Genomic DNA, 282,261 nt, shown 5'->3' with positions numbered 1-282,261 from the left:
ACATGCTGGACAAATATAGTCCTGATCAACAGGAGGATTCCGCACGCAGTCGTGGTGGTACCATCTGCTGCAAACATCACAGCAGAGCTAAAGGGAAGGCAGAGCGTTTCCATTAAAGTACAGTTATCATAATAGGAAATTCAGGGAAAATTGTTGCCTACATATAATAGCAGTTGTCCTAAAACACCAGTATATAGAACAAATAGATGAGAAGAATAAGGGTGACAGGCCATTGATATAACTGCTCAACTTAATGGCTGTAAACATTTTGCAAACACCAATACCAGCTGGTTCACTCATATCCTCACTGACTATCTCCAGTGTCCAGTGTTTCATGAAATTACTTGTGCATGTTACAGCTGGAAACTCACTTGCACTGTGCAATAGTGAATTTCTTATCTGTTATCTAGCAAAACATCCAAAAAGCAGCCTGACTGATTGTTAAATCCATTTGCCTGTACGTTTTTGACTGAAAGACTGTTTCTCTCTAAAAGAGAGAAAAAATAAAAATAAATGTTTCATCAAGTCCAGGAGGAAAAAGCACAGTGGGATGCTTTTTAAATCCCCAAATCCACTCAGTATTGCTTATGGTTTAAAAAGGCAGCCACCAGCTTGATAAATATATCCATTATACAAAATAGAAGCAGAAATTTGCTAATAATAATGACAAACACTAGACACGTATGTCAAGTTAGTGTTCTGTTCCTAGAGCTAGAACCAGCAGCTACTATGACCCCTGAATACTCAATCCACACCCATGAAAAGAAAAGCAATACCTTTTGTTTTACTACATTATTATTCCATAAATTAATCTTATAAGTAAGCTTATCACTAATGTATTGCAATATTGTAGAAATTACCCATAGTTTGCCAGACTCCTTCAACCCACAAAAATGGCAGAGGTTGCTGAGATTGTCTGTGAAGATAGCGAACACTTCAATTTAGTAAATACATCAATAACATAAAAACAAATCTGGTGTAATGTTAAACATCCTGTAGATAATAGGTATGTGGTTTTATACTGTCCTTTTAATAAGGAACACATTTCAGAAAAAGAGTCACACTGATCATGTACCAGATTCTCGGACGAGGGTCATGGCAATATCCAGCCTCAGCTTCTCTATTGCCTTTTGGTCTGTGTCGATATTAATATCCTCCCCCTGCAAAATGCTCTCAGCAAACTGAAAAAGATTTTATTAAAATCAAACTTTCATGACAAGATCTAGTGTTTTAGTACACAAACACTTAATTACTCTAAAGTCAAGTAACATTTTCATCTCAATACAAAATGCCCAAGGAAACAACTATTCAATACTTACTTTCAAAGCCAAGACATCACATGATGTGCTGTCTTTCTGACATTTGTGAGGGAGAGTATTGCAGGTCCACCTTGGAACACTGCAGCCTTTGCTGAGCAGGAATGCCCTTGAACACCAAATTTAGGTCAGTTGATTTTATCATATGTTATTACATAAATAATCATTATTATTAGGGGGAAAATGTTACAGCAAAAAGTACCTTGTCGACTCCAAGCATTTCTTAATCTTAGTTGGAGACTCTCCCAAAGGATCTAAAAAAAGGGACTGCTTTTCATTTGGGTATATGACCTGCGGAAGAAACGCCAAGAATGCTGCTTTATTTTATACGTAAGTAACACTTTTCAACCCAAACAAGTTTTATTAAGTTATATATGTGCTAAACACATGTAACAGTGACTCAGTGAACAGTGATTTTTTAAGGCAGTCTCATCAGGAACATTTTGATGGTATCAAGCAATCCTTGAGCAAAAAGAGTTTTGGTAAAATGTATAATGCCCAGGTGAAGGGAGAGAAAGCAAAGGCTACAGAATGCACCATCCTCTACAGAATTTCAGAAGCACATATTCCTAATGCGATAAACACCTCATATCCATTTTCCAAAGTTTTTAAAAAAGTGTTTAACAGTTGAATGACATTTATCTGAAGACCCAAAACAGTATCTAAAACCTTTGATGGATCATGAGCAACTCACTGTTAACATCCAGTGTTGGTTCTCATTCATGATCCCTACAATTATGTTGAAATCCATTGGATTGATCTGAAAAAGGTATAAACAAAGTACTACCTGAGCAAATTTCATTTATGTAGGACATACAGGGCCAGAATTCATAGGGGGTGCAATTCCCGGCAGGCACCCTGCCGTGAATGGCACCCCCCTGTATCTCTGTCTCTGGTGATCATATCCCAAAATGCTTTGGACAGTACTCTCTGTATGAGAAACTGTACTACCTGAGCAAATTTCATTTATGTAGGACATACAGAGCCAGAATTCATAGGGGGTGCAATTCCCGGCAGGCACCCTGCCGTGAATGGCACCCCCCTGTATCTCTGTCTCTGGTGATCATATCCCAAAATGCTTTGGATAGCACTCTCTGTATGTGAAACTGTACTACCTGAGCAAATTTCATTTATGTAGGACATACAGGGCCAGAATTCATAGGGGGTGCAATTCCCGGCAGGCACCCTGCCCCCCCCCCCCCATTCATGAAATTCAGTAATTGTTATCTATTTCTTTAAATATGTCGGTTGCTACCAGCATTTCGTGATAGAATTAAAGGGAAGAATGGAGATGAATTTCCTGCCAGGTTAGCCGTCATAAAGACAAATATCTTTTTTGTTTAGGTATTTCAGATCACTGTACCAGAACATTGTCTTCATTGTGGAGAAAAATAAATTACTTTAGAAGTATAAGGAGTAATATTGTGTGATTTCCTTTGGTTATTAAAGCCAAGGACTTCCTTGTTCTCAAACTAGCAAACTAATGACGAGACAAATAAATAACATACGTTCTCGTTCGGGGCTCATCGTCTACATGTCACAGTTTATAACTTTTATTTGGTGTAAATGCAGCCTTCGTGAAGTGAAACAGTGATAAAGGTCTTCTAAATGTGCAAGCGAAATTGAATATTTCTGTTGCATAATTAGATTGACGGAACTACGTCTTTTCCCCCTTCGAATCGAAGAAAAGAGCGGTGCGCGCTCGCGACAGGGGGTGCATTTCACGGCAGGGGTGCAGAATTCGGCACAACACCTGTTAAGTTCTGACTCCAACAATACACATAGAAAGTCTATGTTGCATGTTATAATTCATCGCTGCAGAGAAAAAATTAGGAAAGCAGTTATTTATAGCTGGTCAGTACAGATAGATTTTATCGTGATCCGATTACGAGAGATTTTGTGTACTTTTCAAACTAGAAACCACGCGAAGAAACATTCGTATGCAAACTCGATCAACATCACACCAGCAATAACAATATATGTGTCATATTTGTCTGTTTTTTCCTCTACATATCTGGATCTGGTATTTGGTACAGAAGTAATGCGTAATGTTTTATGCGTGTAAACTAAGTTAGCTATGGTAGAAATTGTACAATCGTCAATATGACACGTACATACTTAAAATTGCTCAGTGCAATAAGACGACGTAGCCGTCGTCTTCTCACATTAGGTAAACTTTGTGCTTTTTAAAAATAACTGATATGTCATTAAAGAAAATACAATACGGCTTCTTGATGGATCCATTTCGTCAAATCACTACGTAATGCATTTCCTCTTTCCGGTAAAGAAGACTGTAAGAAGGCGCTGCGAGGGCAAGTCTGTCTCAAATCTTTCTTAAGAACATAAGAAATTTACAAACGAGAGGAGGCCATTCGGCCCATCAAGCTCGTTTGGGGAGAACTTAACTAATAGCTCAGAGTTGTTAAAATCTTATCTAGCTCTGATTTAAAGGAACCCAGGGTTTTAGCTTCCACTACACTAGCAGGAAGACTATTCCATACTCTAACTACACGCTGTGTAAAGAAGTGCTTCCTCAAATTTGTTTTAAAATGTTCTCCCGCTAATTTCCACTTATGGCCACGAGTTCTAGTATTTAGACTAATATTGAAATAGTCATTTGGCTGAACAGCATCCAGACCCGTTAGAATCTTATAGACCTGAATCATATCCCCCCTTAGTCTCCTTTGCTCAAGGCTAAACAGATTCAGTTCCGCTAACCTCTCCTCATAAGACATTCCTCTAAGACCAGGAATCATTCTCGTAGCTCTTCGTTGCACCTTTTCCAAGGCAGCAATGTCCTTCTTGAGGTATGGTGACCAAACCTGCACACAGTATTCTAGGTGGGGTCTTACCAAGGAATTATATAAGTGTAACATCACCTCCCTTGACTTAAACTCCACACATCTAGAGATATAACCCAACATTCTGTTCGCCTTTATTATTGCTTCCCCACACTGGCGAGAGGGGGACATGGAAGCATCAACATACATACCGAGATCTTTCTCGTAATCAGCTACCTTTATTTCAGTGGAACCCATAAAATATCTGTACTTTATATTTCTGCTCCCTGCATGGATTACCTTGCATTTATCTGTGTTAAATTTCATCTGCCATGTATCAGCCCATTCGTTAATTAAATCCAGATCCCGTTGAAGCCTCTCTGCTGCTAGATTAGTATCTGCTACCCCGCCCACCTTGGTGTCGTCTGCAAATTTAACCAGTTTACTGTATGTATTTGTGTCGATATCATTAATGTAAATTAGGAACAATAGAGGTCCTAAAATTGAACCCTGCGGTATCCCACTATGAACGGAGGCCCACTGTGACATTGTGCCTCTAATAACTACTCGCTGCTTCCTGTCAGTTAGCCAGTTTTTGATCCAAGTTGCCACAGTTCCTAAAATCCCTGCAGCTTTAAGCTTTAGCAAGAGACGTTTGTGGGGGACAACATCAAAGGCCTTCTGGAAATCTAAGTAAATCACATCATAGGCCTTTTTGTGATCAATTTCACTTGTAGCTTCCTCAAAGAACTCAAGTAGATTCGTTAAGCAGGATCTACCTCTCCTAAATCCATGTTGGCTATCCTTTATGATGTTATTTGCATCCAGGTAATCTACCATTTTCACTTGAATTATAGCTTCCATTATTTTTCCAGTAATGCTAGTTAAACTGATTGGCCTATAGTTTGCTGGATTACTTCTATCCCCTTTTTTGAATATGGGTGTTATATTAGCATGCTTCCAATCTGATGGTACCACACCCGCAGATAACGATTTCTGGAATATTAAAGTTAAAGGTTGGCTAATAATATCCCTCATCTCTTTTAAGACTATTGGTAAGATGCCATCAGGCCCCTGCGATTTATTTATTTTGAGTTTAGCTAGGCTTAGTATCACATCAACCTCAGTTATACATATATTGGTCATAGACGATGCTGTATTCGTATTAATTGGTGGTAAGTTACTTGTGTTCTCTATTGTGAACACCCTTGAAAAATAATCATTAAACTCATTTACCATATCAATTTCATTATAAATTATAAGTCCCTTACTATCCTGCAAATTAGTGATTTCAGCTTTTAGTGCTCTCTTGGAGTTAAAATATTGGAAGAAACCTTTACTGTCATGCTTAGCCTCCAATGCAATTTTTCTTTCTACATCCCTCTTGGATAGCCTAATGTCATTTTTTAACTCTGCCTGTAGACTTAGATACTCCTGCTTAATTTTGAAATCATTAGTTATTTTCCATTTTTGGAACAGAGCCCTTTTCCTCCTGACTTTATTCTTAATTTCCTTAGTAAACCACCTTGGTTGTCGTTTCCTAGATTTAGTTTTGCTGGAAACAGGTATGAAGTCCTCTTGCACTTGCAACAATGTGCTTTTGAAAAATTCCCATGCTTCTTCTACTGTTTTGCTATTTAACTCTGTCCAGTATACAGTTTCTAATTTCCGTCTCATACCATTAAAGTTAGCCTTCCTAACATTGTATACTATTAATTTCGACTTCGGACACTAAAATTAACCTCGAATTTTACCATGTTATGATCACTACCGTACAATGGGTCTAAAACCTCTAATTTTCCAATCCTATCCTGGTTATTACAGAAAACCAGATCAAGAAGGGCTTCTCCCCTGGTAGGAGTATTAACAAACTGAGTAAAAAAACAATCCTGTACTAATTCCACCATCTCAAGTTCATTTACAGAAGAGCCAGAGATTGTGTCCCACTGTATCCCAGGTAAATTAAAATCACCCATAACCACCACATCATTTTTATTACTCATAATCCTGATATCATCATATAATATTCTGCTTTCCTCTACAGCTACATTAGGTGCTCTATAACAAACCCCGACAATTAGGCCATTTGAATCTTTAGCATCAAGTTTTATCCATACAGCTTCTGAATTTTTATTTTTTTCAGTGAGATCCCTTGCCTGCAAGTATTCTTTTACGTATACTGCAACACCACCTCCCTTCTTGCCTATCCGGTCTCTACGGAACAACGTATAACCATCCATATTATATTCATCACCATCATTGTCACTCATCCATGTTTCAGTTATTCCTATAATGTCATAATTGTCTGAAGAAATTAAAGCCTCTAAGTCAGTAATTTTGTTTCTAATACTCCTAGCCCTTTACTCCCAGCCCAGTATATTAATAGAGAATATTTAAACTTTTAGTTGATCTAATTAACGTATAGTTAAAACAAATTTTCTTGTGACAATTTCCTTCAGTTTAAGTGTATAGGGCGTGTTGTGAGGGTGACGGCGGGAGTGTGACTCGAAATGAAGGCAGAGTGTCGAGGGTATAGTTTGGGATTGGGCCTCCGAGTCGGATTCCGGAGTTTTGAAGCCGGAAGTGGCGACATGCGCTCCCGTTTCTCGGAGACCCGAGAATTATCTCGGAGCAGCACAAAGGATCCCAAGTTCAGAATCCTAGATGGCTGCGCCCTTTATCAACAGAAAGGAAAGTTTTAGTTTTATACTGTTTAAGCACTACTTCTCATTTGTGGCTCATTAAATCGGTCGCACACGCTATACCGTCCAACTTATCTGTGGATGTATTGCTACAGAGTTTTATATGTAAAGCATCGCACGTAATGTGTTATCAACTGATATTGCTAACAATGGCAAGAATTGGACTTCATGATTAGTTGGATTATTTGTCGGATTTACGGTAGTTCGTGCTAATTGTAAGCGAACGAAGATAAAGACCATTTAAACTGAGGTACCTTAAATCCGACAAGTTGTCTGGCTAAGCAAAAAATCTTGCTTTTTGATATGGGTCCATGGTATTGCACGTCTGTGGCAGATGGAATGCATCTGACTCATGTTCAAGATGTTCAATAAACATGTTAAGTGCATATAATATATATTCCCTTTTTTCTTGAGTCTGTTTGCTCATTCAAAATTAAATGTGATTAATATAGATTAAAAATTAATTATATTTAATCGAAATTAATCCACAGCAACCCTGTGATTAATCTGATTTAAAAAATTTAATCGTTTGACAGCACTAGTTAAAATTAGATCGCCATTAAAGATTTTGTATAATATTCCTTCCTTGTAAGTAACGCGAGAGCTGCGGTCGTGAAGTTGCACAGACTCCCAGAATTCATAGCGATAACTGAATGGCGAAGAGTTATTCTTATCTCATGGTGTGGTTTTGATTACAAAACGGAATATTTAGCACACTTGGAAAATTTCGTGCATTGCTATTCTTCCTGAAGATCTAGGGATATATCGATACACTTATTGCGATGTTGTGTTTTGTCGTACAGGTATCGATTTTAATTAATAGCTTACCTGCACGTTTCTGCAGCGCTTTATTTTGTGCTGTTTAACCCCGGACAGCCAATTGACTCTTCCGCTGCAACAACGTAAAGCTGCTCGGAGCTCCTCAACGTCCCTCTGACTGTTTTACTGGATTCTTTTCATCCATCACAAGTATTTTATTAATCTTTGTTCTTCTTTACTTTTGGTGTATATTTGTTGTATTTCATATTATATTTCACTTGTGGTTTTATCCTTAACATGGCGTCGACAGGCTTGCTCCAAAGACATCTCATTGTATTTGCCAGTGACAGTAACGCTGTCTTATCTTGCGAGAGGAAGTAGCGTAAGTCTGCGCTGCTAACGTTAGCATTAGCAAACCTAGCTGCCTAGCAGTGTTGGTAGTAACGCGTTAGTATAATTCCACTACTTTTTCTGTAAGGAGTAATGTAACTAATTACCATTTCGCAATAAAAAAGCAAAATACTTAAATTTAAATGGACTCTTTACCTTTGTCTTGCATGAAAATATTAAATTTTAATGGCACGTAAAGACAGCACGTTCCCCTAATTTCCTGTTTATGATGTAATGCCATCGGACCTCACCGCGGCACAATGAATGGCTGATATTATAGGTACGGTGATTAGACAGTTGTATTCTCTTTCGCTGTCATAGCTGCAACACTAAAATAATATAACTACCCAAAGAGCATACATGCATTGGTACTATGTCTCCGCGATGCTTGAAAATTCATCGGTATCATCGCTACCGAACATTTGATTCCATTTTCCCCCGATGTCTGCGCCATGTATTTCAACAGCGACGCCATGTTAATGTGATCACTATGCAGCCTTTAGCCTGCTGTTATTTTCCTTTATTAGGTTATTATACAGGGCAGCTCAGGCCGGGGGAGCAGGCGCTGATGCAGCGCGGTGCCGCACCCACCACACGTCGGAACTGCTCGCGATCCCAGCCGGCGACCCACCAGGCAGACACACGCTCCAGTCCCACCCTTATTATAATTACTTTTATATGCGGTTATTGGTAACTAGTAACTTGCACAAGGCTGCTGACTAGTAACGTTACCCGTTGGCTGAATCCGAAATAGTTGTAGTGCTACGATGCTGGATTGTTACAGGGACTGTGATAAATGCAAATGCGGACCCCTTTGTTACGATTGCGTTTAAATCAAACGTTTTTACTCAAATTTCATGCATTTGGTGGTGTGCTCTTTATACTATGCCAAGTTTTCCTAAAAGCAGACTTTTTAAAAATGGCAAAATAGAGCAGCGCATTGAATTGTAATCCCTGTATCTTGAAATGTAGCGTGTTGCCAGACTCTCCGATACAGAGCTCTATGGTCCATACAGAGATTATGAACATGCAGTTTGCTAAATCACCAAGTTACCCTTTGTTAGGTGGTTACGTTTACATGCCTTAACGCAATTAAGATGTTTTCATGTAAACATTAATCAGGGAGCTCATTTATAAATATGACTGAAAAAGATGAGAAGCATTCATACACACACTTATAGGAAGATTTTGGGATTTATAAAGAAAAACGTTTTGTGAAAAAATATTCCTGGGGAACCCAGACCACCTTATTATAGGAAAAATGTGTCCTTTGGCTAAAATGATCATACAGACCCAGTGAACTGAAAAACAGGTGTTTTGTAAAAATAAACGAGATTGAAGGAGATGCAGTTTCGACAGAATCCTGTAGAGTATAGAATCCTGTGTATGCTAGATCGAAGGCTCCAGGAATGTAATTCAGCATTTATAATAAACAATAATAATTCAAATATCTGTGGGTACACGGCATTTGGCTCTGAAATTACACAGTTCTTTAAAATAAAATTGTTTAAATTTGCAAACTGAGTTGTATGCTGTGTTTGAATGTTCAGATATTATTAGATATTTCTACGGTGGCCGAGAGAGCTCAACGCGCTGCAACTTCAGAAAACACATGCAAACATTAAAAAAACCACAACAAATTAAGAAAACGTCTCCATCAGTTTGACAATTGTTGGAGCACGGCGTCTCCACCGGGTCCGTGGATGAGAAGAGATTCACAGCTGACACGGGGAGAAGTTGCAAATCACCGGTTTATTCTCTGACAGATTGCAATCCGGGAGCGTCCGTCTGACATACATTCCGCATGTACAGGAGGAGGCTCTGCCATATGCATCAGCTGTATCCCTTTTAAAGCCCTTTGGGCATCCCCCCCCTTTCTCGGTACCTTCCCTGTACGTGACAACCACATGTGTGATTCTAGCCGGCTCGTAATTGTCCTTCTGGAAGGCTAAAAGATAAGTAGGGGCCGCTGATATTCTCTGTCACCCCCCCTATCTGTTCCGATTAGGTAGCCTTGCCTTGCCGGCGCGCCAGTCAGTTCTCGTTTTGATTAGTTACAGCCTCCTGTGTTTGCTGCGCGTTCGTGAGCCGGTGGTTCCCCATCCAGTGTCCTCTGTTGGGGTCCCTCATGCGGGGGTGGGGCGGCTGTTGTCCTGGTGCTGAAATATATGGAATTGAAATACTGCCCACCTTTTTACAAAAGCAATTTTAATCTCTGATGCTAGGTCTACTAAGCCTGTGCAAATCTGCGTAAATTCCCTAGAACTACTAAGCCTGCGCAGATTTGTGCAGACCTTCAGCTCCATTGTCCTCCTGCTTTTCTTGTGCAAACACACTAATTACATGTGAACCCTGGCACATTTGCATTTATTTACTGCCAGCTGAAATCCATGGCATACTATAATCAAGGGGCTTTTGTTGGCATTTCAATGGTATGGACAGCTGAAAAGCCAGCCAATTAGCACATCCATTTAAATGTGAGGGCAATTGGCACTTTTGCCAGCTTTCCATTGACATGGCAATGATGGCAGTATGACAGACTGTATGCAATTAGGCTGGCTTTTCACAACATATAAATGCTGGAGGAGTGGGCAAAAGGTGTGACGCTCTCCATTATGACTGTGTATGTGAGGGAGTGGCATTTCTGTTTGCATAACTACAGCACAGTGCTGTGCATAAAAGCAGAGCGACCGAGGCGGGAGAATCATTTCTCCTTCGCATTTCTCAAGACGCACATCAGGATGGCCTCCGCATCACTGCCACGCAGGAAGAGCCTCTCAGCGCCTCAGGCTTTGGCCCTGCTGCAGGAAATGGACGCAGCAGACTCTGACGGAGGCCAGTTATCTTTTGCCCGGCAGCTCGCTGATGACTCATCTGAAGAATTGGAAAAGGAGACGGAACAAGAACCCGACATGCCTCCACGGAAGATGCGCCGTGGAACCAGGAAGCCCTGTCCGAGCCAGACGGCAAAAGATGGCACTGTGTGGGTAGAGGGGGACATTGGAAGTGGAACGCCCAGTGCATCAGCACATCGCTCGCGCTTCACTGCGCACACTGGACCCACAGAGTCTGCTAAGGTTTGTCATCGCCATAGTACATATGATATTTACAGTGGTATGAAAAAGTTTGGGCACTGCTGATAATTTTCATGCTTTTCCTTTATGAATCACTGGTTGTTTGGATCAGCAATTTCAGTTAAATATATCATATAGCAGACGAACACAGTTATATTTGAGAAGTGAAATGAAGTTTATAGGATTTACAGAAAGTATGCAATAATTATTTAAACAAAATTAGGCAGGTGCATAAATTTGGGCAGCCTTGTCGTTTCATTGATTTGTTAATTGAATATTTATATGTATTATTTATATAAACCCATTTAGAGTGAGGTTCATGTAAATTTACCATTCTCTATTTGTTTATCTTCTGACAGCGTAAAATTACAAGCGTGCTCCAAAGCTTCCTCTGCCTGTTCGACGTGGGAATGCTGCAGACCATCACAGAGTGTACGATCCATCACGCCCGCAGAACAGAGCCGGACTGGAAGCTGGCAATTAATGAACTGATGGCGTTAATTTCTATTCTGTTTGTGAGAGCAATCATGTGTCCCGTTGGTGACATTGAGGATTGCTGGTCGGAAAACTTTCTGGTGCCAGTAATCAAAGAGACAATGTCCCGAGATAGATTCCTTTCAATTATGCAGCACCTTCGATTTGATGACAAGGACACGCGGGCAGAACGGGTGAAAACAGACAGATTTGCTGCGATCTCTGACATCTGGACACGCTTCACTAAGAACTGTGCTGAGAGATTCACTCCAGGAGAACATATGACCATAGACGAACAGCTGCTCCCGACCAAGGTTCGTTGTCCATTCACACAGTATATCGCATCAAAGCCGGAGAAATTTGGGATCAAGTTTTGGATGGCGACGGATTTGGAAACGAAATACGTCTGCAACGTGTCCCCTTACTTGGGAAAGGACCACAGTCATCAGAAGGGGGACAAGCTGGCAGAGAAAGTGGTCATGAGTCTGATGGAGCCATTTCTGGACGACGGGAGAAATGTCATAACGGACAATTTCTTCACCTCACTGCCGCTGTCACATAGACTGCTTCAGCGCAACACGACTCTGCTGGACACGGTGAATAAAGTTCGGCGTGAACTTCCTCCATCGGTGCGCAAGTATTCAGTACAAGCAGCAACACACAGGTGGCCAGTAGCTGTATTTTACAACATGCTGGACCTGGCGGCGGTGAATGCCTACGTTCTGTACAAGGCATGCACAGGGTGGAAAGGCAAAAGAAGATTGTTTCTGAGTCTTCTAGCCAAGGAACTCCGTTGCCGATTCATGCAGCAAAAGGCAATGGAGACAGAGAGGAACGCTGCTGCAGTGTTTGCTGCTGCTGTGCCAGGACCTGTACGGACAATTCAGTGCCAAGTACAAGAGAGCTGCAACAGAAATCGCAGCAGGTTTACCTGCGTGAAGTGTCACAAATTCACCTGCGCCAAATGCAGGGACGATAGTCACTGGGTCTGCAAACGCTGCAAACACAGACTTTGAAACAGACAGAGATTAACCTGGAACTGAGGGACTGAAATTTATTTATTTATATTTTTTTTTAACATTTTTTTTATGTTTTTTGCTATTTTTACATGAACAGCCAGAGGAGAGAACATGCAAAGCTGGAGAGATCACACAAAGACAAAATTCACTTTTGGTTTTATAATTCAGTAACGGCCAATCAAAATGAAATTATATAATTTCATTCTGTATGTGTACGAGCGTGTTATCAACCATGGACCATGACTTCACTCAGCTTATGACATTTGTGTACAAACATACATTGGAGACTGATGTCTTAGCAAGTTTTCATTCTATTCATTTCATTCTATTAGCAACTTTTTATTCTATTTTAATTTTTTTTATAAATAAAACGGACTTGTGTTTCCATATATTTTGTGAATGTGTGTCTTTCATATTTGCAGGTCAGTCAGTGTGTGGGATATTTTGTATAGATATGGCAGGCTTTTGTGAAGGTTTCCATGTCACACACATAGGTTTGGGCTGCCTTGTATTTGAGCTATGAGTACGAGTAAATAAATGCAAACGTGCCAGGGTTCACAGGTAATTAGTGTGTTTGCACAAGAAAAGCAGGAGGACAATAGAGCTGAAGGCCTGAGCAAATCCGCACAGCCTTAGTAGTTCTAGAGAATTTACGCAGATTTGCGCAGGCTTAGTAGTTCTGGCATCAGAGGTTGAAACTGCTTTTTTAACCCTCTGGGGCCTAGGGGTAGAAAACACACTTTCACTGACTGGGACATGATCACACATTTCTTTAAATATCATAAACTTAAATTCATGGCAAACAAGTTATTTCTTATATATTTGTTTTGCCATTACCGTCATCTTTATTTTAATGTATATTGTAAATATGTCAGATTTTTGTTAAGTTTGAGAAAGTTAATTTGACATCAAATTATAGACATTGCAAAATGCAGTTTGGAACACTTGCAGAAACATTATAAAAGTACATAGTAAGCAATGCTGGCAGTTTGTTTTCATCCCAGATATCTGATCACCAAAGTCTTGGCTACATGAAGATGACTAAATGGTGTAGTTGCAACATTCAGTTGGATAAATAAATAAGAAAAACCGAACTCATGTCACTATTTCTGGCTCCTTTCATTGAATATGTAGCAACTTTCATGTGTATGAATGAGCCATTGTCACCTGGCCACGTCCCCCCCCCCCTTTTATGGCGCTGATGGGGATGTATCTGGATCGCGTTTCACCGTTGCGCTGTTAATCAAATTACCATGCGAATGCGATTTGAATATGCGCTAATGCAGCTATTTAGAATGTGAATAGCGATCTTCGGGTGAGAGCGGTACTACACGCCCCCGATGCAGGTAAAACAAAGTAAGGTGACACGGTTTACTTTTTTGCCGATTTAACCTAATTTTAAAAACTTTAATACTGCCGACAATAGACGTTTTGTATAGAAGACAGATTACGGATTTATCCAGCGTTTTTTTCATGATTCTACATTAAGATTTCAGCGAGATATAAACTGTAATAGACGCAAAAAGTATGCTGCATCGCCGACGAAGCACTGGACCCCAGAGGGTTAAAGAGATGGGCAGTATTTCAATTCCATAAATTCAGCACCAGGACAACCCGCGACCCCCCTGTCCCCGGGCAAAACACCCCCAGCCCCTCTCCCCCCACCCCTCATCACAATGCCCTCCAGCCCCTGGGACAGTCCCATCTCTGGACCACCCAGGCAGACCCCAGCCCCCCCCACCGGGCGACCATGACCAGGGAGGCACGGCCCCACTGCGCGCGGCAGCCACCCCCTCGGGAGCCAGCATGGCACCCCAGCCACCGAGCTTGGTCCCTGGACCTGCCCTCACCAGCGCGGCGGTGCAGACGAGCCCGACGACCCCCCCATCCCACATCCCCCCGCAATAGCCAGGACACCCGGCCCGAGGCCGGAGTGGCGAAGCCCCACTACCCCCAACAACACTATGATGAAATTAATAATTGGGCTCCAAGTGTATTCAAATTCTGTCACTCAATGTTTGGTAGAGGCAGACATTCTCGCCATAGAAATGTGATCTAGCAGAAGATTTTTAAATTGCATTATGGTTAATTTCTCTTTTGACTTCCGGTTCACGAGGATCGGACCTCATTGCAATATTTTACATATTCCTAATCATTACTTTTGCTGGTTCTTTGTGACAGCTTTTTGGTGCCGTTTACATGAACGCGTCCTGCATCAGCACCGAAAACTTAGAGAGAGAGAGAGAGAGAGAGAGAATAAGATTTTTTTACTTATTTTGAGGAATTATAGCCTAATGAAGAAACATCTGTTAAGAGCGCAGCCACGTTGGATTGCGAGAACGTTCACTAGGCTAAAACTAAGTTCGGCGCTTATTGGGGTTTGGAAAGAAACTGCATCTTGCAGTACATTTTAAACAAGGAAATTATTATTGGCGTTTATTGCGTTTTGGAAAAGACCTCTTCATTTATTGTTTGAAATAAAACAGTGTGCTTCAATAATTAAAGTTTGCAATGTTTTGTTTGTTTTCTCCGCTTAGAAAATGCAGTGAAAAAGGATGGCCGCATTGATCGTGCTATAGGAGTCTGCAAGAAGCTGGTGAGCCACTTCTCTCACAGCTGGAAGGCCAGCGATGCCCTGGCAAAAGTCCAGAAGGAACTCAATCTACCATCACATTGTCTCATATCAGAATGCCAAACAAGATGGGGTTCCAGACAGATGATGATCAGCAGGATATTAGAGCAGCAGCAGGCTTTAACTCAGGTCCTGTCTGCAGACAAGAAGCTGCGACATCTAATTCCAACCTGGCAAGATATAGATGTGCTGGAATCTGTAAGCAAGTCACTGGGCCCAATGCTGGATTTCACTGATGTACTTTCAGGGGATGAATACGTCAGTGTCTCCTTTGTAAAGCCAGTTCTTCAGCTCTTCAACACTTCACTACTGGAAATGCGAGAGGAAGACACAGACCTGACCAAGAACATAAAGAAGAAGATGCTGGACTACCTCAATGAGAAATACGAAGATGATGATACTCAGAAGCTGCTAGATATGGCATCTTTTTTGGACCCCCGGTTCAAGATGGACTTCATCAGTGCAGACAAGAAGACCCAAGTTAAGGCCAGAGTGGTATCACAGATGATGGAATGCCAGGAGAAATCAAGCTGCAGCACTGACGTGGAGCCCAACGTTACCAGTGCACCCCAGGCAAAGAAAGCAAAGAAGTCATTGGGAAGCTTCTTTAAACAGAGAGAAACTGAAGCAAAGGGTGTTTCCTCTCTGACCCTAAAGGATGCTTTGGAAGCAGAGTTAAACACTTACCTGCTAACACCTCCAATAGACAAAGAGGAGGATCCACTTGCATGGTGGAAAGTACACAAACTAAGCTTTCCTCATCTCGCCAGACTTGCCCGCAAATACCTGTGTATTCCTGCGACAAGCTCGCCGTCAGAGAGACTTTTCAGTACTAGTGGCAACATCGTCACTTGCCAACGAACCTGTCTCAAGCCTGCAAAGGTTGATAGACTTGTATTCTTAGCTAAAAACCTTGAGTAAGCAAAGCATACAGCATACATAAGCATGCATGATCATGATCATGCTAAAGAATACTCAGTTTAGAGGTTTTATTTCATTTTGTTTAGCCATGATTATGATGATGACCAACACGGTTTTACTTTGGCACTTTGGCTAAGAAAAGTTGACTTAAAAACAAAAGATTGTGAACCAAAATGCTTATAAGTTGTTTTATAAAAAATATATTTATTTTAAGTTATATTGTTGTAAACCAATCAGGGAGGTTGGTGTAAAGCTGCTGTTTTATTTAAAAATGTGTTCTGCTTTTGTGTTTACAGAAATGTTCTAATTTTGGAATAAAATATTAAGTGACCTTTTTGTCACTTGTAATGAAGCTTGCTTATTAGTGAAATTATTAATATGTAATTATTGGTAATTATTGACTTTAGCCTGGATTGATGGCTCTCAATATCGCAATATATATATCGTTTGGAAAAAAATATCGCAATGTAATTTTTTTCCAATATCGTGCAGCCCTAAATCTTATACTGTATCAGCTGTAGGCTGGCATTCTGAGTCATTCCGAATGTGTTTGAGCAGATTTGTGTCCAAAAGTTAGAGTCTGTGTTGAGCAGTAAATCTTTTTCCCATTTGAGGGTCGGGAGGGTGAATGTGATCTCAGACTCACAACCTCACATAAATTCTGGAGAGCAGTTTTTGGGATGGAAGTTTTAGAAAGTCTGTTATTGTCAGTGGCGGCTCTAAGTCTCTTACCCTGATGTTAAATCTAGCCTGAATTATGGATTTAAGTTGAAGACATTCTAAATATTTGTTTTTGTCTATGCCATAAAGTTTGACCATTCTGTCAAATGATATGAAATTACTATCTTGAATATGTTCCATGTGTCTTATTCCAGTTTCGTACCATATTTTAAAGTTTATTGTTTTTTTATTTCGTAAAATATCAGGATTGTTCCAGGTGGTTGTAAAGCTGCATGGGATCAGTACAGATCTTTTTAATTTAAGAAATTCCCACCAGACTGTCAATGATGAGCTAATATTGATGCTCTTAAAGCAGCAATGTTACTTAATGGTGGGGCTGATAAAGTGCAGATCCTGGATTTAGACGTCATTATATAATGTTTGTTCAATGTCCAGCCAGATATGGTCTACCGGATGTTGTTTAATCCATCTTAATATATATTGTTTTCTACTGGCAAGATAATAATTGTAGAAATTTGGAAGCTTGAGGCCACCTAGATTTTTGGCTTTTTGTAATGTTCTTTGACTTATTTATGGTGGCTTAGATTTCCATAAAAATTTAGAAATTATAGAGTCCAATTATTTAAACCAGGCAGAACCATTGAGAATATATAGTTCATTTTTGGTAAAATCATCATTGTAATTGTTGCTACTCTATCCATAAGTGAAATGGGTATATTACTCCACCTAGTGAGATAATCCTCTATTGTTTTAAGTATGGGAGTGTGATTTTACTGTATTAAATCAGACAGCTTGGTGGATATGTTAATGACCAGGTATTTAATGTTCCTATATTTTAGTGGAACCATTGGGTTGAACTGGAAGTCTTTAACTACAGAAAGTACAGTCTATTTATCCCAGTTGATAGAGTGGTCAGAGATGGATGAGAATTCATAGTCAAAAGTCCAGTTCTACAGATTGCCTGTAGTTTTTTTTGTAACTCCCTCTGTAAGGACTGAGATTGGATGGGACGTTCACTGTAAGAATGTGCAGTATGAACATAAGAACTATACAAACGAGAGGAGGCCATTCGGCCCATCGAGCTCGCTTGGGGAGAACTTAACTAATAGCTCAGAGTTGTTAAAACCTTATCTAGCTCTGATTTAAAGGAACCCAAGGATTCAGCTTGCACTACGTTATCAGGAAGACTATTCCATACTCTGACTACACGCTGTGTAAAAAAGTGCTTCCTTAAATCCAGTTTGAAAAGTTCTCCCGCTAATTTCCACCTATGGCCACGAGTTCTTGTACTTTACACACACTGTAACTTCCTCTGTAAGGACTGGGATTGGATGGGACATTCACTGTAAGAATGTGCAGTATGTACTTTGCACACACTGTAACTTCCTCTGTAAGGACTGGGATTGGATGGGACGTTCACTGTAAGAATATGCAGTATGTACTTTGCACACACTGTAGCTTCCTCTGAAAGGACTGAGATTGGATGGGACGTTCACTGTAAGAATATGCAGTATGTACTTTGCACACACTGTAGTTTCCTCTGTAAGGACTGAGATTGGATGGGATGTTCACTGTAATAATGTGCATTATGTACTTTGCACACTCTGTAGCTTTAAAAATCTTTCCATACTATTGTGTTTGGGGAGCCTTTGCTTCTGAATACACCAATAATATTTTCAAATATCCCATGTACTCTTCTTCTTGTTTGTGATGTAAAGACTTATTTGTTTCGTCATATAGCCTAGCAGGCTCGCTTTATGTTAATACCAGAAAACTAATATTTCATCTCTCATATGTTGCATGTATTTTACAATGGATTGAAAGCAAAGGGCTTGTAATTGTGTTTTATCTTTATTTTATATTTTTACAAAGTTTTAAAAGAAATTGAATGAAACTTCAAAGAGAATAATCCACACTTCATTGATCCCTGTGGGGAAATTGGGTTTATACCTTCCTCAACTTGCTCTTTTTTGTAGAGTAAGCTGTCTGCAAAGACAGCCACCTGTAATGACACCCAGGGAGCTGGGAGTTAAGGACCTTGCTCAAGGACCCACAGACAGGCTGAGGTTGAACCAGCAACCTTCTGATTATGGGCACACAGGCTTAGCCCACTGAACCACATACTGCTTGGGTGTTAGTTAGGTCTGGATGTAGTGGGCTGGCACAGGCTAGGCTGAAGGATGTTTGGCTGGACTGTGAAACTACAGGAGCAGATGCGGACAAGACAGGAACGACAGGAGTAGGGACCACAGGTACATGAGGGATCTGCAAAGGGCCCCTGGGCTCAGGCGAGGCTGCTGGTTGTGGGTCTAGGGGATCACTGAGAGAGTCGGTGCCCTCGACAACATGTCTGAGTCACGGCAACTTGACCAGACCATCACTGACAGAGGCCCACTCAGCGACCTCTCCGGGACTGGAAAAGACAATGAGGCCAGGGCTGGAACCTGTAGCCAGGCAACTGTGGATGCTGGATTGGTGCAGGTATTACCGGAGTTGGACCTCGAATGATGCTTTGTTGAGGTGTTTGCTATAGCTGTAAGGTATGCTTGTGGTGATGCTAGATCCAATGTTGTAAATTGTAACCAAAGTAAATCACTCAGCTGATACTTCATTTTAATTCTAGTATCACACGAAACCGGAAAACCAATACAGCCTCTCCCCAGGTTACGACGGGGTTAAGTTCCGACACACCTGTTATAAGGCGAAAATGCATTTTAATACAGTATACCTAACATAACAAACAACATGGCCTAGCCTATGCTAAGAACACTTACAGTACATTAGCCTGGGGCACATTTACACAACACAAAACCTATTTTATAACACACTGTTGAATATCTCATGTAATTTACTGAATAATGTACTGAAAGTGAAAAACATTCACCCATCGTAAAGTCGAAATATGGTAACACGAACAATCATAACCCAGGGAGCATCTGTACACCCAGATGACACATCAAACACAATTATTTTCAAGACTCATGATTACTCCCCTACACATTGTTATATCCGTAACTGTTTTGGATTATCAGGACAGAAATTACAACTTGGACTCCAACCCAACAATGTTTTACTGGAGAATGTTACATAGCAGCCTGACAGCACAATACAACGGTGCATGCCCATGACCCATAATTACCTTGGTGTTCCTCACTACGGAAGCCACACTAGCCCAAAATACACAACACACATCTGCAGTCATCTTCAGCCATAGGGGCTGTTGACCCCGACAAATTAATTCCTCACAAAGAGATAAAACTAGAGTGGGTCACGGTTTAGAAAATGAAGACTGCCTTGTAGCCAGGTCAGGGTGTGGAGGTACCATTCCCACATAGCATTTCTGCCTCCTTGGGGATGTGCTAAGCTCATACAGCTGTTCTTCAAGTAGCATATTGCTGGCCCTGGATAAGCTTGTGAGAGTAAGGTGCATGATCAATGTTTAATGGGAAATCCAACTTTTGCTCCCTCTTCATAATTACTGGTTTTGAATCAAAATTGTTTATGTTCAGCTTTTTGATTATATACAGTATGTAGTCAAAAATTGCATTTACAAATCTCTAGATCCAAATCATCAGAATAATGTCTTTCTAGATCCTATTCCATCATATGAATTTTCCTTTCCAGCCTTTGTATCTGATCATCATTTTCTTTTCTTCTTTTGGATGATTGTACAATGGATTTCCCTCTTATACATGCCTTTGATGCTTCCCAGACTGATAATATTTTATGTGACATCCCAATGTTAAGTTAAGCTCAGGTCCTCTGCCAACAAAGTTCCAAATGCCTTATCTTGTAATAAGATAGCGTTCATTCGCCACCTTCCTCTCTTCCCTGATTAAGTCAGTGTTAAGTTCCAGCAGGGTCTGATCAGATGAAATAACTGGGCCAATTTTACTATTTGTTAATCTATCAACAGTCAAGTTTCAGTTAAAAAATAAATATGTCCTAGAATAGGATCAACTATATCAAAGGTATGTTCTCGGTCACATGGATTCACCAAGCGCCAAAAACCCACTAATCCAATGTTCTCTATGAATTCATGAATTGCAGTTCTATCTCTAGGGCTTGATGACACTTAAAATGTACTTTTATCAAAACCTGTGTCTATTCCTTGCTTAAAATCCCCTCGCTACATTGCCCAATAATTTATTGGCTTTGTTAATAAAACATTGATCTTTCTTTTTTGGTGCACATACTGTATATTGCACAACATTACTGTAACACAGTTCATAAGGGCTTCATCACAAATAATCCTCCGAAGATTGTCTTTGAATTCCTTAAGCTTAACAAATGTAATTTTTGTTAACTATATTAAATACACTGTTTTGTTTATTTGCAAATGATGAATGAAAAGCTTGGCCTACTGTCACATCAATGGGGGCAGAGCCAGACTGGTGCAGCCTGTCAGGAGACAATTAACCTCCTTTTAAAAGGAGAACAAGCCCAAACTACCCTGCGAAGTATTGCGCTGATGATTCCAAGCCTTACTGAGCAACTCTCCTGTCTTCCGTCTACCCGATCGCCCGTACCCTGCCTGTCAACCCGATATTTGTTCCTTACCTCTTTACCTTCCTTCCACAGCCCAGATCCCGTACCTGACCTGCCTGTCCCGCCGAATCCGGCTTCTCCCGTCCGCCCTTACCTGTGTATTCCCGTCTTGTGTTTCATCGTCGGACTGATCTTCCCGGTGACGACTTCTTCTTCTAGACAACGACTACGAGTATCGCACGCCGCTTCCCCACTTACCAGCAAGCTCCCTCGGTGCAGGGGCTTTGCCCCATCCCTCGTTCGCTCTCGGAGCGTCTGGGCTGAAGATCCTTGGTGTCCTGTCATCACCACTAGCTGCTTTCCCTGTGTAACCTTCATTACCCGACCATTCCCCTGCATTCCTGGAATCTTGTCTCTTTCCCTGATCTACCGTGACACCTACTCAGTCACATTTAAATTTATCTTGTGGTAGAGCAACATCTACCTGTTGCTGGTTAAGTTACTGCAAAATCTTTTCTCTTTTGTTTGATATTCCATGTAATAAATTTAACATACCTATGCATATTCAAGTAATAAATCAAATTACATGCATCGTGTAAAGCTGAATATGTTTATGTGACTGAAAATCCTTAGAAACATGCAGAATAAACCATGCAGTTACATGACTGTAACATATTAACAGTATGAAACAGTACTTTACTATTCTACTGATGATCTTCATCCACACAGACGTTCTTCTATTGTATATTGTTACTACATTTTATTACAAAAAAGCACTACAAAACCACAGTCCTACCTTCTGTACTCACAATGAAATGTAAGAGATTAAGCTAAAATTAAGATGTATGAGGGAATATAAAGGTTTTTGAGATTTAACTAAATAGAGATGTGTATTGTGAACATATACTGTATAATCAACTTTGTAATATGTCGACATCAATAAATATATAAGGGGAAGTTGCTTCTTGGTGATTTGGTGACAAGATAAGGCTCCTTCTTGGTGAATCATGATCTCTGTATTTTCCTCTTTTCAGTCATATTTGCTATGAACAGATAGGGGGTTAAAGGTCACCTGAAGGACACGGATGAAGTAACACATTAACATTACTGTTAAAATCATGATGTCTCACCAAAATCAATTTCCCTCTTAAAACAGCTATTATTTTTATTCATAAATGGAATACAGTACGGATTTTATTGAAATATTGTTGTTTCAGACCTAAAACTGGCAGTATCATCAAATCAATCTCAGCATCAGCTTCAGAGACAAACTGCTTTACACTTACTGTTTTGTCAGTGTGATCATGAGTGCATGACACCTAGAGAACAGTGCAGGTCTAGTTATCTCACCTATTTGTGTTGGATCACTAAAGAGCTGTAGGTCACTTCATCTCCAGAGTCATTAAGCTGCCGTTCTTTTGACTGTAACGAGCAGAACAGAAGGACGCTGCTGTGATACATAATTTCCACAAATACTGTAAGTCATATGAAGGACAAATGAAATTGTACTTACATTCTTTGCCTTGCTTTGCTTTGCCTTGATGACAACAGTGCTGTATGTAACTTCATTATCATGGTGTGTATCCATCTTGGCAAAAATATTCAGTCACAGTTCAGAAAACAATACTGTTACAGCCATTGTCATTTACAGCCTTCTTCAGTAATGCTAATGAGTAAAACTGACCAGCAAACAAAAAGATGGTGAGTATAATATCAGATCAGAAGTGATGGCAGTAAAAATTAAATAAAATAAACTATATTTGAAAAAATAGTTGACTATTTTATAAACTATATTATTGTATATTATTGTAATTAAAATTGATTTACTTTATTGTAATTACGTTGGCTTTGGCAAAATGGCCATTTGGCAAAATGGCTTTGTTGACATCCATGTATCACAGTGAGATGTTAACTTACTCTGTTGCTTTTTATTGTTCTTCTCTCTGTAATAAAGTTAATAGAATCATTCCACACAAATTCATACCAATTTCTGTGTCTATTGCGGCTGATATTTCTGGTGGATAATGGGTTGGATTAAAATCCATAATGTGGATCTGCATCATCTCTATCTGATTAATAAGATAAAGTAATGCCCAAGATATGGCTGATGTAAAATCAATGAATAGACTCTTGGGTGGAGATATTTTTATCACTGTAGCCTAAAAAACATCATCATATGTTGAAGAACTGATTTCCATTCCTGGCTGTTGTGTTAATGTGTGTGTGGAGTTTGCATAGTTTACTGCTCCAGGCTTTCAATGACACTGTACTGGGTAAGAAGTATAAAATATGGATGGAAATACTTACTCCGCATTTGCCACAGCTTCCAGGTTCCCATCACAACAAGCAGAAGAACCAGTAGAAATCCGCATGATGGTAGGAGTATTTTCAGCAGAAACACACTGTACAAAAGCTCAGTGGTGGGTTATTAGCTTCACAGGCTAACAGAGTCTTCTATAAATATGTCAATATTTGGAGAACATTTAAAATGAAATGTCTTTAAAATTACTGTTATTTATTTGGAGTTGCCCTGGGTGAGAGGTGTTGGGCTGGTGTGAGTCAGCTCATAAGCCACCAGTTCGGTGCCATTACATTGGAGTTTACCCCAGTGTTCAAGAGGGTCTCCTCCCTTCAACTCTGGGTCGGGGGACAGGCTCTGACTGTGGTCTGTGTCTATGCTTTGAACAATAGTTCAGAATGTCCGGCCATCTTGGAGACTTTGGATGGGGAGCTGGAAGGCACCCCCTCTGGGGACTCTACTGTTTGACTGGGGGACTTTAACACTGACATAGGTAATGACAGTGAAAGCTGGAAGGGTGTAACTGGGAGGAACAGCCTGCCTGATGTTCATCACAACGGTGCTTCGTTATTGTAGTTTTGTGCCACAATTTATCCATAACAAATACCATGTTTGAGCATAAGGGTGTTTATAAATGCACCTGATACAATAATACTCTAGACAGCAGCTTGCCCTCCAATGGGCTCACCACCTGTAGGAGGGGCCATAGGGGTCGGGTGCAGTGTGAGTTGGGCGGTGGCCGAAGGCGGGGACCTTGGCGGTCCGATCCTCGGCTGCAGAAGCTAGCTCTAGGGACATGGAATGTCACCTCTCTGGTGGGGAAGGAGCCTGAGCTGGTGCGCGAGGCTGTGAGGTTCCGACTAGATATAGTCGGGCTCGCCTCAACGCACGGCTTGGGCTCTGGAACCAGTCTCCTCAAAGGGGGTTGGACCCTCTTCCACTCTGGAGTTGCTCACGGGGAGAGGCGCCGAGCTGGGGTGGGCATACTTATTGCTCCCTGGCTGGGCGCCTGTACATTGGGGTTTACCGCAGTAGACGAGAGGGTAGCCTCCCTTCGCCTTCGAGTGGTGGGACGGGTCCTGACTGTTGTTTGCGCTTATGCGGCAAATGGCAGTTCAGAATACCCACCCTTTTTGGAGTCCTTGGAAGGGGTGTTGGAGAGCGCTCCCCCCGGGGACTCTCTTGTTCTGCTGGGGGACTTCAATGCCCACGTGGACAATGACAGTGAGACCTGGAGTGGCGTGATTGGGAGGAACGGCCCCCCGATCTGAACCCGAGTGGTGTTCTGTTGTTGGACTTCTGTGCTCGTCACGGATTGTCCATAATGAACACCATGTTCAGGCATAAGGGTGTTCATATGTGCACTTGGCACGAGGACACCCTAGGCCGCAGTTCGATGATCGACTTTGTAGTCGTGTCATCGGACCTGCGGCTGCATGTCTTGGACACTCGGGTGAAGAGAGGGGCGGAGCTGTCAATTGATCACTACCTGGTGGTGGGTTGGCTCCGCTGGTGGGGGAGAAAGCCGGCCAGGCCTGGCAGGCCCAAGCGTATAGTGAGGGTCTGTTGGGAACGTCTGGCGGAATCCCCTGTCAGAGGGAGTTTCAACTCCTACCTCCGGCAGAACTTCTCCCATGTTCCGGAGGAGGCGGGGGACATCGAGTCCGAATGGGCCATGTTCCGCGCCTCCATTGTGGAGGCGGCTGACCGGAGCTGTGGCCGTAAGGTGGTCGGTGCTTGTCACGGCGGCAATCCCCAAACCCGCTGGTGGACACCGGTGGTGAGGGATGCCGTCAAGCTGAAGAAGGAGTCCTGTCAGGCCTTTTTGACCTGTGGGACTCCGGAAGCAGCTGATGAGTACCGGCAGGCTGAGCGGAACGTGGCTTCGGCGGTCGCTGAGGCAAAAACTCGGGTATGGGAGGAGTTTGGCGAGGCCATAGAGAATGACTTTTGGACGGCTTCGAGGAGATTCTGGTCCACCATCCGGCGTCTCAGGGCGGGAAAGCGTTGCAGCATCAACACTGTTTATGGTGGGGATGGTGCGCTGCTGACCTCAGCTCGGGACGTTGTAGGTCAGTGGAAGGAATACTTCGATCCCACCGACAAGCCTTCCAATGAGGAAGCAGAGTCTGGGGACTTGGGGGTGGACTTACCTATCTCTGGGGCAGAGGTTGCTGAGGTGGTTAAAAAGCTCCTTGGTGGTCAGGCCCCGGGGGTGGATGAGATCCACCCGGAGTTCCTCAAGGCTCTGGATGTTGCGGGGCTGTTATGCCTCTGGATTGGCAGACCGGGGTGGTGGTCCCCATCTTTAAGATGGGAGACCGGAAGGGTGTGTTCCAACTATAGAGGGATCACACTCCTCAGCCTCCCTGGTAAGGTCTATTTGGGGGTGCTGGAGAGGAGGGTCCATCGGATAGTCGAACCTCGGATTCAGGAGGAGCAGTGTGGTTTTCACCCTGGCCGTGGAACAGTGGACCAGCTCTATACTCTCGGCAGGGTCCTGGAGGGTGCGTGGGAGTTTGCCCAACCAGTCTACAGTACATGTGCTTTGTGGACTTAGAGAAGGCATTCGACCGCATCCCTCGGGGAGTCCTGTGGGGAGTGCTCCGGGAGTACGGAGTGCCGGACTGCCTTATTAGGGCTGTTCGGTCCCTGTACGACCGGTGTCAGAGCTTGGTCCACATTGCTGGCAGTAAATCGGACTCGTTCCCGGTGAGGATTGGACTCCGCCAGGGCTGCCCTTTATCACCGATTCTGTTCATAACCTTTATGGACAGAATTTCTAGGCGCAACCAGGGCGTTGAGTGTGTCCGGTTGGTGACCTCAGGATTAGGTCTCTGCTTTTCGCAGATGATGTGGTTCTGTTGGCGTCATCAGACCGTGACCTTCGGCTCTCACTGGAACAGTTCGCAGCCGAGTGTGAAGCGGCTGAAATGAAAATCAGCACCTCCAAATCCGAGACCATGGTCCTCAGCCAGAAATGGGTGGAGTGCTCTCTCCAGGTCGGGGAGGAGGTCGTTCCCCAAGTGGAGGAGTTCAAGTATCTTGGGGTCTTGTTCACGAGTGAGGGATGGATGGAGCGGGAGATCGACAGGCAGATCGGTGCGGCATCAGCAGTGATGCGGGCACTGCATCAGTCTGTCGTGGTGAAGAAGGAGCTGAGCCAAAAGGCAAAGTTCTCGATTTACCAGTCGATCTACGTTCCTACCCTCACCTATGGTCACGAGCTGTGGGTAGTGACCGAAAGAATGAGATCGCGAGTGCAAGCAGCCGAAATGAGTTTTCTCCGCAGGGTGGTTGGGCTCTCCCTTAGAGATAGGGTGAGGAGCTCGGTCATTCGGGAGAGACTCAGAGTAGAGCCGCTGCTCCTCCGCATTGAGAGGAGCCAGATGAGGTGGCTTGGGCATCTGCTTAGGATGCCTCCTGGACGCCTCCCTGGTGAGGTGTTCCGGGCATGTCCCACTGGGAGAAGGCCACGGGGAAGACCCAGGACACACTGGAGGGGCTATGTCTCTCGGCTGGCCTGGGAACGCCTCGGGATCCCCCCAGAGGAGCTGGAGGAAGTGGCCGAGGAGAGGGAAGTCTGGGTTTCCCTGCTGAGACTGCTGCCCCCGTGACCCGACCTCGGCTAAGTGGAAGTAAATGGATGGATGGATGGATGGACAGCAGCTTGATGATTGATTTTGGAATCGTATCATCAGATCTGTGGCTGTATGTCTTTGACACTTAGCAGAAGAGAGGAGCTAAGCTGTCAACTGATCACCATCTGGTGATGATTCGGATCAGATGGTGAGGGAAAACGCCAGACAGACCTGGTAGACCAAAATGCATAGTGAGGGTGTGCTGGGAGTCTCTGTCAGCAGCCCCATGTATGGGAGATTTTCAACCTTCATCCACGGAATAACTTCACTTATGTTCTGAGCGAGGCTGGAGATATTGAGTCCATGTAAACCATGTTCTGTTCCTCCACTGTTGAGGTGGTTGTGCAGAGCTGTGGCCATAAGGTTGAATGTCATTGTGGCAACTCCTGAACCTGGTGGTGGACACCAGTGGTGAAGGGAGGCATCAGATTGAAGGCCTTCTGAGGTACTGGCAGTCTAAGTGGGGTGCAGCATTGGCAGTTACGGAAGCAAAAATTAGAGTCTGGGAGGAGTTCGGTGAGGCCATGGAAAATGATTTTTGGTTGGCCTCGAAGAGACTTTAGCAAAGTGTAAGGTGATGTAGAAGGGGGAAGCAGGGCTTTGACGATGCTGATTACAGCAGGGAGAGAGTTCTGTTGACCTCAACTGGGGAAACAGTCAGGTGATGGAAGGAATGTTTTGAGGACCTTATGAACCCCATGACATGCCTTCTTTGGAAGAAGTAAAGTTGGAGGATTCACCCATCAATAGGGCTGAGGTCAGCGAGGTAGTCAAAAAAGTCTTCAGTGGCAAGGCTCTGCGGTGGGTGAAATTTGCCCTGAGTTCCTGAAGGCTCTGGATGTTTTTGTGCTGTCTTGACTGACATGTCTTTTCAACATTGTGTGGAGGTTGGGAACAGTGCCTCCGGATTGGCAGGCTGGGGTGCTGGTCCCAATCTTTAAGAAGGGGGACTTAGTTGTATGTTCCAAATTCCACACTCCTCAGTCTCCCTGGGAAGGATTATGCTTGGGTACTAGAAGGAAATATCCAACCATTGGTTGAACCTCAGATCCAGGAGGAACAATGCATCTTTCTAGGTCAGGGGTCTCAAACTCCAATCCTGGGGGGCCGGAGCCCTACACAGTTTTTGGTTCACCCTCATTTAACACACCTGATTCAACTCCTATGCTAATTACCATACAGCTCTCGAGCTGAATCGTATGTGGTGGAAGGGGGAAAGACCTACGCTACACAGGGCTCTGGCCCTCCAGGACTGGAGTTTGAGACCGCTGTTCTACGTGAAATCAAGGGGTGGAGGATGTCTAATTCTGTGACCCCAGGATTTTATCTTTGTGTTTTGCAATGATAAGGTCCTCTTGGCTTCATTGAGCTGTGACCTCCAGCATGCACTAGGGCAGTTAACAGCCAAATGTGAAGCAGCTGGGAAGGGGATCGGATCGCGGTTCTCATCCTGGTGGATTTCCTCCTTCCAGGTTGGGGATGAGTTACTGCCTGAAGTGGAGGAGTTTACGGGTCAATCTGTGTTTCTACCCTCAGCTATGGTCACGTGCTCTGGGTAGTGACTAAAAGAATGAAATCGTGAAAAGAAATGGTAGAAATGAGATTCCTTCACAGGGTGTCTGGGCACAGCCTTAGAGACGGGGTGAGTAGCTCTGACATTCAGGAGGGGATGAAAGTAGAGCCACTGCTCCTCCATATCAAAAGGAACCAGCTGAGGTGGGTCAGGCGTCCAGCTAGGATGCCCAGATGCCTTCCTGGGGAGGTGTCCAACTGTGAGGACTCCCCAGGGCAGACGTAGGACACACTGGAGAAATTACATCTCTCAGCTGGCTTGTAAGCGCCCTGGTATCAATGGAGAAGCTGGAGGAGGTTACTGGGGAGCGTGTGATCCAGGCATCCACCATTACCCAGACCCGGATAAGCGGAGCAAGATGCATGATTGGATCAATGGATGGATCAATGGATGGATGGATATATAACTTTATATGGACATAGTCTTGTTACTCGGATTACATTATTTATTTCATACATATCTTCCTTAAATATTGGCACAAGATTTGATTAGTTTTTCATTAATTTGATTAAATGTTAATTACTGACATACGATTTGATTAAGTATTTATCACTGCACCTGGTGAAATCTTCAGAGTTTGTCCCATTTCTGGTTCCAGTAGGAATCAAGTCAGTTGAAGATGGAACTGCTGAAGATTCTGTTGGTGATGTAGGATCACACATGCACATATCACAGGGCCTAAATTCCAGGTGGCCTGAGACAAGGCCGAGCCTGGTACGAGAGGCACCAAAGGGGGGTTACACACACAAACACACACACACAGATAACCAGGGAGGCTAGCACTCCAACTTTTATTGCCCAAAGATTAAGGGACCTACAGACAAGCAGAGTGGAATTCACGGACAGGGGTCCCTCGACTTGGCACCCAACCCCCTCCACATACACTCTGCCTTACATTTCACTCACCCAACAGACAAACACCCTAAAGGAAGTTTCATTTAAGTTTGGCTTTTGTATACCCTGTATATTGATTTACTCACGACTACTAGTCTCAATATACAGATACGTTATGTTTGTATGTGTCCTAACTTTTAGAGAGTCTTCTGTGTTAAAAACCCCCCCCTTTCTCTTCCAACATTCCTTTGTGGTCCTTATCTGATCTCGGTGGACCTCACCAAGTTTCTTTGTTTCTACCATGCTATGTTAAAAGAACTGAATTAAGGTGTATTCTATCCATTCTGGAGAAGATGAATTGGCATAAGCCACACCAAACAAATTATGTTCTTTCCAGATGTGCAACTTATATTGATATTACCACAAACTAACGGCCACGCCTATCTATGGATAAGATGTGCTGTTTGTAATATGAATATTTGATGTAATATCCGCACAAAGTGTAACATCTGTTGAGGTGCAACCCAAAACACCTGTATCCTATACTGATGTGAATCAGTCACATAGATACAATAATTAATTGTTTAATCAATTAATGCAGATGGTATGAGGTATGTACCTGTGAAGCTGGTATGGCATGTTTGGTATCAATCTGATTGTTAATCACCCCTGATTCCAAATCTGGTCAGTGATTACCATAAAAGTGGATGTATCAAAAGTTATAACAGCTTAATGAAAATCATCAGTAAAGGTAGAATCAGGCGGGCCATAAATCACGAAAGGACTGATACAGACCCCCTTCCGAAAGCCCGCCAAATGGATGGCCAGCCATTGGGCCAGGAGTCGAATTCCTGGTCATCCCTATTCATGAACTTTAGACCATAAAAATCTAGCACCTCAGAACAAAGGGGAGCAGAGAACAACCAGCAGCAGAGCAGAACAACCGCCAGCCGGCGCAGAGAAAACCATCCGCCCGAAGGAGAACATCAGCCCGGGAGAAGAGAAACCCACAAGAAGCCCTCCGGTGAAGGCCCAGCTGAACAGAGAACAGCACCCAAGACAAAGCTTCACCAGGAGAGAGAATCTAAAGGGACTCCACTCCACTGCTCCAAACGCCGCGCCTTCCTGAGTGCCCTCAGCTCAGCAGCTCTGCCATCAACTGCCAAGACCCCCCCCCCCCCACAAAGGGAGCAACGTCCCATTGAGCCTCTAGTGGTCAGGCATAGAACTACCACTCCATTTCAAAAGTGCGCCTCTAGTGGTCAGGCATTGAACTACCACTCCATTTCGAAATTGCGCCTCTAGTGGTCAGGCATTGGACTACCACTCCATTTCGAAATTGCGCCTCTAGTGGTCAGGCATTGAACTACCACTCCATTTCGAAATTGCGCCTCTAGTGGTCAGGCATAGAACTACCACTCCATTTCAAAAGTGCGCCTCTAGTGGTCAGGCATAGAACTACCACTCCATTTCGAAATTGCGTCTCTAGTGGTCAGCCATAGTAGTGTAACAACATCTGAGTTGGGTCTCTAGTGGTCAACACCGGTCATACCAACACACATAATTGGACACACAGGTTCTTGCCTGAAAGCAGGAATCAACTTCACAGACCAAATCGATTAGATCACAACACATTAACATCTAATTAGGTTATTGCTGCATAACTAATTGATGTTTACAATTGAACAATAAGACACAATTAATTTGGTTTGATTTCTGTTTTACCTTTTTGATTTATTTTAGGTTTTACTTCATTTTATGCTTTCATTCACTCTCTCTCCCCCAACAAGGAGACTTGCATAGAAGTTCAACCATTATTAATAACAGTAAACCAGTTACACATCAGGGAGGCATTGAGGTTTTGGACGTGATCGGTTGAGCTTTTCCTGTGCTGAGTGCTTACCATTTGCTCTCTGTTGGTTGAGCTTACCTGTAGCTCTGCTGTCACTGCTTACGATCGTACAGTTTGTCAGAACCGAAGGGAGTTCTCAGCAATTGGACGCCCAAAAGCGCGCCAGCTGGGCTGCACCCGCTGACTCATTAAGGGCAAGGTTGGCAGGTATCTCGGGAGGTCATTACAAGTTTGAGCAGGACCTCGTCTAGGGCGAAGTTCAGGAGAACAGCCCTAGCTTGGACTCTCAATCGGTTGGGTGACACCCGAGTGCCGTTGCGCCGTCTCTTGTTCGAGTCAGGGCCAAAAGTGCGCCCGATAAGCTGAGCCCCACCTGGGTTGTTTCAGTTGTGCGTACAGAACATCCCCTTCCAAGTTGACAGTGCTGGGGATCGGGGGAGTGGGAGCTGGACTTGGGCCTGCTTGGCTGGGATTGAGCTTGTGGGACGTGCCCTACTCAGGAGGGACACCTGACAGCGTTCAAACCTCTCTAACTGCATGACTAGCTTAACACCGCAACACCTCATATAGGGACACATAAAGCAGAACCTGCTAGTGGTCCCCCTTCTGGTCAAAGCGGAGTTGTACAACAGAGCCCAACCCAGGGATAATCTGATCTGCAACAGCAAGCTACGTTTGAATGCAGTCCCATTGGTTTGAAGCTGTTATTTCTCATTTCCTGTTCCCAACTTCTCCTGTGGTCTTCTGACACTGTCAGTAGCCACAGATCTGCAATTTCCAGGATAAGGCTTTATCCTTTCCCCCTCACTAGGGCATCTCTCAGGCCCTAGAGTAACTCACACTGTTCTAACCTGCAACAACTTCTCCCAGGGAACAATTTTGGTTTGTTTATTTTGTCGTGGGTAACTATTCCCGTGGTTCACTACACCCTTCCAGTTACCCATTGACAGGCCCCAGTTCTACTTTATTTTATTTTGTTGGTTTTATTTGTTCGCCCAGATTTAGGTGTTAGGCCTCCCACCTAGGCAACAGCCAGCCTGAGTATAACAGATATCTGCGGCCACCCTCCTGTTGACCGAGTCACAATGACCCACATGGAAAGCCCACTGGACCAGTGGAAAGATTTTGGTATCTGGTCTGAAGATGTGACTCCCAACTTTTCGCCCGGTCATGTCAATCTCACATGGTCCAAAGAAGCTGACCAAATTGAGGACGACATTGCCAAACTTATGGACATGCCACCCACTCAGAAATGCGGGAGTAAAGAGCTAACCAAAATACTCGGCTCCCTCGCACACAAACTACTAGCCAGGCTGAAGATGAATGAAGAGGGAACGTCCCGTCTCCAGCAAAGGGTGCAAGCACTCCAACAGCAGGAGAAAAACACCCAACGACTACTGGCAGAGGCACAGAGAGATGCCGCCCAGGCCCAGCATCACATTGGGAATCTGGAGCAAGAACTCCAAAAGAGAAGCTCTCCACCCCATGAGGAGGAGGAGACGGAAGAAGGCGAGATGCCTCACACAAGCAAAAAGCTTCAACATGCCCTGGAAGAGCTCAGAGCTGAAGCTGACCAGCAAGAACAGCAAGCCAGAGCCACCAGAGAAAACCTCAAAGCCAGACTGGACCAGGCCGACACCCTGCTGGACAGAGCCCACACGGAGCTCAAGTACAAGGATGGACGGATCCAGGCCCTGGAAAACCATCTGGACGAGGCACAGAGATGTCTGCACAAGATGAATCACCAACTGATCAGCTCCCAGGAACAGCTCACCGATGCCAGAACGAAACATTGGGCTAACACAGAAGAGATTGACCAGCTGAGACGGGGACTGAAGCAAGCATATGAGGTGAAGTCAGAATTTGGAACATCCTACGAATCAGCGATGGGACCGACGTCATCTCTAACAGTGCGGTCGCTCCCAAGGCACACGGGGATCTCTCATCGGGACAAGGTAACTCCCTGCCCATCACCAGACCTTGAGGAACCAAGAACCCAGAAGGTCTCTCTCAGAGAAGACACCACAGATGGAACAGGCCTACCAAAGCGAACGTTACACCAGCACCGTGCTACCACAAAGGAGCTTGATAAAGTAGCTCGGAATATCAACACGTTCACCCCGAATCCCAGAGGAGGCCACGACATTCATGCCTACCTCCAAGACATTGACTTCCACCTCCAAAGACTGGACAATGTGACCAATGAGGACAGAGTCTACCTCATCAGGATCACATCTAGCCTGGAGGTCCGCAGCTTCTTGGATCGACAACCTAGTCGAATCAAAGCCAACGCCATGCTGCTACACGAAGCACTGACTCGGGAGTTTGCTGATCCTGAGTCAGAACAAGGTATCGCCGTCGCCTTTGATGTTAAACAGAGCAGACAAGAAGCTCCCCAAGCCTACTACAATCGCCTTCGTCGGGCATATTTTGGGTCCAGAAATGAGCCAGACATGGAAGAAGATGCGAACTTCAAGGCTCTCTTCCTTCGGAACCTCCACCCAACCATTAACCACTACCTGGGGCTCATGGCTTGTCCCCGCACCATGACAAGTCAACAACTGCGAGACCTGGCGATCAAGGCGTACCACAAACAAAGAGCAGCAGCTGAGAAGGCAACCAAGGCTCCGGCAGTGCTGAACCTTAGCACTACAGATCCCAACCTAGCGTTGGAAGGTGGCCACCCTCCTCATCAACCACCAATCCATGACCGAGGTTGGAGAGCAGCAAGCCACAGTGAGCGTTACCCTGGTGCGCCCCCACAGCAGTCAAAGACCCAGCCAGACTGGTGGGAGACACGGCGCTATCCTAACAAGGGTAAGCTAAGACCAATGGAGCGATGGAACAAGCGGAGAGACCGACAGGGAAACCAGTTTCCTAAGCCAAGCTCTCCCCCAAGTTCCCGACGGAATCCACCACAGAACTGGCAAGACAGAAGAAGAGGTTACGATCCAGACTCGAGGCCTGGACGAACCAAGGAAGAAGAGGAGTCTAATCTACTACAGTTGCTGCGTGATTTCTTTACTCAGCATCCCCTCAAGGGTCAAGAGGACTTTCAGAAGAAAGATCCAAAATGACTAGGACGGAAGCACAAATCACGCAGGACCCCACAACCCTCACCTGAACCCACACCAGACAATGCCTACAAACTCCCTCAGAGGTCAGCCCCAAATGACACTCAACAGTCATCGGCCTTCCCTACCAGAAATATTGGAACAACTGAAGAAGTCCCACCTCAATTAGAAAGTGCTACTGACTCATGCCCAGTAAGAGCACCTGATGTTGCCATCACCAACACAGAGCTTGATCAAGGGGATGAGCCCCCGCCGGTGCCCGGCAGCACTGTCCTGGTTGTGTGCCTTGACTCAGAGCACCAATCTGACTGTGGCGACGCCTCACCATTTCCTGGCCAGGCCCCTGTGCCACAGCTTCTGGGTGACCTGATGGAAAGGGGGGTAGCCAAGAAATTCTACCTCTCAATCACCCTGGAAGATGTTCTCACCCTCGAGGCCCTCATCGACACTGCAGCAGACATCACCCTCATGTCAGCCAGTCTCTTCTACCAGGTGCAGCACCTAGCCGCCCAGAAGAACAAAACCCTCCAGCCGAGGAAATGCTCTTTGGACGTGCAGGCATATTCACCAGTGGGCACCAGGATGGATCACATGATCCCCCTCGATTTGTCCATCGGCCCCATGAATGTAATGCACCCTGTATACATTTCCCAACTTGAGTCCATTCCATTCCTCATTGGGAAAGATTTGCTGAACCGGTTCGAGCCATTGTTAGACTTCCAACGTCTGAAAATTTGGGCTCAAGTTAGAGAACCGCTGCCACTGTGGACACCTGACACAGCCACATGGAATGTCAAACCCTGGCTGTCTCCTCAGACCTCACTCCACACCATGGAGAGAACGCAGCTGGAGATCAGTGTCTTGACGCAAGAGACCCATGCCAGCATCATGACTCCTTCCTGTGCAGGCAGGACCCTACCCTGGGATCCTTCTGCCCCAAGATCGGGAAATGCATGTGGCTCCAAGGCATGGAAGTCACAGATGTGGTCATGACCATGGAGGTAGAAGAGTCACCAGTGACAAAAGAGACTGTATGTCACGTGGAGCTTGCTGACGACCAACACCTGACAATTCATGCCAGAACTGCCCAGCCTGACGCAGTACAGTCACCCAGCTGCCACAGCTATTCTCAGGAGGGACCAGCAGCACCCAACATTGTGGACACGCCCACACCAATGGAACTGTCGCGACACCACTACTTTGAGGAAAATGTCTGTCAAGACATGATCACCATTTATGTAGATGGGTGCATATTCAAACATCAGGGGACCCTGAAAGCTAGAACTAGCATTCTGTGGCTCAATGACGACCCTGTCCCACCACAACAGCTCAAGCTTGGTCCTCACACGTCACAGTACGCAGAGCTGGCAGCAATCTTAATCACCCTGGAGATGGCCTCCGAACGTGAAGTAAAGGACCTGCTGATCTGCAAAGACTTCAGCTATGCACGTCTCAGCTGCATGTGCCATCTCCCTCACTGGACACGAAATGGCTTCAAGACATCATGGAACAAGCCGTTCAAACACAAAGACCTCCTCCATACGTGCGATGCTCTGATTACCGCACGAAACACGCAGATTTACTGGAAGAAGGTTTGTGGTCATTCCAGACTCCCAGAACTGGACAAGACATACAATGACCACACGGATGCACTCGCTAAAGCAGGAGCACTGCATGGTGACTGTCCCCTCCCACCCACCCATGCTGTCCAGGTCGTCACCTGCAGCCACAGCCGAGCACCTACCTCGATGCCAGAGGCCTCACTTCTGGAACTTTCCCTTCAGGTCTGCAACTCTGACATCGTCTCCCTCCAGCCCACTGATGCTGTGCTCGGCAAGGTCTGTGATCACCTCCGCGACCTCTCTGCTAACTCGATCTCCACAACTGATCAGGCATCCCTTCCTGACCTCCATCACCTGATGATGGCTTTACTCTTTCTTCATCTCGTCGAGGGCGTACCTCTTGATGTCCCTGATGCCCACACTTCACCACAGCTCGTGGTCCCTCAGGCACAAAGGGGGGTCATGCTACTGTACGCCCACGACGCACCCTGTGCAGGACACCGCAATGCCAAAACAACCTACGAGGCACTTAGTCAAGTAGCCTACTGGCCTAACATGCGACAGGATGTAACAGAATATGTGAAAGGATGTCTGGTCTGCTGCCAATTTCAACCAGCAAACCCAAACCACAAGGCACCTCTGCAGCGACGGGGTATCAATTTCCCATGGTCAGATCTACAGATTGACTGGGTAGGACCCCTGACGAGATCAGCTCGCGGAAACAAATACTTCCTCACAGTCACCTGTCAGTTCACTAAGTGGGTAGAATGCCTCCCGGCACCCGACGACACAGCCCGGACAACGGCATATCTGCTCACGAACCATGTGTTTTCCAGGTTTGGCCTCCCACTGAAAGTCAACTCAGACCGAGGCACCCACTTCACAGCCGAAGTGATGCAGGACATCTGGAAACTGTTGGGGATCAAAACCCAGTTCCACATCAGCCACCATCCTATGGCATCCGGCCAAGTAGAACGGACCAACCGAACCGTCGTCGGTATGCTCAAGAAATATGTGGCATCCAATCAGAAAGATTGGGATGTGAAATTGCCTCTGGTGCTCATGGCAATCAGAGCCACACCCCACAAGTCCACGGGAGTGTCCCCCTTCAAACTGATGACAGGACGACAAATGACACTCCCTCTCCACCTGCTCTACCAACCTGGTGACAACAATCTCATCACAGCCTACACCACACAACAATATCTGGACAGCCTGCACCAGCATTTGAGAGCTTCCTTTGCATTCGCCCAACAAAACCTGCAAAGAACCGCAGAGGGCAGGAAAGCCTACTATGACCAGAAAACCTCACAAGATGAACTCCAAGTGGGAGACAAAATCTGGTACTACAGGATTGTGCAACCAAACTCAGCACAAAGACTTTCCAGGAAGCTTCTACCACGCTGGTCAGGACCACATGAGATCGTGGACAAACTGTCACCTGTGGCCTACCGAATCCGAACCAACAAAGGCACCCAAGAAACATGCCTCAAGTGGGTTCATCGGAATCAAATCAAGAAATACCAAGCCCAAAGAAAGCCTGAAACACCCACCAACCAGTCTTCTCAAGACGAAGCCAGCAGCTTGGAATAAACCACATTCCAACCAAAAGAAAGACAACTTTTCCAGCCGAAATCTCCTCCAAAACCTCAACAAGAAAGACCAAAGAGAAAGGGGAGGAAGGATGGTCACAGATAGGGTAGATTAAGGTGGTGGGCCTGACTACTGATATCTGGGTGACCTTTTCAGTTTTTGCCGTACTTATCTGTTTCTTTCTTTTGATAGCTTTTCATTTTATTTTGGTTGTTGTTTTTGGTAAGGACCTGGGGTGGCTCACGCGTGCCCGGGAAATTACTGAAGAGGATCCGGTTTTGCAATTTTCTTTGTCCCGTTTATTTCTTTGCAATTGTTCTCTGGCCGAGAATTGTTGCCCACTATTTCTTTCTCCTGTTTCCTTTTGCACCGGTGTGCAAAACATTCAGAGTCTCGACTCACCCCCTCAATCCTAATTTGGTCTTTATTTTCTACCCCCTATTACTAGGATGATGCTGCCCCCGCTATTAGCATTACTCTGCCTAGGAGGCTGAGGCTCCAGTCTGACACGGCGTTCCCTGGGCCTCCACCTGGCACCATCTTCCGGGGACAGCCCGGTCTCGTGACAACCAACTGTTGTACCCACACAGAAAGAGTATTCGTCTGACGATGTCAACCGAGCCCATTACCTGCACGAGAGACCCCAAACTAGTGGGACAGGTGTCAGATGGACTCAGGATGCCCTGCATCATGCTGCCGCTGACACTACCCACAGGTTGGAGCAGTAACCCAACGACCGTGACCCAAGCTGAGTCCAATCGATGGCCCAAGAGGCTCCTGAGCACCCTGCTGGGAGCTGCAGCAGCCGTTGGCACCCTGTTCGACATAGGATTCACCACTCCTCGCGGTCCCAGAAGTCAGGCGCCAGCCCCTGCGCCTCCTCCCTGTCCATCCTGTCACTGTGCCACCCAGAGTGCCAAACAATGGGATGTCAACAATGCCTCGTTGCATGGTGGTGATCCTGTTTCAACTTCCGTCGCCTGAATGATGGCAATGCCATCATCAGCCGAAAGGGGGGATATGTAGGATCACACATGCACATATCACAGGGCCTAAATTCCAGGTGGCCTGAGACAAGGCCGAGCCTGGTACGAGAGGCACCAAAGGGGGGTTACACACACAAACACACACACACAGATAACCAGGGAGGCTAGCACTCCAACTTTTATTGCCCAAAGATTAAGGGACCTACAGACAAGCAGAGTGGAATTCACGGACAGGGGTCCCTCGACTTGGCACCCAACCCCCTCCACATACACTCTGCCTTACATTTCACTCACCCAACAGACAAACACCCTAAAGGAAGTTTCATTTAAGTTTGGCTTTTGTATACCCTGTATATTGATTTACTCACGACTACTAGTCTCAATATACAGATACGTTATGTTTGTATGTGTCCTAACTTTTAGAGAGTCTTCTGTGTTAAAAACCCCCCCCTTTCTCTTCCAACATTCCTTTGTGGTCCTTATCTGATCTCGGTGGACCTCACCAAGTTTCTTTGTTTCTACCATGCTATGTTAAAAGAACTGAATTAAGGTGTATTCTATCCATTCTGGAGAAGATGAATTGGCATAAGCCACACCAAACAAATTATGTTCTTTCCAGATGTGCAACTTATATTGATATTACCACAAACTAACGGCCACGCCTATCTATGGATAAGATGTGCTGTTTGTAATATGAATATTTGATGTAATATCCGCACAAAGTGTAACATCTGTTGAGGTGCAACCCAAAACACCTGTATCCTATACTGATGTGAATCAGTCACATAGATACAATAATTAATTGTTTAATCAATTAATGCAGATGGTATGAGGTATGTACCTGTGAAGCTGGTATGGCATGTTTGGTATCAATCTGATTGTTAATCACCCCTGATTCCAAATCTGGTCAGTGATTACCATAAAAGTGGATGTATCAAAAGTTATAACAGCTTAATGAAAATCATCAGTAAAGGTAGAATCAGGCGGGCCATAAATCACGAAAGGACTGATACAGACCCCCTTCCGAAAGCCCGCCAAATGGATGGCCAGCCATTGGGCCAGGAGTCGAATTCCTGGTCATCCCTATTCATGAACTTTAGACCATAAAAATCTAGCACCTCAGAACAAAGGGGAGCAGAGAACAACCAGCAGCAGAGCAGAACAACCGCCAGCCGGCGCAGAGAAAACCATCCGCCCGAAGGAGAACATCAGCCCGGGAGAAGAGAAACCCACAAGAAGCCCTCCGGTGAAGGCCCAGCTGAACAGAGAACAGCACCCAAGACAAAGCTTCACCAGGAGAGAGAATCTAAAGGGACTCCACTCCACTGCTCCAAACGCCGCGCCTTCCTGAGTGCCCTCAGCTCAGCAGCTCTGCCATCAACTGCCAAGACCCCCCCCCCCACTCTTCAACCAAGTAAACCAACTTCCTTTCATTCTAACAACTTAAGCTGTTCTGTTTAACCTGCTATAAGACTTTAGGGTCGTGTTTCCACAAACTATGCTTGCTTTGCAGAACAGTATTTCCCATTTCAGGTTACTCATTTAAATCCGGTCATTGCATTTTCATAATTACATTGTTTGTTTTATTCCGTTATTTCGTGTTTGTTGTTTGTGTTAGGTGTAATGTCTGTCTTATGTCAGTTGTAGTGTTAGCTAGGAATAAATGCATGTCTTTTACACAACTTTAGCCTCCGTCATTGTGTGTCTCATAATAAGTTCCTGCCATTGTGCGATCTTGCTACACGCTCTGAACCTCAAACTCACCGGAAACATCGCGAGACTCTCTCTCATCGGCCGTGAGGGGAGCTTCGCTACCAATTGTTTACATTACCTGATGATGCAGCTCGCTGGACGAGCCTTCTAACCCAGGTTACTAAGCGATACTGGTAATTAGTGAATCCCATTTAAGTGTCACATTAACAGACTCACAGGGATACCCCAATTGAGTTTGGAGGAGCCGACCATTCGGCATAACAATCGATTAATAATCAGCATTAAATAATAATTAATTAAGCTTTAATTAATTCAAACATATTGGTGGAGAATATTAAAATTTATTTGAGCTATTAATTCCTACAGTGATGTTGTTGGCATGTTTGTAGCCAAGGTCATCAGAGCTGTTGGACCTCTAGTAGCTGTAACACAGTTCAGTTTATTCAATATGACATGATTACACAGTATCAGTGAAACAGCCCAGCTTTGTGCCCTATATGTGCACTGTCTGGCAAAGGCTTCAGACTCCCTCACAACCCTGATCAGTATAAGCAGTGGGAAGATGGATGCTCAATGTGTCAGTGCGCTGCAAATATAAGAACATTACCCTGCCATTCCCAAAGCAAGTCAATGTTGAGATAAATGCAGAAAATGCCCTATAAAGGAGTAGCTTTCTGGTGATATAGTGTGGAATTTCTATTCATCCATTTTTCCATACACATTTTGCTATGCAGGGTTGCAGGGCCTGGAGCCTATCGCAGAGGCTATGGGCACAAGGCGGAGAATAACCCAGGAATAACACAGGTTCACACCAACAATATGGTAACTCCAATTCACCGTAACAAGTTTCTGGACGGTGGGGGGTAACCGGACAACCCAAAGGAACCCTAGCATAGATTTAATATATGTAAATGTAATAAATGTAATTTACAAGTATTAAATTGATAGTCAATCAGTATAACATTGTTATCATTTGTATTTGAGAGTTATGTTTTGTTCAGTGTTTAGCTTACTCTGTGTTTGATGAGAAACAGTAATATGAACGGGGAAGTTTAAGTCTCCCACACTGCACCAGTACCAGTCTGTGTCCTCCTTCTCCAGTCTGGTCAGTGTCACAGTCATGATTCTTTCTACATTATTGACATGCAGTTAATTCTGTTTCTGTCGAAAGTCTCTGTTCTGCTCCATGTTTGTAAACAGGACTTCTCCATGTTTCTCCTGCACCATGTCTTCTTGGTGTACAGTACTTGTTTTTGTCACTGTAGAGACACTGGACAGTGACAGTACCGCCCTCCTCACCATTCACCATGATGTCCCTCACTGACAGGTCTGGAGGACCTTAACAGGGACAGAATGGATACATGTCATCTGCAGTGGTTAAAGTGTGTCTGTATGTCTTTGTTTGTATCTCCATATGGATTTATGAATACTTTTGGTAATTCAGGACTGTTTAACATGGAGAAATTATTTATATTGGGGTCGATTCTCCCATGCACTTAAGTGAAAAAAACGCAAAGCGTATTCTCCCATCTACTTAAGAGCACTTAGGCAATTTACACTCTTTGGGCGGATAAACACAAAAATATGGGCATATTAAGAAAAGTCCATGGTTCAAGAAAAAGGTTCTGGTTCCAGCAAGAAGTTCCAGAGGTGTGAAAGCACCTATTAATTCATCACGGAAGAAAATGGGGTTATGCCCTTGGTGATTTTGGCAACGAGCAAAACGTGGATCATGGATTATTTCATTTACATTTTAAACCTAACTGAAATCCGTAGAAACTATTTTATTTTAAAAATGAAAGCATGTTGTCATGGCACGAGAAATGAAGGACTTGAGAGCAGGCATCAGGAGAACAAAAATGGGCTTTATTACACCGAAACAGGAGCAAGGGAACAAACAGGACCACAAGGGGTCAAAACAGGAAGAGTAACTCTGGGTAGGGCAGAGGCAACAGGAGGACTGACCGGACTGGAGATGACAAGACAAACAGGTACTTAAGTACGAAAATTAACTAAAGGCTAAAAAGAGGCAGCTGAAAAAATTTTTTTATAGTGAAATACAGTCCCTGAATTTTGTGCAGAGCAACTGACAATGCCTGAACTTATTAGGCATATTAAAATTTAACGATCAACCATTTTCCCGAAATAGGCACTACTGCTGCAGTTTTAAGATCAAATAACACAAACATAGACAAAATGCTTTTAAATCATTAAATTTTGACCCATCCATCACTGTAACCATTTAATCCCAACAGGGGTCATGGGGGGGACCAGAGCTTATCCTGGGAACAAACAACCCAGGCAGAAACTAACCCAGCACAGCCAGCAACACACCACAGGGTGCAGACACACACACACAAGGCCATTTTAGACTAACCAATCAACCCACCCTGCACACTATTGAATTGTGGGTGAAAACCCACACAAACATGGGAAGAGCATGTGAACTCCACACAGAAAGGACCTATGCCCACTTCTGAGATCAAACCCAGGACCTTCTTGCTGTGAGGTAGCAGTGCTAACTACTGCACCACCATGCCACCCTCAAGTTTGAGCATTCAATCAAAATCAACGCTAGACAAATATCTGTGTTTGACATCAAACTAATTTTAAAAATTAGAGAAAATTACGGTAATGAGATTGTGAGAATGACTCATTGTAAAAATGAATGCATATATTTAATCTTTTTCTCCTCTTAATTCAGAACAATTCTGTAATAAACAAGCAAATATGCCTAAACATGCTATTATTAGTAACATGGACTGAAAGTTTAGAATGCATTGCTGATAAAAACAATAATGCAATGAACTGCATAGTTAAAACAAGCTTAAACTTAAGTTTATATGCTTAATCTGTGATGTATTATACTAAACAAATTCCTAGTCACTGTCACTTAAATCCCACCCCTCTACCCCATTAAGCATAGATTCATGCTTCTTGCCCTGCCGCGCCTTCTCTTTCAGGTTAAGTGCGGTGGGCATGTCCGCGCTGAGGAGGGGAGAATACGCTTAACTCGAAAGTGCGTAACTTTTTAGGTGCTTTTTTGACTTAAGTGCTTGATGGCAGAATCAACCCCCTTATGCAAATTCCACTTCTAAAACAATTTAAATGTCATATTAAGATCATGTTACCATTGATGACTGTTATCATAAATGATTCGCCAACTGGTCTGAATCCCCTAGCAGATTGTGCATCACACCAGTATATGCCAGAATCACGTCTCTGCAGGCTCCTCATGGTCACTGTGAAGACATCCTGATCAGGGTAATCAGTGACTGACGTACGGCCTCTTTGAGAAGAACAATATGCCATTGATTCGCTGCACCATAGTTTCTGATGATCAGCATACTTGTTATCATAGAAACATGGAATGGTCACATTCTCTTCTTCCTGAACTGTTATCTTTATACGTCTCTTCTCACTATTAGTGCCTGCAAAAACAAAAGAGAAATGATTAGATGTTTTTTAAAAGAGAAAAAATAACAGAGAGATCTCCTGCAGTTATTTTGAGTCTCTGAGAATGTGTGGTTTTCACACTATATATTCATAAAAAAAAAAAACTTTCCGTTACCTTATGGTGAAGATGCATATAAATATTTTGTTATAAAGGTATAAACCCTTTGTACTTTAATTATACTGAATAAAACAGTGGACCTCTGACAAACAGAATTTTTTTTGTTATCCAGTGAAAGAGAAGGAGTTGATATGAAAATCCGAATTTAGCTAAAATCTTGGCTGCATACTGCCTTCATTCAAGAGAGCTTGTTTTAATAATTCAACATCTATTTGTTTGTTCATTATATTTATAACAAAATACTATTTTAAACTAAATATAAATACAATTTAGATTAAGTTTACCACAAGCAATACATAAAGACAACATTAAGTGTATATAAGCATATAATACAATATACAGTACTGTGCAAAAGTCTTAGGCAGTCCAAAGAAATGTTTAAAGCTGTTTATCTGGGTAGCAAGTGTACTTTGGCTTAAAACAAAAAACACAATTTAACATTAGAACATATGCAAATTAAGAGTAACACAATAAAAACTAGTAATAATTTCTTCTGTTTTCTAAAAAGTTACTGATACCTAGTTGGATGGCTAGATGAACACCGCTTCAGTTCCCAAACTTCTCCTCAGGGGCACCTCAGCCGTTCCATGATTTTGTTAAATTTACCAACAGCTCAATTAAATAATTAAATAAATTGGTTTAAAATGTCAGTGACAGATTGACTAGCTGTATGAGGTGTGCTAGTGGCCAAGTCAAAAAATACATGGCTGCACTGGATGGTCGCTGCAAATACTGGGGTGATTTTAGCAGATGTTCTGAAATGGCTACGCTGACACACTTTGACAGGCATAATATCATAGTTTTACACCAACACAAGGATAATTTAAACATCATTATCTTTGCCTGCCTAAGACTTTTGCACAGTATTGTATATAATAATAGCATTTTGTAATTCATTTGACAGTAATGCCATGTTTTAACTTTAACTTTTTGAGAAATTACCCATTTAAATGTAACAATAAATTTAGGAGGCCAAGTGGTTTGAACCTAGTATATGTAGATTATCACTAGTAGAAGAATTTTTCCATTGCTGCGTCCTGTGCATTTCTATAAACATAAATGAAACAAATGACTGCATGACACTAAAACAAAGACAAAGGGATTGTTCCCTGGGTCAGAAAAATACTACCAATCCTTATAAGGATGCAGGCGCTCAGCAGGTTGGGGCTGTGAATATCATCTGAAAAACACAAAAGAAGTGGAGCCACTCCTGCTGTAAGCTGTAGCACCAGCCGAAAGGGCTACTTGGTTGTAGCTCTAGTGGAAAAGTGTCGGCAGGTAGCAAGTGTTAAAAAACAAAGGCTTTTTAAACTTACAGCAGGAGGACCTCAGCTTCTTGTTCTTTTTCCAAATGCTTATATAAATTGTGTGTGTGTGTGTGTGTGTGTGTGTGTGTATATATATATAGCTCTGGAAAAATTAGAGACCTCAGCAATTTTTTGTTTTACTAATTTATGAGTGTGAATCAGTGAATAACATTTTTTTCCAAACTGCAGCCTGGTTCGTTGTTTCTCATTAATGAAGGGCTTCTTCCTTTCTTTATGGGACTACAGTCCTGCTTCCAGGAGCCTGATATGAAATGTCCTAGCAGTGCACTTCACACCTGCACTTAATGTTTTCCATTCCTTTTGAAGGTCACTTGATGTCATCCTCTGATTCATGAGAAACTGTCAGATAATTTCCTGCCATCTCTGCCATCAGAAAGTCGCTCCACCCTGTACCTGGCTGGTTTCTGCTCATTTCCAATCTCTTCACCTTATTCTTGTGTCGCTGTTTTAGAAATTTTGAATCTGGAAGCAACCAGCTGCTCAGTGTAGCCTTCAGCTAGCAGAACCAGGATTGAACCAGGATTTAAAAATGCAGAATTGTTTAAAAATACATGTTTGTTGGTTTTCTGAAGGCAGTAGCGTTTTTTGTGATATTTAGGGATTTAGGGTTCCGTTACTTGTACATTTAAATACCATCACACAGACATATTTCCAATTAAATCAAGCACTGAAATTCAACAGATTTGACAAAAATTGTATTAGTGTATTTATACATATAAATATATATACAGAGATATTGACACACAATATTTAGAATGGAAATAGTATTTAACACAGTTATTTTTTTAAAAGCCACTAAAACATTTATCACACATAAAACTGGAAAATTATAAAAATGCAAAAATTAAAGTCCTATAAATTGCAATGTATATCTTTGCATGTATTCCATTGTGCTATATAGCTTTACTCTGTATTAAAATACTAAATATGCAAATATGAATAAATGCCTACATTAATACCTTTCTTAATGAAAATCATGTAAAATAATCCATTTGAAACTGTAGGAATTGTGCAATAGATAAATGCATAAATAGCAACCAGCAAGATAAATCATTAAAATTTATTTTATTTAAACATTTTAACTGTTATTGGATTTGCCTGTATTACGTATTATTGTTACTGAAGGATAAAAGTTATTCTGGTATGAAGGCAGAATACTTAGTGACTGAATCTTACCTGATAAAACAGCAATGACAGAAATGAAGAAGAATCCTAGAATCATCTTTGCACCACACACTGTTTCTTATCTGAAACAGGTCATAGCTTGTGACTTGATAGCTCAATAGCATGTGACTTCCTGTTGCACGACCACATCTCACACATACCCTACATACTCATACTGACAGTATTTACTGTCTTTAGAATGACAGTGGATGCTGTTATGCATTAATTTCAAACTATGAATTCCTGAGAGTGATTATATGCATACATGCAAAATATTTTAGCTAAGATACTGTAAAACTTTGACACGTATGCTCTGGTTTTTCTCTATACTTCTGTTCTCTTTCTCACAAGATTAGTAAAAAATAAAATAAAACTAATAATCAAAACAAAACCTACCACATGTCTGTTAGATTCAGTCCCCACTCAACTTCTTAAAGATTCCCCGGCAGTTCTGACAGAGCATATAACTAGTACAAAGAGCACATCCTACGGTTCTCGTACAAGATCATTTTACATTTGTGATGCCTGTGTGCTCAGGGGCTGCAACAGCACTACAATAATAAAATGCTTGTTCCTCATTGAGCTGAGCCAGGTTAAAGCTCGGTGATACAATTCCAGGAAATACTCTAAGTACTACATTCTTGGATGTAGTACTTAGAGTATTTCCTTTACAGTACTACATCAAAGAATGTAGTACTGTAAGCTGTCTAGAGCCATGTCATTGCCAGGCATTTCTTCACTATGGTGGAATATCTGGTCTCTCTCAGTAGGAGCTTGTGGCTGAGATATAGCACAGGTCTCTCCTCCCCTCTTTCACCTTATGCTAACACAGCTCCAATCCTGACACTGGATGCATCTACTTGGACCAGGGATGTTTTCTCATAATCTGGACTGATTGGGACTGAGTGTGTGCACAGGCTGATGAGGAAGATCTAGAACTAATTGCAAAAAAGGTTCTACTTTGATGGTGTGGAAATGCTTTGTATCTACTGGTTTGTATCAAATTAATTTGAAATCATAACTATAGTTCTCTAAAGCAGTTCCTAAATAATTTGGTTTAATATGATATTTAATTATTTTTTAAAAACACAAGGAAAGACACATACAGTCCCTAACTGGATTTCATCTTTGACCAGTGTGTGGTTCCTTACACTGAAAATGCCTGAATAATCAATAGCATCCTGATAAAACAAAAATGCAGAAGCTGAGAGAGGCAGCCTGTTGAAACTTATCATGCACAGCAGAGGAAGTCAGGGCTGCACATTTGTGGTCAGTGGAGAACCTTCGTAATTCAGCCAGAAAGAATTGTCTGCTAACAAGCTTTGCACACAACATACACATCCTGGTGTTCTGTAGTACTATATATACACACACACTTTCAGTTTTTCCATATGCTATGTCAATAATACACTCTGTTAAGCTCTGTTTATCAGGTCGCCCTGGACAGAAAGCCCATCTCTGCAGGCCAAATGTTCAGACACAAAGTCATACATTATGAGCAATATAAACATTCCAGTTTGCCAACCCTTATGTTTTATATGTTCTTGACTTATAATGTGCACGTTAAACCTGGACCATGGAGAAATGGAAGAAGGTGGACAGGTCTGGTGAGTCATGTTTTCTGTTACATTATATGGAGGCCGGATGCACGCCGCTTACCTGAGGAAGAGAGGGCACCAGGATGCATTATGGGAAGAAGTCAAATCAGTCAACCACAGAGTTCCAGAACAGCATGACCCTCCTACTGTAAGATGGAAAAACCTGTAAACCTGGACTTTTGACTATGAATTCCCATCCATCTCTGACCACTCTATTAACTGCAATAAATAGACTGTACTTTCTGTAGTTAAAGACTAGTTCAATCCAATGGTTCCACTAAAATCTGGGAAAATTAAATACCTGGGCATTAACATTTCCGCCAAGCTGTCTGATTTAATACGGTTAAATCACACTCCCATACTTAAAACAATAGAAGATGATCTCACTAGGTGGAGTACTATACCCATTTCACTTATGGGTAGAGTAGCAACAATTAAAATGATGATCTTAAATCATAAATCAACTATATATTCTCAATGGTTCTGACTTATCCTCCCCATGTCTGGTTTAAATTATTTCTAAATATTTATGGAAATCTAAGCCACCATGAATAAGTCAAAGAACATTATAAAAAGCCAAAAGTCGAGGTGGCCTCGAGCTTCCAAATTTCTACAATTATTATCTTGCCAGTAGAAAACAATATATACTAAATGGATCAAACAACATCCAGTAGACCATATCTGGCTGGACACTGAACAGACATTATCTAATGACGTCCAAATCCAGGATCTGCACTTTATCAGCCCCACCATTAAGTAACATTGCTGCTTTAAGAGCATCAATATTACCTCATCATTGACAGTCTGGTGGGAATTTCTTAAATTAAAAAGATCTGTACTGATCCCATGCAGATTTACACCCACCTGGAACAATCCTGATATTTTACTAAATAAACTTTAAAACATGGTACAATAATGGAATAAGACACATGGAACATATTCAAGATAGTAATTTCATATCATTTGACAAAATGGTCAAACGTTATGGCTTAGACAAAAACAAATATTTAGAATGTCTTCAACTTAAATCCATAATTCAGGCTAGATTTAACATCAGGGTAACAGACTTGGAGCCGCCACTAACAATAACAGACTTTCTAAAACTTCCAACCCAAAAACTGCTCTCCAGAATTTATGTGAGGTTGTCAGAGTCTGAGCTTACTTTCACCATCCCGACCCTCAAATGGGAAAAAATCTCCTCAAACACATTCGGAATGACTCAGAATGCCAGCCTACAGCTGATACAGTATACGATTCTTCATAGAACACACTACACAGGACAAAGGCTGTTCCAGATGGGTATCAGGGATACTGATAGATGCACAATCTGCACGAATAACTCTCCAGATAATTATTTGCACACTATATGATACTGAGCACCTGTTAACAAATTGTGGCTGAAGATTTGTGAAGAACTATCGATATACTTGGAGGATACCATCCCTGCCCCCCCTCACTTTGTCTGCGGGGTGATCTCACTAACATTCATATGGGCAGGGCCGGCCCTAGCCTTCAGGAGGCCCTATGCAGAATTTTATTTGGGGGCCCCTCTGTGCCACCAATATGACTAATTATTGTCAATCCTTTATTATTCGCACACTATAAATCTAACACACCCAATATAAATTTTATTTTTTTGTAGCTGTGTTGCTTTCATCATACCAGTGTTTTTACCCTTGCTATGATCTTTAATTGTAACAGTAGGAAACCCACAGGAGTAGTCAGGTGTTAATTTGCACTTTAACATTCAAAGTCTTGCAGTACCAGTTGGCATACTTAATATGGTGTACTTAAAGGTGGCAAAATAAACTAGTAGACAATGCTCTTACTGTAAACACTTTAACCACTTTAATTTATTTTTTTTGCAACATGTAAAAAGTGCAATACAATCAACACAAATAAAATAAATAATAAAATATAAGGCTAACGTTAACCACTTTAATTACTTTTGGTCAGAAAATTTTGCAACATGTAAAAAGTGCAATACAATCAACTACAAATAAAATAAATGATATAATAAATATAAAATATAATACTAATTAGTGCAAGTCCACTCAGTCTTTCTTGTGCCATGGAAGATCTCAAATAGTTTTTGATCAGTTTGAGTTTGGAAAAGCTCCGCTCTGCAGATGCAACAGTCACAGGGAGAGTGCAGGCTATCCAGAGAGCAACCCAAAGATTCGGGTACAACTCACAGATCTCATTTTGAGAGAGGTAAGTGAGAAGCTCAAATGCAGTCATCTTTTCTTGGGGGAGTTCTGGAACACTCTCCATCTCTGTAGCAAGGGCACCCCTGTCAACATCAGCCTCTTCTCCACAGGTGAGTTTGTCTCCAAGAAGCTTACACTGGTCCATCCGTGTCTGTGAATCAAGCTGGCTAAAGCCGAGGTCCTTAACTTCCCTTAGAGACTGAAAGCGCTCCTCCAAAGACTGAATGCAACAGTCTACCACAACATTAAAAAATGATACTTCCAGTCTTTTCATTGCATCACTTTGTGGCTGATCAGCTGCCTCATAGGCAAAGTGCCTTTTTGTGGACCGTAGCCTCTTCTCCTTCAGCACTGCCTCAGTGTTCATTTGTTCACAAATCTCTTTTGCTGAGACCTGTGCATCCACAAAACCAGTTGTCCTATAACTGTGTAAATTTTCCTTATTTTTATTAATGAGGCCCACTGCAACATCAAGCTGCATGTTGGTTGATTGAAGGTGCTTGCTTGTGGTGTTAATTCTGGAGAGAATGTGCATTCTTGGTTTCTTCATTTTACCCAGTGTCACGTTTGGTGTCACGAGGCTACAGCTCATAGAGGCTGCTGGGATTGCTGTACTGTGCGGGAGTGGTGTAGTCGCTGTGTGCACTTGTGTTGTGTTGTGCGCCTGTTGAAGCGGTGGATTTGATTTGAATTATCTGTAAAGTATATTTGAGTGTTTGTGTGCCAGCACGGTTACGTGGGTGGTTGTTGTTGTTGTTTCATTTTTAACTTTTATTTTTACGTGTGTACTTGTCTGTCCTTGTTAATTGACAGCGTGAGTGTTACCGACAGCTGCGGGCGCGAGCGGCGTTTCTGTCTGCGTCCTTCGCATCAAACACCCGCGGGTAATATTATCGAACATCGGTAACATTAACTCTAAAAGGACAGTTGCTCCTGAGCTTTGCTCGGTCGCCGGTCGGGGCCGGGAGGACATTTTCCACTTTTTTTCCCGCTCCGGCAGTAGCCTGCTTTGAGAGGGTTTTTGTGGTTTTTTGGCCTCCCTAGAGCAACTTCGCTTTAGTTTAGCTAAACGTGGTTCAGCAGGAAGTTAGTCTCGGGTAAGTAATTGTTAATTTGGTTATTTTAAAAGTTTAATTTAAAGGTTGTTATCGCTGACGCTGCCGGATAATTTATAATAAAGTACTGATTTAATGCAAGTGTTAATTTAGTGTTTTAGTGTACTCGACACTTTGTTTTAACTATACGTTAATTAGATCAACTAAAAGTTTAAATACTCTATATTAATATACTGGGCTGGGAGTAAAGGACGGGGACAAAGTGAGTTAGGTAATTATGGGGCCAGCTCAGTGTTGTATTTGCAAGATGTTTGCCCTTCTGGATGCTTGCGTCCAGTCGGACTTCGTCTGCGAGAGATGTAGGTTAGTTGACTCACTCATGGTCCAGGTTCGTGACCTAGAGGAGCGACTGGCTCTCATCCAACATAACAATGAGTTAAACGAGAGAGTTAATACGCCTTCTAGGGAGACTGTGTGTACGTCACAAGCGGGGAGGGGGGAGAATGATGAACAGGTAGGTCGAGAGAGCTGGGTGAACGTAGGTCGTAGACGTGGAAAAGGGCGTACACAATTCACGGAGGCGGCATCACCTGAAGTAACGGTGTCTAACCGCTTTCAGGTGCTTCCAGCTTTAGAGCCGGAAGACACTGGGGAGGCAGGTGGGCCCTTGGGCACCAAGGAGCCGCCTAACCCCAGGAGGAGGGAGGTTGTGGTAGTAGGGGATTCAATTATAAGAGGTGTAGATAGTTATGTGTGCACCCGTGATAGAGGGTCCCGTACGGTGTCTTGCCTGCCTGGTGCCCAGGTAGGGGACCTTCCAGATCGAGTGGACAGGCTTTTGGCCCCAGCCGGGGTGGATCCAGTGGTCGTGGTGCATGTTGGCACCAATGACATAGGAAAGGGCAGAAGGGCTGTTCTGCAGGATAAATTTATAGAAGTCGCGGATAAGCTTAGAAGCAGAACATCCACGGTGGTATTCTCTGGAATACTTCCCATGCCACGTGCAAGTCAGGCTAAGTTAGCTGAGATAAGGGGATTAAATGCGTGGCTACAATGGTGGTGTAGGAAAGAGGGGTTCAGGTTTATGGGGCACTGGAAGACCTTCTGGAACAGGTGGGACCTGTTCAAGCCGGACGGGTTGCATCTGAACCATAGGGGAACCAGTGTATTGAGGAGGCGTATGTGCAGAATAGTTGAGGAATGTTTAAACTAGGGACTGGGGGGGCAGGGAGGTCAGTTAAGAATATATGTGGGGAGAGACGGAAAGCCCAAATAAATATTAAACGTAGAAACTGTAAAAGGCCTACCATTAGTGGTCTGTATTTGAATGCTAGGAGTATTAGAAACAAAATTAATGACTTAGAGGCTTTAATTTCTTCAGACAATTACGACATTATAGGAATAACTGAAACATGGATGAGTGACAATGATGGTGATGAATATAATATGGATGGTTATACGTTGTTCCGTAGAGACCGGATAGGCAAGAAGGGAGGTGGTGTTGCAGTATACGTAAAAGAAAACTTGCAGGCAAGGGAACTCACTGATAAAAATAAAAATTCAGAAGCTGTATGGATAAAACTTGATGCTAAAGATTCAAATGGCCTAATTGTCGGGGTTTGTTATAGAGCACCTAATGTAGCTGTAGAGGAAAGCAGAATGTTATATGATGATATCAGGATTATGAGTAATAAAAATGATGTGGTGGTTATGGGTGATTTTAATTTACCGGGGATACAGTGGGACACAGCCTCTGGCTCTTCTGTAAATTAACTTGAGATGGTGGAATTAGTACAGGATTGTTTTTTTACTCAGTTTGTTAATACTCCTACCAGGGGAGAAGCCCTTCTTGATCTGGTTTTCTGTAATAACCAGGATAGGATTGGAAAATTAGAGGTTTTAGACCCATTGTACGGTAGTGATCATAACATGGTTAAATTTGAGGTTAATTTTAGTGTCCGAAGAGCAAAGTTGAAATTAAAAGTATACAATGTTAGGAAGGCTAACTTTAATGGTATGAGACGGAAATTAGAAACTGTAAACTGGACAGAGTTAAATAGCAAAACAGTAGAAGAAGCATGGGAATTTTTCAAAAGCACATTGTTGCAAGTGCAAGAGGACTTCATACCTGTTTCCAGCAAAACTAAATCTAGGAAACGACAACCAAGGTGGTTTACTAAGGAAATTAAGAATAAAGTCAGGAGGAAAAGGGCTCTGTTCCACAAGTGGAAAATAACTAATGATTTCAAAATTAAGCAGGAGTATCTAAGTCTACAGGCAGAGTTAAAAAAGTAACATTAGGCTATCCAAGAGGGATGTAGAAAGAAAAATTGCATTGGAGGCTAAGGATGACAGTAAAGGTTTCTTCCAATATTTTAACTCCAAGAGAGCTCTAAAAGCTGAAATCACTAATTTGCAGGATAGTTAGGGCCTTATAATTGATAACGAAATTGATATAGTACATGAGTTTAATGATTATTTTTCATGGGTGTTCACAGTAGAGAACACAAGTAACTTACCACCAATTAATACAAATACAGCATAGTCTATGACCAATATATGTATAACTGAGGTTGATGTGATACTAAGCCTAGCTAAACTCAAAATAAATAAATCGCAGGGCCCTGATGGCATCTTACCTATAGTCTTAGAAGAGATGAGGGATATTATTAGCCAACCTTTAACTTTAATATTCCAGAAATCGTTATCTGCGGGTGTGGTACCATCAGATTGGAAGCATGCTAATATAACACCCATATTCAAAAAAGGGGATAGAAGTAATCCAGCAAACTATAGGCCAATCAGTTTAACTAGCATTACTGGAAAAATAATGGAAGCTATAATTCAAGTGAAAATGGTAGATTACCTAGATGCAAATAACATTATAAAGGATAGCCAACATGGATTTAGGAGAGGTAGATCCTGCTTAACTAATCTACTTGAGTTCTTTGAGGAAGCTACAAGTGAAATTGATCACAAAAATGTGATTTACTTAGATTTCCAGAAGGCCTTCAATGTTGTCCCCCACAAACGGCTCTTGCTAAAGCTTAAAGTTGCAGGGATTTTAGGAACTGTGGGAGCTTGGATCGAAAACTGGCTAACTGACAGGAAGCAGCGAGTAGTTATTAGAGGCACAATGTCACAGTGGGCCTCCGTTCATAGTGGCGTACCGCAGGGTTCAATTTTAGGACCACTATTGTTCCTAATTTACATTAATGATATTGACACAAATACATACAGTAAACTGGTTAAATTTGCAGACGACACCAAGGTGGGCGGTGTAGCAGATACTGATCTAGCAGCAGAGAGGCTTCAATGGGATCTGGATTTAATTAGCGAATGGGCTGATACTTGACAGATGAAATTTAATACAGATAAATGTAAGGTAATCCATGCAGGGAGCAGAAATATAAAGTACAGGTATTTTATGGGACCTACTGAAATAAAGGTAGCTGATTATGAGAAAGACCTTGGTGTGTATGTTGATGCTTCCATGTCTCATTCTCGCCAGTGCGGGGAAGCAATAAAAAAGGCCAATAGGATGTTGGGGTATATCTCTAGGTGTGTGGAGTTTAAGTCAAGGGAGGTGATGTTACACTTATATAATTCCTTGGTAAGACCCCACCTAGAATACTGTGTGCAGGTTTGGTCACCATACCTCAAGAAGGACATTGCTGCCTTAGAAAAGGTGCAACGAAGAGCTACGAGAATGATTCCTGGTCTTAGAGGAATGTCTTATGAGGAAAGGTTAGCGGAACTGAATCTGTTTAGCCTTGAGCAAAGGAGACTAAGGGGGGATATGATTCAGGTCTATAGGATTCTAATGGGTCTGGATGCTGTTCAGCCAAATGACTATTTCAATATTAGTCTAAATACTAGAACTCGTGGCCATAAGTGGAAATTAGCGGGAGAACATTTTAAAACAAATTTGAAGAAGCACTTCTTTACACAGCGTGTAGTTAGAGTATGGAATAGTCTTCCTGCTAGTGTAGCGGAAGCTAAAACCATGGGTTCCTTTAATTCAGAGCTAGATAAGATTTTAACAACTCTGAGCTATTAGTTAAGTTCTCCCCAAACGAGCTTGATTGGCCGAATGGCCTCCTCTCGTTTGTAAATTTCTTATGTTCTTATACCAGATGACACAGCAAATCTGAAATCTAAATGAACCAATTTCTTCAGCAAGACTGTTGGCCTCAACTTTCACTGTGGAGTCTTTAGTCTGTTCTCTGACCTCCAACAAAGCTTCTCTCACCTTGCCTGCTTGGTAGCGTAAATGTTCAATACTGTTCACCCGGCTCTACCATCGCGTTTCACTCCAAGATTTCAGTGTGACATCCACATACTTCTGCAAGATGGCCCATCTTTGAGGAGACCCTGAGAAGAGTCTGTAAAGTTTTTCCACATTTCCAAAAAAAACAAGTGGCATCCTTGGATGCTTTAGCAGCATCTGAAACCATCAGATTTAATGTATGTGCTCCACAAGGCACATAAAAAGCACGTGGATTTTTTTCTAACAGCCTAGCCTGCACAATCGTAAGATTGTCCCCTACAGTCCTGGAAAGGGATGTTCAATTCTTCAAGCCTTTTAAGAATTAGTGTGGACAAGCCTAGACCAGTAGATCCAGGAGCTATTAGAAATCCCAAGAAGTGTTCCTTTATCTCTGGTGTTTTGCCAAGACTTACAATGCGCACAACAACAGACATCTGTTCTTGGTGACTAACATCTTGGGTGCAATCCAATATTATGGCATAATATTTTGAATCTTTGATTTCTGCCACCATTGTGTCCAGTATTTTGTCACTGACACAGCTTATCAGCTCATTTTGGATAGTTTTCCCTAAGTATGTGATATGCTGTGCTCCACTGTCAATTCGTCTCACGTGATCTCTCAAAACAGGATCAAATTTAGCTAACAGTTCCACTTCTTTCAGAAAGTTCCCATTGTTTTCCTGATGCAATGTATCAACAGATCCCCTGAATGCTAGATTTCTTTCTGCCAAGGACTGAATAATACTGATTAGGCGTGTGAGAACATCTCTCCAATGGTTCTTTTCTGCCTCCAAGAGGGCCATTTCAGCCTCATCAATAGTTTTCCCCTTTGAAAGACGGAGTGCAAAATCCTTCCATTTCACCATGTTGTTGCAGTGATCAAGGCTATTTTCATGCTGTTTCAGTAGTGCACCTATATTGACCCAATCCTGTTGTCCCTCTGTTGCCAGTTTTGTGGACTTCTTGGAGAACAATTTGCAGCAGAAGCAGTAGACTGCATCATTTGTTTTTGAATAAGTAAGCCAGCTCCGCTTGATTTTTTCTCCATTAATTAGCTGTCTGTATGTGTAGTGGTAGTGGAAGCTTCGACCATCAGGTTTTTTAGGGAATGTGAAGTTTTCCTTTATAGGCAATGGTCCTCTACTTACAAGATCAGTCCTTTCAGAGTCAGACAGGATAGATGACCACTCAGCTGGGTCAACTGGAGGAGCTGCTGATCCATGGTGTAGGCTGGAAGTAGCTGAGGGAGTAGATGTGACATTGATCCCAATGGCCACAGAACTAGAATGATCTATATGGAAATTAAATAAAAAATTATATTTAGAAATATTAATCACAGGATATTCTACAGTAAACTGAGCAAACACACAGTGCTACTAACTTACCTGCCACCTCCACTGAGGTTGAGACAGACGTAGAAGGAACTGTAGGATCAGTGGATAAAGGTGCTGGTGAGTGCTCCTCACCTGCAGAGGATGTACCTTATTAAAGATAAAAATAATAATTATTATTATAAAAATATAATAATATAAAATAAATGTAGCCATGTTAGATTTCATACTGAAAGGTGATGCTGTCTGCCAAAAACAAACAAATGAACAACAAAAAAGGTATAAACAAATTGATCTAGGATTGTTTTAAATATCATCATCAGCTGTAGCACTGGTACTTGAGGCAGATGGCATTGGTTGTGCCCCACCTCCAAAATATTTCAACAGTGCTCCTAAAAAGTTTCATAAGAGTATAGTTGAATGAACAGAATGTTATTTTAACAGAAAAGCTATTTCAACAACAATAACAACAAACAACAGTTATTTTAACATCAACCTATATGGCGCTGCAGCAAGCCATCTGTACACCTAAAACTTTAAGACATAATGATATAATAACACAAACGTAGGCCAGTCCAGTGTAAGTAATGTTAAACTGTTATCAGTACCAAAGTTATAAATCAGAAGCTTATTTTTTATTATGCATCGGTAATTTTTGTCCGTCTCATCCTTTGCATGAATTGACGAGCTGTTAGCTGCCGCTGGTGATCGCTTAAGCGGAAGAAGTAACATTAGCTTGCAATTTAGCCTCGTTTAGTTTATACTCATTTTTTTTTATCTTACCTTTATCTTGCTGTTTTTTCTCTTCCTCTGATTTCTTCCGTTTTCTTTTCTCTGCACCAGAAAGATATGTCCTTTTTTGTGACATTATTAATTGTTTTGCTGCAGTGATGCTGCTTCTTCAATGAATTTAAGTTAACTTGGCTGTCATACTCCAACTGTGCATGCATCCTGCAGCAGCCAGTTAAAATAATATTGCGTTGTTTTTTTAATTGAATAATGCATTTCATTACCAATATGATATCAACTGAAATATTAAACATATATAAATGAAAAAAAATAAAAATAAAAAACCGATGTAATTTCATGTACTCTTGGGGGCCCCCTGGTGGCCACGGGACCCTAAGCAGCCGCTTAGTTCGCTTATGCCTTGGGCCAGCTCTGCATATGGGCAAAAAAGAAACATTGCACATGCTCCTCACTGTCCTAACCATCGGCAAATAAACAATCCTCGTGAACTGGAAGTCAAAAGAGAAATTAACCATAATGCAATTTAAAAATCTACTGCTAGATCACATTTCTATGGAGAGAATGTCTGCCTGTACAAAAAATCGACTGACAGAATTTGAATACACTTGGAGCCCAATAATTAATTTCATCATAGTGTTGTTGGGGGTAGTGGGGCTTCGCCACTCCGGCCTCGATACACCTGGGAGGGGGCGTATGGGATCCGGCCAGCGGTGGAACCCCTGCCCGGACCTCCCCCCCCCTTTTTATGCACCACAGTTTTTAGTTTGCACACACTTCAGTTCACACACTCAATCACACACACCCACATGTACACACCTTACACACACACTGAGCGGGGGGGTGATGGGGGCCTGTGGGGGGGGCGGGTGTCTGGCTGGGCCTTCTTGGTTCTGGGTCCAGCTCGTGACGGGGCTGGGGGTTGTGGGCTGGGCCGGTGGCTCCCCGTCTGGTGTCCTCTGGTGGGGTCCCTCATGCAGGGGTGGTGGGGGGAGGGGCTGTTGTCCTGGTGCTGTAATATATGGAATTGAAATACTGCCCATCTCTTTACAAAAGCAATTTCAATCTCTGATGCTAGAACTACTAAGGTCGTTGTGATTAGTACAGATGTTGTATGTTGTCTTTCTCTTTTCAACAGACATGGAAGCAGATTATCTGTTTTGTTTTTTTCTTGGTTTTTTTTTTTTTTTTTTTCTTTTGTTTTTTTTTCTGTTTTCTTTCCATTCCTCTCTCTCCCTCTCTCTCTCTTCCCTCCTTCTCCTTTGTCCCCCCCCTCCCTCTCCTTCTTTTGAGGAAGTAAATAAAAATATAAAATAAAATAAAAAATAAATAAATAAATAATAATTTAAAAAAATAATAATAATAATAAATAAATAAATAGATACAGTCCCCCGCAGAGGGGGGGTGGAGGAGGGAATAAAAAAAAAAAAAAAAAAAAAAACATTCTTCCATTCTCCTGGAAAAAAAAAAAAAAAAAAAAACTACTAAGCCTGCGCAAATCTGCGCAAATTCCCTTGAACTACTAAGCCTGCGCAGATTTGTTCAGGTCTTCAGCTCCATTGTCCTCCTGCTTTTGTTGTGCAAACACACTAATTACCTGTGAACCCTGGCACATTTGCATTTATTTACTCAGACTCCTAGTTCAAATACAAGGCAGCCCAAACCTATGTGTGTGACATGGAAACCTTCAGAAAAGCCTATGATATCTATACAAGATATCCCACACACTGACTGACCTGCAAATAAGAAAGACTCACATTCACAAAATACATGCAAATTAGTGCTGTCAAACGATTAAAATTTTTAATCAGATTAATCACAGGGTTTCTGTGGATTAATTTAGATTAATCACTATCAAATATCATTAATTTTTAATCTATATTAACTGCATTTCATGTTGCATGACCAAACAGACTCAAGAAAAAGGGAATATACACTCACCTAAAGGATTATTAGGAACACCATACTAATACGGTGTTTGACCCCCTTTCGCCTTCAGAACTGCCTTAATTCTACGTGGCATTGATTCAACAAGGTGCTGAAAGCATTCTTTAGAAATGTTGGCCCATATTGATAGGATAGCATCTTGCAGTTGATGGAGATTTGTGGGATGCACATCCAGGGCACGAAGCTCCAGTTCCACCACATCCCAAAGATGCTCTATTGGGTTGAGATCTGGTGACTGTGGGGGCCATTTTAGTACAGTGAACTATGAACATGTTCAAGAAACCAATTTGAAATGATTCGAGCTTTGTGACATGGTGCATTATCCTGCTGGAAGTAGCCATCAGAGGATGGGTACATGGTGGTCATAAAGGGATGGACATGGTCAGAAACAATGCTCAGGTAGGCCGTGGCATTTAAACGATGCCCAATTGGCACTAAGGGGCCTAAAGTGTGCCAAGAAAACATCCCCCACACCATTACACCACTACCAGCCTGCACAGTGGTAACAAGGCATGATGGATCCATGTTCTCATTCTGTTTACGCCAAATTCTGACTCTACCATTTGAATGTCTCAACAGAAATCGAGACTCATCAGACCAGGCAACATTTTTCCAGTCTTCACCTGTCCAATTTTGGTGAGCTCGTGCAAATTGTAGCCTCTTTTTCCTATTTGTAGTGGAGATGAGTGGTACCCGGTGGGGTCTTCTGCTGTTGTAGCCCATCCGCCTCAAGGTTGTGCATGTTGTGGCTTCACAAATGCTTTGCTGCATACCTCGGTTGTAACGAGTGGTTTTTTCAGTCAAAGTTGCTCTTCTATCAGCTTGAATCAGTCGGCCCATTCTCCTCTGACCTCTAGCATCAACAAGGCATTTTCGCCCACAGGACTGCCGCATACTGGATGTTTTTCCCTTTGCACAACATTCTTTGTAAACCCTAGAAATGGTTGTGCGTGAAAATCCCAGTAACTGAGCAGATTGTGAAATACTCAGACCGGCCCGTCAGGCACCAACAACCATGCCACGCTCAAAATTGCTTAAATCACCTTTCTTTCCCATTCTGACATTCAGTTTGGAGTTCAGGAGATTGTCTTGACCAGGACCACACCCCTAAATGCATTGAAGCAACTGCCATGTGATTGGCTGATTAGATAATTGCATTAATGAGAAATTGAACAGGTGTTCCTAATAATCCTTTAGGTGAGTGTATATGCACTTAACATGTTTATAGAACATCCTGAACATGAGTCGGATGCAATCAATCTGCCACATTAGTGCAATACCATGGACCCATATCAAAAAGCAATCTTTTTTGCAACACGTCCACAGATAAGTTGGACAATATAGTGTGTGCGACCGATTTAATGAGTCACAAATGAGAAGTAGTGCTTAAACAGTATAGAACTACAACTTTCCCTTCTGTTGATAAAGGGCACAGTCATCTTGGATTCTGAACTCTGGATCCTCTGTGCTGCTCCGAGATATTTCTCGGATCTCCGAGAAACGGGAGTGCACATGTTGTCACTTCCGGCTTCAAAACTCAGAATTCGACTCGGAATACGAGTTCCCAGGGCAAATGGAACGCACCAAAACTGCCCAAAATGGGTTGACAGAGACATTTCGGGGATTTTGAGTCATTCTGCGCTGCAGATGGGTTAATTGCGTTAAAAATTTAAATCAGATTAATCATGATGATGGATTAATCCACGTTAACCCATTAATTTTGACAGCCCTAATGCAAACACAAGTCTGTTTTATTTACAAAAAAGAGAGTGAAAATAGACTAAAAAGTTGCTAATAAAATGAAATGAATAGAATGAAAACATGCTAAGACATCAGTCTCCAATGTATGTTTGTACACAAATGTAAAAAAAAAATTGTATCAGTCCCTCAGTTCCAGGTTCATCTCTTCATCATCTTTCTGCCTTTTCTCTCAGTGGTTACTTTCCCACACAGTCTGTCTGTCTGTTTAGGTCCGTCTTTGCAGTGTTTGCAGACCCAGCGACCATCGTCCCTGCATTTGGCGCAGGTGAATTTGTGAGACTTTACGCAGGTAAACCTGCTGCGATTTCTGTTGCAGCTCTCTTGTACCTGGCACTGAGTTGTCCGTACAGGTCCTGGCACAGCAGCAGCAAACGCTGCAGCAGCGTTCCTCTCTGTCTCCATTGCCTTTTGCTGCATGAATTGGCAACGGAGTTCCTTGGCTAGAAGACTCAGAAACAATCTTCTTTTGCCTTTCCACCCTGTGCATGCCTTGTACAGAACGTAGGCATTCACCGCCGCCAGGTCCAGCATGTTGTAAAATACAGCTACTGGCCACCTGTGTGTTGCTGCTCATACTGAATACATGCGCGCCGATGGAGGAAGTTCACGGCGAACTTTATTCACCGTGTCCAGTAGAGTCGTGTTGCACTGAAGCAGTCTGTGTGACTCTGTATTCTGTAGTTCTACCATCAGAGGTTGAAACAGCTTTTGTAAAGAGATGGGCAGTATTTCAATTCCATATATTTCAGCACCAGGACAACAGCCCCTCCCCCCACCACCCCTGCATGAGGGGCCCCACCAGAGGACACCAGACAGGGAGCCACCGGCCCAGCCCACAACCCCCAGCCCCGTCACGAGCTGGACCCAGAACCAAGAAGGCCCAGCCAGACACCCGCCCCCCCACAGGCCCCCATCACCCCCCCGCTCAGTGTGTGTGTAAGGTGTGTACATGTGGGTGTGTGTGATTGAGTGTGTGAACTGAAGTGTGTGCAAACTAAAAACTGTGGTGCATAAAAAGGGGGGGGGGGAGGTCTGGGCAGGGGCTCCACCGCTGGCCGGATCCCATACGCCCCCTCCCAGGTGTATCGAGGCCGGAGTGGCGAAGCCCCACTACCCCCAACAACACTATGATGAAATTAATTATTGGGCTCCAAGTGTATTCAAATTCTGTCAGTCGATTTTTTGTACAGGCAGACATTCTCTCCATAGAAATGTGATCTAGCAGTAGATTTTTAAATTGCATTATGGTTAATTTCTCTTTTGACTTCCAGTTCACGAGGATTGTTTATTTGCCGATGGTTAGGACAGTGAGGAGCATGTGCAATGTTTCTTTTTTGCCCATATGCAGAGCTGGCCCAAGGCATAAGCGAACTAAGCGGCTGCTTAGGGTCCCGTGGCCACCAGGGGGCCCCCAAGAGTACATGAAATTACATCGGTTTTTTATTTTTATTTTTTTCATTTATATATGTTTAATATTTCAGTTGATATCATATTGGTAATGAAATGCATTATTCAATTAAAAAAACGACGCAATATTATTTTAACTGGCTGCTGCAGGATGCATGCACAGTTGGAGTATGACAGCCAAGTTAACTTAAATTCATTGAAGAAGCAGCATCACTGCAGCAAAACAATTAATAATGTCACAAAAAAGGACATATCTTTCTGGTGCAGAGAAAAGAAAACGGAAGAAATCAGAGGAAGAGAAAAAACAGCAAGATAAAGGTAAGATAAAAAAAAATGAGTATAAACTAAACGAGGCTAAATTGCAAGCTAATGTTACTTCTTCCGCTTAAGCGATCACCAGCGGCAGCTAACAGCTCGTCAATTCATGCAAAGGATGAGACGGACAAAAATTACCGATGCATAATAAAAAATAAGCTTCTGATTTATAACTTTGGTACTGATAACAGTTTAACATTACTTACACTGGACTGGCCTACGTTTGTGTTATTATATCATTATGTCTTAAAGTTTTAGGTGTACAGATGGCTTGCTGCAGCGCCATATAGGTTGATGTTAAAATAACTGTTGTTTGTTGTTATTGTTGTTGAAATAGCTTTTCTGTTAAAATAACATTCTGTTCATTCAACTATACTCTTATGAAACTTTTTAGGAGCACTGTTGAAATATTTTGGAGGTGGGGCACAACCAATGCCATCTGCCTCAAGTACCAGTGCTACAGCTGATGATGATATTTAAAACAATCCTAGATCAATTTGTTTATACCTTTTTTGTTGTTCATTTGTTTGTTTTTGGCAGACAGCATCACCTTTCAGTATGAAATCTAACATGGCTACATTTATTTTATATTATTATATTTTTATAATAATAATTATTATTTTTATCTTTAATAAGGTACATCCTCTGCAGGTGAGGAGCACTCACCAGCACCTTTATCCACTGATCCTACAGTTCCTTCTACGTCTGTCTCAACCTCAGTGGAGGTGGCAGGTAAGTTAGTAGCACTGTGTGTTTGCTCAGTTTACTGTAGAATATCCTGTGATTAATATTTCTAAATATAATTTTTTATTTAATTTCCATATAGATCATTCTAGTTCTGTGGCCATTGGGATCAATGTCACATCTACTCCCTCAGCTACTTCCAGCCTACACCATGGATCAGCAGCTCCTCCAGTTGACCCAGCTGAGTGGTCATCTATCCTGTCTGACTCTGAAAGGACTGATCTTGTAAGTAGAGGACCATTGCCTATAAAGGAAAACTTCACATTCCCTAAAAAACCTGATGGTCGAAGCTTCCACTACCACTACACATACAGACAGCTAATTAATGGAGAAAAAATCAAGCGGAGCTGGCTTACTTATTCAAAAACAAATGATGCAGTCTACTGCTTCTGCTGCAAATTGTTCTCCAAGAAGTCCACAAAACTGGCAACAGAGGGACAACAGGATTGGGTCAATATAGGTGCACTACTGAAACAGCATGAAAATAGCCTTGATCACTGCAACAACATGGTGAAATGGAAGGATTTTGCACTCCGTCTTTCAAAGGGGAAAACTATTGATGAGGCTGAAATGGCCCTCTTGGAGGCAGAAAAGAACCATTGGAGAGATGTTCTCACACGCCTAATCAGTATTATTCAGTCCTTGGCAGAAAGAAATCTAGCATTCAGGGGATCTGTTGATACATTGCATCAGGAAAACAATGGGAACTTTCTGAAAGAAGTGGAACTGTTAGCTAAATTTGATCCTGTTTTGAGAGATCACGTGAGACGAATTGACAGTGGAGCACAGCATATCACATACTTAGGGAAAACTATCCAAAATGAGCTGATAAGCTGTGTCAGTGACAAAATACTGGACACAATGGTGGCAGAAATCAAAGATTCAAAATATTATGCCATAATATTGGATTGCACCCAAGATGTTAGTCACCAAGAACAGATGTCTGTTGTTGTGCGCATTGTAAGTCTTGGCAAAACACCAGAGATAAAGGAACACTTCTTGGGATTTCTAATAGCTCCTGGATCTACTGGTCTAGGCTTGTCCACACTAATTCTTAAAAGGCTTGAAGAATTGAACATCCCTTTCCAGGACTGTAGGGGACAATCTTACGATTGTGCAGGCTAGGCTGTTAGAAAAAAATCCACGTGCTTTTTATGTGCCTTGTGGAGCACATACATTAAATCTGATGGTTTCAGATGCTGCTAAAGCATCCAAGGATGCCACTTGTTTTTTTTGGAAATGTGGAAAAACTTTACAGACTCTTCTCAGGGTCTCCTCAAAGATGGGCCATCTTGCAGAAGTATGTGGATGTCACACTGAAATCTTGGAGTGAAACGCGATGGTAGAGCCGGGTGAACAGTATTGAACATTTACGCTACCAAGCAGGCAAGGTGAGAGAAGCTTTGTTGGAGGTCAGAGAACAGACTAAAGACTCCACAGTGAAAGTTGAGGCCAACAGTCTTGCTGAAGAAATTGGTTCATTTAGATTTCAGATTTGCTGTGTCATCTGGTATAAGAACATAAGAACATAAGAAATTTACAAACAAGAGGAGGCCATTCGGCCAATCAAGCTAGTTTGGGGAGAACTTAACTAATAGCTCAGAGTTGTTAAAATCTTATCTAGCTCTGAATTAAAGGAACCCATGGTTTTAGCTTCCACTACACTAGCAGGAAGACTATTCCATACTCTAACTACACGCTGTGTAAAGAAGTGCTTCTTCAAATTTGTTTTAAAATGTTCTCCCGCTAATTTCCACTTATGGCCACGAGTTCTAGTATTTAGACTAATATTGAAATAGTCATTTGGCTGAACAGCATCCAGACCCATTAGAATCCTATAGACCTGAATCATATCCCCCCTTAGTCTCCTTTGCTCAAGGCTAAACAGATTCAGTTCCGCTAACCTTTCCTCATAAGACATTCCTCTAAGACCAGGAATCATTCTCGTAGCTCTTCGTTGCACCTTTTCTAAGGCAGCAATGTCCTTCTTGAGGTATGGTGACCAAACCTGCACACAGTATTCTAGGTGGGGTCTTACCAAGGAATTATATAAGTGTAACATCACCTCCCTTGACTTAAACTCCACACACCTAGAGATATACCCCAACATCCTATTGGCCTTTTTTATTGCTTCCCCGCACTGGCGAGAATGAGACATGGAAGCATCAACATACACACCAAGGTCTTTCTCATAATCAGCTACCTTTATTTCAGTAGGTCCCATAAAATACCTGTACTTTATATTTCTGCTCCCTGCATGGATTACCTTACATTTATCTTTGTTAAATTTCATCTGTCAAGTATCAGCCCATTCGCTAATTAAATCCAGATCCCATTGAAGCCTCTCTGCTGCTAGATCAGTATCTGCTACACCGCCCACCTTGGTGTCGTCTGCAAATTTAACCAGTTTACTGTATGTATTTGTGTCAATATCATTAATGTAAATTAGGAACAATAGTGGTCCTAAAATTGAACCCTGCGGTACCCCACTATGAACGGAGGCCCACTGTGACATTGTGCCTCTAATAACTACTCGCTGCTTCCTGTCAGTTAGCCAGTTTTCGATCCAAGCTCCCACAGTTCCTAAAATCCCTGCAACTTTAAGCTTTAGCAAGAGCCAACCAGACGCTGCCATGTGCATAGCAGACGCTGACTGATTACAGTACAGGAGTCTATGACTCAAGGCGTGTGAGTACACTATGTCAGTGTTTTCTCGAAAAATGTTGTCCACACAATAGTCTTGGGCCCATACCTTACTTTCCTTAAGTAGTAGATCACTGAAATCTGGCTGAAGTTTCAGCAGATTCTCATTATCTCAATTGCCGCCATCACGATCCACTGAGTGAAGAAGCAGGGGAGTCTTGACTGACTGACATAATGAAGAGTGTACAATCGGCTAGAATCTAAAAATTTTATGCTGTCAGGCTACTAGTTGTAGTACTTGGACAATCCCTGAAGTAAGAGGTGCAATTCTTACCAGGGGGTGCTGTGGCTTAGTTGGTTATTTTACAATAAGTCACTAAAAGAGTAAAGAAAAGTTATGTGAAATGAAAAGAAAAACTGTACAAAAAAGCAATATGAAATGAATGAGTGTGTGAATGTGAAAAGAATGTGGAATGAAAATGAAATGTAAAGACAAGCAATGTTAAATGAACAGAAAATATGCAAATAAGCCTTTAAATAAATGCTCTTCATATATACCCTTTTGCGTTTTCATTTAGGCTATGAATGTTCACAGCATGTCAATATCAACAAAGGTAGGCCTATCATTGGCTTTATGCACAGCTGCACTACTTCCTGAACTTCAGCTAGCTCCTTTGTTTCCTGTCTGCCATTATTGGACAAACTGATCACCTGGATTAATCAGTTTGTCCAGTAATGGCAGACAGGAAACAAAGGAGCTGCCTGAAGTTCAGGAAGTAGTGCAGCTGTGCATAAAGCCAATTGTAGTTTATAAGTGGTTGACAAGTGGTGATTAGCTTTCTTGTCACCTGTCTTAAAATGTAAGGGATACTGGAGCTTGTTTGGGGTGGTGGGGTGGCTCGCGGCGGGCGCCGGAAAATTTCCCTTATCTTCAAATCCAAAACTTGACAGGTATGCTCTTCGGACACTAAAATTAACCTCGAATTTAACCATGTTATGATCACTACCGTACAATGGGTCTAAAACCTCTAATTTTCCAATCCTATCCTGGTTATTAGAGAAAACAAGATCAAGAAGGGCTTCTCCCCTGGTAGGAGTATTAACAAACTGAGTAAAAAAACAATCCTGTACTAATTCCACCATCTCAAGTTCATTTACAGAAGAGCCAGAGACTGTGTCCCACTGTATCCCCGGTAAATTAAAATCACCCATAACCACCACATCATTTTTATTACTCATAATCCTGATATCATCATATAACATTCTGCTTTCCTCTACAGCTACATTAGGTGCTCTATAACAAACCCCGACAATTAGGCCATTTGAATCTTTAGCATCAAGTTTGATCCATACAGCTTCTGAATTTTTATTTTTATCAGTGAGTTCCCTTGCCTGCAAGTTTTCTTTTACGTATACTGCAACACCACCTCCCTTCTTGCCTATCCGGTCTCTACGGAACAACGTATAACCATCCATATTATATTCATCACCATCATTGTCACTCATCCATGTTTCAGTTATTCCTATAATGTCGTAATTGTCTGAAGAAATTAAAGCCTCTAAGTCATTAATTTTGTTTCTAATACTCCTAGCATTCAAATACAGACCACTAATGGTAGGCCTTTTACAGTTTCAAGGGAATTTACGCAGATTTGCGCAGGCTTAGTAGTTCTAGCATCAGAGATTGAAATTGCTTTTGTAAAGAGATGGGCAGTATTTCAATTCCATATATTTCAGCACCAGGACAACAGCCCCCCCGCATGAGGGAACCCACCAGAGGACACCGGATGGGGAGCCACCGGCCCAGCCCACCAGAAAATGAAAAGCTCAGTAATTCTGGTGTTAATTGCCATGTGTTTGCGCGCAGACAAGATCACGGACAGCATTAGGGGAGCTGGACACTGTTGCAAATTCCACTGTAATGTTGGTCCAAACATCCAAACTAGAGAATCTTAAAACACTGTCTTGACAGTCGGATAAAACCAGCCACAGCCTAAGGATTAATGGAGCTCAGAATGGGCTGGGATATCCCTGATCTATCTGCCGGTTCTTGTTGGCCAATTCATCACTCAATCCCATCAGAATCACTCTTGGCACTGAAACAGCTGATAAGCCACAAATCATCACTGGGAAAATAATCATTGTGATCTGTAAATACTCCCTCTTTTCATATTTGGCCACACACAACGTCCTCAAACAAAGCTACTGTAAATACTTTACACCATAATGATGCTGTGTGTGACATATGTAGACAGGGGTCTTTTTATACCTATTATATATGGGGGCACACATGTTGCGGCCTGCATTGACTTGTCCTTACGCACAACTCTAACCTAAATATTTATAAGAATAGATAGTTTGGTATATATAACGTCATTCATTTAAAATGATCATTTAAAAACAAATGCTGACTGTTAGTTGTACATTGTGGTGTTTTCAGTTACAGCTGTCTGTATTTCCCATAGTCCTATGTGATTGTTCCTCAGAACTATTTGAACAATCTCTGCCTCTTGTACAACCAGGTCCAGTGCACAGCTCAGGTAAACCTGTGCAATCGTCTCATGCTGCCATCTTTGTGCTTTTCAGTCTCGGGCATTGCCAGTTATTTTTTCAACTGCACAGTGTATAGTACATTATAATACTTACAGAGGATTAAAGTTAACATTGACAACATGTCTTACAAGAGGGCTACAATAAAGAAAACAAAAGTTTCAAGGCAACATGAAGGTAATGCACAATCAGGGATGATCAATTTCTGAGGCATGTATTCAAAATAAGTATTTTAATAAGCATTTAACTTAAATTGTGCTTGTCTCAGAGGCTTGAGAGTACGCCAAGGGAAGACGAAGTGTCTCCAGGACGACTACAGGCAAACTGGCACTGCCCGGGCAGATGAAAGAAGAAGGGCACAGAGCCAGGTTGGGTACCACAGCGCTATCCAGCCCATGGTTGCCGATGGTCACATTCCACCAGAACCCCCCAACACTGACTCCCCGGGGAACTTCCAAGCAGCAGAGCAGATCTCAACAAGCGAGGATCAAAGGAAAGGAAAGATCCTGGCAGGAAGAGGAAGATCTTGTGGCCAAAGGCTAAAAATTTAGAAGTTTGGAGAACAAATGTGTTACAAATGAAATAGCACATTAAGCCTGGGTCATTTCACAATTTTCATTACAGAGATATTTGTGAAACTCATATTTGAAATAAAAGTATGTGCTACAGCTTAATCATTTTTTTTCATACGTTATTTTGTATTTTCAAAATGTCTTTATTGTAAACTGCACATCATGTTCCGCTGTGAGCACTATCCCCCGTACAGTAACTGTGTATAAGTAGCCTTTAACCTGGGCAGAAAATACATTGTTTGTAAGTCGGTCTTAATGAAAGAGTACCAATTTCAGAGGGCATTAAGTTGAAAAATACACAGTGAAATATCTAATAATAATATCTGAACATTCAAACACAGCATACTGTACAACTCAGTTTACAGAGACATAGTACCAATGCATTTGTGCTCTCTGGGTAGTTATAAATTATTTTAAACCAATTATTTTAGTGTTGCAGCTATGACAATGCCAGATAATACAACTGTCTAATTGTATTTATCACCATACCTATAATATCAGCCATTCATTGCGCCACGGTGAGGTCGGATGGCGTTACATCATAAACAGGAAATTAGGGGAACGTGCTGCCTTCGTCCATTAATATTTTCAGGCAAGACAAAGCCAAAGAGCCCATTTAAATTTAAGTACTTTGCTTTTTTAAAAAATGTGATATGGTAATTAGTTACATTACTCCTTACAGACAAAAGCAGTGGAATTATACTAACGCGTTACTAGCAACACTGCTAGGCAGCTAGGTTTGCTAATGCTAACGCTAGCAGCGCAGCCTTATGCTACATCCTCTCGCAAGATAAGACAGCATTACTGTCACTACCGAAAATGTTACACCATCCGTAAATGTAACTTCCGCTACTACGCATGCGCACGCTTGCGACTTATGGAAGGAGGCGTGCTATTTTTACGGCATCTTGTCACATCTCATCATCTGTTGATTTTTGATGAGAATGTCAACAGCGAGAGGAAAGAGATTTAACCGGATAATGATGGAGACCTTCAACTTTAAAAGATTTTATTTCACACAGGGCATTAATGTCTAATGTGCCTCAGAAGGAGCGACGTAAAATACGGCGTATGGCCATCAATTTTACAGTCAAAGGTGACATTACTTTAATGTTCTTCTCTATGTGCTAAATGAAATTACCATTATGTATTACACCCAGTTCGATGTGCTGTGAAGTTACTTAAGAGTGTAGGATCACACATGCACATATCACAGGGCCTAAATTCCAGGTGGCCTGAGACAAGGCCGAGCCTGGTACGAGAGGCACCAAAGGGGGGTTACACACACAAACACACACACACAGATAACCAGGGAGGCTAGCACTCCAACTTTTATTGCCCAAAGATTTAGGGACCTACAGACAAGCAGAGTGGAATTCACGGACAGGGGTCCCTCGACTTGGCACCCAACCTCCTCCACATACACTCTGCCTTACATTTCACTCACCCAACAGACAAACACCCTAAAGGAAGTTTCATTTAAGTTTGGCTTTTGTATACCCTGTATATTGATTTACTCACGACTACTAGTCTCAATATACAGATACGTTATGTTTGTATGTGTCCTAACTTTTAGAGAGTCTTCTGTGTTAAACCCCCCCCCCTTCTCTTCCAACATTCCTTTGTGGTCCTTATCTGATCTTGGTGGACCTCACCAAGTTTCTTTGTTTCTACCATGCTATGTTAAAAGAACTGAATTAAGGTGTATTTTATCCATTCTGGAGAAGATGAATTGGCATAAGCCACACCAAACAAATTATGTTCTTTCCAGATGTGCAACTTATATTGATATTACCACAAACTAACGGCCACGCCTATCTATGGATAAGATGTGCTGTTTGTAATATGAATATTTGATGTAATATCCGCACAAAGTGTAACATCTGTTGAGGTGCAACCCAAAACCCCTGTATCCTATACTGATGTGAATCAGTCACATAGATACAATAATTAATTGTTTAATCAATTAATGCAGATGGTATGAGGTATGTACCTGTGAAGCTGGTATGGCATGTTTGGTATCAATCTGATTGTTAATCACCCCTGATTCCAAATCTGGTCAGTGATTACCATAAAAGTGGATGTATCAAAAGTTATAACAGCTTAATGAAAATCATCAGTAAAGGTAGAATCAGGCGGGCCATAAATCACAAAAGGACTGATACAGACCCCCTTCCGAAAGCCCGCCAAATGGATGGCCAGCCATTGGGCCAGGAGTCGAATTCCTGGTCATCCCTATTCATGAACTTTAGACCATAAAAATCTAGCACCTCAGAACAAAGGGAAGCAGAGAACAACCAGCAGCAGAGCAGAACAACCGCCAGCCGGCGCAGAGAAAACCATCCGCCCGAAGGAGAACATCAGCCCGGGAGAAGAGAAACCCACAAGAAGCCCTCCGGTGAAGGCCCAGCTGAACAGAGAACAGCACCCAAGACAAAGCTTCACCAGGAGAGAGAATCTAAAGGGACTCCACTCCACTGCTCCAAACGCCGCGCCTTCCTGAGTGCCATCAGCTCAGCAGCTCTGCCATCAACTGCCAAGACCCCCCCCCCACTCTTCAACCAAGTAAACCAACTTCCTTTCATTCTAACAACTTAAGCTGTTCTGTTTAACCTGCTATAAGACTTTAGGGTCGTGTTTCCACAAACTATGCTTGCTTTGCAGAACAGTATTTCCCATTTCAGGTTACTCATTTAAATCCGGTCATTGCATTTTCATAATTACATTGTTTGTTTTATTCCGTTATTTCGTGTTTGTTGTTTGTGTTAGGTGTAATGTCTGTCTTATGTCAGTTGTAGTGTTAGCTAGGAATAAATGCATGTCTTTTACACAACTTTAGCCTCCGTCATTGTGTGTCTCATAATAAGTTCCTGCCATTGTGCGATCTTGCTACACGCTCTGAACCTCAAACTCACCGGAAACATCGCGAGACTCTCTCTCATCGGCCGTGAGGGGAGCTTCGCTACCAATTGTTTACATTACCTGATGATGCAGCTCGCTGGACGAGCCTTCTAACCCAGGTTACTAAGCGATACTGGTAATTAGTGAATCCCATTTAAGTGTCACATTAACAGACTCACAGGGATACCCCAATTGAGTTTGGAGGAGCCGACCATTCGGCATAACAATCGATTAATAATCAGCATTAAATAATAATTAATTAAGCTTTAATTAATTCAAACATATTGGTGGAGAATATTAAAATTTATTTGAGCTATTAATTCCTACAAGAGCAAAAGTGTCAGCTAGGCACTCGCACAACGTGTCTTTGCTCCTGCCAAGGAGGCATTACAATAGTACTGCTCGAGAAATTGGTTCAAATACTGAAGAGTTTGCTGACGCTGACTGATTACAGTACAGGAGCCTCTGACTCAAGGTGTGTTAGAACACTATGTCAGTGTTTTCTCGAAAAATGTTGTCCACACAAAAATCTTGGGCCCATACCTTACTTTCCTTAAGTAGTAGACCACTGAGATCTGGTTGAAGTTTCAGCAGATTCTCATTATCTCAATTGCCACCATTACGATCTACTAATTGAAGAAGCAGGGGAGTCTTGACTGACTCAAATAATGAAGAGTGTACAATTGGCTTGCTTCTAAACATTTTCTGCTGTCAGGCTACTAACTTTAGTAGTTTGATAATCCCTGAAATGTGAGTTGCAACTGTTAATAGTGGGTGCTGTGGCTTAGTGGTTTAAAGTCCCTGTCTTGTAAACAGGAGATCCTGGGTCCAAATCCCAGCAGCACCTTGTTAATGTTGATGAATCTTTTGCCAAGAACAACCGTCATGTGTGCTGGAGGCATGGTAAGTGTAGACCTTGTATGTTAAGAGCAAAAGTGTCAGCTAGGCACTCGCACAACATGTCTTTGCTCACGCCATGGAGGCATTACAATAGTGCTGCTCGAGAAAATAGTTCAATACTGAAGTGTTTGCTAGAAGCCACACAGCTACCTTCTTCATTGGGCAGTGAACATGACAGAGGTGAACAGCAGTGGCCTGGAGAAAGAAAGTTATGGAGAAGAAAGAATTTGAAGCGGTTGTGTAGAGGACGTGTTGACCAATTTCAACGGCTGGCAAGGATCATAGCCACGGTCTTGGAGTTGTAAAATACGTAACTGACAGACAAGGGCAGTGGTGGTCCTTCTTTTTCCTGTCTCTTGGCGCTGTGGCTTAGTTGGTTAAAGTGCCTGTCTAGTAAACAGGAGATCCTGGGTTCAAATCCCAGCAGTGCCTTGAGTTTCACTGTAGGGAATGAGATGCTGTGAGCTTCTTGCCTTTATTCCACTGAAGGCCATCATTGTGGGAAGAAACTGTCAGAAGCAAATCATTTGCTCCAGGTGAGGCTTGAGTTCAGAATCTCAGCATGGCCCAACCAGACGCTGCCATGTGCATAGCAGACGCTGACTGATTACAGTACAGGAGCCTCTGACTCAAGGTGTGTTAGAACACTATGTCAGTGTTTTCTCGAAAAATGTTGTCCACACAAAAATCTTGGGCCCATACCTTACTTTCCTTAAGTAGTAGACCACTGAGATCTGGTTGAAGTTTCAGCAGATTCTCATTATCTCAATTGCCACCATTACGATCTACTAATTGAAGAAGCAGGGGAGTCTTGACTGACTCAAATAATGAAGAGTGTACAATTGGCTTGGTTCTAAACATTTTCTGCTGTCAGGCTACTAACTTTAGTAGTTTGATAATCCCTGAAATGTGAGTTGCGACTTTTAATAGTGGGTGCTGTGGCTTAGTGGTTTAAAGCACCTGTCTCGTAAACAGCAGATCCTGGGTCCAAATCCCAGCAGCACCTTGTTAATGTTGATGAATCTTTTGCCAAGAACAACCGTCATGTCTGCTGGAGGCATGGTAAGTGTAGACCTTGTATGTTAAGAGCAAAAGTGTCAGCTAGGCACTCCCACAACATGTCTTTGCTCACGCCATGGAGGCATTACAATAGTGCTGCTCGAGAAAATAGTTCAATACTGAAGTGTTTGCTAGAAGCCACACAGCTACCTTCTTCATTGGGCAGTGAACATGACAGAGGTGAACAGCAGTGGCCTGGAGAAAGAAAGTTATGGAGAAGAAAGAATTTGAAGCGGTTGTGTAGAGGACGTGTTGACCAATTTCAACGGCTGGCAAAAATCATAGCCACGGTCTTGGAGTTGTAAAATACGTAACTGACAGACAAGGGCAGTGGTGGTCCTTCTTTTTCCTGTCTCTTGGCGCTGTGGCTTAGTTGGTTAAAGTGCCTGTCTAGTAAACAGGAGATCCTGGGTCCAAATCCCAGCAGCACCTTGTTAATGTTGATGAATCTTTTGCCAAGAACAACCGTCATGTCTGCTGGAGGCATGGTAAGTGTAGACCTTGTATGTTAAGAGCAAAAGTGTCAGCTAGGCACTCGCACAACATGTATTTGCTCACGCCATGGAGGCATTACAATAGTGCTGCTCGAGAAAATAGTTCAATACTGAAGTGTTTGCTAGAAGCCACACAGCTACCTTCTTCATTGGGCAGTGAACATGACAGAGGTGAACAGCAGTGGCCAGGAGAAAGAAAGTTATGGAGAAAAATGAATTTGAAGCGGTTGTGTAGAGGACGTGTTGACCAATTTCAACGGCTGGCAAGGATCATAGCCACGGTCTTGGAGTTGTAAAATACGTAACTGACAGACAAGGGTAGTGGTGGTCCTACTTTTTCCTATCTCTTGGCGCTGTGGCTTAGTTGGTTAAAGTGCCTGTCTAGTAAACAGGAGATCCTGGGTTCAAATCCCAGCAGTGCCTTGAATTTCACTGTAGGAAACGAAATGCTGTGAGCTTCTTGCCTTTTTTCCACTGAAGGCCGTCATTGTGGGAAGAAACTGTCAGAAGCAAATCATTTGCTCCAGGTGAGGCTTGAGTTCAGAATCTCAGCATGGCCCAACCAGACGCTGCCATGTGCATAGCACACGCTGACTGATTACAGTACAGGAGCCTCTGACTCAAGGTGTTTGAGTATACTATGTCAGTGTTTTCTCGAAAAATGTTGTCCACACAAAAATCTTGGGCCCATACCTTACTTTCCTTAAGTAGTAGACCACTGAGATCTGGTTGAAGTTTCAGCAGATTCTGATTATCTCAATTGCCACCATTACGATCTACTAATTGAAGAAGCAGGGGAGTCTTGACTGACTCAAATAATGAAGAGTGTACAATTGGCTTGCTTCTAAACATTTTCTGCTGTCAGGCTACTAACTTTAGTAGTTTGATAATCCCTGAAATGTGAGTTGCAACTGTTAATAGTGGGTGCTGTGGCTTAGTGGTTTAAAGTCCCTGTCTTGTAAACAGGAGATCCTGGGTCCAAATCCCAGCAGCACCTTGTTAATGTTGATGAATCTTTTGCCAAGAACAACCGTCATGTGTGCTGGAGGCATGGTAAGTGTAGACCTTGTATGTTAAGAGCAAAAGTGTCAGCTAGGCACTCGCACAACATGTCTTTGCTCACGCCATGGAGGCATTATAATAGTGCTGCTCGAGAAAATAGTTCAATACTGAAGTGTTTGCTAGAAGCCACACAGCTACCTTCTTCATTGGGCAGTGAACATGACAGAGGTGAACAGCAGTGGCCTGGAGAAAGAAAGTTATGGAGAAGAAAGAATTTGAAGCGGTTGTGTAGAGGACGTGTTGACCAATTTCAACGGCTGGCAAGGATCATAGCCACGGTCTTGGAGTTGTAAAATACGTAACTGACAGACAAGGGCAGTGGTGGTCCTTCTTTTTCCTGTCTCTTGGCGCTGTGGCTTAGTTGGTTAAAGTGCCTGTCTAGTAAACAGGAGATCCTGGGTTCAAATCCCAGCAGTGCCTTGAGTTTCACTGTAGGGAATGAGATGCTGTGAGCTTCTTGCCTTTATTCCACTGAAGGCCTTCATTGTGGGAAGAAACTGTCAGAAGCAAATCATTTGCTCCAGGTGAGGCTTGAGTACAGAATCTCAGCATGGCCCAACCAGACGCTGCCATGTGCATAGCAGACGCTGACTGATTACAGTACAGGAGCCTCTGACTCAAGGTGTGTTAGAACACTATGTCAGTGTTTTCTCGAAAAATGTTGTCCACACAAAAATCTTGGGCCCATACCTTACTTTCCTTAAGTAGTAGACCACTGAGATCTGGTTGAAGTTTCAGCAGATTCTCATTATCTCAATTGCCACCATTACGATCTACTAATTGAAGAAGCAGGGGAGTATTGACTGACTCAAATAATGAAGAGTGTACAATTGGCTTGGTTCTAAACATTTTCTGCTGTCAGGCTACTAACTTTAGTAGTTTGATAATCCCTGAAATGTGAGTTGCGACTTTTAATAGTGGGTGCTGTGGCTTAGTGGTTTAAAGCGCCTGTCTCGTAAACAGGAGATCCTGGGTCCAAATCCCAGCAGCACCTTGTTAATGTTGATGAATCTTTTGCCAAGAACAACCGTCATGTCTGCTGGAGGCATGGTAAGTGTAGACCTTGTATGTTAAGAGCAAAAGTGTCAGCTAGGCACTCGCACAACATGTATTTGCTCACGCCATGGAGGCATTACAATAGTGCTGCTCGAGAAAATAGTTCAATACTGAAGTGTTTGCTAGAAGCCACACAGCTACCTTCTTCATTGGGCAGTGAACATGACAGAGGTGAACAGCAGTGGCCAGGAGAAAGAAAGTTATGGAGAAAAATGAATTTGAAGCGGTTGTGTAGAGGACGTGTTGACCAATTTCAACGGCTGGCAAGGATCATAGCCACGGTCTTGGAGTTGTAAAATACGTAACTGACAGACAAGGGTAGTGGTGGTCCTACTTTTTCCTATCTCTTGGCGCTGTGGCTTAGTTGGTTAAAGTGCCTGTCTAGTAAACAGGAGATCCTGGGTTCAAATCCCAGCAGTGCCTTGAGTTTCACTGTAGGGAATGAGATGCTGTGAGGTTTCTGCATTTTTTCCACTGAAGGCAGTCATTGTGGGAAGAAACTAAAGGTGAGGCTTTAGTTCAGAATCTCCGCATGGCTCAACCAGTCACTGCCATGTGCATAGCAGACGCTGACTGATTACAGTACAGGAGTCTATGACTCAAGGCGTGTGAGTACACTATGTCAGTGTTTTCTCGAAAAATGTTGTCCACACAATAGTCTTGGGCCCATACCTTACTTTCCTTAAGTAGTAGATCACTGAAATCTGGCTGAAATTTCAGAAGATTCTCATTATCTCAATTGCCACCATCACGATCCACTGAGTGAAGAAGCAGGGGAGTCTTGACTGACTGACATAATGAAGAGTGTACAATCGGCTTGAATCTAAAAATTTTATGCTGTCAGGCTACTAGTTGTAGTACTTGGACAATCCCTGAAGTAAGAGGTGCAATTCTTACCAGGGGGTGCTGTGGCTTAGTTGGTTAAAGCACCTGTCTTGTAAATAGGAGATCCTGGGTCCGAATCCCAGCAGCACCTTGTTAATGCTGATGAATCTTTTGCCAAGAATAACCTTCATGTCTGCTGGAGGCATGGTAAGTGTAGACCTTGTATGTTAAGAGCAAAAGTGTCAGCTAGGCACTCGCACAACGTGTCTTTGCTCCTGCCATGGAGGCATTACAATAGTTCTGCTCGAGAATATAGTTCAATACTGAAGAGTTTGCTAGAAGCCACACAGCTACCTTCTTCGTTGGGCAGTGAACATGACAGAGGTGAACAGCAGTGGCCTGGAGAAGGATAGTTATGGAGAAGAAAGAATTTGAAGCATTTGTGTAGAGGAAGTGTTGACCAATTTCAACGGCTGGCAAGGATCATAGCCACGGTCTTGGAGTTGTAAAATACGTAACTGACAGACAAGGGTAGTGGTGGTCCTACTTTTTCCTGTCTCTTGGTGCTGTGGCTTAGTTGGTTATAGTGCCTGTCTAGTAAACAGGAGATCCTGGGTTCAAATCCCAGCAGTGCCTTGAGTTTCACTGTAGGGAATGAGATGCTGTGAGGTTTCTGCATTTTTTCCACTGAAGGCAGTCATTGTGGGAAGAAACTAAAGGTGAGGCTTTAGTTCAGAATCTCCGCATGGCTCAACCAGTCACTGCCATGTGCATAGCAGACGCTGACTGATTACAGTACAGGAGTCTATGACTCAAGGCGTGTGAGTACACTATGTCAGTGTTTTCTCGAAAAATGTTGTCCACACAATAGTCTTGGGCCCATACCTTACTTTCCTTAAGTAGTAGATCATTGAAATCTGGCTGAAATTTCAGAAGATTCTCATTATCTCAATTGCCACCATCACGATCCACTGAGTGAAGAAGCAGGGGAGTCTTGACTGACTGACATAATGAAGAGTGTACAATCGGCTTGAATCTAAAAATTTTATGCTGTCAGGCTACTAGTTGTAGGACTTGGACAATCCCTGAAGTAAGAGGTGCGTTTCTTACCAGGGGATGCTGTGGCTTAGTTGGTTAAAGCGCCTGTCTTGTAAACAGGAGATCCTGGGTCCAAATCCCAGCAGCATCTTGTTAATGCTGATGAATCTTTTGCCAAGAATAACCTTCATGTCTGCTGGAGGCATGGTAAGTGTAGACCTTGTATGTTAAGAGCAAAAGTGTCAGCTAGGCACTCGCACAACATGTCTTTGCTCACGCCATGGAGGCATTACAATAGTGCTGCTCGAGAAAATAGTTCAATACTGAAGTGTTTGCTAGAAGCCACACAGCTACCTTCTTCATTGGGCAGTGAACATGACAGAGGTGAACAGCAGTGGCCTGGAGAAAGAAAGTTATGGAGAAGAAAGAATTTGAAGCGGTTGTGTAGAGGACGTGTTGACCAATTTCAACGGCTGGCAAGGATCATAGCCACGGTCTTGGAGTTGTAAAATACGTAACTGACAGACAAGGGCAGTGGTGGTCCTTCTTTTTCCTGTCTCTTGGCGCTGTGGCTTAGTTGGTTAAAGTGCCTGTCTAGTAAACAGGAGATCCTGAGTTCAAATCTCAGCAGTGCCTTGAGTTTCACTGTAGGGAATGAGATGCTGTGAGCTTCTTGCCTTTATTCCACTGAAGGCCATCATTGTGGGAAGAAACTGTCAGAAGCAAATCATTTGCTCCAGGTGAGGCTTGAGTTCAGAATCTCAGCATGGCCCAACCAGACGCTGCCATGTGCATAGCAGACGCTGACTGATTACAGTACAGGAGCCTCTGACTCAAGGTGTGTTAGAACACTATGTCAGTGTTTTCTCGAAAAATGTTGTCCACACAAAAATCTTGGGCCCATACCTTACTTTCCTTAAGTAGTAGACCACTGAGATCTGGTTGAAGTTTCAGCAGATTCTCATTATCTCAATTGCCACCATTACGATCTACTAATTGAAGAAGCAGGGGAGTCTTGACTGACTCAAATAATGAAGAGTGTACAATTGGCTTGGTTCTAAACATTTTCTGCTGTCAGACTACTAACTTTAGTAGTTTGATAATCCCTGAAATGTGAGTTGCGACTTTTAATAGTGGGTGCTGTGGCTTAGTGGTTTAAAGCGCCTGTCTCGTAAACAGGCGATCCTGGGTCCAAATCCCAGCAGCACCTTGTTAATGTTGATGAATCTTTTGCCAAGAACAACCGTCATGTCTGCTGGAGGCATGGTAAGTGTAGACCTTGTATGTTAAGAGCAAAAGTGTCAGCTAGGCACTCCCACAACATGTCTTTGCTCACGCCATGGAGGCATTACAATAGTGCTGCTCGAGAAAATAGTTCAATACTGAAGTGTTTGCTAGAAGCCACACAGCTACCTTCTTCATTGGGCAGTGAACATGACAGAGGTGAACAGCAGTGGCCTGGAGAAAGAAAGTTATGGAGAAGAAAGAATTTGAAGCGGTTGTGTAGAGGACGTGTTGACCAATTTCAACGGCTGGCAAAAATCATAGCCACGGTCTTGGAGTTGTAAAATACGTAACTGACAGACAAGGGCAGTGGTGGTCCTTCTTTTTCCTGTCTCTTGGCGCTGTGGCTTAGTTGGTTAAAGTGCCTGTCTAGTAAACAGGAGATCCTGGGTCCAAATCCCAGCAGCACCTTGTTAATGTTGATGAATCTTTTGCCAAGAACAACCGTCATGTCTGCTGGAGGCATGGTAAGTGTAGACCTTGTATGTTAAGAGCAAAAGTGTCAGCTAGGCACTCGCACAACATGTATTTGCTCACGCCATGGAGGCATTACAATAGTGCTGCTCGAGAAAATAGTTCAATACTGAAGTGTTTGCTAGAAGCCACACAGCTACCTTCTTCATTGGGCAGTGAACATGACAGAGGTGAACAGCAGTGGCCAGGAGAAAGAAAGTTATGGAGAAAAATGAATTTGAAGCGGTTGTGTAGAGGACGTGTTGACCAATTTCAACGGCTGGCAAGGATCATAGCCACGGTCTTGGAGTTGTAAAATACGTAACTGACAGACAAGGGTAGTGGTGGTCCTACTTTTTCCTATCTCTTGGCGCTGTGGCTTAGTTGGTTAAAGTGCCTGTCTAGTAAACAGGAGATCCTGGGTTCAAATCCCAGCAGTGCCTTGAATTTCACTGTAGGAAATGAAATGCTGTGAGCTTCTTGCCTTTTTTCCACTGAAGGCCGTCATTGTGGGAAGAAACTGTCAGAAGCAAATCATTTGCTCCAGGTGAGGCTTGAGTTCAGAATCTCAGCATGGCCCAACCAGACGCTGCCATGTGCATTGCACACGCTGACTGATTACAGTACAGGAGCCTCTGACTCAAGGTGTTTGAGTACACTATGTCAGTGTTTTCTCGAAAAATGTTGTCCACACAAAAATCTTGGGCCCATACCTTACTTTCCTTAAGTAGTAGACCACTGAGATCTGGTTGAAGTTTCAGCAGATTCTGATTATCTCAATTGCCACCATTACGATCTACTAATTGAAGAAGCAGGGGAGTCTTGACTGACTCAAATAATGAAGAGTGTACAATTGGCTTGCTTCTAAACATTTTCTGCTGTCAGGCTACTAACTTTAGTAGTTTGATAATCCCTGAAATGTGAGTTGCAACTGTTAATAGTGGGTGCTGTGGCTTAGTGGTTTAAAGTCCCTGTCTTGTAAACAGGAGATCCTGGGTCCAAATCCCAGCAGCACCTTGTTAATGTTGATGAATCTTTTGCCAAGAACAACCGTCATGTGTGCTGGAGGCATGGTAAGTGTAGACCTTGTATGTTAAGAGCAAAAGTGTCAGCTAGGCACTCGCACAACATGTCTTTGCTCACGCCATGGAGGCATTACAATAGTGCTGCTCGAGAAAATAGTTCAATACTGAAGTGTTTGCTAGAAGCCACACAGCTACCTTCTTCATTGGGCAGTGAACATGACAGAGGTGAACAGCAGTGGCCTGGAGAAAGAAAGTTATGGAGAAGAAAGAATTTGAAGCGGTTGTGTAGAGGACGTGTTGACCAATTTCAACGGCTGGCAAGGATCATAGCCACGGTCTTGGAGTTGTAAAATACGTAACTGACAGACAAGGGCAGTGGTGGTCCTTCTTTTTCCTGTCTCTTGGCGCTGTGGCTTAGTTGGTTAAAGTGCCTGTCTAGTAAACAGGAGATCCTGGGTTCAAATCCCAGCAGTGCCTTGAGTTTCACTGTAGGGAATGAGATGCTGTGAGCTTCTTGCCATTATTCCACTGAAGGCCTTCATTGTGGGAAGAAACTGTCAGAAGCAAATCATTTGCTCCAGGTGAGGCTTGAGTACAGAATCTCAGCATGGCCCAACCAGACGCTGCCATGTGCATAGCAGACGCTGACTGATTACAGTACAGGAGCCTCTGACTCAAGGTGTGTTAGAACACTATGTCAGTGTTTTCTCGAAAAATGTTGTCCACACAAAAATCTTGGGCCCATACCTTACTTTCCTTAAGTAGTAGACCACTGAGATCTGGTTGAAGTTTCAGCAGATTCTCATTATCTCAATTGCCACCATTACGATCTACTAATTGAAGAAGCAGGGGAGTCTTGACTGACTCAAATAATGAAGAGTGTACAATTGGCTTGGTTCTAAACATTTTCTGCTGTCAGGCTACTAACTTTAGTAGTTTGATAATCCCTGAAATGTGAGTTGCGACTTTTAATAGTGGGTGCTGTGGCTTAGTGGTTTAAAGCGCCTGTCTCGTAAACAGGAGATCCTGGGTCCAAATCCCAGCAGCACCTTGTTAATGTTGATGAATCTTTTGCCAAGAACAACCGTCATGTCTGCTGGAGGCATGGTAAGTGTAGACCTTGTATGTTAAGAGCAAAAGTGTCAGCTAGGCACTCGCACAACATGTATTTGCTCACGCCATGGAGGCATTACAATAGTGCTGCTCGAGAAAATAGTTCAATACTGAAGTGTTTGCTAGAAGCCACACAGCTACCTTCTTCATTGGGCAGTGAACATGACAGAGGTGAACAGCAGTGGCCAGGAGAAAGAAAGTTATGGAGAAAAATGAATTTGAAGCGGTTGTGTAGAGGACGTGTTGACCAATTTCAACGGCTGGCAAGGATCATAGCCACGGTCTTGGAGTTGTAAAATACGTAACTGACAGACAAGGGTAGTGGTGGTCCTACTTTTTCCTATCTCTTGGCGCTGTGGCTTAGTTGGTTAAAGTGCCTGTCTAGTAAACAGGAGATCCTGGGTTCAAATCCCAGCAGTGCCTTGAGTTTCACTGTAGGGAATGAGATGCTGTGAGGTTTCTGCATTTTTTCCACTGAAGGCAGTCATTGTGGGAAGAAACTAAAGGTGAGGCTTTAGTTCAGAATCTCCGCATGGCTCAACCAGTCACTGCCATGTGCATAGCAGACGCTGACTGATTACAGTACAGGAGTCTATGACTCAAGGCGTGTGAGTACACTATGTCAGTGTTTTCTCGAAAAATGTTGTCCACACAATAGTCTTGGGCCCATACCTTACTTTCCTTAAGTAGTAGATCACTGAAATCTGGCTGAAATTTCAGCAGATTCTCATTATCTCAATTGCCACCATCACGATCCACTGAGTGAAGAAGCAGGGGAGTCTTGACTGACTGACATAATGAAGAGTGTACAATCGGCTTGAATCTAAAAATTTTATGCTGTCAGCCTACTAGTTGTAGTACTTGGACAATCCCTGAAGTAAGAGGTGCAATTCTTACCAGGGGGTGCTGTGGCTTAGTTGGTTAAAGCACCTGTCTTGTAAACAGGAGATCCTGGGTCCGAATCCCAGCAGCACCTTGTTAATGCTGATGAATCTTTTGCCAAGAATAACCTTCATGTCTGCTGGAGGCATGGTAAGTGTAGACCTTGTATGTTAAGAGCAAAAGTGTCAGCTAGGCACTCGCACAACATGTATTTGCTCACGCCATAGAGGCATTACAATAGTGCTGCTCGAGAAAATAGTTCAATACTGAAGTGCTTGCTAGAAGCCACACAGCTACCTTCTTCATTGGGCAGTGAACATGACAGAGGTGAACAGCAGTGGCCAGGAGAAAGAAAGTTATGGAGAAAAATGAATTTGAAGCGGTTGTGTAGAGGACGTGTTGACCAATTTCAACGGCTGGCAAGGATCATAGCCACGGTCTTGGAGTTGTAAAATACGTAACTGACAGACAAGGGTAGTGGTGGTCCTACATTTTCCTATCTCTTGGCGCTGTGGCTTAGTTGGTTAAAGTGCCTGTCTAGTAAACAGGAGATCCTGGGTTCAAATCCCAGCAGTGCCTTGAGTTTCACTGTAGGGAATGAGATGCTGTGAGGTTTCTGCATTTTTTCCACTGAAGGCAGTCATTGTGGGAAGAAACTAAAGGTGAGGCTTTAGTTCAGAATCTCCGCATGGCTCAACCAGTCACTGCCATGTGCATAGCAGACGCTGACTGATTACAGTACAGGAGTCTATGACTCAAGGCGTGTGAGTACACTATGTCAGTGTTTTCTCGAAAAATGTTGTCCACACAATAGTCTTGGGCCCATACCTTACTTTCCTTAAGTAGTAGATCACTGAAATCTGGCTGAAATTTCAGAAGATTCTCATTATCTCAATTGCCACCATCACGATCCACTGAGTGAAGAAGCAGGGGAGTCTTGACTGACTGACATAATGAAGAGTGTACAATCGGCTTGAATCTAAAAATTTTATGCTGTCAGGCTACTAGTTGTAGTACTTGGACAATCCCTGAAGTAAGAGGTGCAATTCTTACCAGGGGGTGCTGTGGCTTAGTTGGTTAAAGCACCTGTCTTGTAAATAGGAGATCCTGGGTCCGAATCCCAGCAGCACCTTGTTAATGCTGATGAATCTTTTGCCAAGAATAACCTTCATGTCTGCTGGAGGCATGGTAAGTGTAGACCTTGTATGTTAAGAGCAAAAGTGTCAGCTAGGCACTCGCACAACGTGTCTTTGCTCCTGCCATGGAGGCATTACAATAGTTCTGCTCGAGAATATAGTTCAATACTGAAGAGTTTGCTAGAAGCCACACAGCTACCTTCTTCATTGGGCAGTGAACATGACAGAGGTGAACAGCAGTGGCCAGGAGAAAGAAAGTTATGGAGAAAAATGAATCTGAAGCGGTTGTGTAGAGGACGTGTTGACCAATTTCAACGGCTGGCAAGGATCATAGCCACGGTCTTGGAGTTGTAAAATACGTAACTGACAGACAAGGGTAGTGGTGGTCCTACTTTTTCCTATCTCTTGGCGCTGTGGCTTAGTTGGTTAAAGTGCCTGTCTAGTAAACAGGAGATCCTGGGTTCAAATCCCAGCAGTGCCTTGAGTTTCACTGTAGGGAATGAGATGCTGTGAGGTTTCTGCATTTTTTCCACTGAAGGCAGTCATTGTGGGAAGAAACTAAAGGTGAGGCTTTAGTTCAGAATCTCCGCATGGCTCAACCAGTCACTGCCATGTGCATAGCAGACGCTGACTGATTACAGTACAGGAGTCTATGACTCAAGGCGTGTGAGTACACTATGTCAGTGTTTTCTCGAAAAATGTTGTCCACACAATAGTCTTGGGCCCATACCTTACTTTCCTTAAGTAGTAGATCACTGAAATCTGGCTGAAATTTCAGAAGATTCTCATTATCTCAATTGCCACCATCACGATCCACTGAGTGAAGAAGCAGGGGAGTCTTGACTGACTGACATAATGAAGAGTGTACAATCGGCTTGAATCTAAAAATTTTATGCTGTCAGGCTACTAGTTGTAGTACTTGGACAATCCCTGAAGTAAGAGGTGCAATTCTTACCAGGGGGTGCTGTGGCTTAGTTGGTTAAAGCACCTGTCTTGTAAATAGGAGATCCTGGGTCCGAATCCCAGCAGCACCTTGTTAATGCTGATGAATCTTTTGCCAAGAATAACCTTCATGTCTGCTGGAGGCATGGTAAGTGTAGACCTTGTATGTTAAGAGCAAAAGTGTCAGCTAGGCACTCGCACAACGTGTCTTTGCTCCTGCCATGGAGGCATTACAATAGTTCTGCTCGAGAATATAGTTCAATACTGAAGAGTTTGCTAGAAGCCACACAGCTACCTTCTTCGTTGGGCAGTGAACATGACAGAGGTGAACAGCAGTGGCCTGGAGAAGGATAGTTATGGAGAAGAAAGAATTTGAAGCATTTGTGTAGAGGAAGTGTTGACCAATTTCAACGGCTGGCAAGGATCATAGCCACGATCATGTAATTGTGAAATACGTAACTAACAGACAAGGGTAGTGGTGGTCCTACTTTTTCCTGTCTCTTGGTGCTGTGGCTTAGTTGGTTATAGTGCCTGTCTAGTAAACAGGAGATCCTGGGTTCAAATCCCAGCAGTGCCTTGAATTTCACTGTAGGAAATGAAATGCTGCGAGCTTCTTGCCTTTTTTCCACTGAAGGCCGTCATTGTGGGAAGAAACTGTCAGAAGCAAATCATTTGCTCCAGGTGAGGCTTGAGTTCAGAATCTCAGCATGGCCCAACCAGACGCTGGTTTGAATATTGAACATAATGAAGAGTGTGCAATCGGCTTGAATCTAAAAATTTTATGCTGTCAGGCTACTAGTTGTAGGACTTGGACAATCCCTGAAGTAAGAGGTGCGTTTCTTACCAGGGGATGCTGTGGCTTAGTTGGTTAAAGCGCCTGTCTTGTAAACAGGAGATCCTGGGTCCAAATCCCAGCAGCATCTTGTTAATGCTGATGAATCTTTTGCCAAGAATTACCTTCATGTCTGCTGGAGGCATGGTAAGTGTAGACCTTGTATGTTAAGAGCAAAAGTGTCAGCTAGGCACTCGCACAACATGTCTTTGCTCACGCCATGGAGGCATTACAATAGTGCTGCTCGAGAAAATAGTTCAATACTGAAGTGTTTGCTAGAAGCCACACAGCTACCTTCTTCATTGGGCAGTGAACATGACAGAGGTGAACAGCAGTGGCCTGGAGAAAGAAAGTTATGGAGAAGAAAGAATTTGAAGCGGTTGTGTAGAGGACGTGTTGACCAATTTCAACGGCTGGCAAGGATCATAGCCACGGTCTTGGAGTTGTAAAATACGTAACTGACAGACAAGGGCAGTGGTGGTCCTTCTTTTTCCTGTCTCTTGGCACTGTGGCTTAGTTGGTTAAAGTGCCTGTCTAGTAAACAGGAGATCCTGCACTGTAAAGCCTAATAAGTTCACAGAACTCAAAAATTATTTTGTAACAGATTACACAAAAATATTTTAGTGATGTTTTTAAATGTTTTAAGTTTACGTAAAATAAAACTTATACTTAGAGTTGCCTTAAATTATCTCAATGTTATCTTATAAATATTGATATTCCTCAACTTATAATTGGGGAGTAATTCACTAAAAATTTTCAATATTTTTCAACTCATATAATGTGGAAAATACACTTAAAATTTTCAACATTTTTCAACTCATAATGTGGAAAATACACTTAAAAGTTTCAATATTTTTCAACTCATATAATGTGGAAAATACACTAAAAATTTTCAATATTTTTTAACTCATAATGTGGAAAATACACTTAAAAGTTTCAATATTTTTCAACTCAAAATGTGGGAAATGCACTAAAAATAATTTCTAAAGTGAAATACTGATGTTGGCCCACTACACAATTATAATCAGCTAATAATGTTAGAAAACATGAAAGTGACACCACAGTGACAATTTAACTTTTTTTATTCAACACAATGTGCTTTTTAAAAGGCACAAATTAAAGAAGCTCAGTCAAAACAAAGTGCTTGTCAAAGTAAATCAAAAGGAAAAGGAAATGACTCCATAAAAACTAAATCTGTTTTAAAGTACATTGTGTTAATAGTTCCATATTCTGGTAATGTTCATTGCTAGAGAGTGTACAGTAGATTCAGTATTTTGGGTCTCCATCTCACATTATGATAAAAACTCACAAAGTATTCATGATAAAATTCAATAAGATTCTAAGTATAATCCATCCTCAACAGCAATGACAACTATTAGAATGTGGAGCCATTTAAACACTGTTTAAAAACGTTTTAGCACTCACTCTTCCTTGAAAAACACAAATAACATTCAAATAAAGTACTGGTTTCTACTGTGCTGTACTTCAACTGGCAACATCAAGGCAGTGCATCATGGTAGGCATTAGGCAACAGAACATTAAACATGTATAGTGCATGAATTGAACAGTCGTTTCCCACGTTATTCAGTACAAAAAACTTTAGCGTTATTCAGTACAAAAAACTTTTTCAATGTTGTGAAATGTATCTATTAATGTATTAAATCTGAGGTAGAACAGGCAAACATTGTCACATCTTAAATCTGAGGTAGAAGAGGCAAATAATTACATTTGTAAACAAAAAAAAACTTCCTCAATACTCAGTTCAACAAATAATCCATTCTGAATGATTCACTCACTGAACAAATAATTCTTCAGCGTCAGTAGACGCCCTTTCAGTGGTTTGTTGTCCTCAAGACACACCACAACTTTTTGGATAAATGTGAATGTAAGTTCAAGATTCTTTGGGTACTGTAGGTCTAGTGCATAGATGTACCCAAAGAGCAGGAGAAATGAGTCAGCCAGATTTGTGGGACCACTCACAAGCACTTCATCCTCCACGACAATACAGATGCTCTCAGGGCTGAAGAGGGATGCATCAGTAGTGTCACCCGTGATGACTGTCAGGAGAGCCAACGGAGTGTCAGTGAGGTCTGGACCATCTGCTGACTATAAAACACAAATGATACAATAATGAATTCAGCCCCTCAAGGATACAAATCATGCTAATGATATCTAGACATTACTGTCACTTAGCACTTAGACTGCAACTAAGCTACATGTTTTAACTATTTTCTGTACATATGCTTATATCTTATGTTAGTTTCACACCCATCGGTTAGCACTTTTTGAGTAGTGGAATGCTTTATACTTACCTTTTCATAATTTCTACCTGTCAGTTTGTAGAATAACAACTCAAGTGAACTTCATAAACAGGTCCTGGGGGGTATTCCAAAAGGAGGTTCAACAAACTCTGAGCCTAACCCTGAACTCTGAGTTGACTTACCCTGTGAAGTGAAACTGAGTTTTCAGTTCCAGAACAGCTGATCTGAGTTAGGTAAGTCGACTCGGAGTATGTTAACCCTGAGTTGAGCCTGTGCCTGACGACTAGTAAAAAGCCATCATAAATGGAGCTCCAATACTGTGATTCACCGTGGCAACAGGGGAGAAAACAGGAAGCAGACATTTTCTGGCTGCGGCCATAATAAAAATCGCTGACAGAGTTTTAGATGCCGCCGTCTTTTCAGTTTGAATGAAACATCATTTTCTTTTATATTAGCCTTTGAGGAGGTGGTTGAATGTTGTTTAGTGTTTTATTTCATTTAAATTTAGGCTATTTTATTTAATTTAAATTGGCTGAAAATGAAATAAAAACATTCTCACATTGGCTCCTCACTTTGGTTTTTATTTTACATATTAAACAAAGTAAATGTTTATTCAGTAGATATTTTAACTTGTAGTAGCTTTTACCACCAACACATGCTGTGTAACACACATCTGTGTCCTAACATCCTGCTGAGTAGATGAACATAAAGTGCTGCTCACCTCCACCACGTCCGACAGAGGGCTCTGAACTGAAAACTCAAGAGTTTCACTTCACAGGGTAAGTCAACTCAGAGTACAGGGTTAGGCTCAGAGTTTGTTGAACCTACTTTCTGGAATAGCCCTCTAGAATGGTTAACTCAGAGTTTCCCTTATCTCAGGATTCACTCTGAGTTTTCACCTAACCTGCTTTCTGGAATACCCCACTTGTTCTCCTAGAGTTCTTTGAGTGATGTCATATGTTTAAGTTGACTGGATAGCTAGGCAAAGGGATCGATAGTGAGGCCAGTACACTTACGTTACAGGTCCTGAAGAACTTGGAGGCATCTTCACGCAGGTACACAGGAAGTGCACGAAGGACGAGGGCCCGTCTCATATTTACATCACGTTGTTCCTAGATGGACAAAATATATCCATTACAATAGTAATTACACAAATGCAGAGCAAACACTTAAAAAAAATCTAAGTGTTAAATAGCTCCATATTCTGATGGTGGTCATTGCTACAGATGGTAGATACAGTATTCTGGGTCACCATTTCTTCAGTAAAACATTTTTCAAATGAATCAGTTTCTATTGTAAATACTTAAATAACTCACAAAGGAAAAAACTCAAAATTGTAAATCCAATTTTTACGAAAACAGTAGTTATTTGGACTTCTTCAAATTGAAGCTGTTCAAGTATCTTTTTAAGGTACCTCTTTCTGATAGAATACATCTTGTCAAGACGTTTATCTCTGATGAGAGACAATGTTCCTTGACAACCTCGGGGCACAGTCGAGGTAATTCACACTATGGCTTCTTACAGTTGTCTGCAAACAATCTATTAATAATCTGTTTCTGAATAATGCAAAGTTAAAAATTCACCTGAGGGTCATAAATCCTCATGAGCTTGGCTAGCTCCTCCGCTATCTTGCCAGTCTTGGTGGCCTTGTCTCTGAACAAGGTGATGAGTTTAGGCATGTGTCTGTCCAGCTCCTTGTAGAATTGACTGCGCAGGTTAACGTTGTTGATTCGGTGGAACTCTGCGAACACCTGTACATAGACAGAATTACACAGAAATGTACAAAGATGAATTAGGAACAGAAATGTGAATGTATTTTGAGAGGTTTTCAGTTGGCAGGTAGCAAAACCAAGGGCAATTCTATTATGGATGAATCAGAACCAAGGTCAAAATAGAAAGTTAATTGTCATTCTTTAATTTAAAACAGGCTGTATAATGTTATCTAAAGGAAATCTAATAATAAAACTGTATATTTTGTTTAGGGTGAATGGCAAAAATGTCACAGCGTGATGTGTTGTCAACTTTTACATTTGCCATTTGCTTTTTGGTGAATTTTTTGAAAATTTAGATTTTTAAACAGTCATTGAAATATTGGAAAAATCAATCACGTTCAAAGTGGGCATGCTTAAGAGTCATGTTGATTAATTGCTCTCAACAGGGAGAACAGTAAAATAATAAAATATTTTTTATTTTTTTACCTGTGACTCCATAAGTAGGGCTGGCCATCTGACCATGACATCTTTCACCTGTGGAGCTACAACAGCTCCAACGATTTCTTGGCGACGAAGAGCATAGGATATGTTCATGAGCTTGCCTATGACTAATTGGTTTCTCTCAGTCTTTTCGACTTCATGTATGATTTCTTCTCTCATTGTTTCCAGAGTGGCTGGGGTTTGATCCTTCGGTAGGTTGATGATGTAGTTGACCTCAGCTTTTCGAGCTTTCTTTATATTTTGATGGGGGTGATCATTGTCGGGGTTGTTTCGGCTCCGCCTCCCTGTGTTGATGGCTACTTCTGCAACCCCAGCTTTGGCCAGATTGTTACGGTAAGACGCAAACTTGTACCCTATGTGACGTTTCCATCCCAACTCCCCGTCTTCACCAGCTGTCATTCTGAGACATGGATGAGCTGTAATCAAAGCTTTAGCAGCCATTGCCAATTCCTTTTCATGTGGGTATGGTTTAAAATTGTAGATCGTTTCTGCCATTTTTTTAAGGATTTCACTCTTATGTGACCTCTTTAACTTCAGCAATTTTCCTGATTCTTCATAAACACGATTTCCTTCTTCTAGAATATGCTCCATTTCATAACCAAAACCAGGAACAACAAAGTGATCAGGCCAACTCTTCTGCGGCTGTAACGCATTAGGGAGTATGTCTGTGTCAGAAGATGCGGTAGATGAGGTGCGGTAGCCTTCAGGTCTGATGACTCTCAATGTGCCCTTCTCTGGTAACTCCTTGATGTCCACAAGAAGACAAAGATCACCATCAAAGTCCGGATCCTCATAGTGCAGGCTAAAGTCCTCATCCAATCTCGGCTTGAACCTCTCTTGCATTATTTCTTTCAGCTCCTTCACTGACTTTGGTCGCTCAAGTAGAGTAAGTTTCAGGGCGGTGTCTCGTGCAACATACACACGCAGCACATGTTTCTGGGCAGCAGCCATCTTTTGGTTCCTAAAAGACAGAAACACATTAATTTTCATGGAGAGTAAAGGTGACACACACAACATTTACATGACCACATACCAACTGGTCCACACAGCTCCAAGAGAATGTTAGTCATCTGTTTACCTCCTTCAACAAATCTTCATTTTAATAATATGAAACAATTGGGTGTCAAGAGCAATCTTCCATCTATGTTGTAAGCACAGAGAGGTGTTTTGTCATTTAGCTCTGATAGGGTGTGAACAGTCAGATTGTTTGGGAAAAGTTCGTAAGATCTCAGGTGTTCAATGTAGTGTGATGTGTGCTCTTGGCAAAGAAAGACAACTGTACTGTTAACCAGGAGAACCTGTTGAATTCTACAGTAATTAGGCAGTCCTCCCTCTTGTCCCACAGACAAAAACATTCCTACATCATAATCAGTTCCATCAATGCAGACCTTTGATGTGCTGTAAATAACATTGCTTGCTGTTATTTGTTCAATGTATGTCTTGGCGACATTTGGAAGCATTGATACCAGTACAGAAGAGACATTTGATGTCTGCTGGTGAGGTTTGAAGAATCCTGAGGCACTGAGATGGTATGCTACCATGTATTGATGCCTGTCTGCAAGTGTTTTTAACACATTTTTAAAGTTTTGTGTGTCGTGCACAACTCTCTTGAAAAAACGATGTTTACCCTCAAACCTCATTGTCCACAAGTGCACAAGGGGCCCAAAACGGCGTACAAGATCAGGATAGTGTTCAACGTAGTGATGCTTAGGACGGAGTTTGAAATCTGGAAAGGCTTCTTTCAGCATCTCTTTATGATCCTGTATCGTGGACTGTAAATACTGGATGGACTCCTCTGTGAATTCTGAGCACAGCGATAACTCTACTACCTCTTTTAAGTCCATTAGCACAGTCCATGCTTCATCCTCTTCAGGAACTGCATTCCCAATAATTAAAGGGAGCAGTCTAAGCAATGTGGCATTTTCATGGCCATTAACACCAATGCTTTTCTTTACAGCAAAAGTCTGTGGTATTTTATGAGGTTTTTCAAGCTTGGAAACGATAGAATTCTCTCGTTCAAATATTCAAGGGTGAAGTATTTGCGACGGATCATCTCTCCGATACACAGGGCGAGCTCTACAGGCACAATGCCCTCAAAAAGATCGTGGAGGGCATCAGGTGGAAAGCCAGTGACAGTATGAAAATGCTCTAGATGCTGGCTCAGGACACAATCTGCCTGAACACCATTCTGACTCTGACTTTCCCCATGCATTACAGCATGCACATCACTATTATGGCTGTCTTTTGTCCTAAAACTGAACTCGCCACTTGCAATGTCATGAGTCTGAAGTTGAGCTTGTGTTGCCATGCAGAATCTGCAAAAATATTCTGCTCTAAAAGACTTTGAAAAACCTGCCAAATCATGGGCTGCAAGATTGTCAGACACCACACACATGACTGTTCCTTGAACTACCTTACCAATAGACTCTATGAAGACCCCATCTTGTTCATGGGTACGGAGGTCTCTCAACAAAGGACCAAGTGCTTTTTCATAGCCAAATGTCTGCATATCAGCCACTTTACATAAAGCTGCAAGCTGAATCACATGAAGGGCTGATCGGTATTTACTGGGAAGATCAGCAAGCGTCCAATATACTGAACATATTTTGTGTATTTTGCGTGATGTGCCAAGTGGATTGGCTATTTCCAAATCATCAATGTACAAAATTAGTGTTACTTTTAACTCATCTGAAGACAAGAATGTGTTCTCTTTGAAGTACAAACCATCTTGGTGGCTTACATAATGACCGTTTTGTGCCACTTTTGTTTCTTTAATTTTGTCCAAAATATCTGTATGATTGAAGATTTTTTGTATCATCTCAAGAATGGGAACATGCACTGCTGTGTGTCCTGGCTGTAGCAGATACTGTACAGGCTTTACCACAGGGTAATTATTTTCGATGAAGGTTTTCCTTTTCTTGGTTGAAGATAACTGCTTCCCCTTAGCTGTGGCACTGACTATAACATTACTGTCCATAACAGTACTGACAACCTCATTTAGAAGTGTTTCACTGACAGTGATGTCATGACTCTGTAAGACCTCTCTAATGTCATGTTTGAGTATCGGTTGTGACAAGGAAAATATCTGAGTCAAATGTTCCACTATTTCCTGAGATGCCATGTCAGATACATGACGAATAGATTGCATCTTTAGGAATAATGATGCCAAGTTATGGTTCAACTGGGCTCTTTAAGTGTCTGTGTCACACTGACTGTTTACCTCATTAAGATCAAATGTGTCCGCAGACCCTGCACTGTGACTTTCAGCAGGTTCCCCAAGACTTTCTGCTGCAACTACAACTGGGGCACTATCATTGTCTGCCAATACAACACTTTCACCAAAGTCTGAATCACCACTATGTTTTCTACTTTTGTGTGCATTAAACGCTGAGTAGCTATTTGTTCTGTAATTACAGTTCTTGAATGGGCATGCTACCATCTCATGACTTCTCAAATGACCAAATAGAATTTCCTCAGAAAAGGGCTGCTTCAAGTTACACAAAGGACATGTAAAAAAAACACATGCTCTTTCAGTTGGATCTACTCTACATGTATCATTATGAGATCTTGACAGATGAGCTTTCATTGCTTCAAATGATGGAAAAGTACAAATACAACTGTCATAGAGACATGGCAGGGGGGACACTCTTGAATATTGGCTATGCAGTACAGTATAGTGCCAAAATAATTGTCCCCGGGTATTTGATGTTGCAGAACACAACTTGCACTTCCACTCCATTGGGCCAACTTCAGCTAATAGTGTTAATAACACTATTTCATATAATACATCCTACCTGACCTGTTAAAATTATTTCGAGATGATCTCACAACCACACACTTGAGCCTACGAAGAAATACAAACACAGGTCTGGTTAGCATCATGATAACACACTGACATTATGTTATTTAGCATTGTTCGTTTCATGCTAGCACACACATACACACAGCTCGACAATGTAAAATATAGACTGTGTAACGCGGACACTTATTGAAATAAGTATACTCACAGTACTCACATGCATTACCGGCGAAAAGCGATAACAACAACCAGCAGAAACTGGGAAGCAAGGAAAGTTATTCTTCTGGTCCCCGCCAGAAAGTTCAGACTCGTGGACCTAACCGTCAGTGTCCCGGGCAAACATGCATTATGGGAAATGTAGTTCATACAGGAAACCCGCTGATAACATTTCACCGTTGTATGATTGTAAGACGTATTTGTCACCAGTGTTGGGGAAAGTTAATTTTAAATGTAATATATTACAATAGAGTAACTCCCCCCAAAAAGTAACTAATTGCATTACTTAGTTACTTTTTATGGAAAGTAATGCGTTATATTAATTTTGAGTTACTTTTGCGTTACTTATTTCTTACCTGGCTAAAGCTTTATCTTGTTCAGGCCTTAGACGTGTTTTTTTTACTAAGAAATTCAGCATTCAACAACAGCCTTTATAACCCTCACCTTAATTTTCTTTTAAAAACACATACGGTAATTAAATATTTTTTTAAGCAAATTAATTAAAATAAAAAAGTAACTCGCGCTACTGTTTTAAAAAAAGTAACTCAAATATTAATGTGTAAATTTCTAAAGTAATACGTTATATTACTCGTTACTTAAGAAAAGTAATATTATTACGTAACGCACGTTACTTTTACGCGTTACCCCCAACACTGTTTGTCACATTCAACAACTTCTAAAGTTACAATTACTTGGATTTGTAAACTACTTACAAAAAAATTCACTGTGCACATTGGACAAATGTATTCCCAGTTCCAAATTTAAGACTATTTATCGAAATTCAATAATAAAATAAAAACCTTAGCGTTACTTACCAAATCAGGGCTGATGCTAAGACGGCGCTTAAGAAAACGAGGGCAATAACACTAATGGAAAAAAAAACTGAGGTGGTAGTGGTGGTGGTTTGAAGTGGGGGGATAAAAGTGCGCACTGCAAACAAACAAAAACAAATTAAACTGTGTTCCACATCCACATGGGCTGGCCAAGACTTCTCCGCATCAAGGTAAAATTAAGATGGCTGACTCAGCTTTCCTGAAGGAGAGATAAGACCCACCCACCAGAACGTCATGACGTCGATAACGTTATGACACTACTGTGTGGTTTCTAAACTTTTTGAGTGTTCCACACAAATTAGCTATAAAATATGGAGCCCTATTCAATTAAAGTGGCTCAAATCTCAACAGAGCTCAAAACTTTATAGTTTGGTCAACTGCATAATGACATTTAACTGTTATGACCCTATTAGTTATGAGCTAGTATGACTGTTTGGGATTACAGTGTGGGTTCAAATCCCAGCAGTGCCTTGAGTTTCACTGTAGGGAATGAGATGCTGTGAGGTTTCTGCATTTTTTCCACTGAAGGCAGTCATTGTGGAAAGAAGCTGTCAGAAGCAAATCATTTGCTCCAGGTGAGGCTTTAGTTCAGAATCTCCGCATGGCTCAACCAGTCACTGCCATGTGCATAGCAGACGCTGACTGATTACAGTACAGGAGTCTATGACTCAAGGCGTGTGAGTACACTATGTCAGTGTTTTCTCGAAAAATGTTGTCCACACAATTGTCTTGGGCCCATACCTTACTTTCCTTAAGTAGTAGATCACTGAAATCTGGCTGAAATTTCAGCAGATTCTCATTATCTCAATTGCCACCATCACGATCCACTGAGTGAAGAAGCAGGGGAGTCTTGACTGACTGACATAATGAAGAGTGTACAATCGGCTTGAATCTAAAAATGTTATGCTGTCAGGCTACTAGTTGTAGTACTTGGACAATCCCTGAAGTAAGAGGTGCAATTCTTACCAGGGGGTGCTGTGGCTTAGTTGGTTAAAGCACCTGTCTTGTAAACAGGAGATCCTGGGTCTGAATCCCAGCAGCACCTTATTAATGCTGATGAATCTTTTGCCAAGAATAACCTTCATGTCTGCTGGAGGCATGGTAAGTGTAGACCTTGTATGTTAAGAGCAAAAGTGTCAGCTAGGCACTCGCACAACGTGTCTTTGCTCCTGCCATGGAGGCATTACAATAGTTCTGCTCGAGAATATAGTTCAATACTGAAGAGTTTGCTAGAAGCCACACAGCTACCTTCTTCGTTGGGCAGTGAACATGACAGAGGTGAACAGCAGTGGCCTGGAGAAGGATAGTTATGGAGAAGAAAGAATTTGAAGCATTTGTGTAGAGGAAGTGTTGACCAATTTCAACGGTTGGCAAGGATCATAGCCACGATCATGTAATTGTGAAATACGTAACTAACAGACAAGGGTAGTGGTGGTCCTACTTTTTCCTGTCTCTTGGTGCTGTGGCTTAGTTGGTTATAGTGCCTGTCTAGTAAACAGGAGATCCTGGGTTCAAATCCCAGCAGTGCCTTGAATTTCACCGTAGGAAATGAAATGCTGCGAGCTTCTTGCCTTTTTTCCACTGAAGGCCGTCATTGTGGGAAGAAACTGTCAGAAGCAAATCATTTGCTCCAGGTGAGGCTTGAGTTCAGAATCTCAGCATGGCCCAACCTGACGCTGCCATGTGCATAGCACACGCTGACTGATTACAGTACAGGAGCCTCTGACTCAAGGTGTGTGAGTACACTATGTCAGTGTTTTCTCGAAAAACGTTGTCCACAGAAAAATCTTGGGCCCATACCTTACTTTCCTTAAGTAGTAGACCACTGAGATCTGGTTGAAGTTTCAGCAGATTCTCATTATGTCAATTGCCACCATTACGATCTACTAATTGAAGAAGCAGGGGAGTCTTGACTGACTCAAATAATGAAGAGTGTACAATTGGCTTGGTTCTAAACATTTTCTGCTGTCAGGCTACTAACTTTAGTAGTTTGATAATCCCTGAAATGTGAGTTGCAACGTTTAATAGTGGGTGCTGTGGCTTAGTGGTTTAAAGCGCCTGTCTCGTAAACAGGAGATCCTGGGTCCAAATCCCAGCAGCACCTTGTTAATGTTGATGAATCTTTTGCCAAGAACAACCGTCATGTCTGCTGGAGGCATGGTAAGTGTAGACCTTGTATGTTAAGAGCAAAAGTGTCAGCTAGGCACTCCCACAACATGTCTTTGCTCACGCCATGGAGGCATTACAATAGTGCTGCTCGAGAAAATAGTTCAATACTGAAGTGTTTGCTAGAAGCCACACAGCTACCTTCTTCATTGGGCAGTGAACATGACAGAGGTGAACAGCAGTCGCCTGGAGAAAGAAAGTTATGGAGAAGAAAGAATTTGAAGCGGTTGTGTAGAGGACGTGTTGACCAATTTCAACGGCTGGCAAGGATCATAGCCACGGTCTTGGAGTTGAAAAATACGTAACTGACAGACAAGGGCAGTGGTGGTCCTTCTTTTTCTTGTCTCTTGGCGCTGTGGCTTAGTTGGTTAAAGTGCCTGTCTAGTAAACAGGAGATCCAGGGTTCAAATCCCAGCAGTGCCTTGAGTTTCACTGTAGGGAATGAGATGCTGTGAGCTTCTTGCCTTTTTTCCACTGAAGGCCGTCATTGTAGGAAGAAACTGTCAGAAGCAAATCATTTGCTCCAGGTGAGGCTTGAGTTCAGAATCTCAGCATGGCCCAACCAGACGCTGCCATGTGCATAGCAGACGCTGACTGATTACAGTACAGGAGCCTCTGACTCAAGGTGTGTTAGAACACTATGTCAGTGTTTTCTCGAAAAATGTTGTCCACACAAAAATCTTGGGCCCATACCTTACTTTCCTTAAGTAGTAGACCACTGAGATCTGGTTGAAGTTTCAGCAGATTCTCATTATCTCAATTGCCACCATTACGATCTACTAATTGAAGAAGCAGGGGAGTCTTGACTGACTCAAATAATGAAGAGTGTACAATTGGCTTGCTTCTAAACATATTCTGCTGTCAGGCTACTAACTTTAGTAGTTTGATAATCCCTGAAATGTGAGTTGCAACTGTTAATAGTGGGTGCTGTGGCTTAGTGGTTTAAAGCGCCTGTCTTGTAAACAGGAGATCCTGGGTCCAAATCCCAGCAGCACCTTGTTAATGTTGATGAATCTTTTGCCAAGAACAACCGTCATGTCTGCTGGAGGCATGGTAAGTGTAGACCTTGTATGTTAAGAGCAAAAGTGTCAGCTAGGCACTCGCACAACATGTCTTTGCTCACGCCATGGAGGCATTACAATAGTGCTGCTCGAGAAAATAGTTCAATACTGAAGTGTTTGCTAGAAGCCACACAGCTACCTTCTTCATTGGGCAGTGAACATGACAGAGGTGAACAGCAGTGGCCTGGAGAAAGAAAGTTATGGAGAAGAAAGTATTTGAAGCGGTTGTGTAGAGGACGTGTTGACCAATTTCAACGGCTGGCAAGGATCATAGCCACGGTCTTGGAGTTGTAAAATACGTAACTGACAGACAAGGGCAGTGGTGGTCCTTCTTTTTCCTGTCTCTTGGCGCTGTGGCTTAGTTGGTTAAAGTGCCTGTCTAGTAAACAGGAGATCCTGGGTCCAAATCCCAGCAACACCTTGTTAATGTTGATGAATCTTTTGCCAAGAACAACCGTCATGTCTGCTGGAGGCATGGTAAGTGTAGACCTTGTATATTAAGAGCAAAAGTGTCAGCTAGGCACTCGCACAACATGTCTTTGCTCCTGCCATGGAGGCATTACAATAGTTCTGCTCGAGAAAATAGTTCAATACTGAAGAGTTTGCTAGAAGCCACACAGCTACCTTCTTCGTTGGGCAGTGAACATGACAGAGGTGAACAGCAGTGGCCTGGAGAAGGATAGTTATGGAGAAGAAAGAATTTGAAGCATTTGTGTAGAGGAAGTGTTGACCAATTTCAACGGTTGGCAAGGATCATAGCCACGATCATGTAATTGTGAAATACGTAACTAACAGACAAGGGTAGTGGTGGTCCTACTTTTTCCTGTCTCTTGGTGCTGTGGCTTAGTTGGTTAAAGTGCTTGTCTAGTAAACAGGAGATCCTGGGTTCAAATCCCAGCAGTGCCTTGAGTTTCACTGTAGGGAATGAGATGCTGTGAGGTTTCTGCATTTTTTCCACTGAAGGCAGTCATTGTGGGAAGAAGCTGTCAGAAGCAAATCATTTGCTCCAGGTGAGGCTTTAGTTCAGAATCTCCGCATGGCCCAACCAGATGCTGCCATGTGCATAGCAGACGCTGACTGATTACAGTACAGCAGTCTATGACTCAAGGCGTGTGAGTACACTATGTCAGTGTTTTCTCGAAAAATGTTGTCCACTCAATAGTCTTGGGCCCATACCTTACTTTCCTTAAGTAGTAGTTCTCTGAAATCTGGCTGAAGTTTCTGCAGATTCTCATTATCTCAATTGCCACCATCACGATCCACTGAGTGAAGCAGCAGGGGAGTCTTGAATGACTGACATAATGAAGAGTGGACAATCGGCTTGAATCTAAAAATGTTATGCTGTCAGGCTACTAGTTGTAGTACTTGGACAATCCCTGAAGTAAGAGGTGCAATTCTTACCAGGGGGTGCTGTGGCTTAGTGGTTTAAAGTGCCTGTCTTGTAAACAGGAGATCCTGGGTCCGAATCCCAGCAGCACCTTGTTAATGCTGATGAATCTTTTGCCAAGAACAACCGTCATGTCTGCTGGAGGCATGGTAAGTGTAGACCTTGTATGTTAAGAGCAAAAGTGTCAGCTAGGCACTCGCACAACGTGTCTTTGCTCCTGCCATGGAGGTATTACAATAGTTCTGCTCGAGAAAATAGTTCAATACTGATGACTTTGCTAGAAGCCACACAGCTACCTTCTTCGTTGGGCAGTGAACATGACAGAGGTGAACAGCAGTGGCCTGGAGAAGGATAGTTATGGAGAAGAATGAATTTGAAGCAGTTGTGTAGAGGAAGTGTTGAGCAATTTCAACGGTTGGCAAGGATCATAGCCACGATCATGTAATTGTGAAATACGTAACTGACAGACAAGGGTAGTGGTGGTCCTACTTTTTCCTGTCTCTTAGTGCTGTGGCTTAGTTGGTTATAGTGCCTGTCTAGTATACAGGAGATCCTGTGTTCAAATCCCAGCAGTGCCTTGAATTTCACTGTATGAAATGCTGTGAGCTTCTTGCCTTTTTTCCACTGAAGGCCGTCATTGTGGGAAGAAACTGTCAGAAGCAAATCATTTGCTCCAGGTGAGGCTTGAGTTCAGAATCTCAGCATGGCCCAACCAGACGCTGCCATGTGCATAGCACACGCTGACTGATTACAGTACAGGAGCCTCTGACTCAAGGTGTTTGAGTACACTATGTCAGTGTTTTCTCGAAAAATGTTGTCCACACAAAAATCTTGGGCCCATACCTTACTTTCCTTAACCCTTAAGAACCCAGACCTATTTCTACTTTCATGAAAATTACGGGGGTTGTAAGTTATATCAAATGAATCATATATAACACATTTCTGAAGTTTTTTTTGTAATAGCACCACCTACTGGCCCAGATCTGAAATGTCACATATGCGTCACATTGGGCAAACAAGGTACATTTGTTCCATATTTAGAAAGTAATTCTGTAAACACTTTCTTGCTTTTAAAAACAGAATTTCCTTTTTATTTTCAAATTCTTAACATGGATAATGATGGTAACACTTCTTGGTTTACTTCAACAAGCTTCTTGGGAAAAAAAATAAATAAATCAGCCCAATGTTGGAGGTACAATTGAACATGTCACTGAAAAAACATTAACATTAGAGAGGTGTAATGAACTAAAAACATGAGCATATAAAAACATTTTGCCAAAATAGAAAAGAATGTTACATAAAGTCAATAACTTGCTCAAATGGCTTTTTTCATTGCAGTTGTTAGAAGTTTACCTTTGGTAATGGTAACTTTTGAAGCAATTTCTTTCCTCTGTGAAACAAAGACGTACATCACATTTTTCACAGAGGGTGGTAGTTGCATTCACCTTGCAATTTTTGCACCGACCTCGCTTTTCACATTTTACCGGCCAATGTGCAACCTCATCAGTCCGGACATCCTCTGGAACTCCAACACGAACTCTCTTGGGTGGTGGAGGTGGTGATGAGATGTTCTGTGATGGGCGCCCCCTGTGTGATTTCCAAAGGATCAGGCTTGTGGCAACTTCTGCCTGGAAGGTTCTTTGTTTCAGTGGCTTTTGGACACCAAGTAGCTTGCAGTCACGACGATAAATCAACCATGCGTTGACAACACCGAGCATGATGGTTTGCCAGAACAGGTAGAGATACCACCTCTGTGACTTCATGTGGTACTTGTACCTTGCAATGCAGGCGTCAAGCAGGTCAATACCCCCCATGAATGTGTTGTACTCCTTCACAATGTGTGGCCTTTTGACCTCAACAAATGCCTTGTCCGATTTGCTCCAGCGACGGACTGTATCTTGAGGCTCAGTTGCACAATAGGATGAGATGAGGGTAACAGATTTGTTGTCATACCACTTCACAATAACCATGCTCTCCTCCTTATTCACCCTGGCATCAACAGATCCTCTGCCTCTCTGGGCAAGACTTTTTTCATCTTCAAGCTGACAACCTGCTAAGCGATTTCCACGAAGTGTTCCTACAAAGTAGATCTGTCGCTGAAGAAGTGTGAGCACAAGTGGGGCTGAGGAGAAGAAGTTATCAGCAAAAACTTTGTAGTTTTGCTCAGCTGGCAGAGTTTCACACAACTTCACCACAACATCTCCTCCAATCCCAAGTAAAGTCTTCTTCCCAGTACCACCTTGATAAACAACAAAATCATGGAGCATACCAGAGGATGAGCACCGGGCCCAGATTTTCAATCCCCAGGGGTGGGGCTTTCCCTTCACATACTGCCTTATTGGGCTGTGTGTCCCCTTGAAGGGTACCATTTGCTCATCAACAGAGTTGTACTCCTCTGGGACGATATCCAGGCATTGTTTGCGAAACATTTCAAGCCATGGACGGATCTTCCAGCAGTTGTCTTCTGCATCTCTGTGTAATAAATCTGTATTGTCAGTGAAATGTAGAGATCCCAGCAGGGTTTGAAATCGGTTGCGGGACATGTTATCTGCTACCATAGGACACCTGGCGTCATTTTCCCAGTATGCTCGATTTCCAGGCATTTGGCACAGACCCATCCTCAGATAGAGACCAATGAGTATTTCTAGTTCTTTAACAGTGGTATTTACATTTCTCAGATGGTTGGATTTTTGTACACTGTATAAATTTGTTTGTTCCATTAACAACAGCAGCATATTATCTGTGATGAAGTTTTTGAAGTACTCCAGTGGAGTGTGGATCTCATCTGGAGGTTTGGCACAGGGTCCCTTGAATGTGGTCTCAGGGGTTTCGAACGTTTTCTTTCTCCAGGAGAATTTTTGTCCTTTGATGGCTGCCTTGGGCTGCCCAGTGTCCATATGGCTTGAATGTGGCTCTGTCTCTAAATCACTTGAATCACAACTGTCTGAATCACTGGATTCACTTGATTCATCACTCTCCACGTCTTTGTGGGGGATGTAATTAGGGTCTTCAGAATCTTCATCTGAGCTACTTTCACATCCCTCATACTCACTGTCCTCTGCAGCGATAAACTCCAGCGCATCTTGAACACTATATTTTTTCTTTTTATCCATTCTACTAAAGAGTGAAAATGACAAAAAATGGGGGGTAACTGAAAAACGCCTCGACAAAGCTAAAGTAAAGTTCCATCACAAATTTAGGTAATTTAATAAATTAGTTATGCTTGAATTTAGTTAAATATGACTGAGAATTAACAACAAAGAATACATTTACTTAAAATAACTGAATGAGCTAAACTGACTAAGCAAATGATCAGTTTTTGTCTTTTTGTGACAAATACTGTATGTCACATCAGTTTTTTTAAGAAAATTTGGAGTTTAATGCCTGATGTGACATATTTGTCACAGCGATATTTAACAAACTGATTCTAGATCAAATTGTTTCAGAAATATTACCAAACTAGGTTACAAGTGACCTATGACATCTTATCTAAAGTTTAGAATTGCTGAATGAGTAAAAGCTTACCTTTGCAAAAAGAAAAGAAAGTTTTTAAAATTAGCACAGTGGTCTCATTAGCTAACCAGGTGGACCAAGACTTTGAAAATGGTGTCTTGAACACCCAGAATGCCTCACTTGTCACATGACTGAACTAGTTTGTGCAGTAGACGTCACTTAGGGACTTTATTAGTTAAAAGTCAAAGTTAAACCATTGTAAATAGTTTTTCTCTAAGTGTAAAGGGGCGGTGACACCATCTGGTTGAAGTTTCAGCAGATTCTCATTATCTCAATTGCCACCATTACGATCTACTAATTGAAGAAGCAGGGGAGTCTTGACTGACTCAAATAATGAAGAGTGTACAATTGGCTTGCTTCTAAACATTTTCTGCTGTCACGCTACCAACTTTAGTAGTTTGATAATGCCTGAAATGTGAAGTGTTTGCAAGAAGCCACACAGCTACCTTCTTCATTGGGCAGTGAACATGACAGAGGTGAACAGCAGTGGCCTGGAGAGAGAAAGTTATGGAGAAGAAAGAATTTGAAGCGGTTGTGTAGAGGAAGTGTTGACCAATTTCAACGGTTGGCAAGGATCATAGCCACGATCTTGGAGTTGTAAAATACGTAACTGACAGACAAGGGCAGTGGTGGTCCTACTTTTTCCTGTATCTTGGCGCTGTGGCTTAGTTGGTTAAAGTGCCTGTCTAGTAAACAGGAGATTCTGGGTTCAAATCCCAGCAGTGCCTTGAGTTTCACTGTAGGGAATGAGATGCTGTGAGGTTTCTGCATTTTTTCCACTGAAGGCAGTCATTGTGGGAAGAAGCTGTCAGAAGCAAATCATTTGCTCCAGGTGAGGCTTTAGTTCAGAATCTCAGCATGGCCCAACCAGACGCTGCCATGTGCATAGCAGACGCTGACTGATTACAGTACAGGAGTCTATGACTCAAGCCGTGTGAGTACACTATGTCAGTGTTTTCTCGAAAAATGTTGTCCACACAATAGTCTTGGGCCCATACCTTACTTTCCTTAAGTAGTAGATCACTGAAATCTGGCTGAAGTTTCAGTAGATTCTCATTATCTCAATTGCCACCATCACGATCCACTGAGTGAAGAAGCAGGGGAGTCTTGACTGACTGACATAATGAAGAGTGTACAATCGGCTTGAATCTAAAAATTTTATGCTGTCAGGCTACTAGTTGTAGTAGTTGGACAATCCCTGAAGTAAGAGGGGCGACTCTTATCAGGGGGTGCTGTGGCTTAGTTGGTTAAAGCGCCTGTCTTGTATACAGGAGATCCTGGGTCCGAATCCCAGCAGCACCTTGTTAATGCTGATGAATCTTTTGGTCTCTTGTTGGACCACATTAGTATGGAGCGAATGTCTGCTTCCTCCAAGAATCAATTGGCCAATTTCAACTTGTAAAGGCTTCAAGGCTTTTGATGTTGTTCCCCACAAGAGGCTCTCATTTAAACTCAAAGCGACAGGTATTTTAGGAACTGTAGCGACCTGGATTAACGGATAGGAAGCAGCGAGTAGTTATAAGAGGCTCAATGTCACAGTGGGCCTGCGTTCATAGTGGGGTACCGCAGGGTTCAATTTTAGGACCACTTTTGTTCCTAATTTACATAAATGATATAGACACCAATATATACAGTAAACTGGTGAAATTTGCAGATGACACCAAGGTGGGTGGTGTAGCAGATACTGAACTAGCAGCTCAGCAGCTACAGCGGGATCTTAATTTAATTAGTGACTGGGCTGACACCTGGCAGATGAAATTTAACATAGACAAATGTAAGGTACTCCATGTAGGGAGCAGAAATATAAAGTACAGGTATTTTATGGGACCTACTGAAATAAAGGTAGCTGATTATGAGAAAGACCTTGGTGTGTATGTTGATGCTTCCAGGTCTCATTCTCGCCAGTGCGGGGAAGCAATAAAAAAGGCCAATAGGATGTTGGGGTATATCTCCAGGTGTGTGGAGTTTAAGTCAAGGGAGGTAATGCTAAGATTATACAATTCCTTGGTGAGACCTCACCTAGAATATTGTGTACAGGTTTGGTCACCATATCTTAAAAAGGACATAGCAGCCTTAGAAAAGGTGCAGCGTAGGGCCACAAGAATGATTCCTGGTCTTAGAGGAATGTCATACGAGGAAAGGTTATTTGAGCTAAATCTGTTCAGCCTCAAGCAAAGGAGACTGAGGGGGGACATGATCCAGGTCTATAAGATTCTAACAGGTTTGGATGCTGTTCAACCGAATAGTTACTTCCGCATTAGTTCCAATAGCTTAAATCCGAAGCTCCACTTGGCAAAATAAAAGTGTTGGCACAATAAGGCACCCAGACTAACATCCTGGTTGCTAAACTGCCGACACGACAGAGGGAAAAAAAAAAAAATATATATATATAAACAGTCATATTAAGAAAAATGGCCACAGCATCTACAGTTTAAACTACTAATTATAAATATATTTCAACGATATTGTGCCGCAATATTTGCATGTACTATATCAGGACATTCACTGTAGGGAATGAAATGCTGTGAGCTTCTTGCCTTTTTTCCACTGAAGGCAGTCATTGTGGGAAGAAACTAAAGGTGAGGCTTTAGTTCAGAATCTCCGCATGGCTCAACCAGTCACTGCCATGTGCATAGCAGACGCTGACTGATTACAGTACAGGAGTCTATGACTCAAGGCGTGTGAGTACACTATGTCAGTGTTTTCTCGAAAAATGTTGTCCACACAATAGTCTTGGGCCCATACCTTACTTTCCTTAAGTAGTAGATCACTGAAATCTGGCTGAAATTTCAGAAGATTCTCATTATCTCAATTGCCACCATCACGATCCACTGAGTGAAGAAGCAGGGGAGTCTTGACTGACTGACATAATGAAGAGTGTACAATCGGCTTGAATCTAAAAATTTTATGCTGTCAGGCTACTAGTTGTAGTACTTGGACAATCCCTGAAGTAAGAGGTGCAATTCTTACCAGGGGGTGCTGTGGCTTAGTTGGTTAAAGCACCTGTCTTGTAAATAGGAGATCCTGGGTCCGAATCCCAGCAGCACCTTGTTAATGCTGATGAATCTTTTGCCAAGAATAACCTTCATGTCTGCTGGAGGCATGGTAAGTGTAGACCTTGTATGTTAAGAGCAAAAGTGTCAGCTAGGCACTCGCACAACGTGTCTTTGCTCCTGCCATGGAGGCATTACAATAGTTCTGCTCGAGAATATAGTTCAATACTGAAGAGTTTGCTAGAAGCCACACAGCTACCTTCTTCATTGGGCAGTGAACATGACAGAGGTGAACAGCAGTGGCCAGGAGAAAGAAAGTTATGGAGAAAAATGAATCTGAAGCGGTTGTGTAGAGGACGTGTTGACCAATTTCAACGGCTGGCAAGGATCATAGCCACGGTCTTGGAGTTGTAAAATACGTAACTGACAGACAAGGGTAGTGGTGGTCCTACTTTTTCCTATCTCTTGGCGCTGTGGCTTAGTTGGTTAAAGTGCCTGTCTAGTAAACAGGAGATCCTGGGTTCAAATCCCAGCAGTGCCTTGAGTTTCACTGTAGGGAATGAGATGCTGTGAGGTTTCTGCATTTTTTCCACTGAAGGCAGTCATTGTGGGAAGAAACTAAAGGTGAGGCTTTAGTTCAGAATCTCCGCATGGCTCAACCAGTCACTGCCATGTGCATAGCAGACGCTGACTGATTACAGTACAGGAGTCTATGACTCAAGGCGTGTGAGTACACTATGTCAGTGTTTTCTCGAAAAATGTTGTCCACACAATAGTCTTGGGCCCATACCTTACTTTCCTTAAGTAGTAGATCACTGAAATCTGGCTGAAATTTCAGAAGATTCTCATTATCTCAATTGCCACCATCACGATCCACTGAGTGAAGAAGCAGGGGAGTCTTGACTGACTGACATAATGAAGAGTGTACAATCGGCTTGAATCTAAAAATTTTATGCTGTCAGGCTACTAGTTGTAGTACTTGGACAATCCCTGAAGTAAGAGGTGCAATTCTTACCAGGGGGTGCTGTGGCTTAGTTGGTTAAAGCACCTGTCTTGTAAATAGGAGATCCTGGGTCCGAATCCCAGCAGCACCTTGTTAATGCTGATGAATCTTTTGCCAAGAATAACCTTCATGTCTGCTGGAGGCATGGTAAGTGTAGACCTTGTATGTTAAGAGCAAAAGTGTCAGCTAGGCACTCGCACAACGTGTCTTTGCTCCTGCCATGGAGGCATTACAATAGTTCTGCTCGAGAATATAGTTCAATACTGAAGAGTTTGCTAGAAGCCACACAGCTACCTTCTTCGTTGGGCAGTGAACATGACAGAGGTGAACAGCAGTGGCCTGGAGAAGGATAGTTATGGAGAAGAAAGAATTTGAAGCATTTGTGTAGAGGAAGTGTTGACCAATTTCAACGGCTGGCAAGGATCATAGCCACGATCATGTAATTGTGAAATACGTAACTAACAGACAAGGGTAGTGGTGGTCCTACTTTTTCCTGTCTCTTGGTGCTGTGGCTTAGTTGGTTATAGTGCCTGTCTAGTAAACAGGAGATCCTGGGTTCAAATCCCAGCAGTGCCTTGAATTTCACTGTAGGAAATGAAATGCTGCGAGCTTCTTGCCTTTTTTCCACTGAAGGCCGTCATTGTGGGAAGAAACTGTCAGAAGCAAATCATTTGCTCCAGGTGAGGCTTGAGTTCAGAATCTCAGCATGGCCCAACCAGACGCTGGTTTGAATATTGAACATAATGAAGAGTGTGCAATCGGCTTGAATCTAAAAATTTTATGCTGTCAGGCTACTAGTTGTAGGACTTGGACAATCCCTGAAGTAAGAGGTGCGTTTCTTACCAGGGGATGCTGTGGCTTAGTTGGTTAAAGCGCCTGTCTTGTAAACAGGAGATCCTGGGTCCAAATCCCAGCAGCATCTTGTTAATGCTGATGAATCTTTTGCCAAGAATTACCTTCATGTCTGCTGGAGGCATGGTAAGTGTAGACCTTGTATGTTAAGAGCAAAAGTGTCAGCTAGGCACTCGCACAACATGTCTTTGCTCACGCCATGGAGGCATTACAATAGTGCTGCTCGAGAAAATAGTTCAATACTGAAGTGTTTGCTAGAAGCCACACAGCTACCTTCTTCATTGGGCAGTGAACATGACAGAGGTGAACAGCAGTGGCCTGGAGAAAGAAAGTTATGGAGAAGAAAGAATTTGAAGCGGTTGTGTAGAGGACGTGTTGACCAATTTCAACGGCTGGCAAGGATCATAGCCACGGTCTTGGAGTTGTAAAATACGTAACTGACAGACAAGGGCAGTGGTGGTCCTTCTTTTTCCTGTCTCTTGGCACTGTGGCTTAGTTGGTTAAAGTGCCTGTCTAGTAAACAGGAGATCCTGCACTGTAAAGCCTAATAAGTTCACAGAACTCAAAAATTATTTTGTAACAGATTACACAAAAATATTTTAGTGATGTTTTTAAATGTTTTAAGTTTACGTAAAATAAAACTTATACTTAGAGTTGCCTTAAATTATCTCAATGTTATCTTATAAATATTGATATTCCTCAACTTATAATTGGGGAGTAATTCACTAAAAATTTTCAATATTTTTCAACTCATATAATGTGGAAAATACACTTAAAATTTTCAACATTTTTCAACTCATAATGTGGAAAATACACTTAAAAGTTTCAATATTTTTCAACTCATATAATGTGGAAAATACACTAAAAATTTTCAATATTTTTTAACTCATAATGTGGAAAATACACTTAAAAGTTTCAATATTTTTCAACTCAAAATGTGGGAAATGCACTAAAAATAATTTCTAAAGTGAAATACTGATGTTGGCCCACTACACAATTATAATCAGCTAATAATGTTAGAAAACATGAAAGTGACACCACAGTGACAATTTAACTTTTTTTATTCAACACAATGTGCTTTTTAAAAGGCACAAATTAAAGAAGCTCAGTCAAAACAAAGTGCTTGTCAAAGTAAATCAAAAGGAAAAGGAAATGACTCCATAAAAACTAAATCTGTTTTAAAGTACATTGTGTTAATAGTTCCATATTCTGGTAATGTTCATTGCTAGAGAGTGTACAGTAGATTCAGTATTTTGGGTCTCCATCTCACATTATGATAAAAACTCACAAAGTATTCATGATAAAATTCAATAAGATTCTAAGTATAATCCATCCTCAACAGCAATGACAACTATTAGAATGTGGAGCCATTTAAACACTGTTTAAAAACGTTTTAGCACTCACTCTTCCTTGAAAAACACAAATAACATTCAAATAAAGTACTGGTTTCTACTGTGCTGTACTTCAACTGGCAACATCAAGGCAGTGCATCATGGTAGGCATTAGGCAACAGAACATTAAACATGTATAGTGCATGAATTGAACAGTCGTTTCCCACGTTATTCAGTACAAAAAACTTTAGCGTTATTCAGTACAAAAAACTTTTTCAATGTTGTGAAATGTATCTATTAATGTATTAAATCTGAGGTAGAACAGGCAAACATTGTCACATCTTAAATCTGAGGTAGAAGAGGCAAATAATTACATTTGTAAACAAAAAAAAACTTCCTCAATACTCAGTTCAACAAATAATCCATTCTGAATGATTCACTCACTGAACAAATAATTCTTCAGCGTCAGTAGACGCCCTTTCAGTGGTTTGTTGTCCTCAAGACACACCACAACTTTTTGGATAAATGTGAATGTAAGTTCAAGATTCTTTGGGTACTGTAGGTCTAGTGCATAGATGTACCCAAAGAGCAGGAGAAATGAGTCAGCCAGATTTGTGGGACCACTCACAAGCACTTCATCCTCCACGACAATACAGATGCTCTCAGGGCTGAAGAGGGATGCATCAGTAGTGTCACCCGTGATGACTGTCAGGAGAGCCAACGGAGTGTCAGTGAGGTCTGGACCATCTGCTGACTATAAAACACAAATGATACAATAATGAATTCAGCCCCTCAAGGATACAAATCATGCTAATGATATCTAGACATTACTGTCACTTAGCACTTAGACTGCAACTAAGCTACATGTTTTAACTATTTTCTGTACATATGCTTATATCTTATGTTAGTTTCACACCCATCGGTTAGCACTTTTTGAGTAGTGGAATGCTTTATACTTACCTTTTCATAATTTCTACCTGTCAGTTTGTAGAATAACAACTCAAGTGAACTTCATAAACAGGTCCTGGGGGGTATTCCAAAAGGAGGTTCAACAAACTCTGAGCCTAACCCTGAACTCTGAGTTGACTTACCCTGTGAAGTGAAACTGAGTTTTCAGTTCCAGAACAGCTGATCTGAGTTAGGTAAGTCGACTCGGAGTATGTTAACCCTGAGTTGAGCCTGTGCCTGATGACTAGTAAAAAGCCATCATAAATGGAGCTCCAATACTGTGATTCACCGTGGCAACAGGGGAGAAAACAGGAAGCAGACATTTTCTGGCTGCGGCCATAATAAAAATCGCTGACAGAGTTTTAGATGCCGCCGTCTTTTCAGTTTGAATGAAACATCATTTTCTTTTATATTAGCCTTTGAGGAGGTGGTTGAATGTTGTTTAGTGTTTTATTTCATTTAAATTTAGGCTATTTTATTTAATTTAAATTGGCTGAAAATGAAATAAAAACATTCTCACATTGGCTCCTCACTTTGGTTTTTATTTTACATATTAAACAAAGTAAATGTTTATTCAGTAGATATTTTAACTTGTAGTAGCTTTTACCACCAACACATGCTGTGTAACACACATCTGTGTCCTAACATCCTGCTGAGTAGATGAACATAAAGTGCTGCTCACCTCCACCACGTCCGACAGAGGGCTCTGAACTGAAAACTCAAGAGTTTCACTTCACAGGGTAAGTCAACTCAGAGTACAGGGTTAGGCTCAGAGTTTGTTGAACCTACTTTCTGGAATAGCCCTCTAGAATGGTTAACTCAGAGTTTCCCTTATCTCAGGATTCACTCTGAGTTTTCACCTAACCTGCTTTCTGGAATACCCCACTTGTTCTCCTAGAGTTCTTTGAGTGATGTCATATGTTTAAGTTGACTGGATAGCTAGGCAAAGGGATCGATAGTGAGGCCAGTACACTTACGTTACAGGTCCTGAAGAACTTGGAGGCATCTTCACGCAGGTACACAGGAAGTGCACGAAGGACGAGGGCCCGTCTCATATTTACATCACGTTGTTCCTAGATGGACAAAATATATCCATTACAATAGTAATTACACAAATGCAGAGCAAACACTTAAAAAAAATCTAAGTGTTAAATAGCTCCATATTCTGATGGTGGTCATTGCTACAGATGGTAGATACAGTATTCTGGGTCACCATTTCTTCAGTAAAACATTTTTCAAATGAATCAGTTTCTATTGTAAATACTTAAATAACTCACAAAGGAAAAAACTCAAAATTGTAAATCCAATTTTTACGAAAACAGTAGTTATTTGGACTTCTTCAAATTGAAGCTGTTCAAGTATCTTTTTAACCCTCAATGGTTCCTTGGGGTGCGTTCTGCACCCCCTGCCCATTTCTATGGCTACTACCATGTTGTTATTAAAATTACAGCAGTTATCCTCTAGGACATTGTAAGTGCACCAGTTTTACATACGGTCATGCAGAAAATGATAGAAAAAGTGTTGACGTCAATTATCGCTGGCATACTTTCTTCGGGGGTGCAAAATGCACCCCAAAAAAAACTTAATTTATGACAGATGTCTGTGGAGATTCTCAGTTATCCAGGTCATGGTTATCCTAAAAAAGGGTTATGCAATAGCAACTGGACTTTGTTTTTCATAGAAGAAGTGTTGCACTCCATCCAGAGTGCTTTCTCAATTCTGACTGACTGGTTGGCATAGCAGGTTGATGAACCCTGTAGAATCCTCAAGTCGTTAGCACTAGATGGTCACCTGTGGGTTGTTGTTGTTCCCCCTGGCTTTCATGTGTTTCACTGATACCACCTGAGGCTGAGCGTGAACGACTGTGGAAGCGTCTGGGCAAAGTTGAAAGAACTGCATTGTAGGTAGGTGATAGACGTCTTAGGCCACCTCCTCTGTTCAACGACGGTCGTTCATTTGAAGCAGTTGTCCTCCCGGTCAACCTACAATGCAGTTCTTTCAACTTTGCCAAGACGCTTCCAAAGTCGTTCACGCTCGGCCTCAGGTGGTATCAGTGAAACACATGAAAGCCAGGAGGAACAACAACAACCCACAGGTGACCATCTAGTGCTAACAACTTGAGGATTCCACAGGGTTCATCAACCTGCTATGCCAGTCAGTCAGAATTGAGAAAGCACTCTGGATGGAGTGCAAAACGTCTTCTATGAAAAACAAAGTCCAGTTGCTATTACATAACCCTTTTTAGGGTTAATTTATGACATTGATATGATCGACAAATTCAGTTAATTAGTGATAATTGCTACTATAATTTTTTATGTTATTATATTCTAGAACATTTTCGGATATTAAAAAAAGTCAGCCATTTTGTTTTGTTTACATTTCAACTGTTAGAAAAGATATAACACCATGGCTAGGTATTCTACAGCTGAAGCTCTTCGACACATTCTGCAAGAGGATACAGTCGGAATGTGCATTATATGACCAGTCCCCTCTGCTGCCCCCCCCCCACTGCCGCAACCCCTTTAACTGCACTATCTCACTGCGTAAGCTGTGCAAGCATCATGCAGTTAACTAATAAATGTATCTTAACTTTAGTTAATTGAATTTGAGCTTGGTACCATTGAATTATATATGCCATTGGATAGGGGTGCAACTTGAACCCCAAGGACCTGGAACGTAACTTTCTGACAAGGACCCATTGAGGGTTAAGGTACCTCTTTCTGATAGAATACATCTTGTCAAGACGTTTATCTCTGATGAGAGACAATGTTCCTTGACAACCTCGGGGCACAGTCGAGGTAATTCACACTATGGCTTCTTACAGTTGTCTGCAAACAATCTATTAATAATCTGTTTCTGAATAATGCAAAGTTAAAAATTCACCTGAGGGTCATAAATCCTCATGAGCTTGGCTAGCTCCTCCGCTATCTTGCCAGTCTTGGTGGCCTTGTCTCTGAACAAGGTGATGAGTTTAGGCATGTGTCTGTCCAGCTCCTTGTAGAATTGACTGCGCAGGTTAACGTTGTTGATTCGGTGGAACTCTGCGAACACCTGTACATAGACAGAATTACACAGAAATGTACAAAGATGAATTAGGAACAGAAATGTGAATGTATTTTGAGAGGTTTTCAGTTGGCAGGTAGCAAAACCAAGGGCAATTCTATTATGGATGAATCAGAACCAAGGTCAAAATAGAAAGTTAATTGTCATTCTTTAATTTAAAACAGGCTGTATAATGTTATCTAAAGGAAATCTAATAATAAAACTGTATATTTTGTTTAGGGTGAATGGCAAAAATGTCACAGCGTGATGTGTTGTCAACTTTTACATTTGCCATTTGCTTTTTGGTGAATTTTTTGAAAATTTAGATTTTTAAACAGTCATTGAAATATTGGAAAAATCAATCACGTTCAAAGTGGGCATGCTTAAGAGTCATGTTGATTAATTGCTCTCAACAGGGAGAACAGTAAAATAATAAAATATTTTTTATTTTTTTACCTGTGACTCCATAAGTAGGGCTGGCCATCTGACCATGACATCTTTCACCTGTGGAGCTACAACAGCTCCAACGATTTCTTGGCGACGAAGAGCATAGGATATGTTCATGAGCTTGCCTATGACTAATTGGTTTCTCTCAGTCTTTTCGACTTCATGTATGATTTCTTCTCTCATTGTTTCCAGAGTGGCTGGGGTTTGATCCTTCGGTAGGTTGATGATGTAGTTGACCTCAGCTTTTCGAGCTTTCTTTATATTTTGATGGGGGTGATCATTGTCGGGGTTGTTTCGGCTCCGCCTCCCTGTGTTGATGGCTACTTCTGCAACCCCAGCTTTGGCCAGATTGTTACGGTAAGACGCAAACTTGTACCCTATGTGACGTTTCCATCCCAACTCCCCGTCTTCACCAGCTGTCATTCTGAGACATGGATGAGCTGTAATCAAAGCTTTAGCAGCCATTGCCAATTCCTTTTCATGTGGGTATGGTTTAAAATTGTAGATCGTTTCTGCCATTTTTTTAAGGATTTCACTCTTATGTGACCTCTTTAACTTCAGCAATTTTCCTGATTCTTCATAAACACGATTTCCTTCTTCTAGAATATGCTCCATTTCATAACCAAAACCAGGAACAACAAAGTGATCAGGCCAACTCTTCTGCGGCTGTAACGCATTAGGGAGTATGTCTGTGTCAGAAGATGCGGTAGATGAGGTGCGGTAGCCTTCAGGTCTGATGACTCTCAATGTGCCCTTCTCTGGTAACTCCTTGATGTCCACAAGAAGACAAAGATCACCATCAAAGTCCGGATCCTCATAGTGCAGGCTAAAGTCCTCATCCAATCTCGGCTTGAACCTCTCTTGCATTATTTCTTTCAGCTCCTTCACTGACTTTGGTCGCTCAAGTAGAGTAAGTTTCAGGGCGGTGTCTCGTGCAACATACACACGCAGCACATGTTTCTGGGCAGCAGCCATCTTTTGGTTCCTAAAAGACAGAAACACATTAATTTTCATGGAGAGTAAAGGTGACACACACAACATTTACATGACCACATACCAACTGGTCCACACAGCTCCAAGAGAATGTTAGTCATCTGTTTACCTCCTTCAACAAATCTTCATTTTAATAATATGAAACAATTGGGTGTCAAGAGCAATCTTCCATCTATGTTGTAAGCACAGAGAGGTGTTTTGTCATTTAGCTCTGATAGGGTGTGAACAGTCAGATTGTTTGGGAAAAGTTCGTAAGATCTCAGGTGTTCAATGTAGTGTGATGTGTGCTCTTGGCAAAGAAAGACAACTGTACTGTTAACCAGGAGAACCTGTTGAATTCTACAGTAATTAGGCAGTCCTCCCTCTTGTCCCACAGACAAAAACATTCCTACATCATAATCAGTTCCATCAATGCAGACCTTTGATGTGCTGTAAATAACATTGCTTGCTGTTATTTGTTCAATGTATGTCTTGGCGACATTTGGAAGCATTGATACCAGTACAGAAGAGACATTTGATGTCTGCTGGTGAGGTTTGAAGAATCCTGAGGCACTGAGATGGTATGCTACCATGTATTGATGCCTGTCTGCAAGTGTTTTTAACACATTTTTAAAGTTTTGTGTGTCGTGCACAACTCTCTTGAAAAAACGATGTTTACCCTCAAACCTCATTGTCCACAAGTGCACAAGGGGCCCAAAACGGCGTACAAGATCAGGATAGTGTTCAACGTAGTGATGCTTAGGACGGAGTTTGAAATCTGGAAAGGCTTCTTTCAGCATCTCTTTATGATCCTGTATCGTGGACTGTAAATACTGGATGGACTCCTCTGTGAATTCTGAGCACAGCGATAACTCTACTACCTCTTTTAAGTCCATTAGCACAGTCCATGCTTCATCCTCTTCAGGAACTGCATTCCCAATAATTAAAGGGAGCAGTCTAAGCAATGTGGCATTTTCATGGCCATTAACACCAATGCTTTTCTTTACAGCAAAAGTCTGTGGTATTTTATGAGGTTTTTCAAGCTTGGAAACGATAGAATTCTCTCGTTCAAATATTCAAGGGTGAAGTATTTGCGACGGATCATCTCTCCGATACACAGGGCGAGCTCTACAGGCACAATGCCCTCAAAAAGATCGTGGAGGGCATCAGGTGGAAAGCCAGTGACAGTATGAAAATGCTCTAGATGCTGGCTCAGGACACAATCTGCCTGAACACCATTCTGACTCTGACTTTCCCCATGCATTACAGCATGCACATCACTATTATGGCTGTCTTTTGTCCTAAAACTGAACTCGCCACTTGCAATGTCATGAGTCTGAAGTTGAGCTTGTGTTGCCATGCAGAATCTGCAAAAATATTCTGCTCTAAAAGACTTTGAAAAACCTGCCAAATCATGGGCTGCAAGATTGTCAGACACCACACACATGACTGTTCCTTGAACTACCTTACCAATAGACTCTATGAAGACCCCATCTTGTTCATGGGTACGGAGGTCTCTCAACAAAGGACCAAGTGCTTTTTCATAGCCAAATGTCTGCATATCAGCCACTTTACATAAAGCTGCAAGCTGAATCACATGAAGGGCTGATCGGTATTTACTGGGAAGATCAGCAAGCGTCCAATATACTGAACATATTTTGTGTATTTTGCGTGATGTGCCAAGTGGATTGGCTATTTCCAAATCATCAATGTACAAAATTAGTGTTACTTTTAACTCATCTGAAGACAAGAATGTGTTCTCTTTGAAGTACAAACCATCTTGGTGGCTTACATAATGACCGTTTTGTGCCACTTTTGTTTCTTTAATTTTGTCCAAAATATCTGTATGATTGAAGATTTTTTGTATCATCTCAAGAATGGGAACATGCACTGCTGTGTGTCCTGGCTGTAGCAGATACTGTACAGGCTTTACCACAGGGTAATTATTTTCGATGAAGGTTTTCCTTTTCTTGGTTGAAGATAACTGCTTCCCCTTAGCTGTGGCACTGACTATAACATTACTGTCCATAACAGTACTGACAACCTCATTTAGAAGTGTTTCACTGACAGTGATGTCATGACTCTGTAAGACCTCTCTAATGTCATGTTTGAGTATCGGTTGTGACAAGGAAAATATCTGAGTCAAATGTTCCACTATTTCCTGAGATGCCATGTCAGATACATGACGAATAGATTGCATCTTTAGGAATAATGATGCCAAGTTATGGTTCAACTGGGCTCTTTAAGTGTCTGTGTCACACTGACTGTTTACCTCATTAAGATCAAATGTGTCCGCAGACCCTGCACTGTGACTTTCAGCAGGTTCCCCAAGACTTTCTGCTGCAACTACAACTGGGGCACTATCATTGTCTGCCAATACAACACTTTCACCAAAGTCTGAATCACCACTATGTTTTCTACTTTTGTGTGCATTAAACGCTGAGTAGCTATTTGTTCTGTAATTACAGTTCTTGAATGGGCATGCTACCATCTCATGACTTCTCAAATGACCAAATAGAATTTCCTCAGAAAAGGGCTGCTTCAAGTTACACAAAGGACATGTAAAAAAAACACATGCTCTTTCAGTTGGATCTACTCTACATGTATCATTATGAGATCTTGACAGATGAGCTTTCATTGCTTCAAATGATGGAAAAGTACAAATACAACTGTCATAGAGACATGGCAGGGGGGACACTCTTGAATATTGGCTATGCAGTACAGTATAGTGCCAAAATAATTGTCCCTGGGTATTTGATGTTGCAGAACACAACTTGCACTTCCACTCCATTGGGCCAACTTCAGCTAATAGTGTTAATAACACTATTTCATATAATACATCCTACCTGACCTGTTAAAATTATTTCGAGATGATCTCACAACCACACACTTGAGCCTACGAAGAAATACAAACACAGGTCTGGTTAGCATCATGATAACACACTGACATTATGTTATTTAGCATTGTTCGTTTCATGCTAGCACACACATACACACAGCTCGACAATGTAAAATATAGACTGTGTAACGCGGACACTTATTGAAATAAGTATACTCACAGTACTCACATGCATTACCGGCGAAAAGCGATAACAACAACCAGCAGAAACTGGGAAGCAAGGAAAGTTATTCTTCTGGTCCCCGCCAGAAAGTTCAGACTCGTGGACCTAACCGTCAGTGTCCCGGGCAAACATGCATTATGGGAAATGTAGTTCATACAGGAAACCCGCTGATAACATTTCACCGTTGTATGATTGTAAGACGTATTTGTCACCAGTGTTGGGGAAAGTTAATTTTAAATGTAATATATTACAATAGAGTAACTCCCCCCAAAAAGTAACTAATTGCATTACTTAGTTACTTTTTATGGAAAGTAATGCGTTATATTAATTTTGAGTTACTTTTGCGTTACTTATTTCTTACCTGGCTAAAGCTTTATCTTGTTCAGGCCTTAGACGTGTTTTTTTTACTAAGAAATTCAGCATTCAACAACAGCCTTTATAACCCTCACCTTAATTTTCTTTTAAAAACACATACGGTAATTAAATATTTTTTTAAGCAAATTAATTAAAATAAAAAAGTAACTCGCGCTACTGTTTTAAAAAAAGTAACTCAAATATTAATGTGTAAATTTCTAAAGTAATACGTTATATTACTCGTTACTTAAGAAAAGTAATATTATTACGTAACGCACGTTACTTTTACGCGTTACCCCCAACACTGTTTGTCACATTCAACAACTTCTAAAGTTACAATTACTTGGATTTGTAAACTACTTACAAAAAAATTCACTGTGCACATTGGACAAATGTATTCCCAGTTCCAAATTTAAGACTATTTATCGAAATTCAATAATAAAATAAAAACCTTAGCGTTACTTACCAAATCAGGGCTGATGCTAAGACGGCGCTTAAGAAAACGAGGGCAATAACACTAATGGAAAAAAAAACTGAGGTGGTAGTGGTGGTGGTTTGAAGTGGGGGGATAAAAGTGCGCACTGCAAACAAACAAAAACAAATTAAACTGTGTTCCACATCCACATGGGCTGGCCAAGACTTCTCCGCATCAAGGTAAAATTAAGATGGCTGACTCAGCTTTCCTGAAGGAGAGATAAGACCCACCCACCAGAACGTCATGACGTCGATAACGTTATGACACTACTGTGTGGTTTCTAAACTTTTTGAGTGTTCCACACAAATTAGCTATAAAATATGGAGCCCTATTCAATTAAAGTGGCTCAAATCTCAACAGAGCTCAAAACTTTATAGTTTGGTCAACTGCATAATGACATTTAACTGTTATGACCCTATTAGTTATGAGCTAGTATGACTGTTTGGGATTACAGTGTGGGTTCAAATCCCAGCAGTGCCTTGAGTTTCACTGTAGGGAATGAGATGCTGTGAGGTTTCTGCATTTTTTCCACTGAAGGCAGTCATTGTGGAAAGAAGCTGTCAGAAGCAAATCATTTGCTCCAGGTGAGGCTTTAGTTCAGAATCTCCGCATGGCTCAACCAGTCACTGCCATGTGCATAGCAGACGCTGACTGATTACAGTACAGGAGTCTATGACTCAAGGCGTGTGAGTACACTATGTCAGTGTTTTCTCGAAAAATGTTGTCCACACAATTGTCTTGGGCCCATACCTTACTTTCCTTAAGTAGTAGATCACTGAAATCTGGCTGAAATTTCAGCAGATTCTCATTATCTCAATTGCCACCATCACGATCCACTGAGTGAAGAAGCAGGGGAGTCTTGACTGACTGACATAATGAAGAGTGTACAATCGGCTTGAATCTAAAAATGTTATGCTGTCAGGCTACTAGTTGTAGTACTTGGACAATCCCTGAAGTAAGAGGTGCAATTCTTACCAGGGGGTGCTGTGGCTTAGTTGGTTAAAGCACCTGTCTTGTAAACAGGAGATCCTGGGTCTGAATCCCAGCAGCACCTTATTAATGCTGATGAATCTTTTGCCAAGAATAACCTTCATGTCTGCTGGAGGCATGGTAAGTGTAGACCTTGTATGTTAAGAGCAAAAGTGTCAGCTAGGCACTCGCACAACGTGTCTTTGCTCCTGCCATGGAGGCATTACAATAGTTCTGCTCGAGAATATAGTTCAATACTGAAGAGTTTGCTAGAAGCCACACAGCTACCTTCTTCGTTGGGCAGTGAACATGACAGAGGTGAACAGCAGTGGCCTGGAGAAGGATAGTTATGGAGAAGAAAGAATTTGAAGCATTTGTGTAGAGGAAGTGTTGACCAATTTCAACGGTTGGCAAGGATCATAGCCACGATCATGTAATTGTGAAATACGTAACTAACAGACAAGGGTAGTGGTGGTCCTACTTTTTCCTGTCTCTTGGTGCTGTGGCTTAGTTGGTTATAGTGCCTGTCTAGTAAACAGGAGATCCTGGGTTCAAATCCCAGCAGTGCCTTGAATTTCACCGTAGGAAATGAAATGCTGCGAGCTTCTTGCCTTTTTTCCACTGAAGGCCGTCATTGTGGGAAGAAACTGTCAGAAGCAAATCATTTGCTCCAGGTGAGGCTTGAGTTCAGAATCTCAGCATGGCCCAACCTGACGCTGCCATGTGCATAGCACACGCTGACTGATTACAGTACAGGAGCCTCTGACTCAAGGTTTGTGAGTACACTATGTCAGTGTTTTCTCGAAAAACGTTGTCCACAGAAAAATCTTGGGCCCATACCTTACTTTCCTTAAGTAGTAGACCACTGAGATCTGGTTGAAGTTTCAGCAGATTCTCATTATGTCAATTGCCACCATTACGATCTACTAATTGAAGAAGCAGGGGAGTCTTGACTGACTCAAATAATGAAGAGTGTACAATTGGCTTGGTTCTAAACATTTTCTGCTGTCAGGCTACTAACTTTAGTAGTTTGATAATCCCTGAAATGTGAGTTGCAACGTTTAATAGTGGGTGCTGTGGCTTAGTGGTTTAAAGCGCCTGTCTCGTAAACAGGAGATCCTGGGTCCAAATCCCAGCAGCACCTTGTTAATGTTGATGAATCTTTTGCCAAGAACAACCGTCATGTCTGCTGGAGGCATGGTAAGTGTAGACCTTGTATGTTAAGAGCAAAAGTGTCAGCTAGGCACTCCCACAACATGTCTTTGCTCACGCCATGGAGGCATTACAATAGTGCTGCTCGAGAAAATAGTTCAATACTGAAGTGTTTGCTAGAAGCCACACAGCTACCTTCTTCATTGGGCAGTGAACATGACAGAGGTGAACAGCAGTCGCCTGGAGAAAGAAAGTTATGGAGAAGAAAGAATTTGAAGCGGTTGTGTAGAGGACGTGTTGACCAATTTCAACGGCTGGCAAGGATCATAGCCACGGTCTTGGAGTTGAAAAATACGTAACTGACAGACAAGGGCAGTGGTGGTCCTTCTTTTTCTTGTCTCTTGGCGCTGTGGCTTAGTTGGTTAAAGTGCCTGTCTAGTAAACAGGAGATCCAGGGTTCAAATCCCAGCAGTGCCTTGAGTTTCACTGTAGGGAATGAGATGCTGTGAGCTTCTTGCCTTTTTTCCACTGAAGGCCGTCATTGTAGGAAGAAACTGTCAGAAGCAAATCATTTGCTCCAGGTGAGGCTTGAGTTCAGAATCTCAGCATGGCCCAACCAGACGCTGCCATGTGCATAGCAGACGCTGACTGATTACAGTACAGGAGCCTCTGACTCAAGGTGTGTTAGAACACTATGTCAGTGTTTTCTCGAAAAATGTTGTCCACACAAAAATCTTGGGCCCATACCTTACTTTCCTTAAGTAGTAGACCACTGAGATCTGGTTGAAGTTTCAGCAGATTCTCATTATCTCAATTGCCACCATTACGATCTACTAATTGAAGAAGCAGGGGAGTCTTGACTGACTCAAATAATGAAGAGTGTACAATTGGCTTGCTTCTAAACATATTCTGCTGTCAGGCTACTAACTTTAGTAGTTTGATAATCCCTGAAATGTGAGTTGCAACTGTTAATAGTGGGTGCTGTGGCTTAGTGGTTTAAAGCGCCTGTCTTGTAAACAGGAGATCCTGGGTCCAAATCCCAGCAGCACCTTGTTAATGTTGATGAATCTTTTGCCAAGAACAACCGTCATGTCTGCTGGAGGCATGGTAAGTGTAGACCTTGTATGTTAAGAGCAAAAGTGTCAGCTAGGCACTCGCACAACATGTCTTTGCTCACGCCATGGAGGCATTACAATAGTGCTGCTCGAGAAAATAGTTCAATACTGAAGTGTTTGCTAGAAGCCACACAGCTACCTTCTTCATTGGGCAGTGAACATGACAGAGGTGAACAGCAGTGGCCTGGAGAAAGAAAGTTATGGAGAAGAAAGTATTTGAAGCGGTTGTGTAGAGGACGTGTTGACCAATTTCAACGGCTGGCAAGGATCATAGCCACGGTCTTGGAGTTGTAAAATACGTAACTGACAGACAAGGGCAGTGGTGGTCCTTCTTTTTCCTGTCTCTTGGCGCTGTGGCTTAGTTGGTTAAAGTGCCTGTCTAGTAAACAGGAGATCCTGGGTCCAAATCCCAGCAACACCTTGTTAATGTTGATGAATCTTTTGCCAAGAACAACCGTCATGTCTGCTGGAGGCATGGTAAGTGTAGACCTTGTATATTAAGAGCAAAAGTGTCAGCTAGGCACTCGCACAACATGTCTTTGCTCCTGCCATGGAGGCATTACAATAGTTCTGCTCGAGAAAATAGTTCAATACTGAAGAGTTTGCTAGAAGCCACACAGCTACCTTCTTCGTTGGGCAGTGAACATGACAGAGGTGAACAGCAGTGGCCTGGAGAAGGATAGTTATGGAGAAGAAAGAATTTGAAGCATTTGTGTAGAGGAAGTGTTGACCAATTTCAACGGTTGGCAAGGATCATAGCCACGATCATGTAATTGTGAAATACGTAACTAACAGACAAGGGTAGTGGTGGTCCTACTTTTTCCTGTCTCTTGGTGCTGTGGCTTAGTTGGTTAAAGTGCTTGTCTAGTAAACAGGAGATCCTGGGTTCAAATCCCAGCAGTGCCTTGAGTTTCACTGTAGGGAATGAGATGCTGTGAGGTTTCTGCATTTTTTCCACTGAAGGCAGTCATTGTGGGAAGAAGCTGTCAGAAGCAAATCATTTGCTCCAGGTGAGGCTTTAGTTCAGAATCTCCGCATGGCCCAACCAGATGCTGCCATGTGCATAGCAGACGCTGACTGATTACAGTACAGCAGTCTATGACTCAAGGCGTGTGAGTACACTATGTCAGTGTTTTCTCGAAAAATGTTGTCCACTCAATAGTCTTGGGCCCATACCTTACTTTCCTTAAGTAGTAGTTCTCTGAAATCTGGCTGAAGTTTCTGCAGATTCTCATTATCTCAATTGCCACCATCACGATCCACTGAGTGAAGCAGCAGGGGAGTCTTGAATGACTGACATAATGAAGAGTGGACAATCGGCTTGAATCTAAAAATGTTATGCTGTCAGGCTACTAGTTGTAGTACTTGGACAATCCCTGAAGTAAGAGGTGCAATTCTTACCAGGGGGTGCTGTGGCTTAGTGGTTTAAAGTGCCTGTCTTGTAAACAGGAGATCCTGGGTCCAAATCCCAGCAGCACCTTGTTAATGCTGATGAATCTTTTGCCAAGAACAACCGTCATGTCTGCTGGAGGCATGGTAAGTGTAGACCTTGTATGTTAAGAGCAAAAGTGTCAGCTAGGCACTCGCACAACGTGTCTTTGCTCCTGCCATGGAGGTATTACAATAGTTCTGCTCGAGAAAATAGTTCAATACTGATGACTTTGCTAGAAGCCACACAGCTACCTTCTTCGTTGGGCAGTGAACATGACAGAGGTGAACAGCAGTGGCCTGGAGAAGGATAGTTATGGAGAAGAATGAATTTGAAGCAGTTGTGTAGAGGAAGTGTTGAGCAATTTCAACGGTTGGCAAGGATCATAGCCACGATCATGTAATTGTGAAATACGTAACTGACAGACAAGGGTAGTGGTGGTCCTACTTTTTCCTGTCTCTTAGTGCTGTGGCTTAGTTGGTTATAGTGCCTGTCTAGTATACAGGAGATCCTGTGTTCAAATCCCAGCAGTGCCTTGAATTTCACTGTATGAAATGCTGTGAGCTTCTTGCCTTTTTTCCACTGAAGGCCGTCATTGTGGGAAGAAACTGTCAGAAGCAAATCATTTGCTCCAGGTGAGGCTTGAGTTCAGAATCTCAGCATGGCCCAACCAGACGCTGCCATGTGCATAGCACACGCTGACTGATTACAGTACAGGAGCCTCTGACTCAAGGTGTTTGAGTACACTATGTCAGTGTTTTCTCGAAAAATGTTGTCCACACAAAAATCTTGGGCCCATACCTTACTTTCCTTAACCCTTAAGAACCCAGACCTATTTCTACTTTCATGAAAATTACGGGGGTTGTAAGTTATATCAAATGAATCATATATAACACATTTCTGAAGTTTTTTTTGTAATAGCACCACCTACTGGCCCAGATCTGAAATGTCACATATGCGTCACATTGGGCAAACAAGGTACATTTGTTCCATATTTAGAAAGTAATTCTGTAAACACTTTCTTGCTTTTAAAAACAGAATTTCCTTTTTATTTTCAAATTCTTAACATGGATAATGATGGTAACACTTCTTGGTTTACTTCAACAAGCTTCTTGGGAAAAAAAATAAATAAATCAGCCCAATGTTGGAGGTACAATTGAACATGTCACTGAAAAAACATTAACATTAGAGAGGTGTAATGAACTAAAAACATGAGCATATAAAAACATTTTGCCAAAATAGAAAAGAATGTTACATAAAGTCAATAACTTGCTCAAATGGCTTTTTTCATTGCAGTTGTTAGAAGTTTACCTTTGGTAATGGTAACTTTTGAAGCAATTTCTTTCCTCTGTGAAACAAAGACGTACATCACATTTTTCACAGAGGGTGGTAGTTGCATTCACCTTGCAATTTTTGCACCGACCTCGCTTTTCACATTTTACCGGCCAATGTGCAACCTCATCAGTCCGGACATCCTCTGGAACTCCAACACGAACTCTCTTGGGTGGTGGAGGTGGTGATGAGATGTTCTGTGATGGGCGCCCCCTGTGTGATTTCCAAAGGATCAGGCTTGTGGCAACTTCTGCCTGGAAGGTTCTTTGTTTCAGTGGCTTTTGGACACCAAGTAGCTTGCAGTCACGACGATAAATCAACCATGCGTTGACAACACCGAGCATGATGGTTTGCCAGAACAGGTAGAGATACCACCTCTGTGACTTCATGTGGTACTTGTACCTTGCAATGCAGGCGTCAAGCAGGTCAATACCCCCCATGAATGTGTTGTACTCCTTCACAATGTGTGGCCTTTTGACCTCAACAAATGCCTTGTCCGATTTGCTCCAGCGACGGACTGTATCTTGAGGCTCAGTTGCACAATAGGATGAGATGAGGGTAACAGATTTGTTGTCATACCACTTCACAATAACCATGCTCTCCTCCTTATTCACCCTGGCATCAACAGATCCTCTGCCTCTCTGGGCAAGACTTTTTTCATCTTCAAGCTGACAACCTGCTAAGCGATTTCCACGAAGTGTTCCTACAAAGTAGATCTGTCGCTGAAGAAGTGTGAGCACAAGTGGGGCTGAGGAGAAGAAGTTATCAGCAAAAACTTTGTAGTTTTGCTCAGCTGGCAGAGTTTCACACAACTTCACCACAACATCTCCTCCAATCCCAAGTAAAGTCTTCTTCCCAGTACCACCTTGATAAACAACAAAATCATGGAGCATACCAGAGGATGAGCACCGGGCCCAGATTTTCAATCCCCAGGGGTGGGGCTTTCCCTTCACATACTGCCTTATTGGGCTGTGTGTCCCCTTGAAGGGTACCATTTGCTCATCAACAGAGTTGTACTCCTCTGGGACGATATCCAGGCATTGTTTGCGAAACATTTCAAGCCATGGACGGATCTTCCAGCAGTTGTCTTCTGCATCTCTGTGTAATAAATCTGTATTGTCAGTGAAATGTAGAGATCCCAGCAGGGTTTGAAATCGGTTGCGGGACATGTTATCTGCTACCATAGGACACCTGGCGTCATTTTCCCAGTATGCTCGATTTCCAGGCATTTGGCACAGACCCATCCTCAGATAGAGACCAATGAGTATTTCTAGTTCTTTAACAGTGGTATTTACATTTCTCAGATGGTTGGATTTTTGTACACTGTATAAATTTGTTTGTTCCATTAACAACAGCAGCATATTATCTGTGATGAAGTTTTTGAAGTACTCCAGTGGAGTGTGGATCTCATCTGGAGGTTTGGCACAGGGTCCCTTGAATGTGGTCTCAGGGGTTTCGAACGTTTTCTTTCTCCAGGAGAATTTTTGTCCTTTGATGGCTGCCTTGGGCTGCCCAGTGTCCATATGGCTTGAATGTGGCTCTGTCTCTAAATCACTTGAATCACAACTGTCTGAATCACTGGATTCACTTGATTCATCACTCTCCACGTCTTTGTGGGGGATGTAATTAGGGTCTTCAGAATCTTCATCTGAGCTACTTTCACATCCCTCATACTCACTGTCCTCTGCAGCGATAAACTCCAGCGCATCTTGAACACTATATTTTTTCTTTTTATCCATTCTACTAAAGAGTGAAAATGACAAAAAATGGGGGGTAACTGAAAAACGCCTCGACAAAGCTAAAGTAAAGTTCCATCACAAATTTAGGTAATTTAATAAATTAGTTATGCTTGAATTTAGTTAAATATGACTGAGAATTAACAACAAAGAATACATTTACTTAAAATAACTGAATGAGCTAAACTGACTAAGCAAATGATCAGTTTTTGTCTTTTTGTGACAAATACTGTATGTCACATCAGTTTTTTTAAGAAAATTTGGAGTTTAATGCCTGATGTGACATATTTGTCACAGCGATATTTAACAAACTGATTCTAGATCAAATTGTTTCAGAAATATTACCAAACTAGGTTACAAGTGACCTATGACATCTTATCTAAAGTTTAGAATTGCTGAATGAGTAAAAGCTTACCTTTGCAAAAAGAAAAGAAAGTTTTTAAAATTAGCACAGTGGTCTCATTAGCTAACCAGGTGGACCAAGACTTTGAAAATGGTGTCTTGAACACCCAGAATGCCTCACTTGTCACATGACTGAACTAGTTTGTGCAGTAGACGTCACTTAGGGACTTTATTAGTTAAAAGTCAAAGTTAAACCATTGTAAATAGTTTTTCTCTAAGTGTAAAGGGGCGGTGACACCATCTGGTTGAAGTTTCAGCAGATTCTCATTATCTCAATTGCCACCATTACGATCTACTAATTGAAGAAGCAGGGGAGTCTTGACTGACTCAAATAATGAAGAGTGTACAATTGGCTTGCTTCTAAACATTTTCTGCTGTCACGCTACCAACTTTAGTAGTTTGATAATGCCTGAAATGTGAAGTGTTTGCAAGAAGCCACACAGCTACCTTCTTCATTGGGCAGTGAACATGACAGAGGTGAACAGCAGTGGCCTGGAGAGAGAAAGTTATGGAGAAGAAAGAATTTGAAGCGGTTGTGTAGAGGAAGTGTTGACCAATTTCAACGGTTGGCAAGGATCATAGCCACGATCTTGGAGTTGTAAAATACGTAACTGACAGACAAGGGCAGTGGTGGTCCTACTTTTTCCTGTATCTTGGCGCTGTGGCTTAGTTGGTTAAAGTGCCTGTCTAGTAAACAGGAGATTCTGGGTTCAAATCCCAGCAGTGCCTTGAGTTTCACTGTAGGGAATGAGATGCTGTGAGGTTTCTGCATTTTTTCCACTGAAGGCAGTCATTGTGGGAAGAAGCTGTCAGAAGCAAATCATTTGCTCCAGGTGAGGCTTTAGTTCAGAATCTCAGCATGGCCCAACCAGACGCTGCCATGTGCATAGCAGACGCTGACTGATTACAGTACAGGAGTCTATGACTCAAGCCGTGTGAGTACACTATGTCAGTGTTTTCTCGAAAAATGTTGTCCACACAATAGTCTTGGGCCCATACCTTACTTTCCTTAAGTAGTAGATCACTGAAATCTGGCTGAAGTTTCAGTAGATTCTCATTATCTCAATTGCCACCATCACGATCCACTGAGTGAAGAAGCAGGGGAGTCTTGACTGACTGACATAATGAAGAGTGTACAATCGGCTTGAATCTAAAAATTTTATGCTGTCAGGCTACTAGTTGTAGTAGTTGGACAATCCCTGAAGTAAGAGGGGCGACTCTTATCAGGGGGTGCTGTGGCTTAGTTGGTTAAAGCGCCTGTCTTGTATACAGGAGATCCTGGGTCCGAATCCCAGCAGCACCTTGTTAATGCTGATGAATCTTTTGGTCTCTTGTTGGACCACATTAGTATGGAGCGAATGTCTGCTTCCTCCAAGAATCAATTGGCCAATTTCAACTTGTAAAGGCTTCAAGGCTTTTGATGTTGTTCCCCACAAGAGGCTCTCATTTAAACTCAAAGCGACAGGTATTTTAGGAACTGTAGCGACCTGGATTAACGGATAGGAAGCAGCGAGTAGTTATAAGAGGCTCAATGTCACAGTGGGCCTGCGTTCATAGTGGGGTACCGCAGGGTTCAATTTTAGGACCACTTTTGTTCCTAATTTACATAAATGATATAGACACCAATATATACAGTAAACTGGTGAAATTTGCAGATGACACCAAGGTGGGTGGTGTAGCAGATACTGAACTAGCAGCTCAGCAGCTACAGCGGGATCTTAATTTAATTAGTGACTGGGCTGACACCTGGCAGATGAAATTTAACATAGACAAATGTAAGGTACTCCATGTAGGGAGCAGAAATATAAAGTACAGGTATTTTATGGGACCTACTGAAATAAAGGTAGCTGATTATGAGAAAGACCTTGGTGTGTATGTTGATGCTTCCAGGTCTCATTCTCGCCAGTGCGGGGAAGCAATAAAAAAGGCCAATAGGATGTTGGGGTATATCTCCAGGTGTGTGGAGTTTAAGTCAAGGGAGGTAATGCTAAGATTATACAATTCCTTGGTGAGACCTCACCTAGAATATTGTGTACAGGTTTGGTCACCATATCTTAAAAAGGACATAGCAGCCTTAGAAAAGGTGCAGCGTAGGGCCACAAGAATGATTCCTGGTCTTAGAGGAATGTCATACGAGGAAAGGTTATTTGAGCTAAATCTGTTCAGCCTCAAGCAAAGGAGACTGAGGGGGGACATGATCCAGGTCTATAAGATTCTAACAGGTTTGGATGCTGTTCAACCGAATAGTTACTTCCGCATTAGTTCCAATAGCTTAAATCCGAAGCTCCACTTGGCAAAATAAAAGTGTTGGCACAATAAGGCACCCAGACTAACATCCTGGTTGCTAAACTGCCGACACGACAGAGGGAAAAAAAAAAATATATATATATATAAACAGTCATATTAAGAAAAATGGCCACAGCATCTACAGTTTAAACTACTAATTATAAATATATTTCAACGATATTGTGCCGCAATATTTGCATGTACTATATCAGGACATTCACTGTAGGGAATGAAATGCTGTGAGCTTCTTGCCTTTTTTCCACTGAAGGCAGTCATTGTGGGAAGAAGCTGTCAGAAGCAAATCATTTGCTCCAGGTGAGGCTTGAGTTCAGAATCTCCGCATGGCCCAACCAGACGCTGCCATGTGCATAGCACACGCTGACTGATTACAGTACAAGAGCCTCTGACTCAAGGTGTTTGAGTACACTATGTCAGTGTTTTCTCGAAAAATGTTGTCCACACAAAAATCTTGGGCCCATACCTTACTTTCCTTAAGTAGTAGACCACTGAGATCTGGTTGAAGTTTCAGCAGATTCTCATTATCTCAATTGCCACCATTACGATCTACTAATTGAAGAAGCAGGGGAGTCTTGACTGACTCAAATAATGAAGAGTGTACAATTGGCTTGGTTCTAAACATTTTCTGCTGTCACGCTACTAACTTTAGTAGTTTGATAATCCCTGAAATGTGAGTTTCAGCTTTTAATAGTGGGTGCTGTGGCTTAGTGGTTTGAAGCGCCTGTCTCGTAAACAGGAGATCCTGGGTCCAAATCCCAGCAGCACCTTGTTAATGTTGATGAATCTTTTGCCAAGAACAACTGTCATGTCTGCTGGAGGCATGGTAAGTGTAGACCTTGTACTGTATGTTAAGAGCAAAAGTGTCAGCTAGGAACTCGCACAACATGTCTTTGCTCACGCCATGGAGGCATTACAATAGTGCTGCTCGAGAAAATAGTTCAATACTGAAGTGTTTGCTAGAAGCCACACAGCTACCTTCTTCATTGGGCAGTGAACATGACAGAGGTGAACAGCAGTGGCCTGGAGAAAGAAAGTTATGGAGAAGAAAGAATTTGAAGTGGTTGTGTAGAGGACGTGTTGACCAATTTCAACGGCTGGCAAGGGTCATAGCCACGGTCTTGGAGTTGTAAAATACGTAACTGACCAAGGACAGTGGTGGTCCTACTTTTTCCTGTCTCTTGGCGCTGTGGCTTAGTTGGTTAAAGTGCCTGTCTAGTAAACAGAAGATCCTGGGTTCAAATCCCAGCAGTGCCTTGAGTTTCACTGTAGGGAATGAGATGCTGTGAGGTTTCTGCATTTTTACCACTGAAGGCAGTCATTGTGGGAAGAAGCTGTCAGAAGCAAATCATTTGCTCCAGGTGAGGCTTGAGTTCAGAATCTCCACATGGCCCAACCAGACGCTGCCATGTGCATAGCAGACGCTGACTGATTACAGTACAGGAGTCTATGACTCAAGGCGTGTGAGTACACTATGTCAGTGTTTTCTCGAAAAATGTTGTCCACACAATAGTCTTGGGCCCATACCTTACTTTCCTTAAGTAGTAGATCACTGAAATCTGGCTGAAGTTTCAGCAGATTCTCATTATCTCAATTGCCACCATCACGATCCACTGAGTGAAGAAGCAGGGGAGTCTTGACTGACTGACATAATGAAGAGTGTACAATCGGCTTGAATCTAAAAATTTTATGCTGTCAGGCTACTAGTTGTAGTACTTGGACAATCCCTGAAGTAAGAGGTGCAATTCTTACCAGGGGGTGCTGTGGCTTAGTTGGTTAAAGCGCCAGTCTTGTAAACAGGAGATCCTGCGTCCGAATCCCAACAGCACCTTGTTAATGCTGATGAATATTTTGCCAAGAATAACCTTCATGTCTGCTAGAGGCATGGTAGGTGTAGACCTTGTATGTTAAGAGCAAAAGTTTCAGCTAGGCACTCGCACAACATGTCTTTGCTCCTGCCATGGAAGCATTACAATAGTTCTGCTCGAGAAAATAGTTCAATACTGAAGACTTTGCTAGAAGCCACACAGCTACCTTCTTCGTTGGGCAGTGAACATGACAGAGGTGAACAGCAGTAGCCTGGAGAAGGATAGTTATGGAGAAGAAAGAATTTGAAGCAGTTGTGTAGAGGAAGTGTTGACCAATTTCAACGGTTGGCAAGGATCATAGCCACGATCATGTAATTGTGAAATACGTAACTGACAGACAAGGGTAGTGGTGGTCCTACTTTTTCCTGTCTCTTGGTGCTGTGGCTTAGTTGGCTATCGTGCCTGTCTAGTGAAGAGGAGATCCTGGGTTCAAATCCCAGCAGTGCCTTGAATTTCACTGTTGGAAATGAAATGCTGTGAGCTTCTTGCCTTTTTTCCACTGAAGGCCGTCATTGTGGGAAGAAACTGTCAGAAGCAAATCATTTGCTCCAGGTGAGGCTTGAGTTCAGAATCTCCGCATGGCCCAACCAGACGCTGCCATGTGCATAGCACACGCTGACTGATTACAGTACAGGAGCCTCTGACTCAAGGTGTATGAGTACACTATGTCAGTGTTTTCTCGAAAAATGTTGTCCACACAAAAATCTTGGGCCCATACCTTACTTTCCTTAAGTAGTAGACCACTGAGATCTGGTTGAAGTTTCAGCAGATTCTCATTATCTCAATTGCCACCATTACGATCTACTAATTGAAGAAGCAGGGGAGTCTTGACTGACTCAAATAATGAAGAGTGTACAATTGGCTTGCTTCTAAACATTTTCTGCTGTCACGCTACTAACTTTAGTAGTTTGATAATCCCGGAAATGTGAGTTTCAACTTTTAATAGTGGGTGCTGTGGCTTAGTGGTTTAAAGCGCCTGTCTTGTAAACAGGAGATCCTGGGTCCAAATCCCAGCAGCACCTTGTTAATGTTGATGAATCTTTTGCCAAGAACAACCGTCATGTCTGCTGGAGGCATGGTAAGTGTAGACCTTGTATGTTAAGAGCAAAAGTGTCAGCTAGGCACTCCCACAACATGTCTTTGCTCACGCCATGGAGGCATTACAATAGTGCTGCTCGAGAAAATAGTTCAATACTGAAGTGTTTGCTAGAAGCCACACAGCTACCTTCTTCATTGGGCAGTGAACATGACAGAGGTGAACAGCAGTGGCCTGGAGAGAGAAAGTTATGGAGAAGAAAGAATTTGAAGCGGTTGTGTAGAGGACGTGTTGACCAATTTCAACGGCTGGCAAGGATCATAGCCACGGCCTTGGAGTTGTAAAATACGTAACTGACAGACAAGGGTAGTGCTGGTCCTACTTTTTCCTGTCTCTTGGTGCTGTGGCTTAGTTGGTTATAGTGCCTGTCTAGTAAACAGGAGATCCTGGGTTCAAATCCCAGCAGTGCCTTGAATTTCACTGTAGGAAATGAAATGCTGTGAGCTTCTTGCCTTTTTTCCACTGAAGGCCGTGATTGTGGGAAGAATCTGTCAGAAGCAAATCATTTGCTCCAGGTGAGGCTTGAGTTCAGAATCTCAGCATGGCCCAACCAGACGCTGCCATGTGCATAGCACACGCTGACTGATTACAGTACAGGAGCCTCTGACTCAAGGTGTTTGAGTACACTATGTCAGTGTTTTCTCGAAAAATGTTGTCCACACAAAAATCTTGGGCCCATACCTACTTTCCTTAAGTAGTAGACCACTGAGATCTGGTTGAAGTTTCAGCAGATTCTCATTATCTCAATTGCCACCATTACGATCTACTAATTGAAGAAGCAGGGGAGTCTTGACTGACTCAAATAATGAAGAGTGTACAATTGGCTTGGTTCTAAACATTTTCTGCTGTCACGCTACTAACTTTAGTAGTTTGATGATCCCTGAAATGTGAGTTTTAGCTTTTAATAGTGGGTGCTGTGGCTTAGTGGTTTAAAGCGCCTGTCTTGTAAACAGGAGATCCTGGGTCCAAATCGCAGCAGCACCTTGTTAATGTTGATGAATCTTTTGCCAAGAACAACCGTCATGTCTGCTAGAGGCATGGTAGGTGTAGACCTTGTATGTTAAGAGCAAAAGTGTCAGCTAGGCACTCCCACAACATGTCTTTGCTCACGCCATGGAGGCATTACAATAGTGCTGCTCGAGAAAATAGTTCAATACTGAAGTGTTTGCTAGAAGCCACACAGCTACCTTCTTCATTGGGCAGTGAACATGACAGAGGTGAACAGCAGTGGCCTGGAGAAAGAAAGTTATGGAGAAGAAGGAATTTGAAGCGGTTGTGTAGAGGACGTGTTGACCAATTTCAACGGCTGGCAAGGATCATAGCCAGAGTCTTGGAGTTGTAAAATACGTAACTGACAGACAAGGGCAGTGGTGGTCCTACTTTTTCCTGTATCTTGGCGCTGTGGCTTAGTTGGTTAAAGTGCCTGCCTAGTAAACAGGAGATTCTGGGTTCAAATCCCAGCAGTGCCTTGAGTTTCACTGTAGGGAATGAGATGCTGTGAGGTTTCTGCATTTCTTCCACTGAAGGCCGTCATTGTGGGAAGAAGCTGTCAGAAGCAAATCATTTGCTCCAGGTGAGGCTTTAGATAAGAATCTCCGCATGGCCCAACCAGACGCTGCCATGTGCATATCAGACGCTGACTGATTACAGTACAGGAGTCTATGACTCAAGGCGTGTGAGTACACTATGTCAGTGTTTTCTCGAAAAATGTTGTCCACACAATAGTCTTGGGCCCATACCTTACTTTCCTTAAGTAGTAGATCACTGATATCTGGCTGAAGTTTCAGCAGATTCTCATTATCTCAATTGCCACCATCACGATCCACTGAGTGAAGAAGCAGGGGAGACTTGACTGACTGACATAATGAAGAGTGTACAATCGGCTTGAATCTAAAAATTTTATGCTGTCAGGCTACTAACTGTAGTAGTTTGATAATCCCTGAAATGTGAGTTGCAACTTTTAATAGTGGGTGCTGTGGCTTAGTGGTTTAAAGCGCCTGTCTCGTAAACAGGAGAGCCTGGGTCCAATTCCCAGCAGCACCTTGTTAATGTTGATGAATCTTTTGCCAAGATCAACCTTCATGTCTGCTGGAGGCATGGTAAGTGTAGACCTTGTATGTTAAACTAAGCCTGCTTTCTTCTCCTTAGTCATTTCTTTTCTTAATTGTATCAGTGTAATTACCACACACTCGTGTCATTTATGGCAGCTGTGTCTTGTGGTGCTAAATGAAGCAAATTATATTTGTTTCTGACAGACGACCGACTGTTTTATCTTGCGCCAAACCGCACAACATAAACATTGCAAATAATAGTTCTTAACTATTATTTTGGTGTGATTTTTTTTTTTTTTAGAAAATCCTGTACATTGCTATACTGATTTGGGAAGATCGGCTCTCAATTGCCCCATGACTAGTCAATGTACTTCATGATGACAGGTATGAGTGCTACAGGGTGGTTGTCATTCAGGCAGGAGACAGAAGACTAATTCAGCAAAGGTGTGATGGTGGTATTGTTTAAGCACGTGGGGACGACTGCCTGGCTCAAGGAAACGTTAAAGTTATCTGTGAAGACATCATCCGGCTGGGTGTTACGCTCCATGTCACATGACCAGGTAATGTTGTGTGGACCCGCTGCTGTTTGTAAGTTTACTCTCAGCAGAGATCTTCTCACATCAGCTGTGAACAAACACAGTGCCTGTTGAAGAGAGATAGATAGATAGATAGATAGATAGATGATAGATAGATAGATGATAGCATCAGCCTTGGAGGAAATCTCCCGTTTGCGTGTTTCACCCATTAAAACACACCTCACATATCTGTCCAAGTCTCTGGGGCTTTTTCAGCAGCATTTAATGTCTGATGCTCATATTTTTGTGGAATGAAAGAAGCAATAAAGCAGTTTAAGGCACATTTACTCAGCTTTGAAACCAGGGTTACCGACTCTTACGCATCTGGTGTGACGCTCACACTTCTTGACTGTCAGGCTCAGGAAATCTATAATATTCTATTATAAACTCATAATTAGCTACACCAAAAGCGTTGGGGTAGTTCACAAACCCTACAGACTATTTACAAGGTAATAAAACTGTTACATGCATGTAAATGTGTGTGCAGACTTGTCTCCAATTGGAAATGTCACACCAGCCAGCTGACCAAAGTTGGCAGCCCTGTGAACCTCTGAAATATATGTAAATAACCAGGAAAACCTTAGTTTTTCATTCAGGCCACACACTGGATTGTGTTAAATGTCCTAGACAAAAAGTAACGATTAGGCTAAATAAAGATGTGACTCAGAAATGTCTGAGTGATTAGGTATCCAAGGCCTATGAGATACTGGCACCATATCCAATGTCCCCCATTGTGGGGACCCAGATAAACAGCTTTTGGAAATGGATTCATGCATTTGATCTAACTCAGTACAGAAAATCACCTCCATATATCCATATGCATCCACAGGACATCGAGGGCTGTGCTGCATTTAATCGTAAGCTTGTTAAGGTATAGAGGCCTTCATAAATGTCTAGTTTTGCAAGAACAATGTGGTCAATCCTCTTTGAAAGCTGCCAGCTGGGAAAGCATGTTGGATTATTGGACAAGACATACAGTCATAATTGCTTAAACAAGTTGATTTATCAGTCTGTTTTATAATAATACACTGGTCCTTTCTGAATAACCCCTCACTCTATTGAATACAGTGATCTGATGCCCATTGCTAAAATATGGGCTGCAGCACTTGATACACACTCACAGGATGATAATTCATTGCATGGAGATTTCGGTTCACTTACATTTACTTCATATTGTGTGTGGTAAGTGCAATAACATGATAATCTACTCAAACATGTCTAGGTCTGTTTTAGACATCGAGCCAAGGCAAGAGAAAATGTTATTTACTGATCGGTAACACTTTTCCTGAGGGGGCACAAATAATGTAGCATTATGCTGTTACTTCTGTATTACTTAACCACAAAATAAGTCTTAGTGATCAGCTTGATTTTGTCCGTGAATATGGCCGCTGCACACGCTGCATCGAACTGCTGCTGTCATGGATTTTTAAAGGTCACCGGGCAGGAAACGGCAACATCACGTTCATCTCAAACGGGAAAGTACTAAACTTCAGCGGCGCGATGTCTGTTCCTGCAAAATATACGAATAATTTATGGCTTATAATATTTGATTTATTTTTATTATAAAAGAACGCAAATGACTGCTAATTACAAACTGGCACAAAAAGAAGCGTCTATTTAAAATGGAGTAATCATGGCATTTTACAAATATTGCGAATAGATCCGCTTTTTTATAATTTAATACTGAAGCTATTATATTTAGTAATCTATGTTTTGATCCACCTATAGTGGCATCCCTGAAAAGTACACATTGTTTCTGGATCGCTTGTTCTGTGAAATGACGTGTCCAGTGGATGTAAGAAATATGGCAGCAGCTTGAAAGACATTATAAATGACTACAGTCACCGTAGAGAATGTTAATCTGCAATAACAGGGGTAGAATTACTTTGTTCGGGGGGCACAGCAATGTTTGCCTTTTATCCCCTCAAATATAGGAGGGCACTAAGGCATTTTCCCGTAGGTTCGGAGGGCACCAAGGCAATCAAGAATTACTGGCCAGGGCACTGAGGCAAAAAGGTATATAGCCGGACGCATGAAATATTTAGCATTCTGACATTTTCAAGGGAAATAAATGCATTAGCACCCTGTGAAATAGTGTTAGACTAGCTATTGAAAAAAAGATGCTGTTGCCTTCATTCACCTACTCAGTAATGACGAAATGTTTTATGAAAAAAAACAGAACCAGCTATTGTCAGTGATAAAAACTTTTATTTAATGAACATTATTTTTACTGAGACATTGACACTAACATGACTAACAGAACTTCAAAATAATGCATGAGTGACCATATTCAAGCCAACTAACTAACACTCGCCAACTGTCCCGAGCCACTCAAACACTGTCCCGAGACACTCAAACACTGTCGCGAGCCACTCGCTAACTGTCTCGAGCCACTCAAACACTTCCGCGAGCCACTACGAACTGTCCCGTGACAGTAGCTGCAGGACAGTACAGTTTATGCTCTAACTCCTTCTCTGTTTTCACTTCAATTCAATGCACATCTGGTATCAATTATTTCAATCTTCTATGAATTATTACAGTCTATTATAAATTATTACAACGTCAAGTAATGACAGATAATTTCCATAACAATAGATGCGGTATGATTGGGATAGACATGCAAAATCAGCGAAATTACCTAAAAAATTTGGTTATTTTCAGGGTCTTAGAAGCAGCGGCCGTCATTTCAGCCTGCTTTCTTTTTTTCACCCGATCTTTGGTAGGCATTTTAATTGGAACTTTGTGGCCTTATAACAGGTCCTTAACATGTATTTGTCGATGTAAATCGATGATTGTTCACGTGCCAAAAATACCACCAATACAGCCTCACTTTCAAAAGAACTTCTAAACCTTCTCACCCTCCCTATTCTATGAACATGTTGCTATTAGTTTCGGAGGGAGGTACGCATCGGCTAGAATAGCCGCTCTGAATAATTTAACCATGGAGGCGTGGCTAACGTAAAATTATGGGATGCGCTTATCAACCCAGACATCATGGACATGGCGACAGAGAAGTAAAAAACGGAAGAACTTCTTGATTTCATAAGTTTATTGACTTTATTATGATCTAAACATACACAATAGGGCACAAAGGCAACTGAGGAAGAGGGCACTGCAAGTATCTGCTGGCAAGAACTTGTAAATATTCAGGGCAGCACGGCAAATTGCTAAGGCACGGCGGCTTTTGCCGTCGATAAATTCGATCCCTGCAATAGATAATGAATTGAGTGGCTTAATGGATGGCTGTGCATATTCTTACACGTCTATTATTAATAATTATGCATTGTTGGAGTCAGAACTCCGCCAGGTCCGTTGATGAGAAGAGATTCACTGCACAGTCGAGGAGTAGTTGCAAGTCACCAGCTTATTCTCTGACAGATTGCAATCCAGGAGCAACCATCTGACATACATTCAGCATGTACAGGAAGAAGCTCGAACCATAGGTGTCGGCTCTAGGTCTTTATAGGCCTTTTGGGGTGTGGCCCCCCTTTTCTGTACTTTTCCACCTACGTGACTACCACATACATTGACATTTACTCTAGTTAGCCATTAAGTACGTGTCCCCCCTCCCCTTTTATATTGTGCAAAAATTAGAAAAAGTATTAGTTCACCCTGTCCTCTGGCACAGGTCATCTCGACCTGTTCTCTCGCTATCAATTCCTGATTTCTGCCAACTTCATGAAGTCAGATCGCCCCATCCTGCAAGCCCAGTATCAGTTCCCATGTCCAGTGTCTGCATTATATTCAACACTGTGTTATTAGACATTAGTAAATTAGTATTGGCATTATTGTATAATTAACCCCTCAGCATGTAGATAAATTTAGTGGTTTTTGCCAGTCGGGGTTGGATTCAGTATCTATCTTATGGAATATTATTTAGCACTATGAAACGAAGAATATAATCATTATGGTATTATTAAAAAGCATGCCAAATACCCATGATGTAATCATTACAATGTAATCATTATAATGTAATCAACACAATGCAATCAATTGAGTATGTATTTGCACCTCGTGTTAGCCCAGGGCTGGGCTGGCCATCTGGCTTACCAGGCAATGCCCAGTGGGTCGACGCACATTATACGTATTTTAAACATGCACTTTAAGGAGTGTTCCAGAAGCACCCTGTAAAAATGCAAATTCACATTTTGCACTTAAGGAGAGAGTCCTCACTGCCTATGGGTGCCGTCTTAGGACAATACTAACGAATCTCGCACAGAAAACACATACACTCACGGCATGCGCAAAAAGAACAAATGCAAAGAATTCTTTTCTTGTGAAATTAAAGATGTACAACTACATCAGAATATATTTTAACCATCTTACACTCCCACACAAAAACAAAGACAATATGAGCAGCTATAAAGTATTTGTAAAAAAATATTTTTTAAAACAATTAAATGAATTGATAGTGTTTTTGGTGATGATTTTGATGTTTTATTTGTCTCATTTGGATGTTGTCTAAAATGACACACAGAAACTCACCTAAAGACAAACATGGAAATCCATCTACACACAATGCAAAAAGACACACTCATCACAACAATTGTGTGAATACAACCATAACATAGTATTAATGGTATTATTAAAAAAAAAAACATGCAAACACACTTACATTTCTGTATGCCTGGTCTGGTCCTGCACTCTCCACTGTGGTCCACACTATAGGAGATGCAGAATGACATAGTGCTGCTGTATCCATTTATTTATTGGTGCCACTTCTTCACATACATGCATAAGTATCTGTAGCGTGTCAGACTCACACTCTGTACTCACTTCAGCTTCTCCAGTTTACAGCTGGGATCCTCCAGTACAGCAGAGAGCAGCTTCACTCCTGAGTCTCCTGGGTGATTGTAGCTCAGATCCAGCTCTCTCAGGTGTGAGGCATTTGACCTCAGAGCTGAAGCCAGGGAAGAACAGCCTTCTTCTGTGACTCTACAGCCTGACAGCCTGCAGAGAGACAGACAAAGACTCCCCAATAAATAAGATCACCTCACCATTACAAGCATTGGGCCTCATTCACCAATATTCACCAACTAAGCCACAGTGCCAAGAGACAGGAAAAAGTAGGACCACCACTGCCCTTGTCTGTCAGTTACGTATTTTACAACTCCAAGACCGTGGCTATGATCCTTGCCAGCCGTTGAAATTGGTCAACACGTCCTCTACACAACCGCTTCAAATTCTTTCTTCTCCATAACTTTCTCTCTCCAGGCCACTGCTGTTCACCTCTGTCATGTTCACTGCCCAATGAAGAAGGTAGCTGCGTGGCTTCTAGCAAACACTTCAGTATTGAACTATTTTCTCGAGCAGCACTATTGTAATGCCTCCATGGCGTGAGCAAAGACATGTTGTGCGAGTGCCTAGCTGACACTTTTGCTCTTAACATACAAGGTCTACACTTACCATGCCTCCAGCAGACATGACGGTTGTTCTTGCCAAAAGATTCATCAACATTAACAAGGTGCTGCTGGGATTTGGACCCAGGATCTCCTGTTTACAAGGCAGGCGCTTTAAACCACTAAGCCACAGCACCCACTATTACAAGTTGAAACTCACATTTCCGGGATTATCAAACTACTAAAGTTAGTAGCGTGACAGCAGAAAATGTTTAGAAGCAAGCCAATTGTACACTCTTCATTATTTGAGTCAGTCAAGACTCCCTTGCTTCTTCAATTAGTAGATCGTAATGGTGGCAATTGACATAATGAGAATCTGCTGAAACTTCAACCAGATCTCAGTGGTCTACTACTTAAGGAAAGTAAGGTATGGGCCCAAGATTTTTGTGTGGACAACATTTTTCGAGAAAACACTGACATAGTGTACTCAAACACCTTGAGTCAGAGGCTCCTGTACTGTAATCAGTCAGCGTGTGCTATGCACATGGCAGCGTCTGGTTGGGCCATGCTGAGATTCTGAACTCAAGCCTCACCTGGAGCAAATGATTTGCTTCTGACAGTTTCTTCCCACAATGACGGCCTTCAGTGGAAAAAAGGCAAGAAGCTCACAGCATTTCATTTCCTACAGTGAAATTCAAGGCACTGCTGGGATTTGAACCCAGGATCTCCTGTTTACTAGACAGGCACTATAACCAACTAAGCCACAGCACCAAGAGACAGGAAAAAGTAGGACCACCACTGCCCTTGTCTGTCAGTTACGTATTTCACAATTACATGATCGTGGCTATGATCCTTGCCAACCGTTGAAATTGGTCAACACTTCCTCTACACAACCGCTTCAAATTCTTTCTTCTCCATAACTTTCTTTCTCCAGGCCACTGCTGTTCACCTCTGTCATGTTCACTGCCCAATGAAGAAGGTAGCTGTGTGGCTTCTAGCAAACACTTCAGTATTGAACTATTTTCTCGAGCAGCACTATTGTAATGCCTCCATGGCGTGAGCAAAGATATGTTGTGCGAGTGCCTAGCTGACACTTTTGCTCTTAAGTAACTTCACAGCACATCGAACTGGGTGTAATACATAATGTTAATTTCATTTAGCACATAGAGAAGAACATTAAAGTAATGTCACCTTTGACTGTAAAATTGATGGCCATACGCCATATTTTACGTCGCTCCTTCTGAGGCACATTAGACATTAATGCCCTGTGTGAAATAAAATCTTTTAAAGTTGAAGGTCTCCATCATTATCCGGTTAAATCTCTTTCCTCTCGCTGTTGACATTCTCATCAAAAATCAACAGATGATGAGATGTGACAAGATGCCGTAAAAATAGCACGCCTCCTTCCAGAAGTCGCAAGCGTGCGCATGCGTAGTAGCGGAAGTTACATTTACGGTTGGTGTAACATTTTCGGTAGTGACAGTAATGCTGTCTTATCTTGCGAGAGGATGTAGCATAAGGCTGCGCTGCTAGCGTTAGCATTAGCAAACCTAGCTGCCTAGCAGTGTTGCTAGTAACGCGCTAGTATAATTCCACTGCTTTTGTCTGTAAGGAGTAATGTAACTAATTACCATATCACATTTTTTAAAAAAGCAAAGTACTTAAATTTAAATGGGCTCTTTGGCTTTGTCTTGCATGAAAATATTAATGGACGAAGGCAGCACGTTCCCCTAATTTCCTGTTTATGATGTAACGCCATCCGACCTCACCGTGGCGCAATGAATGGCTGATATAATAGGTATGGTGATAAATACAATTAGACAGTTGTATTATCTGGCATTGTCATAGCTGCAACACTAAAATAATTGGTTTAAAATAATTTATAACTACCCAGAGAGCACAAATGCATTGGTACTATGTCTCCGCGATGCTTGAAAATCCACCGGCAAACATCTCTGTGTTGCAGAAACATTTGGTTCCATATTCCCCCGATGTCTGCGCCATGTATTTCAACAGCGACGCCATGTTAATGTGATCACTAGGCAGCCTTTAGCCCGCTGTTACTTTCTTTTATTAGGTTATTATACAGGACAGGTCAGGCCGGGGGAGCAGGCGCTGATGCAGCGCGGTGCTGCATCCACCACACGTTGGAACTGCTCGCGATCCCGGCCTGCGACCCCTCAGTCAGACACACGCTCCAGTCCCACCCTTATAATTACTTTCATATGAAGTAATTGGTAACTAGTACTTTTCAGTAATTTGCACAACGCTGCTGGCTAGTAACGTTACCCGTTGGCTGAATCCGAAATAGTTGTAGTCCTACGATGCTGGATTGTTATAGGTACTGTGATAAATGCAAATGCAGATCCCTCTATTCTGATTGAGTTAAAAATCAAATGCTTTTACTCAGATTTCATGCATTTGGCGGTGTGCTCTTTATACTATAACAAGTTTTCCTAAAAGCAGAATTTTTTTTAACGGCAAAATAGAGCAGCGTATTGAATTGTAATCCCTGTATCGTGAAACGTAGCGTGTAGCCAGACTCTCCGATACACAGCTCTATGGTCCATACAGAGGAGATGAGGAACATGCAGTTTGCTAAATCACCAAGTTACCTTTTGTTCGGTGGCTACGTTTAAATGCCTTAATGCAATTAAGATGTTTTCATGTAAACAGATTAATCGGGGAGCTCATTTATAAAGGCTCCATGTGACTGAAAAAGATGAGAAGAATTTATACACACATTTATAGGAAGATTTTGGGATTTATAAAGAAAAACGTTTTGTGAAAAAACGCACATTTTGTGAATGAGGTTGAAGGAGATGCTGTTTCGACAGGATCCTGTAGAGGGCACTGTGTATGCAAAATCGAAGGCTCCAGGAATGCAATCGGCATTTATAATAATAAACAATAATAATTCAAATATTTATGGGCACATGGCATTTGGCTCTGAAATTAAACAGTACTTTGAAATAAAAAAAATTAATTTGTAAACTGAGTTGTACAGTATGCTGTGTTTGAATGTTCATATATTATTATTAGATATTTCACTGTGTATTTTTCAACTTAATGCCCTCTGAAATTGGTACTCTTTCATTAAGACCGACTTACAAACAATGTATTTTATGCCTAGGTTAAAGGCTACTTATACACAGTTACTGTACGGGGGATAGTGCTCACAGCGGAACATGATGTGCAGTTTACAATAAAGACATTTTGAAAATACAAAATAACGTATGAAAAAAATGATTAAGCTGTAGCACATACTTTTATTTCAAATATGAGTTTCACAAATATCTCTGTAATGAAAATTGTGAAATGACCCAGGCTTAATGTGCTATTTCATTTGTAACACATTTGTTCTCCAAACTTCTAAATTTTTAGCCTTTGGCCACAAGATCTTCCTCTTCCTGCCAGGATCTTTCCTTTCCTTTGATCCTCGCTTGTTGAGATCTGCTCTGCTGCTTGGAAGTTCCCCGGGGAGTTAGTGTTGGGGGGTTCTGGTGGAATGTGACCATCGGCAACCATGGGCTGGATAGCGCTGTGGTACCCAACCTGGCTCTGTGCCCTTCTTCTTTCATCTGCCCGGGCAGTGCCAGTTTGCCTGTAGTCGTCCTGGAGACACTTCGTCTTCCCTTGGCGTACTCTCAAGCCTCTGAGACAAGCACAATTTAAGTTAAATGCTTATTAAAATACTTATTTTAAATACATGCCTCAGAAATTGATCATCCCTGATTGTGCATTACCTTCATGTTGCCTTGAAACTTTTGTTTTCTTTATTGTAGCCCTCTTGTAAGACATGTTGTCAATGTTAACTTTACTCCTCTGTAAGTATTATAATGTACTATACACTGTGCAGTTGAAAAAAATAACTGGCAATGCACCGAGACTGAAAATGCACAAAGATGGCAGCATGAGACGATTACACAGGTTTACCTGAGCTGTGCACTGGACCTGGTTGTACAAGAGGCAGAGATTGTTCAAATAGTTCTGAGGAACAATCACATAGGACTATGGGAAATACAGACAGCTGTAACTGAAAACACCACAATGTACAACTAACAGTCAGCATTTGTTTTTAAATGATCATTTTAAATGAATGACGTTATATATACCAAACTATCTATTCTTATAAATATTTAGGTTAGAGTTGTGCGTAAGGACAAGTCAATGCAGGCCGCAACATGTGTGCCCCCATATATAATAGGTATAAAAAGACCCCTGTCTACATATGTCACACACAGCATCATTATGGTGTAAAGTATTTAGCTTTGTTTGAGGACGTTGTGTGTGGCCAAATATGAAAAGAGGGAGTATTTACAGATCACAATGATTATTTTCCCAGTGATGATTTGTGGCTTATCAGCTGTTTCAGTGCCAAGAGTGATTCTGATGGGATTGAGTGATGAATTGGCCAACAAGAACCGGCAGATAGATCAGGGATATCCCAGCCCATTCTGAGCTCCATTAATCCTTAGGCTGTGGCTGGTTTTATCCGACTGTCAAGACAGTGTTTTAAGATTCTCTAGTTTGGATGTTTGGATCAACATTACAGTGGAATTTGCAACAGTGTCCAGCTCCCCTAATGCTGTCCGTGCTCTTGTCTGCACGCAAATACATGGCAATTAACACCAGAACTACTGAGCTTTTCATTTTCTGGTGGGCTGGGCCGGTGGCTCCCCATCCGGTGTCCTCTGGTGGGTTCCCTCATGCGGGGGGGCTGTTGTCCTGGTGCTGAAATATATGGAATTGAAATACTGCCCATCTCTTTACAAAAGCAATTTCAATCTCTGATGCTAGAACTACTAAGCCTGCACAAATCTGCGTAAATTCCCTTGAAACTGTAAAAGGCCTACCATTAGTGGTCTGTATTTGAATGCTAGGAGTATTAGAAACAAAATTAATGACTTAGAGGCTTTAATTTCTTCAGACAATTACGACATTATAGGAATAACTGAAACATGGATGAGTGACAATGATGGTGATGAATATAATATGGATGGTTATACGTTGTTCCGTAGAGACCGGATAGGCAAGAAGGGAGGTGGTGTTGCAGTATACGTAAAAGAAAACTTGCAGGCAAGGGAACTCACTGATAAAAATAAAAATTCAGAAGCTGTATGGATCAAACTTGATGCTAAAGATTCAAATGGCCTAATTGTCGGGGCTTGTTATAGAGCACCTAATGTAGCTGTAGAGGAAAGCAGAATGTTATATGATGATATCAGGATTATGAGTAATAAAAATGATGTGGTGGTTATGGGTGATTTTAATTTACCGGGGATACAGTGGGACACAGTCTCTGGCTCTTCTGTAAATGAACTTGAGATGGTGGAATTAGTACAGGATTGTTTTTTTACTCAGTTTGTTAATACTCCTACCAGGGGAGAAGCCCTTCTTGATCTTGTTTTCTCTAATAACCAGGATAGGATTGGAAAATTAGAGGTTTTAGACCCATTGTACGGTAGTGATCATAACATGGTTAAATTCGAGGTTAATTTTAGTGTCCGAAGAGCATACCTGTCAAGTTTTGGATTTGAAAATAAGGGAAATTTTCCGGCGCCCGCCGCGAGCCACCCCACCACCCCAACCAAGCTCCAGTATCCCTTACATTTTAAGACAGGTGACAAGAAAGCTAATCACCACTTGTCAACCACTTATAAACTACAATTGGCTTTATGCACAGCTGCACTACTTCCTGAACTTCAGGCAGCTCCTTTGTTTCCTGTCTGCCATTACTGGACAAACTGATTAATCCAGGTGATCAGTTTGTCCAATAATGGCAGACAGGAAACAAAGGAGCTGGCTGAAGTTCAGGAAGTAGTGCAGCTGTTCATAAAGCCAATGATAGGCCTACCTTTGTTGATATTGACATGCTGTGAACATTCATAGCCTAAATGAAAACGCAAAAGGGTATATATGAAGAGCATTTATTTAAAGGCTTATTTGCATATTTTCTGTTCATTTAACATTGCTTGTCTTTACATTTCATTTTCATTCCACATTCTTTTCACATTCACACACTCATTCATTTCATATTGCTTTTTTGTACAGTTTTTCTTTTCATTTCACATAACTTTTCTTTACTCTTCTAGTGACTTATTGTAAAATAACCAACTAAGCCACAGCACCCCCTGGTAAGAATTGCACCTCTTACTTCAGGGATTGTCCAAGTACTACAACTAGTAGCCTGACAGCATAAAATCTTTAGATTCTAGCCGATTGTACACTCTTCATTATGTCAGTCAGTCAAGACTCCCCTGCTTCTTCACTCAGTGGATCGTGATGGTGGCAATTGAGATAATGAGAATCTGCTGAAACTTCAGCCAGATTTCAGTGATCTACTACTTAAGGAAAGTAAGGTATGGGCCCAAGACTATTGTGTGGACAACATTTTTCGAGAAAACACTGACATAGTGTACTCACACGCCTTGAGTCATAGACTCCTGTACTGTAATCAGTCAGCGTCTGCTATGCACATGGCAGCGTCTGGTTGGCTCTTGCTAAAGCTTAAAGTTGCAGGGATTTTAGGAACTGTGGGAGCTTGGATCGAAAACTGGCTAACTGACAGGAAGCAGCGAGTAGTTATTAGAGGCACAATGTCACAGTGGGCCTCCGTTCATAGTGGGGTACCGCAGGGTTCAATTTTAGGACCACTATTGTTCCTAATTTACATTAATGATATTGACACAAATACATACAGTAAACTGGTTAAATTTGCAGACGACACCAAGGTGGGCGGTGTAACAGATACTGATCTAGCAGCAGAGAGGCTTCAATGGGATCTGGATTTAATTAGCGAATGGGCTGATACTTGACAGATGAAATTTAACAAAGATAAATGTAAGGTAATCCATGCAGGGAGCAGAAATATAAAGTACAGGTATTTTATGGGACCTACTGAAATAAAGGTAGCTGATTATGAGAAAGACCTTGGTGTGTATGTTGATGCTTCCATGTCTCATTCTCGCCAGTGCGGGGAAGCAATAAAAAAGGCCAATAGGATGTTGGGGTATATCTCTAGGTGTGTGGAGTTTAAGTCAAGGGAGGTGATGTTACACTTATATAATTCCTTGGTAAGACCCCACCTAGAATACTGTGTGCAGGTTTGGTCACCATACCTCAAGAAGGACATTGCTGCCTTAGAAAAGGTGCAACGAAGAGCTACGAGAATGATTCCTGGTCTTAGAGGAATGTCTTATGAGGAAAGGTTAGCGGAACTGAATCTGTTTAGCCTTGAGCAAAGGAGACTAAGCGGGGATATGATTCAGGTCTATAAGATTCTAATGGGTCTGGATGCTGTTCAGCCAAATGACTATTTCAATATTAGTCTAAATACTAGAACTCGTGGTCATAAGTGGAAATTAGCGGGAGAACATTTTAAAACAAATTTGAAGAAGCACTTCTTTACACAGCGTGTAGTTAGAGTATGGAAGTCTTCCTGCTAGTGTAGCGGAAGCTAAAACCATGGGTTCCTTTAATTCAGAGCTAGATAAGATTTTAACAACTCTGAGCTATTAGTTAACTTCTCCCCAAACGAGCTTGATGGGCCGAATGGCCTCCTCTCGTTTGTAAATTTCTTATGTTCTTATACCAGATGACACAGCAAATCTGAAATCTAAATGAACCAATTTCTTCAGCAAGACTGTTGGCCTCAACTTTCACTGTGGAGTCTTTAGTCTGTTCTCTGACCTCCAACAAAGCTTCTCTCACCTTGCCTGCTTGGTAGCGTAAATGTTCAATACTGTTCACCCGGCTCTACCATCGCGTTTCACTCCAAGATTTTAGTGTGACATCCACATACTTCTACAAGATGGCCCATCTTTGAGGAGACCCTGAGAAGAGTCTGTAAAGTTTTTCCACATTTCCAAAAAAAACAAGTGGCATCCTTGGATGCTTTAGCAGCATCTGAAACCATCAGATTTAATGTATGTGCTCCACAAGGCACATAAAAAGCACGTGGATTTTTTTCTAACAGCCTAGCCTGCACAATCGTAAGATTGTCCCCTACAGTCCTGGAAAGGGATGTTCAATTCTTCAAGCCTTTTAAGAATTAGTGTGGACAAGCCTAGACCAGTAGATCCAGGAGCTATTAGAAATCCCAAGAAGTGTTCCTTTATCTCTGGTGTTTTGCCAAGACTTACAATGCGCACAACAACAGACATCTGTTCTTGGTGACTAACATCTTGGGTGCAATCCAATATTATGGCATAATATTTTGAATCTTTGATTTCTGCCACCATTGTGTCCAGTATTTTGTCACTGACACAGCTTATCAGCTCATTTTGGATAGTTTTCCCTAAGTATGTGATATGCTGTGCTCCACTGTCAATTCGTCTCACGTGATCTCTCAAAACAGGATCAAATTTAGCTAACAGTTCCACTTCTTTCAGAAAGTTCCCATTGTTTTCCTGATGCAATGTATCAACAGATCCCCTGAATGCTAGATTTCTTTCTGCCAAGGACTGAATAATACTGATTAGGCGTGTGAGAACATCTCTCCAACGGTTCTTTTCTGCCTCCAAGAGGGCCATTTCAGTGCAAAATCCTTCCATTTCACCATGTTTTTGCAGTGATCAAGGCTATTTCATGCTGTTTCAGTAGTGCACCTATATTGACCCAATCCTGTTGTCCCTCTGTTGCCAGTTTTGTGGACTTCTTGGAGAACAATTTGCAGCAGAAGCAGTAGACTGCATCATTTGTTTTTGAATAAGTAAGCCAGCTCCGCTTGATTTTTTCTCCATTAATTAGCTGTCTGTATGTGTAGTGGTAGTGGAAGCTTCGACCATCAGGTTTTTTAGGGAATGTGAAGTTTTCCTTTATAGGCAATGGTCCTCTACTTACAAGATCAGTCCTTTCAGAGTCAGACAGGATAGATGACCACTCAGCTGGGTCAACTGGAGGAGCTGCTGATCCATGGTGTAGGCTGGAAGTAGCTGAGGGAGTAGATGTGACATTGATCCCAATGGCCACAGAACTAGAATGATCTATATGGAAATTAAATTAAAAATTATATTTAGAAATATTAATCACAGGATATTCTACAGTAAACTGAGCAAACACACAGTGCTACTAACTTACCTGCCACCTCCACTGAGGTTGAGACAGACGTAGAAGGAACTGTAGGGTCAGTGGATAAAGGTGCTGGTGAGTGCTCCTCACCTGCAGAGGATGTACCTTATTAAAGATAAAAATAATAATTATTATTATAAAAATATAGTAATATAAAATAAATGTAGCCATGTTAGATTTCATACTGAAAGGTGATGCTGTCTGCCAAAAACAAACAAATGAACAACAAAAAAGGTATAAACAAATTGATCTAGGATTGTTTTAAATATCATCATCAGCTGTAGCACTGGTACTTGAGGCAGATGGCATTGGTTGTGCCCCACCTCCAAAATATTTCAACAGTGCTCCTAAAAAGTTTCATAAGAGTATAGTTGAATGAACAGAATGTTATTTTAACAGAAAAGCTATTTCAACAACAATAACAACAAACAACAGTTATTTTAACATCAACCTATATGGCGCTGCAGCAAGCCATCTGTACACCTAAAACATTAAGACATAATGATATAATAACACAAACGTAGGCCAGTCCAGTGTAAGTAATGTTAAACTGTTATCAGTACCAAAGTTATAAAACAGAAGCTTATTTTTTATTATGCATCGGTAATTTTTGTCCGTCTCATCCTTTGCATGAATTGACGAGCTGTTAGCTGCCGCTGGTGATCGCTTAAGCGGAAGAAGTAACATTAGCTTGCAATTTAGCCTCGTTTAGTTTATACTCATTTTTTTTATCTTACCTTTATCTTGCTGTTTTTTCTCTTCCTCTGATTTCTTCCGTTTTCTTTTCTCTGCACCAGAAAGATATGTCCTTTTTTGTGACATTATTAGTTGTTTTGCTGCAGTGACGCTGCTTCTTCAATGAATTTAAGTTAACTTACCTCAGGCATCGTATGGCTGTCATACTCCAACTGTGCATGCATCCTGCAGCAGCTAGTTAAAATAATATTGCGTTGTTTTTTTAATTGAATAATGCATTTCATTACCAATATGATATCAGCTGAAATATTAAACATATATAAATGAAAAAAATAAAAATAAAAAACCGATGTAATTTCATGTACTCTTGGGGGCCCCCTGGTGGCCACGGGACCCTAAGCAGCCGCTTAGTTCGCTTATGCCTTGGGCCAGCTCTGCATATGGGCAAAAAAGAAACATCGCACATGCTCCTCACTGTCCTAACCATCGGCAAATAAACAATCCTCGTGAACTGGAAGTCAAAAGAGAAATTAACCATAATTTTCTATTGAGAGAATGTCTGCCTGTACAAAAAATCGACTGACAGAATTTGAATACACTTGGAGCCCAATAATTAATTTCATCATAGTGTTGTTGGGGGTAGTGGGGCTTCGCCACTCCGGCCTCGATACACCTGGGAGGGGGCGTATGGGATCCGGCCAGCGGTGGAGCCCCTGCCCGGACCTCCCCCCCCCTTTTTATGCACCACAGTTTTTAGTTTGCACACACTTCAGTTCACACACTCAATCACACACACCCACATGTACACACCTTACACACACACTGAGCGGGGGGGTGATGGGGGCCTGTGGGGGGGGCGGGTGTCTGGCTGGGCCTTCTTGGTTCTGGGTCCAGCTCGTGACGGGGCTGGGGGTTGTGGGCTGGGCCGGTGGCTCCCCGTCTGGTGTCCTCTGGTGGGGTCCCTCATGCAGGGGTGGTGGGGGGAGGGGCTGTTGTCCTGGTGCTGAAATATATGGAATTGAAATACTGCCCATCTCTTTACAAAAGCAGTTTCAACCTCTGATGGTAGAACTACAGACTACAGAGTCACACAGACTGCTTCAGTGCAACACGACTCTACTGGACACGGTGAATAAAGTTCGCCGTGAACTTCCTCCATCGGCGCGCATGTATTCAGTATGAGCAGCAACACGCAGGTGGCCAGTAGCTGTATTTTACAACATGCTGGACCTGGCGGCGGTGAATGCCTACGTTCTGTACAAGGCATGCACAGGGTGGAAAGGAAAAAGAAGATTGTTTCTGAGTCTTCTAGCCAAGGAACTCCGTTGCCGATTCATGCAGCAAAAGGCAATGGAGACAGAGAGGAACGCTGCTGCAGCGTTTGCTGCTGCTGTGCCAGGACCTGTACAGACAACTCAGTGCCAAGTACAAGAGAGCTGCAACAGAAATCGCAGCAGGTTTACCTGTGTAAAGTCTCACAAATTCACCTGCGCCAAATGCAGGGACGATGGTCACTGGGTCTGCAAACGCTGCAAACACGGACCTAAACAGACAGACAGACTGTGTGGGAAAGTAACCACTGAGAGAAAAGGCAGAAAGATGATGAAGAGATGAACCTGGAACTGAGGGACTGATACAATTTTTTTTTTACATTTGTGTACAAACATACATTGGAGACTGATGTCTTAGCATGTTTTCATTCTATTCATTTCATTTTATTAGCAACTTTTTATTCTATTTTCACTCTATTTTTTGTAAATAAAACAGACTTGTGTTTGCATTAGGGCTGTCAAAATTAACGGGTGAACGTGGATTAATCCATCATCATGATTAATCTGATTAAAATTTTTAATGCAATTAACCCATCTGCAGCGCAGAATGACTCAAAATCCCAGAAATGTCTCTGTCAACCCATTTTGGGCAGTTCTGGTGCGTTCCATTTGCCCTGGGAACTCGTATTCCGAGTCGAATTCCGAGTTTTGAAGCCGGAAGTGACAACGTGCACTCCCGTTTCTCGGAGATCCGAGAAATATCTCGGAGCAGCACAGAGGATCCCGAGTTCAGAATCCAAGATGGCTGTGCCCTTTATCAACAGAAGGGAAAGTTGTAGTTCTATACTGTTTAAGCACTACTTCTCATTTGTGACTCATTAAATCGGTCGCACACACTATATTGTCCAACTTATCTGTGGACGTGTTGCAAAAATGATTGCTTTTTGATATGGGTCCATGGTATTGCATTTCTGTGGCAGATTGATTGCATCCGACTCATGTTCAGGATGTTCTATAAACATGTTAAGTGCATATATATTCCCTTTTTCTTGAGTCTGTTTGGTCATGCAAAATGAAATGCAGTTAATATAGATTAAAAATGAATGATATTTGATAGTGATTAATCTAAATTAATCCACAGAAACCCTGTGATTAATCTGATTAAAAATTTTAATCGTTTGACAGCACTAATTTGCATGTATTTTGTGAATGTGAGTCTTTCTTATTTGCAGGTCAGTCAGTGTGTGGGATATATTGTATAGATATCACAGGCTTTTGTGAAGGTTTCCATGTCACACACATAGGTTTGGACTGCCTTGTATTTGAACTAGGAGTCTGAGTAAATAAATGCAAATGTGCCAGGATTCACAGGTAATTAGTGTGTTTGCTCAACAAAAGCAGGAGGACAATGGAGCTGAAGACCTGAACAAATCTGCGCAGGCTTAGTAGTTCAAGGGAATTTACGCAGATTTGCGCAGGCTTAGTAGTTCTAGCATCAGAGATTGAAATTGCTTTTGTAAAGAGATGGGCAGTATTTCAATTCCATATATTTCAGCACCAGGACAACAGCCCCCCCGCATGAGGGAACCCACCAGAGGACACCGGATGGGGAGCCACCGGCCCAGCCCACCAGAAAATGAAAAGCTCAGTAGTTCTGGTGTTAATTGCCATGTGTTTGCGTGCAGACAAGAGCACGGACAGCATTAGGGGAGCTGGACACTGTTGCAAATTCCACTGTAATGTTGGTCCAAACATCCAAACTAGAGAATCTTAAAACACTGTCTTGACAGTCGGATAAAACCAGCCACAGCCTAAGGATTAATGGAGCTCAGAATGGGCTGGGATATCCCTGATCTATCTGCCGGTTCTTGTTGGCCAATTCATCACTCAATCCCATCAGAATCACTCTTGGCACTGAAACAGCTGATAAGCCACAAATCATCACTGGGAAAATAATCATTGTGATCTGTAAATACTCCCTCTTTTCATATTTGGCCACACACAACGTCCTCAAACAAAGCTAAATACTTTACACCATAATGATGCTGTGTGTGACATATGTAGACAGGGGTCTTTTTATACCTATTATATATGGGGGCACACATGTTGCGGCCTGCATTGACTTGTCCTTACGCACAACTCTAACCTAAATATTTATAAGAATAGATAGTTTGGTATATATAACGTCATTCATTTAAAATGATCATTTAAAAACAAATGCTGACTGTTAGTTGTACATTGTGGTGTTTTCAGTTACAGCTGTCTGTATTTCCCATAGTCCTATGTGATTGTTCCTCAGAACTATTTGAACAATCTCTGCCTCTTGTACAACCAGGTCCAGTGCACAGCTCAGGTAAACCTGTGTAATCGTCTCATGCTGCCATCTTTGTGCATTTTCAGTCTTGGTGCATTGCCAGTTATTTTTTTCAACTGCACAGTGTATAGTACATTATAATACTTACAGAGGAGTAAAGTTAACATTGACAACATGTCTTACAAGAGGGCTACAATAAAGAAAACAAAAGTTTCAAGGCAACATGAAGGTAATGCACAATCAGGGATGATCAATTTCTGAGGCATGTATTTAAAATAAGTATTTTAATAAGCATTTAACTTAAATTGTGCTTGTCTCAGAGGCTTGAGAGTACGCCAAGGGAAGACGAAGTGTCTCCAGGACGACTACAGGCAAACTGGCACTGCCCGGGCAGATGAAAGAAGAAGGGCACAGAGCCAGGTTGGGTACCACAGCGCTATCCAGCCCATGGTTGTGTAGCGCACTTCGTTTCACGCCACAAAGAACTCCACGACACCACTGGCTTCGGTGGCCCACGTCTGCAGTTTATTAAAGACAGGACAGGGATTAACACCACGCAAACACACTCTCAATTCTTTGATCTGTCTCGCTCAAGTCCGAAGCTGTTCTGACTACACTAAATAATAAATACATCTGGTCTCACTCACTTTCTTTCTTACACATGTCAGGTATCACACACACAATTCAATCTGATAACCGTATCGTGAAAATAACGAACGTACTATACTGTAGTTTCACACTTTGAAAATACAGAAAACTGTTCTGACTTAACATTACAATAACATATGATCGTATAGTGGTAATTATTTTACTGGGATCTCATACCTGCAGTTTATTAAAGGGGGATTAACACCACGCAAACACACTCTCAATTCTTTGATCTGTGAAAGTCGAAAGAAGAGAGAATAGTGAACCGCTGTCCCCATTAACACGATAACTGCAACCAATTAACAACTCAAAAGATAATACGTCTACAAATCCACACAAACATAAAATGACAATATACTTTTTACAAATTTAACTGCACGATGTTTTTTAAGAACGTAATCCACCTTTTTAATTTTATCTAAGAAACAAAGGTCAGTAGAAAAGTAAAAAATGGCGCGGCGGCAACTTGAACCAAGCCATTAACAGCTCACAAACACAAAACTCACGATATAATGAAAAAATAATACTAAACGAATCCACTGTTCGACTCAATCCAGCATTAAAACAAATCATCCACGGATATCACTTAACATTTTGACTCAATCTTAAATATTTTAACACTATGTCACGGAGCACATTCACAATGTACCTGTCTCGCTCAAGTCCGAAGCTGTTCTGACTTGAGCGGGACGCGATTGGCCAACTCGACAACAGGAAGTGACATCACATGACACAAAACTTAATACATTAATTTAAAACAAAAATACATATCCTTCACATACTCTCATAAGGTTGCAAATAATATTACTTATAGAAAGAAATGAAAATAAAGAACGAAATAATTATAATCTATTCATTAAACAAATAGTTTGCTGGAATGGTCAAAATCAAAACACTACACTCTCCCCTCCTTACTTTCAGCAAACTTTAAGACCGTGGGTGAGACACTTTCCTTAACAAGGGGCCCCCTGACTCAAGTCATTCAAAGGAATAGCAAAGAGACATTGCTAGGTAGAAATATGCCCTTATACATATTACCATACAACCCCAAATTAAGTACTTCTCAACCCCTATTAAAGCTCACTCAGGTCCAACCTTGAATTATCTCCTGAAATTCAACTTTAAACATCAGTTGAACCCTCTATAAAATTTGCTAAAATTTTAAGCAACTCTGCCCAAGGATCTTTCTGTCCTGATTCAGTCATTATTATGCTCATACACTCAAGCAGGCGTCTCACAGGCCTCACCAGCCTTCCTGCCCTGGTTCTCACTGCTCCTTCACCTGGTATCAAGGCAGTGTCTACTGTAGGCTTTGTTCCTGGAGATTTCCCCTGTGAACGTACACAACTCGAGCCTTTACACTTAGAGCTTCCGACTGATCTACTCCTTGAACTGGCATCATTTAACACAGCAACTGACGCAGCCCGAACACTCTGGTTGCTCACAGATTCTCGGGACCTTTCCCCATTACTGGTGCACACTGGATCTGGTTCCCATCCATGTACACTACCGTCAGCGTCAGACTGTTCACTGTCAGAGGTCACTCCCCTTGCGTCACATCCATCACCAGAACCTTCAGTGTGCTCACACCCACTCCCGGAAGGAAGATTCTCCTCTCTAGGCTGACACACACCGTCTGATTTTCCCAACTCTGTGACGTGTCCTCTGATCCTCTCTTTCACAGTACCTTCCACAGTACTCCGTGATACTTTGCGGCCTCCACCTTGTAGAATCCATACAGCAGTTCTACTGTTCCTGGACTCTCTATCCGAACTGAACAAAGATCTTTCGCTTCTGTCCTTTGTTCCATACATTTCCTCTCCTGACACCTCAGATGGAACTGTAGTTCCACTGTCCGGCTCTTCCAAAGGAAGGAAATTAACTGGCAGGAGGAAATTACGATGAACCACTTTGCTGTTCTTCGTAGTGGGATTCTCAACCCTGTAAATGGGCAACGATGAATCTTTCCAAGTCACTACATGAACTGCTGAGTTCCACTTATCCGCCAACTTTCCCTTTCCTCTTTCCTTCTTATTTGCCAGGAGGACATGATCACCAACCTCCAGAGGAACACCTTTAGACCTTTTATTATACCCTTCTGTCTGTCTTTTCTGCGCGTCCCTAGTGTTACCCTTAGCAACCTGTACAGCTTCCCTGAGATCGTTCTGAAGGGACTTCACATACTCATCATAAGTCTGAACGTCCTCATCTCTCAGAGCACTCCCAAACATGACGTCTACAGGTAACCTAGGAATCCTTCCAAACATCAAGTAGAACGGCGCAAACCCTGTTGTTTCATGGGTAGTACAATTGTAGGAAAACGTGAGCGTCTGGATCATTTGTGGCCATCTTTCTTTCACTCGAGGAGGTAAAGAGCGGATCATGTTTCCCAGGGTGTGATTAAATCTTTCTGTCTGTCCATTGCCCATGGGATGGTACGGTGTAGTATGGGACTTATCAACACCAGACACCAGCAACAACTCAGCAATCAATTTGCTCTCAAAATTTGCACCTTTGTCAGAGTGTATTCTCTGTGGGAATCCATACACACAGAAAAAGTTGTTCCACAATTTCTGAGCCACGACTCTAGCTGTCTGGTTGGGACAGGGGAACGCATGGGCTAGCTTTGTGAAATGGTCTGTAACCACAAGGACATCAACACTCTCTCCATGCATCCCTTCTGCAGACCAGAAGTCTATACACACAAGTTCAAGAGGTGCACTCGTCCTGATAGACTCCAGTGGAGCTCTGGCCTCCGGTTCCTGAGTCTTCCCAACCACGCATCTTTTACAGTGCGAGACATACCTCTTGACATCTGTGTCCATCCCAGACCAAAAAAACCTCTGACGGACAAGGTGAAGTGTCCTACTCTGGCCTTGATGGCCTGCATCATCATGAGTTCCTCTCAGCACAACAGTTCTCAACGTCTGTGGAACCACAAGCTGGTACCTGACTTTACCAACCCTATCTTTGGACCTGCGATAGAACACTCCGTCCTATCCTTACCTGGGATCTGCACTCTGCCTCCTGCGTATCTCATCCATAGAGAAAACTGGAAGAGTACTGACGCCTCCGTGGACACAATGACTGTTCTGCGCCAGATGGACTCTATGAACTGGACTGCCAGCTTCCCAGGTAAGACAGGACTCGAAGACAGCTTTCACCCCTTCACTACTGACTGTCCTCAAATCTCCAGCTTGGGAATCTACACTGCTTCCGCTCATCTGATTGTGCACATTCACTGACAACCGAAACGTTTCCTGGATAGTCTCAGAAGTCACGTGTTCAGCTTTTGTCTTCAGAGCATCACAAACCTCTAACGTCCTGGTAAATGGCCGGCGACTCAACAAGTCAGCTGGAACATTCTGGGTACCAGGTATGTATTTCAGATCGAAATCAAACGGGGCAAGCTTAGACACCCATCGTTGTTCGCAGGCGTCTAACTTGGGCTTTGACAGTATATACGTCAGAGGATTGTTATCAGTTAGCACTGTGAACTTCGTCCCCTTCAGCCAGTGGCCAAACTTATCACAAACTGCCCACTTTAATGCATAGAATTCTAACCTATGGGCGGGGTAATGGGACTGGGCTTTCGACAGAGTTTTGCTCGCAAAAGCAACTGGTCTAGGTTTTGCCTCACCTTCTGGAATCTGACTCAAGACTGCACCAAATCCATCCATTGATGCATCTGTGGACAGCAGGAAAGGCCTTCTAAAGTCTGGATGGGCAAGGACAACAGCATGAGAAAAGGCTTGTTTTATCTTCTCCACAGCTGTGTCACACTCTGCAGTCCAGTCTTCAGGCCTTAGATGCCTACAATTGGGAACGTAGCGGGTTTTCTGTCCACTTTTCCTTCTAACTTTCTGTCCAGCTGTCAGTTTGAACAATGGTCTAGCCAAAGTCGAGAGGCCTTCAATGAAATGTGAACAGTAATTCGCCATCCCCAGAAAAGACTTAACTTTGGTTGGTGATGGAGTCTCTCCATCTGCCTCCATCAGGTCTGTAGATTTGATGTCATTAATCGCAGACACTTTAGTGGGATCAGTTGCTATGCCACTCTCTGTTACGATATGTCCCAGAAATCTGACCGTCTTCCTTAAGAAGTAACACTTCTTTTGCGCCAGTTTCAGATTATGATCTTTAAGCCGAGAAAACACCATTCCAAGGCGGTCGAGTGCTTCTCTCTCAGTTTTGCCAAAGACCAATAGGTCATCTAAATAGCAGAGAAGTGACAAGTAGTTCTGGTCTCCAAAAATCGATGTCATCATACGTGAGAACGTTGCTGGGCTGTTACACAAACCCTGAGCCATCCGGTTATATTCATAAAGCCCCACTGGAGTTGTGCATGCCGTATACTTGCGGTCATCCTCATGGATCGGAATGTTATAAAAGCCTGATGTTAAGTCCATGGTGCTAAAATAACAATTCCCTCCCAATGACGCAAGGGCATCGGCCTGATGGGGTAAAGGATATGCATCCTTCTCTGTCCTTTGGTTAAGCCACCTAAAGTCAGTACATATCCTTAGCTCTCCAGAGGGTTTCCAGACTAAAACTAAGGGTGAAGCCCATTCAGTGTTCGATTTTCGAATAATGCCACGCTCCTCCATTTCATCCAGCGTTTGTCTTAACTTCTGGTAATGGGTAGGCGGAACTCTTCTGTAGGGCAAACGGAAAGGCTTTTTGTCCTTGAGTCTTATCCGGTGGACAGTATTCTTAACTTCCCCACAATCTAATTTGCCACGAGAGAAGGAGCTCTCATACTGTCCTATGAGGTCAGCTAGTTCTCTCTTCCAGTACTCACTCACTTCACAAGATTCAATGTCAATTTCCGTCAGCCCTAATTCTCTCAGCTTCACTTTATAGTCAGTCCGCAAGTCACTTTTCTTATTAAGCCTACTGACCTGTACAACATTCCGCCGAGCTCCTACATGCTGGTAGTCTGTGCGCTCTTCCGTGAGATCCATCTCCTCTAATGCAAGACACGGGTGTACATGCGCTATTTTAGTGTTGCGTCTCAAAACAATGGGGCGGTCAATCATGTTGATCACTCTCATAGGAATCCATTTATCGCCCCTGAGAGGGCAAACACTGCGAGCCACCATGACATTTCTTGGTGCAGACCGGGAAGTGGAAGGTTCAAGCATTACTGTGCTTCCAACAGATAAGGGAACCTCCTCCTTTAACCTTCCCCAAACCAAATGTTCGTGTTGTGGCTCTAGCGTAACACATTGCCTCAATACTACTGTGCCAACTCTCTGTGGTATCTTTTCTCCATGCCAGCGGTCAACATTAGAAAGCAAATTCAGCAGAGGTTCCTGCCTATCCCCTTGAACTGGTTGAGATAGACTTTTCCAGTACCAATTGGTTTTCTTCATCTGACGAGTCACATGCCTGATGACATTTGACCCAACTATCATGTCGTCCTTCTGACCTGGAACAACTAGGAAATTGACCGTCATTTTGCATTCAAGCATATCCACACTTAACTCATATGTACACTTTGGTCTTGTTTCATTCCCTCCACAACCAGTAAGTACTTTCGTCGTGGGTTTACTTGAATCCGTGCGAATCAAGTTCCACTCTCTAAGTGTGTGCTCAGCTGATTCACTCAACGTACAGGTAACAGATCCACTATCCACGAGGGCTAATAGTTTCACTTTCCCTTCTACCATTACCGGAGCATAAAACAAATCATCTTCGTCATTAATTCTCTGATAGGTAGTTTTTGGAATACCACCAGGAGTTTTCTTCTGACCTGCAGTTACTTGACTTATACCATCTTGACTCAAGTGGTCACTAGTAGTTAAGTGAACAATCAGAGGGACTGGGGACTCTACTTGTGTAGCACCCACACTGCTCCCCTCACGGTGCAGGTTTTCTAGTTTAAATGGCGTTCAGTTCCAATGGCATTGGCTGTGCCTGGTTTCGGTTGTCTTTTGTCAGGGCACTCAAAACCTCTGTGCCCAGTCTTGAAACACTTAAAACATAGCCCTTCCTTAAAACAATGAGCCTTGGTTGTATGACCTAAGGCTTTACATATCTTACAGGGGGCTGCAGGGTCTACAGGCACTACCTTACCCTGTTCAGGTTTCTGTTCTTGCCCCTTTTGCTGAACAAGGAACTGCTCTAGTAGAGAAACTACTCGGCCAAGGACAGCTGAGTCCGAACCGCTTGCCTGATTAGTGGCAGTGGACTGCTGCTGTGCCATGCACCAGGCATTAGGAGAAGCGTTACCAGCCCTCTTCTCCCTATCTACTCGTACGGACTGCTTGTCTCTGTGGTGGCTGTCAATCAACGCTTGAATTTCACTTACGTTCCAAGTCTCCAGTGGTTTACTTCGAAGCGCTGTATATAAACTGGGTTCAGGGCAATGCCTTACAAACATCATTGTCACCTCATGACTTGGGTCTTCAACTCTTTTCCCTTGTCTTCTCAGGCATTCATCAGCCAGGTCAACAGCCTTGTTCAGTCTAATCCAATACTCTAAACTACTCTCTGACTGCTTTGGCAAGGTCTCATAGAAGTCTCTCATGGGTGTCGTGGAGGAAATAGCATCTCCAAAATGCTGCCTTAGAATCGAGAAGATGACATGTGGGTCTCTAGCCACATCTATCAGAGGATTGTTGCGAATACATATCCTCACTATGTCCTTGGCATGGCCCATTAGCTTGTCAAGGATCTCTTGGCCCTGCTGAGATGCACTGAACCCCTTCTTGTTCAAGTAGGTCTGCATCAGCTCTTGCCATTCACCGATGGTGCATCGATCTGTCTTATCACCCCTAAAGGTAGGCGGTTCCTTGAGGTCTTGATGCCTAACAATAAGGTTAACTCTTTCATTGTCGCCGCCTAGTGGTTCGGACGCATACGTCCAAATTTTCAATAACAAAAAAAAATGACGTTCAATAAAAGAAACAAATGTATCAAATCAACCAAAAACGGCTTGTTACACTACAAAAAACCTTTCAGATAATATCTGTAGAAAGTTGCGCAATTTTTGTGCCATGGTTTTTTTGTAACAAGTAAAAATAAAATGACCATGGTAGCCATCTTTAAACGGGTCGAGTGTCGGGAAGTAAAATATAAGTGTTAATAAAATGAAAACTAAGCACTTCAAACTATTTCTTTCACGGCCAATACTTCATAAACCGTCACAGTATTAAGACAAAACACGCATTTTTCCATAAATATGACTGTAATGCTCTCAAATAGCTTGCTCACTCATCGCGGAAAAATGTCAGTCGGCATTCTGTACATTCGTGCAATGTTTTTTATCTTCGGAGTTTTAGAAGAAAACCAATGAATAAAATGACAAAGTTACCCTCGTTTGAAAGCTTGATCTCTTATGTACATAAATCAATCACTGTAATCCTTCATTGTCAAGTATTTTTTCAGATATATGCTCTGCTTCCCTGCTAGCACATTATTTTTTACGCACTGAACCTTTGCCCATGGTTATGTTTCACCATAATAAACTTTTTACATGAACATCAAATTACAGTGTCATTTGCTTCATCCAATAGAGGTGTGTCTAAGGTTTGCAAAATGGTATGGGATGTGCTGATTGGGCATTGTTTTTCGCGCTGGGGACATGAATGCGCAACTTATTATCTGCAGGTGCAGTATTTGTGGGAGTGTCTCGATTACGCATTGCGCACGTAGTCTCCGTGAGTTTACCCAGTTATTTTCGGACAACAACTTTTTTGACTGAAGAAAAATGGCTCGGATGACTTTCACTGTTGAGAAAGCACAGAAGATGATTTTGAAGAGTGGTTCGGGGGAAGAAAGTGTCGCTTTTATCCATTGATTCGATGGAGGAGGACGCTTTTTTGCGCGGAGAGGATGCAACGCTCGACATAAGTACATTTATTTACAGTTTACTCTTTTATTCTATAGATTTTTATAATTCCGTGATTCAGTAAATTACAATTAACATTTGCTTTGGTAACACTTGTATTGTGGTACATTGGGAAAAGTTCCGCATCGCCTTTGTCAAGCTTTGAAGTGTGCAAAGTAATGCAGCGCTTTTGGCTTTCACTTGGGCAAAGTTACGCGGGGCTTTGTTTGGGCAAAGTTATGCGGGGCACTTGTCGGCCTTGTTTGAGCAAAGTTATGTACAGTACTTGTCGGCTTTGTTTGGGCAACATTATGTACGGTACTTGTCGGCTTTGTTTGGGCAAAGTTATGCGGGGCACTTGTCGGCTTTGTTTGGGCAAAGTTATGCGGGGCACTTGTCGGGCTTTGTTTGGGCAAAGTTATGCGGGGCACTTGTCGGGCTTTGTTTGGGCACAGTTATGCGGGGCACTTGTCGGGCTTTGTTTGGGCACAGTTATGCAGGGTTAGGGTTAGAAACAAAATGTTTCTTATGACCCATAAGTGGTAATGCATTTAGAAAGAAAGACGCTATCCCAAAACACTGCTAGTTACACTGCGGCCATTTTGGATAGGTTTTGGATAGGTTTGGCACAAGTCGTGTGAATAAAATATAGATTTTCCTACAAATGTGTGGTGATTTTGTGTGACAAAATGTTACTTATGACCCATAAGTGGTAATGCATTTAGAAAGAAAGACGCTACCCCAAAAAACACTGCTAGTTACACTGTGGCCAGTTTGGATAGGTTTTGGATAGGTTTTGGATAAGTTTGGCACAAGTCGTGTGAATAAAATATAGATTTTCCTACAAATGTGTGGTGATGATGTGTGACAAATTGTTACTTATGACCTATAAGTGGTAATGCATTTAGAAAGAAAGTTGCTACCCCAAAAAACACTGCTAGTTACACTATTGCCATTTTGGATAAGTTTCAGATTAGTTTAGGTTAGGTTTTGGATAGGAAAGGCTCCCAGTTGCACCATTTGCTCATTCCTCCGTAAAACCTGTTGGGCTGCATCAAATGATATGAAATTGGGCACACATGTAGAAAACAAGTTTGGGAACCAGATTTTTAAAATTGGACCTATTCCATCATGTAGTTTTTGAAATATTTACAAAAATCCAAGACACAAAGACAGGTTTTTGTATTTTTCCAGCTGTTTTTGTTATATTCGCATGTCCATAAATTATACACAGGTTATTCATTTCGTTATTGAACTTCCTACAATCAATTGTAAAGGGGTCCACATTGATTTTAGGTATCAGGCATGTGTCTGTGACTTTTATATCTGAAGTTATAAGGTAATTATTCCAAAGAGGGAAGAAATGCCCCCCCATGCAAGGGGCCCCTGGTGCCCTCCATAGAGTTAAAGTTGGGCAGCTCAGGACTCTGGGGTGAGGACTGTTGGGCACCCACGTAATCTCTCGGAGCACTTTGCCCTTCGGATCTAAGGTTTGCAGCAATCTGGTTGCCTATCTCACTGCCCATTTGCTTCATTAGATCTGCCATCGTCTGCCACTGATTAACTTGTTCACCCTCAGGGGTACTATACAACCTTCCCCTTTGAGGTACTGTTGCTTCACTATTCACACCCTGCACCATTGCGCTACCAGTTGGTGGGCGAACTGGTGAAGCTACCATGCTCTGTTCCAACATACTGTTTAATTGGGCCCCCCTCCCAATCCCAGTAGGAAACCTCTGCGAGCTCAAAACACCACTCCTAACACAAAAGGGTGTCACATTCGCAGAATCTGCACCTGACATATCTTCTTGTGTTTTATTGTGCGTAGAACCGTAACTGTCCATATTTAAGTCACCCTGCAGAGTTACCCCGAAGTTCAGTTGACTGGTGATATCGATGAAGATGACTTCCCCCGGAGATCGGCAGCGGCTGATCCCTTGAGATCCGGGTCACGGCACCAATTTTGTAGCGCACTTCGTTTCGCGCCACAAAGAACTCCACGACACCACTGGCTTCGGTGGACCACGTCTGCAGTTTATTAAAGACAGGACAGGGATTAACACCACGCAAACACACTCTCAATTCTTTGATCTGTCTCGCTCAAGTCCAAAGCTGTTCTGACTACACTAAATAATAAATACATCTGGTCTCACTCACTTTCTTTCTTACACATGTCAGGTATCACACACACAATTCAATCTGATAACCGTATCGTGAAAATAACGAACGTACTATACTGTAGTTTCACACTTTGAAAATACAGAAAACTGTTCTAACTTAACATTACAATAACATATGATCGTATAGTGGTAATTATTTTACTGGGATCTCATACCTGCAGTTTATTAAAGGGGGATTAACACCACGCAAACACACTCTCAATTCTTTGATCTGTGAAAGTCGAAAGAAGAGAGAATAGTGAACCGCTGTCCCCATTAACACGATAACTGCAACCAATTAACAACTCAAAAGATAATACGTCTACAAATCCACACAAACATAAAATGACAATATACTTTTTACAAATTTAACTGCACGATGTTTTTTAAGAACGTAATCCACCTTTTTAATTTTATCTAAGAAACAAAGGTCAGTAGAAAAGTAAAAAATGGCGTGGCGGCAACTTGAACCAAGCCATTAACAGCTCACAAACACAAAACTCACGATATAATGAAAAAATAATACTAAACGAATCCACTGTTCGACTCAATCCAGCATTAAAACAAATCATCCACGGATATCACTTAACATTTTGACTCAATCTTAAATATTTTAACACTATGTCACGGAGCACATTCACAATGTACCTGTCTCGCTCAAGTCCGAAGCTGTTCTGACTTGAGCGGGAGACGATTGGCCAACTCGACAACAGGAAGCGACATCACATGACACAAAACTTAATACATTAATTTAAAACAAAAATACATATCCTTCACATACTCTCATAAGGTTGCAAATAATATTACTTATAGAAAGAAATGAAAATAAAGAACGAAATAATTATAATCTATTAATTAAACAAATAGTTTGCTGGAATGGTCAAAATCAAAACACTACAGTTGCCGATGGTCACATTCCACCAGAACCCCCCAACACTAACTCCCCGGGGAACTTCCAAGCAGCAGAGCAGATCTCAACAAGCGAGGATCAAAGGAAAGGAAAGATCCTGGCAGGAAGAGGAAGATCTTGTGGCCAAAGGCTAAAAATTTAGAAGTTTGGAGAACAAATGTGTTACAAATGAAATAGCACATTAAGCCTGGGTCATTTCACAATTTTCATTACAGAGATATTTGTGAAACTCATATTTGAAATAAAAGTATGTGCTACAGCTTAATATTTTTTTTCATACGTTATTTTGTATTTTCAAAATGTCTTTATTGTAAACTGCACAGCATGCGCCGCTGTGAGCACTATCCCCCGTACAGGAACTGTGAATAAGAAGCCTTTAACCTGGGCAGAAAATACATTGTTTGTAAGTCGGTCATAATGAAAGAGTACCAATTTCAGAGGGCATTAAGTTGAAAAATACACAGTGAAATATCTAATAATAATATCTGAACATTCAAACACAGCATACTGTACAACTCAGTTTACAAATTTAAAATTTTTATTTCAAAGTACTGTTTAATTTCAGAGCCAAATGCCATGTGCCCATAAATATTTGAATTATTATTGTTTATTATTATAAATGCCGATTACATTCCTGGAGCCTTCGATTCTGCATACACAGTGCCCTCTACAGGATCCTGTCGAAACTGCATCTCCTTCAACCTCATTCACAAAATGTGCGTTTTTTCACAAAACGTTTTTCTTTATAAATCCCAAAATCTTCCTATAAATGTGTGTATGAATTCTTCTCATCTTTTTCAGTCACACAGAGCCTTTATAAATGAGCTCCCCGATTAATCTGTTTACATGAAAACATCTTAATTGCATTAAGGCATTTAAACGTAGCCACCGAACAAAAGGTAACTTGGTGATTTAGCAAACTGCATGTTCCTCATCTCCTCTGTATGGACCATAGAGCTGTGTATCGGAGAGTCTGGCTACACGCTACGTTTCACGATACAGGGATTACAATTCAATATGCTGCTCTGTTTTGCCGTTAAAAAAAAATCTGCTTTTAGGAAAACTTGTTATAGTATAAAGAGCACACCGCCAAATGCATGAAATCTGAGTAAAAGCATTTGATTTTTAACTCAATCAGAATAGAGGGATCTGCATTTGCATTTATCACAGTACCTGTAACAATCCAGCATCATAGGACTACAACTATTTCGGATTCAGCCAACGGGTAACGTTACTAGCCAGCAGCGTTGTGCAAATTACTGAAAAGTACTAGTTACCAATTACTTCATATGAAAGTAATTATAAGGGTGGGACTGGAGCGTGTGTCTGACTGAGGGGTCGCAGGCCAGGATCGCGAGCAGTTCCAACGTGTGGTGGATGCGGCACCGTGCTGCATCAGCGCCTGCTCCCCCGGCCTGACCTGTCCTGTATAATAACCTAATAAAAGAAAATAACAGCGGGCTAAAGGCTGCCTAGTGATCACATTAACATGGCGTCGCTGTTGAAATACATGGCGCAGACATCGGGGGAATATGGAACCAAATGTTTCTGCAACACAGAGATGTTTGCCGGTGGATTTTCAAGCATCGCGGAGACATAGTACCAATGCATTTGTGCTCTCTGGGTAGTTATAAATTATTTTAAACCAATTATTTTAGTGTTGCAGCTATGACAATGCCAGATAATACAACTGTCTAATTGTATTTATCACCATACCTATTATATCAGCCATTCATTGCGCCACGGTGAGGTCGGATGGCATTACATCATAAACAGGAAATTAGGGGAACGTGCTGCCTTCGTCCATTAATATTTTCATGCAAGACAAAGCCAAAGAGCCCATTTAAATTTAAGTACTTTGCTTTTTTAAAAAATGTGATATGGTAATTAGTTACATTACTCCTTACAGACAAAAGCAGTGGAATTATACTAACGCGTTACTAGCAACACTGCTAGGCAGCTAGGTTTGCTAATGCTAACGCTAGCAGTGCAGCCTTATGCTACATCCTCTCGCAAGATAAGACAGCGTTACTGTCACTACCGAAAATGTTACACCTACCGTAAATGTAACTTCCGCTACTACGCATGCGCACGGTTGCGACTTCTGGAAGGAGGCGTGCTATTTTTACGGCATCTTGTCACATCTCATTATCTGTTGATTTTTGATGAGAATGTCAACAGCGAGAGGAAAGACATTTAACCGGATAATGATGGAGACCTTCAACTTTAAAAGATTTTATTTCACACGGGGCATTAATGTCTAATGTGCCTCAGAAGGAGCGACGTAAAATACGGCGTATGGCCATCAATTTTACAGTCAAAGGTGACATTACTTTAATGTTCTTCTCTATGTGCTAAATGAAATTACCATTATGTATTACACCCAGTTCGATGTGCTGTGAAGACATTAATGTCTAATGTGCCTCAGAAGGAGCGACGTAAAATACGGCGTATGGCCATCAATTTTACAGTCAAAGGTGACATTACTTTAATGTTCTTCTCTATGTGCTAAATGAAATTACCATTATGTATTACACCCAGTTCGATGTGCTGTGAAGTTACTTAAGAGCAAAAGTGTCAGCTAGGCACTCGCACAACGTGTCTTTGCTCCTGCCAAGGAGGCATTACAATAGTACTGCTCGAGAAATTGGTTCAAATACTGAAGAGTTTGCTAGAAGCCACACAGCTACCTTCCTCGTTGGGCAGTGAACATGACAGAGGTGAACAGCAGTGGCCTGGAGAAAGAAAGTTATGGAGAAGAAAGAATTTGAAGCGGTTGTGTAGAGGACGTGTTGACCAATTTCAACGGCTGGCAAGGATCATAGACACGGTCTTGGAGTTGTAAAATACGTAACTGACAGACAAGGGTAGTGGTGGTCCTACTTTTTCCTGTCTCTTGGCGCTGTGGCTTAGTTGGTTAAAGTGCCTGTCTAATAAACAGGAGATCCTGGGTTCAAATCCCAGCAGTGCCTTGAGTTTCACTGTAGGGAATGAGATGCTGTGAGGTTTCTGCATTTTTTCCACTGAAGGCCGTCGTTGTGGGAAGAAATTGTCAGAAGCAAATCATTTGCTCCAGGTGAGGCTTGAGTTCAGAATCTCAGCATGGCCCAACCAGACGCTGCCTTGTGCATAGCACACGCTGACTGATTACAGTACAGGAGCCTCTGACTCAAGGTGTGTGAGTACACTATGTCAGTGTTTTCTCAAAAAATGTTGTCCACACAATAGTCTTGGGCCCATACCTTACTTTCCTTAAGTAGTAGATCACTGAAATCTGGCTGAAGTTTCAGCAGATTCTCATTATCTCAATTGCCACCATCACGATCCACTGAGTGAAGAAGCAGGGGAGTCTTGACTGACTGACATAATGAAGAGTGTACAATCGGCTAGAATCTAAAAATTATATGCTGTCAGGCTACTAGTTGTAGTACTTGGACAATCCCTGAAGTAAGAGGTGCAATTCTTACCAGGGGGTGCTGTGGCTTACTTGGTTAAAGCGCCTGTCTTGTAAACAGGAGATCCTGGGTCCAAATCCCAGCAGCACCTTGTTAATGCTGATGAATCTTTTGCCAAGAATAACCTTCATGTCTGCTGGAGGCATGGTAGGTGTTGACCTTGTATGTTAAGAGCAAAAGTGTCAGCTAGGCACTCGCACAACGTGTCTTTGCTCCTGCCATGGAGGCATTACAATAGTTCTGCTCGAGAAAATAGTTCAATACTGAAGACTTTGCTAGAAGCCACACAGCTACCTTCTTCGTTGGGCAGTGAACATGACAGAGGTGAACAGCAGTAGCCTGGAGAAGGATAGTTATGGAGAAGAAAGAATTTGAAGCGGTTGTGTAGAGGAAGTGTGGACCAATTTCAACGGTTGGCAAGGATCATAGCCACGATCATGTAATTGTGAAATACGTAACTGACAGACAAGGGTAGTGGTGGTCCTACTTTTTCCTGTCTCTTGGCGCTGTGGCTTAGTTGGTTATAGTGCCTGTCTAGTAACCAGGAGATCCTTGGTTCAAATCCCTGCAGTGCCTTGAATTTCACTGTAGGAAATTAAATGCTGTGAGGTTTCTGCATTTTTTCCACTGAAGGCAGTCATTGTGGGAAGAAGCTGTCAGAAGCAAATCATTTGCTCCAGGTGAGGCTTGAGTTCAGAATCTCAGCATGGCCCAACCAGACGCTGCCATGTGCATACAGTAGCACACGCTGACTGATTACAGTACAGGAGCCTCTGACTCAAGGTGTTTGAGTACACTATGTCAGTGTTTTCTCGAAAAATGTTGTCCACACAAAAATCTTGGGCCCATACCTTACTTTCCTTAAGTAGTAGACCACTGAGATCTGGTTGAAGTTTCAGCAGATTCTCATTATCTCAATTGCCACCATTACGATCTACTAATTGAAGAAGCAGGGGAGTCTTGACTGACTCAAATAATGAAGAGTGTACAACTGGCTTGCTTCTAAACATTTTCTGCTGTCAGGCTACTAACTTTAGTAGTTTGATAATCCCTGAAATGTGAGTTGCAACTGTTAATAGTGGGTGCTGTGGCTTAGTGGTTTAAAGTCCCTGTCTTGTAAACAGGAGATCCTGGGTCCAAATCCCAGCAGCACCTTGTTAATGTTGATGAATCTTTTGCCAAGAACAACCGTCATGTGTGCTGGAGGCATGGTAAGTGTAGACCTTGTATGTTAAGAGCAAAAGTGTCAGCTAGGCACTCGCACAACATGTCTTTGCTCACGCCATGGAGGCATTACAATAGTGCTGCTCGAGAAAATAGTTCAATACTGAAGTGTTTGCTAGAAGCCACACAGCTACCTTCTTCATTGGGCAGTGAACATGACAGAGGTGAACAGCAGTGGCCTGGAGAAAGAAAGTTATGGAGAAGAAAGAATTTGAAGCGGTTGTGTAGAGGACGTGTTGACCAATTTCAACGGCTGGCAAGGATCATAGCCACGGTCTTGGAGTTGTAAAATACGTAACTGACAGACAAGGGCAGTGGTGGTCCTTCTTTTTCCTGTCTCTTGGCGCTGTGGCTTAGTTGGTTAAAGTGCCTGTCTAGTAAACAGGAGATCCTGGGTTCAAATCCCAGCAGTGCCTTGAGTTTCACTGTAGGGAATGAGATGCTGTGAGCTTCTTGCCTTTATTCCACTGAAGGCCATCATTGTGGGAAGAAACTGTCAGAAGCAAATCATTTGCTCCAGGTGAGGCTTGAGTTCAGAATCTCAGCATGGCCCAACCAGACGCTGCCATGTGCATAGCAGACGCTGACTGATTACAGTACAGGAGCCTCTGACTCAAGGTGTGTTAGAACACTATGTCAGTGTTTTCTCGAAAAATGTTGTCCACACAAAAATCTTGGGCCCATACCTTACTTTCCTTAAGTAGTAGACCACTGAGATCTGGTTGAAGTTTCAGCAGATTCTCATTATCTCAATTGCCACCATTACGATCTACTAATTGAAGAAGCAGGGGAGTCTTGACTGACTCAAATAATGAAGAGTGTACAATTGGCTTGGTTCTAAACATTTTCTGCTGTCAGGCTACTAACTTTAGTAGTTTGATAATCCCTGAAATGTGAGTTGCGACTTTTAATAGTGGGTGCTGTGGCTTAGTGGTTTAAAGCGCCTGTCTTGTAAACAGGAGATCCTGGGTCCAAATCCCAGCAGCACCTTGTTAATGTTGATGAATCTTTTGCCAAGAACAACCGTCATGTCTGCTGGAGGCATGGTAAGTGTAGACCTTGTATGTTAAGAGCAAAAGTGTCAGCTAGGCACTCGCACAACATGTATTTGCTCACGCCATGGAGGCATTACAATAGTGCTGCTCGAGAAAATAGTTCAATACTGAAGTGTTTGCTAGAAGCCACACAGCTACCTTCTTCATTGGGCAGTGAACATGACAGAGGTGAACAGCAGTGGCCAGGAGAAAGAAAGTTATGGAGAAAAATGAATTTGAAGCGGTTGTGTAGAGGACGTGTTGACCAATTTCAACGGCTGGCAAGGATCATAGCCACGGTCTTGGAGTTGTAAAATACGTAACTGACAGACAAGGGTAGTGGTGGTCCTACTTTTTCCTATCTCTTGGCGCTGTGGCTTAGTTGGTTAAAGTGCCTGTCTAGTAAACAGGAGATCCTGGGTTCAAATCCCAGCAGTGCCTTGAGTTTCACTGTAGGGAATGAGATGCTGTGAGGTTTCTGCGTTTTTTCCACTGAAGGCAGTCATTGTGGGAAGAAACTAAAGGTGAGGCTTTAGTTCAGAATCTCCGCATGGCTCAACCAGTCACTGCCATGTGCATAGCAGACGCTGACTGATTACAGTACAGGAGTCTATGACTCAAGGCGTGTGAGTACACTATGTCAGTGTTTTCTCGAAAAATGTTGTCCACACAATAGTCTTGGGCCCATACCTTACTTTCCTTAAGTAGTAGATCACTGAAATCTGGCTGAAATTTCAGAAGATTCTCATTATCTCAATTGCCACCATCACGATCCACTGAGTGAAGAAGCAGGGGAGTCTTGACTGACTGACATAATGAAGAGTGTACAATCGGCTTGAATCTAAAAATTTTATGCTGTCAGGCTACTAGTTGTAGTACTTGGACAATCCCTGAAGTAAGAGGTGCAATTCTTACCAGGGGGTGCTGTGGCTTAGTTGGTTAAAGCACCTGTCTTGTAAACAGGAGATCCTGGGTCCGAATCCCAGCAGCACCTTGTTAATGCTGATGAATCTTTTGCCAAGAATAACCTTCATGTCTGCTGGAGGCATGGTAAGTGTAGACCTTGTATGTTAAGAGCAAAAGTGTCAGCTAGGCACTCGCACAACGTGTCTTTGCTCCTGCCATGGAGGCATTACAATAGTTCTGCTCGAGAATATAGTTCAATACTGAAGAGTTTGCTAGAAGCCACACAGCTACCTTCTTCGTTGGGCAGTGAACATGACAGAGGTGAACAGCAGTGGCCTGGAGAAGGATAGTTATGGAGAAGAAAGAATTTGAAGCATTTGTGTAGAGGAAGTGTTGACCAATTTCAACGGCTGGCAAGGATCATAGCCACGATCATGTAATTGTGAAATACGTAACTAACAGACAAGGGTAGTGGTGGTCGTACTTTTTCCTGTCTCTTGGTGCTGTGGCTTAGTTGGTTATAGTGCCTGTCTAGTAAACAGGAGATCCTGGGTTCAAATCCCAGCAGTGCCTTGAATTTCACTGTAGGAAATGAAATGCTGCGAGCTTCTTGCCTTTTTTCCACTGAAGGCCGTCATTGTGGGAAGAAACTGTCAGAAGCAAATCATTTGCTCCAGGTGAGGCTTGAGTTCAGAATCTCAGCATGGCCCAACCAGACGCTGGTTTGAATATTGAACATAATGAAGAGTGTGCAATCGGCTTGAATCTAAAAATTTTATGCTGTCAGGCTACTAGTTGTAGGACTTGGACAATCCCTGAAGTAAGAGGTGCATTTCTTACCAGGGGGTGCTGTGGCTTAGTTGGTTAAAGCGCCTGTCTCGTAAACAGGAGATCCTGGGTCCAAATCCCAGCAGCATCTTGTTAATGCTGATGAATCTTTTGCCAAGAATAACCTTCATGTCTGCTGGAGGCATGGTAAGTGTAGACCTTGTATGTTAAGAGCAAAAGTGTCAGCTAGGCACTCCCACAACATGTCTTTGCTCACGCCATGGAGGCATTACAATAGTGCTGCTCGAGAAAATAGTTCAATACTGAAGTGTTTGCTAGAAGCCACACAGCTACCTTCTTCATTGGGCAGTGAACATGACAGAGGTGAACAGCAGTGGCCTGGAGAAAGAAAGTTATGGAGAAGAAAGAATTTGAAGCGGTTGTGTAGAGGACGTGTTGACCAATTTCAACGGCTGGCAAGGATCATAGCCACGGTCTTGGAGTTGTAAAATACGTAACTGACAGACAAGGGCAGTGGTGGTCCTTCTTTTTCCTCTCTCTTGGCGCTGTGGCTTAGTTGGTTAAAGTGCCTGTCTAGTAAACAGGAGATCCTGGGTTCAAATCCCAGCAGTGCCTTGAGTTTCACTGTAGGGAATGAGATGCTGTGAGCTTCTTGCCTTTATTCCACTGAAGGCCATCATTGTGGGAAGAAACTGTCAGAAGCAAATCATTTGCTCCAGGTGAGGCTTGAGTTCAGAATCTCAGCATGGCCCAACCAGACGCTGCCATGTGCATAGCAGACGCTGACTGATTACAGTACAGGAGCCTCTGACTCAAGGTGTGTTAGAACACTATGTCAGTGTTTTCTCGAGAAATGTTGTCCACACAAAAATCTTGGGCCCATACCTTACTTTCCTTAAGTAGTAGACCACTGAGATCTGGTTGAAGTTTCAGCAGATTCTCATTATCTCAATTGCCACCATTACGATCTACTAATTGAAGAAGCAGGGGAGTCTTGACTGACTCAAATAATGAAGAGTGTACAATTGGCTTGGTTCTAAACATTTTCTGCTGTCAGGCTACTAACTTTAGTAGTTTGATAATCCCTGAAATGTGAGTTGCGACTTTTAATAGTGGGTGCTGTGGCTTAGTGGTTTAAAGCGCCTGTCTCGTAAACAGGAGATCCTGGGTCCAAATCCCAGCAGCACCTTGTTAATGTTGATGAATCTTTTGCCAAGAACAACCGTCATGTCTGCTGGAGGCATGGTAAGTGTAGACCTTGTATGTTAAGAGCAAAAGTGTCAGCTAGGCACTCGCACAACGTGTCTTTGCTCCTGCCATGGAGGCATTACAATAGTTCTGCTCGAGAATATAGTTCAATACTGAAGAGTTTGCTAGAAGCCACACAGCTACCTTCTTCGTTGGGCAGTGAACATGACAGAGGTGAACAGCAGTGGCCTGGAGAAGGATAGTTATGGAGAAGAAAGAATTTGAAGCATTTGTGTAGAGGAAGTGTTGACCAATTTCAACGGCTGGCAAGGATCATAGCCACGATCATGTAATTGTGAAATACATAACTAACAGACAAGGGTAGTGGTGGTCCTACTTTTTCCTGTCTCTTGGTGCTGTGGCTTAGTTGGTTATAGTGCCTGTCTAGTAAACAGGAGATCCTGGGTTCAAATCCCAGCAGTGCCTTGAATTTCACTGTAGGAAATGAAATGCTGTGAGCTTCTTGCCTTTTTTCCACTGAAGGCCGTCATTGTGGGAAGAAACTGTCAGAAGCAAATCATTTGCTCCAGGTGAGGCTTGAGTTCAGAATCTCAGCATGGCCCAACCAGACGCTGGTTTGAATATTGAACATAATGAAGAGTGTGCAATCGGCTTGAATCTAAAAATTTTATGCTGTCAGGCTACTAGTTGTAGGACTTGGACAATCCCTGAAGTAAGAGGTGCATTTCTTACCTGGGGGTGCTGTGGCTTAGTTGGTTAAAGCGCCTGTCTTGTAAACAGGAGATCCTGGGTCCGAATCCCAGCAGCATCTTGTTAATGCTGATAAATCTTTTGCCAAGAATAACCTTCATGTCTGCTGGAGGCATGGTAAGTGTAGACCTTGTATGTTAAGAGCAAAAGTGTCAGCTAGGCACTCGCACAACATGTATTTGCTCACGCCATGGAGGCATTACAATAGTGCTGCTCGAGAAAATAGTTCAATACTGAAGTGTTTGCTAGAAGCCACACAGCTACCTTCTTCATTGGGCAGTGAACATGACAGAGGTGAACAGCAGTGGCCAGGAGAAAGAAAGTTATGGAGAAAAATGAATTTGAAGCGGTTGTGTAGAGGACGTGTTGACCAATTTCAACGGCTGGCAAGGATCATAGCCACGGTCTTGGAGTTGTAAAATACGTAACTGACAGACAAGGGTAGTGGTGGTCCTACTTTTTCCTATCTCTTGGCACTGTGGCTTAGTTGGTTAAAGTGCCTGTCTAGTAAACAGGAGATCCTGCACTGTAAACCCTAATAAGTTCACAGAACTCAAAAATTATTTTGTAACAGATGTAGGATCACACATGCACATATCACAGGGCTTAAATTCCAGGTGGCCTGAGACAAGGCCGAGCCTGGTACGAGAGGCACCAAAGGGGGGTTACACACACAAACACACACACACAGATAACCAGGGAGGCTAGCACTCCAACTTTTATTGCCCAAAGATTTAGGGACCTACAGACAAGCAGAGTGGACTTCACGGACAGGGGTCCCTCGACTTGGCACCCAACCCCCTCCACATACACTCTGCCTTACATTTCACTCACCCAACAGACAAACACCCTAAAGGAAGTTTCATTTAAGTTTGGCTTTTGTATACCCTGTATATTGATTTACTCACGACTACTAGTCTCAATATACAGATACGTTATGTTTGTATGTGTCCTAACTTTTAGAGAGTCTTCTGTGTTAAAAACCCCCCCTTCTCTTCCAACATTCCTTTGTGGTCCTTATCTGATCTTGGTGGACCTCACCAAGTTTCTTTGTTTCTACCATGCTATGTTAAAAGAACTGAATTAAGGTGTATCTTATCCATTCTGGAGAAAATGAATTGGCACAAGCCACACAAAACAAAATATGTTGTTTCCAGATGTGCAACTTATATTGATATTACCACAAACTAACGGCCACGCCTATCTATGGATAAGATGTGCTGTTTGTAATAGGAATATTCGATGTAATATCCGCACAAAGTGTAACATCTGTTGAGGTGCAACCCAAAACACCTGTATCCTATACTGATGTGAATCAGTCACATAGATACAATAATTAATTGTTTAATCAATTAATGCAGATGGTATGAGGTATGTACCTGTGAAGCTGGTATGGCATGTTTGGTATCAAACTGATTGTTAATCACCCTTGATTCCAAATCTGGTCAGTGATTACCATAAAAGTGGATGTATCAAAAGTTATAACAGCTTAATGAAAATCATCAGTAAAGGTAGAATCTGGCGGGCCATAAATCCCAAAAGGACTGATACAGACCCCCTTCCGAAAGCCCGCCAAATGGATGGCCAGCCATTGGGCCAGGAGTCGAATTCCTGGTCATCCCTATTCATGAACTTTAGACCATAAAAATCTAGCACCTCAGAACAAAGGGGAGCAGAGAACAACCAGCAGCAGAGCAGAACAACCGCCAGCCGGCGCAGAGAAAACCATCCGCCCGAAGGAGAACATCAGCCCGGGAGAAGAGAAACCCACAAGAAGCCCTCCGGTGAAGGCCCAGCTGAACAGAGAACAGCACCCAAGACAAAGCTTCACCAGGAGAGAGAATCTAAAGGGACTCCACTCCACTGCTCCAAACGCCGCGCCTTCCTGAGTGCCATCAGCTCAGCAGCTCTGCCATCAACTGCCAAGACCCCCCCCCCCCCACTCTTCAACCAAGTAAACCAACTTCCTTTCATTCTAACAACTTAAGCTGTTCTGTTTAACCTGCTATAAGACTTTAGGGTCGTGTTTCCACAAACTATGCTTGCTTTGCAGAACAGTATTTCCCATTTCAGGTTACTCATTTAAATCCGGTCATTGCATTTTCATAATTACATTGTTTGTTTATTCCGTTATTTCGTGTTTGTTGTTTGTGTTAGGTGTAATGTCTGTCTTATGTCAGTTGTAGTGTTAGCTAGGAATAAATGCATGTCTTTTACACAACTTTAGCCTCCGTCATTGTGTGTCTCATAATAAGTTCCTGCCATTGTGCAATCTTGCTACACGCTCTGAACCTCAAACTCGCCTGAAACATCGCGAGACTCTCTCTCATTGGCCGTGAGGGGAGCTTCGCTACCAATCGTGTACATTACCTGGTGATGCAGTTCGCTGGACGAGCCTTCTAACCCAGGTTACTAAGCGATACTGGTAATTAGTGAATCCCATTTAAGTCTCACATTAACAGACTCACACGGATACCGCAATTGAGTTTGGAGGAGCCGACCATTCGGCATAACAATTGATTAATAATCAGCATTAAATAATAATTAATTAAACTTTAATTAATTCAAACATATTGGTGGAGAATATTAAAATTTATTTGAGCTATTAATTCCTACATTAATGGTGGAAGAACGCGGGCACAAGGTTCAAACTTTTTGTGAGCACACAATTTAAACTTTTTATGACCGAACGTGCAGTTGAATAAGCGCTACTGTGAACAGGTTGCAAAGTTGAGGATTAATTGCACTCACGGCAGTCCGAAGGCATTTAAGCGGGATATACGGGCTTATTATTTTTATTTCTATTATTAGTAGTTATTTTCTTTTGTTTTATTTTCGGTTATTTTATTTTAGGTTTCATTCGTTTTAAACTGCAGTAAATTTAAACCCTATATCTGACGAGATTCTCAGGTATAGCGCGTTGTTTCCAGGATCGATTCGGACGAGTTTCTCCGTATCTATAAATCCTGGCAGAGATCTCTCTCTTTCTATTAGCGAACAGGAATTCTTGTTAAGAGGATCTAACCTGAATTCTGTTGCGTTTGTACTCCCTGAGATAAGACCGATAGCTTAGCTACCTATCAGGATCTTTCTCGTATGTGTGTGCCTGCTTTAGACAAAGCAAGTTTAACACCGCTTTGCGCTGTGAGCCAAGTGTGTGTGTTATTTAGAATTTGGGAGTCTGCAGTGCTTGAGACCCGCCGTGGTTAAGCACCATTTGCGACGAGATATAGTGCACTCGCTATTTAGATCTGTCGCCGTAACGCGAGCGCTGTCTCGCTTCAGCAATTGTTTTAAGGGGTTTTAAACTGCGCAAGACACAGAAGTTAGCCGCAAACGGCGTGTGCATACATTGAAAGTGTATGTCACTCATCTAGCGTCGGCAACCGCCTAGCAACCGTCTTGGTTACGAGTGCAGTCAGCGAACGCCACTCTAACCACTTAAAGGTCAGAGCCCTGAAGGCCTGCCTGACGCCATTTGTTTTTTTCTCCTGGGTCACCAGTGACCCCACCCCTTAGGCTCACGTACCTGGGACCCCCCCCACAAAGGGAGCAACGTCCCATTGAGCCTCTAGTGGTCAGGCATTGAACTACCACTCCATTTCGAAATTGCGCCTCTAGTGGTCAGGCATTGAACTACCACTCCATTTCGAAATTGCGCCTCTAGTGGTCAGGCATTGAACTACCACTCCATTTCGAAATTGCGCCTCTAGTGGTCAGGCATTGGACTACCACTCCATTTCGAAATTGCGCCTCTAGTGGTCAGGCATTGAACTACCACTCCATTTCGAAATTGCGCCTCTAGTGGTCAGGCATTGGACTACCACTCCATTTCGAAATTGCGCCTCTAGTGGTCAGCCATAGTAGTGTAACAACATCTGAGTTGGGTCTCTAGTGGTCAACACCGGTAATACCAACACACATAATTGGACACACAGGTTCTTGCCTGAAAGCAGGAATCAACTTCACAGACCAAATCGATTAGATCACAACACATTAACATCTAATTAGGTTATTGCTGCATAACTAATTGATGTTTACAATTAAACAATAAGAAACAATTAATTTGGTTTGATTTCTGTTTTACCTTTTTGATTTATTTTAGGTTTTATTTCAATTTATGCTTTCATTCACTCTCTCTCCCCCAACAAGGAGACTTGCATAGAAGTTCAACCATTATTAATAACAGTAAACCAGTTACACATCAGGGAGGCATTGAGGTTTTGGACGTGATCAGTTGAGCTTTTCCTGTGCTGGGTGCTTACCATTCGCTCTCTGTTGGTTGAGCTTTGCCTGTGGCTCTGCTGTCACTGCTTACGATCGTACAGTTTGTCAGAACCGAAGGGAAGTTCTCAGCAATTGGACGCCCAAAAGCGCGCCAGCTGGGCTGCACCCGCTGACTCATTAAGGGCAAGGTTGGCAGGTATCTCAGGAGGTCATCACAAGTTTGAGCAGGACCTCGTCTAGGGCGAAGTTCAGGAGAACAGCCCTAGCTTGGACTCTCAATCGGTTGGGTGACACCCGAGTGCCGTTGCGCCGTCTCTTGTTCGAGTCAGGGCCAAAAGTGCGCCCGATAAGCTGAGCCCCACCTGGCTTGTCTCAGTTGTGCGTACAGAACACCCCCTTCCAAGTTGACATTGCTGGGGATCGGGGGAGTGGGAGCTGGACTTGGGCCTGCTTGGCTGGGATTGAGCTTGTGGGACGTGCCCTACTCAGGAGGGACACCTGACAGCGTTCAAGCCTCTCTAACTGCATGACTAGCTTAACACCGCAACACCTCATATAGGGACAAATAAAGCAGAACCTGCTAGTGGTCCCCCGTCTGGTCAAAGCGGAGTTGTACAACAGAGCCCAACCCAGGGGTAATCTGATCTGCAACAGCAAGCTACGTTTGAATGCAGTCCCATTGGTTTGAAGCTGTTATTTCTCATTTCCTGTTCCCAACTTCTCCTGTGGTCTTCTGACACTGTCAATAGCCACAGATCTGCAATTTCCAGGATAAGGCTTTATCCTTTCCCCCTCACTAGGGCATCTCTCAGGCCCTAGAGTAACTCACACTGTTCTAACCTGCAACAACTTCTCCCAGGGAACAATTTTTGTTTGTTTATTTTGTCGTGGGTAACTATTCCCGTGGTTCACTACACCCTTCCAGTTACCCATTGACAGGCCCCAGTTCTACTTTATTTTATTTTGTTGGTTTAATTTGTTCGCCCAGATTTAGGTGTTAGGCCTCCCACCTAGGCAACACCCAACCTGAGTAACAGATTTCTGCAGCCACCCTCCTGTTGACCGAGTCACAATGACCCACATCGAAAGCCCACTGGACCAGTGGAAAGACTTTGGTATCTGGCCTGAAGATGTGACTCCCAACTTGCCGCCTGGTCATGTCGATCTCACATGGTCCAAAGAAGCTGACCAAATTGAGGACGACATTGCCGAACTTATGGACATGCCACCCACTCAGAAATGCGGGAGTAAAGAGCTAACCAAAATTCTCGGCTCCCTCGCACACAAACTACTAGCCAGGCTGAAGATGAATGAAGAGGGAACGTCCCGTCTCCAGCAAAGGGTGCAAGCACTCCAACAGCAGGAGGAAAACACCCAACGACTACTGGCAGACACAGAGAGATGCCGCCCAGGCCCAACATCACATTGGGAACCTGGAGCAAGAACTCCAAAAGAGAAGCTCTCCACCCCATGAGGAGGAGGAGACAGAAGAAGGCGAAATGCCTCACACCAGCAAAAAGCTTCAACACGCCCTGGAAGAGCTCAGAGCTGAAGCTGACCAGCAAGAACAGCAAGCCAGAGCCACCAGAGAAAACCTCAAAGCCAGACTGGACCAGGCCGACACCCTGCTGGACAGAGCCCACGCGGAGCTCAAGAAAAAGGATGGTCGGATCCAGGCCCTGGAAAACCATCTGGACGAGGCACAGAGACGTCTGCACAAGATGAATCACCAACTGATCAGCTCCCAAGAACAGCTCACCGAGGCCAGAACGAAACATTGGGCTGACGCAGAAGAGATTGACCAGCTGAGACAGGAATTGAAGCAAGCATATGAGATGAAGTTGGAATTCGAGGCACCCTACGAATCAGCAATGGGACCGACGTCATCTCTAACAGTGCGGTCGCTCCCAAGGCACACGGGGATCTCTCATCGGGACGAGGTAACTCCCTGCCCCTCACCAGACCTTGAGGAACAAAGAACCCAGAAGGTCCCTCTCGGAGAAGACACCACGGATGGAACAGGCCTACCAAAGCGAACGTTACACCAGCACCGTGCTACCACAAAGGAGCTTGACAAAGTAGCTCGGAATATCAACACGTTCACCCCAAATCCCAGAGGAGGCCACGACATTCATTCCTACCTCCAAGACATTGACTTCCACCTCCAAAGACTGGACAATGTGACCAATGAGGACAGAGTCTACCTCATCAGGATCACATCTAGCCTGGAGGTCCGCAGCTTCTTGGATCGACAACCTAATCGAATCAAAGCCAACGCCACGCTGCTACACGAAGCACTGACTCGGGAGTTTGCTGATCCTGAGTCAGAACAAGGTATCGCCGTCGCCTTCGATGTTAAACAGAGCAGACAAGAAGCTCCCCAAGCCTACTACAATCGCCTTCGTCGGGCATATTTTGGGTCCAGAAATGAGCCAGACATGGAAGAAGATGCGAACTTCAAGGCTCTCTTCCTTCGGAACCTCCACCCAACCATTAACCACTACCTGGGGCTCATGGCTTGTCCCCGTACCATGACAAGTCAACAACTGCGAGACCTGGTGATCAAGGCGTACCACAAACAAAGAGCAGCAAGCCACGGTGAGCATTACTCTGGTGCGCCCCCACAGCAGTCAAAGACTCAGCCAGACTGGTGGGAGACACGGCGCTATCCTAACAAGGGTAAGCTAAGACCAATGGAGCCATGGAACAAGTGGAGAGACTGACAGGGAAACCAGTTTCCTAAGCTAAGCTCTCCCCCAAGTTCCCGACGGAATCCACCACGGAACTGGCAAGACAGAAGGAGAGGTTACGATCCAGACTCGAGGCCTGGACAAACCAAGGAAGAAGAGGAGTCTAATCTACTACAGTTGCTGCGTGATTTCTTTACTCAGCATCCCCTCAAGGGTCAAGAGGACTTTTGGAAGAAAGATCCAAAATGACTAGGACGGATGCACAAATCACGCAGGACCCCACAACCCTCACCTGAACCCACGCCAGACAATGCCTACAAACTCCCTCAGAGGTCAGCCCCAAATGACACTCAACAGTCATTGACCTTCCCTACCAGAGATATTGGAACAACTGAAGAAGTCCCACCTCAATTAGAAAGTGCTACTGACTCATGCCCAGTAAGAGCACCTGATGTTGCCGTCACCAACACAGAGCTTGATCAAGGGGATGAGCCCCCGCTGGTGCCCGGCAGCACTGTCCTGGTTGTGTGCCTTGACTCAGAGCACCAATCTGACTGTGGCGACACCTCACCATTTCCTGGCCAGGCCCCTGTGCCACAGCTTCTGGGTGACCTGATGGAAAGGGGGGTAGCCAAGAAATTCTACCTCTCCATCACCCTGGAAGATGTTCTCACCCTCGAGGCCCTCATCGACACTGCAGCAGACATCACCCTCATGTCAGCCAGTCTCTTCTACCAGGTGCAGCACCTAGCCGCCCAGAAGAACAAAACCCTCCAGCCGAGGAAATGCTCTTTGGACGTGCAGGCATATTCACCAGTGGGCACCAGGATGGATCACATGATCCCCTTCAATTTGTCCATCGGCCCCATGAATGTAATGCACCCTGTATACATTTCCCAACTTGAGTCCATTCCATTCCTCATTGGGAAAGATTTGCTGAACCGGTTCGAGCCATTGTTAGACTTCCAACGTCAGAAAATTTGGGCTCAAGTTAGAGAACCGCTGCCACTGTGGACACCTGACACAGCCACATGGGAATGTCAAAACCTGGCTGTCTCCTCAGACCTCACTCCACACCATGGAGAGAACGCAGCTGGAGATCAGTGTCTTGACGCAAGAGACCCATGCCAGCATCATGACTCCTTCCTGTGCAGGCAGGACCCTACCCTGGGATCCTTCTGCCCCAAGATCGGGAAATGCATGTGGCTCCAAGGCATGGAAGTCACAGATGTGGTAATGACCATGGAAGTAGAAGAGTCACCAGTGACAAAAGGAACTGTATGTCACATGGAGCTTGCTGACGACCAACACCTGACAATTCATGCCAGAACTGCCCAGCCTGACGCAGTACAGTCACCCAGCTGCCACAGCTATTCTCAGGAGGGACCAGCAGCACCCAACATTGTGGACACGCCCACACCAATGGAACTGTCGCGACACCACTACTTTGAGGAAAATGTCTGTCAAGACATGATCACCATTTATGTAGATGGGTGCGTATTCAAACATCAGGGGACCCTGAAAGCTGGAGCTGGCATTCTGTGGCTCAATGACGACCCTGTCCCACCACAACAGCTCAAGCTTGGTCCTCACACGTCACAGTACGCAGAGCTGGCAGCAATCTTAATCACCCTGGACATGGCCTCCGAACGTGAAGTAAAGGACCTGCTGATCTGCAAAGACTTCAGCTATGCACGTCTCAACTTCATGTGCCATCTCCCTCACTGGACACGAAATGGCTTCAAGACATCAGGGAACAAGCCGGTCAAACACAAAGACCTCCTGCATACGTGCGATGCTCTGATTACCGCACGAAACATGCAGATTTACTGGAAGAAGGTTTGTGGTCATTCCAGACTCCCAGAACTGGACAAGACATACAATGACCACACGGATGCACTCGCTAAAGCAGGAGCACTGCATGGTGACTGTCCCCTCCCACCCACCCATGCTGTCCAGGTCGTCACCTGCAGCCACAGCCGAGCACCTACCTCGATGCCAGAGGCCTCACTTCTGGAACTTTCCCTTCAGGTCTCCAACTCTGACATCGTCTCCCTCCAGCCCACTGATGCTGTGCTCGGCAAGGTCTGTGATCACCTTCGCGACCTCTCTGCTAACTCGATCTCCACAACTGATCAGGCATCCCTTCCTGACCTCCATCACCTGATGATGGCTTTACTCTTTCTTCATCTCGTCGAGGGCGTACCTCTTGATGTCCCTGATGCCCACACTTCACCACAGCTCGTGGTCCCTCAGGCACAAAGGGGGGTCATGCTACTGTACGCCCACGACGCACCCTGTGCAGGACACCGCAATGCCAAAACAACCTACAAGGCACCTCTGCAGCGACGGGGTATCAATTTCCCATGGTCAGATCTACAGATTGACTGGGTAGGACCCCTGACGAGATCAGCTCGCGGAAACAAATACTTCCTCACAGTCACCTGTCAGTTCACTAAGTGGGTAGAATGCCTCCCGGCACCCAACGACACAGCCCGGACAACGGCATATCTGCTCACGAACCATGTGTTCTCCAGGTTTGGCCTCCCACTGAAAGTCAACTCAGACCGAGGCACCCACTTCACAGCCGAAGTGATGCAGGACATTTGGAAACTGTTGGGGATCAAAGCCCAGTTCCACATCAGCCACCATCCTATGGCATCCGGCCAAGTAGAACGGACCAACCAAACCGTCGTCGGTATGCTCAAGAAATATGTGGCATCCAATCAGAAAGATTGGGATGTGAAATTGCCTCTGGTGCTCATGGCAATCAGAGCCACACCCCACAAGTCCACAGGAGTGTCCCCCTTCGAACTGATGATAGGACGACAAATGACACTCCCTCTCCACCTGCTCTACCAACCTGGTGACAACAATCTCATCACAGCCTACACCGCACAACAATATCTGGACAGCCTGCACCAGCATTTGAGAGCTTCCTTTGCATTCGCCCAACAAAACCTGCAAAGAACCGCAGAGGGCAGGAAAGCCTACTATGACCAGAAAACCTCACAAGATGAACTCCAAGTGGGAGACAAAATCTGGTACTATAGGTTTGTGCAACCAAACTCAGCACAAAGACTTTCCAGGAAGCTTCTACCACGCTGGTCAGGACCACATGAGATCGTGGACAAACTGTCACCTGTGGCTTACCGAATCCGAACCAACAAAGGCACCCACGAAACATGCCTCAAGTGGGTTCATCGGAATCAAATCAAGAAACACCAAGCCCAGAGAAAGCCTGAAACACCCACCAACCAGTCTTCTCAAGACGAAGCCAGCAGCTTGGAATAAACCACATTCCAACCAAAAGAAAGACATCTTTTCAGTCTGAAATCTCCCCAAACTCCCAAGGAGAAAGACCAAAGAGAAAGGGGAGGAAAGATGGTCACAGATAGGGTAGATTAAGGTGGTGGGCCTGACTACTGATATCTGGCTGACCTTTTCAGTTTTTGCCGTACTTATCTGTTTCTTTCTTTTGATAGCTTTTCATTTTATTTTGGTTGTTGTTTTTGGTAAGGACCTGGGGTGGCTCACGCGTGCCCGGGAAATTACTGAAGAGGATCCGGTTTTGCAATTTTCTTTGTCCTGTTTATTTCTTTGCAATTGTTCTCTGGCCAAGAATTGTTGCCCACTATTTCTTTCTCCTGTTCCTTTTGCACCGGTGTGCACAACATTCAGAGTCTCGACTCACCCCCTCAATCCTAATCTGGTCTTTATTTTCTACCCCCTATTACTAGGATGATGCTGCCCCCGCTACTAGCGTTACTCTGGCTAGGAGGCTGAGGCTCCAGTCTGACACGGCGTTCCCTGGGCCTCCGCCTAGCACCATCGTCCGGGGACAGCCCGGTCTCTTGATTACTAACTGTTGTACACACACAGAAAGAGTATTCGTCTGACGATGTCAACCGAGCCCATTACCTGCACGAAAGACCCCAAACTAGTGGGACAGGTGTCAGATGGACTCAGGATGCCCTGCATCATGCTGCCGCTGACACTACCCACAGGTTGGAGCAGTAACCCAACGACCGTGACCCAAGCTGAGTCCAATCGACGGCCCAAGAGGCTCCTGAGCACCCTGCTGGGAGCTGCAGCAGCTGTTGGCACCCTGTTCGACATAGGATTCACCACTCCTCGCGGTCCCAGAAGCCAGGCGCCAGCCCCTGCGCCTCCTCCCTGTCCATCCTGTCACTGTGCCACCCAGAGTGCCAAACAATGGGATGTCAACAATGCCTCGTTGCATGGTGGTGATCCTGTTTCAACTTCCGTCGCCTGAATGATGGCAATGCCATCATCAGCCGAAAGGGGGGATATGTAGGATCACACATGCACATATCACAGGGCTTAAATTCCAGGTGGCCTGAGACAAGGCCGAGCCTGGTACGAGAGGCACCAAAGGGGGGTTACACACACAAACACACACACACAGATAACCAGGGAGGCTAGCACTCCAACTTTTATTGCCCAAAGATTTAGGGACCTACAGACAAGCAGAGTGGACTTCACGGACAGGGGTCCCTCGACTTGGCACCCAACCCCCTCCACATACACTCTGCCTTACATTTCACTCACCCAACAGACAAACACCCTAAAGGAAGTTTCATTTAAGTTTGGCTTTTGTATACCCTGTATATTGATTTACTCACGACTACTAGTCTCAATATACAGATACGTTATGTTTGTATGTGTCCTAACTTTTAGAGAGTCTTCTGTGTTAAAAACCCCCCCTTCTCTTCCAACATTCCTTTGTGGTCCTTATCTGATCTTGGTGGACCTCACCAAGTTTCTTTGTTTCTACCATGCTATGTTAAAAGAACTGAATTAAGGTGTATCTTATCCATTCTGGAGAAAATGAATTGGCACAAGCCACACAAAACAAAATATGTTGTTTCCAGATGTGCAACTTATATTGATATTACCACAAACTAACGGCCACGCCTATCTATGGATAAGATGTGCTGTTTGTAATAGGAATATTCGATGTAATATCCGCACAAAGTGTAACATCTGTTGAGGTGCAACCCAAAACACCTGTATCCTATACTGATGTGAATCAGTCACATAGATACAATAATTAATTGTTTAATCAATTAATGCAGATGGTATGAGGTATGTACCTGTGAAGCTGGTATGGCATGTTTGGTATCAAACTGATTGTTAATCACCCTTGATTCCAAATCTGGTCAGTGATTACCATAAAAGTGGATGTATCAAAAGTTATAACAGCTTAATGAAAATCATCAGTAAAGGTAGAATCTGGCGGGCCATAAATCCCAAAAGGACTGATACAGACCCCCTTCCGAAAGCCCGCCAAATGGATGGCCAGCCATTGGGCCAGGAGTCGAATTCCTGGTCATCCCTATTCATGAACTTTAGACCATAAAAATCTAGCACAGGGGAGCAGAGAACAACCAGCAGCAGAGCAGAACAACCGCCAGCCGGCGCAGAGAAAACCATCCGCCCGAAGGAGAACATCAGCCCGGGAGAAGAGAAACCCACAAGAAGCCCTCCGGTGAAGGCCCAGCTGAACAGAGAACAGCACCCAAGACAAAGCTTCACCAGGAGAGAGAATCTAAAGGGACTCCACTCCACTGCTCCAAACGCCGCGCCTTCCTGAGTGCCATCAGCTCAGCAGCTCTGCCATCAACTGCCAAGACCCCCCCCCCCCCCACTCTTCAACCAAGTAAACCAACTTCCTTTCATTCTAACAACTTAAGCTGTTCTGTTTAACCTGCTATAAGACTTTAGGGTCGTGTTTCCACAAACTATGCTTGCTTTGCAGAACAGTATTTCCCATTTCAGGTTACTCATTTAAATCCGGTCATTGCATTTTCATAATTACATTGTTTGTTTATTCCGTTATTTCGTGTTTGTTGTTTGTGTTAGGTGTAATGTCTGTCTTATGTCAGTTGTAGTGTTAGCTAGGAATAAATGCATGTCTTTTACACAACTTTAGCCTCCGTCATTGTGTGTCTCATAATAAGTTCCTGCCATTGTGCGATCTTGCTACACGCTCTGAACCTCAAACTCGCCTGAAACATCGCGAGACTCTCTCTCATTGGCCGTGAGGGGAGCTTCGCTACCAATCGTGTACATTACCTGGTGATGCAGTTCGCTGGACGAGCCTTCTAACCCAGGTTACTAAGCGATACTGGTAATTAGTGAATCCCATTTAAGTCTCACATTAACAGACTCACACGGATACCGCAATTGAGTTTGGAGGAGCCGACCATTCGGCATAACAATTGACTAATAATCAGCATTAAATAATAATTAATTAAACTTTAATTAATTCAAACATATTGGTGGAGAATATTAAAATTTATTTGAGCTATTAATTCCTACACAGATTACACAAAAATATTTTAGTGATGTTTTTAAATGTTTTAAGTTTACGTAAAATAAAACTTATACTTAGAGTTGCCTTAAATTATCTCAATGTTATCTTATAAATATTGATATTCCTCAACTTATAATTGGGGAGTAATTCACTAAAAATTTTCAATATTTTTCAACTCATATAATGTGGAAAATACACTTAAAATTTTCAACATTTTTCAACTCATAATGTGGAAAATACACTTAAAAGTTTCAATATTTTTCAACTCATATAATGTGGAAAATACACTAAAAATTTTCAATATTTTTTAACTCATAATGTGGAAAATACACTTAAAAGTTTCAATATTATTCAACTCAAAATGTGGGAAATGCACTAAAAATAATTTCTAAAGTGAAATACTGATGTTGGCCCACTACACAATTATAATCAGCTAATAATGTTAGAAAACATGAAAGTGACACCACAGTGACAATTTAACTTTTTTTATTCAACACAATGTGCTTTTTAAAAGGCACAAATTAAAGAAGCTCAGTCAAAACAAAGTGCTTGTCAAAGTAAATCAAAAGGAAAAGGAAATGACTCCATAAAAACTAAATCTGTTTTAAAGTACATTGTGTTAATAGTTCCATATTCTGGTAATGTTCATTGCTAGAGAGTGTACAGTAGATTCAGTATTTTGGGTCTCCATCTCACATTATGATAAAAACTCACAAAGGATTCATGATAAAATTCAATAAGATTCTAAGTATAATCCATCCTCAACAGCAATGACAACTATTAGAATGTGGAGCCATTTAAACACTGTTTAAAAACGTTTTAGCACTCACTCTTCCTTGAAAAACACAAATAACATTCAAATAAAGTACTGGTTTCTACTGTGCTGTACTTCAACTGGCAACATCAAGGCAGTGCATCATGGTACTGTAGGCATTAGGCAACAGAACATTAAACATGTATAGTGCATGAATTGAACAGTCGTTTCCCACGTTATTCAGTACAAAAAACTTTAGCGTTATTCAGTACAAAAAACTTTTTCAATGTTGTGAAATGTATCTATTAATGTATTAAATCTGAGGTAGAACAGGCAAACATTGTCACATCTTAAATCTGAGGTAGAAGAGGCAAATAATTACATTTGTAAACAAAAAAAAACTTCCTCAATACTCAGTTCAACAAATAATCCATTCTGAATGATTCACTCACTGAACAAATAATTCTTCAGCGTCAGTAGACGCCCTTTCAGTGGTTTGTTGTCCTCAAGACACACCACAACTTTTTGGATAAATGTGAATGTAAGTTCAAGATTCTTTGGGTACTGTAGGTCTAGTGCATAGATGTACCCAAAGAGCAGGAGAAATGAGTCAGCCAGATTTGTGGGACCACTCACAAGCACTTCATCCTCCACGACAATACAGATGCTCTCAGGGCTGAAGAGGGATGCATCAGTAGTGTCACCCGTGATGACTGTCAGGAGAGCCAACGGAGTGTCAGTGAGGTCTGGACCATCTGCTGACTATAAAACACAAATGATACAATAATGAATTCAGCCCCTCAAGGATACAAATCATGCTAATGATATCTAGACATTACTGTCACTTAGCACTTAGACTGCAACTAAGCTACATGTTTTAACTATTTTCTGTACATATGCTTATATCTTATGTTAGTTTCACACCCATCGGTTAGCACTTTTTGAGTAGTGGAATGCTTTATACTTACCTTTTCATAATTTCTACCTGTCAGTTTGTAGAATAACAACTCAAGTGAACTTCATAAACAGGTCCTGGGGGGTATTCCAAAAGGAGGTTCAACAAACTCTGAGCCTAACCCTGAACTCTGAGTTGACTTACCCTGTGAAGTGAAACTGAGTTTTCAGTTCCAGAACAGCTGATCTGAGTTAGGTAAGTCGACTCGGAGTATGTTAACCCTGAGTTGAGCCTGTGCCTGATGACTAGTAAAAAGCCATCATAAATGGAGCTCCAATACTGTGATTCACCGTGGCAACAGGGGAGAAAACAGGAAGCAGACATTTTCTGGCTGCGGCCATAATAAAAATCGCTGACAGAGTTTTAGATGCCGCCGTCTTTTCAGTTTGAATGAAACATCATTTTCTTTTATATTAGCCTTTGAGGAGGTGGTTGAATGTTGTTTAGTGTTTTATTTCATTTAAATTTAGGCTATTTTATTTAATTTAAATTGGCTGAAAATGAAATAAAAACATTCTCACATTGGCTCCTCACTTTGGTTTTTATTTTACATATTAAACAAAGTAAATGTTTATTCAGTAGATATTTTAACTTGTAGTAGCTTTTACCACCAACACATGCTGTGTAACACACATCTGTGTCCTAACATCCTGCTGAGTAGATGAACATAAAGTGCTGCTCACCTCCACCACGTCCGACAGAGGGCTCTGAACTGAAAACTCAAGAGTTTCACTTCACAGGGTAAGTCAACTCAGAGTACAGGGTTAGGCTCAGAGTTTGTTGAACCTACTTTCTGGAATAGCCCTCTAGAATGGTTAACTCAGAGTTTCCCTTATCTCAGGATTCACTCTGAGTTTTCACCTAACCTGCTTTCTGGAATACCCCACTTGTTCTCCTAGAGTTCTTTGAGTGATGTCATATGTTTAAGTTGACTGGATAGCTAGGCAAAGGGATCGATAGTGAGGCCAGTACACTTACGTTACAGGTCCTGAAGAACTTGGAGGCATCTTCACGCAGGTACACAGGAAGTGCACGAAGGACGAGGGCCCGTCTCATATTCACATCACGTTGTTCCTAGATGGACAAAATATATCCATTACAATAGTAATTACACAAATGCAGAGCAAACACTTAAAAAAAATCTAAGTGTTAAATAGCTCCATATTCTGATGGTGGTCATTGCTACAGATGGTAGATACAGTATTCTGGGTCACCATTTCTTCAGTAAAACATTTTTCAAATGAATCAGTTTCTATTGTAAATACTTAAATAACTCACAAAGGAAAAAACTCAAAATTGTAAATCCAATTTTTACGAAAACAGTAGTTATTTGGACTTCTTCAAATTGAAGCTGTTCAAGTATCTTTTTAAGGTACCTCTTTCTGATAGAATACATCTTGTCAAGACGTTTATCTCTGATGAGAGACAATGTTCCTTGACAACCTCGGGGCACAGTCGAGGTAATTCACACTATGGCTTCTTACAGTTGTCTGCAAACAATCTATTAATAATCTGTTTCTGAATAATGCAAAGTTAAAAATTCACCTGAGGGTCATAAATCCTCATGAGCTTGGCTAGCTCCTCCGCTATCTTGCCAGTCTTGGTGGCCTTGTCTCTGAACAAGGTGATGAGTTTAGGCATGTGTCTGTCCAGCTCCTTGTAGAATTGACTGCGCAGGTTAACGTTGTTGATTCGGTGGAACTCTGCGAACACCTGTACATAGACAGAATTACACAGAAATGTACAAAGATGAATTAGGAACAGAAATGTGAATGTATTTTGAGAGGTTTTCAGTTGGCAGGTAGCAAAACCAAGGGCAATTCTATTATGGATGAATCAGAACCAAGGTCAAAATAGAAAGTTAATTGTCATTCTTTAATTTAAAACAGGCTGTATAATGTTATCTAAAGGAAATCTAATAATAAAACTGTATATTTTGTTTAGGGTGAATGGCAAAAATGTCACAGCGTGATGTGTTGTCAACTTTTACATTTGCCATTTGCTTTTTGGTGAATTTTTTGAAAATTTAGATTTTTAAACAGTCATTGAAATATTGGAAAAATCAATCACGTTCAAAGTGGGCATGCTTAAGAGTCATGTTGATTAATTGCTCTCAACAGGGAGAACAGTAAAATAATAAAATATTTTTTATTTTTTTACCTGTGACTCCATAAGTAGGGCTGGCCATCTGACCATGACATCTTTCACCTGTGGAGCTACAACAGCTCCAACGATTTCTTGGCGACGAAGAGCATAGGATATGTTCATGAGCTTGCCTATGACTAATTGGTTTCTCTCAGTCTTTTCGACTTCATGTATGATTTCTTCTCTCATTGTTTCCAGAGTGGCTGGGGTTTGATCCTTCGGTAGGTTGATGATGTAGTTGACCTCAGCTTTTCGAGCTTTCTTTATATTTTGATGGGGGTGATCATTGTCGGGGTTGTTTCGGCTCCGCCTCCCTGTGTTGATGGCTACTTCTGCAACCCCAGCTTTGGCCAGATTGTTACGGTAAGACGCAAACTTGTACCCTATGTGACGTTTCCATCCCAACTCCCCGTCTTCACCAGCTGTCATTCTGAGACATGGATGAGCTGTAATCAAAGCTTTAGCAGCCATTGCCAATTCCTTTTCATGTGGGTATGGTTTAAAATTGTAGATCGTTTCTGCCATTTTTTTAAGGATTTCACTCTTATGTGACCTCTTTAACTTCAGCAATTTTCCTGATTCTTCATAAACACGATTTCCTTCTTCTAGAATATGCTCCATTTCATAACCAAAACCAGGAACAACAAAGTGATCAGGCCAACTCTTCTGCGGCTGTAACGCATTAGGGAGTATGTCTGTGTCAGAAGATGCGGTAGATGAGGTGTCACCTTCAGGTCTGATGACTCTCAATGTGCCCTTCTCTGGTAACTCCTTGATGTCCACAAGAAGACAAAGATCACCATCAAAGTCCGGATCCTCATAGTGCAGGCTAAAGTCCTCATCCAATCTCGGCTTGAACCTCTCTTGCATTATTTCTTTCAGCTCCTTCACTGACTTTGGTCGCTCAAGTAGAGTAAGTTTCAGGGCGGTGTCTCGTGCAACATACACACGCAGCACATGTTTCTGGGCAGCAGCCATCTTTTGGTTCCTAAAAGACAGAAACACATTAATTTTCATGGAGAGTAAAGGTGACACACACAACATTTACATGACCACATACCAACTGGTCCACACAGCTCCAAGAGAATGTTAGTCATCTGTTTACCTCCTTCAACAAATCTTCATTTTAATAATATGAAACGTTTGGGTGTCAAGAGCAATCTTCCATCTATGTTGTAAGCACAGAGAGGTGTTTTGTCATTTAGCTCTGATAGGGTGTGAACAGTCAGATTGTTTGGGAAAAGTTCGTAAGATCTCAGGTGTTCAATGTAGTGTGATGTGTGCTCTTGGCAAAGAAAGACAACTGTACTGTGTAGGAATTGAACAGCTCAAATGGGGATGGTTTCCCACCAATGTTCAGGGGAATTGATTATGAATTAATTAATTATTAATTCATACACAATTAAATAGGGAATATTAGGTTTGAGTTGTTGTTCCGATATCACAGTCTTTATATTAGTCCCACTTGGTAAAGATCTGGATGATTTAAGTCCAGAATGTGAATGGAATTCATTCGTTGGTATCACTACTCAGTCTAAGATAGCTGCCCGTCCACCGGGTTAGCTTCTTTCTGTAACCTAGCGACTCAGCTCTTGGCCAAAGAGAGAGTCTCGCGATACTTGAGGACGCGAGTGGGACTTCAAAGCTCAGTAACGGGATTCAGACCAATAAAGTGACTTATTGTAAGCACAGAGAGGGAGATTTAAAATGTGAACAGCATGAGTTTATTCTAATACTACACTAAAACAGGACAAACATTAAACATAATACATACAAACACAATAACGAAATTACGGAAAATGGATTTACAGTAGGAAACAGTGATAAGCTTTGATTAAATACTGTTCTGCAACGGCAAGCCTAGGATCTAAACAGGCAACCCAGATTTCAGTATAGATCAGTACCAGTTCAATATGAAAGAATATGAAAGAGTTGACAGTGAGTTTACGTGATTGCAGCGGGGATCAGCTTTGTCTTTTGTTGAAACTCGCGGCGGAGAGGCTTCGTAGTTTCGATGGTAGATTTAATCTTCTCCGCGCGTAGTTTCTCCCGCAGTCTTGGATTGGAGGCTTTACGTTTTCTTCTCCTTTTTCGATGACGTTTTTCGATGACTTCTTTTCCTCCTCCTCCTGATTCTCTGGGTGTGAGGTTTTTATGCCCCATGGGTCCCATGAATATTCATGACCCAGGGTCCAACTCATACCCAATGAGAATTGGTACCTGGATCCGAGGGGCCGGTTGCAGGCTCCCCGAATGTCCCCATAGATTTATGGTGGTCTTTGGCCAACTTTTGTGCTGATTTTAATTAAGTAATTTAGCTTTGGATAGGTTCAATTATGTAATAATCCGTCCCCGGATTCATATTCGGACATAATTTAGGATGACATTGATACCAAACATGATATTCCACCTTTGATCCAAACCTTTGCTAATTTTCATTGATTAATTTATAATTCCTCTTATGAGGTGCATGCTTATTATTGCCATCAATGTACAGAATACATGGCTAGGTGGCATACCTCACAGCTGTGACAAGTTCAGGTATATTTTACTGAAGCTGTACCCCATTGCATACAGTGTGTCCTAATTAAGGATGGCTTGGGTAACTTTCTTTACTTCAGTAAAAGAACAGGGTTGATTATACATTGCCAAATTATAAAATGTAGCAAATCGGGCTATTAAAAAGGGGTTCAGTACACAAGTTTTCACATACATTGCATAGTCTCTTTCAGACAAAGGGAGGCAGGAAAAGAGCGCGAATCTCTGATTTACGACTGTAAGGCATAGATAAGCAACCGCATTTCTACCCCTTCCCCCCCCCCCTTTTGGTGAGGGGTGGGGGCCTTCCTTAGTTCTATTAACTAAATAACTATGTGCTCAAACATTTCTACCTACTTGGTTACACCACTTAAACTCATTTCCCCTATTCTCTGAGAGAGGTGTGAGCACGTGGTTGGATAACCCCAGTGTTTACCTATCTGTGCCTATTAATATATATATATATATATGTATATAATTGTCCAAGTGGCAAAGATACAATGGGACATTCATAAGAAAAATAAAAGACAATTGTGACTGACACATACACATCCACCAAGTTTACAGTAATGATGCCAAATAATAGTGAGGATAACACACAATCAAATACACAATAGATGGCATATGATTTTAGCTTTGTCCCACTCCAGAGAGATGCAGGATCTCCCCCCCTCTCCACTATCTGGGTCCTCCGTTTGAGGGCCATAAACATTGGAATGCGGGCTCCGGCTTCCTGGAGAGGGGCCCTGGGTCAAAGAGGTACGGAGGGAGATCTTGGCATGGCCGACTCACTCCCTCAGCGGCCATAAAATACTGGCTGTGGGGCCTGCGTGATCCTACATATCCCCCCCTTTCGGCTGATTATGGCACTGCCATCATTCAGGCGACAAAGAGCTAAAAGGGATCACCATCACAAGACACGACACAGAAACTTCCCATCCTTTTGACAGCCTGGGTAGTATGGTAGAAGGGAGTCGACCGTTGGCATCAGGCTTTGGAGGCAGGAGTGAGTGGGGACAACACCGGTTTATGGCGGTAGATGCTGTTTGGGTCTATAATGGGCAGGTTCACGAGGGATGCTACTTCCCGGAGAATGGGATCAACGTATAATGGTATAGCGCTTCCCAGGGAATAAGCTAAATGGGCTTGTATGGGCTGTACAGCTCCCAGTGTGGCCCCGGCCAGGATATCTTGCACTAGGCTCAAGGGCACCAGGTACGGTGGTATTCTACCCATGGCCAAGCTATCCAAAGAGGAACTTATCTCGCGAAGCATGTCCCCCATCAACAACGAAACGACTTGCGTGTGCGCATAGTCGTTCTGAAGAACGTGAAAAAGTTGGTTTACGGCCTTCACTGTCTGGTTGAGGATGACACTATGAGTGTTTACCACAACGATGGTGCCCTGCACGGTTTTACCGATAGCTTGGGACGCCTCCTTCTGGGCGCGAATCTGTTCTTGAAGTTTGGGAATTTCGTCCTGCAATTCGCTGACGTGACGCCGTACGGTGGCTAAATTTATGGCATTGACTGTAGTAAACCCAATATTAAAAAGGGTGCCTACCGCTGCGGCAGCCCCTAGCAGCGCCCCCAGGAACCTCTTTGGCCGGGGATTGGAACCGCTTAATTCGGCTTGGGTCACAGTCATCTTTTGTAACTGCTGCAACATATAGGTAGTGTCCGCAGCAGCGTGGTGAAGGGCGTCCTGAGTCCACTTGACACCCGCCCAACTAGCCTGGGGCTTTTCATTGGGGTAATGGGTTCGGTAGACCTCGTAGGGGTCGAGACGGACGAATACCCTCTGCGTGTGGGTACGGCAGTTGGTAATCAATAGGCCCGGTTGTTCCCTCAAAACGATGCCTGATGGAGGCCCAGGAACAACCGTCTCAGACTGGGTCCTTGCTCTTCCCATCCAGAGTAACGTCAGGAGCAGGGTCAGCATCCTCCTAGTGGCAGGGGGTAGACAATGAAAGGTCGTGTTATGAGGGGCACTGAGCTAGGTCAGAGCCTCGGGTGGTTGAGCTTCTGGAGTAGGGTTAAGGAGTAGTGAAAGAGGGTAGGATAGTGAGAGGATTGTGCACACCGGTGCAGAGGGGACAGAGAGTTTGAAAACCCTAACACTCAGCCAGGGAACGACTGAAATCAAATAGACGGGACAAATAAAAATGCATAACCGTATCCTCTTCAGTAATTTCCCGGGCACGCGTGAGCCACCCCAGGTCCTTACCAAAAACAACAACCAAATGAAATAAACAGTTAAAAAGAAAACTTAATGTCACTCAGATACCAGTAGTCAGGCTCACCACCTTAGTCTACTCATCTGAGTTTCCTTGTCCCTTTGAGCTTGGGGACATATTTAAGGTTGAAGGTTGGCTGTGGTTTATTTGGAAAGGCTGGCTTGATCCTGACCACGGTCCACTTGGGAATGATCAGTGGGTGTTCCCAGCCTTCCTTGGGTTCGGTGTTGCCTGATTTGGTTTCGGTGAACCCACTTGAGGCATGTTTCTGGAGTGCCCCGGCTCATTTTAATACGGTAAGCTACAGGGGACAGTTTGTCCACGATTTCATGCGGTCCTGACCAGCGTGGCAGGAGTTTCCTGGAGAGTCGTTGTGTGGAATTCCGACTGCTCGGCTGCACGAAGTTGTAGTACCAGACTTTGTCCCCCACTTGGAGTTCTTCCTGTGAGGTTTTCTGGTCATAGTAGGCTTTCCTGCCTTCTGCTGCCTTCTGCAACTCCTGCTGGGCGAATGCGAAGGAAGCTCTTAGGTGCTTGTGCAGACTGTCCAGATACTGCTGCGTGGTGTAGGCTGTGACAAGGCTGTGGTCACCTGTTTGGTAGAGGAGGTGGAGAGGGAGTGTCATTTGTCGTCCTGTCATTAGTTCGAAGGGTGACACTCCCGTGGACTTGTGGGGTGTGGCCCTGATGGCCATGAGTACCAGCGGTAGCTTTACATCCCAGTCCTTCTGATTTGATGCCACGTATTTCTTGAGCATACCGACTACGGTTCTGTTGGTCCGTTCTACTTGGCCGGATGCCATAGGGTGGTGGCTGATATGGAACTGTGCTTTGATGCCCAGAAGTTTCCAGATGTCCTTCATCACTTCGGCAGTGAAATGGGTGCCTCGGTCTGAGTTGACCTTCAGCGGGAGGCCAAATCTGGAGAACACATGGTTCATGAGCAGGTATGCCGTTGTCTGGGCTGTGTCATTGGGTGCGGGTAGGCATTCTACCCACTTGGTGAACTGGCAGGTGACAGTCAGGAAATACTTGTTTCCCCGGGTCGATCTCGTCAGGGGTCCTACCCAGTCGATCTGCAGATCTGACCACGGGAAGTTGATTCCTCGGCGCTGTAGAGGGGCCTTGTGGTTTGGGTTTGCTGGCTGAAATTGGCAGCAAACCAGACACCCTTTCACGTATTCTGTCACGTCCTGCCGCATGTTAGGCCAGTAAGCTACCTGATTGAGGGCTTGATAGGTTGCTTTGGCATTGCGGTGTCCCGCGCAGGGTGCGTCATGGGCGTAGAGTAGCATCACCCCCCTTTGGTCCCGAGGGACCACGAGCCTTGGCGAAGTGTGATCCTCGGGGACGTAGAGAAGTACGCCCTTGACCAGACGCAGAAAGGCGAGGAGTTGGATGAGGACGCGGAGATCTGCGGAGGCGTCGAGATCCGTGGCCGAAATCGGGTTGGTGGCGGGGTCGCGGAGGTGATCGGAGATCTTGCTGAGCACAGCATCAGCAGATTGGAGGGAGACAACGTCTGAGTCAGTAAGCTGAGGGCCGAGGTCCAGGAAGGAAGATGCTGGAGCCAAGGCCAGCTCACGAGCTTGGCGGCGAGTGATGGCATGCACAGCAGGGTTGGGTGGGGGGCTTGAAACTCCCACGGGTCTCCGTTCAACGCTCCAGCTTTGGCGAGCGCATCTGTTTGGTCATTGTAGGTCTTGTCCAGGCCTGGGAGTCTGGAGTGACCACGGACCTTTTTCCAATAAATGTGCATGTCGTGCGACGTTATCAGTGCGTCACACGTCTGCAGCAGTTCCTGGTGTTTGACTGGCTTGTTACCTGATGTCTTGAAGCCATTCTTCTGCCAGTGAGGGAGATGGCATAGGAAGCTGAGTCGTGCATAGTTGGAGTCCGTGCAGATCAGCAAATCCTTTATGCCCTGTTTGGCAGCCAATTCCAAGGCAATCAAAATCGCTGCTAGTTCCGCATACTGTGACGTGCGGGGGCCCAGCTTGAACTGCTGTGGTGGGAGTGGATCGTCTCGGAGCCATGTGAGACCTGCCCCGGCTTTCAGGTTTCCTTGATGGTTGAAAGCACACCCGTCCACATAAACGGTGGCCATGTCCTTACAGACGTTCTCATCAAAGTAGTGATGGTGAGATGGCTCCATCACCGTCTGTGGGTCAGGGACACTGATTGCTGATGGTTCATCCTGAGAACAGTTTTGGCAGCTAGCTAGTCCTGTCCCAAGGGGTAGCTTTTGGGTTTGGGCATACCGGATGTCGATGTCACGGCCCTGGAGTGTCATCAGCCAGGTGGCTATGCGTGAATTAGTGACCACCCCATCTCTGATGCGCTGGCTGTTGAGGAACGTGACAGGTTGATGGTTAGTTTCAATGATGGTCTTCTGTCCCCCAATGTAGTTGGAGAAATGCGTCATTGCCCAAACGGTGCAGAGTAGTGCCTTTTCACAATCGGAATACTTGCGTTCTGGTGCCAGAAGGGTTTTGCTGGCATAGGCAACTACACGCCTGTCTTGGTCATAGACTTGATACAACCCTGCGCTCAGACAGTCCTTCGAGAAGCCTGCTTCCAAGTGGAACTCCTTGTCCGGGTTTGGGTAAGCCAGGCAGGGTGCTGAGCACAAAAGCCGTTTCAGTTCTGTCATGGCCTCTTCTTGTTCTGTGGTCCACTGAAATGGGATATCCTTCTTCAGAAGGGTGGTCAGTGGTCTGGCAACGTCCGCGTAGTTTTCGATAAACTGTCTGGAGTAGTTGCACACCCCTAGGAAACTGCGCAATTCTGACAGGTTAGAGGGCGCCTTGATGTTCTGGATGGCCTGGGTGCGGCTGGACTGGGGCTCAACACCGTTTGGGCCCACCAACAGGCCAACATAATTGACCTTGGTTTTGCACCACTGGCCTTTGTGGAGGGCAATTTTAGCACCTGCTGTAGCCAGTTGTCCTAAAACATGGTCAAGTTCAAGCAGATGAGCGTCCATTGTGGTGCTTCGGACCAGAATGTCATCCACATAGACAAGGTTTCCTCGAGCTCTTGCGTCAGGCAGTGCCTTGTTCAGGAAAATGTTGAACTCAGCCGGCGAGTTGGCATAACCAAAGGGGCACCTGGTGAAGGTGTATTGTCTGTTGGCAAAGGTGAATGCCAGCTTATGTTGGTCTTCAGGGTGCACTGGGATGGTCCAGAATCCTGAGGCCACATCCATAGTGGAGAAGATTCTGGCACCCCCGACTCTGGGGAGGTCTTGTTCCAGCTGTGTCATGGGCCAACGGGACAGAGGCACTTGCTGGTTCAGTTTCCTGTAGTCGATGGTGGGGCGCCATTTCCCATTCGGTTTGAGAACTGGCCAGATGGGGGCTGAGTATGTGCTGTTGCATGGTCGGATGACCCCCTTTTCCAACATGGCATCGACGATGTCCTGCACAGGCTCGTATGAAGCGATGGGTATCTTGTACTGCTTCACGAATGTTGGCGGGGCCCCTGGTCGAGTGGGGATGCGGACCATGTGAATGTCCGTGAGTCCACAGTCCAGAGAATCTTTGGCGAAGAAGTCCTTATACTTATAGATGACTTGACGAAGCTTTTGGCGATCTTCATCACAGTCAATAGCGTCGGCGTCTTTGAGGATTTGCCGTACTTCCGCCTCAAATCCAGTGTAGGGTTCACTGATTTCCTCTGTGGACTTCGGCATCGACTGATTTGGGGGTTTGACCGCTTCTGAGTCTGTGGTTATGGCACAAATTGTGAGATGTTGCTCATCTGTGAGTTCAACTCTACATACCGCCTCCTTCGTCACCGGTACGGTGGAAGTAATGGCGATGGCGCCGGTTGGTGCTGTGAACAGCCGATCTCTGTCCAGCTGGGCTGTCAGCAAGTTAGTGGGGATCTGACCAATCACCGGAAGTGCTAGGTCAAAATCATGGAACTGTTGGCTGATGAGCCATCCTACCCTGGTTGCCCTGGGTACAGTGATGTCGGCTGCCGTGCAGTTATTGACGAGCACATACACTGTCCGACCTGTTACCTCCAGGAGCGGCATGGCCTCCAGGGTGAGTCCCAATTCCGTTGCTTGGGCGGACGGCTGGAAAAAGGCCATGGAGTGGTCTAGGGTTTGGCCTTTCTGCATGTTCAGGCGCATCGAGATGCCTTTCCTGTATGCGGGGAGTGTCACAGTCCGTTCGGTGACCATTGCGCATGCTTCCGGAATGGTCTGTCCTGAACAGAGGTTGTCAAGGTTCACCTCGGATTGGTGCATTTGTCCCCGTAGGGAGGTCCAAAGGACGTTGTTGATTGTGTCCACTTGGATGGCCATTCTGACCAGTAGATCCGCACCAATGTGGACCGAGTGTGGAAGACTTGGGATGACCGTGAAGTAATGCCTCAGAGATCGCTGGTTCCAGACGAGGTCCAGGGCACAGATGCCTGTGGCTGAGACAGTGGACTCCGGGTCCGTGCTCAGCGGGAACCTCGAGGCTTTACTGGCATGTGGCACGGGAACGTCTCTTTGCCTTAGTTCCTCGTACAGTTTCTGGCTAATAGCGGATTTTTCCACCCCCAAAGTCATCACCACGTCCATGACTTCCATGCCTTGGAGCCGAATGCCGTCCCTGACCTTGGGACGATAGGGTCCCGGCGTAGGATCCAGGCTGCATAGGAAGGAGTCATGTCGCTGGTATGGGTCTCCTGCGTTGAGACGCTGATCTGGAGGGGAGTCTTTTCCTTGGTGCGGAGTGAAGTCTGGGGAGACAGCCAGGGTTTGGCATTCTCCCATGACGGTGTTGGATGCCGGTAAGGGCAGTGGTTCTCGGACCTGAGCCCAGATTTTTGAGCGCTGCAGGTCCAGCAGTGGCTCAAACCGGTTCAGGAGGTCTTTTCCAATGAGGAGAGGGATGGATTCGAGTTGGGAAATGTATATGGGGTGCATCACGTTCATTGGGCCAATGGACAAGTTGAGTGGCATCACGTGTTCGATCCTGGTGCCTATTGGTGAATAAGCCTGCACGTCCAGGGAGCACTTCTTGGGCTGGAGGGTTTTGTTCTCCCAAGCCGCTAGGTGTTGCACCTGTAGGAAGAGGCTGGTAGACATGAGCGTGATGTCTGCTGCCGTGTCGATGAGGGCCTCCAAGGTGATCACATCCTCTAGGGTGAGGGATAGATACAGCTTCTTGGCAACCCCCCTTTCCACCAAGTCCCCCAGGAATCGCGGTGCAGGGGCCTGGACGGAGATTGGCGAGGTGTTGCCATCGTCGGGTTGGTGTTCCGAATCACGACACACCACAAGAACAACGCTGTCAGGCACAGGCGAGGGCTCATCTCCCTGGTCGGGTTCTGTGGTGGGGGCAGCAACATCAATTGTGACAACGAGGTGTGAGTCCGCAGGTTTTTCTATTGGAGCCAGGGCTTCTTCCCTGGTTATGATAGGAATGACCGGTGGGGTTCGAACGTTGCCTGGGGTTGAAGACCAGGGCAATTCACGGGTATGGTCAGGTGCGGGTTCAGCTGACGGCTGGCCCTCTCGTCCTAGTCACTTGGGATCTTTCTCTCGAAAATTCCTGGGACTCTTGGGAGGATTCTGTTCGAAGAAGTCGCGCAGCATTTGAAGCAGGGCGGACTCCTCCTCTTTCTTGGATGGTTCCGGCTTTGCATCCCGTTCCAAATCCCTTGTTCCATCGGACTGGTTCCGTGGTAGGGTTCTTCGCGGTCTCGGGGGAGAGCCGGAGTTAGGACGCCGGTCTTCCGTCTTGTTCCACGAATCCCGTGCTTGTGGCTTGCCCTTGTTAAGGTGACGTCGTTTCTCCCACTGACCTGGCTGGGTCTTTGCCTGCTGAGGGCGTGAGCTGGGGTATCGCTCTCTGGGGCCCGTGACCTTCCAACCATGGTTACGGGTTGGAGCAGGGGGTTGAGAGTGGCCACCTTCTAAGGGTAGGCTGGGGTCTTGCGTCACCAGGTTCAGCACTGTGGTAGCCTTGGGTGGTTTCTCTGTTGTTGCTGCTCGTTGCTTGTTATAGGCCTTGATTGCCAAGTCTCGCAGCCGCTGGCTGGTCATGGTGTGGGGGCACGCCATGAGCCCGATGTGATGATTCACGGTGGGATGGAGATTCCGGAGGAAGAGAATCTTGAAGTTTACATCTTCTTCCATGCCTGGCTCATTTTTGGACCCGAAGTAGGCTCGCCGTAAGCGGTTGTAGTAGACTTGGGACGTTTCCTGTCTACTCTGTCTGACGTCGAGTGCCGTAGTAAGACCTTGTTCTGACTCTGGATCAGAGAATTCTCGAGTCAGTGCTTCATGTAGCAGCTTGGGGTCCATCTTGACTTGATCTGGCTGTCGATCCAAGAAGCTGCGGACCTCTAGGCTGGAGGTGATCCTGATGAGGTAGAGTCTATCTTCATGGGTCACATTGTCCAGCCTTTGGAGGTGGAAGTCAACATCTTGTAAGTAGGCATGTATGTCGTGGCCGCCCGTAGGGTCAGGGGTGAACTTGTTCACGTTCCGGGCTACCTTATCCAGCTCTTTGGTGGTGAGTCTGTGGTAGTGAGGGACTGGTCTTGGTAGGCTCGTGCCGTCTGGGGAGTCTCCCTTGAAATGGGCTCTCCAGGCGCTTGGTTCCTTGAAGTTGCTGGATAGGTGGGGTGGAGATTCCCCCCTGTGAGTAGTTACGGGAGCCGGATACAACTGCCTTGGGGGCGGTAGTGTGGCAGGAGGGGACCCTGGTGCTCTTGCTGGGTTGTACGGCGTTTCATATTCTGCCTTCGTTGCGCGCGCCCATTCGAGTTCTTGGCTCAACTGGTCAAGTTCCGTAGCATCAGCCTGGTGCTTCCTCTTAGCGTCACTGAGCTGTTCTCGGAGGTCCGTCACCTGGTGCCTGAGCTCGCGGACTTGCCTTTGGGCTTCTCCCCGATGGTCCTCCAGGGATTGGATTCGGTTGTTCCTTTCCTGGAGCTCTTTGTGGGCTCTATCCAACAGGGTTTCAACCTGGTTGAGTTTGGCCGTGAGGTCCTCTCGGGTGGCTTTGGCTTTCTGTTCTCGTTGATCAGCCTGAACTCGGAGCTCTTCCAGGGCTTGTTGAAGCTCTTCATTGAGTTTATGTGTGTCATCTTCTATGGTCTCCTCCCCCTCTGGGGATGGGGTCCTCTTTTGCTGGAGTTCTTGCTCCAACTTCTCGATGCGATCTTGTGCTTGGATAGCATCTTGATGACTCTCAGCCAGTAGTCTTCGGGTGTCTCCATCCCGTTGCTCGAGGATTTGCACCTGTTCCTGGAGGCGGGAGGTTTCTTCTTCACCCATCATCAGCCTGGCTAGAAGCTTGTGTGCTAGGGAGCCGAGTACTTTGGTTAGCTCTTTGCTCCCGGGCTTCTGAGTAGGGGGCGTGGCCATGAGTTCAGCAATGTCCTCATCAATTTGGTCCATGCCTTTTCCCTGTATGAGCTCCGTGTGACCGGGCAGGAAATCGCCAGTCATGACGTCCAGCCAGGTGCCTAAGGCTTTCCATTGGTCCAGGGGGCTTTCTCTGTGGGCCATAGTGACTTGATTAACTGAAGGGTGACACTAGAGGTCTGTTGCTCTCAGACGGGTATGGGCTAGGCGGGTGGCCTGCTACCTGAAACTGAGGTGACAAATCAAAGAAAGGAAAAGAAAACAAATAGGACTAGGGCCCGTCAATGGGTAACAGGGCGGGTGTATTGAACCACGAAACTGGTTACCCAGACAAAATAAATAAAGAAAAGTTGTTCCCTGTGAGCGTCTGTGGTAGGAAGAAGAAACGACAGCTAAGTCTGGAAGGAGTCACACCACCGGCTGTGTGTGTGACTACTGATGGGCTGTCAAGAGAAAGAAGGGAAGTTGGGGGAACAAGGAGAATTTCCAGCAGCAATAGCAGTGGGACCGCGTTCAAAACCTGGCTTGCTGTTGCAGATCAGATTTAACCAGAAGAGGGAAAATTGGCAGGTTCTGTTCTGCTTGCCTTTATGCGGTGTGTCGCGGTGTTAAGCTATTTACTGGAGTGGAGGGGTTTGAATGCTGTCAGGTGTCTCTCCCGGACCACGCACGTCCCACAGCTCAATCTTAGCCAAGCAGGCCCGAGCCCGGCTCCCACTCCCCCGATCCCCAGCAATGTCAACTTGGAAAGGGCGTGTTCTGTACGCACAACTGAGACAACCCAGGTGGGGCTCAGCTTATTGGGCGCACTGCCTGGCCCTGACTCGAACAAGAGACGGCGCAACGGCACTCGGGTGTCACCCAACCGATTGAGAGTCCAAGCTAGGGCTGTTCTCCTGAACTTTGCCCTAGACGAGGTCCTGCTCAAACTTGTAATGACCTCCCGAGATACCTGCCAACCTTGCCCTTAATGAGTCAGTGGGTGCAGCCCAGCTGGCGCGCTTTTGGGCATCCAATTGCTGAGAACTTCCCTTTCAGTTCTGACAAACTGTAAGATCGCAAGCAGTGACAGCAGCAACTCGGACAAGCTCCACCAATTAGAGCGGATGGTAAACACCCAGTACCGGAAAAGCTTGACTGATCACACTCAGAACCCCAACCGCTGCCTGAGGTGGTAGGGCAAGTAACTGATTTATTATTATTGATTTTATGTATTTAATTCAAACCCTTGCATAAGTCCTTGTGTGGGGGAAGGGAGCAATTAAAATCATAAAATGTGAAAAGCCCAAATTAAAATGAAACAGGGAAAGTAAAAGTAAAATTAAATCAAATGAGATTCTAATTAATTTATCATAAACACAAGTTGATTGTGTAACAATTAACTAATTAGATGCCACCAAGTTACATAAAAGTAGTCCTATGGTTGACCTCTGCTCAGAGTACAATGCCTTTGGATCCAATTCAGTGTTTTCGGAGCTGACCACTAGAGGCGCAATTTAAATGGCGTAGCACTCCTATGGTTGACCCCTAGAGGCGCGATCCAAAATGGCGTTGTACTTCTATGGTTGACGCCTAGAGGCGCAATCCAAAATGGCGTGGTACTTCCAGGCCGGCCCACTAGAGGCTCTATGGGGTTTTACTCCCTCGGTGGGAGGCGTTTGTGACCCCTGCAGTGGCGTCGGGGCAGGCCTGCGGCCTTATCCGACCCAGATGTGATTACGGTGGCGTTCGTGGACGGCACTCGTAATCGAGGCGATCGCTAGACAATGCTGGTTTGCCAATGCTAGAAAATCGACCTTTAATGCAAGCACACTATGGTCTGCGCGGTGCGCGGCTTAAGACCTCTGAACCTTACTACGACAGCAAGGCGGCGCTTGCCTTTTGGCGACGGATCCAAGCAGCGAGTGTGCTGTCGCGTCACGTCGCGAATGGTGCTTATACCACGGCGGGTTTTCTGCACCAGACTCCCGTTAAATAACACACACACCCTCCGGCTATTTGCCCGTGGTGGCGTTAAGCTTGCTCTTTCCTAAAGCAGGCACAAACGTATGAGTAAGAGGATAGTTAGCTACGCTATCGGTCTTAACTCAGGGAGTCTAAGCACAATGGAATTCAGGTTAGATCCTCGTAACAAAAATTCCTATTGGCTAATTTAGAGATCTCTGGCAGGATGTTAGAGACGGAGAACCTCGTCCGAATCTATCCTGGAAACAACGCACTATACCTGAGAATCTCGTCAGATATAGGATAAGCGTTTACTGCAGTTAAGAAAACGAAACCTAAAATAAAATGCTTAAATAAAACGCAAAATTTAAACAATCTATTACTAGTGAGGCACAGTAGGGAACCCGCGTAGTTCCGTTCTGATGCCTTTGACTGCGGTTCGCTCAATCGTCAACCAGTGCAATCCGTTAACAGTAATGCCTATTCGACTGTTTGCTTGTAAAAGTTTAAATTTTGTGCTCACAATAAGTTTAAATCGGTGCCCGCATTCTCCACCAATTATGTAGGAATTGAACAGCTCAAATGGGGATGGTTTCCCACCAATGTTCAGGGGAATTGATTATGAATTAATTAATTATTAATTCATACACAATTAAATAGGGAATATTAGGTTTGAGTTGTTGTTCCGATATCACAGTCTTTATATTAGTCCCACTTGGTAAAGATCTGGATGATTTAAGTCCAGAATGTGAATGGAATTCATTCGTTGGTATCACTACTCAGTCTAAGATAGCTGCCCGTCCACCGGGTTAGCTTCTTTCTGTAACCTAGCGACTCAGCTCTTGGCCAAAGAGAGAGTCTCGCGATACTTGAGGACGCGAGTGGGACTTCAAAGCTCAGTAACGGGATTCAGACCAATAAAGTGACTTATTGTAAGCACAGAGAGGGAGATTTAAAATGTGAACAGCATGAGTTTATTCTAATACTACACTAAAACAGGACAAACATTAAACATAATACATACAAACACAATAACGAAATTACGGAAAATGGATTTACAGTAGGAAACAGTGATAAGCTTTGATTAAATACTGTTCTGCAACGGCAAGCCTAGGATCTAAACAGGCAACCCAGATTTCAGTATAGATCAGTACCAGTTCAATATGAAAGAATATGAAAGAGTTGACAGTGAGTTTACGTGATTGCAGCGGGGATCAGCTTTGTCTTTTGTTGAAACTCGCGGCGGAGAGGCTTCGTAGTTTCGATGGTAGATTTAATCTTCTCCGCGCGTAGTTTCTCCCGCAGTCTTGGATTGGAGGCTTTACGTTTTCTTCTCCTTTTTCGATGACGTTTTTCGATGACTTCTTTTCCTCCTCCTCCTGATTCTCTGGGTGTGAGGTTTTTATGCCCCATGGGTCCCATGAATATTCATGACCCAGGGTCCAACTCATACCCAATGAGAATTGGTACCTGGATCCGAGGGGCCGGTTGCAGGCTCCCCGAATGTCCCCATAGATTTATGGTGGTCTTTGGCCAACTTTTGTGCTGATTTTAATTAAGTAATTTAGCTTTGGATAGGTTCAATTATGTAATAATCCGTCCCCGGATTCATATTCGGACATAATTTAGGATGACATTGATACCAAACATGATATTCCACCTTTGATCCAAACCTTTGCTAATTTTCATTGATTAATTTATAATTCCTCTTATGAGGTGCATGCTTATTATTGCCATCAATGTACAGAATACATGGCTAGGTGGCATACCTCACAGCTGTGACAAGTTCAGGTATATTTTACTGAAGCTGTACCCCATTGCATACAGTGTGTCCTAATTAAGGATGGCTTGGGTAACTTTCTTTACTTCAGTAAAAGAACAGGGTTGATTATACATTGCCAAATTATAAAATGTAGCAAATCGGGCTATTAAAAAGGGGTTCAGTACACAAGTTTTCACATACATTGCATAGTCTCTTTCAGACAAAGGGAGGCAGGAAAAGAGCGCGAATCTCTGATTTACGACTGTAAGGCATAGATAAGCAACCGCATTTCTACCCCTTCCCCCCCCCCCTTTTGGTGAGGGGTGGGGGCCTTCCTTAGTTCTATTAACTAAATAACTATGTGCTCAAACATTTCTACCTACTTGGTTACACCACTTAAACTCATTTCCCCTATTCTCTGAGAGAGGTGTGAGCACGTGGTTGGATAACCCCAGTGTTTACCTATCTGTGCCTATTAATATATATATATATATATGTATATAATTGTCCAAGTGGCAAAGATACAATGGGACATTCATAAGAAAAATAAAAGACAATTGTGACTGACACATACACATCCACCAAGTTTACAGTAATGATGCCAAATAATAGTGAGGATAACACACAATCAAATACACAATAGATGGCATATGATTTTAGCTTTGTCCCACTCCAGAGAGATGCAGGATCTCCCCCCCTCTCCACTATCTGGGTCCTCCGTTTGAGGGCCATAAACATTGGAATGCGGGCTCCGGCTTCCTGGAGAGGGGCCCTGGGTCAAAGAGGTACGGAGGGAGATCTTGGCATGGCCGACTCACTCCCTCAGCGGCCATAAAATACTGGCTGTGGGGCCTGCGTGATCCTACAACTGTTAACCAGGAGAACCTGTTGAATTCTACAGTATTTAGGCAGTCCTCCCTCTTGTCCCACAGACAAAAACATTCCTACATCATAATCAGTTCCATCAATGCAGACCTTTGATGTGCTGTAAATAACATTGCTTGCTGTTATTTGTTCAATGTATGTCTTGGCGACATTTGGAAGCATTGATACCAGTACAGAAGAGACATTTGATGTCTGCTGGTGAGGTTTGAAGAATCCTGAGGCACTGAGATGGTATGCTACCATGTATTGATGCCTGTCTGCAAGTGTTTTTAACACATTTTTAAAGTTTTGTGTGTCGTGCACAACTCTCTTGAAAAAACGATGTTTACCCTCAAACCTCATTGTCCACAAGTGCACAAGGGGCCCAAAACGGCGTACAAGATCAGGATAGTGTTCAACGTAGTGATGCTTAGGACGGAGTTTGAAATCTGGAAAGGCTTCTTTCAGCATCTCTTTATGATCCTGTATCGTGGACTGTAAATACTGGATGGACTCCTCTGTGAATTCTGAGCACAGCGATAACTCTACTACCTCTTTTAAGTCCATTAGCACAGTCCATGCTTCATCCTCTTCAGGAACTGCATTCCCAATAATTAAAGGGAGCAGTCTAAGCAATGTGGCATTTTCATGGCCATTAACACCAATGCTTTTCTTTACAGCAAAAGTCTGTGGTATTTTATGAGGTTTTTCAAGCTTGTCTGTGTGCTGGTATGGAAACGATAGAATTCTCTCGTTCAAATATTCAAGGGTGAAGTATTTGCGACGGATCATCTCTCCGATACACAGGGCGAGCTCTACAGGCACAATGCCCTCAAAAAGATCGTGGAGGGCATCAGGTGGAAAGCCAGTGACAGTATGAAAATGCTCTAGATGCTGGCTCAGGACACAATCTGCCTGAACACCATTCTGACTCTGACTTTCCCCATGCATTACAGCATGCACATCACTATTATGGCTGTCTTTTGTCCTAAAACTGAACTCGCCACTTGCAATGTCATGAGTCTGAAGTTGAGCTTGTGTTGCCATGCAGAATCTGCAAAAATATTCTGCTCTAAAAGACTTTGAAAAACCTGCCAAATCATGGGCTGCAAGATTGTCAGACACCACACACATGACTGTTCCTTGAACTACCTTACCAATAGACTCTATGAAGACCCCATCTTGTTCATGGGTACGGAGGTCTCTCAACAAAGGACCAAGTGCTTTTTCATAGCCAAATGTCTGCATATCAGCCACTTTACATAAAGCTGCAAGCTGAATCACATGAAGGGCTGATCGGTATTTACTGGGAAGATCAGCAAGCGTCCAATATACTGAACATATTTTGTGTATTTTGCGTGATGTGCCAAGTGGATTGGCTATTTCCAAATCATCAATGTACAAAATTAGTGTTACTTTTAACTCATCTGAAGACAAGAATGTGTTCTCTTTGAAGTACAAACCATCTTGGTGGCTTACATAATGACCGTTTTGTGCCACTTTTGTTTCTTTAATTTTGTCCAAAATATCTGTATGATTGAAGATTTTTTGTATCATCTCAAGAATGGGAACATGCACTGCTGTGTGTCCTGGCTGTAGCAGATACTGTACAGGCTTTACCACAGGGTAATTATTTTCGATGAAGGTTTTCCTTTTCTTGGTTGAAGATAACTGCTTCCCCTTAGCTGTGGCACTGACTATAACATTACTGTCCATAACAGTACTGACAACCTCATTTAGAAGTGTTTCACTGACAGTGATGTCATGACTCTGTAAGACCTCTCTAATGTCATGTTTGAGTATCGGTTGTGACAAGGAAAATATCTGAGTCAAATGTTCCACTATTTCCTGAGATGCCATGTCAGATACATGACGAATAGATTGCATCTTTAGGAATAATGATGCCAAGTTATGGTTCAACTGGGCTCTTTAAGTGTCTGTGTCACACTGACTGTTTACCTCATTAAGATCAAATGTGTCCGCAGACCCTGCACTGTGACTTTCAGCAGGTTCCCCAAGACTTTCTGCTGCAACTACAACTGGGGCACTATCATTGTCTGCCAATACAACACTTTCACCAAAGTCTGAATCACCACTATGTTTTCTACTTTTGTGTGCATTAAACGCTGAGTAGCTATTTGTTCTGTAATTACAGTTCTTGAATGGGCATGCTACCATCTCATGACTTCGTAAATGACTTCTCAAATGACCAAATAGAATTTCCTCAGAAAAGGGCTGCTTCAAGTTACACAAAGGACATGTAAAAAAAACACATGCTCTTTCAGTTGGATCTACTCTACATGTATCATTATGAGATCTTGACAGATGAGCTTTCATTGCTTCAAATGATGGAAAAGTACAAATACAACTGTCATAGAGACATGGCAGGGGGGACACTCTTGAATATTGGCTATGCAGTACAGTATAGTGCCAAAATAATTGTCCCTGGGTATTTGATGTTGCAGAACACAACTTGCACTTCCACTCCATTGGGCCAACTTCAGCTAATAGTGTTAATAACACTATTTCATATAATACATCCTACCTGACCTGTTAAAATTATTTCGAGATGATCTCACAACCACACACTTGAGCCTACGAAGAAATACAAACACAGGTCTGGTTAGCATCATGATAACACACTGACATTATGTTATTTAGCATTGTTCGTTTCATGCTAGCACACACATACACACAGCTCGACAATGTAAAATATAGACTGTGTAACGCGGACACTTATTGAAATAAGTATACTCACAGTACTCACATGCATTACCGGCGAAAAGCGATAACAACAACCAGCAGAAACTGGGAAGCAAGGAAAGTTATTCTTCTGGTCCCCGCCAGAAAGTTCAGACTCGTGGACCTAACCGTCAGTGTCCCGGGCAAACATGCATTATGGGAAATGTAGTTCATACAGGAAACCCGCTGATAACATTTCACCGTTGTATGATTGTAAGACGTATTTGTCACCAGTGTTGGGGAAAGTTAATTTTAAATGTAATATATTACAATAGAGTAACTCCCCCCAAAAAGTAACTAATTGCATTACTTAGTTACTTTTTATGGAAAGTAATGCGTTATATTAATTTTGAGTTACTTTTGCGTTACTTATTTCTTACCTGGCTAAAGCTTTATCTTGTTCAGGCCTTAGACGTGTTTTTTTTTACTAAGAAATTCAGCATTCAACAACAGCCTTTATAACCCTCACCTTAATTTTCTTTTAAAAACACATACGGTAATTAAATATTTTTTTAAGCAAATTAATTAAAATAAAAAAGTAACTCGCGCTACTGTTTTAAAAAAAGTAACTCAAATATTAATGTGTAAATTTCTAAAGTAATACGTTATATTACTCGTTACTTAAGAAAAGTAATATTATTACGTAACGCACGTTACTTTTACGCGTTACCCCCAACACTGTTTGTCACATTCAACAACTTCTAAAGTTACAATTACTTGGATTTGTAAACTACTTACAAAAAAATTCACTGTGCACATTGGACAAATGTATTCCCAGTTCCAAATTTAAGACTATTTATCGAAATTCAATAATAAAATAAAAACCTTAGCGTTACTTACCAAATCAGGGCTGATGCTAAGACGGCGCTTAAGAAAACGAGGGCAATAACACTAATGGAAAAAAAAACTGAGGTGGTAGTGGTGGTGGTTTGAAGTGGGGGGATAAAAGTGCGCACTGCAAACAAACAAAAACAAATTAAACTGTGTTCCACATCCACATGGGCTGGCCAAGACTTCTCCGCATCAAGGTAAAATCAAGATGGCTGACTCAGCTTTCCTGAAGGAGAGATAAGACCCACCCACCAGAACGTCATGACGTCGATAACGTTATGACACTACTGTGTGGTTTCTAAACTTTTTGAGTGTTCCACACAAATTAGCTATAAAATATGGAGCCCTATTCAATTAAAGTTGGTCAACTGCATAATGACATTTAACTGTTATGACCCTATTAGTTATGAGCTAGTATGACTGTTTGGGATTACAGTGTGGGTTCAAATCCCAGCAGTGCCTTGAGTTTCACTGTAGGGAATGAGATGCTGTGAGGTTTCTGCATTTTTTCCACTGAAGGCAGTCATTGTGGGAAGAAGCTGTCAGAAGCAAATCATTTGCTCCAGGTGAGGCTTTAGTTCAGAATCTCCGCATGGCTCAACCAGTCACTGCCATGTGCATAGCAGACGCTGACTGATTACAGTACAGGAGTCTATGACTCAAGGCGTGTGAGTACACTATGTCAGTGTTTTCTCGAAAAATGTTGTCCACACAATAGTCTTGGGCCCATACCTTACTTTCCTTAAGTAGTAGATCACTGAAATCTGGCTGAAATTTCAGCAGATTCTCATTATCTCAATTGCCACCATCACGATCCACTGAGTGAAGAAGCAGGGGAGTCTTGACTGACTGACATAATGAAGAGTGTACAATCGGCTTGAATCTAAAAATTTTATGCTGTCAGGCTACTAGTTGTAGTACTTGGACAATCCCTGAAGTAAGAGGTGTAATTCTTACCAGGAGGTGCTGTGGCTTAGATGGTTAAAGCACCTGTCTTGTAAACAGGAGATCCTGGGTCCGAATCCCAGCAGCACCTTGTTAATGCTGATGAATCTTTTGCCAAGAATAACCTTCATGTCTGCTGGAGGCATGGTAAGTGTAGACCTTGTATGTTAAGAGCAAAAGTGTCAGCTAGGCACTCGCACAACGTGTCTTTGCTCCTGCCATGGAGGCATTACAATAGTTCTGCTCGAGAATATAGTTCAATACTGAAGAGTTTGCTAGAAGCCACACAGCTACCTTCTTCGTTGGGCAGTGAACATGACAGAGGTGAACAGCAGTGGCCTGGAGAAGGATAGTTATGGAGAAGAAAGAATTTGAAGCATTTGTGTAGAGGAAGTGTTGACCAATTTCAACGGTTGGCAAGGATCATAGCCACGATCATGTAATTGTGAAATACGTAACTAACAGACAAGGGTAGTGGTGGTCCTACTTTTTCCTGTCTCTTGGTGCTGTGGCTTAGTTGGTTATAGTGCCTGTCTAGTAGGGGTGGTACGGTTCACAAAACCCACGGTTCGGTTTGTATCACGGTTTTAGGGTCACGGTTTTCGGTTCTGTACGGTTCTTGTTATTTTTTCTTTTAATCTTTAACACTCCAGAAATGTACTTCAGCATATGATATATAGCTTAATTATCCACAATTTACGATACAGTATTAAAAAAGCTATATCATGTAATCATGCATAAACTGAATTTGACTTGACTTAAAGCACATTATTAAAATTATTAAACATTATTAATCCCAGAACAGTAATACAATAAAAGTCTTGCCTTAACATAAATGCTAAAAGAATAGATCGCTTTAATCGCTATTACAGTTGGGTATGGGCATGCGGTCTTATTTAGAAAACATGCAAAAAGAGACGCATATAATGTTTAATCATTCGTTTTGTATTTGTCCGGTCCACGGGGTTAATTTAATTGGGGATCCTTAAAATGATAAATCACCTATCTTGATTAAGCCTGATTCGGTTCGTTATATATATAAATATATATATATATATAACGTGAAAAAAATTGGTATTCATTATATTGAATGTTCTTGAGTAATCGATAAAATCCAGTTTCTGTGTATGTACAAGACATCAATCTGTAATAGTTCAAAATATGTCCAGTTGATATGTCTAGTATGATCATCTGGCAATAGCCTGTAGGTCTACTGCAATAAACAGAATTTTTAGGAACATGGCAAATGTTCACATTGCAGCATGGAAGCAGGCTCACTGTTACAACGCTGACCGGGGAAGCAGAGGCGAGGAGACCTAGGATCGGGGGAATGCGGGGTTTAATGAGCAAAAGGAACACAGACGAGCGGTAAAGCAGAATTGCAATATAATGACCGGACTGGAGAAAGAAACGGAAACGCGGACTAAATACAATGGAGTAATGACAAATTTGACAACAATCAGGAACAGCTGGTAAACACGGGGAATCCACACAGGGTTAACGAGGGGGCGTGGCACACGGAAAGAGCGGACGATCGAGGCATGACACTCACTGGAGTGCTTTGTCACAGATAACTTAATTTTCTTTAACAAAGTGCCTAACCGCACATTAAATAAAGTCACACAACAAAGGCGCACAACAGTGTTCAGATGTTGTGCTATCGGTTGGCTGAAATTTAAACGTTTTCTTCAGAGACGGTGGTAACGCCGAAAACACGAGCTAAACGCAGCAAACGAAAGGCTACCGGAAATTACTTAGCTGGCTGAACTTTTACCGGAACTACGTCACAACGCTCTGTGCATATAGCCTATTCTTTCGCGCGAAAGGGAAACACACTGACGTCACATACGGGGCACGAGGCTACATTGCGCATGTCATGAACCGCCGAACCGTGCGACGCATGCATGCTCCGAACCGAGACAAGCGAACCGAACGGTTCGGTTTTTTTTCATGAACCGTGCCATCCCTACTGTCTAGTAAACAGGAGATCCTGGGTTCAAATCCCAGCAGTGCCTTGAATTTCACTGTAGGAAATGAAATGCTGCGAGCTTCTTGCCTTTTTTCCACTGAAGGCCGTCATTGTGGGAAGAAACTGTCAGAAGCAAATCATTTGCTCCAGGTGAGGCTTTAATTCAGAATCTCCGCATGGCCCAACCAGACGCTACCACGTGCATAGCAGACACTGACTGATTACAGTACAGGAGTCTATGACTCAAGGCGTGTGAGTACACTATGTCAATGTTTTCTCGAAAAATGTTGTCCACACAATAGTCTTGGGCCCATACCTTACTTTCCTTAAGTAGTAGATCACTGAAATCTGGCTGAAATTTCAGCAGATTCTCATTATCTCAATTGCCACCATCACGATCCACTGAGTGAAGAAGCAGGGGAGTCTTGACTGACTGACATAATGAAGAGTGTACAATCGGCTTGAATCTAAAAATTGCATGCTGTCAGGCTACTAGTTGTAGTACTTGGACAATCCCTGAAGTAAGAGGTGCAATTCTTACCTTGAGGTGCTGTGGCTTAGTTGCTTAAAGCACCTGTCTTGTAAACAGGAGATCCTGAGTCTGAATCCCAGCAGCACCTTGTTAATGCTGATGAATCTTTTGCCAAGAATAACCTTCATGTCTGCTGGAGGCATGGTAAGTGTAGACCTTGTATGTTAAGAGCAAAAGTGTCAGCTAGGCACTCGCACAACGTGTCTTTGCTCCTGCCATGGAGGCATTACAATAGTTCTGCTCGAGAATATAGTTCAATACTGAAGAATTTGCTTGAAGCCACACAGCTACCTTCTTCGTTGGGCAGTGAACATGACAGAGGTGAACAGCAGTGGCCTGGAGAAGGATAGTTATGGAGAAGAAAGAATTTGAAGCATTTGTGTAGAGGAAGTGTTGACCAATTTCAACGGTTGGCAAGGATCATAGCCACGATCATGTAATTGTGAAATACGTAACTAACAGACAAGGGTAGTGGTGGTCCTACTTTTTCCTGTCTCTTGGTGCTGTGGCTTAGTTGGCTATAGTGCCTGTCTAGTAAACAAGAGATCCTGGGTTCAAATCCCAGCAGTGCCTTGAATTTCACTGTAGGAAATGAAATGCTGCGAGCTTCTTGCCTTTTTTCCACTGAAGGCCGTCATTGTGGGAAGAAACTGTCAGAAGCAAATCATTTGCTCCAGGTGAGGCTTGAGTTCAGAATCTCAGCATGGCCCAACCTGACGCTGCCATGTGCATAGCACACGCTGACTGATTACAGTACAGAAGCCTCTGACTCAAGGTGTGTGAGTACACTATGTCAGTGTTTTCTCGAAAAACGTTGTCCACAGAAAAATCTTGGGCCCATACCTTACTTTCCTTAAGTAGTAGACCACTGAGATCTGGTTGAAGTTTCAGCAGATTCTCATTATGTCAATTGCCACCATTACGATCTACTAATTGAAGAAGCAGGGGAGTCTTGACTGACTCAAATAATGAAGAGTGTACAATTGGCTTGCTTCTTAACATATTCTGCTGTCAGGCTACTAACTTTAGTAGTTTGATAATCCCTGAAATGTGAGTTGGAACTGTTAATAGTGGGTGCTGTGGCTTAGTGGTTTAAAGCGCCTGTCTTGTAAACAGGAGATCCTGGGTCCAAATCCCAGCAACACCTTGTTAATGTTGATGAATCTTTTGCCAAGAACAACCGTCATGTCTGCTGGAGGCATGGTAAGTGTAGACCTTGTATGTTAAGAGCAAAAGTGTCAGCTAGGCACTCGCGCAACATGTCTTTGCTCACGCCATGGAGGCATTACAATAGTGCTGCTCGAGAAAATAGTTCAATACTGAAGTGTTTGCTAGAAGCCACACAGCTACCTTCTTCGTTGGGCAGTGAACATGACAGAGGTGAACAGCAGTGGCCAGGAGAAGGATAGTTATGGAGAAGAAAGAATTTGAAGCATTTGTGTGGAGGAAGTGTTGACCAATTTCAACGGCTGGCAAGGATCATAGCCACGGTCTTGGAGTTGTAAAATACATAACTGACAGACAAGGGCAGTGGTGGTCCTACTTTTTCCTGTCTCTTGGCACTGTGGCTTAGTTGGTTAAAGTGCCTGTCTAGTAAACAGGAGATCCTGGGTTCAAATCCCAGCAGTGCCTTGAGTTTCACTGTAGGGAATGAGATGCTGTGAGGTTTCTGCATTTTTTCCACTGAAGGCAGTCATTGTGGGAAGAAGCTGTCAGAAGCAAATCATTTGCTCCAGGTGAGGCCTTAGTTCAGAATCTCCGCATGGCCCAACCAGACGCTCCCATGTGCATAGCAGACGCTGACTGATTACAGTACAGCAGTCTATGACTCAAGGCGTGTGAGTACACTATGTCAGTGTTTTCTCGAAAAATGTTGTCCACTCAATAGTCTTGGGCCCATACCTTACTTTCCTTAAGTAGTAGTTCTCTGAAATCTGGCTGAAGTTTCTGCAGATTCTCATTATCTCAATTGCCACCATCACGATCCACTGAGTGAAGCAGCAGGGGAGTCTTGAATGACTGACATAATGAAGAGTGGACAATCGGCTTGAATCTAAAAATTTTATGCTGTCAGGCTACTAGTTGTAGTACTTGGACAATCCCTGAAGTAAGAGGTGCAATTCTTACCAGGGGGTGCTGTGGCTTAGTGGTTTAAAGTGCCTGTCTTGTAAACAGGAGATCCTGGGTCCGAATCCCAGCAGCACCTTGTTAATGCTGATGAATCTTTTGCCAAGAACAACCGTCATGTCTGCTGGAGGCATGGTAAGTGTAGACCTTGTATGTTAAGAGCAAAAGTGTCAGCTAGGCACTCGCACAACGTGTCTTTGCTCCTGCCATGGAGGTATTACAATAGTTCTGCTCGAGAAAGTAGTTCAATACTGATGACTTTGCTAGAAGCCACACAGCTACCTTCTTCGTTGGGCAGTGAACATGACAGAGGTGAACAGCAGTGGCCTGGAGAAGGATAGTTATGGAGAAGAATGAATTTGAAGCAGTTGTGTAGAGGAAGTGTTGAGCAATTTCAACGGTTGGCAAGGATCATAGCCACGATCATGTAATTGTGAAATACGTAACTGACAGACAAGGGTAGTGGTGGTCCTACTTTTTCCTGTCTCTTAGTGCTGTGGCTTAGTTGGTTATAGTGCCTGTCTAGTATACAGGAGATCCTGTGTTCAAATCCCAGCAGTGCCTTGAATTTCACTGTATGAAATGCTGTGAGCTTCTTGCCTTTTTTCCACTGACGGCCGTCATTGTGGGAAGAAACTGTCAGAAGCAAATCATTTGCTCCAGGTGAGGCTTGAGTTCAGAATCTCAGCATGGCCCAACCAGACGCTGGTTTGAATATTGAACATAATGAAGAGTGTGCAATCGGCTTGAATCTAAAAATTTTATGCTGTCAGGCTACTAGTTGTAGGACTTGGACAATCCCTGAAGTAAGAGGTGCGTTTCTTACCAGGGGATGCTGTGGCTTAGTTGGTTAAAGCGCCTGTCTTGTAAACAGGAGATCCTGGGTCCAAATCCCAGCAGCATCTTGTTAATGCTGATGAATCTTTTGCCAAGAATTACCTTCATGTCTGCTGGAGGCATGGTAAGTGTAGACCTTGTATGTTAAGAGCAAAAGTGTCAGCTAGGCACTCGCACAACATGTCTTTGCTCACGCCATGGAGGCATTACAATAGTGCTGCTCGAGAAAATAGTTCAATACTGAAGTGTTTGCTAGAAGCCACACAGCTACCTTCTTCATTGGGCAGTGAACATGACAGAGGTGAACAGCAGTGGCCTGGAGAAAGAAAGTTATGGAGAAGAAAGAATTTGAAGCGGTTGTGTAGAGGACGTGTTGACCAATTTCAACGGCTGGCAAGGATCATAGCCACGGTCTTGGAGTTGTAAAATACGTAACTGACAGACAAGGGCAGTGGTGGTCCTTCTTTTTCCTGTCTCTTGGCACTGTGGCTTAGTTGGTTAAAGTGCCTGTCTAGTAAACAGGAGATCCTGCACTGTAAAGCCTAATAAGTTCACAGAACTCAAAAATTATTTTGTAACAGATTACACAAAAATATTTTAGTGATGTTTTTAAATGTTTTAAGTTTACGTAAAATAAAACTTATACTTAGAGTTGCCTTAAATTATCTCAATGTTATCTTATAAATATTGATATTCCTCAACTTATAATTGGGGAGTAATTCACTAAAAATTTTCAATATTTTTCAACTCATATAATGTGGAAAATACACTTAAAATTTTCAACATTTTTCAACTCATAATGTGGAAAATACACTTAAAAGTTTCAATATTTTTCAACTCATATAATGTGGAAAATACACTAAAAATTTTCAATATTTTTTAACTCATAATGTGGAAAATACACTTAAAAGTTTCAATATTTTTCAACTCAAAATGTGGGAAATGCACTAAAAATAATTTCTAAAGTGAAATACTGATGTTGGCCCACTACACAATTATAATCAGCTAATAATGTTAGAAAACATGAAAGTGACACCACAGTGACAATTTAACTTTTTTTATTCAACACAATGTGCTTTTTAAAAGGCACAAATTAAAGAAGCTCAGTCAAAACAAAGTGCTTGTCAAAGTAAATCAAAAGGAAAAGGAAATGACTCCATAAAAACTAAATCTGTTTTAAAGTACATTGTGTTAATAGTTCCATATTCTGGTAATGTTCATTGCTAGAGAGTGTACAGTAGATTCAGTATTTTGGGTCTCCATCTCACATTATGATAAAAACTCACAAAGTATTCATGATAAAATTCAATAAGATTCTAAGTATAATCCATCCTCAACAGCAATGACAACTATTAGAATGTGGAGCCATTTAAACACTGTTTAAAAACGTTTTAGCACTCACTCTTCCTTGAAAAACACAAATAACATTCAAATAAAGTACTGGTTTCTACTGTGCTGTACTTCAACTGGCAACATCAAGGCAGTGCATCATGGTAGGCATTAGGCAACAGAACATTAAACATGTATAGTGCATGAATTGAACAGTCGTTTCCCACGTTATTCAGTACAAAAAACTTTAGCGTTATTCAGTACAAAAAACTTTTTCAATGTTGTGAAATGTATCTATTAATGTATTAAATCTGAGGTAGAACAGGCAAACATTGTCACATCTTAAATCTGAGGTAGAAGAGGCAAATAATTACATTTGTAAACAAAAAAAAACTTCCTCAATACTCAGTTCAACAAATAATCCATTCTGAATGATTCACTCACTGAACAAATAATTCTTCAGCGTCAGTAGACGCCCTTTCAGTGGTTTGTTGTCCTCAAGACACACCACAACTTTTTGGATAAATGTGAATGTAAGTTCAAGATTCTTTGGGTACTGTAGGTCTAGTGCATAGATGTACCCAAAGAGCAGGAGAAATGAGTCAGCCAGATTTGTGGGACCACTCACAAGCACTTCATCCTCCACGACAATACAGATGCTCTCAGGGCTGAAGAGGGATGCATCAGTAGTGTCACCCGTGATGACTGTCAGGAGAGCCAACGGAGTGTCAGTGAGGTCTGGACCATCTGCTGACTATAAAACACAAATGATACAATAATGAATTCAGCCCCTCAAGGATACAAATCATGCTAATGATATCTAGACATTACTGTCACTTAGCACTTAGACTGCAACTAAGCTACATGTTTTAACTATTTTCTGTACATATGCTTATATCTTATGTTAGTTTCACACCCATCGGTTAGCACTTTTTGAGTAGTGGAATGCTTTATACTTACCTTTTCATAATTTCTACCTGTCAGTTTGTAGAATAACAACTCAAGTGAACTTCATAAACAGGTCCTGGGGGGTATTCCAAAAGGAGGTTCAACAAACTCTGAGCCTAACCCTGAACTCTGAGTTGACTTACCCTGTGAAGTGAAACTGAGTTTTCAGTTCCAGAACAGCTGATCTGAGTTAGGTAAGTCGACTCGGAGTATGTTAACCCTGAGTTGAGCCTGTGCCTGACGACTAGTAAAAAGCCATCATAAATGGAGCTCCAATACTGTGATTCACCGTGGCAACAGGGGAGAAAACAGGAAGCAGACATTTTCTGGCTGCGGCCATAATAAAAATCGCTGACAGAGTTTTAGATGCCGCCGTCTTTTCAGTTTGAATGAAACATCATTTTCTTTTATATTAGCCTTTGAGGAGGTGGTTGAATGTTGTTTAGTGTTTTATTTCATTTAAATTTAGGCTATTTTATTTAATTTAAATTGGCTGAAAATGAAATAAAAACATTCTCACATTGGCTCCTCACTTTGGTTTTTATTTTACATATTAAACAAAGTAAATGTTTATTCAGTAGATATTTTAACTTGTAGTAGCTTTTACCACCAACACATGCTGTGTAACACACATCTGTGTCCTAACATCCTGCTGAGTAGATGAACATAAAGTGCTGCTCACCTCCACCACGTCCGACAGAGGGCTCTGAACTGAAAACTCAAGAGTTTCACTTCACAGGGTAAGTCAACTCAGAGTACAGGGTTAGGCTCAGAGTTTGTTGAACCTACTTTCTGGAATAGCCCTCTAGAATGGTTAACTCAGAGTTTCCCTTATCTCAGGATTCACTCTGAGTTTTCACCTAACCTGCTTTCTGGAATACCCCACTTGTTCTCCTAGAGTTCTTTGAGTGATGTCATATGTTTAAGTTGACTGGATAGCTAGGCAAAGGGATCGATAGTGAGGCCAGTACACTTACGTTACAGGTCCTGAAGAACTTGGAGGCATCTTCACGCAGGTACACAGGAAGTGCACGAAGGACGAGGGCCCGTCTCATATTTACATCACGTTGTTCCTAGATGGACAAAATATATCCATTACAATAGTAATTACACAAATGCAGAGCAAACACTTAAAAAAAATCTAAGTGTTAAATAGCTCCATATTCTGATGGTGGTCATTGCTACAGATGGTAGATACAGTATTCTGGGTCACCATTTCTTCAGTAAAACATTTTTCAAATGAATCAGTTTCTATTGTAAATACTTAAATAACTCACAAAGGAAAAAACTCAAAATTGTAAATCCAATTTTTACGAAAACAGTAGTTATTTGGACTTCTTCAAATTGAAGCTGTTCAAGTATCTTTTTAAGGTACCTCTTTCTGATAGAATACATCTTGTCAAGACGTTTATCTCTGATGAGAGACAATGTTCCTTGACAACCTCGGGGCACAGTCGAGGTAATTCACACTATGGCTTCTTACAGTTGTCTGCAAACAATCTATTAATAATCTGTTTCTGAATAATGCAAAGTTAAAAATTCACCTGAGGGTCATAAATCCTCATGAGCTTGGCTAGCTCCTCCGCTATCTTGCCAGTCTTGGTGGCCTTGTCTCTGAACAAGGTGATGAGTTTAGGCATGTGTCTGTCCAGCTCCTTGTAGAATTGACTGCGCAGGTTAACGTTGTTGATTCGGTGGAACTCTGCGAACACCTGTACATAGACAGAATTACACAGAAATGTACAAAGATGAATTAGGAACAGAAATGTGAATGTATTTTGAGAGGTTTTCAGTTGGCAGGTAGCAAAACCAAGGGCAATTCTATTATGGATGAATCAGAACCAAGGTCAAAATAGAAAGTTAATTGTCATTCTTTAATTTAAAACAGGCTGTATAATGTTATCTAAAGGAAATCTAATAATAAAACTGTATATTTTGTTTAGGGTGAATGGCAAAAATGTCACAGCGTGATGTGTTGTCAACTTTTACATTTGCCATTTGCTTTTTGGTGAATTTTTTGAAAATTTAGATTTTTAAACAGTCATTGAAATATTGGAAAAATCAATCACGTTCAAAGTGGGCATGCTTAAGAGTCATGTTGATTAATTGCTCTCAACAGGGAGAACAGTAAAATAATAAAATATTTTTTATTTTTTTACCTGTGACTCCATAAGTAGGGCTGGCCATCTGACCATGACATCTTTCACCTGTGGAGCTACAACAGCTCCAACGATTTCTTGGCGACGAAGAGCATAGGATATGTTCATGAGCTTGCCTATGACTAATTGGTTTCTCTCAGTCTTTTCGACTTCATGTATGATTTCTTCTCTCATTGTTTCCAGAGTGGCTGGGGTTTGATCCTTCGGTAGGTTGATGATGTAGTTGACCTCAGCTTTTCGAGCTTTCTTTATATTTTGATGGGGGTGATCATTGTCGGGGTTGTTTCGGCTCCGCCTCCCTGTGTTGATGGCTACTTCTGCAACCCCAGCTTTGGCCAGATTGTTACGGTAAGACGCAAACTTGTACCCTATGTGACGTTTCCATCCCAACTCCCCGTCTTCACCAGCTGTCATTCTGAGACATGGATGAGCTGTAATCAAAGCTTTAGCAGCCATTGCCAATTCCTTTTCATGTGGGTATGGTTTAAAATTGTAGATCGTTTCTGCCATTTTTTTAAGGATTTCACTCTTATGTGACCTCTTTAACTTCAGCAATTTTCCTGATTCTTCATAAACACGATTTCCTTCTTCTAGAATATGCTCCATTTCATAACCAAAACCAGGAACAACAAAGTGATCAGGCCAACTCTTCTGCGGCTGTAACGCATTAGGGAGTATGTCTGTGTCAGAAGATGCGGTAGATGAGGTGCGGTAGCCTTCAGGTCTGATGACTCTCAATGTGCCCTTCTCTGGTAACTCCTTGATGTCCACAAGAAGACAAAGATCACCATCAAAGTCCGGATCCTCATAGTGCAGGCTAAAGTCCTCATCCAATCTCGGCTTGAACCTCTCTTGCATTATTTCTTTCAGCTCCTTCACTGACTTTGGTCGCTCAAGTAGAGTAAGTTTCAGGGCGGTGTCTCGTGCAACATACACACGCAGCACATGTTTCTGGGCAGCAGCCATCTTTTGGTTCCTAAAAGACAGAAACACATTAATTTTCATGGAGAGTAAAGGTGACACACACAACATTTACATGACCACATACCAACTGGTCCACACAGCTCCAAGAGAATGTTAGTCATCTGTTTACCTCCTTCAACAAATCTTCATTTTAATAATATGAAACAATTGGGTGTCAAGAGCAATCTTCCATCTATGTTGTAAGCACAGAGAGGTGTTTTGTCATTTAGCTCTGATAGGGTGTGAACAGTCAGATTGTTTGGGAAAAGTTCGTAAGATCTCAGGTGTTCAATGTAGTGTGATGTGTGCTCTTGGCAAAGAAAGACAACTGTACTGTTAACCAGGAGAACCTGTTGAATTCTACAGTAATTAGGCAGTCCTCCCTCTTGTCCCACAGACAAAAACATTCCTACATCATAATCAGTTCCATCAATGCAGACCTTTGATGTGCTGTAAATAACATTGCTTGCTGTTATTTGTTCAATGTATGTCTTGGCGACATTTGGAAGCATTGATACCAGTACAGAAGAGACATTTGATGTCTGCTGGTGAGGTTTGAAGAATCCTGAGGCACTGAGATGGTATGCTACCATGTATTGATGCCTGTCTGCAAGTGTTTTTAACACATTTTTAAAGTTTTGTGTGTCGTGCACAACTCTCTTGAAAAAACGATGTTTACCCTCAAACCTCATTGTCCACAAGTGCACAAGGGGCCCAAAACGGCGTACAAGATCAGGATAGTGTTCAACGTAGTGATGCTTAGGACGGAGTTTGAAATCTGGAAAGGCTTCTTTCAGCATCTCTTTATGATCCTGTATCGTGGACTGTAAATACTGGATGGACTCCTCTGTGAATTCTGAGCACAGCGATAACTCTACTACCTCTTTTAAGTCCATTAGCACAGTCCATGCTTCATCCTCTTCAGGAACTGCATTCCCAATAATTAAAGGGAGCAGTCTAAGCAATGTGGCATTTTCATGGCCATTAACACCAATGCTTTTCTTTACAGCAAAAGTCTGTGGTATTTTATGAGGTTTTTCAAGCTTGGAAACGATAGAATTCTCTCGTTCAAATATTCAAGGGTGAAGTATTTGCGACGGATCATCTCTCCGATACACAGGGCGAGCTCTACAGGCACAATGCCCTCAAAAAGATCGTGGAGGGCATCAGGTGGAAAGCCAGTGACAGTATGAAAATGCTCTAGATGCTGGCTCAGGACACAATCTGCCTGAACACCATTCTGACTCTGACTTTCCCCATGCATTACAGCATGCACATCACTATTATGGCTGTCTTTTGTCCTAAAACTGAACTCGCCACTTGCAATGTCATGAGTCTGAAGTTGAGCTTGTGTTGCCATGCAGAATCTGCAAAAATATTCTGCTCTAAAAGACTTTGAAAAACCTGCCAAATCATGGGCTGCAAGATTGTCAGACACCACACACATGACTGTTCCTTGAACTACCTTACCAATAGACTCTATGAAGACCCCATCTTGTTCATGGGTACGGAGGTCTCTCAACAAAGGACCAAGTGCTTTTTCATAGCCAAATGTCTGCATATCAGCCACTTTACATAAAGCTGCAAGCTGAATCACATGAAGGGCTGATCGGTATTTACTGGGAAGATCAGCAAGCGTCCAATATACTGAACATATTTTGTGTATTTTGCGTGATGTGCCAAGTGGATTGGCTATTTCCAAATCATCAATGTACAAAATTAGTGTTACTTTTAACTCATCTGAAGACAAGAATGTGTTCTCTTTGAAGTACAAACCATCTTGGTGGCTTACATAATGACCGTTTTGTGCCACTTTTGTTTCTTTAATTTTGTCCAAAATATCTGTATGATTGAAGATTTTTTGTATCATCTCAAGAATGGGAACATGCACTGCTGTGTGTCCTGGCTGTAGCAGATACTGTACAGGCTTTACCACAGGGTAATTATTTTCGATGAAGGTTTTCCTTTTCTTGGTTGAAGATAACTGCTTCCCCTTAGCTGTGGCACTGACTATAACATTACTGTCCATAACAGTACTGACAACCTCATTTAGAAGTGTTTCACTGACAGTGATGTCATGACTCTGTAAGACCTCTCTAATGTCATGTTTGAGTATCGGTTGTGACAAGGAAAATATCTGAGTCAAATGTTCCACTATTTCCTGAGATGCCATGTCAGATACATGACGAATAGATTGCATCTTTAGGAATAATGATGCCAAGTTATGGTTCAACTGGGCTCTTTAAGTGTCTGTGTCACACTGACTGTTTACCTCATTAAGATCAAATGTGTCCGCAGACCCTGCACTGTGACTTTCAGCAGGTTCCCCAAGACTTTCTGCTGCAACTACAACTGGGGCACTATCATTGTCTGCCAATACAACACTTTCACCAAAGTCTGAATCACCACTATGTTTTCTACTTTTGTGTGCATTAAACGCTGAGTAGCTATTTGTTCTGTAATTACAGTTCTTGAATGGGCATGCTACCATCTCATGACTTCGTAAATGACTTCTCAAATGACCAAATAGAATTTCCTCAGAAAAGGGCTGCTTCAAGTTACACAAAGGACATGTAAAAAAAACACATGCTCTTTCAGTTGGATCTACTCTACATGTATCATTATGAGATCTTGACAGATGAGCTTTCATTGCTTCAAATGATGGAAAAGTACAAATACAACTGTCATAGAGACATGGCAGGGGGGACACTCTTGAATATTGGCTATGCAGTACAGTATAGTGCCAAAATAATTGTCCCTGGGTATTTGATGTTGCAGAACACAACTTGCACTTCCACTCCATTGGGCCAACTTCAGCTAATAGTGTTAATAACACTATTTCATATAATACATCCTACCTGACCTGTTAAAATTATTTCGAGATGATCTCACAACCACACACTTGAGCCTACGAAGAAATACAAACACAGGTCTGGTTAGCATCATGATAACACACTGACATTATGTTATTTAGCATTGTTCGTTTCATGCTAGCACACACATACACACAGCTCGACAATGTAAAATATAGACTGTGTAACGCGGACACTTATTGAAATAAGTATACTCACAGTACTCACATGCATTACCGGCGAAAAGCGATAACAACAACCAGCAGAAACTGGGAAGCAAGGAAAGTTATTCTTCTGGTCCCCGCCAGAAAGTTCAGACTCGTGGACCTAACCGTCAGTGTCCCGGGCAAACATGCATTATGGGAAATGTAGTTCATACAGGAAACCCGCTGATAACATTTCACCGTTGTATGATTGTAAGACGTATTTGTCACCAGTGTTGGGGAAAGTTAATTTTAAATGTAATATATTACAATAGAGTAACTCCCCCCAAAAAGTAACTAATTGCATTACTTAGTTACTTTTTATGGAAAGTAATGCGTTATATTAATTTTGAGTTACTTTTGCGTTACTTATTTCTTACCTGGCTAAAGCTTTATCTTGTTCAGGCCTTAGACGTGTTTTTTTTTACTAAGAAATTCAGCATTCAACAACAGCCTTTATAACCCTCACCTTAATTTTCTTTTAAAAACACATACGGTAATTAAATATTTTTTTAAGCAAATTAATTAAAATAAAAAAGTAACTCGCGCTACTGTTTTAAAAAAAGTAACTCAAATATTAATGTGTAAATTTCTAAAGTAATACGTTATATTACTCGTTACTTAAGAAAAGTAATATTATTACGTAACGCACGTTACTTTTACGCGTTACCCCCAACACTGTTTGTCACATTCAACAACTTCTAAAGTTACAATTACTTGGATTTGTAAACTACTTACAAAAAAATTCACTGTGCACATTGGACAAATGTATTCCCAGTTCCAAATTTAAGACTATTTATCGAAATTCAATAATAAAATAAAAACCTTAGCGTTACTTACCAAATCAGGGCTGATGCTAAGACGGCGCTTAAGAAAACGAGGGCAATAACACTAATGGAAAAAAAAACTGAGGTGGTAGTGGTGGTGGTTTGAAGTGGGGGGATAAAAGTGCGCACTGCAAACAAACAAAAACAAATTAAACTGTGTTCCACATCCACATGGGCTGGCCAAGACTTCTCCGCATCAAGGTAAAATCAAGATGGCTGACTCAGCTTTCCTGAAGGAGAGATAAGACCCACCCACCAGAACGTCATGACGTCGATAACGTTATGACACTACTGTGTGGTTTCTAAACTTTTTGAGTGTTCCACACAAATTAGCTATAAAATATGGAGCCCTATTCAATTAAAGTTGGTCAACTGCATAATGACATTTAACTGTTATGACCCTATTAGTTATGAGCTAGTATGACTGTTTGGGATTACAGTGTGGGTTCAAATCCCAGCAGTGCCTTGAGTTTCACTGTAGGGAATGAGATGCTGTGAGGTTTCTGCATTTTTTCCACTGAAGGCAGTCATTGTGGGAAGAAGCTGTCAGAAGCAAATCATTTGCTCCAGGTGAGGCTTTAGTTCAGAATCTCCGCATGGCTCAACCAGTCACTGCCATGTGCATAGCAGACGCTGACTGATTACAGTACAGGAGTCTATGACTCAAGGCGTGTGAGTACACTATGTCAGTGTTTTCTCGAAAAATGTTGTCCACACAATAGTCTTGGGCCCATACCTTACTTTCCTTAAGTAGTAGATCACTGAAATCTGGCTGAAATTTCAGCAGATTCTCATTATCTCAATTGCCACCATCACGATCCACTGAGTGAAGAAGCAGGGGAGTCTTGACTGACTGACATAATGAAGAGTGTACAATCGGCTTGAATCTAAAAATTTTATGCTGTCAGGCTACTAGTTGTAGTACTTGGACAATCCCTGAAGTAAGAGGTGTAATTCTTACCAGGAGGTGCTGTGGCTTAGATGGTTAAAGCACCTGTCTTGTAAACAGGAGATCCTGGGTCCGAATCCCAGCAGCACCTTGTTAATGCTGATGAATCTTTTGCCAAGAATAACCTTCATGTCTGCTGGAGGCATGGTAAGTGTAGACCTTGTATGTTAAGAGCAAAAGTGTCAGCTAGGCACTCGCACAACGTGTCTTTGCTCCTGCCATGGAGGCATTACAATAGTTCTGCTCGAGAATATAGTTCAATACTGAAGAGTTTGCTAGAAGCCACACAGCTACCTTCTTCGTTGGGCAGTGAACATGACAGAGGTGAACAGCAGTGGCCTGGAGAAGGATAGTTATGGAGAAGAAAGAATTTGAAGCATTTGTGTAGAGGAAGTGTTGACCAATTTCAACGGTTGGCAAGGATCATAGCCACGATCATGTAATTGTGAAATACGTAACTAACAGACAAGGGTAGTGGTGGTCCTACTTTTTCCTGTCTCTTGGTGCTGTGGCTTAGTTGGTTATAGTGCCTGTCTAGTAGGGGTGGTACGGTTCACAAAACCCACGGTTCGGTTTGTATCACGGTTTTAGGGTCACGGTTTTCGGTTCTGTACGGTTCTTGTTATTTTTTCTTTTAATCTTTAACACTCCAGAAATGTACTTCAGCATATGATATATAGCTTAATTATCCACAATTTACGATACAGTATTAAAAAAGCTATATCATGTAATCATGCATAAACTGAATTTGACTTGACTTAAAGCACATTATTAAAATTATTAAACATTATTAATCCCAGAACAGTAATACAATAAAAGTCTTGCCTTAACATAAATGCTAAAAGAATAGATCGCTTTAATCGCTATTACAGTTGGGTATGGGCATGCGGTCTTATTTAGAAAACATGCAAAAAGAGACGCATATAATGTTTAATCATTCGTTTTGTATTTGTCCGGTCCACGGGGTTAATTTAATTGGGGATCCTTAAAATGATAAATCACCTATCTTGATTAAGCCTGATTCGGTTCGTTATATATATAAATATATATATATATATAACGTGAAAAAAATTGGTATTCATTATATTGAATGTTCTTGAGTAATCGATAAAATCCAGTTTCTGTGTATGTACAAGACATCAATCTGTAATAGTTCAAAATATGTCCAGTTGATATGTCTAGTATGATCATCTGGCAATAGCCTGTAGGTCTACTGCAATAAACAGAATTTTTAGGAACATGGCAAATGTTCACATTGCAGCATGGAAGCAGGCTCACTGTTACAACGCTGACCGGGGAAGCAGAGGCGAGGAGACCTAGGATCGGGGGAATGCGGGGTTTAATGAGCAAAAGGAACACAGACGAGCGGTAAAGCAGAATTGCAATATAATGACCGGACTGGAGAAAGAAACGGAAACGCGGACTAAATACAATGGAGTAATGACAAATTTGACAACAATCAGGAACAGCTGGTAAACACGGGGAATCCACACAGGGTTAACGAGGGGGCGTGGCACACGGAAAGAGCGGACGATCGAGGCATGACACTCACTGGAGTGCTTTGTCACAGATAACTTAATTTTCTTTAACAAAGTGCCTAACCGCACATTAAATAAAGTCACACAACAAAGGCGCACAACAGTGTTCAGATGTTGTGCTATCGGTTGGCTGAAATTTAAACGTTTTCTTCAGAGACGGTGGTAACGCCGAAAACACGAGCTAAACGCAGCAAACGAAAGGCTACCGGAAATTACTTAGCTGGCTGAACTTTTACCGGAACTACGTCACAACGCTCTGTGCATATAGCCTATTCTTTCGCGCGAAAGGGAAACACACTGACGTCACATACGGGGCACGAGGCTACATTGCGCATGTCATGAACCGCCGAACCGTGCGACGCATGCATGCTCCGAACCGAGACAAGCGAACCGAACGGTTCGGTTTTTTTTCATGAACCGTGCCATCCCTACTGTCTAGTAAACAGGAGATCCTGGGTTCAAATCCCAGCAGTGCCTTGAATTTCACTGTAGGAAATGAAATGCTGCGAGCTTCTTGCCTTTTTTCCACTGAAGGCCGTCATTGTGGGAAGAAACTGTCAGAAGCAAATCATTTGCTCCAGGTGAGGCTTTAATTCAGAATCTCCGCATGGCCCAACCAGACGCTACCACGTGCATAGCAGACACTGACTGATTACAGTACAGGAGTCTATGACTCAAGGCGTGTGAGTACACTATGTCAATGTTTTCTCGAAAAATGTTGTCCACACAATAGTCTTGGGCCCATACCTTACTTTCCTTAAGTAGTAGATCACTGAAATCTGGCTGAAATTTCAGCAGATTCTCATTATCTCAATTGCCACCATCACGATCCACTGAGTGAAGAAGCAGGGGAGTCTTGACTGACTGACATAATGAAGAGTGTACAATCGGCTTGAATCTAAAAATTGCATGCTGTCAGGCTACTAGTTGTAGTACTTGGACAATCCCTGAAGTAAGAGGTGCAATTCTTACCTTGAGGTGCTGTGGCTTAGTTGCTTAAAGCACCTGTCTTGTAAACAGGAGATCCTGAGTCTGAATCCCAGCAGCACCTTGTTAATGCTGATGAATCTTTTGCCAAGAATAACCTTCATGTCTGCTGGAGGCATGGTAAGTGTAGACCTTGTATGTTAAGAGCAAAAGTGTCAGCTAGGCACTCGCACAACGTGTCTTTGCTCCTGCCATGGAGGCATTACAATAGTTCTGCTCGAGAATATAGTTCAATACTGAAGAATTTGCTTGAAGCCACACAGCTACCTTCTTCGTTGGGCAGTGAACATGACAGAGGTGAACAGCAGTGGCCTGGAGAAGGATAGTTATGGAGAAGAAAGAATTTGAAGCATTTGTGTAGAGGAAGTGTTGACCAATTTCAACGGTTGGCAAGGATCATAGCCACGATCATGTAATTGTGAAATACGTAACTAACAGACAAGGGTAGTGGTGGTCCTACTTTTTCCTGTCTCTTGGTGCTGTGGCTTAGTTGGCTATAGTGCCTGTCTAGTAAACAAGAGATCCTGGGTTCAAATCCCAGCAGTGCCTTGAATTTCACTGTAGGAAATGAAATGCTGCGAGCTTCTTGCCTTTTTTCCACTGAAGGCCGTCATTGTGGGAAGAAACTGTCAGAAGCAAATCATTTGCTCCAGGTGAGGCTTGAGTTCAGAATCTCAGCATGGCCCAACCTGACGCTGCCATGTGCATAGCACACGCTGACTGATTACAGTACAGAAGCCTCTGACTCAAGGTGTGTGAGTACACTATGTCAGTGTTTTCTCGAAAAACGTTGTCCACAGAAAAATCTTGGGCCCATACCTTACTTTCCTTAAGTAGTAGACCACTGAGATCTGGTTGAAGTTTCAGCAGATTCTCATTATGTCAATTGCCACCATTACGATCTACTAATTGAAGAAGCAGGGGAGTCTTGACTGACTCAAATAATGAAGAGTGTACAATTGGCTTGCTTCTTAACATATTCTGCTGTCAGGCTACTAACTTTAGTAGTTTGATAATCCCTGAAATGTGAGTTGGAACTGTTAATAGTGGGTGCTGTGGCTTAGTGGTTTAAAGCGCCTGTCTTGTAAACAGGAGATCCTGGGTCCAAATCCCAGCAACACCTTGTTAATGTTGATGAATCTTTTGCCAAGAACAACCGTCATGTCTGCTGGAGGCATGGTAAGTGTAGACCTTGTATGTTAAGAGCAAAAGTGTCAGCTAGGCACTCGCGCAACATGTCTTTGCTCACGCCATGGAGGCATTACAATAGTGCTGCTCGAGAAAATAGTTCAATACTGAAGTGTTTGCTAGAAGCCACACAGCTACCTTCTTCGTTGGGCAGTGAACATGACAGAGGTGAACAGCAGTGGCCAGGAGAAGGATAGTTATGGAGAAGAAAGAATTTGAAGCATTTGTGTGGAGGAAGTGTTGACCAATTTCAACGGCTGGCAAGGATCATAGCCACGGTCTTGGAGTTGTAAAATACATAACTGACAGACAAGGGCAGTGGTGGTCCTACTTTTTCCTGTCTCTTGGCACTGTGGCTTAGTTGGTTAAAGTGCCTGTCTAGTAAACAGGAGATCCTGGGTTCAAATCCCAGCAGTGCCTTGAGTTTCACTGTAGGGAATGAGATGCTGTGAGGTTTCTGCATTTTTTCCACTGAAGGCAGTCATTGTGGGAAGAAGCTGTCAGAAGCAAATCATTTGCTCCAGGTGAGGCCTTAGTTCAGAATCTCCGCATGGCCCAACCAGACGCTCCCATGTGCATAGCAGACGCTGACTGATTACAGTACAGCAGTCTATGACTCAAGGCGTGTGAGTACACTATGTCAGTGTTTTCTCGAAAAATGTTGTCCACTCAATAGTCTTGGGCCCATACCTTACTTTCCTTAAGTAGTAGTTCTCTGAAATCTGGCTGAAGTTTCTGCAGATTCTCATTATCTCAATTGCCACCATCACGATCCACTGAGTGAAGCAGCAGGGGAGTCTTGAATGACTGACATAATGAAGAGTGGACAATCGGCTTGAATCTAAAAATTTTATGCTGTCAGGCTACTAGTTGTAGTACTTGGACAATCCCTGAAGTAAGAGGTGCAATTCTTACCAGGGGGTGCTGTGGCTTAGTGGTTTAAAGTGCCTGTCTTGTAAACAGGAGATCCTGGGTCCGAATCCCAGCAGCACCTTGTTAATGCTGATGAATCTTTTGCCAAGAACAACCGTCATGTCTGCTGGAGGCATGGTAAGTGTAGACCTTGTATGTTAAGAGCAAAAGTGTCAGCTAGGCACTCGCACAACGTGTCTTTGCTCCTGCCATGGAGGTATTACAATAGTTCTGCTCGAGAAAGTAGTTCAATACTGATGACTTTGCTAGAAGCCACACAGCTACCTTCTTCGTTGGGCAGTGAACATGACAGAGGTGAACAGCAGTGGCCTGGAGAAGGATAGTTATGGAGAAGAATGAATTTGAAGCAGTTGTGTAGAGGAAGTGTTGAGCAATTTCAACGGTTGGCAAGGATCATAGCCACGATCATGTAATTGTGAAATACGTAACTGACAGACAAGGGTAGTGGTGGTCCTACTTTTTCCTGTCTCTTAGTGCTGTGGCTTAGTTGGTTATAGTGCCTGTCTAGTATACAGGAGATCCTGTGTTCAAATCCCAGCAGTGCCTTGAATTTCACTGTATGAAATGCTGTGAGCTTCTTGCCTTTTTTCCACTGACGGCCGTCATTGTGGGAAGAAACTGTCAGAAGCAAATCATTTGCTCCAGGTGAGGCTTGAGTTCAGAATCTCAGCATGGCCCAACCAGACGCTGCCATGTGCATAGCACACGCTGACTGATTACAGTACAGGAGCCTCTGACTCAAGGTGTTTGAGTACACTATGTCAGTGTTTTCTCGAAAAATGTTGTCCACACAAAAATCTTGGGCCCATACCTTACTTTCCTTAACCCTTAAGAACCCAGACCTATTTCTACTTTCATGAAAATTACGGGGGTTGTAAGTTATATCAAATGAATCATATATAACACATTTCTGAAGTTTTTTTTGTAATAGCACCACCTACTGGCCCAGATCTGAAATGTCACATATGCGTCACATTGGGCAAACAAGGTACATTTGTTCCATATTTAGAAAGTAATTCTGTAAACACTTTCTTGCTTTTAAAAACAGAATTTCCTTTTTATTTTCAAATTCTTAACATGGATAATGATGGTAACACTTCTTGGTTTACTTCAACAAGCTTCTTGGGAAAAAAAATAAATAAATCAGCCCAATGTTGGAGGTACAATTGAACATGTCACTGAAAAAACATTAACATTAGAGAGGTGTAATGAACTAAAAACATGAGCATATAAAAACATTTTGCCAAAATAGAAAAGAATGTTACATAAAGTCAATAACTTGCTCAAATGGCTTTTTTCATTGCAGTTGTTAGAAGTTTACCTTTGGTAATGGTAACTTTTGAAGCAATTTCTTTCCTCTGTGAAACAAAGACGTACATCACATTTTCACAGAGGGTGGTAGTTGCATTCACCTTGCAATTTTTGCACCGACCTCGCTTTTCACATTTTACCGGCCAATGTGCAACCTCATCAGTCCGGACATCCTCTGGAACTCCAACACGAACTCTCTTGGGTGGTGGAGGTGGTGATGAGATGTTCTGTGATGGGCGCCCCCTGTGTGATTTCCAAAGGATCAGGCTTGTGGCAACTTCTGCCTGGAAGGTTCTTTGTTTCAGTGGCTTTTGGACACCAAGTAGCTTGCAGTCACGACGATAAATCAACCATGCGTTGACAACACCGAGCATGATGGTTTGCCAGAACAGGTAGAGATACCACCTCTGTGACTTCATGTGGTACTTGTACCTTGCAATGCAGGCGTCAAGCAGGTCAATACCCCCCATGAATGTGTTGTACTCCTTCACAATGTGTGGCCTTTTGACCTCAACAAATGCCTTGTCCGATTTGCTCCAGCGACGGACTGTATCTTGAGGCTCAGTTGCACAATAGGATGAGATGAGGGTAACAGATTTGTTGTCATACCACTTCACAATAACCATGCTCTCCTCCTTATTCACCCTGGCATCAACAGATCCTCTGCCTCTCTGGGCAAGACTTTTTTCATCTTCAAGCTGACAACCTGCTAAGCGATTTCCACGAAGTGTTCCTACAAAGTAGATCTGTCGCTGAAGAAGTGTGAGCACAAGTGGGGCTGAGGAGAAGAAGTTATCAGCAAAAACTTTGTAGTTTTGCTCAGCTGGCAGAGTTTCACACAACTTCACCACAACATCTCCTCCAATCCCAAGTAAAGTCTTCTTCCCAGTACCACCTTGATAAACAACAAAATCATGGAGCATACCAGAGGATGAGCACCGGGCCCAGATTTTCAATCCCCAGGGGTGGGGCTTTCCCTTCACATACTGCCTTATTGGGCTGTGTGTCCCCTTGAAGGGTACCATTTGCTCATCAACAGAGTTGTACTCCTCTGGGACGATATCCAGGCATTGTTTGCGAAACATTTCAAGCCATGGACGGATCTTCCAGCAGTTGTCTTCTGCATCTCTGTGTAATAAATCTGTATTGTCAGTGAAATGTAGAGATCCCAGCAGGGTTTGAAATCGGTTGCGGGACATGTTATCTGCTACCATAGGACACCTGGCGTCATTTTCCCAGTATGCTCGATTTCCAGGCATTTGGCACAGACCCATCCTCAGATAGAGACCAATGAGTATTTCTAGTTCTTTAACAGTGGTATTTACATTTCTCAGATGGTTGGATTTTTGTACACTGTATAAATTTGTTTGTTCCATTAACAACAGCAGCATATTATCTGTGATGAAGTTTTTGAAGTACTCTAGTGGAGTGTGGATCTCATCTGGAGGTTTGGCACAGGGTCTCTTGAATGTGGTCTCAGGGGTTTCGAACGTTTTCTTTCTCCAGGAGAATTTTTGTCCTTTGATGGCTGCCTTGGGCTGCCCAGTGTCCATATGGCTTGAATGTGGCTCTGTCTCTAAATCACTTGAATCACAACTGTCTGAATCACTGGATTCACTTGATTCATCACTCTCCACGTCTTTGTGGGGGATGTAATTAGGGTCTTCAGAATCTTCATCTGAGCTACTTTCACATCCCTCATACTCACTGTCCTCTGCAGCGATAAACTCCAGCGCATCTTGAACACTATATTTTTTCTTTTTATCCATTCTACTAAAGAGTGAAAATGACAAAAAATGGGGGGTAACTGAAAAACGCCTCGACAAAGCTAAAGTAAAGTTCCATCACAAATTTAGGTAATTTAATAAATTAGTTATGCTTGAATTTAGTTAAATATGACTGAGAATTAACAACAAAGAATACATTTACTTAAAATAACTGAATGAGCTAAACTGACTAAGCAAATGATCAGTTTTTGTCTTTTTGTGACAAATACTGTATGTCACATCAGTTTTTTTAAGAAAATTTGGAGTTTAATGCCTGATGTGACATATTTGTCACAGCGATATTTAACAAACTGATTCTAGATCAAATTGTTTCAGAAATATTACCAAACTAGGTTACAAGTGACCTATGACATCTTATCTAAAGTTTAGAATTGCTGAATGAGTAAAAGCTTACCTTTGCAAAAAGAAAAGAAAGTTTTTAAAATTAGCACAGTGGTCTCATTAGCTAACCAGGTGGACCAAGACATTGAAAATGGTGTCTTGAACACCCAGAATGCCTCACTTGTCACATGACTGAACTAGTTTGTGCAGTAGACGTCACTTAGGGAATTTATTAGTTAAAAGTCAAAGTTAAACCATTATAAATAGTTTTTCTCTAAGTGTAAAGGGGCGGTGACACCATCTGGTTGAAGTTTCAGCAGATTCTCATTATCTCAATTGCCACCATTACGATCTACTAATTGAAGAAGCAGGGGAGTCTTGACTGACTCAAATAATGAAGAGTGTACAATTGGCTTGCTTCTAAACATTTTCTGCTGTCACGCTACCAACTTTAGTAGTTTGATAATGCCTGAAATGTGAAGTGTTTGCAAGAAGCCACACAGCTACCTTCTTCATTGGGCAGTGAACATGACAGAGGTGAACAGCAGTGGCCTGGAGAGAGAAAGTTATGGAGAAGAAAGAATTTGAAGCGGTTGTGTAGAGGAAGTGTTGACCAATTTCAACGGTTGGCAAGGATCATAGCCACGGTCTTGGAGTTGTAAAATACGTAACTGACAGACAAGGGCAGTGGTGGTCCTACTTTTTCCTGTATCTTGGCGCTGTGGCTTAGTTGGTTAAAGTGCCTGTCTAATAAACAGGAGATTCTGGGTTCAAATCCCAGCAGTGCCTTGAGTTTCACTGTAGGGAATGAGATGCTGTGAGGTTTCTGCATTTTTTCCACTGAAGGCAGTCATTGTGGGAAGAAGCTGTCAGAAGCAAATCATTTGCTCCAGGTGAGGCTTTAGTTCAGAATCTCAGCATGGCCCAACCAGACGCTGCCATGTGCATAGCAGACGCTGACTGATTACAGTACAGGAGTCTATGACTCAAGGCGTGTGAGTACACTATGTCAGTGTTTTCTCGAAAAATGTTGTCCACACAATAGTCTTGGGCCCATACCTTACTTTCCTTAAGTAGTAGATAACTGAAATCTGGCTGAAGTTTCAGTAGATTCTCATTATCTCAATTGCCACCATCACGATCCACTGAGTGAAGAAGCAGGGGAGTCTTGACTGACTGACATAATGAAGAGTGTACAATCGGCTTGAATCTAAAAATTTTATGCTGTCAGGCTACTAGTTGTAGTAGTTGGACAATCCCTGAAGTAAGAGGGGCGACTCTTATCAGGGGGTGCTGTGGCTTAGTTGGTTAAAGCGCCTGTCTTGTATACAGGAGATCCTGGGTCCGAATCCCAGCAGCACCTTGTTAATGCTGATGAATCTTTTGGTCTCTTGTTGGACCACATTAGTATGGAGCGAATGTCTGCTTCCTCCAAGAATCAATTGGCCAATTTCAACTTGTAAAGGCTTCAAGGCTTTTGATGTTGTTCCCCACAAGAGGCTCTCATTTAAACTCAAAGCGACAGGTATTTTAGGAACTGTAGCGACCTGGATTAACGGATAGGAAGCAGCGAGTAGTTATAAGAGGCTCAATGTCACAGTGGGCCTGCGTTCATAGTGGGGTACCGCAGGGTTCAATTTTAGGACCACTTTTGTTCCTAATTTACATAAATGATATAGACACCAATATATACAGTAAACTGGTGAAATTTGCAGATGACAGCAAGGTGGGTGGTGTAGCAGATACTGAACTAGCGGCTCAGCAGCTACAGCGGGATCTTAATTTAATTAGTGACTGGGCTGACACCTGGCAGATGAAATTTAACATAGACAAATGTAAGGTACTCCATGTAGGGAGCAGAAATATAAAGTACAGGTATTTTATGGGACCTACTGAAATAAAGGTAGCTGATTATGAGAAAGACCTTGGTGTGTATGTTGATGCTTCCAGGTCTCATTCTCGCCAGTGCGGGGAAGCAATAAAAAAGGCCAATAGGATGTTGGGGTATATCTCCAGGTGTGTGGAGTTTAAGTCAAGGGAGGTAATGCTAAGATTATACAATTCCTTGGTGAGACCTCACCTAGAATATTGTGTACAGGTTTGGTCACCATATCTTAAAAAGGACATAGCGGCCTTAGAAAAGGTGCAGCGTAGGGCCACAAGAATGATTCCTGGTCTTAGAGGAATGTCATACGAGGAAAGGTTATTTGAGCTAAATCTGTTCAGCCTCAAGCAAAGGAGACTGAGGGGGGACATGATCCAGGTCTATAAGATTCTAACAGGTTTGGATGCTGTTCAACCGAATAGTTACTTCCGCATTAGTTCCAATACAAGAACTCGTGGCCATAGGTGGAAATTAGCGGGAGAACATTTCAAACTGGATTTAAGGAAGCACTTCTTTACACAGCGTGTGGTCAGAGTATGGAATAGTCTTCCTGATAACGTAGTGCAAGCTGAATCCTTGGGTTCCTTTAAATCAGAGCTAGATAAGATTTTAACAACTCTGAGCTATTAGTTAAGTTCTCCCCAAGCGAGCTCGATGGGCCGAATGGCCTCCTCTCGTTTGTATAGTTCTTATGTTCTTATGTAACTCTCTCTGGTCCCCAATAATTGACTCCATCACTTAGTGGGTGTGTGGGGTCATGGCTTTGTTGTTCCTTGTGTCCTTTGGATGGTGGGGGGGCTCTGGGGGGTGTGGGTGCCGGTGGCTCCGTGGGGCTGGGGGCCTGCGGTTCCTGGGCTGGGGGTTGTGGGTCGCTCCTGGGTTGGCAGGGTGGGGGGGCTGGGGGCGTCTACCCGGTGGGCGCGGGGGGGGCCTGGCGGCCTGGGCAGGGGGCGCCGGCCCTGGCCGGGTGGCTAGGTCCTCGTGGGTGCAGGGTGGGGCTCGGGGCTCCGGGGGGCCCGCTAGTGGGGTGGGGGCCTCGTCCGTGCCGGGGGGGCCAGTCTCTCCCTGGGCGCCCCTTCCCATGTGGGACTGACTAGGGTGTCGCTCTGGGAGCCTCTGGGCATGCTGGCCTCTGGGGGGAGGCCACCGGGGCAGGGTACAGAGGGTACAGGTCCCAGGTCAGTCTGTCTGGCGAGTGTAGGTGTTTGTATGAGAGCGGCTCGTCAGCGAGGCCTTCGCAGATGAGGCTCCGGATACCCCCCTCGGGTTGGGGCGGGGGTGCTGCGGCGGGGGGGGGTAGAGCCCGCGTTGGCGTCGCGCTTCCGGGCGCGTCGTGCTGGATGCCCGCTGCCCTGCTGCATTACCACCTATTCCCCCACAGCCCCCTACAGCCCACACCCACCTACACCACACTTCATATAGGTACTGGGGGGTGATCAGCTAGTCACCCCCCATCTCTTTTAATTCCACTTTAGACACCACACCCACAACACCACACTGCATCACAAAGATGGAAGGGGGGGGTGACTGGCCACTCACCCGCCCTGTATTATTTTACAGTTTTTTCCAATCATTTTCACACTTGTCTCAATACCATGTCCACTTTTTCACAACACTTCATACAGTGGGCTGTACCAATACACACCTGAGCACATCACTTAACCTTTGGTGCAAAATGCCCTACAATCACCAAAACGTTTCATAATTCACCCAAAAGTGACTCATACTGCCATAACAATGACAAATGCTGTCACCCAACAACACTGCTGGGGCACTCAATGTTCAATGGGCTAAAAAACACTAACAACTTTCAGCATTGCAAATTACATATATAAAGTGTGGCTGTATCCTCCAGTTTGGCACAAATTACTGTCATGTTGCACTGTAAAAATTAAATAAACAAGAACTACTTTTGCATGTAAAAATTGTAATACCAACCAACTCTAAAATGCTGTAATATATTTCATTAGAAATCATGTAGGTGTTTCCGTTTCTTTTTTGCAGTATGTAAATATTTCATTCCTATCAGAAAATGCCAATCCAAAGATGGCCCCTTTTGTACATATGGCAAATTGGCACTAACCAAACAAATTCCTAGATAGGTTCTTAGCTGAAATTTCAGGCAGTTTCATTCAGATTTCCAGCTTCAACCATTGTAAAATGCTTGGGGTGATCTAGGGCAGGAGTCTCCAACTCCAGTCCTGGAGAGCTACTGTCCAATAGGTTTTCTATCCTACCTGGCTTCTGATGAGTCACACCTATACTCAAGTAAATACCAGGAGCAGGTGAGGCTCATCAGAAGCCAGGTAGGATAGAAAACCTACTGGACAGTAGCTCTCCAGGACCGGACTTGGAGATCCCTGATCTAGGGGGATGGTGGTGGTCTAGTGGTTATGGATCTGGCTGGGCTCCCATTAGGAACACCGGAAGCTTGTGAGTTCACTCCCAGGGGGTGTCACCATTGTACCCCTGAGCAAGGCGCTTGACCCCAACTTGCTCCAGAGGGACAGTCCCTGTAGTTACCGTACTTCACTATAAGATGCTTTTGATAAAAGTATCTGCTAAATGAATGTAAATGTTATACTGTAATATATGTGTTGCCATACCCACTGTTTTTGCACAGATTACATTGTGTTGCCTTGCAAAAAGGAAAGGGACACTCCATGGCCTCATTCGTATAGATGGTGTAGATGGTAACGAAGCAGCAAACAAAAACAAAATTAGGAAATTTCTGCTAAAAGCACAATTATTTGTGTTAGTGCAAGTGCATAGTGTCCTTTGTCTGTCAAAATGCAGCATGTTTCAATTGACAGTGCTCTAAATTTCATTAGGTTTTGACCTGAAAGTTAACTGTTTTGAACTGATTATCTAAACGTCTGAAAAATCGGCTGTAGCTGTACAAAGTTTTGCTGGTGGCGAACACTGACTGAGAGAAGTATTCATGAAATTTGGGGGAAGTGGTGATTGAATGCATATTGTGTCAAAGCAATGCAAACGTATACATAGTTTAGCTCACATGGTCCAATGGTATGGTGCATGTGTTAAGTGTTTTGAAAAAGTGGACATGGTATTGAGGCACGCGTTAAAATGATTGGAAAAAACTGTAATTGCACTTTAGACATACATCCATGTCACACCACTCTTTCACATAGGGCATTGGAGGGTGGGGGGAGCTGTGCAGGTCCTGGGTCGGCTGCTTTGGCAGCCCACAGCTGGAAAGCGCGGCTCCCTTCCCCTCTATTTTAACTCCACTTCAGACATTGAGGGCCTGTGGGGGCTGGTGGAGGAGGACCGCAGCTCTGGCTGGGGTATCCATCCCCCACTTGTGTCCCCCCACATTTTAAGTGCACCCTAGCTCCACACACACGCCCATTCCCACTGATCAAGGGGGGTGGTGGGCGGACCGGGGGAGTCGGGGGATGGCGGGGGCGGCGGGTGTTGGCTGACGGGCCCGGGTGCGGGGCGGCGGCGTCCGCGGGGGGCTGCCGGTCTTCTGCGGGGGGCCGCTAGCCTGCGACCTGGGGGGTGGGGGAACAGCCTCTGGAGCCGTCCACTGGACAATTCCAGGGCATCTGCTGTTGGGCCTCGAGATGAGTGTCTGCGTGTGTGCGTGCGTGTCTGTGCGTGTATCTGGTGAGTGTGTGGGCGTTCATGTCTGTGCTATGTATCTGGTGAGTGTGTGCGTGCATGTCTGTGCGTGTATCTGGTGAGTGTGTGCGTGTGGAAGTGCGTGTCTGTGTGTGTATCTGGTGAGTGTGTGCGTGTGGAAGTGCGTGTCTGTGTGTGTATCTGGTGAGTATGCATGCTCTGTTTGTCTGCATGTATGGCCTGGGACGGGGGAGCACGTCGGTGTTGGGGTGGTGCGGGTGTGGTGAGGTACGAGTGTTTGGTGAATGAGGGTATCTGGGTATGAATGGCTCGTCGGCGATGCCGGCGCAGATGAGGCCCCAGACACCTCCTTGGGTTGGGGCGGGGGGGGGCGCTGCGGCGGGGGGCGGGGGTGTCCCCCTGGGTGTTGGCGCTGTGCGTCCGGGCGTGCCTTGCCTGGCGCCCGCTACCCTGCGGCACTGTCGACTATCACCCCACGCCCCCCCTGCCGGCCCGCATCCACCTACACCACACATAGGTAATGGGGGGTGATCAGCTAGTCCCATTATCTTAACTGCATTTTAGACATACATCCACGTCACACCACTCATCCACATAGGGCCTTGGAGGGAGAGGGGAGCTGTGCAGTTCCTGGGTCGGCTGCTTCTACAGCCCGCAGCTGGACTGCACGGTTCCCTTCCCCTCTATTTTAACTCCACTTTAGACACTTAGGGCTTGGGGGGGCCGGTGGGTGTCTTTTCCCCATATGCTCCCCCATATCTCAACGACACCTTAGCTCACACACATGTACACCATCAATGATCAAGGTGGGTGGGGGGCGGACAGGGTGAGGGGTCCTGGGTGCGGCGGGGGCGGCGGGCGCCGGCGGGTGGGCTCGGGGGTGGGGCGGCTGCATCTGTGGGGTGCTGCCAGTCTCCGGCGGGGTGCCCGCTTGCCTGCGATCTGGGGGGGTGGGGAACATCCTCTGGGCCGTCCACTGGGCAAGTCCAGGGCATCTTCGGCCGGACCTCAAAGACGAGCAGGTGTGACTGGGAGTGTGTGTCTGAGTGTGTGTCTGCATGTTTGTCCTGGTACGGGGAGCACGTGGATGATGGGGCGGTGTGGGGGCGGCAGTGAGGGGACCGGGGGGAGGGAGGGTGCGGGGGCTGGGGAGGGAGGGTGCGGGGGCTGGGGAGGGAGGGTTGGGATCTGGGCTTGGGGGAGGGGGGGTCGGGGTAGCCAGGGGCTGCCGCCTGTGGCCGTGGGGTTCCTGGCTCGTGCTCGCCGGTGGGGGGCGCCCGGTGCCTCCCCCCCTGCCTTCCTTGGGTGGGCGCACAGCCTTCCGGTGGCGGGGGGCCCGGGTACCTGGCCGCTGTGGGGCGGCTGGGTCCATGACCCGTCAGGGCTCTCCCGGCCGTCTGGGGGCTCCGGGGCGGCGTTGTTGTGGCCTCACACACTCACTGGGAATCATTCCATGTTAACCTGCACACTCATACATACACTCACAACACACAAACATACACACATACACAAATGCGTACACACACACATACACGTATGCGTACACACACACACATACACGTACATATGCACACGCACACATACACACACTTTCATATCAACACACATACACTTAGACATGCACACACACATAGACATGCACGCACACATACACACAAGAGAGCCTAAGGCTCTCATCCCCTATTTTATCCCTTTTTTCTCCTTGTCTGGGTGTTTGTGTGAGAGTATGTGTGAAAGTTGGTGTGTGGCTTCCACTCCCTCCTCTTAGATGCAGATACGGGTACGACGATATTTAGACAGTGTTCCTGGTGGTCTGCTTATGCATATATGTGTGTGTGTGTGTATATGTATGTATATATATATATATATATATATATATATATATATTTATTTATTTATTTTCGCTGGTATTAACGTATTTCACTCCAGGAGCAGATACTGACACAAGCATATTCCCATCTCATAATAGTACCACTGGTTTCTTTGTGTGTATACTGTTTGTGTGTGTCCCTGGATCTTATCTTTCAGATACAGCAGCTGGTGTGATGATACAGTGTCCAGCAGTAAGATACAGAAGCTGTCCTTTTATTACTCTTTCTTTCTTGTTCTACTGTCAGTATTATTTCTCTTTCCCTGTCTCTCTCTCTGACCCCCCTCCTTATTTTATTTTTATTATGTATTTATTTATTTTTCTACTTCCTCTGTCTCTCACCCCTTTCTCTCCTTTCTCACTTTCTCTCTCTATCTCTTTCCCACTAACCCCCCCTGTCAGCTCCGGCTTTGTGGCGCAATGACATATAACTGATTAATAAAGAGTATACCTCAAGTAACAAGAGGAGCTTAAATCCGAAGCCCCACTTGTTAAAATAAAAGTGTTGGCACAATAAATCACCCAGACTAACATCCTGGTTGCTAAACTGCCGACACGACAAAGGGAAAAAAAAATATATATATATATATAAACAGTCATATTAAGAAAAATGGCCACAGCATCTACAGTTTAAACTACTAATTATAAATATATTTCAACGATATTGTGCCGCAATATTTGCATGTACTATATCAGGACATTGACTGTAGGGAATGAAATGCTGTGAGCTTCTTGCCTTTTTTCCACTGAAGGCAGTCATTGTGGGAAGAAACTGTCAGAAGCAAATCATTTGCTCCAGGTGAGGCTTGAGTTCAGAATCTCCGCATGGCCCAACCAGACGCTGCCATGTGCATAGCACACGCTGACTGATTACAGTACAAGAGCCTCTGACTCAAGGTGTTTGAGTACACTATGTCAGTGTTTTCTCGAAAAATGTTGTCCACACAAAAATCTTGGGCCCATACCTTACTTTCCTTAAGTAGTAGACCACTGAGATCTGGTTGAAGTTTCAGCAGATTCTCATTATCTCAACTGCCACCATTACGATCTACTAATTGAAGAAGCAGGGGAGTCTTGACTGACTCAAATAATGAAGAGTGTACAATTGGCTTGCTTCTAAACATTTTCTGCTGTCAGGCTACTAACTTTTGTAGTTTGACAATCCCTGAAATGTGAGTTGCAACTGTTAATAGTGGGTGCTGTGGCTTAGTGGTTTAAAGTGTCTGTCTTGTAAACAGGAGATCCTGGGTCCAAATCCCAGCAGCACCTTGTTAATGTTGATGAATCTTTTGCCAAGAACAACCGTCATGTCTGCTGGAGGCATGGTAAGTGTAGACCTTGTATGTTAAGAGCAAAAGTGTCAGCTAGGCACTCGCACAACATGTCTTTGCTCACGCCATGGAGGCATTACAATAGTGCTGCTCGAGAAAATAGTTCAATACTGAAGTGTTTGCTAGAAGCCACACAGCTACCTTCTTCATTGGGCAGTGAACATGACAGAGGTGAACAGCAGTGGCCTGGAGAAAGAAAGTTATGGAGAAGAAAGAATTTGAAGCGGTTGTGTAGAGGACGTGTTGACCAATTTCAACGGCTGGCAAGGATCATAGCCACGGTCTTGGAGTTGTAAAATACATAACTGACAGACAAGGGCAGTGGTGGTCCTACTTTTTCCTGTCTCTTGGCACTGTGGCTTAGTTGGTTAAAGTGCCTGCCTAGTAAACAGGAGATCCTGGGTTCAAATCCCAGCAGTGCCTTGAATTTCACTGTAGGAAATGAAATGCTGTGAGCTTCTTGCCTTTTTTCCACTGAAGGCCGTCATTGTGGGAAGAAGCTGTCAGAAGCAAATCATTTGCTCCAGGTGAGGCTTTAGATAAGAATCTCCGCATGGCCCAACCAGACGCTGCCATGTGCATATCAGACGCTGACTGATTACAGTACAGGAGTCTATGACTCAAGGCGTGTGAGTACACTATGTCAGTGTTTTCTCGAAAAATGTTGTCCACACAATAGTCTTGGGCCCATACCTTACTTTCCTTAAGTAGTAGATCACTGATATCTGGCTGAAGTTTCAGCAGATTCTCATTATCTCAATTGCCACCATCACGATCCACTGAGTGAAGAAGCAGGGGAGTCTTGACTGACTGACATAATGAAGAGTGTACAATCGGCTTGAATCTAAAAATTTTATGCTGTCCGGCTACTAACTGTAGTAGTTTGATAATCCCTGAAATGTGAGTTGCAACTTTTAATAGTGGGTGCTGTGGCTTAGTGGTTTAAAGCGCCTGTCTCGTAAACAGGAGATCCTGGGTCCAATTCCCAGCAGCACCTTGTTAATGTTGATGAATCTTTTGCCAAGATCAACCTTCATGTCTGCTGGAGGCATGGTAAGTGTAGACCTTGTATGTTAAACTAAGCCTGCTTTCTTCTCCTTAGTCATTTCTTTTCTTAATTGTATCAGTGTAATTACCACACACTCGTGTCATTTATGGCAGCTGTGTCTTGTGGTGCTAAATGAAGCAAATTATATTTGTTTCTGACAGACGACCGACTGTTTTATCTTGCGCCAAACCGCACAACATAAACATTGCAAATAATAGTTCTTAACTATTATTTTGGTGTGATTTTTTTTTTTTTTAGAAAATCCTGTACATTGCTATACTGATTTGGGAAGATCGGCTCTCAATTGCCCCATGACTAGTCAATGTACTTCATGATGACAGGTATGAGTGCTACAGGGTGGTTGTCATTCAGGCAGGAGACAGAAGACTAATTCAGCAAAGGTGTGATGGTGGTATTGTTTAAGCACGTGGGGACGACTGCCTGGCTCAAGGAAACGTTAAAGTTATCTGTGAAGACATCATCCGGCTGGGTGTTACACTCCATGTCACATGACCAGGTAACGTTGTGTGGTCCCGCTGCTGTTTGTAAGTTTACTCTCAGCAGAGATCTTCTCACATCAGCTGTGAACAAACACAGTGCCTGTTGAAGAGAGATAGATAGATAGATAGATAGATAGATAGATGATAGATAGATAGATGATAGCATCAGCCTTGGAGGAAATCTCCCGTTTGCGTGTTTCACCCATTAAAACACACCTCACATATCTGTCCAAGTCTCTGGGGCTTTTTCAGCAGCATTTAATGTCTGATGCTCATATTTTTGTGGAATGAAAGAAGCAATAAAGCAGTTTAAGGCACATTTACTCAGCTTTGAAACCAGGGTTACCGACTCTTACGCATCTGGTGTGACGCTCACACTTCTTGACTGTCAGGCTCTGGAAATCTATAATATTCTATTATAAACTCATAATTAGCTACACCAAAAGCGTTGGGGTAGTTCACAAACCCTACAGACTATTTACAAGGTAATAAAACTGTTACATGCATGTAAATGTGTGTGCAGACTTGTCTCCAATTGGAAATGTCACACCAGCCAGCTGACCAAAGTTGGCAGCCCTGTGAACCTCTGAAATATATGTAAATAACCAGGAAAACCTTAGTTTTTCATTCAGGCCACACACTGGATTGTGTTAAATGTCCTAGACAAAAAGTAACGATTAGGCTAAATAAAGATGTGACTCAGAAATGTCTGAGTGATTAGGTATCCAAGGCCTATGAGATACTGGCACCATATCCAATGTCCCCCATTGTGGGGACCCAGATAAACAGCTTTTGGAAATGGATTCATGCATTTGATCTAACTCAGTACAGAAAATCACCTCCATATATCCATATGCATCCACAGGACATCGAGGGCTGTGCTGCATTTAATCGTAAGCTTGTTAAGGTATAGAGGCCTTCATAAATGTCTAGTTTTGCAAGAACAATGTGGTCAATCCTCTTTGAAAGCTGCCAGCTGGGAAAGCATGTTGGATTATTGGACAAGACATACAGTCATAATTGCTTAAACAAGTTGATTTATCAGTCTGTTTTATAATAATACACTGGTCCTTTCTGAATAACCCCTCACTCTATTGAATACAGTGATCTGATGCCCATTGCTAAAATATGGGCTGCAGCACTTGATACACACTCACAGGATGATAATTCATTGCATGGAGATTTCGGTTCACTTACATTTACTTCATATTGTGTGTGGTAAGTGCAATAACATGATAATCTACTCAAACATGTCTAGGTCTGTTTTAGACATCGAGCCAAGGCAAGAGAAAATGTTATTTACTGATCGGTAACACTTTTCCTGAGGGGGCACAAATAATGTAGCATTATGCTGTTACTTCTGTATTACTTAACCACAAAATAAGTCTTAGTGATCAGCTTGATTTTGTCCGTGAATATGGCCGCTGCACACGCTGCATCTAACTGCTGCTGTCATGGATTTTTAAAGGTCACCGGGCAGGAAACGGCAACATCACGTTCATCTCAAACGGGAAAGTACTAAACTTCAGTGGCGCGATGTCTGTTCCTGCAAAATATACGAATAATTTATGGCTTATAATATTTGATTTATTATTGTGTAGCACCCCTTAGGCCTATCTCCTGGTACTAAAGGGCACTCCTGGGTTCTTTACTACTCCCAGGGATTTTATATTAAGTAATGGATTTATGGTCTTGTTGCTTTCTATTAATATTAAATGTCCCTACAATTTGTTCTATGTATTGTGTCAATAAAGGAGTTTTCTAGATAAAAAATAAGTAAGAGTGTTAACTAATTGTAACTATTTGAACAATAAGCAACTTACACATGAAATACTTCCCCACAATGAGCCTGTTTATCCTAGGACTCTGAATATAATCACTTGAAACCACGCATTATAAATGTAAATCAAAATATATATTTTACTTAAAGAATTGTGAATATTTGGAAAAATGGAATAAAGTAAAATAATAACATATATAATACAATTATCCTGTAGTTTAGTTATTGAAGTACAACATAAGATTCTCAATCTACATAAAGTTCAAAGGAAATAAATACATTCACTGGTTCACTTTTCAGTAACAAATTATATACCCATATGCTGAGTACTCGTTTAAACCTGTTTTCCACACACATACATACGCTCGCGCTCACTAACACACACACCCCACCCCAGCCGGCTTAACCCTGAAACTTTACGTTGCAGGCCTGTTGCAGCTCGAGTGCGGTGTGGCCAAAACACACGACCCCTTCACTCCTAAAGGAGCATTAAACGAAATGAATGTCACGGTACCTTACTCCAACAGAGTTTCAGAAAGGCTGGCGATCCGAACTGCCGTGCACGAATCCGTCCTCCTCCGCCATGACACTCTGCTCCCGTGGATAGAACACTTTTGTAGGTTGCACAAGTTGGTCCCGTTTACACGGCGACAACAGGAAACTTCTTCTCCGTTGACTTAACTCACCCAAGTGACAGTCACTGACTTTCATACAGTATGTTAATCACCTACTGTATTCTCTTTAACCAAAACAACATGGATATCGCAAAACGCAGTTCTCCCAGCTCCGCTTCTTCTCCGCTTCCCTCGCGCGCGTTTTTCTTTTTCGTTTTCACCTTTGACCTCAAGGTCACAGTTTAAGCATACAAAATTAAAATCAAACTTATAATTTTCCAAACATCAGAATATTGCTTCCTACATTGCACATTTCACTTAACCAATGAAATAATTTTAAACAGTTACAAATCATACATTCAAAACACATTCTAAATGTAAACCTTATATACGTAGAACTCCATTACCCAGAATTCCAACGATCTCTTAAAGAAAGAAATTCATTTCTTTAATAAATGAATTTATATACCTTTTTAGTCAGATCTTGACTACTTTTGAGAATATGTCAATCTATATATATATACCCTAATATATGCAATATCGGTCTTTTAACATTCAATTTCCTTAAATGTTTACTTTCATTGGGTTACACTTATTATAAAAGAACGCAAATGACTGCTAATTACAAACTGGCACAAAAAGAAGCGTCTATTTAAAATGGAGTAATCATGGCATTTTACAAATATTGCGAATAGATCCGCTTTTTTATAATTTAATACTGAAGCTATTATATTTAGTAATCTATGTTTTGATCCACCTATAGTGGCATCCCTGAAAAGTACACATTTGTTGCGGGAATTGCCGTCTTGTGTGTGGCTGGGTGCAGAGAGGAGTGTATGTGATGTGTGTGAGCATGCGCAAGAAGGAAGCGCGGAAAAAGAAAACGAAATTAAACAAAAGAGAGAGTGTGCGTCACGGGTAGAGGGGGGGGACCGGGAGCAGCGTTCTAACGGGCTACAGCCTATGCCATGTACCTGGAAGTGTGCAGTGCTGCCATTAAAGCCTCGTCTCTTCAGTACTCTCCGGTGTCTCGGCTGATTTCTGCGTGCCTCACTACTCCACAAAAGTGAAGGGAGTTAACCCCGAAGGAGGATAAACTTCGGCCCTGGAGGAAGCATCTCCCCTCGCGTCTCCCGACCACGGTCAGGGGACTGAAGGCGAGGAATGGTTGACACTGGCGACCACGAAGGGACTCTTTCACGCTGTTAAAGGAGTGGTGAGCACTGAGAAAAACCGACAGGCTAAAGCGGCTAACGATAAAGCCGAGTGACCGTAATTACAAGTGTACTGGCCCGTAGCTGAGCTAACTCGCGATGGCCGCTGCTCGCCATTCTCGTGTAAACTACGGAATTGAGACTAATTACTTCAACCCGTTCATATCGCTGACCAGTGTCTCCGAGGGTGCCGCGAGCATTAGGGAAGCTAACAGAGACAGAGCTGTGGCTAAATGTGAACATATAAACCCATTCCTGTGTGCCGAAAGTTGTACTAACACACACGCTAATGGAGATGGTGTATTCGCGCCGCCCGATGGTCCTGCCCAGCCGCAGTTTTCCCGCACGAATCCCTTCGTCGATGCTGAATGTTGCAGCTACGGCCGTGAGGGAAACACAGGCAGCAGCATGAACTATTATCCAGCTCCTACTCCCCAAATTAAAGTGCACTATCCAGTCTCAAACCCATTTTCCCCTGCTCACATGGACAGTTTTGTACACAGCACACCGGCTCAATTTAATGCAATGTTAAATACACCCATGCAATGTTTGCCTTCCAGCAGCCTTAATGAAGCCATAAGCTATGGGCAAATCACTGCACCGCATAAACCCCGCTCAAAACCAGGCAAGACCTGCTGTGTACCCCGTCAGCCACCATCTGACAGTGAAGAGGACGGTGATCCTAGAGAGAGAGTCCCCACTCTACGTCCAGGCCAATATGACGGCACCACACCGTGGAAGGAATTTCTGCACAGGTTTGAGAGCTGCGCTGAAGCCAACTATTGGTCAGAGAAGACAATGACAACTCAGCTTAAATTCTGCCTAGTTGGAGCAGCAGGGGCCATTATCCACAGAAATCCCCGCTCATCCAAATGGAATTACTGCCGCCTGGTGGACGAACTGGAAACTGCATATGGCCCTTCTTCTGACCATGCAGCTGCTGTTGCTGTAGAACTGAGGCAGCGAGTGCGTAAACCTGGTGAGGCCCTGCATGTTTTCAGAGATGACATTTATGGAAAAGTGGCTGTTGCATATGGTGATAGAGCAGAGGTTGAACAAGACTCTATAGCTGTTGAAGTTTTCACCAATGGGCTGGGTGATGCAGAAATAGTACAGAAGTTGCTAGAGAGGCACCCAGCCACACTTGCCTGTGCATACGAAATAGCCCACCGACACGAAACCACTAAAAGGGCTGCATCTTATGTAACCAGTGCCATGCAGCAAGGAGCCCATAATGCAGCTGAACGCTGTCCCCGAGCTGCCGTCGTCAGAGAAAAAGACAAAGATGAGACTGTTGCTGAGTATGCACCTGCAGCTAGCCCCTCACCGAATCGTTTTGTCCCACACACACCCTCGACAACACCGAACAATCACAGAAATTTTAAAAAGAGCGGGGTTCGCTGCCATAACTGTCAAGGTTGGGGCCATGTCCAAAAGCAGTGCCCTTCCCCTCATAAAACCACCAAGGCCTTAACATTGAATAGTAGCCCTCGGGACAGCCCAAAACACACCGTGCTTCACCTTAAGTGCCAAAGCCAAGAAATGAGTATCCCCATGCGCCTCTACGAAGTGGAGGTATGTGCTGTCTTGGACAGTGGGGCCCGGAGGAGTGTGCTGCCGCTGCCCTACTACAACTCCATCCACCCAGACGTGAGGCCACCACTACAGCCCTCAGTTGTTGAGACCTTGCTTGGTGTGGGACCTGGGAACGTGCCGGTGCTAGGTGAAGCCCAGATACCTGTCAGTATCAACAATCGGCAGGTGGATGTTGATTTCCTGGTGGCAGATATAGCAGGAAATGAGGTGCTGCTCGGGCATCCCTTCCTCACTCAAGCTGAAGCACGTCTTGATTTCGGCAAACGCCGCATCATCCTGTTTGGTGAAGAGGTGCTCTACTACCAAACCGAAGCCAGTACGAGGACACACGCAGTGAGAATAGCTAGAACTGTGGTGGTGGAACCGGGGCAAGAATATATGGTGAAAGGCAATGTGCATCCTGGTGCAGCAGCTCGAGGTGACATGATGCTTAGTCCCACCAAAGGTTTTGTTGAGAAGCACAGAGTACTTATTGCCAGAGTCCTAGTCAATGCACAGCCTTCTAAAGCTGTCCCACTTCGCCTTTTTAACCCCGGCAATAAGGCAGTAACAATTAAGGAAGGATCCATTGCCGGGCTCCTCCAGCCAGCTGAGGCCCTGGAACCCTCCATGGTCTCCCCAGCTGCAGACTCACTGACCAGCCCTCCTGTGGTTCCTCTGCACCTGCAGGAGCTTTATGCCCAGAGCTCCACAAACCTCAATGACTATGAACAGCTCCAACTGAAACGCTTGCTTTGCACTTATGGACATGTGTTTTCTACAGGGCCTGCTGACCTGGGCCGAACCAGCCTTGTGCAGCACGACGTCATAACCCGTCCTGGTGCTCCAGTCAAACAACATCCACGAAGAATGGCTGGAGAAAAGCAGCAACACGCTGATCAGCAGATCTACGACAGCTTACAGAGCGGTCTCGCCCAACGCAGCTGCAGCGGCTGGGCCTCGCCCATCGTTATGGTGCGCAAGAAAGATGGGACATACCGTCTCTGCATTGACTACAGGGCTCTCAACGATCTCACCATGACAGACGCCTACCCGCTGCCCCGCATTCAGGACACGCTGGACACGCTCTCGACTGCCAGATGGTTCAGCACATTGGATCTCGCATCAGGCTACTGGCAGGTTGAGCTGACGCCTAGAGCACGCAGGGCCGCCGCTTTTTGCACTAGGACAGGCCTCTTTGAGTGGAACGTCATGCCATTTGGACTATGCAATGCCCCGGCGACGTTCCAGCGTCTGATGGACCGCGTCCTGGCTGGCATGCAGTGGGACACCTGCCTGGTCTACCTGGACGACATCATTGTGCTGGCTAGGGACGTGTCGGGGATGCTGCAACGGCTTGGCCAGGTATTCTATAGACTTCAACAAGCTAACTTAAAACTGAAACCTGCCAAATGCTGCCTCTTTCGCCGCGAAGTTGCTTATCTTGGCCATGTGGTGTCCGAGCATGGTGTGGCTAAAAAAGTTCAGATGTGGCCTACACCTACGTCCATCCAGGAGGTCAGACGCTTCATCGGCCTGGCCTCCTATTATCGCCGGTTCGTGAAAGATTTTGCCTCTATAGCCGAACCCCTGCACAACCTGACCAAGAAGAACGCACATTTTCAGTGGCATGCTGAGCACCAAGCAGCTTTCGATGAGCTAAAATGTCGACTCACCTCTGCCCCTGTTCTTGGCTATCCACTTGACCATGGTGAAATGATACTAGACACTGATGCCAGCGACACAGGCATCGGCGCGGTGCTGTCACAGATGCAACAGGGCGTGGAACGTGTGCTGGCATATGGCAGCCGTAAGCTATCAAGAACTGGACAAAACTACTGCACCACACGACGTGAACTACTAGCTGTCGTGGATTTCACGTCCCATTTTCGCCAGTACCTCCTCGGACGGCCTTTCAAAGTGCGCACAGATCACAGCAGCCTGCGCTGGCTAACAAAAATGAAAGAGCCAGAGGGACAGTTAGCTCGATGGCTCGAGAAGCTTGCCGAGTACGACTTCGAGATCATCCACCGTCCAGGTCGAGTGCACACCAATGCTGATAGTCTCTCCAGAAGACCCTGTCGCCAGTCCTGTCCATGCAGAGTGCTGGACCCCTCCAAGCATCTCGGGGGGACCAGTCATCAGGCGGTCCAATGTGAGTTGGACTCTGACACCAGCTCCCTGTTGCTGAGTCCGGTGAGGGTGGAGGGACAACCGGCTACTACAGCGGTGTGTCCAGTGGGGGTAGGTCATAACACCCCTACACCAGACACAAAGACTTTAGACCAAACTGCTCTTACTATGTCAGACATTTTATGTCAGAACACTCCTACCAACACAGACGTCTCAGAACAGATAATTCACACCAGCTCAGACATACAACACCAGAACATTTCCACTGGTACACACACCGTAAAGCTGACTGAGAAAGTATATGTGGCTAAAACTCTTGATACTGCTTCTCTGTTTCATGGCTGGACCATGGGGGAGCTGAGCCAAGCCCAGGACGCTGATGCAGACATTGCACCCATACGCGCCTGGATGGAGGCCAGCAGTGAGCGCCCCCCATGGACTACTGTTTCGCCATGCAGCCCGGCCACTAAGACATTCTGGGCTCAATGGAAACGGCTCTACTTCAGAGATGGAGTTCTGGTCCGTCGCTTCTACTGCCTTGACGAGACCCAGTTCTATCCCCAGATCGTACTTCCACGCAAGCTACAACCAGAAGTGATGAGCCAGATGCACGAGGGGCCAGTGGGCGGACATTTTGGTGTCGAGAGGACTGTGGCCAGGCTACGAACCCGATTCTATTGGTATCACATGAGGGAAGACGTCGCTCTTTGGTGCCGTACTTGTACCAGCTGTGCATCCAGAGCCCGACCCCAGAAGACACCACAAGCTCCCATGGGAACTGTCCGGGTAGGAGCCCCAATGGAGCGCATTGCGCTGGACATTATGGGACCACTGAATGAGACAGAGCGCAGAAACCGATATGTGCTTGTGATACAAGACTACTTTACAAAGTGGACTGAAGCCTTTCCTATCCCAGATGAATGGGCTGCAACTGTTGCCGAGGTCGTTGCATCTGAGTGGGTGTGCTGCTACGGGATACCTCAAGCACTGCACAGTGACCAGGGGCGCAATTTCGAATCTGTTGTGTTCCAGGGGGTGTGCAGTTTGTTTGGCATAGACAAGACTCATACAACGTCATTCCGACCCCAGTCAGATGGCCAGGTTGAACGTTTCAATGCCACTCTCCAAAAGATCCTGGCCTCCACAGCAGAGCGTTGCCATTGGGACTGGGACCTGATGATCCCATACGCTGTTATGGCTTACAGGGCGAACAAGCACAGTGCTACAGGTTTCACCCCGAACTTCATGATGTTTGGCCGAGAACTGAGTGAGCCAGTGGACCTTGTCGCAGGTCTACCTCCTGATCCAGACAACCAACCCTCAGCTCCAGAGTATGTGCAGCAAATGCGTGAGCGGCTGGAGCTGGCCCACCTCATCGCCAGGGAAGCCCTGCGTGAGTCAGTCACGCGCGCAAAAAGGCAATATGACAAGAACTGTTGCCACACACAATACAAGACTGGAGATCCTGTGTGGTATCTCATCAAAGGAACACGTCACATCAAGAATAAGGTCAAAAAGTTCCTCCCATCGTATGAAGGACCATTCTTTGTCCTGGGGCAACTGGATAACCTAGTTTATCGGATCCAGAAGAACCCAAGGTCTAAAGTGAAAGTTGTCCACCATGACCAGCTAAAGCATTATCGCTGCCGCGAGGCCTTGGACAATACCTGGGTCCTTGATCAAGCTCATCGGTGGTCACCTACGGAGGTCCCACCACCAGCTTTAGAGGATGACCCAGCAGACCGTGATCTGGGTCTGCACAGTCTGTTCTCTACTGCAACTGGCAATGGCCCCAGCTCCTCTCAGTCGTCTGTCTCTGTTGCAGCTGATCCCGCTCCAGTTGTGGTGATCCCATCGTCCCCTTCCCATGTGGACCCTGAGAATGGTGGGGGTGTGGTGGGTGAGCCAGACCACCTGGGCCAACAGTTTCAGCGACCAACTCGTCGGCGCAGAGCACCAGACCGATATGGGGTGTGGATCACTTAGCTTGGTTTACCTACCATGGACAGTTCCAAGTAGGACTGAAGATTCAGTTCAAGTTTAAATCGTTTCAGCCTCCAACACTGTTAGCTACAATGGTTTAAGAGAGTTATATTTTTCATTGTTCCAGTGTTTACATTTAAAAAAAATAAGGGGAGTAAAGTATCTGAAGGACCTGCGGGGTTATCTACATGCACCTATCTATTTGTATGTGTGCCTGTTTCTGGATGGCTTGTTCTGTGAAATGACGTGTCCAGTGGATGTAAGAAATATGGCAGCAGCTTGAAAGACATTATAAATGACTACAGTCACCGTAGAGAATGTTAATCTGCAATAACAGGGGTAGAATTACTTTGTTCGGGGGGCACAGCAATGTTTGCCTTTTATCCCCTCAAATATAGGAGGGCACTAAGGCATTTTCCCGTAGGTTCGGAGGGCACCAAAGCAATCAAGAATTACTGGCCAGGGCACTGAGGCAAAAAGGTATATAGCCGGACGCATGAAATATTTAGCATTCTGACATTTTCAAGGGAAATAAATGCATTAGCACCCTGTGAAATAGTGTTAGACTAGCTATTGAAAAAAAGATGCTGTTGCCTTCATTCACCTACTCAGTAATGACGAAATGTTTTATGAAAAAAAACAGAACCAGCTATTGTCAGTGATAAAAACTTTTATTTAATGAACATTATTTTTACTGAGACATTGACACTAACATGACTAACAGAACTTCAAAATAATGCATGAGTGACCATATTCAAGCCAACTAACTAACACTCGCCAACTGTCCCGAGCCACTCAAACACTGTCCCGAGCCACTCAAACACTGTCGCGAGCCACTCGCTAACTGTCTCGAGCCACTCAAACACTTCCGCGAGCCACTACGAACTGTCCCGTGACAGTAGCTGCAGGACAGTACAGTTTATGCTCTAACTCCTTCTCTGTTTTCACTTCAATTCAATGCACATCTGGTATCAATTATTTCAATCTTCTATGAATTATTACAGTCTATTATAAATTATTACAACGTCAAGTAATGACAGATAATTTCCATAACAATAGATGCGGTATGATTGGGATAGACATGCAAAACCAGCGAAATTACCTAAAAAATTTGGTTATTTTCAGGGTCTTAGAAGCAGCGGCCGTCATTTCAGCCTGCTTTCTTTTTTTCACCCGATCTTTGGTAGGCATTTTAATTGGAACTTTGTGGCCTTATAACAGGTCCTTAACATGTATTTGTCGATGTAAATCGATGATTGTTCACGTGCCAAAAATACCACCAATACAGCCTCACTTTCAAAAGAACTTCTAAACCTTCTCACCCTCCCTATTCTATGAACATGTTGCTATTAGTTTCGGAGGGAGGTACGCATCGGCTAGAATAGCCGCTCTGAATAATTTAACCATGGAGGCGTGGCTAACGTAAAATTATGGGATGCGCTTATCAACCCAGACATCATGGACATGGCGACAGAGAAGTAAAAAACGGAAGAACTTCTTGATTTCATAAGTTTATTGACTTTATTATGATCTAAACATACACAATAGGGCACAAAGGCAACTGAGGAAGAGGGCACTGCAAGTATCTGCTGGCAAGAACTTGTAAATATTCAGGGCAGCACGGCAAATTGCTAAGGCACGGCGGCTTTTGCCGTCGATAAATTCGATCCCTGCAATAGATAATGAATTGAATGGCTTAATGGATGGCTGTGCATATTCTTACACGTCTATTATTAATAATTATGCATTGTTGGAGTCAGAACTCCGCCAGGTCCGTTGATGAGAAGAGATTCACTGCACAGTCGAGGAGTAGTTGCAAGTCACCAGCTTATTCTCTGACAGATTGCAATCCAGGAGCAACCATCTGACATACATTCAGCATGTACAGGAAGAAGCTCGAACCATAGGTGTCGGCTCTAGGTCTTTATAGGCCTTTTGGGGTGTGGCCCCCCTTTTCTGTACTTTTCCACCTACGTGACTACCACATACATTGACATTTACTCTAGTTAGCCATTAAGTACGTGTCCCCCCTCCCCTTTTATATTGTGCAAAAATTAGAAAAAGTATTAGTTCACCCTGTCCTCTGGCACAGGTCATCTCGACCTGTTCTCTCGCTATCAATTCCTGATTTCTGCCAACTTCATGAAGTGAGATCGCCCCATCCTGCAAGCCCAGTATCAGTTCCCATGTCCAGTGTCTGCATTATATTCAACACTGTGTTATTAGACATTAGTAAATTAGTATTGGCATTATTGTATAATTAACCCCTCAGCATGTAGATAAATTTAGTGGTTTTTGCCAGTCGGGGTTGGATTCAGTATCTATCTTATGGAATATTATTTAGCACTATGAAACGAAGAATATAATCATTATGGTATTATTAAAAAGCATGCCAAATACCCATGATGTAATCATTACAATGTAATCATTATAATGTAATCAACACAATGCAATCAATTGAGTATGTATTTGCACCTCGTGTTAGCCCAGGGCTGGGCTGGCCATCTGGCTTACCAGGCAATGCCCAGTGGGCCGACGCACATTATACGTATTTTAAACATGCACTTTAAGGAGTGTTCCAGAAGCACCCTGTAAAAATGCAAATTCACATTTTGCACTTAAGGAGAGAGTCCTCACTGCCTATGGGTGCCGTCTTAGGACAATACTAACGAATCTCGCACAGAAAACACATACACTCACGGCATGCGCAAAAAGAACAAATGCAAAGAATTCTTTTCTTGTGAAATTAAAGATGTACAACTACATCAGAATATATTTTAACCATCTTACACTCCCACACAAAAACAAAGACAATATGAGCAGCTATAAAGTATTTGTAAAAAAATATTTTTTAAAACAATTAAATGAATTGATAGTGTTTTTGGTGATGATTTTGATGTTTTATTTGTCTCATTTGGATGTTGTCTAAAATGACACACAGAAACTCACCTAAAGACAAACATGGAAATCCATCTACACACAATGCAAAAAGACACACTCATCACAACAATTGTGTGAATACAACCATAACATAGTATTAATGGTATTATTAAAAAAAAAAACATGCAAACACACTTACATTTCTGTATGCCTGGTCTGGTCCTGCACTCTCCACTCTGGTCCACACTATAGGAGATGCAGAATGACATAGTGCTGCTGTATCCATTTATTTATTGGTGCCACTTCTTCACATACATGCATAAGTATCTGTAGCGTGTCAGACTCACACTCTGTACTCACTTCAGCTTCTCCAGTTTACAGCTGGGATCCTCCAGTACAGCAGAGAGCAGCTTCACTCCTGAGTCTCCTGGGTGATTGTAGCTCAGATCCAGCTCTCTCAGGTGTGAGGCATTTGACCTCAGAGCTGAAGCCAGGGAAGAACAGCCTTCTTCTGTGACTCTACAGCCTGACAGCCTGCAGAGAGACAGACAAAGACTCCCCAATAAATAAGATCACCTCACCATTACAAGCATTGGGCCTCATTCACCAATATTCACCAACTAAGCCACAGTGCCAAGAGACAGGAAAAAGTAGGACCACCACTGCCCTTGTCTGTCAGTTACGTATTTCACAATTACATGATCGTGACTATGATCCTTGCCAGCCGTTGAAATTGGTCAACACGTCCTCTACACAACCGCTTCAAATTCTTTCTTCTCCATAACTTTCTCTCTCCAGGCCACTGCTGTTCACCTCTGTCATGTTCACTGCCCAATGAAGAAGGTAGCTGTGTGGCTTCTAGCAAACACTTCAGTATTGAACTATTTTCTCTAGCAGCACTATTGTAATGCCTCCATGGCGTGAGCAAAGACATGTTGTGCGAGTGCCTAGCTGACACTTTTGCTCTTAACATACAAGGTCTACACTTACCATGCCTCCAGCAGACATGACGGTTGTTCTTGCCAAAAGATTCATCAACATTAACAAGGTGCTGCTGGGATTTGGACCCAGGATCTCCTGTTTACAAGGCAGGCGCTTTAAACCACTAAGCCACAGCACCCACTATTACAAGTTGAAACTCACATTTCCGGGATTATCAAACTACTAAAGTTAGTAGCGTGACAGCAGAAAATGTTTAGAAGCAAGCCAATTGTACACTCTTCATTATTTGAGTCAGTCAAGACTCCCCTGCTTCTTCAATTAGTAGATCGTGATGGTGGCAATTGAGATAATGAGAATCTGCTGAAACTTCAGCCAGATTTCAGTGATCTACTACTTAAGGAAAGTAAGGTATGGGCCCAAGACTATTGTGTGGACAACATTTTTCGAGAAAACACTGACATAGTGTACTCACACGCCTTGAGTCATAGACTCCTGTACTGTAATCAGTCAGCGTCTGCTATGCACATGGCAGCGTCTGGTTGGCTCTTGCTAAAGCTTAAAGTTGCAGGGATTTTAGGAACTGTGGGAGCTTGGATCGAAAACTGGCTAACTGACAGGAAGCAGCGAGTAGTTATTAGAGGCACAATGTCACAGTGGGCCTCCGTTCATAGTGGGGTACCGCAGGGTTCAATTTTAGGACCACTATTGTTCCTAATTTACATTAATGATATTGACACAAATACATACAGTAAACTGGTTAAATTTGCAGACGACACCAAGGTGGGCGGTGTAGCAGATACTGATCTAGCAGCAGAGAGGCTTCAATGGGATCTGGATTTAATTAGCGAATGGGCTGATACTTGACAGATGAAATTTAACAAAGATAAATGTAAGGTAATCCATGCAGGGAGCAGAAATATAAAGTACAGGTATTTTATGGGACCTACTGAAATAAAGGTAGCTGATTATGAGAAAGACCTTGGTGTGTATGTTGATGCTTCCATGTCTCATTCTCGCCAGTGCGGGGAAGCAATAAAAAAGGCCAATAGGATGTTGGGGTATATCTCTAGGTGTGTGGAGTTTAAGTCAAGGGAGGTGATGTTACACTTATATAATTCCTTGGTAATACCCCACCTAGAATACTGTGTGCAGGTTTGGTCACCATACCTCAAGAAGGACATTGCTGCCTTAGAAAAGGTGCAACGAAGAGCTACGAGAATGATTCCTGGTCTTAGAGGAATGTCTTATGAGGAAAGGTTAGCGGAACTGAATCTGTTTAGCCTTGAGCAAAGGAGACTAAGGGGGGATATGATTCAGGTCTATAGGATTCTAATGGGTCTGGATGCTGTTCAGCCAAATGACTATTTCAATATTAGTCTAAATACTAGAACTCGTGGCCATAAGTGGAAATTAGCGGGAGAACATTTTAAAACAAATTTGAAGAAGCACTTCTTTACACAGCGTGTAGTTAGAGTATGGAATAGTCTTCCTGCTAGTGTAGCGGAAGCTAAAACCATGGGTTCCTTTAATTCAGAGCTAGATAAGATTTTAACAACTCTGAGCTATTAGTTAAGTTCTCCCCAAACGAGCTTGATTGGCCGAATGGCCTCCTCTCGTTTGTAAATTTCTTATGTTCTTATGTTCTTATACCAGATGACACAGCAAATCTGAAATCTAAATGAACCAATTTCTTCAGCAAGACTGTTGGCCTCAACTTTCACTGTGGAGTCTTTAGTCTGTTCTCTGACCTCCAACAAAGCTTCTCTCACCTTGCCTGCTTGGTAGCGTAAATGTTCAATACTGTTCACCCGGCTCTACCATCGCGTTTCACTCCAAGATTTTAGTGTGACATCCACATACTTCTGCAAGATGGCCCATCTTTGAGGAGACCCTGAGAAGAGTCTGTAAAGTTTTTCCACATTTCCAAAAAAAACAAGTGGCATCCTTGGATGCTTTAGCAGCATCTGAAACCATCAGATTTAATGTATGTGCTCCACAAGGCACATAAAAAGCACGTGGATTTTTTTCTAACAGCCTAGCCTGCACAATCGTAAGATTGTCCCCTACAGTCCTGGAAAGGGATGTTCAATTCTTCAAGCCTTTTAAGAATTAGTGTGGACAAGCCTAGACCAGTAGATCCAGGAGCTATTAGAAATCCCAAGAAGTGTTCCTTTATCTCTGGTGTTTTGCCAAGACTTACAATGCGCACAACAACAGACATCTGTTCTTGGTGACTAACATCTTGGGTGCAATCCAATATTATGGCATAATATTTTGAATCTTTGATTTCTGCCACCATTGTGTCCAGTATTTTGTCACTGACACAGCTTATCAGCTCATTTTGGATAGTTTTCCCTAAGTATGTGATATGCTGTGCTCCACTGTCAATTCGTCTCACGTGATCTCTCAAAACAGGATCAAATTTAGCTAACAGTTCCACTTCTTTCAGAAAGTTCCCATTGTTTTCCTGATGCAATGTATCAACAGATCCCCTGAATGCTAGATTTCTTTCTGCCAAGGACTGAATAATACTGATTAGGCGTGTGAGAACATCTCTCCAACGGTTCTTTTCTGCCTCCAAGAGGGCCATTTCAGCCTCATCAATAGTTTTCCCCTTTGAAAGACGGAGTGCAAAATCCTTCCATTTCACCATGTTGTTGCAGTGATCAAGGCTATTTTCATGCTGTTTCAGTAGTGCACCTATATTGACCCAATCCTGTTGTCCCTCTGTTGCCAGTTTTGTGGACTTCTTGGAGAACAATTTGCAGCAGAAGCAGTAGACTGCATCATTTGTTTTTGAATAAGTAAGCCAGCTCCGCTTGATTTTTTCTCCATTAATTAGCTGTCTGTATGTGTAGTGGTAGTGGAAGCTTCGACCATCAGGTTTTTTAGGGAATGTGAAGTTTTCCTTTATAGGCAATGGTCCTCTACTTACAAGATCAGTCCTTTCAGAGTCAGACAGGATAGATGACCACTCAGCTGGGTCAACTGGAGGAGCTGCTGATCCATGGTGTAGGCTGGAAGTAGCTGAGGGAGTAGATGTGACATTGATCCCAATGGCCACAGAACTAGAATGATCTATATGGAAATTAAATAAAAAATTATATTTAGAAATATTAATCACAGGATATTCTACAGTAAACTGAGCAAACACACAGTGCTACTAACTTACCTGCCACCTCCACTGAGGTTGAGACAGACGTAGAAGGAACTGTAGGATCAGTGGATAAAGGTGCTGGTGAGTGCTCCTCACCTGCAGAGGATGTACCTTATTAAAGATAAAAATAATAATTATTATTATAAAAATATAATAATATAAAATAAATGTAGCCATGTTAGATTTCATACTGAAAGGTGATGCTGTCTGCCAAAAACAAACAAATGAACAACAAAAAAGGTATAAACAAATTGATCTAGGATTGTTTTAAATATCATCATCAGCTGTAGCACTGGTACTTGAGGCAGATGGCATTGGTTGTGCCCCACCTCCAAAATATTTCAACAGTGCTCCTAAAAAGTTTCATAAGAGTATAGTTGAATGAACAGAATGTTATTTTAACAGAAAAGCTATTTCAACAACAATAACAACAAACAACAGTTATTTTAACATCAACCTATATGGCACTGCAGCAAGCCATCTGTACACCTAAAACATTAAGACATAATGATATAATAACACAAACGTAGGCCAGTCCAGTGTAAGTAATGTTAAACTGTTATCAGTACCAAAGTTATAAATCAGAAGCTTATTTTTTATTATGCATCGGTAATTTTTGTCCGTCTCATCCTTTGCATGAATTGACGAGCTGTTAGCTGCCGCTGGTGATCGCTTAAGCGGAAGAAGTAACATTAGCTTGCAATTTAGCCTCGTTTAGTTTATACTCATTTTTTTTTACTTACCTTTATCTTGCTGTTTTTTCTCTTCCTCTGATTTCTTCCGTTTTCTTTTTTCTGCACCAGAAAGATATGTCCTTTTTTGTGACATTATTAATTGTTTTGCTGCAGTGATGCTGCTTCTTCAATGAACTTAAGTTAACTTACCTCAGGCATCGTATGGCTGTCATACTCCAACTGTGCATGCATCCTGCAGCAGCTAGTTAAAATAATATTGCGTTGTTTTTTTAATTGAATAATGCATTTCATTACCAATATGATATCAGCTGAAATATTAAACATATATAAATGAAAAAAATAAAAATAAAAAACCGATGTAATTTCATGTACTCTTGGGGGCCCCCTGGTGGCCACGGGACCCTAAGCAGCCGCTTAGTTCGCTTATGCCTTGGGCCAGCTCTGCATATGGGCAAAAAAGAAACATCGCACATGCTCCTCACTGTCCTAACCATCGGCAAATAAACAATCCTCGTGAACTGGAAGTCAAAAGAGAAATTAACCATAATTTTCTATTGAGAGAATGTCTGCCTGTACAAAAAATCGACTGACAGAATTTGAATACACTTGGAGCCCAATAATTAATTTCATCATAGTGTTGTTGGGGGTAGTGGGGCTTCGCTACTCCGGCCTCGATACACCTGGGAGGGGGCGTATGGGATCCGGCCAGCGGTGGAGCCCCTGCCCGGACCTCCCCCCCCCTTTTTATGCACCACAGTTTTTAGTTTGCACACACTTCAGTTCACACACTCAATCACACACACCCACATGTACACACCTTACACACACACTGAGCGGGGGGGTGATGGGGGCCTGTGGGGGGGGCGGGTGTCTGGCTGGGCCTTCTTGGTTCTGGGTCCAGCTCGTGACGGGGCTGGGGGTTGTGGGCTGGGCCGGTGGCTCCCCGTCTGGTGTCCTCTGGTGGGGTCCCTCATGCAGGGGTGGTGGGGGGAGGGGCTGTTGTCCTGGTGCTGAAATATATGGAATTGAAATACTGCCCATCTCTTTACAAAAGCAGTTTCAACCTCTGATGGTAGAACTACAGACTACAGAGTCACACAGACTGCTTCAGTGCAACACGACTCTACTGGACACGGTGAATAAAGTTCGCCGTGAACTTCCTCCATCGGCGCGCATGTATTCAGTATGAGCAGCAACACGCAGGTGGCCAGTAGCTGTATTTTACAACATGCTGGACCTGGTGGCGGTGAATGCCTACGTTCTGTACAAGGCATGCACAGGGTGGAAAGGAAAAAGAAGATTGTTTCTGAGTCTTCTAGCCAAGGAACTCCGTTGCCGATTCATGCAGCAAAAGGCAATGGAGACAGAGAGGAACGCTGCTGCAGCGTTTGCTGCTGCTGTGCCAGGACCTGTACAGACAACTCAGTGCCAAGTACAAGAGAGCTGCAACAGAAATCGCAGCAGGTTTACCTGTGTAAAGTCTCACAAATTCACCTGCACCAAATGCAGGGACGATGGTCACTGGGTCTGCAAACGCTGCAAACACGGACCTAAACAGACAGACAGACTGTGTGGGAAAGTAACCACTGAGAGAAAAGGCAGAAAGATGATGAAGAGATGAACCTGGAACTGAGGGACTGATACAATTTTTTTTTTACATTTGTGTACAAACATACATTGGAGACTGATGTCTTAGCATGTTTTCATTCTATTCATTTCATTTTATTAGCAACTTTTTATTCTATTTTCACTCTATTTTTTGTAAATAAAACAGACTTGTGTTTGCATTAGGGCTGTCAAAATTAACGGGTGAACGTGGATTAATCCATCATCATGATTAATCTGATTAAAATTTTTAATGCAATTAACCCATCTGCAGCGCAGAATGACTCAAAATCCCAGAAATGTCTCTGTCAACCCATTTTGGGCAGTTCTGGTGCGTTCCATTTGCCCTGGGAACTCGTATTCCGAGTCGAATTCCAAGTTTTGAAGCCGGAAGTGACAACGTGCACTCCCGTTTCTCGGAGATCCGAGAAATATCTCGGAGCAGCACAGAGGATCCCGAGTTCAGAATCCAAGATGGCTGTGCCCTTTATCAACAGAAGGGAAAGTTGTAGTTCTATACTGTTTAAGCACTACTTCTCATTTGTGACTCATTAAATCGGTCGCACACACTATACTGTCCAACTTATCTGTGGACGTGTTGTAAAAAAGATTGCTTTTTGATATGGGTCCATGGTATTGCATTTCTGTGGCAGATTGATTGCATCCGACTCATGTTCAGGATGTTCTATAAACATGTTAAGTGCATATATATTCCCTTTTTCTTGAGTCTGTTTGGTCATACAAAATGAAATGCAGTTAATATAGATTAAAAATTAATGATATTTGATAGTGATTAATCTAAATTAATCCACAGAAACCCTGTGATTAATCTGATTAAAAATTGTAATCGTTTGACAGCACTAATTTGCATGTATTTTGTGAATGTGAGTCTTTCTTATTTGCAGGTCAGTCAGTGTGTGGGATATCTTGTATAGATATCATAGGCTTTTGTGAAGGTTTCCATGTCACACACATAGGTTTGGGCTGCCTTGTATTTGAACTAGGAGTAAATAAATGCAAATGTGCCAGGGTTCACAGGTAATTAGTGTGTTTGCACAACAAAAGCAGGAGGACAATGGAGCTGAAGACCTGAACAAATCTGCGCAGGCTTAGTAGTTCAAGGGAATTTACGCAGATTTGCGCAGGCTTAGTAGTTCTAGCATCAGAGATTGAAATTGCTTTTGTAAAGAGATGGGCAGTATTTCAATTCCATATATTTCAGCACCAGGACAACAGCCCCCCCGCATGAGGGAACCCACCAGAGGACACCGGATGGGGAGCCACCGGCCCAGCCCACCAGAAAATGAAAAGCTCAGTAGTTCTCGTGTTAATTGCCATGTGTTTGCGTGCAGACAAGAGCACGGACAGCATTAGGGGAGCCGGACACTGTTGCAAATTGCACTGTAATGTTGGTCCAAACATCCAAACTAGAGAATCTTAAAACACTGTCTTGACAGTCGTATAAAACCAGCCACAGCCTAAGGATTAATGGAGCTCAGAATGGGCTGGGATATCCCTGATCTATCTGCCGGTTCTTGTTGGCATGTTCCGGGGCCAATTCATCACTCAATCCCATCAGAATCACTCTTGGCACTGAAACAGCTGATAAGCCACAAATCATCACTGGGAAAATAATCATTGTGATCTGTAAATACTCCCTCTTTTCATATTTGGCCACACACAACGTCCTCAAACAAAGCTAAATACTTTACACCATAATGATGCTGTGTGTGACATATGTAGACAGGGGTCTTTTTATACCTATTATATATGGGGGCACACATGTTGCGGCCTGCATTGACTTGTCCTTACGCACACCTCTAACCTAAATATTTATAAGAATAAATAGTTTGGTATATATAACGTCATTCATTTAAAATGATCATTTAAAAACAAATGCTGACTGTTGGAGTAGGTGAGCGAGCGAACCGGGAAGCAGGCGAAGCAAGCCGAGAGTGCAGGCAAACGGGGTTTATTCCGGACAACAGGGGAGAGACACCAACAAACATCACGTGGCCAGCAGGGGGCGCCGCGGGTGTGGCTGCTGGCGAGCAGGGCAGGACGGGTAAGTCAGGCAGTTCAGGTGCCGGCAGGACGGGCGCCGCCGTCATGTGGCCAGCAAGGGGCACCTTGGGTGTGCGGCCAGCAGGGGGCGCCTCGTCAGGCGCTGCAGTCCTTTGGCCAGCAGGGGGCGCCGCAGCAGGCGCCGCCAGCACGCGGCCAGCAGGGGGCACCGCGGCGGGTGCCGCAGCCAGAGTGGTGGCAGCTGCAGGGACTGCAGGCAGAGCAGGCAGGACAGGCGGGTCGAGCAGGACAGGCGGGTCAAGGGGTGCTGCAGGCAGATCGGCGGCGGCAGCAGGCAGCGCAGCCGCGGGCGGATCGGCGGCGGCAGCAGGCAGCGCAGCCGCGGGCGGATCGACGGCGGCAGCAGGCAGCGCAGCCGCGGGCGGATCGACGGCGGCAGCAGGCAGCGCAGCCGTGGACACATCAGCGGCAGCAGCCGGCAGCGCAGCCGCGGGCAGAGCGGCGGCAACAGCAGCAGCAGCCGCGGGCAGAGAGGCGGCAACAGCAGCAGCAGCCGCGGGCAGAGAGGCGGCAACAGCAGGCAGCGCAGCCGCGGGCAGAGAGGCGGCAGCTGCAGCAGGCAGCGCAGCCGCGGGCAGTGCGGCGTCAGCATCAGCAGGCGCTGTTGCTGCAGGCGGTGCAGCGGCGGTGTCATCCCAGGCGGGGAGTAAGGAGCAAGCCCCCAAGAAGAGCGTCGGGGCGGCTGCTTCTCCTTTCCCCTTCCGCTTCTTTTTCTTCTTGCGGCTGGGGCATGACGATGGAGGCGGGGTTGCCACAGGAGGCGTGAGCGGCTGGAGCCGCTTCTCTGTTACCCCCTCGACGAGCCGCCGGAGGTTCTCTCGAACCTCCGCCATGACAGGCGCTGCGGTGAGCGGCGGGACCTCCTGGAGGAGGGTCCCGCTCGTGCTGGCTAACACCAGCAGTCCGGAGTCCTCCCGGACCTCCGGCTGGTGGAGCCAGTAGAGCACCTCGTGGAGCAGGTCGACGCGTTGATCGTCGACCTGCGGAGGTGCGTTGGGGAGATCCGTCATTCTGTTAGAGTAGGTGAGCAAGCGAACCGGGAAGCAGGCGAAGCAAGCCGAGAGTGCAGGCAAACGGGGTTTATTCCGGACAACAGGGTAGAGACACCAACAAACATCAATGACGGATCTGGGGTAACAGACTCAGACGCGGACTAAATACAGCAGACAAGCCAAACTAACAAGGAACAACTGGGCACGATCGGGAAAGCACACGTGGATAATGAGGGGGCGTGGCACACATCAGGAGCGGACGGAGCAGGGCGTGACACTGACTGTTAGTTGTACATTGTGGTGTTTTCAGTTACAGCTGTCTGTATTTCCCATAATCCTATGTGATTGTTCCTCAGAACTATTTGAACAATCTCTGCCTCTTGTACAACCAGGTCCAGTGCACAGCTCAGGTAAACCTGTGCAATCGTCTCATGCTGCCATCTTTGTGCATTTTCAGTCTCGGTGCATTGCCAGTTATTTTTTTCAACTGCACAGTGTATAGTACATTATAATACTTACAGAGGATTAAAGTTAACATTGACAACATGTCTTACAAGAGGGCTACAATAAAGAAAACAAAAGTTTCAAGGCAACATGAAGGTAATGCACAATCTGGGATGATCAATTTCTGAGGCATGTATTTAAAATAAGTATTTTAATAAGCATTTAACTTAAATTGTGCTTGTCTCAGAGGCTTGAGAGTACGCCAAGGGAAGACGAAGTGTCTCCAGGACGACTACAGGCAAACTGGCACTGCCCGGGCAGATGAAAGAAGAAGGGCACAGAGCCAGGTTGGGTACCACAGCGCTATCCAGCCCATGGTTGCCGATGGTCACATTCCACCAGAACCCCCCAACACTAACTCCCCGGGGAACTTCCAAGCAGCAGAGCAGATCTCAACAAGCGAGGATCAAAGGAAAGGAAAGATCCTGGCAGGAAGAGGAAGATCTTGTGGCCAAAGGCTAAAAATTTAGAAGTTTGGAGAACAAATGTGTTACAAATGAAATAGCACATTAAGCCTGGGTTATTTCACAATTTTCATTACAGAGATATTTGTGAAACTCATATTTGAAATAAAAGTATGTGCTACAGCTTAATCATTTCTTTCATACATTATTTTGTATTTTCAAAATGTCTTTATTGTAAACTGCACAGCATGTTCCGCTGTGAGCACTATCCCCCATACAGGAACTGTGAATAAGAAGCCTTTAACCTGGGCAGAAAATACATTGTTTGTAAGTCGGTCATAATGAAAGAGTACCAATTTCAGAGGGCATTAAGTTGAAAAATACACAGTGAAATATCTAATAATAATATCTGAACATTCAAACACAGCATACTGTACAACTCAGTTTACAAATTTAAAATTTTTATTTCAAAGTACTGTTTAATTTCAGAGCCAAATGCCATGTGCCCATAAATATTTGAATTATTATTGTTTATTATTATAAATGCCGATTACATTCCTGGGGCCTTCGATTTTGCATACACAGTGCCCTCTACAGGATCCTGTCGAAACAGCATCTCCTTCAACCTCATTCACAAAATGTGCGTTTTTTCACAAAATGTTTTTCTTTATAAATCCCAAAATCTTCCTATAAATGTGTGTATGAATTCTTCTCATCTTTTTCAGTCACACAGAGCCTTTATAAATGAGCTCCCCGATTAATCTGTTTACATGAAAACATCTTAATTGCATTAAGGCATTTAAACGTAGCCACCGAACAAAAGGTAACTTGGTGATTTAGCAAACTGCATGTTCCTCATCTCCTCTGTATGGACCATAGAGCTGTGTATCGGAGAGTCTGGCTACGCGCTACGTTTCACGATACAGGGATTACAATTCAATACGCTGCTCTATTTTGCCGTTAAAAAAAAATCTGCTTTTAGGAAAACTTGTTATAGTATAAAGAGCACACCGCCAAATGCATGAAATCTGAGTAAAAGCATTTGATTTTTAACTCAATCAGAATAGAGGGATCTGCATTTGCATTTATCACAGTACCTGTAACAATCCAGCATCGTAGGACTACAACTATTTCGGATTCAGCCAACGGGTAACGTTACTAGCCAGCAGCGTTGTGCAAATTACTGAAAAGTACTAGTTACCAATTACTTCATATGTAAGTAATTATAATAAGGGTGGGAGTGGAGCGTGTGTCTGACTGAGGGGTCGCAGGCCGGGATCGCGAGCAGTTCCAACGTGTGGTGGGTGCGGCACCGCGCTGCATCAGCGCCTGCTCCCCCGGCCTGACCTGTCCTGTATAATAACCTAATAAAAGAAAATAACAGCGGGCTAAAGGCTGCCTAGTGATCACATTAACATGGCGTCGCTGTTGAAATACATGGCGCAGACATCGGGGGAATATGGAACCAAATGTTTCTGCAACACAGAGATGTTTGCCGGTGGATTTTCAAGCATCGCGGAGACATAGTACCAATGCATTTGTGCTCTCTGGGTAGTTATAAATTATTTTAAACCAATTATTTTAGTGTTGCAGCTATGACAATGCCAGATAATACAACTGTCTAATTGTATTTATCACCATACCTATAATATCAGCCATTCATTGCGCCAGGGTGAGGTCGGATGGCGTTACATCATAAACAGGAAATTAGGGGAACGTGCTGCCTTCGTCCATTAATATTTTCAGGCAAGACAAAGCCAAAGAGCCCATTTAAATTTAAGTACTTTGCTTTTTTAAAAAATGTGATATGGTAATTAGTTACATTACTCCTTACAGACAAAAGCAGTGGAATTATACTAAAGCGTTACTAGCAACACTGCTAGGTTTGCTAATGCTAACGCTAGCAGCGCAGCCTTATGCTACATCCTCTCGCAAGATAAGACAGCGTTACTGTCACTACCGAAAATGTTACACCAACCGTAAATGTAACTTCCGCTACTACGCATGCGCACGCTTGCGACTTCTGGAAGGAGGCGTGCTATTTTTACGGCATCTTGTCACATCTCATCATCTGTTGATTTTTGATGAGAATGTCAACAGCGAGAGGAAAGAGATTTAACCGGATAATGATGGAGACCTTCAACTTTAAAAGATTTTATTTCACACAGGGCATTAATGTCTAATGTGCCTCAGAAGGAGCGACGTAAAATACGGCGTATGGCCATCAATTTTACAGTCAAAGGTGACATTACTTTAATGTTCTTCTCTATGTGCTAAATGAAATTACCATTATGTATTACACCCAGTTCGATGTGCTGTGAAGTTACTTAAGAGCAAAAGTGTCAGCTAGGCACTCGCACAACATATCTTTGCTCACGCCATGGAGGCATTACAATAGTGCTGCTCGAGAAAATAGTTCAATACTGAAGTGTTTGCTAGAAGCCACACAGCTACCTTCTTCATTGGGCAGTGAACATGACAGAGGTGAACAGCAGTGGCCTGGAGAAAGAAAGTTATGGAGAAGAAAGAATTTGAAGCGGTTGTGTAGAGGACGTGTTGACCAATTTCAACGGCTGGCAAGGATCATAGCCACGGTCTTGGAGTTGTAAAATACGTAACTGACAGACAAGGGCAGTGGTGGTCCTTCTTTTTCCTGTCTCTTGGCGCTGTGGCTTAGTTGGTTAAAGTGCCTGTCTAGTAAACAGGAGATCCTGGGTTCAAATCCCAGCAGTGCCTTGGATTTCACTGTAGGAAATGAAATGCTGCGAGCTTCTTGCCTTTTTTCCACTGAAGGCCGTCATTGTGGGAAGAAACTGTCAGAAGCAAATCATTTGCTCCAGGTGAGGCTTGAGTTCAGAATCTCAGCATGGCCCAACCAGACGCTGCCATGTGCATAGCAGACGCTGACTGATTACAGTACAGGAGCCTCTGACTCAAGGTGTGTTAGAACACTATGTCAGTGTTTTCTCGAAAAATGTTGTCCACACAAAAATCTTGGGCCCATACCTTACTTTCCTTAAGTAGTAGACCACTGAGATCTGGTTGAAGTTTCAGCAGATTCTCATTATCTCAATTGCCACCATTACGATCTACTAATTGAAGAAGCAGGGGAGTCTTGACTGACTCAAATAATGAAGAGTGTACAATTGGCTTGGTTCTAAACATTTTCTGCTGTCAGGCTACTAACTTTAGTAGTTTGATAATCCCTGAAATGTGAGTTGCAACTTTTAATAGTGGGTGCTCTGGCTTAGTGGTTTAAAGCGCCTGTCTCGTAAACAGGAGATCCTGGGTCCAAATCCCAGCAGCACCTTGTTAATGTTGATGAATCTTTTGCCAAGAACAACCGTCATGTCTGCTGGAGGCATGGTAAGTGTAGACCTTGTATGTTAAGAGCAAAAGTGTCAGCTAGGCACTCCCACAACATGTCTATGCTCACGCCATGGAGGCATTACAATAGTGCTGCTCGAGAAAATAGTTCAATACTGAAGTGTTTGCTAGAAGCCACACAGCTACCTTCTTCATTGGGCAGTGAACATGACAGAGGTGAACAGCAGTGGCCTGGAGAAAGAAAGTTATGGAGAAGAAAGAATTTGAAGCGGTTGTGTAGAGGACGTGTTGACCAATTTCAACGGCTGGCAAGGATCATAGCCACGGTCTTGGAGTTGTAAAATACGTAACTGACAGACAAGGGCAGTGGTGGTCCTTCTTTTTCCTGTCTCTTGGCGCTGTGGCTTAGTTGGTTAAAGTGCCTGTCTAGTAAACAGGAGATCCTGGGTCCAAATCCCAGCAGCACCTTGTTAATGTTGATGAATCTTTTGCCAAGAACAACCGTCATGTCTGCTGGAGGCATGGTAAGTGTAGACCTTGTATGTTAAGAGCAAAAGTGTCAGCTAGGCACTCGCACAACATGTATTTGCTCACGCCATGGAGGCATTACAATAGTGCTGCTCGAGAAAATAGTTCAATACTGAAGTGTTTGCTAGAAGCCACACAGCTACCTTCTTCATTGGGCAGTGAACATGACAGAGGTGAACAGCAGTGGCCAGGAGAAAGAAAGTTATGGAGAAAAATGAATTTGAAGCGGTTGTGTAGAGGACGTGTTGACCAATTTCAACGGCTGGCAAGGATCATAGCCACGGTCTTGGAGTTGTAAAATACGTAACTGACAGACAAGGGTAGTGGTGGTCCTACTTTTTCCTATCTCTTGGCGCTGTGGCTTAGTTGGTTAAAGTGCCTGTCTAGTAAACAGGAGATCCTGCACTGTAAACCCTAATAAGTTCACAGAACTCAAAAATTATTTTGTAACAGATTACACAAAAATATTTTAGTGATGTTTTTAAATGTTTTAAGTTTACGTAAAATAAAACTTATACTTAGAGTTGCCTTAAATTATCTCAATGTTATCTTATTATTATGGGCCTATTCATGTAATGAAAGGCCCATATTACTCTTCACCTAGTAAACTACATTTTGCCAATTTGCGCTGAGCCTGTGAAAGGCACGGAGCTCATTTTGGTGCCAAATCGTAGGGCCTGCTTAGCTGAACGGATTGACATATCCTTTGTCTCTGTACTCTTTACGGATTGCGTGCAATCGCCTCTCAAACACGAAAAAAAAACTTTATTATTATTATTCTTCCGTGATTTTCGGCAATTAATGCGGGTCGTACCGTAGCATGTAGCCAGGTAATCTATATATCAAAAGTGAGTCCTTCATGGTGTGAGGTGTGCTATTACTTTTCTGCGCAGAATATGTTACCATGGTGACGTTATTCACGTTAAAACACACTAAAAATCCCATAGGAATGCATTGAATGCTAACTTTTACCTAGCATTAGCCTATACCTAACTAACCATGTGAATAGTAGTAAGGATCGTCTTTTTTCATGGCAGTGAATGGCCCATTGACTTCAATGCATTTCAGTCAAAGTTGTCCCACTCGGCCAGCGTTCATACCACACCAACAAGACTCGGTATTCAACCTTAGGCCTCATCACCCAACACCGCAAGTCCAACATCTTGACCCGCACTCATCTTTCATCCCTCGTTCTCTCCCATTGACTTCAATGCATTTCAGTCAAAGTTGTCCCACTCGGCCAGCGTTCATACCACAGCAACAAGACTCGGTATTCAACCTCAGGCCTCATCACCCAACACCCCAAGTCCACCATATTGACCCGCACTCGTCTTTCATCCCTCGTTCTCTCCCATTGACTTCAATGCATTTTGGTCAAAGTTTCATTATTTGGCCACTGCTCCTGCCACAGCTACAAGACTGAATAATTAAATCAATAAGTAAAAGCACCAGCTCTTCCCCGGTCAGCAGAATAGGCCCATCTCAAAATTTCTTCAGGAATTTTCGTTTCTAGTAAATATTGATATTCCTCAACTTATAATTGGGGAGTAATTCACAAAAATTTTTCAATATTTTTCAACTCATATAATGTGGAAAATACACTTAAAATTTTCAACATTTTTCAACTCATAATGTGGAAAATACACTTAAAAGTTTCAATATTTTTCAACTCATATAATGTGGAAAATACACTAAAAATTTTCAATATTTTTCAACTCATATAATGTGGAAAATACACTAAAAATTTTCAACATTTTTCAACTCATAATGTGGAAAATACACTTAAAAGTTTCAATATTTTTCAACTCATATAATGTGGAAAATACACTAAAAATTTTCAATATTTTTCAACTCATAATGTGGAAAATACACTTAAAAGTTTCAATATTTTTCAACTCAAAATGTGGAAAATACACTTAAAAGTTTCAATATTTTTCAACTCAAAATGTGGGAAATGCACTAAAAATAATTTCTAAAGTGAAATACTGATGTTGGCCCACTACACAATTATAATCAGCTAATAATGTTAGAAAACATGAAAGTGACACCACAGTGACAATTTAACTTTTTTTATTCAACACAATGTGCTTTTTAAAAGGCACAAATTAAAGAAGCTCAGTCAAAACAAAGTGCTTGTCAAAGTAAATCAAAAGGAAAAGGAAATGAAAAAAACTAAAGATAAAAACTAAATCTGTTTTAAAGTATATTGTGTTAATAGTTCCATATTCTGGTAATGTTCATTGCTAGAGAGTGTACAGTAGATTCAGTATTTTGGGTCTCCATCTCACATTATGATAAAAACTCACAAAGGATTCATGATAAAATTCAATAAGATTCTAAGTATAATCCATCCTCAACAGCAATGACAACTATTAGAATGTGGAGCCATTTAAACACTATTTAAAAACGTTTTAGCACTCACTCTTCCTTGAAAAACACAAATAACATTCAAATAAAGTACTGGTTTCTACTGTGCTGTACTTCAACTGGCAACATCAAGGCAGTGCATCATGGTAGGCATTAGGCAACAGAACATTAAACATGTATAGTGCATGAATTGAACAGTCGTTTCCCACGTTATTCAGTACAAAAAACTTTAGCGTTATTCAGTACAAAAAACTTTTTCAATGTTGTGAAATGTATCTATTAATGTATTAAATCTGAGGTAGAACAGGCAAACATTGCCACATCTTAAATCTGAGGTAGAAGAGGCAAATAATTACATTTGTAAACAAAAAAAAACTTCCTCAATACTCAGTTCAACAAATAATCCATTCTGAATGATTCACTCACTGAACAAATAATTCTTCAGCGTCAGTAGACGCCCTTTCAGTGGTTTGTTGTCCTCAAGACACACCACAACTTTTTGGATAAATGTGAATGTAAGTTCAAGATTCTTTGGGTACTGTAGGTCTAGTGCATAGATGTACCCAAAGAGCAGGAGAAATGAGTCAGCCAGATTTGTGGGACCACTCACAAGCACTTCATCCTCCACGACAATACAGATGCTCTCAGGGCTGAAGAGGGATGCATCAGTAGTGTCACCCGTGATGACTGTCAGGAGAGCCAACGGAGTGTCAGTGAGGTCTGGACCATCTGCTGACTATAAAACACAAATGATACAATAATGAATTCAGCCCCTCAAGGATACAAATCATGCTAATGATATCTAGACATTACTGTCACTTAGCACTTAGACTGCAACTAAGCTACATGTTTTAACTATTTTCTGTACATAAGAACATAAGAACATAAGAACTATACAAACGAGAGGAGGCCATTCGGCCCATCGAGCTCGCTTGGGGAGAACTTAACTAATAGCTCAGAGTTGTTAAAATCTTATCTAGCTCTGATTTAAAGGAACCCAAGGATTCAGCTTGCACTACGTTATCAGGAAGACTATTCCATACTCTGACTACACGCTGTGTAAAGAAGTGCTTCCTTAAATCCAGTTTGAAATGTTCTCCCGCTAATTTCCACCTATGGCCACGAGTTCTTGTATTTGAACTAATGCTGAAGTAACTATTCGGTTGAACAGCATCCAAACCTGTTAGAATCTTATAGACCTGGATCATGTCCCCCCTCAGTCTCCTTTGCTTGAGGCTGAACAGATTTAGCTCAAATAACCTTTCCTCGTATGACATTCCTCTAAGACCAGGAATCATTCTTGTGGCCCTACGCTGCACCTTTTCTAAGGCCGCTATGTCCTTTTTAAGATATGGTGACCAAACCTGTACACAATATTCTAGGTGAGGTCTCACCAAGGAATTGTATAATCTTAGCATTACCTCCCTTGACTTAAACTCCACACACCTGGAGATGTACCCCAACATCCTATTGGCCTTTTTTATTGCTTCCCCACACTGGCGAGAATGAGACATGGAAGCATCAACATACACACCAAGGTCTTTCTCATAATCAGCTACCTTTATTTCAGTAGGTCCCATAAAATACCTGTACTTTATATTTCTGCTCCCTACATGGAGTACCTTACATTTGTCTATGTTAAATTTCATCTGCCAGGTGTCAGCCCAGTCACTAATTAAATTAAGATCCCGCTGTAGCTGCTGAGCCGCTAGTTCAGTATCTGCTACACCACCCACCTTGGTGTCATCTGCAAATTTCACCAGTTTACTGTATATATTGGTGTCTATATCATTTATGTAAATTAGGAACAAAAGTGGTCCTAAAATTGAACCCTGCGGTACCCCACTATGAACGCAGGCCCACTGTGACATCGAGCCTCTTATAACTACTCGCTGCTTCCTATCCGTTAACCAGTTATCAATCCAAGTCGCTACAGTTCCTAAAATACCTGTCGCTTTGAGTTTAAGTGAGAGCCTCTTGTGGGGAACAACATCAAAAGCCTTTTGGAAATCTAAATAGATGACATCATAGGCCTTCTTATCATCAACTTCCTGAGTAGCTTCCTCAAAAAACTCCAACAGATTTGTTAAACAGGATCTACCTCTCCTAAATCCATGCTGGCTATCCCTCAAAATGTTATTTGAGTCCAGGTAATCTACCATTTTCTCTTTGATTATAGCCTCCATAACTTTACCAGTTATACAAGTTAGACTGATTGGCCTATAGTTTGACAAATTACTTCTATCCCCTTTTTTGAAAATGGGCGTTATGTTGGCATGCTTCCAATCAGAAGGTACCACACCTTCAGATAAGGATTTTTGAAACAGTAATGTTAAGGGTCGGCAAATAATATCCCTCATCTCTTTTAACACTATAGGTAAGATGCCATCAGGGCCCTGTGATTTATTTATTTTGAGCTTAGCTAGGCTTTGCAAAACATCAGCTTCAGTTATATATATATTAGTTATAGACGATGTTGAATTAGTAATAAGAACTGGTAAGTTACTAGTGTCCTCGACAGTGAATACCCGTGCAAAACTATCATTGAACTCATTTACTATGTCAATGTCGTTTTCAATTATAAGACCCTTACTATCCTGCAGATTAGTAATTTCAGCTTTTAGAGCTCTTTTAGAGTTAAAATACTGGAAGAAACTTTTAACGTCATCCTTAGCCTCCAATGCGATCTTCCTTTCGACATTCCTTTTAGCTCGTCTAATGTCATTTTTTAATTCAGCCTGTAGATTTAGATACTCTTGCTTTATTATGTCATCATCAGTTATTTTCCATCTCTGGAACAAAGCCCTTTTCCTCCTTACTTTATACTTTATGTCCCTATTAAACCACCTAGGTTGCAATTTCCTAGATTTATTCTTGCTAGAAACAGGTATGAAGTCCTCTTGTACTTGCAATAATGTGCTTTTAAAAAATTCCCATGCCTCTTCAACAGTTTTGTTATTTAACTCCATCCAGTTCACGGTTTCTAGTTTTAATCTCATACAATTGAAGTTAGCCTTCCTAACATTATATATTTTTGATTTGGACTTTGCTCTTCGGGCACTAAACTTAACCTCAAATTTAACCATGTTATGATCGCTACTGTCAAGTGGTTCTAAAACATCTAATTTACCAATCCTGTCCTGGTTATTAGACAAAACAAGATCAAGAATGGCATCTCCCCTGGTAGGGGTGTTAACAAACTGAGTAAAAAAACAATCCTGTACTAATTCCACCATCTCAAGTTCATTTTCAGAAGAGCCAGCAACAATGTCCCACTGTATCCCCGGTAGATTAAAATCACCCATAACTACCACATCATTTTTATTGCTCATAATCCTAATATCACTGTATAACAATCTGCTTTCCTCAGCAGCTACATTGGGTGCTCTGTAACAAACACCGACAATTAGGCTATTTGAGTTTGTAGCATCTAATTTTACCCATATAGCTTCCGTACTTTTACTTATATCAGTAAGCTCCCTTGCCTGCAAGATTTCCTTTACATATACTGCAACACCACCTCCCTTCTTACCTATACGGTCTTTACGGAACAATGTGTAACCATCCATATTATATTCTTGTCCATCCTTATCACTCAACCACGTTTCAGTTATTGCTATAATATCATAAGAGTCCGATGAGATAAGAGCCTCTAAATCATGAATTTTATTCCTAATACTCCTGGCGTTTAAATACAGACAACAAAGGGTAGGCTTATTACAGTGCCTACTTATAATATGATTTTTTTGGGCTTTCCGTTTCCCCCCAGTTACATACTTAACTAACCTCCCTGCCCCCCCATATGCTTATATCTTATGTTAGTTTCACACCCATCGGTTAGCACTTTTTGAGTAGTGGAATGCTTTATACTTACCTTTTCATAATTTCTACATGTCAGTTTGTAGAATAACAACTCAAGTGAACTTCATAAACAGGTCCTGGGGGGTATTCCAAAAGGAGGTTCAACAAACTCTGAGCCTAACCCTGAACTCTGAGTTGACTTACCCTGTGAAGTGAAACTGAGTTTTCAGTTCCAGAACAGCTGATCTGAGTTAGGTAAGTCGACTCGGAGTATGTTAACCCTGAGTTGAGCCTGTGCCTGACGACTAGTAAAAAGCCATCATAAATGGAGCTCCAATACTGTGATTCACCGTGGCAACAGGGGAGAAAACAGGAAGCAGACATTTTCTGGCTGCGGCCATAATAAAAATCGCTGACAGAGTTTTAGATGCCGCCGTCTTTTCAGTTTGAATGAAACATCATTTTCTTTTATATTAGCCTTTGAGGAGGTGGTTGAATGTTGTTTAGTGTTTTATTTCATTTAAATTTAGGCTATTTTATTTAATTTAAATTGGCTGAAAATGAAATAAAAACATTCTCACATTGGCTCCTCACTTTGGTTTTTATTTTACATATTAAACAAAGTAAATGTTTATTCAGTAGATATTTTAACTTGTAGTAGCTTTTACCACCAACACATGCTGTGTAACACACATCTGTGTCCTAACATCCTGCTGAGTAGATGAACATAAAGTGCTGCTCACCTCCACCACGTCCGACAGAGGGCTCTGAACTGAAAACTCAAGAGTTTCACTTCACAGGGTAACTCAACTCAGAGTACAGGGTTAGGCTCAGAGTTTGTTGAACCTACTTTCTGGAATAGCCCTCTAGAATGGTTAACTCAGAGTTTCCCTTATCTCAGGATTCACTCTGAGTTTTCACCTAACCTGCTTTCTGGAATACCCCACTTGTTCTCCTAGAGTTCTTTGAGTGATGTCATATGTTTAAGTTGACTGGATAGCTAGGCAAAGGGATCGATAGTGAGGCCAGTACACTTATGTTACAGGTCCTGAAGAACTTGGAGGCATCTTCACGCAGGTACACAGGAAGTGCACGAAGGACGAGGGCCCGTCTCATATTTACATCACGTTGTTCCTAGATGGACAAAATATATCCATTACAATAGTAATTACACAAATGCAGAGCAAACACTTAAAAAAAATCTAAGTGTTAAATAGCTCCATATTCTGATGGTGGTCATTGCTACAGATGGTAGATACAGTATTCTGGGTCACCATTTCTTCAGTAAAACATTTTTCAAATGAATCAGTTTCTATTGTAAATACTTAAATAACTCACAAAGGAAAAAACTCAAAATTGTAAATCCAATTTTTACGAAAACAGTAGTTATTTGGACTTCTTCAAATTGAAGCTGTTCAAGTATCTTTTTAAGGTACCTCTTTCTGATAGAATACATCTTGTCAAGACGTTTATCTCTGATGAGAGACAATGTTCCTTGACAACCTCGGGGCACAGTCGAGGTAATTCACACTATGGCTTCTTACAGTTGTCTGCAAACAATCTATTAATAATCTGTTTCTGAATAATGCAAAGTTAAAAATTCACCTGAGGGTCATAAATCCTCATGAGCTTGGCTAGCTCCTCCGCTATCTTGCCAGTCTTGGTGGCCTTGTCTCTGAACAAGGTGATGAGTTTAGGCATGTGTCTGTCCAGCTCCTTGTAGAATTGACTGCGCAGGTTAACGTTGTTGATTCGGTGGAACTCTGCGAACACCTGTACATAGACAGAATTACACAGAAATGTACAAAGATGAATTAGGAACAGAAATGTGAATGTATTTTGAGAGGTTTTCAGTTGGCAGGTAGCAAAACCAAGGGCAATTCTATTATGGATGAATCAGAACCAAGGTCAAAATAGAAAGTTAATTGTCATTCTTTAATTTAAAACAGGCTGTATAATGTTATCTAAAGGAAATCTAATAATAAAACTGTATATTTTGTTTAGGGTGAATGGCAAAAATGTCACAGCGTGATGTGTTGTCAACTTTTACATTTGCCATTTGCTTTTTGGTGAATTTTTTGAAAATTTAGATTTTTAAACAGTCATTGAAATATTGGAAAAATCAATCACGTTCAAAGTGGGCATGCTTAAGAGTCATGTTGATTAATTGCTCTCA

General features: G+C 43.1%; 3 protein-coding genes, 2 long non-coding RNA genes and 87 other non-coding genes across 95 annotated transcripts in view; 84 read left to right on the top strand and 8 right to left on the bottom strand.

Moving 5' to 3' along the window:
- LOC111839882 (uncharacterized) overlaps positions 1-2,126 on the bottom strand; it is a 2,289-nt gene extending 163 nt beyond the window's left edge. Inside the window, exons 1-6 of one of the 2 annotated variants that reach the window (XR_011985775.1) lie at positions 2,011-2,126; positions 1,519-1,607; positions 1,320-1,425; positions 1,076-1,181; positions 861-916; positions 1-87 (exon numbers count right to left, since the gene is read on the bottom strand). The exon at positions 1-87 is cut by the window's left edge and continues 163 nt beyond it. This is a non-coding gene — a long non-coding RNA (uncharacterized lncRNA). The remainder of the gene's footprint in view (positions 88-860; positions 917-1,075; positions 1,182-1,319; positions 1,426-1,518; positions 1,608-2,010) is intronic. The other variant, XR_011985776.1, reaches the window with a different exon arrangement.
- Positions 2,127-22,586: 20,460 nt separating this feature from the next.
- On the bottom strand, positions 22,587-23,583 carry LOC140582707 (uncharacterized). Its single transcript, XR_011985524.1, has 4 exons — positions 23,544-23,583; positions 23,154-23,179; positions 22,750-22,824; positions 22,587-22,658 (listed from the first exon to the last, which is right to left on the bottom strand). It is a non-coding gene; the product is annotated as an uncharacterized lncRNA (long non-coding RNA).
- A 49,670-nt stretch (positions 23,584-73,253) lies between these two features.
- trnat-ugu (transfer RNA threonine (anticodon UGU)) lies at positions 73,254-73,327 on the top strand. The gene has a single exon. It is a non-coding gene; the product is annotated as a tRNA-Thr (tRNA).
- Positions 73,328-73,738: 411 nt separating this feature from the next.
- trnat-agu (transfer RNA threonine (anticodon AGU)) lies at positions 73,739-73,812 on the top strand. Its single transcript has one exon. It is a non-coding gene; the product is annotated as a tRNA-Thr (tRNA).
- Positions 73,813-74,312: 500 nt separating this feature from the next.
- Positions 74,313-74,386, top strand: trnat-cgu (transfer RNA threonine (anticodon CGU)). The gene has a single exon. It is a non-coding gene; the product is annotated as a tRNA-Thr (tRNA).
- Positions 74,387-75,282: 896 nt separating this feature from the next.
- On the top strand, positions 75,283-75,356 carry trnat-agu (transfer RNA threonine (anticodon AGU)). Its single transcript has one exon. It is a non-coding gene; the product is annotated as a tRNA-Thr (tRNA).
- A 500-nt stretch (positions 75,357-75,856) lies between these two features.
- Positions 75,857-75,930, top strand: trnat-ugu (transfer RNA threonine (anticodon UGU)). Its single transcript has one exon. It is a non-coding gene; the product is annotated as a tRNA-Thr (tRNA).
- Positions 75,931-76,341: 411 nt separating this feature from the next.
- trnat-agu (transfer RNA threonine (anticodon AGU)) lies at positions 76,342-76,415 on the top strand. The gene has a single exon. It is a non-coding gene; the product is annotated as a tRNA-Thr (tRNA).
- Positions 76,416-76,915: 500 nt separating this feature from the next.
- trnat-cgu (transfer RNA threonine (anticodon CGU)) lies at positions 76,916-76,989 on the top strand. The gene has a single exon. It is a non-coding gene; the product is annotated as a tRNA-Thr (tRNA).
- Positions 76,990-77,400: 411 nt separating this feature from the next.
- trnat-agu (transfer RNA threonine (anticodon AGU)) lies at positions 77,401-77,474 on the top strand. The gene has a single exon. It is a non-coding gene; the product is annotated as a tRNA-Thr (tRNA).
- A 479-nt stretch (positions 77,475-77,953) lies between these two features.
- trnat-ugu (transfer RNA threonine (anticodon UGU)) lies at positions 77,954-78,027 on the top strand. Its single transcript has one exon. It is a non-coding gene; the product is annotated as a tRNA-Thr (tRNA).
- A 411-nt stretch (positions 78,028-78,438) lies between these two features.
- Positions 78,439-78,512, top strand: trnat-agu (transfer RNA threonine (anticodon AGU)). Its single transcript has one exon. It is a non-coding gene; the product is annotated as a tRNA-Thr (tRNA).
- Positions 78,513-78,991: 479 nt separating this feature from the next.
- Positions 78,992-79,065, top strand: trnat-ugu (transfer RNA threonine (anticodon UGU)). Its single transcript has one exon. It is a non-coding gene; the product is annotated as a tRNA-Thr (tRNA).
- A 411-nt stretch (positions 79,066-79,476) lies between these two features.
- On the top strand, positions 79,477-79,550 carry trnat-agu (transfer RNA threonine (anticodon AGU)). The gene has a single exon. It is a non-coding gene; the product is annotated as a tRNA-Thr (tRNA).
- A 500-nt stretch (positions 79,551-80,050) lies between these two features.
- Positions 80,051-80,124, top strand: trnat-cgu (transfer RNA threonine (anticodon CGU)). The gene has a single exon. It is a non-coding gene; the product is annotated as a tRNA-Thr (tRNA).
- Positions 80,125-81,020: 896 nt separating this feature from the next.
- On the top strand, positions 81,021-81,094 carry trnat-agu (transfer RNA threonine (anticodon AGU)). Its single transcript has one exon. It is a non-coding gene; the product is annotated as a tRNA-Thr (tRNA).
- A 500-nt stretch (positions 81,095-81,594) lies between these two features.
- Positions 81,595-81,668, top strand: trnat-ugu (transfer RNA threonine (anticodon UGU)). Its single transcript has one exon. It is a non-coding gene; the product is annotated as a tRNA-Thr (tRNA).
- A 411-nt stretch (positions 81,669-82,079) lies between these two features.
- trnat-agu (transfer RNA threonine (anticodon AGU)) lies at positions 82,080-82,153 on the top strand. The gene has a single exon. It is a non-coding gene; the product is annotated as a tRNA-Thr (tRNA).
- Positions 82,154-82,653: 500 nt separating this feature from the next.
- On the top strand, positions 82,654-82,727 carry trnat-cgu (transfer RNA threonine (anticodon CGU)). The gene has a single exon. It is a non-coding gene; the product is annotated as a tRNA-Thr (tRNA).
- Positions 82,728-83,138: 411 nt separating this feature from the next.
- On the top strand, positions 83,139-83,212 carry trnat-agu (transfer RNA threonine (anticodon AGU)). Its single transcript has one exon. It is a non-coding gene; the product is annotated as a tRNA-Thr (tRNA).
- Positions 83,213-83,691: 479 nt separating this feature from the next.
- Positions 83,692-83,765, top strand: trnat-ugu (transfer RNA threonine (anticodon UGU)). Its single transcript has one exon. It is a non-coding gene; the product is annotated as a tRNA-Thr (tRNA).
- A 411-nt stretch (positions 83,766-84,176) lies between these two features.
- Positions 84,177-84,250, top strand: trnat-agu (transfer RNA threonine (anticodon AGU)). The gene has a single exon. It is a non-coding gene; the product is annotated as a tRNA-Thr (tRNA).
- Positions 84,251-84,729: 479 nt separating this feature from the next.
- Positions 84,730-84,803, top strand: trnat-ugu (transfer RNA threonine (anticodon UGU)). The gene has a single exon. It is a non-coding gene; the product is annotated as a tRNA-Thr (tRNA).
- A 411-nt stretch (positions 84,804-85,214) lies between these two features.
- On the top strand, positions 85,215-85,288 carry trnat-agu (transfer RNA threonine (anticodon AGU)). Its single transcript has one exon. It is a non-coding gene; the product is annotated as a tRNA-Thr (tRNA).
- A 479-nt stretch (positions 85,289-85,767) lies between these two features.
- On the top strand, positions 85,768-85,841 carry trnat-ugu (transfer RNA threonine (anticodon UGU)). Its single transcript has one exon. It is a non-coding gene; the product is annotated as a tRNA-Thr (tRNA).
- A 411-nt stretch (positions 85,842-86,252) lies between these two features.
- On the top strand, positions 86,253-86,326 carry trnat-agu (transfer RNA threonine (anticodon AGU)). The gene has a single exon. It is a non-coding gene; the product is annotated as a tRNA-Thr (tRNA).
- Positions 86,327-86,598: 272 nt separating this feature from the next.
- On the top strand, positions 86,599-86,672 carry trnat-ugu (transfer RNA threonine (anticodon UGU)). The gene has a single exon. It is a non-coding gene; the product is annotated as a tRNA-Thr (tRNA).
- A 973-nt stretch (positions 86,673-87,645) lies between these two features.
- On the bottom strand, positions 87,646-91,681 carry LOC140582929 (uncharacterized). 2 transcript variants are annotated; one of them, XM_072707441.1, is made up of 4 exons: positions 91,041-91,681; positions 90,426-90,593; positions 89,859-89,954; positions 87,646-88,687 (listed from the first exon to the last, which is right to left on the bottom strand). In XM_072707441.1, the coding sequence occupies exons 1-4, from the start codon at positions 91,644-91,646 to the stop codon at positions 88,370-88,372; spliced, it is 1,188 nt and encodes a 395-aa protein (XP_072563542.1). In that variant the 5' UTR covers positions 91,647-91,681; the 3' UTR covers positions 87,646-88,369. The 2 variants fall into 2 exon arrangements, with proteins under 2 accessions (XP_072563542.1, XP_072563543.1); XM_072707442.1 differs by having other exon boundaries at positions 88,515-88,638.
- A 5,193-nt stretch (positions 91,682-96,874) lies between these two features.
- Positions 96,875-96,948, top strand: trnat-ugu (transfer RNA threonine (anticodon UGU)). Its single transcript has one exon. It is a non-coding gene; the product is annotated as a tRNA-Thr (tRNA).
- A 411-nt stretch (positions 96,949-97,359) lies between these two features.
- On the top strand, positions 97,360-97,433 carry trnat-agu (transfer RNA threonine (anticodon AGU)). Its single transcript has one exon. It is a non-coding gene; the product is annotated as a tRNA-Thr (tRNA).
- A 500-nt stretch (positions 97,434-97,933) lies between these two features.
- On the top strand, positions 97,934-98,007 carry trnat-cgu (transfer RNA threonine (anticodon CGU)). The gene has a single exon. It is a non-coding gene; the product is annotated as a tRNA-Thr (tRNA).
- A 411-nt stretch (positions 98,008-98,418) lies between these two features.
- On the top strand, positions 98,419-98,492 carry trnat-agu (transfer RNA threonine (anticodon AGU)). The gene has a single exon. It is a non-coding gene; the product is annotated as a tRNA-Thr (tRNA).
- A 500-nt stretch (positions 98,493-98,992) lies between these two features.
- Positions 98,993-99,066, top strand: trnat-ugu (transfer RNA threonine (anticodon UGU)). The gene has a single exon. It is a non-coding gene; the product is annotated as a tRNA-Thr (tRNA).
- An 896-nt stretch (positions 99,067-99,962) lies between these two features.
- Positions 99,963-100,036, top strand: trnat-agu (transfer RNA threonine (anticodon AGU)). The gene has a single exon. It is a non-coding gene; the product is annotated as a tRNA-Thr (tRNA).
- Positions 100,037-100,536: 500 nt separating this feature from the next.
- On the top strand, positions 100,537-100,610 carry trnat-ugu (transfer RNA threonine (anticodon UGU)). Its single transcript has one exon. It is a non-coding gene; the product is annotated as a tRNA-Thr (tRNA).
- Positions 100,611-104,684: 4,074 nt separating this feature from the next.
- Positions 104,685-104,758, top strand: trnat-agu (transfer RNA threonine (anticodon AGU)). Its single transcript has one exon. It is a non-coding gene; the product is annotated as a tRNA-Thr (tRNA).
- A 500-nt stretch (positions 104,759-105,258) lies between these two features.
- Positions 105,259-105,332, top strand: trnat-ugu (transfer RNA threonine (anticodon UGU)). The gene has a single exon. It is a non-coding gene; the product is annotated as a tRNA-Thr (tRNA).
- Positions 105,333-107,005: 1,673 nt separating this feature from the next.
- Positions 107,006-107,079, top strand: trnat-ugu (transfer RNA threonine (anticodon UGU)). The gene has a single exon. It is a non-coding gene; the product is annotated as a tRNA-Thr (tRNA).
- A 411-nt stretch (positions 107,080-107,490) lies between these two features.
- Positions 107,491-107,564, top strand: trnat-agu (transfer RNA threonine (anticodon AGU)). The gene has a single exon. It is a non-coding gene; the product is annotated as a tRNA-Thr (tRNA).
- A 479-nt stretch (positions 107,565-108,043) lies between these two features.
- On the top strand, positions 108,044-108,117 carry trnat-ugu (transfer RNA threonine (anticodon UGU)). Its single transcript has one exon. It is a non-coding gene; the product is annotated as a tRNA-Thr (tRNA).
- A 411-nt stretch (positions 108,118-108,528) lies between these two features.
- trnat-agu (transfer RNA threonine (anticodon AGU)) lies at positions 108,529-108,602 on the top strand. Its single transcript has one exon. It is a non-coding gene; the product is annotated as a tRNA-Thr (tRNA).
- A 272-nt stretch (positions 108,603-108,874) lies between these two features.
- Positions 108,875-108,948, top strand: trnat-ugu (transfer RNA threonine (anticodon UGU)). Its single transcript has one exon. It is a non-coding gene; the product is annotated as a tRNA-Thr (tRNA).
- A 973-nt stretch (positions 108,949-109,921) lies between these two features.
- LOC140582932 (uncharacterized) lies at positions 109,922-115,296 on the bottom strand. Its single transcript, XM_072707460.1, has 4 exons — positions 114,656-115,296; positions 114,041-114,208; positions 112,135-112,230; positions 109,922-110,963 (listed from the first exon to the last, which is right to left on the bottom strand). The coding sequence occupies exons 1-4, from the start codon at positions 115,259-115,261 to the stop codon at positions 110,646-110,648; spliced, it is 1,188 nt and encodes a 395-aa protein (XP_072563561.1). The 5' UTR covers positions 115,262-115,296; the 3' UTR covers positions 109,922-110,645.
- Positions 115,297-120,489: 5,193 nt separating this feature from the next.
- Positions 120,490-120,563, top strand: trnat-ugu (transfer RNA threonine (anticodon UGU)). Its single transcript has one exon. It is a non-coding gene; the product is annotated as a tRNA-Thr (tRNA).
- A 411-nt stretch (positions 120,564-120,974) lies between these two features.
- On the top strand, positions 120,975-121,048 carry trnat-agu (transfer RNA threonine (anticodon AGU)). Its single transcript has one exon. It is a non-coding gene; the product is annotated as a tRNA-Thr (tRNA).
- A 500-nt stretch (positions 121,049-121,548) lies between these two features.
- trnat-cgu (transfer RNA threonine (anticodon CGU)) lies at positions 121,549-121,622 on the top strand. Its single transcript has one exon. It is a non-coding gene; the product is annotated as a tRNA-Thr (tRNA).
- A 411-nt stretch (positions 121,623-122,033) lies between these two features.
- On the top strand, positions 122,034-122,107 carry trnat-agu (transfer RNA threonine (anticodon AGU)). The gene has a single exon. It is a non-coding gene; the product is annotated as a tRNA-Thr (tRNA).
- A 500-nt stretch (positions 122,108-122,607) lies between these two features.
- trnat-ugu (transfer RNA threonine (anticodon UGU)) lies at positions 122,608-122,681 on the top strand. Its single transcript has one exon. It is a non-coding gene; the product is annotated as a tRNA-Thr (tRNA).
- An 896-nt stretch (positions 122,682-123,577) lies between these two features.
- Positions 123,578-123,651, top strand: trnat-agu (transfer RNA threonine (anticodon AGU)). Its single transcript has one exon. It is a non-coding gene; the product is annotated as a tRNA-Thr (tRNA).
- A 500-nt stretch (positions 123,652-124,151) lies between these two features.
- trnat-ugu (transfer RNA threonine (anticodon UGU)) lies at positions 124,152-124,225 on the top strand. Its single transcript has one exon. It is a non-coding gene; the product is annotated as a tRNA-Thr (tRNA).
- Positions 124,226-128,299: 4,074 nt separating this feature from the next.
- Positions 128,300-128,373, top strand: trnat-agu (transfer RNA threonine (anticodon AGU)). The gene has a single exon. It is a non-coding gene; the product is annotated as a tRNA-Thr (tRNA).
- Positions 128,374-128,873: 500 nt separating this feature from the next.
- On the top strand, positions 128,874-128,947 carry trnat-ugu (transfer RNA threonine (anticodon UGU)). The gene has a single exon. It is a non-coding gene; the product is annotated as a tRNA-Thr (tRNA).
- A 1,694-nt stretch (positions 128,948-130,641) lies between these two features.
- trnat-cgu (transfer RNA threonine (anticodon CGU)) lies at positions 130,642-130,715 on the top strand. The gene has a single exon. It is a non-coding gene; the product is annotated as a tRNA-Thr (tRNA).
- A 413-nt stretch (positions 130,716-131,128) lies between these two features.
- Positions 131,129-131,202, top strand: trnat-agu (transfer RNA threonine (anticodon AGU)). Its single transcript has one exon. It is a non-coding gene; the product is annotated as a tRNA-Thr (tRNA).
- A 1,559-nt stretch (positions 131,203-132,761) lies between these two features.
- trnat-ugu (transfer RNA threonine (anticodon UGU)) lies at positions 132,762-132,835 on the top strand. The gene has a single exon. It is a non-coding gene; the product is annotated as a tRNA-Thr (tRNA).
- Positions 132,836-133,246: 411 nt separating this feature from the next.
- On the top strand, positions 133,247-133,320 carry trnat-agu (transfer RNA threonine (anticodon AGU)). Its single transcript has one exon. It is a non-coding gene; the product is annotated as a tRNA-Thr (tRNA).
- A 499-nt stretch (positions 133,321-133,819) lies between these two features.
- Positions 133,820-133,893, top strand: trnat-ugu (transfer RNA threonine (anticodon UGU)). The gene has a single exon. It is a non-coding gene; the product is annotated as a tRNA-Thr (tRNA).
- Positions 133,894-134,304: 411 nt separating this feature from the next.
- trnat-agu (transfer RNA threonine (anticodon AGU)) lies at positions 134,305-134,378 on the top strand. Its single transcript has one exon. It is a non-coding gene; the product is annotated as a tRNA-Thr (tRNA).
- A 500-nt stretch (positions 134,379-134,878) lies between these two features.
- On the top strand, positions 134,879-134,952 carry trnat-cgu (transfer RNA threonine (anticodon CGU)). The gene has a single exon. It is a non-coding gene; the product is annotated as a tRNA-Thr (tRNA).
- A 6,045-nt stretch (positions 134,953-140,997) lies between these two features.
- Positions 140,998-141,071, bottom strand: trnat-ugu (transfer RNA threonine (anticodon UGU)). The gene has a single exon. It is a non-coding gene; the product is annotated as a tRNA-Thr (tRNA).
- Positions 141,072-141,571: 500 nt separating this feature from the next.
- On the bottom strand, positions 141,572-141,645 carry trnat-agu (transfer RNA threonine (anticodon AGU)). Its single transcript has one exon. It is a non-coding gene; the product is annotated as a tRNA-Thr (tRNA).
- Positions 141,646-168,676: 27,031 nt separating this feature from the next.
- trnai-aau (transfer RNA isoleucine (anticodon AAU)) lies at positions 168,677-168,750 on the top strand. The gene has a single exon. It is a non-coding gene; the product is annotated as a tRNA-Ile (tRNA).
- Positions 168,751-169,250: 500 nt separating this feature from the next.
- Positions 169,251-169,324, top strand: trnat-ugu (transfer RNA threonine (anticodon UGU)). The gene has a single exon. It is a non-coding gene; the product is annotated as a tRNA-Thr (tRNA).
- Positions 169,325-170,314: 990 nt separating this feature from the next.
- Positions 170,315-170,388, top strand: trnat-ugu (transfer RNA threonine (anticodon UGU)). The gene has a single exon. It is a non-coding gene; the product is annotated as a tRNA-Thr (tRNA).
- Positions 170,389-170,799: 411 nt separating this feature from the next.
- trnat-agu (transfer RNA threonine (anticodon AGU)) lies at positions 170,800-170,873 on the top strand. The gene has a single exon. It is a non-coding gene; the product is annotated as a tRNA-Thr (tRNA).
- A 500-nt stretch (positions 170,874-171,373) lies between these two features.
- trnat-ugu (transfer RNA threonine (anticodon UGU)) lies at positions 171,374-171,447 on the top strand. Its single transcript has one exon. It is a non-coding gene; the product is annotated as a tRNA-Thr (tRNA).
- Positions 171,448-171,858: 411 nt separating this feature from the next.
- On the top strand, positions 171,859-171,932 carry trnat-agu (transfer RNA threonine (anticodon AGU)). The gene has a single exon. It is a non-coding gene; the product is annotated as a tRNA-Thr (tRNA).
- A 479-nt stretch (positions 171,933-172,411) lies between these two features.
- Positions 172,412-172,485, top strand: trnat-ugu (transfer RNA threonine (anticodon UGU)). Its single transcript has one exon. It is a non-coding gene; the product is annotated as a tRNA-Thr (tRNA).
- Positions 172,486-172,896: 411 nt separating this feature from the next.
- Positions 172,897-172,970, top strand: trnat-agu (transfer RNA threonine (anticodon AGU)). The gene has a single exon. It is a non-coding gene; the product is annotated as a tRNA-Thr (tRNA).
- Positions 172,971-173,242: 272 nt separating this feature from the next.
- Positions 173,243-173,316, top strand: trnat-cgu (transfer RNA threonine (anticodon CGU)). The gene has a single exon. It is a non-coding gene; the product is annotated as a tRNA-Thr (tRNA).
- Positions 173,317-173,727: 411 nt separating this feature from the next.
- On the top strand, positions 173,728-173,801 carry trnat-agu (transfer RNA threonine (anticodon AGU)). Its single transcript has one exon. It is a non-coding gene; the product is annotated as a tRNA-Thr (tRNA).
- A 500-nt stretch (positions 173,802-174,301) lies between these two features.
- trnat-cgu (transfer RNA threonine (anticodon CGU)) lies at positions 174,302-174,375 on the top strand. The gene has a single exon. It is a non-coding gene; the product is annotated as a tRNA-Thr (tRNA).
- A 411-nt stretch (positions 174,376-174,786) lies between these two features.
- On the top strand, positions 174,787-174,860 carry trnat-agu (transfer RNA threonine (anticodon AGU)). The gene has a single exon. It is a non-coding gene; the product is annotated as a tRNA-Thr (tRNA).
- A 272-nt stretch (positions 174,861-175,132) lies between these two features.
- Positions 175,133-175,206, top strand: trnat-ugu (transfer RNA threonine (anticodon UGU)). The gene has a single exon. It is a non-coding gene; the product is annotated as a tRNA-Thr (tRNA).
- A 38,307-nt stretch (positions 175,207-213,513) lies between these two features.
- On the top strand, positions 213,514-213,587 carry trnat-ugu (transfer RNA threonine (anticodon UGU)). Its single transcript has one exon. It is a non-coding gene; the product is annotated as a tRNA-Thr (tRNA).
- Positions 213,588-217,070: 3,483 nt separating this feature from the next.
- On the top strand, positions 217,071-217,144 carry trnat-ugu (transfer RNA threonine (anticodon UGU)). Its single transcript has one exon. It is a non-coding gene; the product is annotated as a tRNA-Thr (tRNA).
- Positions 217,145-217,555: 411 nt separating this feature from the next.
- On the top strand, positions 217,556-217,629 carry trnat-agu (transfer RNA threonine (anticodon AGU)). The gene has a single exon. It is a non-coding gene; the product is annotated as a tRNA-Thr (tRNA).
- Positions 217,630-218,129: 500 nt separating this feature from the next.
- On the top strand, positions 218,130-218,203 carry trnat-ugu (transfer RNA threonine (anticodon UGU)). The gene has a single exon. It is a non-coding gene; the product is annotated as a tRNA-Thr (tRNA).
- A 752-nt stretch (positions 218,204-218,955) lies between these two features.
- Positions 218,956-219,029, top strand: trnat-ugu (transfer RNA threonine (anticodon UGU)). The gene has a single exon. It is a non-coding gene; the product is annotated as a tRNA-Thr (tRNA).
- Positions 219,030-220,002: 973 nt separating this feature from the next.
- On the bottom strand, positions 220,003-224,038 carry LOC140582919 (uncharacterized). Of its 2 annotated transcripts, none has more exons than XM_072707419.1 (4): positions 223,398-224,038; positions 222,783-222,950; positions 222,216-222,311; positions 220,003-221,044 (listed from the first exon to the last, which is right to left on the bottom strand). In XM_072707419.1, the coding sequence occupies exons 1-4, from the start codon at positions 224,001-224,003 to the stop codon at positions 220,727-220,729; spliced, it is 1,188 nt and encodes a 395-aa protein (XP_072563520.1). In that variant the 5' UTR covers positions 224,004-224,038; the 3' UTR covers positions 220,003-220,726. The 2 variants fall into 2 exon arrangements, with proteins under 2 accessions (XP_072563520.1, XP_072563521.1); XM_072707420.1 differs by having other exon boundaries at positions 220,003-220,995.
- Positions 224,039-229,208: 5,170 nt separating this feature from the next.
- On the top strand, positions 229,209-229,282 carry trnat-ugu (transfer RNA threonine (anticodon UGU)). The gene has a single exon. It is a non-coding gene; the product is annotated as a tRNA-Thr (tRNA).
- A 3,483-nt stretch (positions 229,283-232,765) lies between these two features.
- On the top strand, positions 232,766-232,839 carry trnat-ugu (transfer RNA threonine (anticodon UGU)). The gene has a single exon. It is a non-coding gene; the product is annotated as a tRNA-Thr (tRNA).
- Positions 232,840-233,250: 411 nt separating this feature from the next.
- trnat-agu (transfer RNA threonine (anticodon AGU)) lies at positions 233,251-233,324 on the top strand. Its single transcript has one exon. It is a non-coding gene; the product is annotated as a tRNA-Thr (tRNA).
- A 500-nt stretch (positions 233,325-233,824) lies between these two features.
- trnat-ugu (transfer RNA threonine (anticodon UGU)) lies at positions 233,825-233,898 on the top strand. The gene has a single exon. It is a non-coding gene; the product is annotated as a tRNA-Thr (tRNA).
- A 4,073-nt stretch (positions 233,899-237,971) lies between these two features.
- Positions 237,972-238,045, top strand: trnai-aau (transfer RNA isoleucine (anticodon AAU)). The gene has a single exon. It is a non-coding gene; the product is annotated as a tRNA-Ile (tRNA).
- Positions 238,046-238,545: 500 nt separating this feature from the next.
- Positions 238,546-238,619, top strand: trnat-ugu (transfer RNA threonine (anticodon UGU)). Its single transcript has one exon. It is a non-coding gene; the product is annotated as a tRNA-Thr (tRNA).
- A 7,196-nt stretch (positions 238,620-245,815) lies between these two features.
- Positions 245,816-245,889, top strand: trnat-ugu (transfer RNA threonine (anticodon UGU)). Its single transcript has one exon. It is a non-coding gene; the product is annotated as a tRNA-Thr (tRNA).
- Positions 245,890-246,300: 411 nt separating this feature from the next.
- On the top strand, positions 246,301-246,374 carry trnat-agu (transfer RNA threonine (anticodon AGU)). Its single transcript has one exon. It is a non-coding gene; the product is annotated as a tRNA-Thr (tRNA).
- A 500-nt stretch (positions 246,375-246,874) lies between these two features.
- trnat-cgu (transfer RNA threonine (anticodon CGU)) lies at positions 246,875-246,948 on the top strand. The gene has a single exon. It is a non-coding gene; the product is annotated as a tRNA-Thr (tRNA).
- Positions 246,949-260,724: 13,776 nt separating this feature from the next.
- On the bottom strand, positions 260,725-260,798 carry trnat-ugu (transfer RNA threonine (anticodon UGU)). Its single transcript has one exon. It is a non-coding gene; the product is annotated as a tRNA-Thr (tRNA).
- An 11,926-nt stretch (positions 260,799-272,724) lies between these two features.
- Positions 272,725-272,798, top strand: trnat-agu (transfer RNA threonine (anticodon AGU)). Its single transcript has one exon. It is a non-coding gene; the product is annotated as a tRNA-Thr (tRNA).
- A 500-nt stretch (positions 272,799-273,298) lies between these two features.
- trnat-cgu (transfer RNA threonine (anticodon CGU)) lies at positions 273,299-273,372 on the top strand. The gene has a single exon. It is a non-coding gene; the product is annotated as a tRNA-Thr (tRNA).
- The last annotated feature ends 8,889 nt before the right edge of the window (positions 273,373-282,261 follow it).

The sequence above is a fragment of the Paramormyrops kingsleyae genome, chromosome 25 (genome assembly GCF_048594095.1).
Source record: "Paramormyrops kingsleyae isolate MSU_618 chromosome 25, PKINGS_0.4, whole genome shotgun sequence".
Classification (NCBI taxonomy): domain Eukaryota; kingdom Metazoa; phylum Chordata; class Actinopteri; order Osteoglossiformes; family Mormyridae; genus Paramormyrops; species Paramormyrops kingsleyae.
Note: the sequence above shows the minus strand (reverse complement) of the source record. Positions and strands in the feature narration are given on the sequence as shown.

Coding starts and splice junctions, on each gene's coding strand:
- LOC140582929 (XM_072707441.1), bottom strand. CDS start 91,646: ATGGAGCATATTCTAGAAGAAGGAAATCGTGTTTATGAAGAATCAGGA. Junction 90,594..91,040: donor CCCTACTTATGGAGTCACAG/GTAAAAAAATAA, acceptor GTCTATGTACAG/GTGTTCGCAGAGTTCCACCG. Junction 89,955..90,425: donor TGAGGATTTATGACCCTCAG/GTGAATTTTTAA, acceptor TTGTCCATCTAG/GAACAACGTGATGTAAATAT.
- LOC140582932 (XM_072707460.1), bottom strand. CDS start 115,261: ATGGAGCATATTCTAGAAGAAGGAAATCGTGTTTATGAAGAATCAGGA. Junction 114,209..114,655: donor CCCTACTTATGGAGTCACAG/GTAAAAAAATAA, acceptor GTCTATGTACAG/GTGTTCGCAGAGTTCCACCG. Junction 110,964..112,134: donor AGTTCTTCAGGACCTGTAAC/GTAAGTGTACTG, acceptor TGTGTTTTATAG/TCAGCAGATGGTCCAGACCT.
- LOC140582919 (XM_072707419.1), bottom strand. CDS start 224,003: ATGGAGCATATTCTAGAAGAAGGAAATCGTGTTTATGAAGAATCAGGA. Junction 222,951..223,397: donor CCCTACTTATGGAGTCACAG/GTAAAAAAATAA, acceptor GTCTATGTACAG/GTGTTCGCAGAGTTCCACCG. Junction 221,045..222,215: donor AGTTCTTCAGGACCTGTAAC/GTAAGTGTACTG, acceptor TGTGTTTTATAG/TCAGCAGATGGTCCAGACCT.